The sequence below is a fragment of the Lynx rufus genome, unplaced genomic scaffold, assembly GCF_022079265.1.
Source record: "Lynx rufus isolate CCGP_SWC_20201006 ecotype Redwood Valley unplaced genomic scaffold, mLynRuf1.p SCAF_4, whole genome shotgun sequence".
Lineage (NCBI taxonomy): Eukaryota > Metazoa > Chordata > Mammalia > Carnivora > Felidae > Lynx > Lynx rufus.
In genome coordinates, this window is record NW_025814856.1 from 153,610,590 (window position 1) to 153,898,947 (window position 288,358).

General features: G+C 41.8%; 4 protein-coding genes across 7 annotated transcripts in view; 1 reads left to right on the forward strand and 3 right to left on the reverse strand.

The window, feature by feature from the left end:
* The window catches only part of DGKI (diacylglycerol kinase iota), a 450,160-nt gene extending 445,020 nt beyond the window's left edge, over positions 1-5,140 (reverse strand). For all 3 annotated transcript variants that reach the window (XM_047097249.1, XM_047097250.1, XM_047097248.1), the window contains exon 1: positions 4,719-5,140. In XM_047097249.1, the coding sequence (XP_046953205.1) occupies positions 4,719-5,140 (422 nt within the window). The remainder of the gene's footprint in view (positions 1-4,718) is intronic.
* Positions 5,141-38,516: 33,376 nt separating this feature from the next.
* On the reverse strand, positions 38,517-156,077 carry CREB3L2 (cAMP responsive element binding protein 3 like 2). Its single transcript, XM_047095785.1, has 12 exons — positions 155,330-156,077; positions 83,219-83,435; positions 68,103-68,278; positions 66,553-66,640; positions 61,732-61,916; positions 59,338-59,484; positions 58,066-58,124; positions 56,663-56,731; positions 43,650-43,749; positions 43,248-43,374; positions 41,613-41,829; positions 38,517-40,005 (listed from the first exon to the last, which is right to left on the reverse strand). The coding sequence occupies exons 1-12, from the start codon at positions 155,429-155,431 to the stop codon at positions 39,930-39,932; spliced, it is 1,563 nt and encodes a 520-aa protein (XP_046951741.1). The 5' UTR covers positions 155,432-156,077; the 3' UTR covers positions 38,517-39,929.
* Positions 156,078-208,073: 51,996 nt separating this feature from the next.
* AKR1D1 (aldo-keto reductase family 1 member D1) lies at positions 208,074-250,995 on the forward strand. 2 transcript variants are annotated; one of them, XM_047096439.1, is made up of 9 exons: positions 208,074-208,166; positions 218,940-219,107; positions 222,331-222,447; positions 228,360-228,437; positions 232,952-233,074; positions 237,763-237,872; positions 239,046-239,211; positions 248,293-248,375; positions 250,412-250,995. In XM_047096439.1, the coding sequence occupies exons 1-9, from the start codon at positions 208,074-208,076 to the stop codon at positions 250,452-250,454; spliced, it is 981 nt and encodes a 326-aa protein (XP_046952395.1). In that variant the 3' UTR covers positions 250,455-250,995. The 2 variants fall into 2 exon arrangements, with proteins under 2 accessions (XP_046952395.1, XP_046952396.1); XM_047096440.1 differs by lacking the exon at positions 232,952-233,074.
* LOC124525055 (probable protein BRICK1) lies at positions 209,851-211,182 on the reverse strand. The gene is made up of 2 exons (XM_047097495.1): positions 211,139-211,182; positions 209,851-210,449 (listed from the first exon to the last, which is right to left on the reverse strand). The coding sequence occupies exons 1-2, from the start codon at positions 211,180-211,182 to the stop codon at positions 210,215-210,217; spliced, it is 279 nt and encodes a 92-aa protein (XP_046953451.1). The 3' UTR covers positions 209,851-210,214.
* Positions 250,996-288,358: the final 37,363 nt, after the last annotated feature.

Here is a 288,358-nt window from a genome sequence, read left to right on the forward strand (position 1 = left end):
CTCACTAGGAGTCCTCATTTTCTCTTATTAGACAGTAAAATGTTTCAAAGAGCTAACTCTACTCTAATTTGATTTGACCCCATGAGGCAATGCTGTGGTTGTCGCGGCGAAAATGAACACCAGCAAAACTCCTTTCAACTTCTCCACCCCCTGATGCCACAGGGTCCGATGCCATCACGCTCCCAGGTAAAAACCAAGGCTCTCAAAGGTCAACTCGAACAGGTGAAGTACTATGGACAATAGTTCAAGTGCAATCTTGCCCAGTTTGTGTCTGGATTGAGGAAGTCTACCTTTAGCTAAGTCCGAAGTGATTACTGAGGAAGGAAACATTAAATCAGAACCAAAGTTTTCCTCCGACCCTAAAGGCTCGAAATAGTGAACAAATGTATAAAGCACAGACAAAAACATAAAATAACTAAAGCTGATTTACAAAGGAGGATATTGGCACACTGGTTTTCAGAAGAAGAAAACTCCCCGCTCCCAGGATTGATTCTCTCGCAAGGAGAAAAAATGCCCATGCTGTCCTGTCTGGCTTTCTTACACTCCACTTGTCTTTCTTAGAATCACATAATCTCGCTTTGCAGGACAAAACACAAAGGGAAATACTACCACGTTCTTATCACCAACCTGTAAATAAGAAAAGATTTTTTACCTGGCTGTCTAACCTAAGTATTTTAATACTCCCTGCTGCTATGCCTGTCTCGTACCAAAATCTCCCTTTGAGGGTCTGGTACTACTATTCTGGTGTATGAGTAGAGAAGCTGAACCACGTCATCAACATTTTATAAGTACCATTAATCGCCCAGGCCTTCTTATAAGTGAAATCACACCTCATCGTTTTTTCGGGGGTGCTCAAAGAGGTACACGGGCCAGTTCTTCACTGGATCTAGGTTCACCTACACAACATCTGTGTCATTTTATCCAAAAGCATCTAAAACTCTAACACGGGTATCCACAATGATGGCAGGTGTCATGTAGGTGGTTTTGTTCTATGAAGCGAAACCAATATAAGCTTTGGTGATCATGGATTGATACTCATTTTTCTTCCTGAAATAGTAGAGAAAATCCTTAAAATCATACAGTCAAAGGAATATGGTCCAAAGTGTACAAGAGATAATATATAATGACCTGTATTACATGTTACAGAGGAGGCGAAAGAACAGCTCACACTGCACACACATGGACACACACACTTACATACACGTGGAGGGACTTCCAACCTGAAATGAATATTTAGAGAAGCAGAATGTGGTCTAAGGAGAGAGTCCTTTAGAGTTGGATCTGGGTTTCAATTCTGCCTCCTACCCAAGCTCTATACCTCACGTTCATTTTCTATAAAATAGACATAACCATAATCATACCATAGGACGATCACGAAGAGTAAATAGGATGGAATATACAACAATACTTACTGCAGTGCCTGGTACATAGAAGGCAATAAACATCAGCTACTTTCTCCTTCCCCTCCCCTGTGCATTTCTGAAAGACTTTTTTTTTTTTTTTTTACTAACTTAAAAGGGAATTCTTACAGCAGTAAAAAAAAAAAAAAAAAAAAAAAAAAAAACAGTTCCTACACATTATATAGTCATTGGCACATATGTATCTGTTGCAGCACCATAATTTGCAAAGAAAAAGGAAGTAGTAATTTGAAGAGAAAAGTACCAGCTCACTTGCATTGCCTTGTAAAACCTTCAGCTTTACAGTCTACAGAGACTATTTGCTCTAGGGGAGCAGAATCTGAAATAAAGGAAAAATTCTCATGGGAAAAATGGTTCCCAAAAACAGCCAAGAAAGAAAAGATAATGAGGGGAAATCTAGGGGTATATAAAGGAGTTTATTTTACTTAACAAAGTAAAAGTCAAGCAAAATGAATAATCTGCCTCCAGAAATGGTTATTTAAAGGCTTTTTGTAAAGGGCTCCAGTTCCTAAAAAGACAGGAGTCACTGCATATGCCCACCCACTCCTCATTTATTTTTAAAATCTAGCTTATATGTTCCTTAGCAACAGAAGGAGCAGATGAGACCCCCCTACACACACGCACACGCACACCCTCTCCCAAAGCCCCCTTCTTCTTTCCTGTCAAGTGTCATTCTGCAAATACCCATGTTCTTCAAAAGATATTTTTTACCTACCTGCAAATCTCCTCTTTCCCACCTCAAATGACTCCCCCCACCCTTACACAAGCAGCCATATTTCATTCACCAACCGAATTCTTTCACTCAGACTCCATCCTGTGAGGTATTCCCAACCTCTCTCCGTGAACTCCAACCAGTCACTGTCCTCGAGTGCCCCCAGAAGTGAGGTGGGGTGGTCCCCACTGAAGGGCCAATGCCCAACTCCAGCCAGAGGTGTACTTCCTTACAGACCATTTATTGACCCACCGGCAAAAGGTCAGGCCCAGCTATGGCTGAATCTGGCAGGAATGGCTCCCACGGTGAATGGTCCACCATTCACCATGACTCTAAAAAACTAATAATGGGAATCAAAATGGAGACACTCTCCAGGTTATCCAAGATAAACATGTCCCAGATGAAATCAACTATCTTTTCACTGTCTTTCCTCTGACTTTGGGACTGCCTGGTCTTGTTTGGCCGAGTACCGTTTATGAGCTCAAAGATCAATTGTTCAGCCTTTGGGAAAAAATAGGGCAACGGTCCTCAGATATTAGTGTGCTTAAGCACTGCCCGGGGAGCCTGTTAAAAATCCCCACCCACAGACTGTTTGATTTTCTAAGGCTGGGGTGGCAGGCATTTTGAACCAGCCACCTGAGGTGATGCTGATGGAGGTGATTCCCTGAATTGGAGATTATACAGCTTTACTGAAAAGGGAATGTTCACAAAGTAGGACCCACCTCTATGGTTCGTAAGGCAAACGCAGGATTATTATTCCTTTATGGAAAAATGTTGTGTTCATGTCTCTGTTTGTGTGTGCACACACTTACACATGCATGTGTGAGCTTGCAACCGGGAAAGCCATGGCCCACACAGCACCCGTGGCCAGGAGAGAAGCTCAGAGAATGACCCCTGCCAAGAGGCAAGCTGAAATGATTTCCCTTGCAAACTCTGCCTCTGGAGCCCTACCTAGTGAGGAGTCTGATGAATACCAGTAACACAGGCCAGTTTCTCAGCTCAGGAGCCCAGACCCACAATGTGCCGAATGTAATGAGCCCCCTCCAACTCACAGTTCCTAAATTAGGCTGAATGTAGTCCCTGTTCCCCTAAGGGCCAGGCAGGCCATCATTACGAGGAAGTGGAGCTGCCTGTGTCCCAGCATACCTCCCTAGAGCTACCCCACTCTCCACCACTTGCCTATTTTTGGAAACCAAAAAATACAAAGAGAAAGATTCATTTGATCCTCATCTATGCGAGTAACTAAAAGAGCAAGTCAAGTGGGAAACTCCCTCGACGCACAGAGAACAAAATGCACGCAAGGAACGCGAGAACCACAACCTGACCAGGAAGACCGTCTCAGAGTCATCAGAAGCCAACGCTTAGACACACAGCACATGCCCTAGTGACTGGGGCCTCCGGTCCAGGCAATGCCTATGGGGATCCCAAGGATTCACCCACATGCCCCCATAAATACAACACACACCCTCACAAACCCACACACCTCTGTCATCTGCCTTTGCTTACATAACAGCACATGGTGTGACAGGCTTAATACTTCATAGGGGCTTCTGGAAAGGACCGCTAGTTCAAAGGACAGGGTCACTCTACTGTTTTTACTGACCCCTTTTCGAGAAATACTCCAACCCCTAGCAAGTGCAAATTGTCGTCATTCTGTGCCGGATTTATCACCTGAACTTTCGAACTAACAAAGCAGTAAGGGTAGTCTCTGAAACTCTCTGAATCTCTCGACCGGGGGTGGGGGGCTGGGGGTGGAGCGGAGAACCTAACGAATCCTCAGTTCTCGTTTTTTTGGATCCTGAGACAATTGGGGCTGATCTTTTATTATAATTTGGCGGCCATTTAGCCTACACTGTCCTTGTCTCACAAATGCATCCACCCTCAGGGGCAAGCATGGTGCCATTCTCTCACCCTTCCATGGCTGGCCAGCAGGCTCCCCACCTCCTCCTGCTGGGCACACCCAGGAGAGAGGGAGAGAAGCACAGGTACGGGTCGCCCCCTAACCCGCTGAGTTATCTACAGACTTCGATCCACACCGTCCCTTCCTTCACGGGAGGTGTCCCTGCAGGTCCGACTTCCACAAGGATCTCCCCTCAGGACAGCGCTGTTCTTTCCTGCCTGGACGGTGATCTCAACTACCAAGTTAGTGCCAAAGGTTCATCCAAGGAAATCTGGAAGGTAGGGGGGAGTGGTTACAGATGACACCGCCTCAGGGACAACTTCGAGGACTTCTCTTAAGAAAACTAGGCATCTCTGTCTGTGTCTGCACCCCCCCCCCGCCTCCCGCGCACACACGCATTTTTGTTGTTGTTCTGATCTCAGAAACCCAGTCTTCGGTCCTGTTCCAGAGGGAAGCCGGGCGCACCCAGCTTCCCTCCAGCCCAGAATGATGGGATGAGAAGAGAATACGTCTCCCCACAAGGGGGAGAGAGACAGAGAGAGAGAGAGAGAGGAGAGAGAGAGAAACAGAGAGCGAGCCAGCGAGCCAGGTGCCCCCAACTCCGCGGAAGCGCCCGGGTGAGGGACGAGAGCGGGTCTCAGCCCCGCGGCGGCACCTGTCTCCCGGTCGCCCGGGCGCCCGCGCCTACCTGTAAGAGACCTGCTTCCGGAAAGTTAAGTTCCTGAGCTTCTCCTCCAGCGCCTCGTCCTTCTCCTTCGCGCCGGCGGCCGCGGGCTCCTCCAGGGCAGCGGCCCCCGCCGCCGCCGCCGCCGCCGCCGCCGCCGCTGCCCCCGCGCCCCGCGGGTCCGCGCCGCCCTCCGCGCCCAGGCAGCAACTCCCGGCGCCGCTTCCGCCGCCGCCGCTGCCGCCCGTCGCCCCCTTCTCCTCTCCCGCCGAGGAGCTGGGGTTCATGGCGACCGCTCCGGCGGCCGCGGAGGGAGCCGAGGCGGCGGCGCTGCAGAGGCCGGGCCGGCTGACGGCGCGGGCGGCGGCCGCCACCGCAGGAGAGCGAGCAGGTCCGCGCGCCGCTGGCAGGGGCAGCAAATGGCAGCCCCTTCCCGCAGCATCCATCCGCCGCTGCACCGCACCGGGGCATTGTGGGAAACTCCGTGCCTCCACTCCCCCTCCCCGACCAATCAGAGGCCACCTCCCTCCGCCCCCCTCTGCCTCCCCGCCGCCAACCCGCGCCCTCCGTCCTCCGCCCCCCCCCCGCCCCAACCCTGGCCTTTTCCTAAATCGGGGGCACCGGCCAGAGCTGAACCTGAACTCTGCCCTGAGGCGTCGGGGGCTGCCGGAGAGGAGCACGGAGGGAGGGGGCCAGGAAGCCGCCGGGCGCCGGGCGCGAACCCCGGCGTCGGGAGAGGAGAGCCCCGGAGGGAAACTCGGAGGAGAGCGTGCCGCGCCCCGGTGAATACACGAGAAGGCGGGGACCCGGACGCGCGAGGTGCCCTGCCCGGGCGGGCGGCCCTGGAGCGGTAGCGCCCACCTGGGTCCCCGGGAGTGCCCTGATGCCCGGTGCCCGGTGCCCGGGGCGGCGTTCTCTCCGTCCCCGCTCCCCGCTTGGGCTGAGCTCGAGCCAGGCAGACGGCGCCCCACGCTGGAAACCTCAGGGGGGTGTAGGAGCAAGTTCAGGGCGAACTGGGGGAGCAGTCGTGCGCGGTGTAAAGTAAGCGGTGAGGGGGGAGGCCAAGTTGAAGCTACAGGCGAAGCGCCTCCCTCCCTTCCCCGGATAAGGGCTGGGACCCCTTCATCCCTGAGTCGCCCAGCCAGGCCAGCGTCTCCTTTACACGCAGCCAGCTCTTCCTAAACGGCTGTGAATTCGATTGACTGGGATCGGAGGGCCGCCAGGGAAACGGCAAGACTGAGAGAACCCAGGAGGCAAGTGAGGATGGGCGCAAAGGGTGCTTGCGCCCGGTCGAGCCGGGAGAGGAGGAGCTCGCCCAAGGAGGGGTTTCGAGCCACGTCAGACCCCACTGCTAAAAAGCACGCCAAGCTTGCAGTCTCTATAGATTTAGTCATCCACCTCGCCCCGGGTTTTTGTTTCTAAGCCTACTACCCAAAACTCTGTGGGGTTTGAATGATGCGCTACAAAGTGTCTAAGACAGGTTGTTTTCCAAATTAAGGGTTTCCACCCCGGAAGTCGCGGCTGTTAACAAATAGGAAAAAGATCCATACTTAAGGCTAAGTGTAGTCGCCAAAATACACACCTACACGTACCTGTGGTAAAAGAATTGCAGGTGGGTGCTGGGGGACCCCAGATGGCTTGATTTCTTTCCCTTTGTTTTCTCATAACTACAATGAAGAGATTGAACAACAGACCCCAAGTCTCTCCGAAATTCCACATTGTGTAATTCTCTCTATATGCACATTATAGTAAGCCAAAGGTCAGGACATTTCCGGAGTGGAATGAGGAAAGGTAATGATAAAAATGATAAAAAACAGCTGGTGGTTATTAAGCCTTCATTTTTATATGACAAGTGTGGTGCTAAGCACTCCAATGCCTATATCTACATTGTCACAGCCCCCCTCATGTGTTAGTAACTCCACCCCCCCCACACACACACACACCTTGCTCATGCAACTACAACTTGGCAGAGACAGGAATCCTACCCAGGCTGTCTGGTTACTCTTCACCCCTGTGCCGTCTGCCTCATCTTCAGAGGGGCCTGGGAGAATTACGTTCTTCAATAGCAAGATTAAATGAGATATATGAATATACAGTGTATCATTAAAACCACATGATCTTAAAACCATCATCTTACCTGAATTATTGGACGGCCTCCTAACTGCCCACCAGAACTTCTCCAGTCGACTCTCTAGCTCAGCTCCTGAGATGTTTCCGATATGTTATCCTCTATATGAAAATCTTGCAATTATGCCACGGTGTCATTAAGGCAAAGTTCAAACAACCCCGGAACTGATTTTCAAGGCCACGTTAGTGGGTGGCGTGCCAGCCCTGACCATCTCCCCTTCTTACTATGTTGATAATGCCACTCTGAACTGGACTATGTGTAAGTCTCAGATACTCCCTGCTCCCATCTTTGCACGCATGGGTCTGCTGCCTCCTTTTCCACATCCCTCCCTCTAATAGATGGCATTGATGAGGGATTAGGAAGACAAACACTTTCCCAAATTGTTGGTGTAGTTTGATACAGTGTCTCTGATGCGAAATTTGCCAATATCTATCAGTAAACGAAATGCACAACCTAATTAACCTAGCAAGTACACTTCTAGGAATTTGTGCTCCAATATTCCTGTAGCTGCACACCAAAAATTGAAGACTGAAACAACCTAAGTGTTTGTTAATTTAGGACTAATTACCTAAATTATCATTCATCCAAACAATGGACTTCTCTGCAGCCATTGAGAGGAATAAGGCAAATTGATATATATTGATACATAACAATCTCAAAAATGTTAGCTCAAAAAACAGAAACACGGTTCAGAGTACTTAGGATACTATCCTTTACAGAAACAAGAGAATAGCTACAGGTAAAGTATTTCAGGGAAGATATATAAGAAAACAGTGACACTCACACTAGAGTGGCCCTAGTTGTAGAATCTTGAGTTTTACTCAATTAAATCGATACATGCCAACAGGAGACAGAAGGTCTCCACCGCTAACAGGAAAGCCAGCTGGGCCAATAAGCTGTGTATTTGCATTTTTAAAGAGTGTATCAACAAAGAGGGGCTGCTAAACAAAGGAAAGTAGGGTTAAGAAAATGGACATTACGCACCCGACTTTAATAGAGAGAAAGAGAGAAACCCTATCCCTAAGAGGTACAAATAATTCCAGCACAAAACAAATGAATTCTTGTTGTAGGTGGTTTTCTAAGAATTTACTTGAAAGATCAATATTCTTTCAGACAATTTATTTTCCTTTTTGGTTTCAATGGTCACTAAGCAACCTTGAAATTATTCATTCAACTTCTTGGTTACCTTGACTCTAAAAAGTGGAATCCTTAGAAATGGATCAAAAGCATTCCAGTCACAGGAAAGGAAACTGACATTCAGGCTTAAAAATTCATCTTGTGTTTTGAGTAACAAAGTACATAAACAAGAAAATGAGCTTCTTCCAGCATGTTGCAACATGTGCTCCTAATGCTAGACCTCACCTAGACAATCTCTCCATCCCTGGATCTAAAGCTACTTGTTTCACCTTTCTGTTATCAACCACTGTTCATTCTAAAACAGGTATCATCTCTGTCTTAAATACCAAACTTGAGTCTCCAAATGCCAGCCTGTTCAAAAAGTCTTCAAGCGTGGAATTTTAAAGAAAGAACAAATTTTTTTTAGACTTTAGAAAAGACTGCAAGACCAGTATAAAGAGAACGTTATAGCTAACATTTTTTTAAATGTTGGTAGCGATGGAGAATTTTCAGGAAATAACACAGAATCGTGTATTTTGAAAAAGCCGGTAACACACATAAACCCACAAACACACATATTTAGGATCTCAGTTATGTGTAGACCAACCAAAAGATAATAGAGCTTTTGAAAACACTGTCACTAAAGGAAAAAAGCTAAGTTGGGCTGATGTGTATAGGCTTATTCCTGCTTTCCCATCTTTATCCTTGCTATTTGCGTTGCCTGCAATGCTCTACCTCGGAGGTTTCCCAAACCTTCTCAGGTCATATAACCCTTAGCATCGCAGTAAGTAATTTTCCTGGAAACTAAGCCAAAAAAAGAAGCTAACATTTTTGTTCCTTAGGGAGTTAGGTGCTAACAATTTATTAAGCAGTTGTGTCTCTTTAGCAGTTGTTTTTTTTTTTTTTAAAGTACACATACATTGAAAAGGAATAATGATATTTGTATCCCATTCTTAAATAGCCACAAGTACTCATCAGTGGGATGCAATGGGCATGGCACAACTCAAACCCTGGAACCCTATCAGATACCAGCACTCTCATTTCCTGTACCTGGGAGTGCTTTTTATCAGATCAAGCACTGAAAACCCAGCTCCGCCAAGATAATGATGTCATGGAAAGAAAGGGACGTGGTTGAGCTAGTAGTTTGCATGGCATCTGACAGCTGTAGAGTATCACTGCGTTTCCCTTGAAAATTTACAATATCCTGCAATGCCCCTGTAAATTCACTGCAGAAACCTGAGCACCTCCGTGCAGGGTTTGGAACAGTGGCTTTGCCCTCAAGTGTTTCCATGGTGTTTGTGTTCGTGTGGGTCCCCTACAAAGAGATCCTGATGTAAATCTCACAAGCCAAGGCGTTAGGGGGAATTATAATCCCAGCACTCTGTGAAGGGAAAAGAGAAGACGGCAGAAAAAGAGGGAAATAAATCCAAGAGGGTGAGTTATGAGACGGCTGCATCCTCACAAATAAATGCACCTGGTTGCTTGGTCACCAGAACTTCTTCCAGGCAGGCTTTACATCATCGTTGCAGCTGGGAACGCTCTGTCTGCAGGAGAAAGGCATTTCTCTGCCACTTCCTTCTTGGGTCCTGTCTCTCACGGGTTGAAGTTTGTCCCTCAAGGAATTAACTCACCCTCACTTGCAGGTTGTGATACTGGCTCATTATGGCAACTGTTTGGGAACACAGAACCCACCCCACAGCATGACTCCTCATCTCTTCCTGGAAGTGATGGGAGGAACCTCTAAGGATAGAGACTGGTTGGACCTGAACACCAAGCTGCTGGTGAGTCTCCTGCCATCTCAGTGGAGGCTGGGCCAGAGCTCGTCCTCCTTGGGGGAAGCTGAGAAAGCTGGCAGGGGTAGGATAGGAGGCAATGTCCATGTCAGTGGAAGGGACTGTTAGGCAAAAAAATGAACAAAGGGTGGGAGGACAGGCGGGGCCACATCATTCTGGAGAGGTCCTAGAAACTGGGCTCCATACACTCTGCTTGTTCTCATCATGCAGGTCTTACTTTACATGTCACCTTTTCAGAGGAGTATCTCTGACACTCCCTAAAATGCCTTTCTCGGTCATAGCTGACATACGACTTTGTTTTCTTTTTATTTGTTTTGTTTTCCTCACAGCACGCCCCATTGTCTAAGTCGTGTCATCTGTTTACTCTTGTCTTTCTCCTCTTGTTAGAACATAAGCTCTATGTTACTTAATGTGCTCCACAAAACTGTGCTAGGCACATAATACATGTTTACTGAATGAATAAATAAATGTTATCCAACATTCATCTGCTTAGAAGGATAATCTGAGAACGAGCCAGGAGGGTTCTGGGATTGTAAATTTACCAGCCAGGAAGGGAAGAGGGGATCTACATGAGGAATGTGTGTTAAAGCCCAGATTCTCACACTCACAGCAATGCCATACAAAATATGGAGCTGTAGTCGAAGCCTGATGAATCAGAATGGAGAGGATCTTTCAGGTTCTACAGACAGGAATTGGTAGCAATGTTTCTAGTACATCAGTCTCTGGGCTACGATTAAATAAAAATAGAGCTATCAGGGCCCCCCGGGTGGCTCAGTCAGTTAAGCATCCGACTTTGGCTCAGATCATGATCTTGTGGTTTGTGAGTTTGAGCCCCGCACTGGGCTCTGTTCCGACAGCTCAGAGCCTGGAGCCTGCTTCAGGTTCTGTCTCGCTCTGTCTCTGCCCCTCCTCTAGTCATGCTCTCTCTCTCTCTCTCTCTCCCTCAAAAATAAATAAACATTGGGGCGCCTGGGTGGCGCAGTCGGTTAAGCGTCCGACTTCAGCCAGGTCACGATCTCGCGGTCCGTGAGTTCGAGCCCCGCGTCAGGCTCTGGGCTGATGGCTCAGAGCCTGGAGCCTGTTTCCGGTTCTGTGTCTCCCTCTCTCTCTGCCCCTCCCCCGTTCATGCTCTGTCTCTCTCTGTCCCAAAAATAAATAAACGTTGAAAAAAAAATTTTTTAAAAAAATAATAAATAAATAAATAAATAAATAAACATTAAAAAAAAAAAACAAAACTAGTGCTATTAGGAGCACCTGGGTGGCTCAGTCAGTTGTGTCCAACTTCTACGCAGGTCATGATCTCGCAGTCTATCGCCTGGAGCCCCACAATGGGCTCTGTGTTGACAGCTCAGAGCTTGGAGCCTGCTTCAGATTCTGTGTCTCCCTCTCTCTCCGCCTCTCCCCAGCCCACGCTCTGTCTCTCTCTGTCTCTCAAAAATAAATAAAATGTAAAAATCTTTTTTTAAAAAAGTAGAGCTCTTATCACTCCAGGATGCAAGGAGTCTTTAGAACATTCAATCCGGCCTTCTATCCTTGGTGCTCCCCCAGCATCCCTTCATGTGATACATTTTAACCTTGAACAGTTGAAGTTACGAAGCAGTCAACACAGTCATTTTCAACAGGTTATTTCATAAAAGTCTTCCCATCTTTTAAAAATGTTTATTTATTTTTGAGAGAAAGAGAGAGAGCGAGAGAGCATGCGTGCACAAGTGGGGGAGGGGCAGACAGAGAAGGAGACACAGAATCCGAAGCAGGCTCTGAGCTGTTAGCACAGAGCCCGATACAGGGCTCGAACTCATGAAAGTGAGATTAAAACCTGAGCTGAAGTCAGTCGCTTAACTGAGCCACCCAGGCGCCCCAAAATTCTTCCCATTTTTAAATTGTCATTCCTTATTCTAATTGTTGGTACACTCCCCCTCCCCAAATAATATAATTTATGATGTTCCTGTTCTCGAGCACCTTGTTTGGAAGCCGAATTGAAGGAATTAACATTTATTCCCATTCAAGTTCCTCTTGCTGTGATCTGACCACCACTCACCATCCAAAATTCTTTGGAATCTGAAGTCCGTCTTACATTCACAATCCCTCCTGGTTCCTTATCAGGAACAGATCTGACCTGCAGTATACTGTGAATTCACCTATAAATATCCCAAAAAGTGTAAGGTTGGGAACGCATGGTGTATCTCCAGTAACCTCACTCTAGGCTGGTAGTCATTTGTTTTACAGGTAGTTACTCATTGTCTACATGGGATATACACCATCCCAGGCAATTAGCGATTCACCAAGGAAAACCTAAAGACTCTTCTCTCTTGGTGCTAAACATTCTAGTGCTCCAATCAATAACTTTTGTGAATAGTTATTGAAATCCAAATTAAAACATCAAGTTGGACTTTTACAGAATCCATATTTCCCTAAGTCCAGTTGAGGGACTACGTCCAATACTATTTCTATGGCATTTCCCCAGAATATCAGACAAGAAACCATAGTAAAGACAATGAGGGTAATCCAAAATGACATTTGAATTAACCTAGTCTCATTTCCAGGAATCATATCTTTACTTTTCTTTTTTTTTTTTAATGTTTTTTATTTTTATTTTATTTTTTTTTTTTTGAGACAGAGAGAGACAGAGCATGAACGGGGGAGGGTCAGAGAGAGAGGGAGACACAGAATCTGAAACAGGCTCCAGGCTCTGAGCTGTCAGCACAGAGCCCGACGTGGGGCTCGAACTCACAGACTGTGAGATCATGACCTGAGCCGAAGTCAGACGCTCAACCGACTGAGCCACCCAGGCGCCCCATAGCTTTACTTTTCAACATATTACACGCACTTCTTGAGCCTCTTCTATGTGAAAACTATGCTAATACTAAGGGTTCGAAGATGGATTCAGTAAATGCTCTGAACAAGGTTACCAGTTAATTGTAATAAATGAAACACATTTCTTTTTTCACTGAAAGTAATAAAAGTAATGTGGCAGAAACCATGATCTTTTTACTGAAAACCATTCACATCCCCTTTCTCCCTCATCTTCCTAGACTACAAAGATACAAAAGATAAAATACTCTCTTTCCCAAACTGCCCTGCAGTGAAGTGCGACTATGTGACCTGGTTCTGAACAATGAGATCAAAGCCAAAATAACCAGATGGGGCTTCTGGGAAGGTGTTTTATTAGTACAGAAAGATAATATGCCCCTTTAGTCCTTTACCCTTCTTCTTCCTTCAATTCAATGCCTAGAGGTGTAATAGCCATCTTGCAACCATGAAGACAAAAAACCATTTACTAAGGATGGAAAAGTTAGATGCAATGGTCTTTGGTCCTCAATGACTTCCTTGAGCAGTTGCCAGCCTAGGACAGCTCGCCTACTACTAGACTTTTCATTACAAGAAAAAATTAAAATCCAATCTATTTAAGTCACTGTTGACTGAATTCATGTTTTCATTTGCTTGTAGCCAAATGCATTCATAATTTTTAGTTGGCACAAATGAATCCGGAAAAAAGAAATAATGCATTGATTGAAATATTATAATAACCTAAATCAAATTTGGTAGTTGGGCTAAATCCCCCCAAAACCATACTTTTCCAAATAATTTCCAAAATTAACTGTAAAGTTAAAATACAATCTTTAAGCAAATAATGCCATTTCTGGAAATGGATCCTAAGCAGAAATCCCTAGTAAGCAGATCCTGAGTAGAGGAAAATATTTGTTGTAGAATTGTTTATATTGATGAGTAAGTGATCTAAGAAATCAACAATAGGAAAATAATTAAGTAACTTTTCCAATGTCCATTGAAGGAATGTTATGCAGACCGCTAAAATAATAATTATGAGTCAATATAGAACCAATACAAGCTGCTGATGATGTGCTGAATGAAAACAGTAGGACATAAAGTTGAATGACATCATAGTGGAAATTAGATAAAGTATGAGTATATAAGACAGAAAAGGAATGCACAATTAGAAAAATAGTTTTCTTTCAGATGACTTTTAATTGTTTTCAAAATTATTTATATGGTTATATTATAAGACATTTAAATTTTTTTAATGTTTATTTATTTTTGAGAGACAGAGCATGAGCGGGGGAGGGGCAGAGAGAGAGAGAGAGAGAGAGAGAGAGAGAGAAACACAGAATCCAAAGCAGGCTCCAGGCTCTGAGCTGTCAGCACAGAGCCCCATGCAGGACTCAAACCTACAAACCATGAGATCATGACCTGAGCCAAAGTTGGATGCTTAACCGACTGAGCCACCCAGGTGCCCCCAATGATAAGACATTTTAAAGATAAATATTATTTTCTTAAGTACCATTTCTTTCAAAAATACTTTTTCTATCTCTACCAAAGATAGAGGTATCATAAACTGTTGGTTTGGAGTTGCTGGAAATATAAACGAAGCTATATACTTCATTTAAATAAATAAACATAAAAGATTTTAATTCAGTGCAGTTGTGAATATTTGTAATATCAGGAAAGCTCGTTAGGATTAGACTGGTTCCTTCTCTCAAGAATGAACATGAAATGTGGAATCGAATGAGTTAAAGAATTTGATTTGGGTTTATGTCTTCTTTGCATGTCATGGACAATAAAATTATGTTAATGATTAGATTGGCTTTTGTACCAATAAAGCGTGCAATGATACAATGTCTGGGTTGGGAAGGATTTGAGAGATTATCTGTTCCCACCTTGCATCTCACAAGTGAAGAAACTAACACCTAGAAACGTTGAATGATTCACTGAAGGTCACGTACATGGTTAGTGAAGGAGTACAGTTCAAGCCTTCTTTAACATTATTCATCCCCCAGAACAAACAATTCTTCATTAAATAAGCTTTTATTAAGTAGCTACTCTGTGCTACCATGTACTGGACAATGTTAGGCACTGTATTAAAGTTAAGGAATGTACTATTCTTCCGGGATCAGAGTCTTACGGGGTAAGCAATAATATAATAATTATAAGACATATTGACCTAAGTGCTTATGTTCTACTAGATTCCAAGTACCTTAGAACATGACCTCGGAAGATTTAATAATTTGTATCTGAGGAGTCCCAGGGAAGAAGTGGCTTTTGCCTTGTTTCTGAAGGTTTGAGCGGAATTTCACCATCCAAAACAACACATTGCAAAAGCGCAGAAAAATGAAGGAACTATGCTGTAGAACACCAAATACTTTGCTATGGCAAAGACTTGGAGTGAAGGAGCAAGGGAGAAGTAGAGGTAAAGGAGGCAAGTTACAGACTTTAAGAAGTCCTTCTATTCTATTCTGAGTATTTTGAACTTTGTGAAATAGGCAAATAAAAATCACGGGTTGTTTCTCGGCATGGAAGATGGTATGATTAAATATAAGTTTCAGAAAGCTATCAAAGCGTGGAGGACAAAGCTGAACAGGAGGAAGCAGAAAAACAAATTAGGAGGTTATTGAAATAATCCATGCAAGCAATACCAAGGTCTTGAACTAAGGCAGTGGCTAGGGAGAGGAATACATATTGCTGAAATATTTGAGAGACATTACCGAGATAGAACCAAAGGTATTTAATGGATTAATTATAGAGAATGAGGGAAATGGTAGAATCAAGGCTGAATCCAACAATTAGTTCCAGAAATTCTAGGCAGACTCTAATAACACAAAGAACCTAGTAAATTTAACATAGTCTCTACTATATATCATGCTCAAAACTTCCATATCTAGCATACCAAGTGCCTGATTAATCAAACATGAATTATGCAAGGGACAGTTCAAATAAAAAAATAATGGTCATATTTAACAAGACACAATCACAAAGAAATAGAAAATCTGAGCAGACCTATCTACCAATGAAGTTACATTGGTAATCAGAATACCCTCAACAAAGAAAAAGCCCAGGACCAAATGGCTTCACTGGTAAATTCTACTAAACATGTATAGAAGAATACCAAACCTCCTCAAACTCTTCCAAAAAGCTGAAGAGGAGGAAATACTTGCAAACTTATCCTACAAGGCCAGCTTTATCCTGAGCCCCAAACCAGACAAGACACAAGACCCCAGACAAGAAAACTACAGAGCAATACTCCTGATGAATATTGATGCAAAATTCTCAACAAAACACTAGCAAAGAGAATTCAACACATTGAAAGAATTATACTCCATGACCAAACGGGATTTATTCCCAGAATGCAAGAATGGTACAACATATGAAAATCAATCAATGTAACACATCATAATAACAGAATAAAGAAATTTTAAAAACACATAACCAAATGGTTATTGATTTGATGTAGAAAAGTCATTTGATAAAATCCAACACTTCTTCATGGTAAGAAAAAAAAAACATTTAACAAACTAGAGGTAGAAGGAAACTACCTCAATGTGGTAAAAGTCACATGTAAAAACCCCATGGCCAACATTACACTTATTGGTCAAAGTCTGAAAGTTTTTCCTTTAAGATCAGGACAAGACAAAGATGGCCACGTCCTAACCAGAGCAATAAGCAAGAAAAAGAAATAAAAGGTGTCCAAATTGAAAAAGAAGAAGTAAAGTTATCTCTGTTCACAGACAACATTATCTGCTGTGTAGAAAATCCTGGATTACACACACACACGCACACACACACACATACACACACACACACACTCAGAATTAATAAAGGAATTCAGCAAAATTTTATGATACTAAATCAGCATGCAAAAATCAGTTTCCATACACTAACAATCAACAATCAGAAAAAAAGAAAACGATTCCATTAATAATAGCCTCAGAAAGCATAAAATACTACTTAGCAATAAACTTAACCAAGGAGGGGAAAGACCTGTATACTGAAAACTACAAAATGTTGCTGAAAGAAATTACAGAAGACACAAATAAATGGAAAGATAGATCTAGTGTTCATGAATTAAAAAACTTAGTATTATTAAGATATCAATACTACCCAAAGCAATCTACAGATTTAATGAAATCCCTATCAAAATCCAAAGGCATTTTTTTTTTTTGCTGAAATAGAAAAGCCCATTGTAAAACGTTTTAGATTCCCAAAGGACCCTGAATAGCCAAAATAATCTTGAAAGAGAAGAACAAAGTTGGAGGTCTCACGCTTCCTGATTTCAAAACTTATTATAGAGCTACAGTAACCAAAACTGTGAAATACTGGTGTCGAGGCAGACACAGAGACAACAGAATAGAAAAAAAGAGCTCAGAAATAAACTTATATATATATGGTCAAATGACTTTCAGCAAGGGTGCTAATATCATTTGATGGAGAAAGGATAGTCTTTTAAATAAGTGGTATTGGGAAAATAGGACATCCATATGCAAAAAAGAATGAATTTGGACCTGTACTCCCGTAGTCAGCTTAAGTTGCTAGAACAAAATATCATAGAGGGGATGACATAACAGACATTTATTTCTCATAGTACTGGAAGCTGGGAAATCCAAGATCAAGGTGCTGGCAATTCAGTTCTTGATGAGCTTCTGGCTTGCAGACAGCCTCCTTCTATCTGTATTCTCACATGGTGAAGAGAAGCAGCTGTAGTGTCTTTGCTTCTTAGAAGGAGGGCACGAATCCAATCACGAGGGCTCTATCCTCACGACCTCATGTAAACCCAATTTCCTTTCAAAAGTCTCACCTCCTAACACCATCCCATTGGTGGTTAGGGCTTCAGTGTATGAACTCGGGGAGAACACATTCAATTTGTAATATTCACTTTACACCTGACACGGAAATGAACTCCAACGGATCAAATATTGAAACGCAAGGCAAAAAACTATTAAATTCTTAGACGAAAACAGAGAGCGAAAGCTTCATGACGTTGGATTTTCTAGACATGATTTTCTAGACACGACACCAAACTACAAGCGACAAGGGTAAAAAATTGACAGACTGATATGTAAATAGCCAACAAGCATATGAAAATCCACTCAACGTCCCTAATCGTTAGGGAAATGCAAATCAAGACCACAATGAGATATCACCTCACACCCATTAGGATGGCTACTATCAAAAAAGCCAAACAAAGCAAAACAAAATGCCAGGAAATAATAAGAACTGGTGAGAATGTGGACGAATTGGAACACAGGTCCACTGTTGCTGGGAGAAAAAAATGGTGCAGACACAGTGGAAAATAGTGTGGCGGTTCCTCAAAAAATTAAAAATAAAATCATCACATGACCCAGCGATTCCACTTCTGGTATGTATCCGGAAGAACTGAAGGCAAGACCTGCAAACCCACGTTCATAGCGGAGACAACATTCACAAGCGCTAACAGGTAGAAGCACCTACATGTCCACTGATGGATGAATAGGTAAACAAAATGTGGTCCGTCCATACAATGGAATAGTATTCAGCCTTAAAAAGGAAGGGCATTCGGACACATGCCACAACACAGATGAACCTTCAGGACATGCTGCGAAGCAAAATAAGCCCGTTACAAAATGACGAGCAGTGTACAGTTTGACTTACACGACATACCCTAGTGTACTCAAATTCACAGAAACAGAAAGTAGACTGGCGAGTGCCAGAGGCTGCGTGTGGCAAGAAATGAAAAGCTGTTGTTTAATGGGGGACAAAGTATCTGTTTTGCAAGATGAAAGAGTTCTAGAGGTTGATTGCACAACAGCGTGAATATACTTACCACTCTGGAGCTGTATGCTTAGAAAGATCAAGCCCAGGGGCACCAGGGTGGCTCAGTCGGTTGAGTGTCCGACTTCGGCTCAGGTCATGGCCTCGTGGGTTCGAGCCCCGCATTGGGCTCTGAGCTAATGGCTTGGAGCCTGACACCTGATTTAGATTCTGTGTCTCCCTCTCGCTCTGCCCCTCCCTTGTTTGTGTTCTCTGTCTCTCTCAAAAATAAATAAATAAACATTTTTTTAAAAAACTGGCCCAGGGGCACCTGGCTGGCTCAGTTGGCTAAGCGCGTCTGACTTTGGCTCAGGTCATGATCTCACAGCTCAGCTTGAGCCCGCGTCGGGCTTTGTGCTGATAACTCAGAGCTTAGAGCCTGCTTCATATTCTGTCTCCATCTCTCTCTGCCTCTCCTCTGCTCGCACACTCTTTCTCAAATATAAACATCATTAAAAAAATCATTTGAAAATATTGGCCCAAAGGAGCTGCTTCTGAAAGAAAAAGAAAGAAAGAAAGAAAGAAAGAAAGAAGAAAGAAAGAAAGAAAGAAAGAAAGAAAGATTAAGCTGGCGAATGTTATATTATACATTTTTACCACAATAAAAATTAAAAACAAACTTGTGGAAAGCCTCTGAAACAAAGGTTAAAAAAAAGCCATGTTTTTTTGGGGGGGGGGATAAAAAATGAATTCATGCTGAGGCCACAAATTCTTGAAGTTTGTCTGACTTTAAGTCTCCGACCATGAGCGAGAAGAATAAATTCTAAGAAGACGGGTCCAAACGAACAGAAGTCAGGTGGGGGCAATGGCAGGGCAAGGCGAGGCAGGAACCGACTTCCTGACGGAGCCCTCTAAACTACCGACCGCGCCCAGCCCTGCGCCACATTTCGGTAGGATGGAGCCTTTGCTCTTTGCTCTTCATTAATCAAAGGTAATGCAGGATCGCGGGGTGGAATTACTAGAGTTTTCCATTTTCTGCCACTCTGAGATGATATTGATTGGAGTGGGAAAAGTCCCCTGAGGACAAATGCTCCAGCTCTTAGGATCAGAACTTACTCGCAGCACGAACGAACGGAGTGTTCAGAGGATGGCTTTCGTCATTGTTATTCACAGTCCCTCTTGGGTGCGGCGTGCAATTAGCAAAACCCAGGCAGTCCGACCCACCGGTCGGTCGGGACGGCACACGAGAACATTAGCATCTCCCCGTTTGTTGCAAGTGAGTCAGGTCGCTAATTGAATTGCACTAATTTAACCTTCTTAGTCCACCATTGCTTCTGCTGTCCAAGGGACTTGAAGGCACTTCCTACTACATTTATTTGAACTTTTTATTCGACTGATAGTTTCGACGACTGTTTCTCAAGCCTCACTCATATCCTGAACTCTCTCAGAGGAAAAAAAGAGTCTTACAGACTTCTACAGGTTCATTTACCTTCCTTCAATTATCATCTTAATTGTTTTACGAAACAATGCCTCGAGTCCTTACATTAGTTACATAACAATAAACCCCAAATCCGTTACTCAATAAACAAATATAATACAAAAGCGCACAACCCAAGTATTCAAAAATCACAGTATCAATATATGATGGATAACGTTGTTTTCCTCAAAGCGAATCACCACCTTCAACAAAAATATGGCCCTGTTTGCTCCAGAGCAAGTTCTTTTGAGATGGGTGCTTTGAGCATATTCAGCTCTCGGGTCTTATTTCTATATTGCAATTACTGTGAAACTTTTGCTCATACAGCCTGTCCTGAGGCCATTTGGCCTTACTTAGCACCAACGCATCATTTACATAATAATTCCAACTCTGTTCTTTGCTCCTTGGCCCACAGTTGCAAAATAGTGCTACTAAGTGATCAGTGTAATGGGGCTTTTGAATTCACAGGTCTTTAGACTATCGAGAGGATAGTCTAGCTCTTGCAGAGTTGGCATATACTATATTAATTGTTTAGATAACCGCATAAATCAAAGCAAAATTTTTAGTTTGGAAGAGAAATAACAGAAGCTCTAGGTCCTTGGAATCAGTTGAAGAACATCACTCTACACGACCCCTCCCTCAGCATCTACTTAATACCCAAGAAAGCATTTGTTTCCTATCTATCTCTGTCTGCCTGTCAGTCACTTGAGGGCGGTAAGTCCTTTGGTTCTGTGACTTCTCCCTACACCCGTAAAACTACACCCACTGACACCAATTATAATTGACCAATTGTTTCCTTGCTTCAGAGGTTGCTGAACTGATGCAGGTTTCCTGAGTATCTACTGCTTTGGAATCTGTACCAGTTGATCGCTGGGTTAAAGAAGATATTCTTACCACTTTGCCCAGGCAATGGGTTCGATTCTGTTTGACTCACCACAGGTACTGGTCCATTTACCACTTGTGTTCAGACCAGGACACCTGAGCACTCACACTTCCTGACTTTCATTCAACTAAAATCCTTAGCTAGAAAGTGGGAACCAGATTTAAAATAGGGTAAGTCTGGGGCGCCTGGGTGGCTTGGTCAGTTAAGCATGTCCAACTCCACCTCAGGTCATGATGTCGCTGTGTGTCAGTTTGAGCCCCGCATCGGGCTCGGTGCTGACAGCTCAGAGCCCGGAGCCTGCTTCAGAGTCTGTGTCTCCCTCTCTCTCTGTTCCTCCCCAGCTCGAGTGCTCGCGCGCTCTCTCTCTCTCTCTCTCCCTCCCTCTCAAAAATAAATAAATATTAAAAAAAATTTAAAAAGAGAAAGTAGGGTGTGTGCCCTCTTTTAAAAAAAATAAGTTAAATTAAATAGGGTAAGTCCGGGAAAACCTACAACCATACCTTTCATAGTCAAAGTGCCATCTCAGGTCTTTGTCATGGAAATGATGCTGGATGAGAAAGCCATGCCCTGTCTGTTCTACCTTTATCACCAAGTAGTTGTGTGGCCTCGGGCAAGTCACCAAACTTCTGTTTATAATTAGTTCTCTTATTTATAAAATGAAAGAGTTGAAATAGAAAATTCTCTAAGATTCTTTCCCACCTCAAGAACCCAAGACCTGTGAATGAAGTAGAAACTGGAGAGCTGAGGTAGATTGCCATCTTGTCATACATTTTGTCGTCCTACAGCACCCTGAATGACACCCTTACTACTCAATCATTCTGTTTTTCTCTCACATCTCTCCCCCCACCCCATTTCTCCCTCTCTCTTATTCCTCCCTTAGTTATCATCATCGGGGAAGAATGGGAAATGGCACCAAGAACACTACAGAAACTTCTTAAAGACACCAGTGTGTTCCCTTTCTCTGAGGAGCAGATATGGATCCTTTCGATGTTTTTTTTGTCTCATAAAGTAATTTCATGAGCATGTTTGCCAATCTGAACATTGAACTATTTCCAAAAGATCACTTCATCAAAGCTAATGGATGACTAAAGTCCAAGAGTTCCCTGATGGGTTTCCTGCTCCATTACTCAATAAACATTAAATAACAATAACAGAAATGATACTATTAAAACCACTCTGGATAAGTTCTTTGAGACCGAAGGAAATAGAAAGGAAGAGGGAAAGACGCATTATGCTGAAAGTTGTAACTCAAGCAAAAAGGATGTGTTTGTTCCTCACAACCTGGGAGGTGCCAAATGGACTTGGGTCATTTGCTTTGAATCTGTGAATGCTGACTTTTTTAGAGTGTTACTCCAACAGTTGATGAGGTGGGAGCTTCTGCCTTTCTGTAGAGACATATAATCACATTGAACACGGTAGCTCCACTGGGCTGGTTAAATCGTCCTCCCTCTTTAGAAGAAGATATGGAGACATTAAAAGAGTTCAGTGCAAGTAATAAAGACCACCAAAAAAACAGAAATAGGGAAATGAATAAGAAATGCTTTTCGAGTTTGAAAAGGATAAAGATATTGGCCAACGATTACTATTTTGTGGGAATGTCCATGGGAGTGTCAGGGGACAAAGCAAAAGACAATAAACAGTTTGTATGTCTCTAATGAATTTTTAAATTCAGAATTTCTTTTGATTCTAGAAACTCTAATTTGTTCTTTAAGCAACTATCCTGAAGAGCTCTCATTACATTTTTATTAACATCGTCTTCGGTTCTTCCATAGAAAGTACTTAATCTGATTATTCAGGCTGAACTTCCTTTTTCAAATATCCGTGTCTCTTAAATGGCTAGTAATGTTTCTTTGCCTGCCTGTGCCAGCCAGCCTATAGTAATCCTCAACAACAGTGCAATCAAGCTGTTGGGCCGCTCAAATAGAAGTGGATAGTCAAGAAGTGAAAGGTAATGAGGGTATCATTTCTCTCTCCAGTGGGCTTGCAGCAAAAAGGCTGGTCAAGAAGGGAACACTAAATGCCCCTCTGATGCTGGAAGTTCTTGCCAGAGAAAGCAGGAAAAGGCAGCTTTCTTCCCAAACAGGAAACTTCTTCAGCCTCTGCTCCAAGATGGTCTAGTTGGTTGCCCAAGGTACCTCAGAAGATTGCAGGCCTCCTTTGCAGCTTTCTGGTTTGGAGATAATCCCATCGGGTATAGCCATCTGGACTGTCCCTCAGGTTCCTGATTTCAGGAATCATCCTGTATGGACTGTCCACCAAGCTCCAATGTTTGGCCACAGTTACTTTAGTGGTTGAGTTGCCCATGCAAAAAGCAGAAAAGTCAGGGAGTCTGAAATCTACACTCAAGTTATCATATCCCTCAAATCTTCCAGGGCATTAATTTAACATAAAGCTTGAGAAAATGCTGGGGAAATGTTACAATGGTTTTGAGGAATTCTTTGAACCTCTGGTTCACTTACTGGTTTCTCTCATTCTCTGCTCCACCCACAATTTCACATGCCTCTTTTCATTTCCTGGTGCTTGACTTGTGCCACTTACCCGTCCATTCAACTACTCATTTTTTTTTCCATGAAAACAACAAAAACAGAGGTGCCTGGGTGGCTCAGTCAGTTGAGCGTCTGACTTTGGCTCAGGTCATGATCTCATGGTTTGTGAGTTTAAGCCCCGCATCAGGCTCTGTGCAGACAGCTCAGAGCCTAGAGCCTGCTTCTGATTCTGTGTCTCCCCCCCCCCCCGCCCCTGCCATGCTCATGCTCTGTCTTTCTCTGTCTCTCAATAATAAATAAATGTCAAAAAAAATAAAAAAACAAAAACCAACAAAAAAATTCTTTCCTCTTCCCTGCCTGCGCATTCTTTTGTACATGGATAGCCATTAAGCTAGACAAGAATGTTTACATGTTTTAAAGTATGAGTGTCTCAATGGAAGCATGTAATAAATACTGATCACTGAACTTCACCCCAGATCAAATTATTCTCATTCTATTGGAATGGAACCCAGTCATCAGCATTTTGAGAAAAACTTCCCAAGTAATTCTTATGGATAGGCAAGTTTGAGAAACACTGATCTGGAAGCTTGTTGCTTTCTCCTGGGTGCAACAATCTGGGCACTTGACATGATGTGAATGTTAGTATCTAATAAAGTAGCATGGTTTTCCAACGCCCTTGCAGCAGAACCAATGGTGGTTATAGCAGTTTCCAGACAGGAGACATTTCTGGGATGGATAGAGTCATTAAAGAAACTTTTGTGGCATACGTGATAATTTGCAGAAGGTTTAAAATTATAGGTACAGTTCTATACAATGAGGAATCTCTATCTAGAAATCTTACATACCCAATAATAGTTATAGCTAACATATGCAATGAATACTGTGTAATAATTACTAACACATTACTTGTATTAACTCACTCTATATCCACAATAACCTGAAAGGTAGGTAATATTTTTTTTTTAAATTTTTTTTTCAACGTTTATTTATTTTTGGGACAGAGAGAGACAGAGCATGAACGGGGGAGGGGCAGAGAGAGAGGGAGACACAGAATCGGAAACAGGCTCCAGGCTCTGAGCCATCAGCCCAGAGCCTGACGCGGGGCTTGAACTCACGGACCGCGAGATCGTGACCTGGCTGAAGTCGGACGCCCAACCGACTGCGCCACCCAGGCGCCCCAAAGGTAGGTAATATTTTAAATCTCATTTTCAGTTCCCACAAAGGAACTGAAGCAGAGAGCTTGAGATTTTCCCAGGATAATAAAGATAGTGCACTGCAGAGTTAGTGCTTTGAACTCTGCATGTCTGGCTCCAGGATCTATGCCTTAAGTAACTGTAAGATAGTAGGTATATCTCTTGGGCAGAATCCCATTATAGAACCAATTAATTCATGTATGATTCCGTAAGCCAGGCTAAACATTTCCTCTTTTTCACCTCTGTTTATGGGTTCTAATTTAACCCTTTGAGAACAAATCTGTCATATAATGAAGAACTCATATATTTAGGATTATAGGATGTTATGGCTGGAACGGCCTCATTTTTCAACCAGTGTTTTTTCTTGCATTTTAAAGATGGCAAAGCTGAGGACTAAAATATTTGACAGATTTCCAAGGCTACACAGCTAATTACCTTCATTCTTGGCAATAAAGTGGACTAGCTGTCCAAAGACATTTCCCTTGGTATGGGCCACCTATAATCCTGGATAAAATATAGAAAACATTCACAAAATAAATGTCCGATTCACTCATTAAGCTGATCCCTTGTTAACTAGGAGTGGATGATTAATGGACTATGGAGTTGGAAGATAGAAGATAAAGCCTAAACAGGGTGATAAGTTGGACTGAAGACCCACACATATCCAAGATCCCAATGTATTGCATCCACAGTGGAAGATCTAGGGAAAAAACCAACATCACAGAGGAAGTTGGTAGGGTTGAGTGCAATGTGGATCCTTGGTGAGCAACAAAATACAATAAAGTAAGTGGAAGACAAGAAAGAGGAGGAAAAGGAGAGAAGGAGGAGGAGGTGAAGGAAAAGCAACAGTAGTGGCAGTGGAGGAGAGAAGAAGAAGAAGAAGAAGAAGAAGAAGAAGAAGAAGAAAGAGGAAGAAGAGGAGGAGGAGGAGAAGGGGAAGAAGAAAAAGAAGAAGAAGAAGAAGAAGAAGAAGAAGAAAAGAAGAAGAAGAAGAAGAAGAAGAAGAAGAAGAAGAAGAAGAAAAGGAGGAGGGGAAGAGGAAGAGGAAAAAGGTGGTAGGAGAGGAAAAGATGAAATAAGAAAAAAGTATCCAAAGAAGGAGGAGGAGGAGGAAGAGGAGGAAGAAAAGGAGAAGGGGGAGGAGGAGAAGAGGAGGAAGAAGGAGAAGAAGGTGATAGGAGAGGAAAAGGTGAAATAAAAAAAGTGTTCTCAGGAAATTTCTGATTATATTTGTGTCAATTTGGGGTGAGAATTCATACTAAACATATGAACACAGGTAATTATATGAATACAGACTGAGAGCTCAAAGTATTAATGCCAGGTAGGTAGAATCATGGCACCTGTGAAACAAAAGCAGATTTTCTTTAGAGGGACACAGTTTAAACCTAAGCCTCAAACAATGTCCATTGATGAAGTTTCAAAAAAGATGAGTTCACAATCAAATCATAAATGCCATAAAGAGGCAAAGTACCACGAGAAAGAGACCACAAAAAACAAACAGCAGAATCATCCTGCAAAAAATTCAGATCTGAGAAATATAAAAACAGAATATAAAATAATTATGTTTAATATGTTTAAAAATAAAAGAAGATATTGAACATGTGATATAAGAGCAAATGACAATCAAAACAACTAATCATTTTCCAAAACAAAAACAAAAATAAAACAAATGGAGCTTCAGGAAAAAATAATAATTAAAAATAGAAATGCAACAGCCAGATTAAACATGTGGTAGACTCACAGATGTGCCATCAAGATTCCCCTTCAAGGAAGGACTTATCCAACTGCAAAAAATGTGGTCATCAGACAGCCTCCAGTGGTCAGCTTCTTCAGAGTTTGTCTCACGTGCTAACAGCTGCTTTTCCCAAGGTCACTGGAGCAGCCTGTATCCAGTGACTGAGTGATGAGGTATACAAAGACCCTGGCAGTTTTAACCCACTGCAGGATGACTATGATGGGACAGAGCTCCCTCACGGATTAGCCAAGGCTTTGTTAGGACTCCTTTGCTGTTTGCCTTATTCCTCCATCTAGTTCTGCTTTGTTCTCTCCTTTCATAGGTTTTGATCTCTAATAAACAGCCTATACCCCAAATTCAGTTACAGTATCTGTTTCAAGAGAACTCAACCTATGACACAGAAGATGAGACACTATAATAAGGAGACCTATTTACTTGAAAAATAGATCTGAAACGACAGTCCACAGAAAGACAAATATGAGAGTTAAGAGACATTGCAGAAAAAACAAGATCTGGAATAAGAAGAGTTAGAGAACATATTTGTGAATGACTTACTAGATAAAGGGGTAGTATCCAAAATCTATAAAGGACTTATCAAACTCAACACCCAAGAAACAAATAATCCAGTGAAGAAATGGACAAAAGACATGAATAGACAGTTTTCAAAAGAAGACATCCAGATGGCCAACAGACACATGAAAAAATGCTCAACATCATTCAACACCAGGGAAATACAAATCAAAACCACAATGAGATACCACTTCACGCCAGAATAGCTAAAATTGGGGTGCCTGGGTGGCTCAGTGGGTTAAGCATCCAACCTCAGGTCATGATCTAGCGGTTCATGAGTTTGAGCCCTGCATCAGGCTCTGTGCTGACAGCTCAGAGCCTGGAGCCTGCTTCAGATTCTGTGTCTCCATCTCTCTCTGCACCTTCCCCACTCACATTCTGTCTCTCAAAAATGAATAAATGTTAAAAAATTTTTTCAAAAATAAAAGAATAGCTAAAATTAACAACTCAGGAAACAATAGATGTTGGCAAGAATGGGGAGAAAGGGAAACACTTTTGCACTGCTGGTGGGAATGCAAAGTGGTGTAGCCACTCTGGAGAAAAGTATGGATATTCCTCTAAAAATTACAGATAGAGCTACCCAACGACCTGGCAATTGCACTAGTAGGTATTTACCCAAAAGATACAAAAATGCTGATTCAAAGGGGCACATACACCCAATGTTTATAGCAGCACTATCACAAATAGCAAAATTATGGAAAGAGCCCAAATGTCCATCAAGTGATGAGTGGATAAAGAAGATGTGGTATACACACACACACACACACACACACACACACACACACTGGAATACTACTTGGCAATCAAAAAGAATGAAATCTTGCCATTTGCCTCAACATGGACGGAACTAAGTGAAATAAGCCATCCAGAGAAAGACAAATATATGATTTCACTAATATGTGGAATTTAAGAAACAAAACAGATGAACATAGGGGAAAGGAAGGAAAAATACAATGAGATAAAAAAAACAGAGAGGGAAGCATGTTGCACCTGGGTGGCTCAGTCAGTTAAGCATCCGACTTCGACTCAGGTCATGATCTCGCAGTTTGTGAGTTTGAACCCTGCATAGGGTTCTGAGCTGTCAGATCCTCTGTCTCCCTTTCTGCCCATCCCCCCTCCCAAAAATAAATAAACAAACAAAAAAAAACAGAGAGGGAGGCAAACCATAAGAGACTCTTAAGTACAGAGAACAAATTGAGGGTTGTTGTGGGGGCAGGGAGGGTTGCCTACATGGGTGATGGCCATTAAGGGGAGCACTTGTTGGGATGAGCATTGGGTGATATATGTAAATGATGAATCACTAAATTCTACTCCTGAAACCAATACTACACTAGATGTTAACTAATTTAAATTAAAAAAAAAAAAAGAATGGTCAGAATTCCTTTAGGAGTTAATAGAGGCAAAGGGGAAGAGGAAATACTTGAAAAGATAATGGCAGAGAATTTCTGAAAGTGATGAAATACACCAATCCTCAGATTAAGGGAACACAATGAATCTCAAGTATGATCCGTAAATACATCAAGTTTATTATTAGACAAAGAAAAGATCATAAATCAGCCAGAAGAAAAAGCTAGATTGCCTTCAGATAAGCAAGAACTAAAAAAACTGATTTCTTGGGGCGCCTGGGTGGCTCCATCGGTTAAGGGTCTGACTTTGGCTCAGGTCATGATCTCACAGCTCGTGAGTTCGAGCCCCACGTTGGGTTCTGTGCTGACAGCTCAGAGCCTGGAGCCTGCTTCAGATTCTGTGTCTCCCTCTCGCTCTGCCTTCCCCCACTTGCACTCTGTCTCTGTCTCTCTCAAAAATAAATAAAACGTAAAAAAAAAAAACAAAACCTGATTTCTCAGTACCAAAATTGGAACCCTAAAGATGGTGGAATCAAGATATTGAGAGAGGATAACTGACAATCTAAAATTATCAAAACAAGTGGTAATTATGTGACATGACAGAGGTGTTAGCCATTATGAAAATCATAATATATAAACATATCAAAATAATATATTGTACACCTTAAACTTACACAGTGCTGTATGTCAATTATATCTCAGTAAAAAATAAAATTGTATACCCAGCAAAACTATCTTTTAAGGCTTAGGAAGAATAAAAGATAATTACAGACAAATTAAAGACAAGACCCTCACATACCCCTTTTCCTGGGAAACATTTAGCAGGTATTTTAAAAATTCTTCTGTAGCCTCCTGATCTATAGCACCTGCCTCTCCTGCAAACTTAACATTTCCACACCTTATTGCTTTTTGAAATGTGTGAGCCAACCAGCACTAGCTGAAAAGGGTTTAACATTATCCTGACTATAGTTAATGTGACCATAAATTTCTTTGACTTTCAACTTCATAACAATGCTGCCCACTATGCTTTTTTTTTAAATGAACCCTCATCTCATAAATCCAGAAACTTAGCTGCTTTTCCATCTTCTCAATAGCATCATCATTCATTACAGAGGTTACTTTAGCACTTTTCAGAGTAGCCTCACATCCAGATCAGGATTTCCTCTTCCTTTTCTGGATATACTGTATTGTTGATTTATCATCATTGAACTTATGGCCAACAGTACTACAACTCATCCCTGAATGAAGCTTATCTGATACATACTCTCTCCATACGGCACATCACTGCTTTTTGAGTTAGGAACGCTAGACAGAACTTCAGCACATGCTTGTGGGGGCATTTAAACAGCAAGATCACCAACAAAAACACAAAAGTTGTTGACAATATGAGAGTTGAAACAAAAAGGCAGAATATCACCTTGTTTGACCTTCACTGGGAACAGGTACATCGGGCAACTCAGATTTTTTTTGCTGTCCTGTGTAGGTCCATGAATTACCATTAAAGTGCTGTGAGCATTGATTTTGGGATTACAGATAAATTTTGACAAGTAGGCGAATTCCCAAACAAGCTATCTGTGAATAATGAAGATCGACTTTACAACTAAAATATTGCACAGAAATTGCATGAAAACAGAAGAGCTGCTCAGAATTAAGGCATGCCGAGGTCTGTAGGTTGTTCAAGAGAAAAGTAAACATACTGACTAATTTCAAATGTTTAAGTCAAATGTGCAGGAAAAGAACTAAAATAGCGCGCTTGAAAAAAATACAACGTATTCTACTTTAAACAATAGCAACCACAACATGCCATTTTTATACCCATCAGACTGGCGAAAATTAAAATTGAAAAAAAAAAAAAAAAAAGTCAAGCATTGATATTAGTACCGGGAAGCAGGAACACATATATTGCGGATGCAAGAATGAACAGATACATGGGGCGCCTGGGTGGCTCAGTCGGTTGAGCGTCCGACTTCAGCTCAGGTCATGATCTCCCAGTTCGTGGGTTCGAGCCCCATGGCGGGCTCAGCACCCCATGGCGGGCTCTGTGCTGACAGCTCAGAGCCTGGAGCCTGCTTCGGATTCTGTGTCTCCTTCTCTCTCTGCCCCTCCCCCACTCATGCACTGTCTCACTCTGTCTCTCAAGAATAAATAAATGTAAAAAAAAAAAAGAATACACGGATATAACAATTCTGATAAAAATTTGTCAGTACCTAAGAAGGTTTATGAAACGTGCTTTTAAAACGTATAGTCAGAACTGCCTGAAATACTACACATGTGAATCGACTAGGGTAGAGTGGACTCTTGCTTCCTTTGACCGGAAGCGGGTTCTAACTGCGCTCACTTCCTGACAGTCACATCCTACTGTACAACAGCAACTTTTAGATATATTGCAAAGCCAGCGCTTCCTGAACCTATTCTCGGAAAGGTAAGGTTTGGGCCCTAAAAATAGGTATTCCATCACCAAGTGATCTGCTATCTGCTGCCACCCACTTTACCTCTTAGTTCTGCCTGCAAAGCTGCTGCAATCAGGTATCCAAGAAAGGAAAAGGGAATAAAGCTTACAAGGATGTGTGAAATGCCATGCAGTCCTGGTCCGCTCTTTGCCATATGAACTTCTCCCCCCCACTTAAGGCAGGATCTGTTCAGCTTCGAATATATTTTTGATCCCAGCATGAAAACTGTTTCAAAATTTGTGCCAAAAGTTCTAGCTCTTAATTATTAATGACATTTATTCTTGTAGACACGCAGAGCTATTTTGCCTCTGTTTGTGCAAAAACTCAGGCACTTGTAGAGCACTGAAAGCAGCAATGAGAGACCACGAAAGGCTTAGCCATGGCAGAGGGAGACGGAGTTGGGGCAGGGGAGAGGACGACTCACTCATTGTTAATCCTTGGTGCTAGCCCTTTACTACATCAATCAGGCAATGGTGGGGTGACAGCAAGTGCTGAGTCATCTAGAAAATTCTTGGAGGTTCTTTGAGATGATCCAAATAAAACACAGCTTAAGCCACCAGAGACAGAAGAAAGCAGAAGCGAAGCATGGGGCCAAAAGAGGATTCACTAAACTATGTACCGAATAATTTGACTCTCCCTGGTGCTGTTCCCCATGCTGATCCCAGGGTCCCTGCACAGTTACAATCAGGACTGAAATGTTCCCCTCTTGAGAGGCTTGAATGGTGCCAGATACTCATATGCTACCCTTTGGGAACCGTAACAAAAAAAGCCTAACTTGTCACCTTATCTCCTTACAGAGAATTCTTTAATTCTTTAAAAGTGAGGTTATTATTCATGCTTTTTTTTTGAGAATTTAAAACGTTTTTATCGTGATCTTCAGAAAGATATAACTTTTGTGATCAGAACAATATTCACATGTACACACACACAACGGAAATTAAAGTTAGATGAAAGAGTGTTAACCTCCAATGGATGCTGATATTTTCTACTTTACTCTGTGCAATTCCATTCCATCTCATTCCATTCTAACATATCTCATTCTGTTCTATTCCATTCCGTTTCTTTTTTAAATTGTTGGTCGGTCAAAACACACTAAATTGATTTCCCAACCCCTCGACCCTCAGTTTGAAGAACACTAGGCTAAAGGGAAACGAATATCCCCTACCCCTAACTCTCAAATTTAGAATAATTCATCATTGTACAATGATGGCCAGTGGCCAATCAGACCTTTGAGGGAGGTTGATAGCATGACAGAGAGACCAAATGGAAAGAAAACAGGGAGAGAAATGCACGTGTGTGTGTGTTGGAGGTGGTAAAATTCTTACAGCCGTAAGAATAACTAATGGTAAATTTCTAAAATGGATATACCAAGTATTAACAGCATAAACCCATTATTTGGAACCATAGAGGTAAATATGAAAAAAATTGAAATTGGTTACTTTCAAGAAGTAGGACTGGTGGATAGAAAAGACAGAAAAATGGGCTGCTACTTTTCCATAAGAGCTTTTTAGTACCTTAAGTTTTTTAGCTACGTACAATATAACCGCAATATTTTTAAATTTCATTGTATTGCAAGAATATTTTGCCATTGGCTCCAATAGCATTCTATCTACTTCTTTCTTATCCCTGTTATGCCATAATGCGGTCCCTATCTGACTTACCCTATAGCGCCCAACCTAGTTCAACTTATACCCCCAGTCAAGTACTGGCCCTGGGGTGGGGCATTCTATGGAATTATGTGTGTAATATTGCACATACCATTTCAACTGTATTTTCTTTGCTGTCTTTATTTACAATTTAAACCATCTCAAACCATGATAACAAGCCGTATCAACCGTGGAAAGCATTTAAATGACAACTCAGTCGAGAAAGGAAACGTCTTGGGGATTGAGGGCACCTTTTCTGTCCTCGTGGTCTCCAAGCATGTAGGTGGTTGTGTATTTACATTTTTTCCTGGGGAAGGGTTTTTCTTTGAGCCAGCCCAAGCACACAAACCTTTCAGGCACGCATCAGGAAACCCAGCTTACCAGCGACTTTAGCAGGAATACTGGGGAGGACATTACTCATGAACACTCTGGCAGCCCCAGTCCCCAAATACTTTTCACTTAAGAAACATGAAACATTTTGAAACAGACTCTGGGAGAACAGCACAACAGCCTTTCTGGCAGCTTTCACGGTATTCCTCAATGGTTATTTTTGTTCCTCCGTCTAAAAACAACAGCACAGAGGGAGGAGGAGAACACCCCGCTCCGCAGGGGGCAGGACTCTTCTTTAAAGTTGCCAGAAGCTGCAGCAGCAGCTGGGCCCGCCGGAAGACAATGTCAACTTGTGCCACCTGCCCAAGCTCATCAAATAATGAGGGGGTCAAGGGTAACCAGCCTCTCAAATGGGGATTTGGATTGTTTTGTAAAAAAAAATCAGATGAGCCGTCTTCCTCCCCCTCCCCCCTTCTCTGTAAAGCCAGGAGCCTTTGGGGAAAAGATATATACATCTTTTATATCTATAGATCTCGAGATCTAGATAGATCTCGAGATCTATAGATATCTAGATATATAGATCTAGATAGATCTCGAGATCTATCTAGATCTAGATATATCTATATCTAGATATATACAGATCTCTAGATATAGATCTCTAGATCTAATAGATGTATCTGAGCTAAGTCTTAGTTCTGAGAACTCTAGGGAAAAGAATAGGGAGGTGCACCTTGAAAGCGATCCCACTGGAGGGGTCATGGATGACTTAGACAGCTAGAGTGTCACCTGCCCAGATGAGACGTGGCTAATGGGACTGGGACTGGAACAGAAATCAGGACGGCTGCTTTGTGATTCTGCTCTGCACTCGCCGTGTAACTTAACGGAGGGCCATTCACGTCTCCACAGCCCCCATTTCCTCAACTGAACAACAGGACAATACTGACTTCTCCACTTTCCTCATGGATGATCTCCAAGTACATTAGATGGCACGTGAAAGAGCTTTAGGTTTAGCACAAGTGCTTACATAAAGGGGATCCCTAAAAAGTTTTTGATACAATTTTTGAGATGGACGAAGGTTTACCTCTCGGACTAAGAAGAAGAGACCCCAGAAGGCACATTTGTTCATGCAGTGCAAGGGGCAATCAGCATCTAGCCTCTACCACTCACAGCCGGCTGCCTCCCTACTCAAGCCTCTCAATTCCTGTAACTCAGGGCAAAACTGACCGCCCTCCCACCTCCCAGTCCCATCAGTAATGCAGCATCTGGTCCTTTACTCCCTTTCTTGTTAGTTACTAAAAAGCTTTCACAGGGAAAGGCCCCTTGTGTAGGATCAGAAGAGAAGGTCAAGGTGCTCTGAGGGGAAAGGCAACAGGAGACTAATACACCCTGGAGACCAAAGCAGGGATGGGCATGCTGCTTAAAAAAAAAAAAAAGTGTTTTTCAGGCCCAGTCCATGGCCTTCATCTCTTAACATCCTGGGTACTCTTTTTGAGGCCAAATGAAGCCTCACTCTCTCTGGGTGGAGAAAATTAAATTTGAATGCTGGAATTGCAATGGAACGATCATTATTCTGCTTGAGTGCATTGACCTTTATCAACCATTTCATCAGTTTCTGGAGCACGACACTGTGTGAGGCGTCCTCTGCAACTGTCCATCTGAAGGAGAAGCCATCTCTCCTGGCTCAAGCCCAGACCATCATTCTCCAGCATCCCGAGATGGCGAAGGCAGAATCCACTCCAAACAACTCTGAAATCTTATTAGCGAATAGTTGTAGGAGACAACGAAAATCGCAGTCAGGCGGCAAAAATCCCTAGGGAATGCAGTTTTTCTTCCTGTGACTGATTGAAAAAACAATTACATTTCTCAATATTCCTCCAACGGAGGCGTGGATTTCAGTACTAGATCACATACAAACTGCCGGTTTGAGGTTCTTCTGTCAGTTCAACTAGATAATCAGAAAAGGGTGGTTAGGCGCACACATCCGAAGTCATGCTCATCAGAAAGGCAAAATGCTTTTAAGACAAGATTACCAGGATTTTAAAGACTAGACAACGTGTTACTATTTAAGAAAAAATATTTTTATTTGCAAGAAATGGAAATACAAAAGCATAACAATTTCAATTCATTTTTTTTTTCCCAAACTAACTACAAGTATCCTACAAAGCGTTTTTATTTGTGGTATTCACTTAGCTATGATGAAGAATAAAAAGCCATAAAAAAACCCAGCACAATATGACAGATAATGGACTCACAATATATTTAGACTTAAACACTGCTGGTCTATAGAACTATTACAAAAGAGAGGTGAAGTCCAGCCTATCAGCATAGACATTGAAGCTCATGGTTGATTATAGTCTAGGGTCTGCTCAGCGTTGTTTTGGTAGGGTCCCTCATGATTTGTCAAGGAGTGCTGGTGCTTTCCACAGACTCAGAAAACGTTTTATCGGCAAGGGAGAGGTTCTAGGAGTGTAGGCCCTGGGTCCATGGTGCAAAAAGTTCATGTTCTCACCTAGCTGGTGAGCAAAGGACAGGGGCGGAGGAATGGAGCTAAAACCCCCGGGGATTTTCTTTCCCAGGATGCAGAGCCTGCTGGCTGGAATTCACAGAAGACTGGATGAACAAGACAGCAGATACACATCTGGTGGAGATCTCCAGCGTGAGGCAAAGAGCAGAACATTGCACAGTGGGTCCGGTGCAGGGAGCGGACACTGTGGTTCCTGCCCAGAGAACCTCCAATGTTCACAGAAAGGAGCCTGCCCCACCGAATCCACGGACCGTACTTCCCATATCACTTAGCTGTTCATCTCTCTCATAGTTACTGGTTGCCCCGTTTTCTCCATCTAGAAAATTAAAGCCAAAATTTATTGAGCACAGTACTCAGCCAGTACTTAAAAAGTGCTCAAGAAACACTATTTCCCCTTGTTCTCAGAACGAAGACAAAAACAAAGCATTCCTGAATTATGTGGCCCCAAATGACAAAATAAAACAATACCTAGATTTTTCCTGTGCTAAGTGTGGGCTCTTTGGCCGCAGAGAGATGGAGCGTTCATCCTCCAACGGGCCAGGTTCCTTGGCCCTGAGAAAATGTTCTGCTGTGAGCATTTATAAGAAGCTTAATCCAGGCTGGCCGTTTTTTGATGTGATTGCAGCTCTACAAAATGGGATTTTCCTGACAGATAAAACCCCATTTCTTTTCTCCGGATGTGCGCAGCCGATCATGGCGCACCTCTAGGAAACCATTTTTGAGCCTCTGGAAAAAGGTTTTCCCCCACACTCCCTTCACTCTAACACGATAAGGCTATCCGTAAGGCCTCCCGGGGACAAAGGAGTCCTCAGTCATCCTGGAGCATGTACATAAGGCACATTTAAGGCACAAACCAGTGTTTGAGACCAGGCCGGAACCTGTGTGTGTGTCAGAAAGAGGGAGGGAGGGAGAGACCCGGTGCTTTTGTCTTTCGAGTAGCTACTGATTGAGTAAAGTGCCTTGGCGCCCTTCCTCCCCAACATTCCCCAGCTCCAGACGGCACTTGGCCTCAGTTACGACTCCAAAGTCCTGGGAGTGACTGACTGACCGACTGAATGGGAAACCTGAACCGGGTCTCTGGCTCCTTCACAGCCTCCCACTCTCTCCGGTGACTGTCCTCCCGGAGGCGCTCCTGCCATCGCGTGTCTCCTAGCTGTCTCGGCTGCAAAGCAGTCCAATGAAACGGCTCCCACTGGAGCACTACCTGCTAAAGGCTTCCCGGTCCTACCAGCACCACCCCAAGCGGGAAGAGCCGGCGTCTTTAATAAAGGGATTGCAAAGACCGGATTCAAGGGAACCAAAGGAACGACTCATGCAGACGAGGGAGTGGCTCACAGCCTTCTCCTCCGTCTCCAGTCTCCCCATGTCACCAAGGCCGGCGAGGGTGGCCCCTTTCCTCAGCAAAGAGCGGGATGGCTCCATTTGTGCACTGCGTTCACGGACACACCCCATTTGATGATGTGTTTGTGCAAGAGAGCTGGCCCCAAGAGGCCTTGGACTCTCTCCCTGCGGTTTTGCCCGGTCTGGGGACATGGAAGAAAGGAGCCATGAAGTGCCGAAAAATGTTCACAGAACGCACGCGACCAAAATCCTGGACACGGCCTCAACGTCCGCGTAAAGATGAATCAATTCGACACGCCTGCTCTACAGGCACGTGAGGGTCACCGCCCTCTTTTGGCATTCAGGCTGAGCTGAGAGATTTGGGAAGAAAAACACCACAGTAATTACAGGCGCTTTATAAGTAAGTTGAGCCAAAAGCTGCTTTCACAATCGATGAATGAGCTCTCCAAGTCAAAATCATCTCCATTAGCCAAAAAAGGTTATCTAATTTTGCCTACACCAGTGGCAAAGTTCACCCCCACCCCCCACGCAAAAGGAACAGCCTAGTTCAGCTATCAGATTTTTGACATAATACTCTCTTTTATGTGGCCGAGGCTCCAGGGTCCTGACACTTCACGGGAATTCTTTCTTAAACTGGCACGGAGGCCTTTCATTTCCAGCATCCGTTTCTGAGCACAAAGTCAAGAGCTGTGTGGAAAGGGCCAAGTGGAGGGGGGGGGGGGCGTTACTCAGGTCTCACCCAGTGAAAAACTGCTTGTTCTCTACATGTTTGCAAGACATCTCCTTCACCAGGGTAATCAAAGAAAGGGAAGAGGAAACCCTGCTTACACGATGAAGAGAATTAATGTATTTGTGAGTAACATATTTATTATTTATGGTTTATGATTACACCAACAGTGTCACAGTGTTCAAAACTGAAGTTTGGAAGCCGACGTCTGCCACCGCTTGACATCGGCAGGCTAACCAGGTATTACTGCCTGGACTAGCGGACCACTGCATCCGGGGAAACAAATCCACTGAGGTCTGGGCTTAACCCTGGGACAGAAAACGAGCACACACCTGTGAATTCTTGGGTATCCTTCGGCCCTCCTGTGTCCTCTCCACGCCCTGGGATCCTCCCCAAGGGACGACTATTTCGTTCCCTTTACTTGCCCACGTCGAGAGCGAAGGGCAGAGGCTTTTCTCAAAACAGCAGGAGGACGTGGAACCCCCTTACTATGGCCATTTGAGCTCCCAAGTTGATGTCTCAGGTCTCTAGATACAGACTCAGTTCTAGAAGAACAGCGTCCCAGAGAGAACACCCTGCTGTTTGGAGGTCTGGAGAAGGGGACGACAAGCAAAGGCAGGTAGAGGCCAAAATAAAATCCTCAAGGTACTAAGGGAGGGACTGGAAGTCTACCGGCCCTTCCCATCTCCCGCCTCATTCAGAAGAACAGGGTTTTCTACCCCGGCTACCCCTGGAGCCTTCAAAACCCGATCTGGTTCCATGGCAGCAGGTGAGTATGCTGACCCATTCTCACACTTCCGCCCTCAAATGCAAAACCCCTCCTTTCTCATCGGCCAAATACTATTGGAGTTAATTCTTTTTGACCTCCTCAGGCCCCCACGGGCTACCTGTGCCTGATAATTACACGGCGTTTTAAAGGAAGGGATGAACCACAGCAGCCCGTGGCCCTTCCCGACACCAGCCAGGCCCAGGAAAATCTAGAGCAGAAGGGAAGGAGGGAAGGGAGAGGAGAGAAGCAGGGGCAGGGGCATGTTGGCAGCCCCTTTCCCCGCACAACTCTGACGGCCTCTGCTCTCTCTGACCAACGTGAGGGGCCGTGAGACTGCAGACAGCAGCCCTGATCCGGCTTCCACGCACAGCTGAAGAGACACAGTTGGCATCTCCCAGTCTGGAACTCTCTCCACCACAGCACAGAGACAGGAATCACTCCCGGGGAGCTCCAGATGTACCTCGGCAGACCAAGCAGGGATCTGCTCCTGAGGTATGATGGCAAACGCTAATGACACCAAATCCTGCATCTGACACGGAACGAAAGGCCCAGGTGTGGGCTTAATCCCTCGTAAGTGCAGGTTCCAGTGACAGTGTCGACAAAAGAGAGAGAGAGACCGGAGGTAAAGCTAAAGGCCTTGCAGCTACTACTAAAAATAAAATACAAAAGGTAAGCACATTCCTTATACGAAATCTTTCACAAGCTAGGGGAAAACACTTAAGGGGAATCTTCTACATTATACAATAAAAAGGCAATTTCCATTTCTTATCTGTATGAAAGAGGAAAGAAAATTTTAAACTACAAAAGTTACTTTTAATCATTAAAAAAAAATAAAAATAAAAGTAGGTTGGGGGATTAGGTGGTATCTCTTTGGGTGAGCTGCAAAGTAGCCAAACCTGACTATAAAAGGTAAGACTGTGGATACTAAGGTCACGTACTCCAGCCCCAGGCCTCAGGCCCACCCTCTGTGTTGGGGCAGAAGGGAGGGTACAGCAGAAGTGTCAGGGCAGGTGGGGCGGAGGGGGCTGGGCGCAGGTGCGGAGAGGCAAGCCAGCAAGGTTGTCCGCGACGCCTGATGTCGGGGACGGGGATTCCCTTCTGCCACAGGAACAGGGCAGGAAAAGCACGTGGCCACAGAGCCACAGACCCGAGCAAGGTGTTGCTCCGTCTTTCCCTGTGACTTCATTCCGTGGGACGACCCAAGCTTCCGGGGATTTCCCAAGTACAACGATAGGCCTCAGGTTGAAGGAGGAGGAGGACGAGGAGGAAGGGGAAGATGGGAGAGGAGGAGGAAGGGGAGGGGGTTGACGTAGAAGAAGAAGATGAAAACAAATAGAAGCCACCATCTGGGGGATTGGGATCCCAGAGCTTCGGGTACCCTCCGAGCTCCACGGGCCAACAGGAGACTTTGGCCGTTTGGAGGGAGGCGTCGGATCTCTTCAGTGTGGTTGCCAGCGGGAAGCCTCAGTGAGCTAATAAATACTATTTACAAACGGGGAGGAGAAGCCGGGGAGGCAGACCTATGGGTATGTGGGGAAGTCCTACAAGCAACAAGACGGGGCAGGTTTGCCTGGAGTAGAGGAGCCTGATTCCTTCAGGCATTGCACTTGCGGCCTGAGAAGGGGGGGTGGGGTGGGGGTGGGGGCATCCTCGCTCCGGCGCGGGGAGGACGATCTGCCAGGGCTCGGTCGGGGCAGAGTGGCAGGGGTGCTCACTGAAGGCCCCGGCACCTCCGAGGCTCTTGGGGGTGGACGCTCCGGCAGCCGAGGCTGAGGAAGGCAGGACATCAGTCAGTGCTTTGCCAGATCCCAACAGGCATCCTGGTATTTCTGTGGCTAGAGTGTGCGGTCTCAAAAGAACAAGCGTCATCTCTTCTTCACGCCCCACAGTGAGAAAGAGGCAGTCTCTTTTTGGCACTCTTGGTGGAAACAAGTCTGCTCGTCCCAGCCCTGGACCTAAAATAATTTCCTATGGCAGCAAGCAAGAGGGAGGGAGGGATGCCGGGCTCCGTTCTTCGAGGGGGAGGGAGAGGGAGGTGCTCTCTCACCGCGGGTGGAAATCCCAAGCTGTCCTCCCATCCAAAGCCACGACCGCTCGCCCGTGTCTTCATCCAGATCAAAAGCAAAAAGGAAAAGCTCCTGACAAGGGGGGTTGGGAGACGTAAAAGGAGAGCGAAGAGAAAGAGGGAGGTGGAGACGGCCTCTTCAGAAGGTGGCGTTCACTCTTCTGTCGAGTTCTACAACTTTTAGTGTCTCGTTCCCCTCCAGTTTGGTGCTGACCCTGTGAAGATACCGAAAGGAGAAAAGAGCTCTGAGCCACCGACGGACAACTATGATTGTCGTGCTTGGGAGGATCATACAATCATTCCACGACTGACTTTGTGGGCTGGCCCAAGCGTGTTCTTACTCTTTTCCCACCTAATGACAATCCTCTGTTCCCAAACTTTCCAGCTACCAGCCCGTGCACTTGTTCCCATTCCTACCTTTATCACCGCCTAACAGGAGATGTCCCAACCCAGAGGATAAACACGGCGGTGTGATGCTGATTTGTCATAAATTGCTTTAAGGTCATATATTTATTGGGTGGTGTCCCCTATGCTAGACTCCGGAAAGAAGAGAATTAAAGGATAAAGTCTGACTCCTGGTCTAGAACGCTAATAGTTCAGATAAATTCAAGAGAAAAAGCTACCCTGAAATAACACTCAACACACAACAGAAAATAAATGCTATTAAAGTGTAGAAAGTCTCTAGGCATTCAGAGGAGGGCTACGGGGGCTTTGGTATCAGGGAGAGATCCCAGAAGAAGTGAGGTTTCGGTGGGTCCCTGAACAGTTGAGCCAAGAGGGGAGAAGACTTGTGTCATGCATATGCACATGATCAAGCAGCTGAGCCCTCTACAGCTCCCAGTGGCTCCTCCACAAATGTCTCTAGAATGGAAATAATAATAATGCCTCGCCTCTTAAAGTATTTAAAAGGATTTATATATCACATTTGCACAGTACTTAAAATAGTTAAGTGCTAGTAAATGTTAAATATGCATGTACAATGTAAACACATGAAAATACACATAATTATGAACCTTGCCCCACTGCTTTAGGGGGAAAAAAAGCCGAGGAATTTGAAATAGAATCTTCAAGTGGGAGCATTAGCATTGGAAGAGCACACTTTCTGGGAAGCACAGGGGTCAGGGCAACAAGGTCACCACTCACACCAGGCAGGCCCAGGAGTGTGCACGCAGACCCTCCTTCCTGCACCGTCTGGCATTTTCAGGAGCCCACCCCAGCATAACAACATCTGGCCATTCCTGTATGCCTTTGTGTTTCCAAAAAGGCTGTTCTCCATCACTATCGAAAAGAAACAACTCACGGAGAATTGGAGCCCCATACGTTATTTTCAATATGGAATCAGGTATATGCTCAGTGCCTCTCAAACGATGTCCCTCGATATATAATTGTAATTCATACATTTTTTTACTTACAAATCATAAAACTATACATTGACACACAGCCTGACATATGTGTGTCTCTAGCTGGAAGGTAGGGGAGGTGTCCTAAGGCTGCATTTGTGTGGCAAGCACGCTGCTAAGGGCGGGCTCTATGTGTGTTTATGAGGCTTTGAGGGGAGGCAGAAGGAAGTCACCTCTGGGAGCCACCACCGCTGGTTCCCCAGTGACAGAGCAGGCACAGGGGCGGCTCATCCTAGGCCGCATCCCCAGTCTCTGCAAAGGGCAGCTATTGACAAGTAGTAAACTCTCCAGAGTCCTGGGTCCTGGAAATAGGTCCCGAAGGAGCCCAGGGGCTGCGCCACGTCTACGCAATGTCTACACCCCACATTCCAGGTTGCTGACTCACAACCCATCATCCGTGCACCTGCGTGTGCTTGACTCACAAGTGCTGCTGTAACTCCAATAGCACGGATTTCTCCAGGCTGCTCTCATTTGAGAGAATGAAATGGGGAAGATCCACTTCAGGCCTGGGATCCAACCCTGATGCCCTGAGCAGGGAGGAGCCTCTGTCCCAAGGCCCAAGTTCCCCAGCCGAGGCTGGGCCGGACGGCTCCTCCAGGGGAGAATGTTCCTCATAGATGAGCAGGTTCCTGGATCTCACTGAGGACAGAGCAAAGGAACAGGTGTTAGGGAAAGACTGCAGGGTTTACCACATCCCCTCACTCACTGCCCAGGGCTGGGAGCAGATTACAATCTGTGGGTTCTTGTTGCCCAGAACTGAGGGTGCCAGCTGGAGCTGGCTTTCCACAAAGGCTTCGGGGTTTCAGAGTTTTGCGCGTTGAAAAATTATACCAATTATACAGTGCTGGAAGAACAAAAGGAAAGCAAATAAACATGAAGCAAACTTCCACCCCCACTGCTTTGAAAATAAAACTCCCCTCCTTGCCCACCCATAACCATCTGGGGGAAACAATTCATGAAGAATGGGAGTCAAATACTTGGGGATGTCCAGAGCAGCTAAAATAAGAAACATTTCCAATGAGTCGGTCTTGCACGGAGAGAAGGTACCAGGGCAGAAAACTGCGTTTTCATTTAGAAACCCGAGAGGAGGCACAAAGCCAGAGTCATAAATCAAATCATGGAGACCGTTTCTTTGTTTTATAGGACGGCTGCCTTGCTAGAGGGCTCTGTAGCAATTCTCTGCCACACAGAAACTCTGCTCCCATTGGCTTCCATTTAAATTTACAGATACATTCCCTTAGGGAGAAAAGAACTTCCCAGGAGATCACTGAAATTATCTGGTTGAAATGCCAGTGTTTCTGTCATACACCTGGCGGAGATACAACTACCTGGTGACGACCAGAGCCCTTTCAGAACTGCAGAACTGTGCCTCCCCCAAATCCAGCACCTCCAATTCCACCCACATTTGCTCTTATTAGTGTATATGCATGTGTATTGGTGTATATATCATGATCCCCAGAGACCGCTGTTATGTCCTATGTACTTAAAAGGGATCAGTGATCTGGGTGAGGTTACCACACACTTCTCTAACACCCAGGTCTCTAAATTCTCTCAGTCTTGGCCATGATGTTTTGTAAGACAGACTGATTCATTTCTGGGATTCTTACTGTGGTAACATACATTTCCCCTGAATGGAAGGAGAAACACAGGAGTTCCTTTAAAATGTCATGGAAAGCTTACTGCTCCCCCCAGTCTATTCCCCACCCCCCCCCACCGAATCCACATCCCACCCCCTTCTCAGAGCACGAAAAGGAGACCTCAAGAATTTGCCAGGGAACGTGGTCTATAGCAAAAGAGTTTGCAAACTGTGCTCTATCGGGCTCTAGAGAATCCCCAGCGGTGCCTCAGCCCAGTGGGTGAGGGACACGAGGGGAGACCCAGAGGCCCGGGCACCATACCCCCATGTCTCTCTTCCCTCCCTTCAATGGAGAAGCTACACTTTTGCCACTTTTTAAAAGTTAGACTTTCTCATAAGACTCCCTTCAGAAAGGCGAACTTTCAAAAAACCCCAGAGACATGAAACAAGATCCTTCACGAGTTGCTGAGTGCTGTCTTACCGACAGAGGCTGTATAGGGCTCCTGCATGGAGTGCTGGCTGGGCAGAGCCATCTTGGTGGCAGACGGATAGGGTCCGTAGCCCTGAAAGAAGCTCCCAAATGCAACAGCAAAGCAGAGCACAACCACCTGCAGGGGGAGAGGACACAGGGCCTGTCAGCTCCAAGGTCCACAGGGCAAACCTTGAGCCCTGCACCACCTGGGAAGTCTGGGGAGACGGACTCCCCTTCATCAGGCCACCAGAACGCACCATCAGGTCACCCGCCGTCACATCGCGGCAAAGCAACTGCGTCTGAGTGAGCCGCGTGGTTCCTCCCACCGCACCTGGACTGGGCAAGCTGGGGGGACACTGGAGACGGGGGTGGGCTGGGGCACCTAGGGCGCCGTCTCTTTGGGAAGCTCACCATGAGGCACGTGCCGGTCTGCGTGCCCGCCAACTTGCAGGTGCGCGAAACCTTGCCCATCACCAACGTCTGAAGCTTCTGTAGTTGCTGCAGGAGAGTTCTGCAAATGCAACAAATCAAAGCCATGAGGGGAGTCTGGGACAGAAGGGGGTGCTTTCAGGTGACCTCTGCCCCCATGCTCTGGGGAAGCTGCTAAAGCCTTGTGCCCGAATGTGCACCCAGCACCGAGGCAAAGTTTCATTCGGAGGAAGATGCGGACACCGGTGCCTTCCAGAACCAGTGATGTAGAGCTTCCCAGAGCCGGGGAGGAGCCCGCTTGAACAGCCCATCCGGGTCTTGTGCTGCTCTGAGTCAGAGGTGAATTGCCCCAAGTTACCCCTGACATGCCAGGCCTTGTCTGTCAGCCACTGACAAAAAAATGAGCCAAAAGAACATTTTGCGGGGCGGGTGCTGGTGATACAAGGACAATTCACCTACCCATGAGAGAAGAAACAGTGAGGAAGACGTAAGGAAGGAGAAAAGGCAAAGAGACGAGGAAAATGCCCAACAGAGAACAACTGAAGGAGTGGCCGGGGGTGGTGGCCGTCATGGGAAATGGCAGTGATATCAGCGAGCAGCGGTCACTTAGCAAATTTGAGGAGAAAGAGGGGAAAACCAGGAATGGCAGGGAGGCAACGGCCAGAGGCACCTCAAGCCGTGGTTCTTGAAGGCTCATGGCACCTCTAGAGTCAGAAACGAAGCCAAAATATGACAGAGCAAAGAGGCCTGCTCAACTGGACCCACGCTCAGAGCCAGGGATCTCGGAAACCATTCTCCCATACAGACTCTGATCCTTCTGCAGGAGGAGACAGGCGGCAGGAGCAAAAAAAGAGTTCTCTCCCTAAAATTGGACAAGTGTGCACACCCTTAAAAGGGAAGGGTTTGGGATGAGAATACTGTATTCTGGTCTGTGTGACATCAGGTCACAGAAAGAGCAGATGGTGAAATTCTTCATGAATTTTGAACAGTGTGAGCCACAGAAAAGGATCTCACAGCACTGCCTCCTGAATCAGAGCCCCTGGGATGAGTGTGTGCGAGCAGCAGAGACCTTGAAGCCCCTCCTGGCCGCGCCCCCTTCCCCAAGCCCAATGCACGCGACCAAGTGCAAAGATTGTACAAGCAGATGCTTTTCCTTGAGTCTTAGAAATTTAAAAAAAAAAAACAATTCAGGCCATGATGTCACATCAGAAGGCCAGACAAGTTCACTGGGAAACGTCAGCAAATCTCTCGTTTGCAGAATTCTGGGCTCTCCCAGAGAACTTGCTTCTCACCACGGTCTGTCTGTCTCCTGAACGGCTTTCAAGTACTCGAAGGACAAGCCGGGGTTCCAGAGTTTGCAACATTTACCCTGACAAGTGCCAAGGAAACGGGTTCTCTTGGGGTTTAAGCCAAGCAGGGACAGGTTGGCCATGGGATGATACGGCCTTCAGCAGCTAGATGGCTATGAATGGGGGCAGATTTGGGGTGCCTGGGTGACTCAGCTGGTTAAGTGTCCGGCTTTGGCTCAGGTCATGATCTCTCGGCTCGTGGGTTCGAGCCCCGCGTGAAGCTCTGTGCTGACACCTCAGAGCCTGGAGCCTGCTTTGGATTCTGGGTCTCCCTCTCTCTCTGCCCCTCCCCTGCTCAGGCTCTGTCTCTCTGTCTCTCAAAAACAAATAAACATTAAAAAATAAAAAAAAATAATAAAAGTGTTCTGTATGTTACTCAAAGCTTATACATACTGATAGTATGGTTATTTTAAATCCTACTTAAAGAGAGACTGTCATTTGTGACAATATGGATGATGAACCTGGAGAACATTACACTAAGTGAAATAAACCAGAGAAAGAAAAATTCCACGTGGTATGACTTATACTTGGAAGCTTAAAAGAGAAAAAAACATTTTTTTTTAAAGTTGAACTTAGAAACAGTAGAAAACTAGTTGCCAACAGCTGGAGGTTGGGGGAATTGGGGAGAGGCTGGTAAAAGGATACAAACTTTCAGCTCTAAGATGAAGAAGGTCTGAGAATCTAACCTATAACATGATGACTATTGTCTATAACACTGTATTGGCTCATTGAAATTCGTTAAGAGAGTTGAACTTAAATGCACTCAATAAAAAATTAAAAACAAAAAAAAGGTAAATATGTGAGGTGATGGATGTGTTAATTAACTCGAGGTGAGGACTATTCCACAATGCGTGCGTATATCTACTCATCATGTACGCTTTAACTATCTAATGGTCTTGCCAATTATACCTCAACGAAGCTGAGAAAGAAAGGGGAAAAAAATAAGAATTTACAACTAAATGATCATATGATGCAGCAAGTTTTTTTCCTTGTCAAATTTGTTCTCTTATCCCCGCACTCCCTAAGAGCACTCCATTCTTTTATTATTATTATTTTCATTTTTAAACTTATTTATTTTGAGAGACAGAGGGGTTGGGGAGGGGCAGAGATAGAGGGAGACAGAGAATCCCAAGCAGGTTCCACGCTGTCAGCGCAGAGCCCCATGCAGGGCTTGAACTCACAAACTACGAGACTGTGACCTGAACCAAACTCAAGTGTCAGATGCTTAACCGATTGAGCCACCCCGGCGCCCAGAGCACTCTACTCTTACCCACTAGCAAAGCTGCTGTTCCCAAGCTGGGCGCTAAGTGGACTGCTATGCACCAACTTGCTGGGTGAGCATTCATTCTCGCAGAGCTGACAGGTGGCTGGTGGGGGTTTACATTTTATTGGCCACCATCTGTGCTGCCGGCCCCAAAGCCCTCACTGGGCTCTCCGTGCTGGATTTTGGGATTCCTGGGGCAGGATATATAGGTGAGCCCACAAACAAGACCTGTATTTGCCCGGACAGCACAAACCCTTTTCTCTCATATTCTGGCCTCTTCCTGGGGTCCCGGATTAATGTTTCTGTTGCCTACTAAACTATGGAAAGGGGCCTCCTGGCTTCCTGGCTCGCTGCCCAAGAGCCACGTCTTAAAGTGGTGGCTGCCGCTCCGTGGGGGAGGGGGAGGGGGTATTTCAACTCCCACGGGGCCCGTCTGCTGCCTGAGCTGGCAGGAGCTCACGTTCAGCTGTGCTCTGTGCCTTTGTCCATCCGGGCTGTAGACAGCAGCACTCTAGATGTCCCCAGACCCATTTCCCAAGTGTCGAGGTGATTTTAAAGTGAAACCACTCCCATCTTTTCCCAACCATCCCTATTCACCCACAACCATCCCACACTCCCTTCCTGCCCATTTCCTGCTCTTTGCCCAGTCCTTGGAGCACGAAACACCAAGAAAACCAATGCAGCAAATGACTCGGAATCATTCCTCTCTTCAAATTTCTGGTTGCGATCGCTAGGCCTGGTACCATTTCCCTGGGATGAAGAGTCTCCCAGGAGGCTCTGTTGTGCCCCCTAAAAACAGAGCTCTAACAGATCAGACATACCTAAACACCAATGGTAGAATGTCTTAGCCTCAAGCTAAGGGGCCCCCAGCTACAGGGGCAAAGTGCTACAAGTTTGGAAGAAGGGTCATTTAAGTCTGGCTGGGTGAGCAGGCAAGGCTTCAGGTTTTCCAGGTGTATATGGCATTTTCCTTGGCACTCAGCAGCAGATCGTCTCCAAACTCATGATAATTATATTCTGAGTCCATTGCAAATGAAAATAGTTGTTTGATGGTCCCTGATTTCTAACAGTTTATAATCTAACTCTTTAAGAGGAACAAACATGTAGTTTTGACATAGATTCTTTCTCCTTAGCTTGAAATTTTGGTGGAAAGCAACAGTGATTGATAATGTGCTCTTTGCTGCTGCTTCTCCTACGTGGATCAGTGGAGGTGAACTGAACCAAATGGTAGAAATGATCACACTCGGAAGCCCATCCATCAGCAACTCCGAGTGATTTCACCCAAGGAAAGAGATTTAGCTAGCCCATCCATCCCCAAATCTAAACAGATTTCATGATCCAGTCAAGTCTGGGGAATTCATTTATATTTGACAGAAATACTCATTTTTGTTGTCAGAAGGAAAGGAAATTAACAGTGACTGAGCACCCACTGATTGAGTTCTAGGAACTCCACATCCGGAGATACAAAATAACTGTCTGAAAGACATGTAACTTGTTAAGCGAAAGACCTAATATGTAAACTAAAACCTGGTGCTGTAGTTCAGGTACCTTCCAATGCACTGCAACATGGGTACCCTGGTTTATTACCTAACAAAATCTGTAACCAAAATACTTCTTGGTTAAGGAGATTTTTCTCACACCCAGTGACATTAACCTCATATCAACAACAGCCCAATGAAGAGATAATGTCCACCGTCCACTGTTAGATAAGAAAAGGTTACTATCAACCGGGGCCAAGCCACAGATGGAAGAGCCACAGGAAAAATCAGTCCGATGGCAACGAGATACATACTAACAAAGTTTCGTGATATGGCTACCAAAGAAACGATAAGGGCAAATCAACATTTCCTGGCACATCTCCACCAGATAGACCAAAGATAAAATGCCAAGTGATAGATAAGAGGGTGAAGGGTGATTCTTGCCCTACATCAGGTGTCTGGAAGTCATGTCTGGGCTTCGTTTAGGAAAACGGAAACTGCAAGACGTGTCCCTCTGTGAGACACCAAAAGAGCTGATGAGATGGCTTTAGGATCGCTCAGCTGGTACGTCTGCGCTCACACAGGGGATTGGCTGAGTTTAGATCTTGGTGCCACTGCTGCATACCTTTAACCAAGTTATTCCAGTCCTGGGTTTAGGCGGCTAATCAAAGTCAATTCCTTTGATGTAATCAGCTACCAAAATGACGAAAGAACCCCCACCTCCTGGAACACTCTGGATTTCTTGACGCAAATACACCTTTACAGAGTGCTTGCTGTCCCTTTCCGCTGATGACAGATGAAGCCTGCCCTCTTTACAGGGAAGCGTGGTGTCTCCAAACTGAAATATTAGTCTGAGATGATGTGGGATTTTCCCTCATGCCACGGGGACAGATGCCATGGCCCATAGGATGGGGAGCGTCGATGACAGCTGTTAGCCTGCTTCGGCTGAAGAAAAGGCAGCCAGCAGATGAAACGGAAGAATTATTTTAAAGCTAAAGCTCTAAAAACCTAACCACAGGACAGACCCAACAGTGCATTCAAAGCTCAGCATAAACTTTTCCTTTATTACTGTATTTTAAATCATCAGTGACCGGGGCTAATTATGGCTTAATGAATTCTCAGGCTTTGGGGAGCAAGGTCTCAATTTAGAGAACAGAGTACGCTTAGCAAACATTTATCTGGGCCAGGAGATTTTTCACAACTTGTTAAATTGGGAGTGTCCAACTCTTGATTGAAAATGTGGATTCTGTCTTGTAGTAAGACGTAAAAAGAAACTGAGTGGCTGTCCTCATACAGTTCTTTGCAAGAGAGCAGTCGAAGGCAGCTGCCAGCCCTGCCCAAAATAAAGTATCACCCTGTATCTTGGGAGGCATATCAAGGGAAACTGGGCAAAACATTAAAAAATGGCCAGGAGTGCAAGACGTGATCTTATAATAAGGGAAATACATCAATGGCCTCATGTGTTTTCTTTGTATTTCACTTAATTTTGTATTCTACAGTTTCCTTTATTTTTGAGTGACAGGGCAAGAAGGAGAGAGAGAACGGTCATACAGTTATTGCACGTTACGCTCTGAACATTCGGGGACCTAGTTTCTCACTGGCGTGAGAAGCCAGCACCCAGGAAAAAGAATCAGCTGGTGGTTCCCAAAACCTTCCTGGGCCAGAAGCTCCAAACCAGGACCTCTCGAGAGCAGACATACTTTCCATCATATCTCGTAACACATCTTACTGAGGAACGGAACCAATTGGGCTATGGTGTGTGTGTGTGTGCACATACGTGTGTGCATATACACCACTCTCTGGATAAGCCTATAGAGATACAAGAAGTTTTTTCACATCCTTATAGAACTAACAGCGTAGTATTTTCCCAGTCCCAAATCATGAGCCATGAGTGGGTTGTGAAAACACTTGGGTTGCCACTGCCGCGTTGTTTTTTTTTTTTTTTTTAATTTTTTTTTTTCAACGTTTATTTATTTTTGGGACAGAGAGAGACAGAGCATGAATGGGGGAGGGGCAGAGAGAGAGGGAGACACAGAATCGGAAACAGGCTCCAGGCTCTGAGCCATCAGCCCAGAGCCTGACGCGGGGCTCGAACTCACGGACCGCGAGATCGTGACCTGGCTAAAGTCGGACGCTTAACCGACTGCGCCACCCAGGCGCCCCTGCCGCGTTTTTTAAGGAAACAATCAAACAGAACGCATGGTATTAGAGGACATCACACCGAGTAAATACGCATTCCTTTGTGAAACATTCCTATTAGTTATGCATATGACGTATTATGTTCCTGTGGGGGGTCTGGGTCGCTACCTACAACGCACAATGGTCACAATTAAAAAGCAAGCCTGGGGCGCCTGGGTGGCGCAGTCGGTTGAGCGTCCGACTTCAGCCGGGTCACGATCTCGCGGTCCGGGAGTTCGAGCCCCGCGTCGGGCTCCGGGCTGATGGCTCAGAGCCTGGAGCCTGTTTCCGATTCTGTGTCTCCCTCTCTCTCTGCCCCTCCCCCGTTCATGCTCTGTCTCTCTCTGTCTCAAAAATAAAATAAACGTTAAAAAAAATTGTTTAAAAAAAAATTTTTAAAAAAAAGCAAGCCTAAGGGCAGTGATATATCCACACGTATATAATTCACACACATCTATACTCAGCCATACATAATTATCTTGTGTGTGTGCACAGACCCAAAATAATTATATATGGGGGGGTATCAGAGGACTTCATGATGTCCTTCTGAACAAAAGTCTCACCTGAATCCCTCCCTGTCTCACCCCACCCCAGTCTTTGAGAGCTAATGTCTCTAAATTTCGGAGGATTAGGAGGAAGGTGTCCAAAAGCTAAAACATTTACCTCAAAGTCCTGGAGTGAAGGTGGGAAGGTGGTGTATACAAGGAGACTCATGAAGCACCTCCAAGACTTTCACATACTGAAGTGTAACATGTATAAACCAATGACAGTCACAGGGTGCTAAAACCCTAAACTTTGAATACCTAGGTCTTTATGATCTCTTACTTAGGCTTTGAGAGTTGTTCATGGGGCTATGGCCTAAATAGGGGGGAGGGGGACAAGGATGAATTTCTCCTTCCTCTTTCTGTGCAACTGCTGTATCACAAAGCGTTTGTTTTGCAGGGATCAGAGGACATTTCTGGAATATTCTATTACCTACTTGCCCAGGAACAAGAACAAGAGAGCTCTAGAATGTTTTCTGGGGCTGCGGAATGGCTAATTTTACCACAAAATTGTACTACAATGCCCTTCCAGTCTCTCTGGGGAACTCTGTCTAGTACCCAACGATCTGCTGAAGTTTGAAAGATTTTCACCAGAAAAGAAGGCTTATACTCTTCACAGCCAGAAGTTACAGACAACGGAGAAATGACAGGGAATTACAGCAAGATCAAGATCTGCAGAGGGTAAGTGGTGCCATTCACCAGTACTCCGCTGGCCTGTGTAGGGGAGTGGGCGGGATCTGCAGTTATGGTCCGTGGACAGAGAAAAGGCGAACCAGGGGAAGAGGGTAACAGCGTGTGGTGCAAACAGGTACGGCTGTGTGGGCTAAGTAAACACACGAGGAGAGGCAGAACACCAGGAAAGCCCAGTGTACTTAGCGGGAAAGACCTCTACCAGGAACTGTAGATAGTTCAAAGAATGAGAGGGGCACCTGGGCGGCTCAGTCGGTTAAGCATCTGACTTTGGCTTAGGTCATGATCTCCCGGTTCATGGGTTCAAACCCCGTGTCTGGCTCTGTGCTGACAGCTCAGAGCCTGGAGCCTGTTTCAGGTTCGGGGTCCCCCTCTCTCTCTGCTCCTCCCTTGCTCACTCTCTCTCTCTCTCTCTCTCAAAAATAAATGACCATTAAAAAAAAAAGAAAAAGGGGCGCCTGGGTGGCGCAGTCGGTTAAGCGTCCGACTTCAGCCAGGTCACGATCTCGCGGTCTGGGAGTTCGAGCCCTGCGTCAGGCTCTGGGCTGACGGCTCAGAGCCTGGAGCCTGTTTCCGATTCTGTGTCTCCCTCTCTCTCTGCCCCTCCCCCGTTCATGCTCTGTCTCTCTCTGTCCCCAAAATAAATAAACGTTGAAAAAAAAAAATTAAAAAAAAAAAAAAAGAAAAAGAACAAGCCAAAGTGGAGTTGGATGGAGACGATGATAGCTAAGAGGACCTCACAGACCATGGAGGATTTCAGGCAGACACCGGCCAAGTTCAAACTCCTTACACACTCCATCAGCTGCGGGGGTGGCCCGGTCTACCCTTCAGAGAACAGACTTGGGGTAGAGACCCACACAGGCCCTGGAGATGGGCCAAGGCCCTTGGGCAGGGAATTCCAGAATCCTAGGTACCAGGGTAGGGTCTGAAGGGGCAGGGTGAGAGCTCCATGTGGAAGCATCATCGTGGCCCTGCTGACCACTCTTCCAACAGAGAGACATGTGGCTAGAGGTGAGCCAGAGCGGACGCCTCAAAACCACAGGTCCAAAGCAAGGCCCTCCTCTTTAGGTTGAAGGTAGCCCTGCACTAGGAAAGGCAGTGGTCCTGGAAAGGGGTGCAGCACAAGAAAAATCAAGGTGGGGACTAATTTAAAAATTAAATGCCTGAGGTCTAGTCTGCCTGCCACCCCCCCCCCCTTCTACCTCTAGACGTTTGAATGACCCGAACCTCACTGGGCTTCAGTCTCCCTTTCTGTAAAATGACGTGACTACGAGTCACATTAGACGGTCTCCGCTAACGTGCAGTTCGACTCTAAGTTCCCACGGCCCCACACATGAGGGCGGAGGAGAGGGCAGGTGGCTCACAGCCCTCCAGAGGCAACAGAGCCAAATACAGAATTGAGAGGAGCAAACTGAACCACCAACACCTAAAACTGCCGGGCTGGGCGGTATGCGTGTGTCACTGGCGCGGGATTTCTCTGGAATGGGACCCGGGCAGGGCCATCCAGAGAGCCTGCGGCTTAGAAGGTGGATCGTGAGCACAGGACAGCCAGCACGATCCCCCGGCAGCCCCCCACACGGGCTTCATCCGCGCTCTGCAAGTGAAAATGTATTTCCTGACTGAGCACAGGAAGACGGGCCCCCTGGGAAACCGTCTCTCTCTCTCTCTCTCTCTCTCTCTCTCTCTCTCTCATCTCACACGTTTCCTGATGGCATGCAATTAGTGGATCACCTCAGCAGAGCAGGTGTGAAGGTGCTTTCACACTGCTTGGCTCTGCTCTGAGAGCCTCCCAGGTAAGGCTGCAGAAGCCTTAAGAGCACGTCTTCATTTTCTCTCCTGTCTTCATGCTCTTCCGGTTTCCCAAGCTCCAGTAAAAGGGTCTCTACATCGAGAAACCAACAATATGCTAGGTGGCTGCGGCTGAGTCCAGTATAAAGGGAAAGATTCAGGACTGACTCCTGATCTGGGCACTCATTTTTATCTAGAGAGGTGGAAAAGTCCCTTGTGGGGTATAACACAGAAGTGGTAAAGTGTAAAGATAATCTTCCTTTAAGCTGGTCAAGGAGGAAACAGCCCGTCACTTTTCCCGCCATGTCCTGCCGTATGAGAAAATGGCGCCCCAGGTCTCCCGCCCGACTCTAGTGACCCAGGATCCTGTTCACGGAGAGCCGTTTCCCTCCCGCCAGCACCCTCCAAAGGATAATAATGCAAGAAGCATGGCCAGGAACACAAACACAGGTGTGTGTTCATTAGGCCCAGCCCTGTACTTAGTTCAAACACTGGGTCACTTAGGCAGTGTTACAGGAGCAAAGGGACCAAAAGTCTCCCCTTATCACATGCCCAAAACACCAACGCCTTATGACTGGTGTAGGGCAGGAGATTGGCAGGGTTTACCTTATAGTCCGTGTGATTGGTGCAGTGTCCTCTGAGCAAGGTCAGGCCCTTGGCAGGGAACAGAAAGAGAAGGGGGAAGAAGCTGGAGGGAACGCAGACCCACCTTCCCTGTCTCAACCAGGGCAACACTACCTTTATTTCTTGACCTCTCAGGCTAAAACCTGTAAGATAATCTGTGGGAAGGGGCACCTGGGTGGCCCAGTCAGTTAAGCCTCTGACTTGGGCTCAGGTCATGATCTCATGGTTCGTGAGTTCCAGCCCCGCATTGGGTTCTGTGCTGACAGCTCAGGGCCTGGAGCCTGCTTCAGATTCTGTGTCTCCCTCTCTCTGGGCCCCTTCACCGCTTGCGCTCTGTCTCTCTCAAAAATAAATTAATGTTTAAAAAAATTCTTTAGAAAGATGATCTGTGGGAAGACTATATATTAGTCAAGTGTCAGCCATGACCACCGTAAAAGAAGGGTTGTCCACCAGAAGAAGTAAGTTTTCAAGAGGGAGAACACACATAGGGCAGTCGAGGGATGGAGAAGGGCACCAATATCATGAGGTAGGTTGCTTTTTTTCAGTGAAGATCCCAATAAATAACTGGAAAAAATTTCCACACAGTTAGTAAAGAAGAGGAAAATCATCACAGACTCTCATCACTTGAAGAACATGAGATATGTTGACCGTAAACTCAAATATGCCATATGATCCCATAACCCATATTCTATAATAATACCAGATTACAATCGCCATTATTTAAAAAGATAAAAACAATTGAAAACACAGATTGTTGTTACACAGAATCAGATGTGCCCTATGTCAATGTTCCTCATGTGACGGCTCTTTATCAAAATCTGACAGAAATAAGGATTCTGTAGAAATATATTTCCTGATATGAAAATGTGTCCAGTGTATTCTGTTAAATGGGAAAAGCTTCTTAACAAGATAGGATGCATATAGGTATAAATACATAAATATAAACTATCACAAAATATAAACATATCTCTGGGTGAAAAGATTGCAATTTTCTGCTTTTTTAACTAGTTTCTGATTTTTTCTACATTCGGAATATATCACCTGTGGGTGTGATTTTTTTAAGTTTAAAAAATATGATACAGCAGGGTCAGCCTGGAGAGGGGAGGGGAGGCATTTCCCAGGAAAGGGGGGCAATGGAGCCCTTCTCAGAAGCACCCTGCTCCCCAGCACAGCCCAGAGTGCACCTTTGCTGCCCCCTTGTGGTTGTGAGAAGACCTGGCACACGGAGCCCCTAGACCAGAAGGCACCTGGACAGAACTCCAAGGTGATCTTGGATCAGTTCCTCTTCCCCTTCTCACCAGTTCATGGAGTGGATTTGTCCCACTCATGAACACGGGGCTTCTGCAGCAGCAAGTGCTAGGGCAGGCATGGGAACATTATCTGTTCAGGATGCTAACAAGATAGATATGGACTCTGGTGGGGGTCCAGGACCCAGAGATCCACTGTGGCAGGGGTGAAGGTGGAGATAAGGAGGGGTGGAGCCTCAGGAGACTAATGGCCAAAGGCAACCATGAAACCAGAATCCTAAAGTGGCACTGAAAACCGTCTCCTTTGCCTCAAGGGAATCAAGACAATAGCACACGGAGCTGGTGACATTTACTTACTTCTGCCATCTGTCTATAGGGCATTTGAGGTGACCGCCCTTGATCTGTATTTGAGCACACGTTCCCAGACTTGCAGAGGGCAGCCCAGTGGGGTTACAACGTCCAATGTTCCCAATGACGGTGGTTTTAACTTCCGAGCAAATAAGCCTGCTGTTCGCGCGTCAAACCATGAAGATGGGAGCCATATTTAATGTTATCATCCAATGACGTGCTAATAGATATTACATGATCCCTTAACAACCGCAAAATCGTTATCAGGCATTTATACTCAGCCTTAAAATGATTAAGTAATATTTTTCTCACCTAAAAGTCTACTTTTCTCTGCTTGGATTGTTTATAACAACCATAGGATCCCCTCACTAATGAACACTTTAATTTTTAAAGCCTAAGTGGGCACCGTGCACACACACAAACATGCATTCTGGATTAAACTCCCCAACCCTAACCCTAGCCCTCAACCCCTTTCTCTTGCATATGCTTCTCCTATATTGAGGCTCCAGAACCAGACGTACTGCAGTTAAATACAGCTCGCCCGTTTACTGTGTGACCTTAGGCAAGTGACCTAACCATTCTGAGTCTCAGTGATCTCCTCTATATAGTGGGGATATTAATAGGACCACCTCACAGGGCTGTTGGAAGGTAAAATGAGTTAGTATCTGTGACGCACTGAAAATACCTGGCAAGAGAGCGCTAGAAGAACCCATTAACTCATTCTGTCTGTTACTTTTTTAAATGGCTTTGAGGGGCATCTGGGTGGCTCAGTTGGTTGAGCCTCCGACTCGATTTTGGCTCAGGTCACGATCTCGCGGTTCATGAGATGGAGCCCCAGGTCAGGCTCTGCGCTCTGTGCTGAGCCTGCTTGGGATTCTCTCTCTCCCTCTCTTTCTGCCCCTCCCCAGTGCATGTGTGTGCTCTCTCTCTCTCTCTCTCAAAATAAATTAGAAAACTTAAAAAAACAAGAGCCACTCACTTAAAAAAAAATGAGAATAAAATGAAATGGGTTTGAAATGTAATGAATGAATGAATTTTTATAAGCGGTAATTTAAAACACAAACTTGGTCTTCTCTCTTCTTTTCACTAATAAACACCATTTGTTACTAAGACCGAGTGACGACGAAGCGGCCGGTCCCTCTCTGGCCACCTCTAACGTTTAGCGTCATTTTTAGAAGAATCAAACTTATCCAACTTTATTCTCCTCCAAGCCTCCTCCTTACGCCCCTCGTCAGAACCCCTGTCAGAACTGGCATCTCCATCAATCCCGTATATGTTAGGAAAAGTAAAGAACGCGCATGCGTGTGTATGTGAGTGTGCAATGCACGTGTGTGGCGGGAACAGGTGGGCGGAGTATGGCCGTCCCAGACACCTGGGCACGACTGTACCTTCAATGGGATCTCCTCCACTTCCTTCCTGCTCTGCCCCTCTTTCCACCCCCCTGCCATTAGGCCATTTGAATAGCTCCTTACTTCAGCGACACTCACCTGTTGGTGTTCTCCAGAACCTCCACCTTCTTCCGAAGCTCCAAGTTCTCAGTGGAGCAAGACTCCACCCTACAGAGGAAAGAGAAAGAAGACAACTAGCTGTATCACTACAGCAAATGCGAGGCCAGGAGCCAGGGTGGAGGCAGGTGGGGCTCAGAGAAGGAGGTGTGGGAATCAGCTACTCGAGGGAGGTGAGGGAGGGAGTCTGGCCAGCCTGAGTTGGGAAGAAGGATAAGAAGACAAAAGAGAAAAGAGACACACACGCACAGAGAAACCAGTGCCTCAGTAATGGAAAACAAACAGGATGGTACAAAACGTAAACTCCTTCTGGTGTGTTCCAGCCTTGGCTGCTCTCACCTCAGCCCGATTACCCTTGACACCTGTTACACGTCTCCCTCATCCTATAAGGGCTGGATGCTGCTGGCTGTACCCTCGGCCGGGAGGACTGACGGGAAGCCAAGGCGTTCGGGACAGGGTGAGGGGAGAGGATGAAAACCCAGTGCCCCAATACAAGGAATCCAGGCACAGGAGCATAGGCATCCCCCAAAGAGGCAATAAAGACCATCTTGACCCTGGATGCCTACAGAAAATACTGGACCAGAACGGGAACTGCTTAATGCCAAACTACCAATACTTAAACCAGGACGTAGAAACACTAACTTTCGGTGGGAACTTCAAGAACCAGCCAAGGATCCACTCCTTTCCCCAGACACACGGGAAGATTCCTTTCTGGATCAGCGGCCTCATTTCCATCTTAAAATGATACCCGTTGGTCAGCTGGAGAACTGTTTTAAGGCTGATACAAAGTTGTGTTTCAAGCCTATATCTAAGCCTAATACAAAGTTGCCATTTTCCTAAGAGCCCTCCTGATATTTGGAGCCATTCGGAAGAACAAAAGACGCCTTCAGGTGTTTTTGTGAGAAGTCACTAGCCCGTAGCATGAATTATAGTGGATGGAAAATAAAGAACGCCAGCCCGACCTACTGCATTGCCTGTGTGTTTCCCTAAGGTGTGAGGGAAGTGGCCAAAAGAACTGATTAATTAGCACTGCCCCTTCCTGCTGAAACAGTGCTTCTCCTCCGTGGAGAGTTCCAGAAACGTGAGCGTATGTTAATATTTACACTTGTTGGCAAGGAAGCCTTCAAGGACTTAAGGAACTTTGGTTAGAACGGTGTAATACAAATGCCTACTAAGACTGAGGGTACTTTTTACTTCCAGCCAAACTTAAAAAGCTTGCCCTCTAAAAACCACTAGGTGGCAGGCAAACCATAGCTGATGAACCAGTGGGCTTTAATGGTGGCCAGAACGAACTTTGCTTCTCATGAAAAACCCGATGCTTTGCACACTCCCGGCTCCCCATATATGTCACCCAATAAACACACCCAGTTTCGCAGGAGGCTTACTTTTTCTCCAAGCTGTCCATGTATTCTTTCTTCTTTCTCCTACTTTCCTGGGCAGAAATCTGAGATATAAGGGGAGAAAAAAGGATTCACTTCCTGCTATATCGATAAATCAATTATGTGTAAATGGAAGAAAGAGATCTGTTAGTGCAGACATCACCGGAGTAAATCAGTTATGTGAAAATGGAAGACAGGAGTCCGTTAGTGCAGAAATCACCAGAGTCCTGCTCACTGTTGTAGCCACTCTTCATCTATTTATCCTGCTGGCTCATCTGTGAATCACCTCTTCTGACCACCCTGGTTTCAACCAGCCCGTGTTCTCCCCAAACTAGGTCCCGAGTGGGAAGCATGGCGGGCCTGAACAGAACACGTGAGTCACAGACCATCTGTAGGGTCCTGGATAAAAGATTTCAACGCCGTGAGCCTCAGCTGGCTGGGCTATAACACAGGAACTAAGAGGGTTGGGCTTGCTCATACATAACCCCCTACTGGTTTTGCACATGGACCAAGAGCCATAACCAAACTTTCTTTCTTCCTTTCTTTGCCTCCTCCCTCCTGCCCTGCTTGTGCCCTAGTCATGCCCCTGGGCGTCACCAGCCCCGATTTGCACTATAGGGGGCAGAGGGATAGGAGACTGCAGAACAGTGGACTGCAGAATTTTTTAAATCAAAAACCCAGTAAAGAAAGAAAATAAATACCCATAATGTATTTATGTTTAATATAAATTATATACATGCCTATGAGACCGAAATATTGTGCACATCATAAAACAGAAACTTGAAAGGCTGAGATAAAAAAAAAAAAAAAATAATGAGAGTTCTAGTATCTTCCCCTCACCCTTGAATGGATCACCCAGGGCACCCAGGAGTCCACACACCCAATTTCGGATCCACTGACCCAGAGGATGGGTGGAGGGGCTGGAAGAACACAGGGGTGAGTGGTGGCTGCGTTCCCGCTCCCCACCCAGGGGAAAGGCAAGCCGAGTCTTGTCCCCCTCCATGGGACGGGTCCTCGGTGGCCACTGGGAAGAGGGGAGTAGGGGCATGCAGGCTCACTTCTGGTCACAGTCTCTGCTCATAGAAGCACTTAGATTTGGGGCGCCTGGGTGGCTTAGTCGCTTAATCTTCCCACTCTTGATTTTGGCTCACGCCGTGATCTCGCGGTGTGTGGTTTGAGGGAGCGATTCTCTCTCCCTCTCTCTCTGCCTCCCCCCCCCGCCCTCAAATAAATAAATACACTTAAAAAAGAAGCAGCACTTAGATTTGAAGGGTTCACCTTGTTCTTGATTTTCCTCCGGATTTTCTTCAGAGCCTTCTCCTCTGATTTTGTTAGAGGCAATTTGGTGGGGATGGGATAGCCCTCGGCGATCAGGGTCCTCTTCTCCTCTTCTGTCAGGACGAGTGGGCCTGATCCTTGAAGTTTCTGTGAAGTTCAAGGGGGGGCGGGCAGAAGAGGGTCAAAGCACAACAGCTGAGCACGCTGAAGAAACACGCAAACGTCTGAGAGAAAAAGATGTCCGTGTGCTTCGGGGGAGAGACGAGCATTTGCAGTGGGGGCAAAGATGCTGAACGCACTGTCGTGTGACCTGGTGCAACCTAAGGATTACCACTCAAAGGAGACCACCCATCCGTTCCCAGAAAGTACCCCACTGGCGAAGACGTCAGAAGGAAAATTACAGGGTTCGTTTCTCGCATCTCGCAAGATTTCGTGGCCTTGCGGTGATGGCGGATACACCTGGAGCTCTGTCTGTGAAAGAGTGTTGTTGTTCTCCTGAAAATGCAGTTTTGCAAGATGCTCTCCTTGCGCCGGGGGTCGCTTCCTGTCCCCCGCTGACAGCTAAGGGGCCAGAAACGCACCCGCAGCCACATCCCACGGAAGTCTCTGGCTTCAGTGGAGCCCCAGATCGTCCACCATCAGTGAAGATGAGGACTGTCGCTCATCTCATTTAGCCCCTAAGAGGATGATGTGTTTCTGACTGGTCAAACGAGCTGAGAGCCGACTGCGTGTGAGCCCCATGTTCCATGTCATGGAACACTCAACACAAACTGGGTCTCTCAAGCAGGAGCTTGTGCTCGAGACTGAGACTGAATTGATCCAAGAAAGGGTGAGGGCAATTAAATGTTACGCTGTGATAGCAGCTCAAGGTGCACGCAAAACCCGGGGAGAGAGACGCTTCTATGAGTTTGTGTGGTGGGGAAAGCCTCCGGGTACGACAAGAGACTTGAATCGTGCCTTCTGAAAGGAAGGGGATGATTTACACAGAGAGGGGAGGGCATTCCGAGCAAAATGCAGTATTTTGAAAAGTGATTGAAGATGCTATTCTGGAATGGATCAGAAGTTCTTGAAGCAGCAAAGGGTCAAGGCACCTAGTACAGAGTAGACATATTAGGGCCTGATACCAAGAGCTAACACAAGAAACACAACAGGCTCTGGGGGTGTGACCCCAGGAGGATTTCCTCCAAAAATGTGCAGACTGGATTGATTGGACGAGGGCAAACAGGTATACAGGATGAAAACCATTCTAGTTCCAAAGGGGTGAGGAGTTGACTTAGAGCTGGTAAAGACAGAGTGGGGAAAGTTAATTCCCCTGTCCTTGGTAATGGTGAGAGAAACGAATGTGGCCACAGATCCAGAACTTTCTGGGACACACTGAATTTAAATTTTCAAAATTAAGTTAATTGATAGATGGTTCTTACAGAATTTCGAATATCTCATCCCATTCAAATTTGCTCTGTGATATAAATTCAATGCGATATAAATTCCATAAAGTTGATTGTAAGTTTTTCAGATTTCATAGACATCAGTGCGCTCTTCAGAATAGTAAAAAGTTAATACCTAGCCCTATTTTTATTGGGGAAAAGGTGCCCTTATATACTTTAGGGATGAATGATGAGTCACGCTTTCTAACCTGAGTCTCTGGAGTAAGAACTGTGCCACACAGGGGCGCCTGGTGTGTGTGCCACATAGTGGCTCAGTCTGTTGAGCCTCCGACTCTTGATTTTGGCTCAGGTCGTGATCTCACAGTTCATGGGTTCAAGCCCTGCGTCGGGCTCCGTGCCAAGCATGGAGTCTGCTTGGGATTCTCTCTCCCTCTCTCTCTCTCTACCCCCCTCCCTCCCTCTCTCTTTCTGCCCCTCCCCAGCTCATGCACACACACTCTCTCTCTCAAAACGAAAAAATAAACATTAAAAAAAAGAGAGAGTCTTGTACCGCATACAAAAAGCGTTAAGCTCTGTTTTTGAGCTTTAGACGTCAACACGTTTCATCGCCGACAAACTTTTAAGTTCATTAAACACGGTTTATTTGAAAAATATGTTCTCTCGCAGGCCGCAGGGTCATCTAAAGTGATGGTAAATATCTGCGACATGATTTGGAGGAGGAAGGCAACACCACGTTTTTCTCCCCTGTGCTTGTAGCTGCGTAAACTAAGCACATGAGCGGTAACTGGATACGCACAGGGAGAGGAAGAGAATTTGTGTTAGCGTGGCCGGGTGACGGGCAGGTCTTCAGAAAGGGCTGTACGATGGTTATCGCCCTGTTTTAGCGAATTAAACCAACAACTTCCTTCCAAGAACAAAAATCAAGCGGCCTTCAAGGGCACCCCCTCCCAGTGAAGCTCCAAGTGACCGCGGGGGAAGCGTTCGCGCCCAGAGATGCCAGAGTACTCACGTGAGGCGCTGTGAGGAGAGGAGAGCTGGACAGGGCGGAGGGGGCCCGGGCCGCGGCTCTGGCGGGGCTGTGGGTCTGGGGCAGGCCGAAGGGGTGCAGGCGGGGGTTGGGGCTCAGGCTGCCCTCCGAGTCACTGCTGTGGCTGCTGGGGGGCGTGGGAGGTAAGTGCAGGTGTTCCACGGAGGCTGAAGAAAAGAAAGCGATTGCATCCATCAGACAGCAAAGAAGCAGGACCTGGGGGTGGTTCCACGTCTGTACATCCATTCAGCCCGACTCGGGGCAGCTGGACCGAAGGCTGAGGATTCTGCGGGTGCTGATGCGGAAAGATCTAACATATACTGCTAGGAGGGAGGGGGGAAATCAAGCAGCCCTCCTTTTGTGTGAAAAAGGAGAGAAGGGGAATACATCATATTTGCTTGTCTCCGCATCGAGAAACTGGAAAACATGGAAGAAACTAATAAAATTATGACCTCGGCGGGGGGGCAGCGGGAAATTAGGGTAGACAGTGAGAGCGCTGGCATAACTTGTCACTGTATCACTTCCTATCATGTATATAGCTTGACGTGTAAACCACGTTAATGTATCGGGTACTTAAAAAAGAATCTTTAAAAAAAATTAGCAAAACTTGGGGCCCCGGAGGGTTTCCAGTGGCTGCTTTGATTGATAAAAGCTCATGTTTCTGAAGGAATGTGCCAGGCAGGGCCAGCCATTCTTCCTTCAGAGAATTTGAAATCCATCCGCCGACAGATAGACAGGTGGGCGCTGGAAAATAAACGTGTGGTGGGGACCTTTCTGCCCCACAGTCCCCTAGCATCTGAAAGTCCACCCCTCGCCTCTCCTCAGGGAGTCACAGACACATTGGCTGCGGGAGCCTGGGAGCCTCGGTCGGTGTTATCACGCACACACCTGCAGGGCAGCAGCGAGGGGCTCCGGAGGGAACAACCCACTCTGAGTTCAACCTTTTTGACAAAGGAACTCTCCTTTTTCCGACCTGTGGACATTGTCACTATGCTGAAATCCCTTGAGAGCCAGCCACTGTTATCGAGCCGAGGGACATAACCCTGAGTAAGCCTTTCACCCCGTGCCCCTCCAGGGCCCCCAGGACAACAGAGCCCTTAGCACCTCGGCTGGGCCAGACAACAGCCTGGGGCCGCGGAAAGGCCTTAGCCTCTTCTCTCCCATAACTAGAGACTGCCGAGGTGCTATCAGTGGGAAGGGCCTTCTGAGGCACAACTGACATAAGAAAATCGATCCCACCCACAGCTGCCTTTGGAGGTGACAAGCAAGGACCAGGTGGCTCTCTCTCTGAAAACACCTGAATATCCCAGGTAACAGGGAGTGTCCCTCCCGGCCACCCCTCCTGCCACCCTCCCTGCTCCTCGCGTCACGCATTTCTTTCTTCTCTGTCTTATTCTCTATTTTTAAAATTTACTTTTAATTATTTATTTATCTTTTGGTAAATGTTTATTTATTTTTGAGAGAAAGAGCAGGAGTGCGAGCAGGGGAAGAGCAGAGAGAGACGGAGAGAAAGAGAGAGAGACAGAGTCCTACGCAGGATCTACACCATCAGCACTGAGCCCGTTGGGGAACTCGAACCCATGAACTGGGAGATCATGACCTGAGCCGAAGTTGGACGCTTAGCCGACTGAGCCACCCGGGCACCCCTCTCTCTAACTACGACCTTGTTTTTCTCTTTTTCTAACGTACCACCTTTCACTAGCTGCTTCCCTTTTTCTCTGCCAAAGTCTTGCCAAAGAGCTCCATGGGTTTTTAATGTCTATGGGTATTCTTAAAGCTAAAGAATATTCTTTTTTTTTTTTAATTTTTTTCAATGTTTATTTATTTTTGAGAGAGACAAAGACAGAGCGTGAGCAGGGATGGGGCAGAGAGGTGGGGGGGAGACACAGAATTGAAAGCAGCTCCCTATGTGGGGTTTGAATTCACTGACCGCAAGATCATGACCTGAGCCGAAGTCGGATGTTTAACTGACTGAGCCACCCACGCGCCCCAAGCTAAAGAATGTTCTAAAGTAATCCATATATCTCTAATGCCAACACCCCTGCCAACAGTTCCAGGTGTCTGAAATGTGTGCCCACCTAGGAAGGAGTCCTGAGAGAGTTAACCAACGTGTCGGATGACTTAAACAAGGAGGCCATTAGACTGAGATGGCTTTAACGCTGTGGCCTAGGTGAGCAAACCTAAAGTCTGTGCTTGTAGATGCATCAAGGTTACCCAATTGAAACCTAAGGACAAGCAATTCACAAACAGCCAACCAGACTTCAGACTACAGCCAATCAATAATTTCTTTGCTTTGCTTCTGCAAATTATAAAAGTCTCTCCCTGAGCTCCCATTGGTGGAACTCTCCTAACCACTTCTGGTTGGGCACTGCCGATTTGAATATGTTTTTGTCCAAATAAACTCCTAAAAATTTTTTTAATATGCCTCAGTTTATCTTTTAGCAATGTTAAAAAAAAATCCCCAAACCCAGGAGCAAAACCCATTAGGGGTTCCCACTGTCTGCCACCCTGTGCTGTTACATTCTGGAGAACTAGCCAAGTTCTTGTCCTTTTCACTTAAGCACAGTCCAAATTATTCTAATCCTTTTCTCCTTTCCAAGCAGAAGGTACCCCACACAAAAGGGAAACGGCATGACATGGAAAGTGAAGGAAACGTGAATCCCCTCTTTCTTACTTATTAAGAGCCACTGACCTGGCTATCGGGGCCCTGATATCAGATTTCTAAATATCATTTGAAATGCCGGTCTCAGATTACTTGCAAGGTCTGGGGACAGCAAGCTACTTTGCCTCGAAACTCCACTGCATACAAGGATATCGAATTTCCCTCTCTCTGTTTAATCTAGGATAATGAGGAAGGACTGCCTGCCACTTACTTTACTCTTGAAACCTTTCTCCTCCAGTGATCTCAGATTCTGAAGTCACTCCAGGATTCATTGTTATAGTGAGGACACTTTCTGAAGCATATTGCGACATAAACTAAAAGAGCAAGATGCATTTGCTAGCTTTCGTGAGAATGAAAAGAATTACTTTAGAACAGGATATAAAGCTGAAAGGTGCTAATGGAAACACCCAGTGGAAAGAAACATTGTCTCTATAGGGATTCTAGTCGATATTACGAATTTTAAGAATGCAATAATTTCTTACTGACAATAAAGGCAAATGCCAACCCTGATTAAACTGTCGCAGATAAAACCCTGAGTTAGTCTCCAGTGCAATGAAATGCTGGTGCCTTTATGAGAAATGTTCACATGTAACACCCACACGTTAAGTACACACTGTAACACGGAGGCCTTTTCTATGGCAAATGCAGATAAGAATTTCTTATTTGTGGATCACACTAATGATCTGTCCTTCTAACTATGTGCTGAAGATATAAATAAGAAGGAAAATGACGGCAGGTCCAAAGGCACAGATGGAAGAAACGCGGGACCCATGCAGGAGTAGCTCAATAAAAAAGGCAAAAAAGCTTCCTTCTACTCTATGACACTTGTGGGTCAGTGTTTGGAATTCCTCACTATGGGCTTCAGATGAGAACAAGATGGAGAGGTCAGAAAGAAACCAACACAGGGAAAGAAAAAGTGAAAAATATGACAACTTCAAGTCTGACCTTATTCTGTTCCAAATGGATGGCAAGACGCCCAGTGAGATGCAGGAACTAATTTAGAAATAGGGAAGAGGCTCTTTGCAACTACTGTCACTTAAAGTCAACATATATTTTTTATTAAAAAAATGTTTTTAATTGTATTTATTTTGAGAGAGAGAGAGAGAGCAAGCAGAGTAGGGGCAGAGAGAAGGGGAAGAGAGAATCCCAAGCAGGCTCCATGCTGTCAGCGCAGAGCCTGATGCAGGGCTTGAACCCATGAACCAATCATGACCTGAGCCGAAATCAAGAGTCGGACGTTTAACCTACTGAGCCACTCAGGTGCCCCTAAAGTCAACATTTGAAAACACTGAATGATCAGACAAATTGTGAATTCACTTTACAAAGGGTTTAAACTCGAGTTGTTGTAAACAGGCAAGGTGCCTTTGCAGACATTTGTTTATTTGCCTCTACTGATCACCGAGGCAGCACAGAGAATTGGGTTTGATTCACACACTCACACCCAAAAGGGCAGCAATTGCGTTGGTCATCAGCACCCCAAGTTCATAGCTGACTATAAAGGTTTTGAAAAAATACCCCCACGAGGAGTGAAACTAAATGAAAAGATTCAGCATAAAAGATTCAAGCATATATACACAGGTAAAAGGTTCAAGTACAAACATATATGGGAAATTAAATTGTAGCTTTCCAAGTTTGTATTTAGAATCAATGTTTTATATATATGTATATAAATATATACATATATATACACATATATAAATATATGTAAATATATTTTGTAAAAATATTTGTAAATATATGTAAATATATATAAATATAAATATGTAAATATATATACATATATATATTTAATGTTTATTTCTGAGGCAGAAAGAGACAGAGCATGAGTGGGGGAGGGGCAGAGAGAGTGGGAGACACAGAATCTGAAGCAGGCTCCAGGCTCTTAGCCGTCAGCACAGAGCCCGACGCGGGGCTCGAACTCACAAACTGTGAGATCATGACCTGAGCCGAAGTCGGTCGCTCAACCGACTGAGCCATCCAGGTGCCCCGAGAATCAGGGTTTTAAAGCACAGAGCTGTTTCGGAAACCAAGCTACGCCTGCGGTACAAATTAATCCCAGCACTTTCTCCCGCATTCCCTTTCTCCTTCGACTGTGCTCTGACGTCTAGTAGCCCGAAGGGAGGCAGGGAGGGTAGACAGACCTTCTTTAGGAGAGAAGTTGAGGAACTGATCCACTTCATGAGGCTCCAGCTTAATCTTAGGAATAATGGTCTGGCAGGAGGAATCAACCTGAAGGGAGAATTTCAAACAGTTTTTAAAAACCGGCAACAACCTCGTAGGATCACCAGGGAAGCTAGCTATTTGTCATCTGTGTGTCGCCCTCCAGGCAGCCCTGCTTCTCCGAGCTGGCGGTAACCTGGCTGAGCACAGGCTCCTTCTTTGACAGGGAGGAGGCTTTGTTCTTAACCTTTCTCTCACTGCCAAATCTGGCACTACAGCTCACGGAACACTCAGAATTCCAAAATTAAAAAACCAGGGCAAATTCATCAATGCTTCCTTCTATTGTTTTTATGGTAACATAAAGGCATTTTATCATGCAACAGTCTGGAGAATTTGTAAAGGGCCACGGGCCTCCGCCAGTTTGTCCTACGGCAGGAAGTGCATGAACCAAGCTGCATCCATTCCCCTCCAGGCTTCCTCATGGTTGACGACATCTAACCATGAAACAGTACGGAAAAGAGAAAAGGTCTCTGGCCCGTGAGTGGAGCAGGGCCATGACCCTGACCTTTCTTAGTTACATACTAAAACATCAACTGAACCAACATCTCGAGGAGCAGGGAGACTTGGACACGCTCTAGAAGCCCAGGGCAATGAACAGATCCAGGCAGCGAGGGAGAAAGGAATTCTAGAGGGCATTGTAGAGGTGTCCTGTTCACAGTCCCTCATCTTTTCCACGATGGGTTGTCAAGAACACTAAGAACAAATATGGCGCCTCTACTCTTCTGTGTGACCTCTTCCTGAACAGGTACAGGTAGATATTACACCTTGCTCAGAGGACATCTGACTTAAAGAACATCAGTAGAGTCACTGTTTATAACCCTTGGCTCTGAACTTTAAGAAAGGTAGGGCTGGCTTCCAACATCTGGAAGAAGATGTGTGAGTATGATTCTGGTCGATTACTAGATACCAGAAATATCTGGAGAGAAGGTAGAGCAAACTAAATTCTACTTCCTGTAGGCATGGAATTGAACCAGGAAGAAATTCCCAATTTTTTATGTTTTCCGTGGGTAATACGATAAACGTTGGTAGGTTGGAGATCCCTGAACTGGGTCAGGGCAACTCCGCATTGCACTAGGAAAGTAAAATGTTACACAGGAACCAACATTCCAGTTAGCCACCGCATGCAAGCATGCATCATCATTTAACCCCTCTCTTTCCACTGCCTTAAAACTAAAGAGTTGTTTTTTTTTAAACTATAGATATCCATCTATTTTTTTTTTAATTTTGTAACAGCAATCATCGGAAAAATGAAATCAGACTCGCTACCACTTTTTCTGAACAATGTCTTCAAAGGAAGTGGTATAACAAACGCTGACCCCAATAGGTATTGATATATACATACGTACATACGCAATTATATATCCTTAAGCATATACAGCCACTAGCTCTAAAAAGGTTAAATGCCTTATTGGAGAATGAGCATCCATATCTTTTGATCCAGTGTGTGTGTATAAAAGAAAATTGAGTATACCCCAGTATTCGGTTCCAGGAGGGGTTCCTCCTTTTCAAAAGGGGTGGAGATGGCCGTGATGGTCAGAGTGACAGAGGGAACAAGTCCCGGGGGCGGCTCCTCTGTAATCGGCTCTGTCTTGATGGTTGTGGATGGAAAGTCTGTAGACAGATACCATTTCTCACTTTCCACTTCATCTATGGGAAAAAGATAAGCACACGTATGAATTCGTCCAGGGTATCATACATAAGTAAAACAAACGACTACTGAGCTTGCTCCTCAAAACACAGTTCCAACAATAAAGGGCAGAATAGGAGGAAATAAAGTGAGGATGTGAGAGGGGAGAGAAATGGATAAAGAAATGAATGGCAAAGTAAGAATCTATACCTGCATTCGCTTGAGTGTAAGTTTGCCGAAATAAACGACAAGGATACACGGAAAAGAAAGACACCCACCTTCCTGGTCAGGGTAGCAAGAAGACTGGATGGATGGGGAACAAGACGGGAGGAAGAATCTCCACGTGTGATGTTTTACACTATTTGTTTTCTCAAACTAAGTGAATGTGTCATCTATTCAAAAATATAGAAGTACATTTAAAATTAAACAAATGGTTTGAAACCAGAGTCTCAGGAGAGACAAATGGGGACCACGGATAGGTGGGCTCTATTCTACTCTCAATGGACAGTGATTTTTCCTTTCTTTTCTTCTCACTCCCTGTTTTTGTCCTTCTGTTTCCCTATGACCCCACTCATACCTTAAGCCCGACCTAGAATTCCAGAACTTTACTTAGCCCTCTGCAAAACTTCAGGGTTTATAATAAACATCTGCCTTTGCTGAAATGGATCAAATATCTAGAGAAAAGGGCTGGATCTTGGCTTGCTACTGGCTTTCATGGTTATCACAGGCCCGGGATTGCAACAAAGCATTAAGAACAGACAGAAGCACCTTGTCCCTTAATGCCCATTCTTCTAGACACTTAACGTCCACCTATTTCTTACCAAATTACTTCAGCACTACTAACTGAGCACAGTCATGGAAAAGGAGGGAATAGTTAGGAAGGGAAAAGACAAGGAGATAGCAAACAGGTTCAGAACAAGAAAAAACAAGTCAGAGATTCCCAAAGTCAGCATTCCTTAGCTGATACAATTTTTATTAAAATGAGGCTAAAATGAAGCAAAGATACATTCCTTGCTTTATGAAAAGGTTTAAACACACACACACACACACACACACACACACCACATGTTAAGTGAACCATTACTATACCAAAGAGCAAAGTCGTTCCCATTAGGACTCAAGTTTTCTTTTTTTTTTTTTTTTAATTTTTTTAAATTTTTAGTGTTTATTTATTTTGAGAGAGAGAGAGACAGCACGTGAGCAGGGGAGGAGCAGAAAGAGAGGGAGATACAGAATCGGAAGCAGGCTCCAGGCTCCGAGCTGTCAGCATAGAGCCCGACACGGGGCTTGAACTCACGGACCGTGAGATCATGACCTGAGCCGAAGTCGGCCGCCCAACCGACTGAGCCACCCAGGTGCCCCAGGACTCAAGTTTTCTTAAGAGAAGGTACGCGAAAATCATTCAGAACTGGTAGAGGCGGGGAAAGAGCAGGCATAGAAGCAAAAACTAAAGGTTGTAATTATTAAAACTGTATTTCATAAGCAACTTCCTTGAAACTCAAGAAAAAGTTAGATTCACATTTACAAAGGAAAATGATCTCCCCCTCCGCAATCCAATTTATAATTGACTAGCTCAGTCCTGATTTCCTGAGGCAAAGGAAAGATGGGCAAGACTTCTGTTGGTTGAAGACATTTTGCTTTTGGAACTAGTTCCATAAAGCTGTTGAGTGCGATGGTGTGATGGGAGAATTTCCATCATTCACAGGGTACGCACCACATCCTGGCTGAAGGGGGAGGGGCAGGAAACAAAGGGCCTTTTGATGGCGGCCAGAGGAGAGAGACCACACTGTACTTGACACAGAATTCTGCTGGCCAGATGGGCGCCCGGCTCAATTTAGAGAAGCAACTGGATGAAGAGGCAAAAGAAGATTCTAATGCCTCTCCCAAAATGAGCTTAAGAACTAGAAACTTCTGTCACCAGCAAGGAAGACACACTCAGGACAGATTTGGGGAAGAGTTGGAGAGACAGAGTGCACAGATCACACTTTCTCTATTCAGGAATGGCATATGGCTGCCTTTGCTTTGTGAAGTCAACACTTACAGCCTGTCCACACTAAGCAGTATTTATCCCTGGCAGAGAGACTGGAAGAGAGATAGTAAGATAAAATACAGCCTCAGTGTATGTTAAAATTAACAGTAAGGAGACATCCCTGAGAAAAGGTCGCACAGGGAATTGTAAGATAAGACCAGACCCACCCCCATGCACTTACGACCACTATGTGATGAAGCGTAATTCACAAGGCAAAAAAAGAAAAGGCAAAAATAAAAACAAAACTATAAGACAAACTGAAGACAGGTAACACAATCGGTTCTTCCAGTGTAACTAAGCCATCCTCAAAGCACATGCATTCATAACATAGGTCAGGGTAGTTGATATTCTTTTAAAATATTTTTATTTTATATTATTTTTGAGAGAGAGAGAGTGAGAGAGAGTGTGAGCAGGGGAGAGAGGCAGAGGGAGAAAGAGAACCTTAAGCAGAGTTCATACTCAGTGCAGAGTCTGATGCGGGGCTCAATCTCATGATCCTGGGATCATGACCTGAGCTGAAATCAAGAGTTGGACGCTCAACCGAATGAGCCATCCAGGCAACCCAAGAGAGTTGATATATTTTTTTAAATGTTTGTTTATTTATTTTGAGAGAGAGAGAGAGTGTGTGCACAAGTAGGGGAAGGCAGAGCGAGAGGGAAAGAGAGAATCCCAAGAAGGCTCTGCACAGAGCCCAACGTGGGGCTAGAATTCATGAAACGCGAGATCATGACCTGAGATGAAATCAAGAGTCGGACAGTCAGCTGCCTGAGCCACCAAGGCACCCCAGTTGATGTTGATATTTTTAACACTCAGTGTCCTACACCCCTTTTTAAAAATTTTATCTATCTATCTATCTATCTATCTATCTATCTATCTAAAATCATTGCTGTGTCAGGAAGAGAGACTGCAGGATGAACAATGATACTTGAACTAGGAAGCAAAACCTCCTCTCTCAAAGACACTCTTTCAAGTGAGAAGCCCAAGGAAGCTGCCTCTCTTCCCGTGAGCTTTGTTGAGGACAAAACACTGGCGTTGCCTTCATGCTTCCACTTCAATAAAGAAATTATTCTTTTTTTCCCAAAAAGTATTTATTTTTTAATTTTACTTTTTAAAATTTACATCCAAATTAGTTAGCATATAGTGCAACAAAGATTTCAGGAGTAGATTCCTTAGTGCCTCTGACCCATTTAGCCCATGTGTGTGCGTGTATATATATATGTATACATGTATATATATGTGTGTGTGTGTGTGTGTGTGTGTGTGTGTGTATACACATACACACACAATGGAATATTACTTGGCAATCAAAAAGAATGAAATCTTGCCATTTGCAACCACATGGATGGAACTGGAGGGTATTATGCTAAGTGAAAGTAGTCAGAGAAAGACAAAAATCTTATGACTTCACTCATGAGGACTTTAAGAGACAAAACAGATGAACGGAAGGGAAGGGAAGGGAAGGGAAACAAAAACAATATAAAACCAGGGAGGGGAATAAAACAGAAGAGACTCATAAATATGGAGAACAAACTGAGGGTTACTGGAAGGGGTATATACACATATACATATACATATATATACACATATACACATATATATATACACATCATATATATACATATACATCATATATATATACACACACCATATATCTTCTTTATCCATTCATCCATCGATGAACATTTGGTCTCTTTCCGTACTTTGGCTATTGTTGATAGTGCTGCTATAAACATGGGAGTGAATGTGTCCCTTCGAAACAGCACACCTGTATCTCGTGGATAAATGCCTTGTAGTGCAATTGCTGGGTCCTAGGGTAGTTCTATTTTTAGTTTTTTGAGGAACCTCCACACTGTTTTCCAGAGTGGCTGCACCAGCTTGCATTCCCACCAACAATGCAAAAGAGATCCTCTCTCCGCATCCTCACCGACATCTGTTGTTGCCTGAGTTGTTAATGTTAGCCATTCTGACAGGTGTGAGGTGGTATCTCTCATTGTGGTTTTGATTTGTATTTCCCTGATGATGAGTGATATTGAGCATTTTTTCATGTGTCGGTTGGCCATCTGGATGTCTTTGAGAAGTGTCTATTCATGTCTTTTGCCTATTTCTTCACTGGATTATTTGTTTTTTTGAGTTTTATTTGTTAAGTTTGATAAGTTCTTTATAGACTTTGGATACTAACCCTTTATCTGATATGTCGTCTGCAAATATCTTCTCCCGTTCTGTCGGTTACCTTTTAGTTTTGCTGATTGTTTCCTTTGCTGTGCAGAAGCTTTTTATTTTGATGAGGTTCCAATAGTTCATTTTTGCTTTTGTTTCCCTTGCCTCTGGAGATGTGTTGAGTAAGAAGTTGCTGCGGCCAAGATCAAAGAGGTTTTTGCCTGCTTTCTCCTCGAGGATTTTGATGTCTTCCTGTCTTACATTGAGGTCTTTCATCCATTTTGAGTTTATTTTTGTGTGTGGTGTAAGAAAGTGGTCCAGGTTCATTCTTCTGCATGTTGCTGTCCAGTTTTCCCAGCACCACTTGCTGAAAAGACTGTCTTTATTTCATCGGATATTCTTTCTTGCTTTGTCAAAGATTAGTTGGCCATATGTTTGTGGGTCCATTTCTGGGTTCTCTCTTCTGTTCCATTGATCTGAGTGTCTGTTCTTGTGCCAGTACCATACTGTCTTGATGATTACAGCTTTGTAGTATAGCTTGAAGTCCGGGATTGTGATACCTCCTGCTTTGGTTTTCTTTTTCAAGATTCCAATAGCTTTGGCTATTTGGGGTCTTTTGTGGTTCCATACAAATTTTAGGATTATTTGTTCTAGCTTTGTGAAGAATGCTGGTGTTATTTTGATAGGGATTGCATTGAATATGTAGGTTGCTTTGGGTAGTATTGACAAGAAGTTTATTATTCTAACTTACGGATGGTTTTTGAGTTGGAAAGAAGTTTAAGGCCATCAAGCTCAGATACATAATTTTATAACGAGGAAACTGACACACAGGTCTAGATCACACAGCAAATCAGTGGCAGAACCCGGTCTCTGCACTCCCGACCTGGAGTCTTTTCATTAAAGAAACAACTAAAAATGTAAATAAAGTCCTGTGCACAGATCTGATTATTGTAGCATTATTTATAGTCACAGAACACTGAAAATAACCAAAACAGTAAAGAACAAGGGCAAGGTGAACGAATTATGATGCAACTATACGTGGAACATTTATGTGGCCAGTAATATTACACATATAAACTTTTTAATGACAAGGCAAAGAAAGACTTATTATAGAATATTTTTAAAAATCTGTATATAAATTTATATACTATTAATGAAGAAAGTGACAGAAAAAAAAAAAGACTGAAAGGAAATGTGTCAAAATAGTAAAATTCTCTCTGGAGAATAATTCAGAACGTGAATGGATGTTTTATTTCTTTACATTATATACTATTTCTAAATTTTCTGTACTGGAATATCCTGTGCCTGGATAATCATGCATTGACATGGCCTGTTTCTACATGTTCAACTTTATGCCTTGCGATGATAACTATTAGATAGAAGCCCAAGTGGCTCAAGGGGCCTATTCAGAGTCCCTTGACTCAACAAGGGTCAAAGAGTACTTTCATATATGTTATAAATTGCATAATTGGCTTCAACTCTTCACTCACCCCTCCACTGCCATGTAATTTTGCAGTACCTTCCCACTGTGAACTAATCCCCACCTTGGACTGGCCATATGACTGCTTTGGCCAAAGGGATGTTAGCTTCCTAATGTGAGTAGAGTCTTGAAATGCACTTGCACAACTGTATTTACACACTTGTACTACTGCCATCTTAATGAAAAGGATGTGCCAGAACGATCTACTGACCCCAGAAGAAGGGGGGCAGACATGTGAAACAGAGTTTGCCCCCCCAAATGAGACTGACCAAGATCAGCCAACACTCAGCCTTAAATATGTGAGTGAATCTGGCTGAAACTAGCAAAATCACTCACCTGTCCCCCACCCAAAGTACCCAGCCTCCAGCCAAGGCATAGACATATGAGCTATAATAAGTGACTGTTGTTAAAGCTAATGGTTCTTGTTATGCAGCAGTATAGCTGGCTGATACGATATAGCTGAATGTATACGCAAGAAATTAAATCCATTATATCAGAACCTATTGCAACAAAATAGCTGCACCTACTTGCCATAATAATTCCTCTTAACCATCACTTGTGACCATATCAATATGTTTGTAGATTGACTGATTAGATCTACCGGTTACATCATAAAATAAATGGCTTCATATGAAGAAAGTCAGCCAGTAAGAAGTTTGGTGAGAATAGCAGTCCAGTGGTAGTTGACATCAGAGAAAAGAGTTTTCATCCTAAACTACTAAGTTTGGGCTTATACTCTGTTCCTCATCGGAAATAAATATCAAATCAGAGAAAACAAAATGACAAATGTAACCTATGAGGTAGAAGGTAAATAAAGGATAGAGTGAAAGGGCGTGAATAGAACATGTATTACAATTTTCCACATTACCTTATTTTTATGGTTTTATTTTTGGGTCAAAAAGATCAGTAGAGCCACCATGGCTTAGAACTGGAATTATCCTTAGATGTTTGAGTTATTGGCTAAACTACAAAAACAAAAGTCAGTATACTTGACACCCTTTAATTTCTAAAACCTGAAGCTCAGATATTGAGGGAAAATTTTTTTTTTCCTAAATGGTGTTTACACACCTTTTAAGTTTCATTTCACAAGGAAAAATCACCCAATAAGGTCAGTAATGCATACTGTGGGGAATAAGACCAATAGCCCCCATATCATCTGATTTTATTTAAATGGCTTCCTGTCAAAGGTCAAACTCAACTGGCATGATTCCTCAGCATCACCACTTAGCTATCAGCCAGAAAATAAAAATAAGCCACTGTCTGCTGGTGGTGAGCAAGTCCTTCCCATCCAAGGACAAAATGGAACTGCCATGGGAAATGGGGCCAGACTCTGAGTACCCACAGCAGGGTGCACGGAGGGGCCAGAAAAGACACTACATCAGAGCCAACACAGAGGCAACACTACAATGTACATCCTCAATCACTTCCATATATACTGCAGAAATTACAGTATTGATTAGATGTTGATTCCTTGGGAAGGGGGAGAAAAAAGATATACACATATGTATATATAATACGTATGCATATATATTCTTTTTTTTTTAATTTTTTTTCAACGTTTACTTATTTTTGAGACAGAGCATGAACAGGGGAGGGATAGAGAGAGAGGGAGACACAGAATCCAAAGCAGGCTCCAGGCTCTGAGCTGTCAGCACAGAGCCTGACGTGGGGCTCGAACTCACGGGCCGTGAGATCATGACCTGAGCCGAAGTCGGACGCTTAACCGACCAAGCCACCCAGGCACCCCGCATATATATTCTTAAAAAGAGAAATCACGTGGGGCAAATCCCACTTATATGATACATGCACATATATATCCATTTGCTATTGATATGACATGACTAACGTTGAAAAGGAAATTTTTGTAAATTAAAGTACACCTCATCTAAATCTTTCGGCATTTGATAACTGTGCTTGCTCTTCAAAATTTTTCAAAGAAGCTGGCAAATCTTGACTGCTTTTTGATGTAAAAATCTCTTAAAGGAGAAAATGCTAAGGCTGGGTTCTGGAGGCTGGGAGAAAGGCAAGAATTGAGTCAAGTGTGTCAGAATCATGTTAATGGTTGTTTATTTTTGAGAAAGACCCAGAGCGTGAGTGGGAGAGGGGCAGAGAGAGAGAGAGAGATAGAGAGAGAGAGAGAGAGGGAGACACAGAATTGGAAGCAGGCTCCAGGCTCTAAGCTGTCAGCACAGAGCCCGACACGGGGCTGGAACTCATGATGGTGAGATCATGACTTGAGCCGAAGTCGGACGCTTAACCGACTGAGCCACCCAGGTGCCTTCAGAATCACGTTAAACTATACAGCCCGCCACATGTTTGAATGAAAGTTGGTGGCCTGTCTGCCCATGGTCCCCTCCGTGACAGCCTTAACCCTGAAATAACTGTCAGTCATGAGTGACATGGTGAGGTGTTGAAAAGAGTAAAAATAGCAAACACTTAACTGTGGGTGTTTACTATATGCTACGTATTGTTGTCAGAGCTTTACATATGTTAATCCGAAGAGTAACCAGGTAAGGCATGCACTACTTACTACTACCCACATTTTATAGACAAGGAAGCTAAGGGATCAAATAACTCACCTAAAGTTACCCAGCAGGTGTGCATCAGACCTGGGATTCACAGGCTGTTCTCCTTGCCACTCCAGGATATTGCTTTACAACAGATCAGTGATTAAATGGGTCTCTAGCCAAAAGTGATTATTATTCCCTTAACGTGTTTTGAGCCCATAATTGGCTACTGCAAAAGGTGCAACACTGGTTCTTGCTATATTCTCACCTGGGTTTATATAAAATTTGAATCCAGTGTTCCTGAGGTAAAGATTCCCAGTTTAAGACCAACGAACAATAGCCAAAACGTGCCAGGCACTGTTCTAAATGTTTTCATGTATTAGAAGGACCTCTGTGGGGTGCCTGGACGTCTTAGTTGGTTGAGGGTTGGACTTCGGCTCAGGTCATGATCTCACAGTTCGCAAGTTTGAGCCCCGCATCGGGCTCTGTGCCAACACCTCGGAGCCTGGAACCTGCTTTGGATTCTGTGTCTCCTTCTCTCTGCCTCTCCCCTGCTCATGCTCTCTCTCTCTCTCTCTGTCTCTGTCTCTTCTCTCTCTCTCAAAAATAGTAAATAAATATTTAAAAAAAAATTTAAAGGTTGCGGGGGGCATCATTATCCTCCTTGCCTGTTAGACAAAGAAAGTAAAGGCAATACCCAAAAAGGTGACGAATAGCCAAAGGACATATACCATGAGCTCAGGCATCAGACTCAGAGAGAGCAGCCCCACCACCTCTGAGTCTCCAGCCCACCCACATCAGAGGACCCAGTTACTCTCTGTGGGGAGATGAGCGACAAGTCTTCCTTTTCTACCCTTGAATCTACACCCTCTATGATGGTGGCTCTGACTGACTGACGCTCTTGTTTGTAGCTCAAAGTAAATGTGATAAAGATACAGCTGTTTGTGGTCTTTCTGTGACTTTCAGGTCTCACCTCCTTGGAGCATTTCAACATCAAGATATCTCCAACACTGCCGACTGGAAACCCAAGTCACCTATGACTCCTCTATCCCCTCTACTCCACCTACTGGACCGTGTGTCAATCCTGCTCTGGGCTTCATCTAATTATTTCAAAATCCATGATTTCTTTGCCATGCATGTTATATGCCTTTCCTTCTCCCCCTGCATTAATGATCCACGTCTAGGCCCGCTGTCCGTGCTCTGGCATCATCAGCCACGAGACATTAGTTTCTTCTTCAAGCCTTCCCCCAAACACCACCCCACTTTCCTAAATATCTGTTTCTCCCCAAACCCCGAATCTTGGCTTCCACCAGGCTTCCCATTTACCGGCAGCACTGCTCATCTTTAGCTCGCAGACTATTGTTTTCATTCCCACCTGTGAAAACAGCGCCGTAAATTTAGGGTATCTGTACTAAGCCGGCTTACCTAGCCATCCTTCGCCTCTGCTAGCACTAAAAGCCCAGCTGGCTTAATCGGAAGGAAGATTAATTATTATTTATGTTCCTAGTCCCACCCCCTGTAGAACCTGGAATGGCCACAGTTGCAATCCCTTATTCCACCCAAAATAAAGTTACCTTGGCTTGTGCGTGGTGTAAATATTGTATTAGATCACTCCTATACTAGTGTATTTTATGCTGAATCTGTTGATATTTTACGTAGGTTCTAATTTTGTTCCTCTATCGTCTGGAAGGGTAGTGCCCTTGTCTAGCTCACCCTGAAGAGCTTTACTCCGGCTCTACTAAGCTTCTTCTTCAGGAAGAAGACTGAAATTAAAGAACAAAGCAAATGAATACATAGCTTCCCAAGTTAATTACAAAGGAACATGACTAAAATAGAATAACTTGTGAAGATACCTTCCATGTGGTGAGGCACAGGACTTGGTCATTCAAATATAAGCTTTTTTCCCTCAATCCCCGTATAGAAATATCCACAGACATTTTACTTGGATGTTTCTGCTTATCTTTTTATAACCTTCTCGTTCTCTCTCTCTCTCTCTCTCTCTCTCTCTCTGTTTTTGTAGAACAGAAAACCCTGCCTGGCATCTGGTTAACAGCCTTAATCATGGGGAGAAATGAATGAGCTGGGGGCAGAATATCTTTCTGGTGGTTTTGAAGGCTGAGCCCACACTCTGACGTCTGGATCCTGCGGTTGCTGAGGCCACATGAGTTTTTTAGCTCTAGTGTTTCAGAGAAAGAAGTCTACAGTCATATTCAGTCCTGAAGATAGATGACTCCTATGTAATCTTAGACCAGTGTTTCTCAACCTCTCTTTGCAGGGGGCAGGGGGGGGGATGGGGAGGGGGAGGAGGGGTGCTGTGAGGGTGGCAGTCACAGACTCTTGAGGATCTAAAAAAAAAGTTATAGATGTTCTCAGCAGAAAAAAATGACAAATGTGGACAGCCCAAAATGTTGTATATCATTTTAGGGGTCTACAGTCCATTCAGGTCCATGAAAAGTTAAGACGATAAGAGCACCTAATATGCCCTATGTCACTGGTCTGGGGTTTAAGGAGGGAGGGTGGGGGAGAAGAAACAGCAGGGAGAGAACAAGGAAGGACAAAGGAAAAGAAAGAAGTGGGAGAGAGAGGAAGAGAGGATAAAGACAGAGGAAAAGACAGAGAAAAATCCTAATAAAGTAGGAGACGGTCTACTCCAATTGTTCATCATCTTCTTTTAGGCTTAGCAGCAACTACAGAGGAATTCCACTTAATCTAAGTAAAATTGGACAAGGAGATCTGAATCACTGGCTTTCCCAGATATAATGAAACAACTGGCTATCCATCACTAGAAACAAGGACTCCTACTTTTGCTTAAGCTGTTTTCCCAAAGCGAGAGAAAAAGAATATTAAATTTAATGTGAACAGCAATTTTTAAATGCCGCCTTCTTACACACTTCCTAAAGAACTACCACCCTTTTCCAACAGGAAGGGGCTCTGTTGGGCAGAACACGTGCTGCAAGAAGGAACCTTGGGGCTGATCCTCCCTCAAGGTGGATGCAAACGGGGTTTCAAATGAATAAAATAATTCTGTTCCCAAACATCTGTCTGTCTACACCAAACTCAGAAAAATACTGGATGCTAAGATGTAGACAAAGCTTTCCGGGGAAAGTGCCCCATCTACTCATGTACACTGTCTAACTTTGTTTTCACACCGCCCAAATGGTTACCCTCCTTGTTCATGCTTTTACTGGCATAGGAAGGTGGTTTTAACTCGGAGAAATCCCGATATTTGAACATGAACGGTGGATCAGAGACCCTTTGCAAGCTATATCTGACCCACTACACCTGTTCTCAGCAAATTACTAGCAAAGCCTATAGCAGCACAGGATCTATACATAGAAGAAGGCACAAGGTGAGGGAACTGAATGGAGTGTGCTTGGGTCTAATGATAAGAAAGCCTTCCCAGAAGAGATTCACTGCTTCTTTTTCCCTAACACTCAACTATTAGCATCGATGGCACCCCTGAGTTCCCCTGGGTTGCATCTATATTGATTGCAATTAAAATACAAAGAAATTGTTTCATCATGGAAGAGAAAGAGAAGGCACCTTTGGAAACGTACTTATTTGCAACCATTTCACTAGAGATCTTGTTTTAGAAGAATCAATGTTCCAGCCTTCGGGCCTCTGTCTGCTTCCCTCCAGCCACTGTTCCAACTCCACCCAATGCTTCAAGGCCCAAATAAACTCTGTCTCATTCATGGTACATTTCCTATGATCTTCTCTGGGTGTGCCTTCTCTGCTCTGAACTTCTACAGCTTAATTTCCTCTTGGGACATTTCCATTCTGCCTGGTCAAGTATTGGGGTACATGGAATTTTCACTAGAGTCTGAGCTACTTGCAGGCGGGATCTAAGTTTCACTATTGCGTATTGCAATTATCGAGGACAGTGTCTGACCCACAGTGGGTGTTCCGCAAACATACGTGGAATTGAAGGGGCAAGTGGGTCCGCCTAGATTATTTAGGCCTTCTCTAATCTGCATGTTCTAGAACAGCAAGGCTGCAGAACGGCTGACCACTCCACAATTATATAATCATCTAAATATAATACAAGGTGGCCCTATTGTTATCACTCCAGCCACACAGCCTCTGCCCTCTGCACTTGATGTTTCCTCTGCCTAGAAGCATCTTCCTGAGACAGCTAGTTCTTTTCCTCATCTGCTGACCTTTACTCAAACATTACCTTCAAAGATGGTCCTTCTCGGTCTATCCTGTTTAGGATTTCAATTCGTCATCCCCCGTTATGGTGGGAATGCTTGTGTCCCCCCAAATTCTCATGTTGAAATCCTAATGCCCAGTGTGATGTTATCAGGAGAGGGGCCTTTGGGAAGTGCTTATGTCATATGAGGGTGGAGTCCTCATGAATGGAAACAGGGCCTTTATTAATAAGAGACCCGTCAGCGCTCCCTCATCCCTTCCGTCATGTAAGCATACAACAGGAAGTCTGCAACTGGAGAGGGCTCTCATCCACCCATGCTGGCACCCTAATCTGGGACTTCCAGGCTCTAGAACCATAAGAAAGTATTTTTTGTTGTTTATAAGCCATGTAATATTTTTGTTACAGCAGCCTGAATAGACTAAGATGCCCGCCCACGTCCTTCAGCAAGTCCCTATCCATTTTTCTGATTTCTTTTTCCGTATATCACTGATCACCATCGAATAAGCCATATATTTTACTTTTTTCTTTTTCTTATTTTCCGTCACCCCTACCTCCTAGAACGTAAACTCCATGAAGGCAGAGACCTTTGTAATTGTGTTCACTTTTTACCCTCAGTGCTTAGAACAGCGCCTCGCAGGTTAAGTACAAGGTAGGTACTCAATAAATCGCTTTGAAGTGAATTTTAAGAGTGAATCATAAAGCATTTATAAAATATCTACTCCTACTTGGCACTGTGTTTGCCCCTGTACAAGACAGCTGCGAAAGGCCAAGAAACACCACCTGATCAAATGCATGCAGCCCAGTGTATGTGCATAGTCAGAGAGCAAGCAGTGTAGGGGACAGCAGAGCAGGTGTCTTCCCTGATGCCGTCACCAGAGGTTAGGAATGTGCTTCAGTCTTTTCTATACCTTCTCCCTTAACCACTTACTGTACAATTAACTCAGTGAAATAACTGTTTATCAGATACCATCAAAGTGCCAAGCACAGTGCTAGGTACCAGGAACACATAATCATACTTGCTCACAAACCAGCTCAAAACAGAGAAGAGAATAGAAAAATAAATAACGGCTGGAATATAAGGACACATGTAATAGTCTCTAGACAAACGGCAAAACCAAAACAAATAAACACACAGAAGCAGTGCTGTGAAAACATAATGGGTGACAGCTTCCAGATGGGAGAGTCTGGCACCGGATGACACTGAGTTGGGTCTTGATGGGTAGGTGGGAATTTGACTGGTGGGGCTGACAAAGGTAATGGGAACCCAGAATAAAGAAAACAGTGTAAGAAAAGTCGTGGAGTGGAAAAGTCAGTGCCAGAGGCACACAGACAGGGAGAGACGGGACAAGGTGGGGAAAGGAGGTAGGATCAGCCCACAAAGGCTTTGAAAGCTATGCTGTGAGGTCAGCTTCATTCTATAGAACAATGGAGGACTATCTGAGATTTTGCAATAGGGAATGAATATGAACAAAAGTGAATATTGATGGCTAGAAACCCAATATCACATTTCATTGTAGGTCACAGCTTGGGAAGTTAAGAAATCCTCCCCCAAACTTTCCTGATCATCTAAAGCCCTGCCATCCTCTTACAGTTCCTGGTTTGAAATAAGAATGATTGCAACAGCGGCTGAGAACAATATCCTTAGTATTAGCAGCTAAGAACGATATCCTGGGCTAGGCACTGGCATATATTCTGATGTTTAATCTTTACAAGACATGAAATAGATGCTGCTTTTATCCTACTTTTACACATGAGGAAGTTAAGTAGTTGGCCCACAAGTAGTCACTGAAATAGAACTTAAACTGAGGTCTGACTGCAGAGGACATAACCTTAACCACCACCCTTAGCATATATTCTCCATTTTTATAGTCAGTTGTGTACATTTCTAATGTTCCCCACGTGGTAGGTTCTATGAGAACAATGTGCTCATTTTTTATTTCTATTTCCTCCAATGTCTAGCATGTGAACTCAAGAACTGCCAGGTGAATCAATAGCTACAATTTAAGGCACTGATAATATGTAATAAAGGAATTCAGATCTGGAAGAAAGTCACTTTACAGACACATGGTCAAACAGCTTGACACTCTAAAGCCAAGAAAACTAGATCTTCAACAAATACCATACTGATGGCATTGACGATGGGCATGAAAGGGTCACCAGGAATGCTAGGTGACCTAGGAATGCTCGCCAAGATCTCGTATACATGTATGTGGTCAAGGGAACATGCTGAATATGGGTTAAGAGGAGGACCAAGAAGCTTGTGTGGAGAAGAGCGGTCATAAAAATTCTTTCTCAGAAAAAAATGACACGATCCCTTAAGCCATTGGAGTTACCAGAATTACCAACCAAACAGGCCAACCTTGATTTGCAAAAGGATGTTCTGCTGCCCAATCCACGGGGTCAAAGAAAGCAACTACTGGCATTCGTTATAGCAAGTTCCCAGAGCACACGGCCAGGGGTGGGGAAAGCATCCCGTGACTCTGCATTTCCCCACAGCCCAAGCCCCAGGCTTTCTGTGGAGTAGGTATGCGGCTAACGTGAGTGCTGACAATAGCGTAACGCACACTCCACACCCCCGAGGAGCTCCGAGTCAAAGGTCCCAAGGTCCCAGTATTTCCCCTGCCCTGAGCTTACCGTCATTGAAGCTGTCACCGGTGGCAACGTGGGTGAACGGTGACTGGGCCCGAGGCTCCTCACACAGGGAGTAGCTGTGCTCAGCCTGGATGAGAGGCGCCGGGGATGTTGGGGACGGTTCCACCTCCATCGACACACTCTTCTCGGAGAGGAAAGGGTCATTAAGGAGCTGACCCAAGACGTTCTGGGAAAACTCATCCAGAAGTTCTGAGAAGTGCTACGAGACACAAAGGAGGAAGAACTCAGTTTCTCTGAAGCGTGATCTGACAGGTACACAACATCCTAAGGCAAATGTATCATCTGCTGCTTCAAATGAAGCCATTTATATAGAGTGTCCAGTTATCTCTTGCTGTGTAGCAAACTAGCCCAAAGTTCAGTGGCTTAACATAAGTACACTTTATTATTCCTCACTATTCCATGGGTTGGCTGGGCAGACAAGCTGGTTTCATCTGAGTCCACTGTGCTGGAAGGTTGGCTGGGAGCGACACGGGGCCAGGCCAGCCGAATGGCCGGACCCTTTCCCCAGAGACTGTGTCAGGCCGAGATCCCTCCCATGACGGCAGAGGTGTCCTAACGGGGAGAAAACCAAACCTGAATGGCCTCAGCAGTCACACATCATCACGCCCTCCGCATTCTTTTGGTCAAGGCAAGTGGTGAGGCCAGCTCAGACACATGGGATGGAAAAACAGACTCCACCTCTCGACAAGAGGAATGGCAAAATCACAACACAAACAAGTGTGGGCGAAGGACAGCACCACTCACTGGGGGCCAACACCGTAACTACCTACCTCATTTTTCATGGAAAATATTTTAAAATACACTATATCCTCTATTTCTGTAGCATGAGGGTGCTATTTATAGCAAGGTGCCAAGTTCAAAGACATCAGAGGCAGCTTCCTTCTGCCCTCTCCAACCACCCGGACTCTGTGTTCCTCTCCAGTTTCTCCTTAATCTCTTCTCATCCTCCATGTTCAACACCACTGAATCCCTAACCCACAGCATGCCGTGAAGACGATACAGGAATGGTCTACACACATACTCACAGGGACTCCTACGTCCCTGGTTCCACGGTCCCCACTCTAACGGAGCTGCAGCCCCAGCCACTCTCCCTCATTGATAGGGGATATTCCAGGGTTTTTTTTCAATCTTGGCACTATTGACATTTTGGACTGGATAATTCTTTATTATGGGGGTGGGGATTTTCTGTGCATTACTGGGTGTTTAGCAGCATCCCTAGCCTCTACCCAATGAATGGTAGTAGTGCCCCCCTAGTTTCAAAAACTGGAAAGGTCTTCAGACACTGTCAAATGTCCCTGTCAGGAGTGGGAAGAACCATCCTTGGTTTAGAACTACCACTACAGACTACGTTAAAAATAATAACAAAATTAGGGGTGCCTGGGTGGCTCAGTCAGTTAAGTGTCTGACTGTTGATTTTGGCTCAGGTCATGATCTCACAGTTGTGGGATCGAGTCCTGCATCGGAATCTGCTGAGCTGACAGCACGGAGCCTACTTGGGCTTCTCTCTCTCCCTCTCGCCCTGCCCCTCTCTCTCTCTCTCTCTCTCTCTCTCAAAATAAACCAAATAGACTTGGGACACCTGGGTGGCTCAGTCGTTGAGCATCAGACTTCGGCTCAGGTCATGATCTCATAGTTTATGGGTTAAAGCCCTACACTGGGCTTTGTGCTGACAGCACAGAGCCTGCTTCAGATTCTGTCTCCCTCTCTTTCTGCCCCTCCCCTGCTCACGTGCGGGCATGCTCTCTCTTTATCTCTCTCTCTGTCTCAAAAATAAACGTTAAAAAAGAAAATCTTTAAAATAAACTTTAAAAATAATAACAAAATTAAGTTAAATTTCAAAGTTCATCATAGCACCTGCTGCTAGAGCCACTTCTCCCTTCTTCACATTCCCTGAGCCACTTACTGATTAAATTTTAGGGACGCTTCTAGTATAGAAAGGAAGTTACAAAAGCAGATACAACAATAGGAGAACTGATTGCAAATGGCGATGCTTAGGGTAGGAAATGAAAACTCTTGGGATCCCCATGGATGCTAAATTCTACCACTGAATTGTCAGTAAAAGTGTTCTGAAATGAATGCAGCTTGGGGACAGGAAGGCAGGAGGTTAGAGCTCTAAGATTATGGAGCTTGTAGGACAGAACATCTCCTTTAATAAAGGTGAGAAAGAGACAACAGGGAAGAGGCCCTTGTAGGCTAGGTCCTCAAAGTAGAGTTAGGTTGGTGTATTTCACCAACATCACCAACAGGAGAACTGGCTGTGTCTCATCAGGACTTTGGTCACAGGCGGATCGGCATCAGTCATCTATAAGAATAAGAGAAGTGCTTGGGGGAGAGTTCTCCGCACACAAACACATTTAGAACCGAGTAGTCCTTAGAAGCATCTAGGCAAGAATTCCCAAAGGCCGACTGCCTGCATCCCAATTACCAGGAGAGCTTTGTTTTTGTCATTTTATAATGAAATATTTTAAACACTCGGAAAAATTATAGAAAATAGTACCATGAATGATTATGTATTCATTCTTTTGGGAAAAAAAATCTTAACTTTTCCATGTTTGCTGCTACAACCTGTTTTTCTTAACTCTTTTTTTTTTTGACTCTTCCTTTTTAAACAAATACACATGAAGGGACTTACTGAAGCCCCCAACCATTTCTCTTCATCCCTCCTAAAGTTACTGCTACCCTGAACTTGCTTATCATCCCTATTCAGGTCTTTACATTCTTACTACATATATATGCTTCGATTATGTACATATGAACCTTTTAAACTTTAAATAAATAGTGCCATACCTCATACATCTTTCTGCAACTTTATGGTCTCCAAGAATATTTTTCAGATTTATTAATATTTATACAGGTAGCGCTGCTGCATTTACCTGCACCTCCGGGTTGTGCATCCCATTGCATTTATCTATTTCTTCTTGAGAAGAAGATATGTAAAGATTTTATTTATTTATTTTGAGAGAGAGCACACATGCCCAAGCAGGGTGGGGGGAGGAGCAGGAGGACAGGGAAAGAGAACTTTTTTTTTTTCCTGTGAGGACTAAATATTTTATTCCTGACAATTGGTTCTATACATTTTTGTATTGCATTTTGCTTTTCGGTAACTGTATATAAGCTGTTCATGAATTATGTATTATATAAACTTGCTTTCCTTCATGGTATTTTTTTTAATGTATTGATTTATTTCACATAATTTACTTATTTAAATAAAGTTAGTATTTGTTTCAGGAGTAGAAGCCAGTGATTTATCACTTACATACAACACCCAGTGCTCATTCTAACAATCGTCCTCCTTAACCCCCATCACCCATGTAGCCCATCCCCCCCACCCAACACCATTCCAGCAACCCTGTTTGTTCTCTGTATTTAAGAGTCTCTTATGGTCTGTCTCCCTCTCTGTTTTTATCTTATTTTTCCTTCCTTTCCCCTATGTTCATCTGTTTTGTTTCTTGGCAAATGGCAAGATTTCATTCATTTTGACTGCTGAGTAATAATTCACTGTATATTTATATATACACCACATCTTCTTTATCGTAAGTCAATGGACATTTCTTAATCCCTATCACCTATTTCACCAATTGCCCCTGCCCACCTCCCATCTGTAACCATCAGTTTGTTCTCTATAGTTAAGAGTCTCTTTCTTGGTTTGCCTCTCTTTCTCTCTCTTTTGCTTTTTGCTCATTTGTTTTGTTAAATTCCATATATGAGTGAAATCATATGGTACTTTCGTTTTTCTCTGACTTATTTCGCTTAAGCACAATACTCCATCCATGTTGTTACAAATGGCAAGATTTAATTCTTTTTTGTGGCTGAGTAATATTCCATTATATATATTTTTTATATTATATATATAATATATTTATTATATATATAAAATATATATGTAAAAAATATATATTTTATATATATATGTAAAAAATATAAATATAAATATATATATGTGTGTGTGTATATATATATATATATATATATATATATATATATATATATATATATAAAAGCCCCATCTCCAGAGGGGTTGCACCAGTTTCCATTCCCACCAACAGTGCAAAAGAGATCCTCTTTCTCCGCATTCTTGCCAACATCTGTTGTTTCCCGAGTTGTTAATTTTAGCTATTCTGACAGGTGTGAGGTGGTAAGTTATTGTGGTTTCTTTAGTATTTCTCTGATGATGAGTGATGTTGAGCATCTTTTCATGTGTCGGTTAACTATCTGGATGTCTTCTTTAGAAAAATGTCTATTCATGTCTTCTGCTCATTCCTTCACTGGATTATTTGTTTTTTGGGTGTTGAGTCTGATAAGTTCTTTATAGATTTTGGATAATAACCCTTGATTAGATATGTCATTTGCAAATACGTCTCCCATTCCATAGGATGCCTTTTAGTTTTGCTGATTGTTTCATTTGCTGCGCAGAAGCTTTTTATCTTAATGAGCTCACAATAGTTCATTTTTGCTTTTATTTCCCTTGCCTTCAGAGATGTGTCAGGTAAGAAATTGCTGTGGCCAAGATCAAAGAGGTTGTTGCCTGTTTTCTCCTCTTGGATTTTGATGGCTTCTTGTCTTACATTTAGTCTTTCATCCATTTTGAGTTTATTTTTGTGTATGGTGTAAGAAAGTGGTCCAGTTTCATTCTTCTGCATGTTGCTGTCCAGTTCTCCCAGTACCATTTGCTAAAGAGACTGTCTTTTTTCCATTGGATACTCTTCCCTTTATCCAAGATTAATTGACCATACGTTTGTAGGTCCATTTCTGGGTTCTCTATTCTGTTCCACTGATCTAAGTGTCTGTTTTTGTGTCAGTACCATACTGTCTTGATGATTACAGCTTTGTAATACAGCTTGTAGTCCTGAATTGTGATGCCTCTAGCTTTGGTTTTCTTTTTCAACATTACTTTGGCTATTTAGGGTCTTTTCTCGTTCCATACAAATTATAGAATTGTTTGCTCTAGCTCTGTGAGGGACACAGAGAATCTGAAGCGGTTCCACACCCAGCATGGAGCCTACACGGGGTTCAATCTCATGACCCTGAGATCGTGACCTGAGTCAAAATCAAGAGTTGGATGCTTAACCAACTGAGACACCTAGGCGCTCCTAAATATTTTATTATTATATGCGAGACTGTAATAAACATTCTTCAACATGATAGGAAATTAAAAAAAAAATACAAATCCTGTGACCCACCTTTAGAGATTTTGAGTTGTTCAAAAGCATCCATATTAAATCCACCACCACTGCCTGTGCTTCTAATGCTTTAGTTTTTCAACTCCTGAAGGTCGACCTCATCCGCACTCACCTCCCCCGCCCCCCTCCCACAAGCTCCACTTTACAATTAGTTCCCTAGAAGCTTACAATGTCCCTAGAGGTTGAGATATGCCCAAGTTAGAGGAAGATTCATGGATTTTGCAGCTACCATGTGTTAAACCTTAAATAGATAGTGGGGATACAAAAGAGTAAATAAGAAAATACCAAAGGCTTGGGCCTTTCCTGACCACGCTTTGCATACAAGGAGCACAACACCTGCAAAACTAAGATTAGGACCCAGGTTTCCAGACTATAAGATAACCTGAAGTCAGGGTCTGCCTCCCTGAGCAGGTCTCCAAGGACCAATTTCCTGGTTGCCTGCTGGTGAATATTCTTCACATATCTGACAGAGGTCCTTTCAAGACCAAAATTAAGGTAACAAAAAGAGAAATAAATAACACAAACTTAAACGGCAAACACAAGAGCTGGACTCACAGTCCCTGCGTTTCCAAGCCACGTTTCTGTCCCCTGAGCGGCAATGTCTACTCTGGCCAGCTGTGCTGACCCTGCTGACCTTCTGTAATCCTGCTCTACCCTGAGGCAAGGCTCTTTTTGATTGCAGGGCTTTCCCAGGGAAGCTGCCAGGTTGGGCTGCTCGGCTGCCACCGTTTTCTTTCTCCTGAGCAGCACTAATGAATGTTTTCATGAACATCCCCCAGATAACCAATAATAAACCTTCTCTAACTCTGCCCACCATCCCCCAACTCCCTCTACTTTGGGCTTCATAGTAATTATCATGTTGCCAAACAACGTGGCTCTAAATGACAGGCAGTCCCGAAGAACTCGCAGTTGTTCCCAAATGCGTTATGATCACCTCCTCTCTGGAAAAAGAACCCCCTCAGAAGGAGGGACCGACTGTACCTAAGTTCCACCCACACCTAGGAACTGGGCAAGGTGGTGAGCACTGAGTAAGTCCCAGGGTGGACACTTGTGATGGAGAAAGATATCGTCCCGACTGGTCTCAACCAGATGCTGTGAGTCAGCCCAGCAAATCAGCTCCAGCTCTGGGCAGCTGTGGGCTCAGGCACTCAGCAGACAGGCTGACATCCCAGTGCCAGTGCAAGAAAAAGGCCAGAATCGGCCCACCATTAATGGCAGCCAGTAAGAGAGGGTCTCAGAGACCAAAAACCAAAGAGGCAAAGTGACCCTCCTCAAAGAGGGAGCCTTCTTGGATCTTGCTAATACTTTAGCAAAGGACCATGCATGTGAATCCAAGAGTTTTAAAATTTTGAGTTGAATTTTTTTCAAAGACAAGGCATAATAGCATTTCACTATTCTAATAGTCCAGTCAAGCTTTCTGGGGTTACAAGTCACTTTCATAGCATTCCAATCAATCAATGCTCACAAGACCTCAGTCATCTGCTTGAGCTAGACCTTGAACTAAGGTCCTTTTTTAAAAAAAAAAAATGTTAATTTCTTCATTTTGAGACAGTGTCTGTACATGAGTGGAGGAGGGGCAGAGGGAGAGGGAGAGAAAATCCCAAGCAGCCTCTGTACTCAGCACAGAGCCCGACGTAGGGCTTGATCTCATGACCGTGAGATCATGACCTGGGTCAAATTCAAGAGTTTGCCGCTTAACCGATGGAGCCACGAAAGGGGGCTCCCTCTTATTTCAAACTGATGGAACTTTCCCCATAGTGTTTCTCCCAGGAAAGAGGTGTTTGAGGTTCAGATCCGACTGCATGGACAAGTTCTATCAAGTATGAAACCATGACCCTGCCGACGATCACTGATGGTGCGGCTGACAGGACCAGCAGGTGCCAGGTCATCTGGTGGTGAAGCCCTTCACATATTAGACTTTCGGAAAGTGAGCAAGGTGTTGTCCTATAAGGCAGACATGTGCTCTTTCACAAATGAGAAAATGGGGACTCAGGGCAGTTAGGTACCTTGCCCAGGGTTGGGGTTGCGGGTTCTGAAGCGTGTGCACTTTCGACTATAGAACGCTGCCGCATTTAGGTCTGCCTCCAAAGCTAACATGTAGTGGGGGCTGGACCTGAAAAAACATTGACATAGATTTCACCAACAGCCCATCCACTCCTCCACCACAAACACAGTCTTCCGCATTCAGTGTGGAAACATGCCACGGGGTTGTTAGATGGGGTGGCTCCCGGCATCACTTCTGTGGGACCCTAGCAGTAACGATGATGAAGGCATGTACTTGCCCTTAGGGCACGGTCCTGCCAGAAGGTTCCCGGTCCCATCACAGAATCTCCGACTTGGAAGAAACCTCCTTGAAAGGGTTGAACCCCTGCCTCATGACAGGGACGTTCCTCACCCACTTCAGTGAAGACCCTTGGCAGCTTACTTTAAGAACCTGGGTCAAGGTTTCGTCTCCTCATTATCTAAGACCCAGCACTGAATGTCCTCCAGCCTGGCCCCAGCCATCCCGTAGTCGTGTCTGCCTTCATTCTGACCCGTGATGCCTTCATTCCAACCCTCATCGTTTCCTTATGGCATTGGGCAATATGGCTTTAGAGCCAGCTCTGTATTTGAATTCTGGCTCCCAGACGTATGGGCCTGAGCAAGATGACTTCAGTTCTCTAAATTTCAGTTTGCAACCCCTGTAAAGTAAGTATAACAACAGTACCAGCTTCCTGTCATGAGGATTGAGTTAAATAATGCATGTGATACACCCAACACTTCCCTGGCATAGCAGTCAATTTTTTAAAAAACTCTTTAGGAAAAAAAAAATTATCAAAATTAAAACAATAAAATGTTGGCATTTTGTACTTGCACACTGGCTTCCCACAGTGCTCTTTCTAGAATATCTTTTCATCTTCCTATGCATTAGGAAACTACCTTTTAAAAAAGAACACATCTGTTTCTTCTACAGTCATGCTAGACAGACATAGCTTCAATAGACTTTTTTGCTTCTCTGACCAACTTCAGCCTTTTGGAATAAGTATCTCTTAATTTGACACATTTTTACTCTTCTTTGATGTTTCCCTCATTGCCAAGTGACTTAAATCCTTTACCTTTCAGGCCTTATAAACTTCATAACCAAGATGGAAACATTTTTACCCAGCCCCCCTGAGCCTAGTACAGACCACAGGTCATATGCACTCAACAACTGTCTCTTGTCTCAATTTATTGTCATTCTACAATATCCCAGCCAAACAGTAAACAAATCTCAATGAAGACCTAGGCCTCCCTATAATTATAAATAATTGCTATCAAAAATTTTAAAATATTATCCACGTTTACAAATCAGATAAATTAAGAGAAATTCTTAACCTTACATAAATTACTTACTTTATAAAAAAAATAAAATCACCACATTGCTGAAGCACCGACATTGTATTTGTAGATCATTGGCCAGTTGTCAAAGGGACATGCAAGGAAAGAGTGGTTTACAATCTGGGCTGCCTCCCGCTGCTAACAACCGCCCCAAGAACTGAGGTCATGGGGGTGAGGAAAAGGGAGTAGGAGAATAACGGATTCATAATTCTTTTCAAGTTCATTTTTTATTTATTTTGAGAGAGAGAGAGAGAGAGAGACAGCAAACAGGGGAGGGACAGAAAGAGAGGGAGGCAGAATCCTAAGCAGGTTTCATGCTGCCCGTGCAGAGCCTGACGTGGGGCTTCAACTCATGAGCTTCGAGATCATGACCTGAACTGAAATCAACTGAGCCACCCACGGGCCCCAGGACTCCTAATTCTTGAGCTTGAATAACTGGTCACATAAAGCTACTGAGCTGACTTCCTTGTATAGCTCACCACTAGGTTTTCTCTCTTTCAACAGATATAGTGAGTGTTTACTCTGAGCAACGCGCTGCATTGGCCGAGATGTACAGAAAGATGAGTCAGGGTCATCTTATAGAGAGATGACGGTCCTGAGGGACAATAGGAGTTACCTGAAGTGGATGTCCTGTGCCCTTACCGACCGATGTGCTCAGAGAGCATGTTCAAAGCAGTTTTGCCCTCCAGAGGTGGGGCCGACAGGCATCTCCTGTGCTCAGACTAACTGAGGAATGCCAGCCCCAGCCCTGGACTTCTCTGGCTGGCATACCATCTCTTCTAGATTCAGTTTCCTTGTTTCACTCTGTGTGTGTGTGTGTGTGTGTGTGTGTGTGTGTGTGTGTGTGCCTGTGTGTGTGTGTGTGTGTGTGTGTGTGTCTGTGTGTGTGTGTGTGTGTGTGTGTCTGTGTGTTGGGGGTGGGGAGAGCAAATAACTGGATTTTGGACTGAACCCGTAGTTTCCCACCTTTTCTGATCTTTGGACTCTTTTGGGAATCTAATGAAAGCTTCCTACAGAAACATGCCCACAAGCACAGACTCCTGGTGGCTCCCCACCTCCTTGAGCTTGTCCAAGAACAGGAGAGGAGGATTCCACGGATTTCCAGTTAAAAACCACCAGCAGAGATAATACTACAACACACAAATAGTTACAGGTCATTGCTATCAAACTATTCAGCTCTAATACCCTATAATTTTCTAAAATGCTGCAGGCAATACAAAAGGCAAAAGCTTTTCGACTTAAGAAAAGGCCCTCTTTCTGCTTCTTGGGTCTGCCCCTGTTACCCTGCCATTACCCTGCCTAGGGCAGTGAAGCTGGGGAGGTATAGGAGGTAACCATGGGATAGCAGCACCCGGCAGCTCCCTGCCAAGAGGCAGGGGCCCGAGGCCTGCCCTGGGCTCCAGTATATGCAGCTAACAAAGATGCTATTCTCCAAGCCTACTGCCTGGAATGGGGCTGCCTTTGCTGCCGCATCTGGCTGAAGGCTGGCTCTCAGGCAGGGGAAGGAGGGTTTTTAGTGAAAAAATTGTAGCTAGAAGCCTTGCCCAGAGCACAGAATGCTTCAAAGACTTGGAGCCCCACATGTATGGGACGCGGTAGGGGAAGGCTGACAACTCCCAAAACCTCAAAGAAATGCAAAGAAATAATTTTGAGGGCACGCCTCAAATTTACCTTAGAAACCAAGGTTTCCCTCTAGCAAAACACATAGTTGGCCAGTATAGTTGGCCAGTATTGGACAGGAAGAGAGGGAGGGAGGAGGGAGGAGGCAGAGGGAGGAGGGAGGTGGGGGAGAGGAGGGAGGGGAAGGAAGAGGTGTCCTCCCCTCTCCACTCTCCCAGGGGCCATCTTCAAGGAGGCTGCTCCTTAGACCTGAGTGGATCTTGCCCTGCAAATGTGCCCTGGGCACAAACCACCCAGAAAATGGCCTAGCAGGAGAGGAAAAGACTATTCTGTCAAAAATCACAAGGAAAAATAAAATGGCTCATAAGTCAAACCCTAATACAGTGAAATTTCAAGGTCTCTCAATTTTTTCCAGTACCAATTTTAGGTACGATAAAGAAATCTGGAGTTGAGCTTTAGAATTCCCCATTAAACAAGCAGTTTGGGGGGACGGGGGTTGGTGGGGAGAGGGTTGTATTTTTGGGAGATGCTTTACTGAAATTTTACAAGCAGTAGCAGAAATTGTTTCTCAAGAGCCCTATTCCTGCATACAATCATTGGTTTGTAGTAGCCGGATGTGCCTTTCTCTGTAAAAAAATAAAAGCATGTGAAATAGGGTTAGTCAAATTGTAAAGGCTTTGGGGATGCTTGTATAAAGGAAGCCTATTATAAATTCATTGGTAGGGTATATTCTATATTTTCTAAAAAGAGTCACCCCTAATTTATTTATGATGTAAACATGAATTTTTATGTGATATTTGTTTCCAGGGAGATGCACCAAATACTAATCCCTTTTAAACTGCATGATTTTTCACCATTAAAGCAAGTAATGGTGCATTTTCTCCAAATGCAATCCAGTCTTGAATGGTCTACAGCGGGGCTTCTTGCTTAACATTGGAGGTGAAAAAATTCATTATTTCATTTTACGCAAACAAATCAATTAATGAGATAAAGGGAGAAACACCCTGTGGGTGGCTCCTGCTGGCACAGGGGAGCTCAGAGACTCAGAGTTAAATGACACAAAGAAATCCAATCTGCCTACTTCTTGGTTCATTCATATATATAGTAGCAAATGCCCCAAAATGTATTTCTTAGAACATCCAGATACTACAAACCCAAACTAGCCTTAGCCTGGAGGAAGGCCTCTCTTCTATGGCTTAACAGGATCGGACGAGTTCCTACAGGAATAAAACTAAGAAAACATAATAATAATAAAAATAAGCCATGTTGAACGCTTAGTGCTTTACGCATGACAAAACACTTCCACATCATTATTGTATCTGATCTGGACAAGATCAAGAATAATGTAGAAGGTTGGCCTGGGGACTATGGAGGAAAGGGTGGGATTCCTGGTTTCCAGTTCCATTCCCGTTTACTTTCAGCGTCTCATGCTGCGTCTCTGTCACCAATACAGAGAACTCAGCAACAAGATTCCTAATTCTCAGATGCTTTTTGAATTGTGATTTGAGTTTGAGATTAGGGTATCTCCTCATGTTGTGAGAGGAAATTCTTAGGGTCCTTCTAGAGCGGTCAGAGCTATCCCAGAAATTACATATAATCCATATCACATGGAGTAGTCCTCTTTGATTAAGAAACTCAAACCATCCCCTGGAGTCCTGCTCTTGTATCTTCCTTCCGCTACAACAGACAGGTGAATCTCCCCCACAAATAAAAGCTCTTCAAAATCTCTTCAAAATCACGATCAAGCCAACCATCCCAGGTGGAGGCAGTCCAGCCCTTGCCATTCTGTTCTCTCCGTCAGCGCTGGAGCCGCAGAGTCCACGGGTGGTCTTGACTTGCCCAGTCCCGCAGTCCAGATTCTGCCTCCATGTCGCCAGTGGGAGCACTAGAGACCCAGCAGGGCTTCCTTTCTTTCTTTTTTTTTTAATGTTTTTATTTATTTATTTATTTTTAATTTTTTTTTTCAACGTTTATTTATTTTTGGGACAGAGAGAGACAGAGCATGAACGGGGGAGGGGCAGAGAGAGAGGGAGACACAGAATCGGAAACAGGCTCCAGGCTCTGAGCCGTCAGCACAGAGCCCGACGCGGGGCTCGAACTGACGGACCGCGAGATTGTGACCTGGCTGAAGTCGGACGCTTAACCGACTGCGCCACCCAGGCGCCCCTGTTTTTATTTATTTTTGAGACAGAGACAGAGCATGAGCAGGGGAGGGGCAGAGAGAGAGGGAGACACAGAATCCAAAGCAGGCGCCAGGCTGTGAGCAGTCAGCACAGAGCCTGACGTGGGGCTTGAACTCACAGAGTGTGAGATCATGACCTGAGCTGAAGTTGGACGCCTAACCGACTGAGCCACCCAGGCGCCCCATAGATCCAGCAGGGCTTTCTGCCAGATGTATACCACATGCCAAAGCCAACAGGTGTGCTTTTAACCGGCCCACACTTAAAATCCCCAACATAATTCAATCCGAGTCTAAATTCCCCACAGAGGCAAAGTAGATGTAAATTTCTTATTCACCATCTCCCAAACTGCCTGAAGAGTTTCCTCCTAATTGGTGTTTTATAACCCTTGTTGATACGCCTCCTTCTGTGTTTGACTTTTAATTTGTAGTTTTTACCCTTTTATGCTCTTATGATATAAGCCAGCTGGGAGGCTTGTTTTGGCCAGCCTCTTCTGACTGTGCCTCCCGCCTTCTCTACACATAAAACCTCCTTCTCTTCTCAGGTGCTTTCCACTCTAAACAGAAAACGAATGGGGTGCCTGGGTGGCTCAGTCGGTTAAGCGTCCGACTTCAGCTCAGGTCGCGATCTCGCGGTCAGTGAGTTCGAGCCCCACGTCGGGCTCTGGGCTGATGGCTCAGAGCCTGGAGCCTGCTTCCGATTCTGTGTCTCCCTCTCTCTCTGCCCCTCCCCTGTTCATGCTCTGTCTCTCTCTGTCTCAAAAATAAATAAAAACATTAAAAAAATAAACAGAAAACGACTTTATCTCTCTCCCCATCACACACCTTCCAGTCCTTACCAGGAAACACCCAGGGCATTCCCTCGGGGCCTCTAATGTTTATTTATTTTTCAGAGAGAGAGAGAGAGAGAGAGAGAGAGAGTGTGTGTGTGTGTAAGCCGGAGAGGGGCAGAGAGAGAGGGAGACACAGAATCTGAAGCAGGCTCCAGGCTCCGAGCTGTCAGCACAGAGCCCGACGCAGGGCTCGAACCCATGAACCACGAGATCATGACCTGAGCTGAAGTCGGATGCTTAACCGACTGAGCCACCCAGGCGCCCCTTTTGTTTGTATTCTCTTGAGCCCTACCTTAAAACAACTAAACTCTGGTATTTTTGCCATTCTAGAAAAGCTTCTGACTGTGGTAACAGGCTCCAGATCATAGACTGATGAAGCTTGAAGAAATACTGGAAGTCATCTGGGCCTACCTGGTCATTTTAATTTGAGAAAACTGAGATTTGGGACAATATATGAAATCTTTACACCGTTGATTCTGTGACCAGGGAGATGGAGACTGTCATAGGATCACCAAACGAATGACTGAAGAGTCCCACAGACTTCCTTCATGGAATTCTTTCAAGAGGACCTATGTTTCACAATGGGACAATTCTATCTCAAGAGCCAACGTCAAGGATGTCAGGTGTGAAAAATTAAAGGGGCCATAAAGGTTTCAGGGAAAAAAAAAGTGGCACACTCCCTTGAGCCCTATTTATTTATGAGCCAGATATGCCGTCAGATTACCGAGATCATCTCATCTCTAAAGTGCTAGGCTAGGGAAAAGAGAAAGGGCTTCAAGAGTACAAGGTACTATCTGCCTTGTTGTCCAAATGCACAGGGAGTGACTCACTGCCAGCTGGTACCCCTTCACCCCCAGATAAGAGCAACAAGAATTCCATAGGTTGCCAAACTGAGAGTCCCAGGCAGGTTCTGGCTTAAAGCCACTTAGACTTTTGCTCTGTCAGATCTCACATGTATGTTTCACCTCCCTGGCATGCTGGCCTGCTGAAATGTACCGGAGGCTCCTAACCCTCTGAAGGAGTGTTCCATCCACTGGCGTCATGAGTCCGAACACGTGTGTTCTAGATCAGCTCGGTAATTTTTAGCAGTAACCTTGAGCAAATCACTCATGCTTTCTACCCCATCTGAAACTAGGAAAACTGCAATCTGCCTTTCACACTTGTCAGAAGATAAAATGAATTCATAGAGAGCCTGATCTGGATATAATATCGTAAATAAAAACTGGGCGAGAACCATTAATGGGCTATGAACATGAAAGCCACCCACATAGATAGTTATTTCTTCCCTCCTCTTGACCTGCCAGTTAACAAGTGCAAATATTGGGAGCATGGCACCTGCTGGATGTCTGCCCTTCCATGACCCTTTATGAAACTCAACCAGCTGAGGTCATGAACCCCCTTCTATCTCCGAATGCTGTTAAATCCAGGAGCTTGACAGCTTGGTCAGGACAGAAATCTTGGCACAGTGAGGAGTGAAGAACCACCAGTTACCTCTCTGCTAACTGGTGAGACCGGAGAGAGATTGGAAAGGCAAACTCCATTATTTTAAATGAAGAAGCTAAAGCTAAGAGATGCTCAGGTACACCCTCCAAAGAAGCAAAACGTGACGTTTATTCACTTAGAGCAGTTTCTGTCACTAATAAGGGCTCAACAAATGCTAGCTGTTTTATCGTTATCGTTGCTACAAACTTTGCTGCAAGGGGGACAAATTATTAAGCATTTCTCTGATCTATCAGCCTATTAACACCATAAAAGATTGTGAGGCTCAGGGGCGCCTGGGTGGCGCAGTCGGTTAAGCGTCCGACTTCAGCCAGGTCATGATCTCGCGGTCCGGGAGTTCGAGCCCCGCGTCGGGCTCTGGGCTGATGGCTCAGAGCCTGGAGCCTGTTTCCGATTCTGTGTCTCCCTCTCTCTCTGCCCCTCCCCCGTTCATGCTCTGTCTCTCTCTGTCCCAAAAATAAATAAACGTTGAAAAAAAAAAATTTAAAAAAAAAAAAAAAAAAAAAGATTGTGAGGCTCACTGATTCCTGGTGATCTCATACTAGATTCTAGTTTGTTCATTCGCTTACCAAGAGGCTCAGTGTTTAGTTCATCAATTCCTAATTGATAAATCTTCCTCTTCCCCTTTTGAAAACCAGGCCCATATCTCCAATCTAAAACCCTGATATTCCTCCATAGGTCATCACTCTGATTACATCCATGTTTCTTCGAGCCTTTTCATTTTATCCAGCAATTATAATTTTCATGGAAACTCCTCACTCAAACTTTTGTAAGAGAACTGGTCACAGCCAAACTGGATTATCTAGGGCTCACTTGGTGGCACACCTGACAAAAAAGACCCAGAAAACCCAAAATAAGCCAGTGAGAAGAAAGAGATCATCCCCAGTGGGCAACTGAGAATCCATGACAGAGCTAGCAGAAAGTGAGAAGACTAGGGTAACTTGGTTGTGAAAAATTGTCCTGGAGAGGCTCAAAGATACCTGGCCTGATCGTAAACAGCAGCCAGCCAAAGATTCCCCAAGATGGATATTTACAGGTTTTCAAGTCTTCTTCTAGAAGTAGAGTCCAGGTGCTTCAAAAGGCATCCGTCTAGTGCTTTGGCCATCAGACTGATATTCCTGTCATATAGCTATGACCCTGCCCTTTATCTTCATTTGACCTTGGGAGACTTGGAGAATGTCTAATGAAGGTGAAAAAAAAGACAGCTAGCATTCTCTTTCTAAGAAAGACCGTGAATGGAATGTAGCGATCTTGGAGTTGTTAGGAGAGTAAGCAAACTAAAGATATTTTGCAGTCCCTCTGGGAAACGACGTGCAAACCTCACATGTAAAAGCTTAAACAGCTTAATTGAGCATTTTTCTCCCAAGAGAGAATGTAGAGCAATGCTTCTCCAGTGTTTTTCATTATTCAACAGTGGTGGATACTTGCTTACTGAGTCACAAGTAGGGAACATTTGCTCTCTGGTCATTAGCAGTGCTTTTTCGCTACGCACTGTAGCCAACGGTCTCAGAAATGACAACAGGTTTGAATGCAATAGTGATGCAATGCTTTAATGAGGGTGGGGAATGTTTTGGAAAGAAAGTCAGCAAAGTTTCATTAATAAATAAAATAAGAAGTCAAAAGGGCAGCTGCTGGTGTAGTAGGAGGAATGCTCTATTTGGAATTAAACAGGTCTTTTTTTTTTTAATGTTTTATTTATTTTTGAGACAGAGAGAGACAGAGCATGAACGGGGGAGGGGCAGAGAGAGAGGGAGACACAGAATCTGAAGCAGGCTCCAGGCTCTGAGCCCGACGCGGGGCTCAAACTCACAGACCGCGAGATCATGACCTGAGCTGAAGTCGGATGCTTAACCGACTGAGCCACCCAGGCGCCCCTGGAATTAAATAGGTCTTGATGTAGATGTAGCTCTCTCACAATCCAGCTCCGTGACTTCAGGCAAGTCATTTAACCTCTCTGAGTCTCTTTTCTTAGAATACAAAATAAAAGAGTAGAACCAGCTGGTCTCCCGGGCCCCCTGCAGCTCCAACATTCTGAGAACAGCTATGATGTAGGCGGCCTCCATTTCTCCTCACCAAGGGGAATAAAATAGCCTGAAAACAAATCTTAAGCCTGAGTCACTGTTCCCTGCAACTCCTTCCCTCTGGCCTTTCCTGAGGCTCTTTTGGCAAAGAATTCGTACCCCTAAGGATGACTGAGCTAACAGCTGGACGGCACTTGGCTAATTTCTGCCTTTCAACAGCTGGCCCAGGACGCAAACAACCAGACAGGATTCTACCAGAAAAAATGACTCAACTTTTGCAGGCCAAGTATATGGAGAGAAATACCCAACCTAAAAAGTGTTGTACTGTTCACTCCTGGCCCCTAGACCAATATCCTTGCAGCCTAGCTGTACTGAACCACTACGGGAAATGAGGAAGAAAGAAAGGAATAGACAATTTCTAGGAAGCCCCAGAAAAATCCATGGCCAGAGTATCATGTTTTCTGCTCTGCTCCTTAGAAGAAACCAAACATTCTGAAGTGGTGAGAAGTTCTCCACCAGACCATGTTGGTATTCCAGGTAAAAAGATTCTTCAGAGATTGAAATTGTCCTGCATATTACAGGGCCCCCAGATGCTAAATACTAATAGGTTCTCACTCCCCAGCATGAGGACAACCAAAAACCTACCATGTGTTTCTAAAAACCAAAGAAGGGGGGCGCCTGGGTGGCGCAGTCAGTTAAGCGTCCGACTTCAGCCAGGTCACGATCTCACGGTCCGTGAGTTCGAGCCCCGCGTCAGGCTCTGGGCTGATGGCTCAGAGCCTGGAGCCTGTTTCCGATTCTGTGTCTCCCTCTCTCTCTGCCCCTCCCCCATTCATGCTCTGTCTCTCTCTGTCCCAAAAATAAATAAACGTTGAAAAAAAAAAATTTAAAAACCAAAGAAGGGAACTTCTGATGTAGACCCAGCTGGATGACAAAGAATGTTTATGTTACTTCCGGTTCTTCCGTGGGTCTGTTTTCATGATTCATGGGAAATGCAGCCCTATGTCAAAACGTTCCCTTGATGGCTGTCTGGGTCATTGGATTGTTCTCCCTCCATGGCCTCACTACCCACTAATATCTGAGGGCCCCTTTCCCCATGAATCCTAACACTCTCAACATTTGCAAAGCTCAGTTTTTCTAATAGGCTAAATCTCTAACCTTTGAAGTCTGATCCTTTCCTCACCTTTGTTTAAACAGATTTTTTTGCCACCAGCAGCCCGTTTATAAGGGAAAGGGAAAGGGAAAGAAAAACAGCCGCTCACAAAGCTGCACACAGAGTCTGTGTGTGGAACGAAGGTGCCACTGGGGCACCTCACGGACTCATGATGTCTGCAACGTGCAGTAAAATTAGTAAATCGTGCCAGGGCTAATACGCCAGTCTCAACAAAGTGGTTTGTTTATGAGGGCTTCTCGCTCACAAAAGAGGTATTTAAAAACTTTACAAGTAACCTTGGGGATGGACTAGGGGAAAAGTAAACATAAAGCACAAGTTTTGCCTTTGCAAGCAGCAGGCGCTCTATCAATGACAGGACAGCACCTAACACACACAGATAAGTGAAGCAAACACTGGGAAACACAGCAGGATTGCGACCACTAAGAAGGAATTACTGGGGCACCTGGGTGGCTCAGTTAAGTGTCCGACTTCTGCTCAGGTCATGATCTGAGTTCATGAGTCCGTGAGTTTGAGCCCCATGCGGGGCTCTGTGCTGACAGCTCAGAGCCTGGAGCCTGCTTCGGATTCTGTGCCTCCTTCTCTCTCTGCCCCTCCCCTGCTCGTACTCTGTCTCTCTCTCTCTCTCTCTCTCAAAAGTAAAAATAAAACATTAAAACAAAAATTTTTTTTAAATACTAAGAAAGATTTATTGATAAAAGGTGGATAACCCTGACTTGGTATTTATCATCCATCCAAAATGTAAAACAGTCCACATGAGGTTATTTCAATATACTAAGGTAAGCAGGGATATAAGTAAGTAGATATTTAAAATGTTATTGTAAAAATAAATAAATAAATAAATAAATAAATAAATAAATAAATAAAATGCTATTGTAGAAAGCTGTTTGTGAATACATTAAAATGAGGGAAATACATATCAAAAAGAAAACACATTACCAAAACTGAATTCCCTTTATTTTTCAATTATGGAGAATTATCTACAAATGCTATAATGTATGGAGAGAGATCTGACAAAATGTTGACAAATTTCTGCTTGGTAACAGATGTGTAACTAGTCACATAGTATAACAGATGTGTTTTTTAATTCCTATTTATATTTTCTATGCTGAAAATCTATGAGTTTATTTTTTATTTTTTTTTTTGAGAAAGAGAGAGCACGCACGAGGGGGGCGAGGGGGGCAGAAGGAGAGAGAGAGAGAGAGAGAGAGAGAGAGAGAGAGAGAGAGAATCCCAAGCAGGCTCCAGGCTCAGTGCAAGAGCCTGACATGGGGCTCAATCCCACGACCCTGGGATCATGACCTGAGGTGAAACCAAGAGTCAGATGTTCAACCAACTGAGCCACCCAGGTGCCCCCAAACCCAAGGGTTTGTAACGGGGAGAAAGCATTTGTTTTTCAAAAACAGACTCCATTTAATTGAATTAAGCGAGACCTAGATTAAATAGCCCTCAGGGAACAAAGAACAGTGAGGAGAGCTGACTAGAGGACAGCACTTTCTGCCCAGAAGGCAAATTTTCTATATTTCATTCCTGATATATATATAAAAAAATAACCCATTGGGAGACCCAGGCTTAACAGGCTCTGTAGGACAACAATGCCCCAACTCACAGCATTGGGTGTTTTCCCCACTGGCACTTTATTTATTTAATTTTTTGAATGTTTATTTTTGAAGGAGAGAGTGAGAGACAAAGCGCTAGTGGGATGAGGGGCAGAGAGAGAGGGAGACACAGAATCCGAAGCAGACTCCAGGCTCTGAGCTGTCAGCACAGAGCCCAATGTGGGGCTGGAACTCATGAACCACGAGATCACAACCGGAGCCGAAATGGGACGCTTAACCAACTGAGCCACCCAGGTACCCCTCCCCACCGGCACTTTAAATGTTAAATGCACAGAAATCTCTTCAACTTTGTCCTCCACAGTGAGGGCAATCAGGACCCACAACTGGGCCTTTCTCCAACAAGCACAGCTACCTGCAAGTGAACGTGAGGGGTTTGTTTTCAAAAACAGCTTCAACGGGTAGTCTGTGTGCAACTGAAATGCAAACGCTGGAAATGAGTTCCTTTTTTCACCACCAGGGTGGGCCCTGGAACATCTCCCAACCATGGCCCCAACAACAACACCATTATAAATCAGAATTTCCACCCTGAGCCACTGTAATTAAGCTCTTATCCTTAGATTGTATTTAGTGGTAGTTTCTGTTCTCTCATGAATTAGGGCCACCAGCCAAAAATACCCAAAGACCTTCGATCCTTGCTCTCCAACCCCAATCCCCCTTCCCAAATTATGGTCTGCTACATGGAGAGAACAGACTAACAATGGCCACTCACTCTCTCTCACCCACTGTGGGTGGCTGAATTCTAAGACGATCCCAAGATTCCTGCTCCCTGGTGTATGCACCCTGTAAGAACACCTTCCCTTGAGTGTGGCCTGTATGACCTGGGAATATGATGGCACTCCTATGAGAGCCAGGCTACGTCATGATGAAAAGCAATTTTGCAGATTGCTAAGGTCCCAATTCAACTGATTTTAAGTTCATCAAAAGAGAGATTATCCTGAATGGGTCTGGCCTAATCAGGGAAGCCCTTTCAAAGAAGTTCTAGAAGTCAGAAAAAGATTCTCCTGCTGGTCTGGGAGAAGCAGGCAGTCAAGAGGCCTACAGATGCAAGAAACTGAATTTTGCCAACAACCACATAAGCCCGAAAAAAGATCCCATGCTTAGAGGAAACTGCAGCCCCAATTCACACTGGACTATAGGTTGGTAAGACCCTGAGGGGACGCAGCTAAATTGGGCCCAGACTCCCAACTTAAGGGAACCATATGCAAAATACATGTTGGTGTAAGCCAGTAAGTTGGCAGTAATTTGTTACGTAGCAAAAGAAAACTACTACATCCGCTGATTGGCCTTGTGTCTGTCCAGTCCGTCACCCATGCTCTTCTTGTACACATTTTTGAAGATGATTGTGTGCAGGAAAAGGGAATCCTAAGGACAAATGTGGGGCCTGGAGACTCTGTGAGCCTTCTAGTCAGCCTCAAACTGAAGAGTGTGGCCTTGCCCCTTACTTGTCCAAACTGCTCCACTCCTAGGTCTTGAACCTGATGCTTTGCCTCCTTTTGGGAAGTCAGGCCAAGATGGTGGCTATGACTTCATACCTAGCCTGTCAGACCACAGATCTAGGTTTGGATAAGTCTCTTTTTCCTGGCCAAGACGAAGCTGACTTTTTTCTTTTAGAGACACTTTTACAAGAAAACCATGAGGAAGAAAGAGAAGGGATTTTTGAAATAAAAGAAGTAGACACATTTACTTAGGACTTATTTCTTGCTCTAAGTTAACTGAAGGCTAGTCACAGCCTGGGCTGGCTGTTGTAGCTTCTGGAATATTCATCTCCACATCTGCTTCCCTCCCTGGCCCTGTCTTAGCAGGAGGTTTACAACTGTGCCAGTTTCCCTCTGGCCTGACTTGCACTTAAGTTGGCACCTTAACCAGCCCTGGGGCCCTTCCCCTCTGCAGCACCCCTCCCAGGTCGTCCCCTTCTGGTTTCTGGCTCCATGGATGAACCAGGTACCTCCCCATATGACTTCAACAATTCCTCTCCTAAGCCTCATACTGGGGATCTCACAAGATAACACTTCTGGGTGAATCATCATCTTTAGGTCTTTTTGTTCCTATGTCTTACCCTTTTCTCTGACCTCTTCAGCTTTAACTCAGCTACGATATATTAAGAGTTCATTGTATCAGGCAACTGTGCTGAATTCTGGAGATATAGAAATAATGTCATGCAGCTCAAGGCCCACTAGGACTGCCTAAAACATGCTCAGTAGTCCACGACTGAGCCTGGTACTATATTATGCCAAAACTTGATTCACGGTTAATCTATTTTTCTTGGCTAATGCCTAAGCTTCACCTTGTTAGTAGCCAGAAAAGCAGCACAGTCATGACCAAACCTTACCTGCAGCTTGTCTCATGTAAATATACACTATAAAATTAGAAAAAAACAAATGTAATAGGATTTCAGGGTCTACAAGTGCTACTTATAGATGCCCATGGCCAATAACAGAAGAAAACAGAATACCGATTGCCTTGGGCCAACATGAATCAGTAGAGGTAAATATTACCTCTAAGAGGGTTCTCTTGACTATTCAAATGTGCGCTGGGCTCAACACAAGAATTCCTTAGTTTGAATTTTCCTATTGAATCCACAGGCATCAATATTAGCATATTATTGAAAAATAACTTCATGAAAATAAGCCAACCATTTACCATCAATGTATTTGTCTTAGAGTGCCAGCTCCTAGAAGGTGTATCAAATGTATTTTGTCTTTGTTTTGTGACCTGCACAACAGGATGAGGAAATGGCCATTCACATGACTTCTAGTGATGATAATGAAAAACAGCATGATCCCTGGAAATTGTCCGTGTCAGCTTTGTTACTCTGTCCCCGGATTACACATGGCCGTGTATGAGTCATCAGAAATGTAGTGGGACATCCACAGAAGAATGGGAAAATTCCTAAACACGTTATACATAAAGGCACCCCTCTATGTAGTTGAGAAATGAGTCAATAGCTCACATCAGGGTCCAAAGATCACTGGTTTCAGGGTAATCTCAAAGGCTAAGCCAGCAAAAACAAATGTTTTCTCTCAGGGAGATACCTGCTATCAAAGTTCAGAAAGAAAGAGCCACTTGGACCTGGAGTTTCACATTCAGATTGCTAACCCAATCAGCCCCACCATTGTGAGCTTTACGGTGACCTTATGAGAGTACTCGAGCAGTTGGGGTTCCTCTTCTGCTAATGTCATACAGAAGTTAAAACAATAATGCCAGAAACATACACCTGTACTGTATCAGTGTAAACTAGATCTCAAAACATTTTCTTAAGGACCCACATATTCTCACGTAAGTATAAAATTATCAGAACAAAGGGAATCTTTTTATACGTTCCCCGCTCCCCCCCCCCCAGCCCTAGTAAAGTTGATTCAAAGTTTCGCTGCTTGAGAACACTTTATCTAGTTTGGGGATCTTATTGTGCAAGTCACTTCTGTATATCTCACTCTTCCCATCAATGGAATGGGTGCCTGTGTTGCACTAACCTCTTCCCACACCATTTATTTGGTCTGGGTATGTGATATTAGCAAGCCCCTTTCATCACTTCATTCAAAAGCCAACACATACATCAAGCTTGTCAATATCCCCGTCAAGATTAGGGCAAAAAACCTAAGGTAGACTTCATTAATGTTTACTCTGAAACACTTATATTTCTTATAGTAGGGGAAAGTAATGTGTTACAGAAGGTTAAAACTAAATAATAATGTGAGCTCAGACATTTACTGATGCAGAAGCCAACGTACGCTGTTTATTTAATAATGGTGCTGTTGAAGGTGGTAATCTCCAGGCAGAGATGCCAGGAAGCAAAGGTCACTGTCAAGATTACTTACTGATCTTCTCTCAGGATCTATTTCCTTGTCAACATAATTCTCATCATCAGAGGAATAATGAGGAAACTGGCTAAATGTATTATTTCATTAAAGCTTCACAACAAACATATGAGTTAAGTGGTATCATTATCCCCATTTTACCAATGAAAAAATGCAAGCTCAGAGGGGTTCTGCAACTTGGCCAGAGTTGCACAGCTGAGGAAGGGGGCAGAGCCAGGAAATCAAAAATCAGTTCCTCTGACTGTGAAAACCATATTCTTTCCATCACGCCCCTTGATTCCCCTATGGTGAAAACGTGGGTGGATGTTGTCACGCATTTGGGAGCCGTATGACAGGCACTGTGTTTTCCATTGGGGAGATCTACTCTCACCAAGAAAGAAGTGGTCAAGACTCACTCTCTGGACCTCTGCTAAGGGCGAAACACTGACAGTCATTTCAAAAAGATAGGTAAGGCCAGGTATGCTTACCATCAACTCACATTTGCCTTTTTTGGGAAAATGAAGGTAACAATTCCATCTCCCTCACTGGGTCATTGTAAAGATCAAATTACATAGGTCACATCAAAGAACTTTGCAAATGGCGAGAGCCCTCATAAATGGAAGGTAGAATGATTTCCCTTATCCCCTACTGAGGCTCGGACGGCTGTTTCCCACCCCAAGCTTCTGAGCTTACTCCCTAGTAGTGCTTTTTCCAGGATTTGGTTTGTTTGGGGTGAGGGGTGAGGAAGGATTATAAAGGCTTCACAAACACCAGAGCAGTGTGTTGGGACCTTCCACAGTGAGTCATTTATGGCTCAGTTACTCATGGCACAGCCAATCAGCACAATAGCATACACAGCCAATCCTCATTCTAGGCAGATTCCCTATTTGTTGACTCGCCTACATGCCAAAATTTATTTGTAACCCCAAATCCATACTTGTGGTGCTTTCAGTCATTCCCAGATACACCCAGAGTAGCAACATTTTGAGTATCCTCAGTGCACAATCTCAGCAGGGCTTCAAGCTCTGCCTTCTTGTTCCAGATCTCATACTGTAAGCAAGTGTCCTTTACATGGTCTATTTAGTGGCACATTTTTCACATTTTTGTGCTCTGGGTGAGTGATTTTGCTGTTTAAAATGGCACCCAAGGGCAGGGCTGAGTGCTGGCTAGTGTTTCTAAGCGCAATAAAGCCGTGAAGTGCCTTATGAAAAAAATGTGTGTTAGGTAAGCTTTGTTCAGGGATGAGTTACAGGGCTGCCAGCATGAGTTCAATGCTAATGAATTTTAAAAATATATTAAATAAGGTGTCTTTATACAGAAACACACAAAAAACAAGGTTAGAGTAATGAAAATATTGTGACCAGAGGCTCATAGGAACCTAACCCTATATTTCCCCTAGGAGCAGTGATTTAGCACTTGTTGATTCAGTGTTCACAGCAACTTTATAGGGCATAACTACCCCCCCAAATGAGAAGGGACTATATTTATTCATTAAAATTTGTAAGCACAGAATATAAATTTGAGGAAGTATGGGAAAATGTGTGCTATGCATTTAAAGAGCTACATATTAACTATCTAAAATCACATATTCTATCAAAATCATGAAAAAGACTGGGAGGGAATATACAAAGTAGATAATAGTGCCTCCAGGTTAGCAGAATTACAGATTTGTTTTTATTTCTCCAACTTCACTAATGCTATCTCCATAGATTAAACATTAAAATTTAGGGGCACCTGGGTGGCTCAGTCAGTTAAGCATCAGACTTTGGCTCAGGTCATGATCTCACGATTTGTGAATTCAAGCCCCACATTGGGCTCTGTGCTGACAGTGCAGAGCCTGGAGCCTCCTTCACATTCTGTCTTCTTCTCTCTCTCTGCCCCTCCCTCGCTTGCACTCTGTCTCTCCTCTCTCAAAAATAAATAAACGTTAAAAATTTTTTTTAATTAAAAAAAAATGAAAGTTTAAATGCAAAATGATTCCCACCATTAATATCAGTGAGAAAAGTACAAAAGTCCTTCCTGTCAATTCTATGACTAATCCAACATTGGGCAACACTTGCAAACATAATTAAAACCATCTGGAGAACTGGTGATGTTAATCTGATTCACTCTTCTGAGAAACTTGAAAATGATCTTCCTAATACTGATAGGACTTACCATCCAACAACGTTGAAGGTTCTCTTCATGTTTTGATTTCTATCCCTACCGTATACTCAGCCTCCTGCCCTACTTCCCCATTGCTGATATGACATTGTTCCAAGGCCCTCAGAGTCTCAGTCCTTCACCTCAAATGTCAGTCCATAAAGGCAGGGCCTGTGCCTCCAACCCCATAGTCCCCCTATTTTATCATCTTCATGGTATTTCCCATTATCTTCGATTATCTTATTTATCTGTTCCAGCTTTTATTGCCCGACCCCTGCCCCCTCCCTAGAATATATCATCTGTGTGGCTCATTGTTCACAGCCACCTCACCCCACCCCACCCCCACCACCCCTAGAAGGGCCAACTGGCAGATAGGAAGAGCTCAATAAATATTTGCTAACTTACTGACTCTTGGGTTTTCTTGATTCCTTTTTCTCCTTTGACCCCAAATCAGCAGTCATCATTTACCTATCTACCTTATTCTAGGAGTTTGGGAATATGTCAATTACTTAATAAGTCTTTTCAGTAGACATTCCTCTGTGTCCCTTGACCCCATCCCAACTAATTTCCTGAGACACAGCAGGGTCCAGGGTTAGAGATTTAGTTCTCACTCACTGCAGTCAATTTAAAGTGGGATTAGCCCTTCATGGTGTTCTGGTAAAAACGTGCTTATCACTTAGCTGATTCATTGCTACCCAACACAACACATTCCTTCTTCATAACTGAATTACTGCAAAGCCTTCTGACTTCTCTATACACACGCCAGTCTGGCTGAGGTTGAGGGACTGATGGAAGAATAATAGTGTCTCAGACTTGCTGTTGGTTTATGTTAATGTTCTTCTAACAGGGCCAAGGATCCCCAACACGTGATCCTCCTGAAAGGGAGGGGTGAGTGGGGTTGTGGAGGAGAGGAGATTGGGGTTGGTGGTGAGCACCTTGAAATGTGACTATGGAAAAATCATTTTGTCTCTGTTGAAAAATTCTTTTTTCACTTATATGTGTTTCAAGGCTGTGAAGGGGTATACATACTGAGCTATTTGTAACATCATGTCTTAATCAGAAAGCAGCTGTAATATAGAAAAAATGCTTTACCTAATCCTGTTTTCATGTTGGTTTCTAGGCAACTGCCTGACGCTCAGGATGATCCTGGATTTTCACACAGCCCGGTAACATCACACAGGCATGTAACTTCACCAGGAGGGAAAAAGAAGGAGGGGTTTGTGAGCAGCAGCAAACATGGAACGATAAATGGAACTTTCTTGATGAATCACAGGAAGAAAAAATCCAGTCACTCTTAATGGAAAGAAGATCAAAATCTCAAGAGGCCCCCTGCACGGGCTTCTGTCTGGGATTCTGAAGTTCCAGGAGCATCATCAGAATTCTGCCCTTTGATCTTGGGATACAGGTTTGCATGTGTTCTGCTCACACACGAGGGATGGCTAAAATGACAACCCAAACTGGGAAACGGTCTGTAGCCTTGAACAACTTCTGGGGACAAAGGTAGAGGATTTCAGTGTTTACTTAATTTGCTTGAATTGTATATCATTTTCCTGAAGAAAAAAAAAAGAAAAAAGACTAGCAAGCTAATCCCAGGGACCCCATCCACCACTCACAACTGCACCTGCTCTCCAGGTGGGGACAACCAGTAGCACCCAGGAGAAGTAGGAGTGGAATGGGGAGGGGTCACCTCAGAGGTGCCTGTATGCTCCCCGCGCGTGGGGCCTGCAGTGGCCCCAGGCTTCAATTTTCAAAAACATTCAGCCAAAGGAAAAGCAATGCAAAGAAATCATCAGGACACTGCAGGATGGTGTCACCCGCTATACAGACAGTCAGTCATACTTAAGTCTGAACTACTTAAGGAGCACTTCTATTTAAAAAACAGGTTGTTCTGTGTTGCCCAGTTCCCTAGGTCGGTCACGTGTAAAGTTCATCTGGAATGCTGCGCTAAGTGTTAGGGCTGCTCGCTGTTTTGTGTAGCAGCGAGAGGAAGCAAAACAGAGACAGACCGGCAGGGGGGCCGGAGGGAGAGCGACCAACTGCCCCAGTCTGCCCCAGACTTCCCTGATTTTAGCGCTGCAAATCCTCAATCTTGGAAAACTCTTCAGTCCCAGGCAAACCTGGACCATTGCTCAACCTTCAGAGGGGTAGAAAGAAAACTGCAGACGTTGCCTAAGCACAGGCATACTTAGTCATTCAACACCCTGAGTCACAAAGAACCCAGACTCAGGAAACCCTGCTCTGCGTGTCCCTGCTCTAAAACTGCAATGAGCCACCGTCTGCAGGAGATTCTCCACCCTGATCCTCACATGGAGAGCCTAGGTTCTTCTTGGATACCAAATAAACTCTACAGTAACAGCATTCCTCTGACAGCCACTGACAGAGACCCCAGTCCTCCACCTCTTCACCCTACATTCAGAGGTAAATAAAGGAAGGCCATGGTAAACCAGTTACTTTCTTGACCTGTAATTCTTTTTTTTTTTTTTTACACTTATTTATTTTTGAGAGACAGAGAGAGACAGAGCACAAGTGGGGGAGGGACAGAGAGAGAAGGAGACACAGAATCCAAAGCAGGATGCAGGCTCCCAGCTGACAGCACAGAGCCCGATACGGGGCTCGAACTCACAAACCGTGAGATCATGACCTGAGCCGAAGTCGGAGGCTCAACCGACTGAGCCACCCAGGCGCCCCTTGACCTGTAATCCTTACCAGGTGAGACTTTTGTAAGTGGTTAGTACATACACAACCACTCCATCATTAGAAACCCTTGCTCACTTTCCCTTTTCGTTGAGGAGGAAGCCATCAAACAGGAAAAGCAGGGTTCCAGGGGCACCTGGGTGACTCAGTCGGTTACGCGTCTGACTTCGGCTCAGGTCATGATCTCGCAGTTCACGAGTTTGAGCCCTGTGTCGGGCTCTGTGATGACAGTTCGGAGCCTGGAGCCTGCTTCAGATTCTGTGTCTCCCTCTCTCTCTGCCCCTCCCCTGCTCATGTTCCATCTCTCTCTCTCTCTCAAAAATAAATAAAAACATTAAATAAATAAATAAATAAATAAATAAATAAATAAATAAATAAAACAAATGAAAAAGGAGGTGTTCTAGACATTTCCTTTAGGAAGCAAGCAGCAAGATCCTTATGTATAGAAGCAAGTCACATGCTAGTTTGCTAAGAGCCACAGGGTAAGTGTGACAGTGGCAATTTTAGGATTCCTTCTTCCGGACTGTCACCTCAAGCCAACATGAACATCAGGGTCCAAAATTCTTACAGAACCTAAAAATAAGTGAGAGCACCTGGGTACTTTCTCTTATAATTTGTGATTAAAATTTTGTTCTAATTAGGAAATCATTTGAAAAAAAAAAAGACAGAGAAATCCAGAAAATAATGTAGGAGACACCCCTGAAACCCAGACTTTTAAAATGTAAATGTGCGATGCCAGACTCCGATTTTCAGAAAACGAACTGGGGACGCCTGGGTGGGTTGACTGAGCACCCAACTCTTTTTTCTTTTTTAAGAAAAAGAGTTATTTATTTTGAGAAAGAGAGAGAGCACAAGCAAGGGAGGGGCAGAGAGAGAGGGAGAGAGAGAATCTTTAGCAGGCTCCACACTGTCAGCACAGAGCCCGATGTGGGGTTCGAACTCACCAACAGTGAGGTCATGACCTGAGCCAAAGGCAAGAGTTGGACCCTTAATCGACTGAGACACCCAGGTGCCCCAGCGCACCCAAACCTTGATTTCAGCTTAGGTCATGATTCCAGGGTTGTGGGATCAAACCCTGCATCAGGCTCTATGCTGAGCATAGAGCCTGCTTAAGATTCTCCCTCTCTCCCTCTCTCTCTCTCTCACCCACTTGTGTGCGCTCTCTCTATCTAGAAGAAAAAAAAAGAACTGAAATGTTACAGACAAAACTCAAAGAGACACATACCACAAGGAAATGACAATTGAAGCTCAGACAGATGGAAGCCATTTCTCAAAGCCCCACAGGGAGCTTCTAGGAGATTGCTCGAGTCTTCGTCTTTCTTATTCCAAGTAAAATTTATCTTCTCTCATTGGGTACCTTGCAGTCTGCTGAAAATCATTCTTAATCCGGTGCTTCAAAAACACACTAACTAAAGCGCTTGATATCAGGACTCCGATTTTGCTGTCACCAAGTGCTGGTAGATGCCACATGTTTGGAGAACAGTCAATTCTCCCCAGGAATGTAAAACTTCAAGTCAGGAAAAAAACCATTTTTTAATTAAAAAAAACCTAAAAAGGCCTTAAAATCATTTAGAAACAGTTGCTTCCTCCTTGGAAGTAAGTGGAAATGAAATAAAAAAACAGTAATTGTGTGACGTGAAGAAGATATAACTAGAAGCACACAATTTTGATATAATTGAACACTTTCGATTGTAAAACATCAAATCAAAACTAGGTTCCCTCTTATTCGCAAAAGCTCTCCAGCCTGTCTCAGCCCCTTTCCGACTGTCATTTCACTCCGTGCTTGCCATCTTTGGGGCCTGACAATCCATTAGCATGCCATGCTGAGTAGTTTTCGAGAAGCCAGAGCCCAGAAATGCCATACTGAAACAGCACCAAACAACAATGACAGTTATTTTAATTTGTATTTCACCGTCCAGGTTCTAAATGTTATGATCAGTACATACAGCACAATGCTTCGCCTGACCGTTCAAGCAGGTGAAACATGACCCGGGGCTAGATGAACCTAGTCACCCTTTTCTAGGAAAAGGGATCTGCCACTTGCAGGAAAAGTGGCAAAATTCAATTAACCAAGCTGTTGAAGAGCTGCTTTTAGAGAAGAACCGGTTTCATTTTGTAAAATAGAGGCCTTTCTAAAACCAGCTGTGTGTGAATTTCATCCAATTTCCCCCTGATGTGCATTAAAATTCTCAGAATGTTTGTCTTCCCTTTCTCCCTGCCTGTGCACTCACAGGGCCCCTGCTCTGATCCAGCCAAACACAAGGCCATGGATTTCCCCAAACATGCAAGGACCGTTACTCCTCCCTGCCTTTGCACACCAGGTGCGGCAGCAGAATTCCACCTCCCCCGCCCCCCTTCCCAACATATAACCCAGCCTCTTCCTACTCACCCAGGGAGTCAGGTTGCTGTGCACCCAATGTGCACCCAGAGCCCTTATGTGTGCTCCTTCTACTGAATTTATCACTTACTCTGTGCATTTTTTTTACACCTATCTCCTGCTCTTCAAGGAAGTTACCCCAGGATCTGACCCAGTGCCTCATCATGGCAGAAGCCAAATAAATGTTTGATAAATTGATGAAAGCCACAGCCCTTTGCTTTCTCTGCCCTTCTGCACCACATCCTGACTGTCACTCTACAGTCAACCACTCTACAGTCACCCTTCCCACCAAAATTTCAGTTCAGCCCTGACTACCTCCTGCCAGGCAGGTAAACAACCAGGCCATCCCCTCAACAAATCAAGAAGCCTTAAACTCAAGAGAAGACAGTTCATTTTTCTTTATTTTTAGAAAGTGAAGAATATGCTGATCACCTAAAGAATTCCTAACCCCTCCGTTCAGTTTACCTGCTTCCTGAGTTCTCCTGAACATGCCTGGAGAAAGACGGCTGGGTATAAAAGAAGAATGGCAAATGCAATGACCTTTACCCCTTTCCCTTGTCAAGGTAATAACTGATTCACAAGTAAAAACATTTCAGATGAGCTCTTACTAATGTTTGCTCTAATATAGGGTAGAATAATGATCATCATACAGCATCTCCTCGTGGAAGGTGAAAGCATCATGTCTGGCATGCTCTGCAGCAGGCCTGACCCACTGACACCTTAAGGAGCTATAAACCGAACCAATCACTTCCCAGTTTTCTCCTAAATACAGGTCATCACTGTGCCAAACTTCCAAGGTCACTGAGAAGCAGGCAGCTCCTGGGCCCTTCTTTCTTCCTTGATTGTGCAATTCCCTGGAGTCAGTGGCAATATAGTTGAGTTTAGAATTTATAGACCAGAAGACAATTCAGAAAATTTACGTTACCCAAGGCATACGGGCCAAGGCTACGACTAACAGACTTTATAGTCTAAAACAAGTTAGAAGAACATTCATATTTTATTTTATTTTTTTTTTAATTTTTTTTTTCAACGTTTATTTATTTTTGGGACAGAGAGAGACAGAGCATGAACGGGGGAGGGGCAGAGAGAGAGGGAGACACAGAATCGGAAACAGGCTCCAGGCTCTGAGCCATCAGCCCAGAGCCTGACGCGGGGCTCGAACTCCCGGACCGCGAGATTGTGACCTGGCTGAAGTCAGACGCTTAACCGACTGCGCCACCCAGGCGCCCCAGAACATTCATATTTTTAAAAAAAAAGATCCCATTAAGTTTTGGATTTAGAGACAAACCACTAAGATCTCTGGGGTCTGTGGAAGATGATTAGAATTTCTACTCCCTCAAAATAATCAGAAAGTAAATCTTTAGCTACTTAAAACAAACTTAGCCACTTGAGATCATCTGATGGATTAAAAAGAGTTCAAAACAACTTTATTTAAGGAACTACCTTATCTGCCTAGCCTTTGCTACAATGCAATGTCTAAATGCTCCAAGAGATCCAGCCAATTAAGTGGGGAGGCTCTTGCTCCTTTTCGCATGTCAGACCTTCTGCAACAGAGGACAATGAAGAAACTGCTCTTGAGCCACGGCCCCTTGAGCAGCGTCCAGCCAGGTCATCCAGCTGACCTGTCCCTACTCTGCCTGCCCACTGCCTAGACCTGGGTGAGGGGATCTGGTCAGGGAGAAAATCCAAGGAAGGGCCTATGGGGCCAGGGTCAATCTCAGGTGCCAGCACTTTACAAACCTGAGCTCTGGCCGAAATAGAAGGGAAGTGATAACGTAAGCATCTCTTTTCAGTCTTGAAAATATCAAATGACAAAAACAAAACAAAAAAAGGATGCAAATTAAAGCAGAAGAGAAAGAATCTGTTGACTCCAAGGAACCAGAACTGTCAATGAGGATCATAGAGCATAGAGTCCTCATCTGGGAGGGTTGCAAAAATGTTTTCCATATTGTGCGGTTCCTCTCATTAAGAGGTGGTCTCTGTTTCTCTGCTCATTGATTCTGGAATGGCCTTTTTAAAAAAATGTTTTATTTATTTTTGAGAGAGAGAGAGTGGGATGGGGGGAGGGACGGGGTGGGGGGTGGGGAAAAGAGGAGCTGAAGCAGGCTTTGCACTGACAGCAGCGAGCCCAATGCAGGGCTTGGATGCACAAACCACGAGATCATGACCTGAACCAAAGTCGGACGCACAACAGACTGAGCCACCCAGGTGCCCCTGTAATGACGTTTTGAGTCGTTTTGGCCAATAGATTGTGGTGGAAGTGACACTGTCCAAGTTCTGAAGCTGGGCACAACTTGCCCTAAGAGTGTCTGACCCTCCCAATCTACCTCATGTAAATGGGCTGCCATGTGAATACACCAGGGCTGGCCTATTGGAGGATGAGAGAACCAAGACCCCATACCCCCACCATTCCCTTCCTCTTTCGCTCTAGCTGATCTCCAGCCACCCTCAGAAGCAGCTAGCTGACCAGCAACAGACCACAGATTCATGAGTGAGCCCAGCTGAGATCATCAGAGGAACAACCCACATGAGCCAAGTCTAAATTGTTGGTCCACAGAACCCTGAGCTAAATAAATGGGTGTATGCTTGAAGTCACTAATATGTAATTCAGCGAAAACTCATACACCATTCTCAAAAACTTTCTGAAAGAGATACTCACGTGTTCTAATGGCATTCAACTCCTTGAAGATGGGAAACCAGACCAATGATTTCCCAAATATTCCACAAATGAGGTGAGTGACATCATCGTGTAAAATCAAAGTTCTCAAGACCAAATAAAACTATCCTAGGTAAATTTCATCCTTTACCACTCCACGAGGGAAGTGAGAACCATATTTAGAAAATTTAAAGTAACTTTATTACTGGGCTTACCAATGCAGCAGAAAATGGGATGATAAAATACCTCAGTAACTCACTTCCATTCCCTTGCCCTTCTCAAAAGTCAACCCGTCCATGTTCCAGGTCCTAATTTTCATAATACCCATTACTTTGAATCCCCATTGTAGTCCTCTAACAAAACAACAAAACAGCAGTAACTTCTGCTTATACGTGAATGGTCACAACCACCCCATTAGGAGAGTATGGTTAGACCCATTTTATAGAGCAGTAAACCGAGGCTTAGAGAAGTTAAGTAACTTGCCACGGTCACAGGGTGTGACTGGGCTGGAGCTAGGATTTAAGCTACCAGCTGTGTGATTTCACAGCTCATGAATTTTCCATTATGTAACACAACCTCTACGAAATAGTAAGTGCTGAGCTCATAACGTAGACATCTCATGACAATGCAGGCTTAAAACAGAGTGACTATAAATAAATGCAAAAATAAAAATATTTATATATAGACACACACACACACACACACACACACACACACACACACATATAGGGGGAGAGAGAGAAAAAGGTGTAGCTGTGACATGCAATACTGCCAAACTTTATGGACTTTGACCAAAGCCTTTCTGCAACTTACAGAGAGATAGAAAGCAGTAAAAATATAAGATCATTAGAATTAGCTTATTATCTAATTACCTAATAAAAGACATCACTGGACCAATTATCTCTGAACCCAAAGCATACACCTGTGAAGACATCAGGAAGGGGAACCATCTGAAATTCACAGGAACACAACCGGCTAACTGTGCATATTTGTGAGCAGTTTTGCCATAAAACAACCACTACTAAAGTCAAACATGGGTTTTATTTAAACTAACAAAGAAATATAATCTTATTCATCAATTATTTTGAACTTAAAAGTAAACTATTATTTGACTTTTATTTAAAGGAGAAAAGTAGCCTTAAAAAGTAAACCTGTTTTTGTAAGAAACTTACATTTTCTTTTTTATTTGTAATGTTTATTCATTTTTGAGAGAAAGAGAAAGAGCGTGAGCAGGAGAGGGGGAGCGAGAGAGGGAGTCACAGAATCTGAAGCAGACTCCAGGCTCTGAGCTGCTTAACCATCTGAGCCACCCAGGCGCTCCGAAACTTACATTTTCAAATGTAATCTTTATGCTCTTCATGAAATTCATTTCCTTCTTCCAAATTATTTATAAACCAGAACAGAGAGAAGAGAATTTAAAAATTTCAACTGCCCTTAATTGTCTTGATTTAAATTAATCTGTCTAGTGTCCCTGAGATCTGGCCAGCATATAATTATGGGGGGAAGTACATTAAGTCCGGTGAATCAAAACTGGGGAAAGAACGCCACCATTTTTTGGTCAAAGCAAAGCGGAGTCGGATTCTGTCTGATTGGGTCAGTTGTCACTCCCTACATCCAAGGGTCCTAGAGCTGGGGGTCTCTCGGCCTTTTCCGACTTTGCCCTCTCTGGAAGAGGTCCTTCCTTTCCACCTTTGTGGTACCAGGACATTCAGATACTTCTGTGAACCCGGCTGCTAGGCCTCAACTGTGGCTGTGGTGTTTCAGTCACTCCTTCCCCTCCCCATTTCTACACCAGGGGTCTGGCCTTTTTCTCTAGTAAGTTGGTCCCTGGAGAAGGAAAGCTTTTTCTTATCTTGCCCAGGGGCACACCTCAGAGATTTTGGATTGTCACCTTGATTGCTATCTCTACCTGATGTCCCTGGAAATTCTCAGGCTCGTCCTTCATCATTTCCTGAAAGATCCCCCATGGCTGACCCGCCAGCACAATGTCCAGATCTCTGTTGCTTGATCTTAGGATGACACCCTCCTGAGGCCCCCAAGGCCAGCTGCCCATCCCCCGAGGCCAGACTCCCTTACTTTTCTGGGCACATTCCTATGGACTCCAACTGCCCCCCACCCCCCACCGTGTCTCCATGAACCTGTCTCCAGCCCTCCATTTCTCCTTCCCATTAACCCCACTCACCACCACCTCCCCCTTCTGCTTCCCCATGTGCCATCCCGCTGAAAGTCAGGGCCAAAGTCAGGAGACTCTTGTTCTCCAGGGGGAAGCTGCAGAATGTTCGCATTGAAAGGGGCATTGGAGGCTTTTAAATGTAAAACCTGGCTCAATGCAGGGACACTGCCCGTCCAGCACTTCTGAAGATAAAGACCTTACCATGCAGCACACTGCTAGGCAGCTTAAGTGCTAGGCTGCCATACGTGGAACTAAAAGCTGCCTCCTCTGGAACTTGGATGGTTATGGTCTGGACTTTGGAACTTATTTGAAGACTGTCATAAAGGACTCTTGAGTATGGAGTCTCCGATCGTGTCACTCACTTGGATGAACAGCAGGTTCCGGGCTCTCCTTTGTCTGCTTTCCAGCCTGCATCTTCTTCCAGCATCAATTCCCCCCTGCTTCCCCTTGCTCACTCTGCTCCGTGCACCCCTGGCCTCCTCAAGGCTGCCCCAGACCCAACACACACCTTGGGGAACCACTTTCCCCACTTTCCCTGGGTTGAGCGCTCCTTCACCCTCACTGCCTTCAGTCTCAAATGCTGCAAATATCAGAGGGGCCTTCCCTGACCACTCCAGGTAAATGAGCCACCCCACCTGTTTTCTTCCCTATAACACTATCACCTCCTGAGAAATTCCAGATGTGTTTGCCTCCTACCTCCCTCACTAGCACGGCAGCCCCCTGAGGGCCGGGCCCTTGTCTGCTTGATTCCCTGCAGCATTCCCTCCCCCCCAACCCAGAATGCAATACCTGACACAGAGTAAGTGCTCCGTGAATATTCATTCAATAATGGATTCCCACCCCTTCCATACTCACCACTGCCATCACACATGCTGGCCTGCATGTCCCACTCGCGGGGTGATTTTGGACTTGGATTCTGACAGCTTTGAGTCCCTTGGATCTTGAGCCCTCCATCTCCCCTTCCTTCCTTCCTTTCCTCCTATCTGTCCCTTCTTTTCCTCCCCTTCCTGGTCCAGAACCTTCTACCGCAACAAAAGCCTGGCCTATGTCATCTTCTGATTTGCTGATAAGAACAGTGAACAGATAAACTACGACTCCTCTCTCCTTTGATTTTAAGCCAGAATCTACATTCTGTTGACTGCCTCTTAGCAAACCATGCTGTGGCCAGGCCAGCGCTGCTCTCTTCCTATTCACAAAGGAGCTGTGTCATAATCAGCCATAGGTGTTTCCCAGAAATTAATGTCAAGCTTTTCACTTTTCAAAAATCTATACTTTTCAAAAATCTACACTTCTCTCTAGTTTTCTTGTGACACATGCTTCATTTTGGTAATCTTTCTACTGGTTTCTAACAGTCCACGAGACATTTATACTTGTTCTCCAATTAACACGAATCCTTCTATCTTCTGGATACATTGTTTCATTGTTCATATATTTTCATAGGTTGGATTTAAATATTCTTCTAACTTCATCAGCTATATGTATAGTAGACTCCTTGGTCGTAGAGCTCATCTAATTTTTTCCCTGGATCCTTTGGAATCCTCCTCTCTAAATTTCTGACCCAGGGGTCCTTATGTGCAGGTGTTACTAGGTTTGTTTTTATAACCTTAAAATAGAAATGGCCATTCCCCTCTTAGTTCTGGTGGGTAGTTTTTTTTTGTTTGTTTGTTTGTTTTATTTTGTTCTTTTAGCCTATTCTGCTCTGTAGAAGAAAGAAAGAAAAAATAAATATGAACAAAGGATGGCAGCACCTAAGTTAAGAATTTATCACAATCTGCTTTCAGCTGAAACAAATCCCTAGAAAGTCTAAATGTCCCCTGATTCCCTTTAAGTTTACCATGTTAAAGAAACCCTCACTTAATCTCCCGGCCAGTCTGTATACCCGGACTCCCAAGGCACTCGTCACAACCAAGTCCATCCGGTATTTTGACAGGGGCACATTTTTCTCAGGTGTTTATTCTTCTCATGCACTTGGAGCAGACATGGGAGCACCTGAGGCTATGGACTCAACAAATACAAGAATTCTAAGACATCCAGAAAAACCAGATCATTCGAGTAGAGGGGGAGGAGGGGGACAGCTGAGATATGCAAGCCAGTCAGACTCTGAATTGTCTGCATAAACTGACTGCTTCCAAATTCTTCTTCTTCTTCTTTTTTTTTATAATGTTTATTACTGAGAGGGAGGGAGAGACAGACAGAGCACGAGCAGGGGAGGGGCAGACAGAGGGGGAGACACAGAACCTGAAACAGGCTCTAGGCTCTGAGCTGTCAGTACAGAGTCCAACGCAGGGGTCGAACTCAAGAACCACAAGATCATGACCTGACAGCCGAAGTCAGATGCTTAACTGACTGAGCCACCCAGGTGCCCTGACTGCTTCCAGATTTTTCCAATGCTATGCTTTCTTTCAGATTATAGAGATTCAGAAACCAGTAGTGAGTAAAATCCAGTTCTGCTACAGAGATTATCCAACAGGGGAAAAGAGATAGGTGAGCTGACTGCCTATGCAAAGACACTGGAAATGCAACCGTCTCCAAAACCAGAGTCAGGTCAGGGGACGCTGCTGTGGACGTGCCCCCCAATAGGTCCGACCATTGCTGACTCCCCCAAGCACACCCTCTGCAGATAACTCGCCATTTCCCTATAAATAGAAGTTTCTCGTTCTCCTCCTCCTTTCTCAACACACATCATACACACAGAGCACACAGATACATTTACATTCATGATAGGTGAACAAAAGCCATAAAAGACAGAGAAACGTTGAATTCTGCTAGTATAAGCATTTGGGTTTTTTCCTGTAGAATAATTAAATGAAATCAATGACAGAAGCTACTTGATTCTGAGGTTTTAGAGTACACCCATGAAATATTAGAATATTATTCATATTAAAATATTAAGAGAGGGGTGCCTGGGTGGCTCAGTCAGTTAAGCATCTGACTCTGGCTCAGGTCATGATCTTGCGGTTCACGAGTTCAAGCCCCGAGTCGGGCTCTGTGCTGACGGCTCAGAGCCTGGAGTCTGCTTCGGATTCTGTGTCTCCTTCTCTCTCTGCCCCTCCCCTGCTCACTCACTCACTCACTGTCTCTCTCAAAAATAAATAAACATTAAAAAATTTTGTTTTTAATATTAAGAGAGCCCACAAGTGATTAGGCCAATCTGACTGGTTCTTTCAGAATTATTTCCCCAGGCCACTTTACAAAGAATCATGCTCTCAGAGAGCACTGACTAAACTATCTTTAGAGAAGGAACACGGCCTGTGCCAGGAGCAAGGAGCCCAGAACAGGAAGCCCAGGGTCCCATCCGAAGGATGCACCTGCCTGCAGCGTTTTGGCCCAGGTCACAAGCCCTCTTCTGTGGTAAAGTGAAGGAACCAGAATGACCTCTCAAGTCTCACCCCACCTCACCCTGTCTGATTCTACATCTGAACAGGAACAAAATAAAGTGCTGTTATCTATGCCAAAAGCAGCAACTGGGAGATAGGTCCACCGAATCTAGCCGTCTAGCCCAGGGCAGGAATTCTGCACTTAGTTCCTTCGGGTCACTGTAACAAAATACTGCAGGCTGGCCGGCTTAGAAACAACAGAAATTTATCTCTCACATCCCAGAGGCTGAGAAGTCCAAGATCAGGGAGCCAGCAGATTCAGTGCCTGGTGGGAGCCCCCTTCCTCAGAGACTGCAACTCCTCACCGTGTCCTTATGAGGCAGAAGGGGCTAGGGCTCTCTCTGGGGTCTCTTACAGGTGCTAAATCGTATTCACCTCCCAAAGGCCCCGCCTCCAAACACCATTACATTGGGGGTTAGGATTCTCACCCGCGAATTTTGGGCAGACGTAAACATTCAGTCCACTGCAAGCATGTATCAGAATCACCTGGTGGGTCGATTAAGACCCAGATGCCAGGGGCTCACCCCTGGAGTTTCTAATTCAGGAGGTCTGGGGTGGGGCCCAGAAATATGCATTTCTAACCAGTTGTCACATGTTGTTGCTGTCCGTGGAGCAGATGTGGAGAACCACTGCTCTCCAGGGAAGGGACGTGACATTCACTGATGGGATCGGGGACTTTGGGAGCTCGGGGGTGGGAAGGGTGCCAGCCAACCAAGGCAAAGAAGCCAAAGACACAGACCACAGAAAGGGACAGCCATGAAATTCTTCCAGAAAGTGAAAAATAGGGCTAACTGCATCTTCTTAAGTTATATCCTAATGCATATTACCTAAAACTTGGAAAATACATGTTACTTTCATTGTAGATCTTGTTTAAATACTTTTTAAAAAACACAGAAAACCATGTCCTATTAAGCTTAGCTTGTGATGTAATGCTCTTCCAGAAAATAGGTAAAAACAAAAGCAAATTTAGTCAACAAAGAACCGGAAATAATATTGACCTGTCAGCACAGAGCCTGACATGGGGCTCGAACTCCCGAACCGTGAGATCACGACCCGAGCTGAAGTCGGACACTTAACCAACAGAGCCACCCAGGTGCCCTGAGAATGTCTCACATCTAACTGCAGAAAGTGCAATGTGGCGATTTCACAAAGAGCCAGCAATAACGCATTTCGCCTCAGTTTCATGCCTCTAGAGTGAAAAATAATAAAAATTAGGAAATTAAAAAAAAACCCAATTGGACACAAAAGGGAAGAACCTGTGTACTATGAGAGTCAATTAGAGTTTCCCTGCAAAAGGTTTTTATTAACAAGCTACAAGAACTGTGGTCCTAGATCAGTTTCCTGCTTCCAGATTCTACATGTGAGTAGAACTCTCCTTGAAGCAACGCCCCTCCCAACATACAGACTCTTAAGTGTCTGGGAACGGGGGCATGCAAAGAAGGTGCTATGGACTGAATACCTGAATCCCCCTAAAATTCATATGTTGAAGCCCCAACTCACAGTGGGATGGTATTTGGAGGTGGGGCCTTTGGGAAGCAATTGGGTTAAGATGAGGTCGAGAGGGTGTAGTTCCCCTGATGGGATTAGTGCCCTGATACGGAGACCAGAGAGCTGCTCACTGGTACTTGCTTGTAAGCAGGCTCTCTCTCCCTCTCCATCTCTCTTTCCCTCCCTCTCTTCCTCTCTCCTCTTTGATCTTTCTCTCTCTCTGCCTCTTTCTTTCCCTTTCTCCCCCGCCATCCCCCGCCCTTTCTGTCTTCTCCTCCCTTTCCCTCTCCCTCCCTCCCTCCCTCTCTTTGTCTGCCCTCCCCTCCTCCCAGCCCAAATGAGAGAAATGAGTTTCTGTTGTTCAAGCCATCCAATCTATGTCTTTTGTTATGGCAAATCAGCTAAGTCAGAAGGGAATGAATGTAGGTCATCCCAGCAATTTGGGGCTCTGAACTCATAATCAAGGAAGCTTCATATACCTAGTGACAATTTATCAAACTTCAGGCCAAGGGCCAGGAAAAGAGTCTCTTCAATATAATAATGCCATCACGCCCACAGCAAATCTCAGACAGAATAGACGCCAGACTTGGTTTGGGTCCCAGTTCTCCTCCCAGAGTGGCTGCACTTCCTGCCCTGGCTTCTCCCTAATGCTATTCTCAAACAGGTGCTGTCCCACAGGTGCTGCCCCGCAAGGCTCAGCACCAAGTCACCCCGCTATTCGCTTGAACCTGATGGGGCAGTGTGGCTCCGGCATTCGGATTCTCTCCCAGATCCCCAGTGCCATGGCTTCCAACCAGAGTTTGGCTTCTGATCACCATTCCCTGCCTGCCAGTTCCCAGCAACAGGAGACCTGCCTGAACTCCTTTCCAAAGGACCTTCATCCACTGACAGATCAGCCCCACGCTGGCCACCTGCACGAACTTACAGCCACCGCCTACCTGCAATTCCCTTCACTGCAGACCTCCACTCATTTGTGGCAACATCATGTAAACACCTAACAGCTACTGTGCGCTCTCTCTCTGCCTCTCAAAAATAAATAAATGTAAAAATAAATAAATAAATAAATACATACATACATAAATAAATGAAGTTAAATAATTCAACTGTACTCAAATATAAACAAACCAACAAACACAAAAGTTAAATAATCTTACCAAAATCATACAGCCAGTCAGTATCTTAACCTGCGTGCTTGGCTTCAAAGTCATAGTCTTCCTATTATGCCCTAGTGCCATTTTCACTCTATCCTGGTGCGCCCCGTCCCTTCCCTAGGTTCCACGGCTGATACCTTCCTGGACTAGAGCCGGCCACTCTTACATCCATCCATCCTCTTAGCCTCAGGCAGTGCCACCCCGGCCTCTGGCAACAGGGTCCACAGCTAGGTCAGCACCCCGCCCCCATACACCTCCTTAACCCCATCGCCTGATGGCTGTCTCAACCTGTTAATTGAATCCAGTTTGGCAGCTCCCCCCTGCCACACCACCAATTTCCAGGCTGAAGCACAGAATCATTACAGTGCGTAAGAACGAGTCTTGTACGGGGAGGAGGGGGAGAGGAGGGAGAAAGGAGAGGAAGGGAAAAAAGAAAATGAGGGAGGAAAAAGAGAAAGGAAGGAGAAGAAAGAACTTAAGAAATAGAGTTGAAGAGAGAGAAGGAAGGAGCAAGAACGAAGACGTGGTGCCCAGTAGGACAACACGTGTCAAGTAAGGACATGCGTGTGTGTGGCTGCTTCGTCAGGAGGGACAGAAACTCTGGAACTGTAGCACAAGCCCTGGGCTTCCGAGTTGGGCCAAAGCAAACTGTTCCTAGTATGAGAATTACAAATCGTAAAAGCCATGTTTGCCCTTTCATCAGACACTGGATAAGAAAAGAATCCAGCCATAAAAGGCATTTGGGGCACAACCAGGGCAATTTGAGCATGGGTATATTAGAAAAGAGCAGGGCACTGACTTTCAATTGTTTTTTGAGTCCCTATGAAGTTGTTCAGGAGTGTGTCTTTGTTCTTCAAAGACACCTGCTAAAGTACTTAGGACGAAATGTGCTAACGGCTCAACTAACTGTTAAAGGGTGAGCAACACAACACAACACACACAAAGACAGAAACACAAGCTAATATAGTAAAATGTTCACAACTGATGAATTTAGTTGAAGGATGTAGGTCTCCCTTGTACTATTTTTACAACTTTTCTCAGGCCTGAAGTTTTTCAAAATAAAAAAGTGTAGGGAGGGGCACCTGGGTGGCTCAGTTGGTTAAGGTTAAGCATCCGGCTCGTGAGACGGAGCCCCGAAGCGGGCTCTGCACCGACAGCCCAGAGCCTGCTTGGGATTCTCTCCCTCCCTCTCTCTCTGCTCCCCCCCTGCTTGCTCTCTCTGTCTCTCTCAAGATAAAGAAACTTAAAAAAATAAAATAAAAGGGGCGCCTGGGTGGCTCAGTCGGTTAAGGATCAGGCTTCGGCTCAGGTCACGATCTCACGGTTCGGGTGTTCGAGCCCCGTGTCAGGCTCTGTGCTGACAGCTCCGAGCCTGGAGCCTGCGTCGGACTCTGTGTCTCCCTCTCTCTCTCCCCCTCCTCTGCTTGCACTCTGTCTCTCTCTCTCAAAAATAAATAAACATTAAGAAAAAAAAATTTAGAAAAAAAATCGATAAATAAATAAATAAAGGGTAGGGGGAAAAATACAAATTAGCCCCAACCTAAGAAGCCAAACTTCCATAAGCCTCAGGACATTTCCATTTACCCGACAAGTTCCTCCCACTGATGCCGAAGGTACTACTGTATGGGGATTACGGGCACATCCAGCCCTGGATTCAGGCTACCCTTGCAGAGACACCAATCTACCACCGATGAGCAAAACAAGTTCCTAAACCTCTTCCAACCTCAGTTTCCTCCCCTGTAAAAGGGGGCCCGAAATCATACCCAACCCAAGGGGTTGATTAGGAGAGGTGAAGGAGATAGTTCACAAAAGTTACTATTACGTTATGCATACGAGAAGGGACAAAGTGACACTGCCCCCACTTAAACTGCTGAAAAAGAATCCCGGAGGATAGGCCGACTATTTTATCTTAGAATTTTTTTTCTCTCTCCCTCCTATGCAAAACACAGAGAAGCAATTTCAGAAACAGGGCATGTGCCAAAACACAGATATTGGAATGGGTCCATATGTCACATCTGTAATGGGAGAACAGGGTGACGCCCCCCTACCAAACAAAGCTTCCTACAAACACTGTTTTTAACCTTATGTTCAGGGTAAAGTACTTGCAGTGAAGAAACAGCAGTTGTGGGGAAGAAAACCGAGCCTCCTTCTGCAAACAGGGCCGTTCACGGAGCAGGGGCAGGGGGCTAGGTGGGAAACCCGAAGTCAAAACAGATCCCTTTTTTTGGCAGGAAACGCTCAGGCCGCTCAGGCCAAGGACCTGGAGGGCTGGCTTCTCCCCTCCCCACAATAACGGCCCTGATGCCGAGTGCGGCCCAGACACAGCACATTCCTTGGGGCTGGAGAGTGGGCGTGGGGCCAGCAGCCGTTAAACACCACTTTTGTATCCTCCAGCAAGAATGTCTGGAACCAACAGCATGTGCCTTGTTCTAAGAACAGATTTCTCCTCTAGCTATTTCTCCAACTTACAGAAGAACTGTTATACGGAGCACATCCACCTATACACAGCACTTACTTTCAAACTGTGTGCCTCAGTGTGAAACACTTGGGAATAGCCATATTTTGCAAAAGCCTAGAATGTGACATGCTTCCAACATCATCAGTAGGAACGTAATCCCTCAATTCAGTTAGCAGGAATATTTGAAACACACACAGATTTCAAAGAAAACAATGAAGTCTACACAGAGCCTACAGTTGCCCGTGTATTTCCAGAATTTGAGCTCTATATTTAAAAAAAAAAAAAAAAAGAGTGGTAGAAGACTTAGAAGTTGTTACACAGGGCGAGGCCGCTCCCTCTGGGGCAATGCTGTGACACGTGAGTACACGCAGAACTCAAGGCCTGACGCCTTGCAGTCAGAATACCCTGGGTCCCCTTTCCCGTTACAAACCATCGTATCCTAGGTTCTTCCGACCTTAATCACGGACTTCTCTGCACAGTCACAAAAAGCACTGGGATGTTTATAATGCGTATTCTGGCTCTTCTCCACTGTCCGAGATTATTAATTAAAAATTATGCAAACAGATTTAAAAGAGGGGGGAAAAGAGGGGGAAACACCAAAATTGTAACAGTTGAATATTAGTTGAGAAATACAAAACATACAATGAATACTACACAGGCATTAAAAAGTGATAGGGGGGCACTGGGTGGCTCAGTCAGTTAAGCAACGGACTCTTGCTTTCGGCTTAGGTCACAATCTCGTAGTTCGTGAGTTTGAGCCCTGCATCGGGCTCTGTGCTGACGGTGAGGAGCCGGCTTGGGATTCTCTCTCTCTCTGCCCCTCCCCTGCTTGTGCTCTCTCACTCTCTCTCTCAAAATAAGTAAATAAGTTAAAAAAAAAAAAAAAGAAGTGATAGACAACGAATAAAGGGAACAAACTGGTGGTTGCCAGAAGGGAGGTGGGTAGGCGGATAGGTAAAATAGGTGAAGGGAATGAAGAGTACAGTCACCATGATGAGCACTGAGTAACGTAAAGAATTGCTGAATCACTGTCTTGTACACCTGAAACTAATGTAACACTGCATGTTAATTAGACTGGAATGAAAAAAAAGTAATAGGTAAGTATTAACATAAGAGAAACATCTATCACTGGATGTAAGAGAGTATGACATAAAAGTTAAATGAAAAATATTAATTATATAATATATATATTATTAAATATTATTAAAATATTAATTATATATAATATATATAATATAATTATATATAAATATATATATAAAAGAAATATTGACAGAAGAATGTCTGAATGCTAGTGCAACAGAAATTTACACCAGTTTTAGGGAGATATAATCAGTTTCTGAGAGATGTCTTTTTTATTTTTCAGTTTCTGTAATGGGGTAATATCCTTTTTGTAATAAACAATAATAAGTTCTTCTTTATATACATATTTTTCTTCATTTTATTAATTTTTTGTTTTAATTATTTTTTAGATGTAATTTATTGTCAAATTGGTTTCCATACAACACCCAGTGCTCATCCCAACAAGTGCCCTCCTCCCTGCCCATCACCCACTTTCCCCTCTCCCCCAGCCCCCATCTACCCTTAGTTTGTTCTCAGTCTTTTTTTTTATATTAAATATAATTTATTGTCAAATTGGTTTCCATACAACACCCAGTGCTCATCCCAACAGGTGCCCTCCTCCCTGCCCATCACCCACTTTTCCCTCTCCCTCACCCCCATTATAAATACATATATATACACACACATATATTTATTTATTTTTGAGAGAGAGAAAGAATGGGTGAGCGGAAGGCAGAGAGAGAAAGGGAGAGAGAGAATCCCAAGCAGGCTCCACGTGGTCAGTGCAGAACCCAACGCAGGGCTTGATCTCACGAACTGCGAGATCATGACCTGAGCCGAAATCGAGAGTCGGACGCTTAACTGACTGAGCCATCCAGGCGCCACTAATGGTTACTCTTGATTTTAAAAAAAGTAAAAGAATGAATCTATAATAAGGGCAGATTTCTGATTATGAATTCAGTATTTATCTAAGGGAATTAAACACCAAGGTATGCTCTGTAACATTCAATACATTCAATAAATACATTGTACGTCAACCAACACAGGAAGTATTTCCACACTAGCAAATTCCCATACGGATACCCTCGCAACAAAGTTCTCCTGTTACCTTTGGTAGAGTCCCCAGTTGCCAACACAGGGATAGAGGCTTTTGGGTCCCTGCAAGAATTATCTATATATGAGGAAACGTGTGCTCATGTGGGCATGTGTGTGCATACACACACACACCTTCCAGAAAATTGAAGAAATAGCCTCATATGAAAGACTAACATGATTTGAAATTCCTCAGCTAATGATGGACTTAGTCAGAGACAGCCCTACTCCCATTTTTTGCCTTGTGTAGAAGACTTGGGTCCTCAGGGCTAGCGACACTGGGTGTTCTCTGAATTGCACAAGCTCACAGTGCATGTGTGCTCAAAGTTGATAAGCTTTTACGCAATCAGCTTAGTACCACAGCAAGGAACACAAAACACAGTTTTCTAGACAGTGACCCACAGGTGCCCATTCTCTTTGGACACACTGGGGATGCACGTGGCCCCTGAAAGCCAGAAGAACACATTGCTAGGGCAAGTTAGTCTACTGTGTTCCTCGGACAGAGTAAGCAGCCAAAGGTAACAGGAGGTGCCGTACAGCCAGGAAAGCAGAAGCATGGGACCATCTGGCACCAGATACATTATTATGTCCAGAGACTCAGTATGTTAAATCTGGGACATCGTAAGGGACAGGTTACGTTTCCTAACGCCACGTAGGCAAACAGTGAGAAAGGCAAGAGGGGTCTCAGTCAGCCGGGGCTTCATAATTGAATCTCAAAACCCTTCCCTTAGAAACTCACTTTCATTGTCAGGGTGCCTGGGTGGCTCAGTCGGTTAGGCATCCAACTTGGGCTCAGGTCATGATCTCCTGGTTTGTGGGTTCCAGCCCCGTGTCGGGCTCTGTGCTGACAGCTCAGAGCCTGGAGCCTGCTGCACATTCTGTGTCTCCCTCTCTCTCTGCCCCTCCCCTGCTCATGCTCTGTCTCTCTCTGTCTCTTCATAATAAATAAATGTTTTAAAAATTAAAAAAATAAAGAAATTCACTTTCATTGTTTAATTTTCCATACAGAGCTTCTGATTAATGACTCTCCCATCCATATTCACAGTTACATTCTCCAGTAGTTAATTATGCAGGTTTTCACAAGATTACTAGTGAACTGAAAGCATTTTATGAGTTGCCAGTGTATGTTCTGAAGAGCATTTCCAGACCAATGATTGCACATCACTGACTCTGCTGGGGCCAAGCAGGAATTGGTGGGGAATGAGAAATGATAGCAGAAGGAACTGATGTGAAGCAGAAATATCCATATTATAATATCATAAATAAAAGCAAAGAAATAATAGAAATAGAAATAATTGGAAAGAAAAGTAAAATGTCAAGCATCTGCTTCTTAAAAAAAAAAATCCCCTTGTGTAAAAGAAAAAAAAAGCAAATAAAAAGACCTGTCCTATCTACTCCATTGGGTTCATCCACTGAACAAATATTTCTGTGTGCTCAGTACTGGGATACAATGGTGATAAGACACGAACAGATCCTTGCTCTACTGGAACTTACACTAATGGGTGAGAAGATGTCCATCAGTCAAAATAATGAACAGAGAATATAAAATGTTATAATGCCTCTGGAAAAAAGGCAGCCAGATCTCCAAGAGCAGCGAGAGTTGAGTCACAAGGCTCAAGCTCAATCTAATGGATAAGCAGCAGTTAGATGGGCAAAGGAGAGAGGATAAGAGTACTCCAGACAGAGGGAAAAGTATGTGTAAAGGCCCTGTGGCAGAAAGAAATATATTTTAAAAACTTACAAAAGGGAATGGATTTTTAGGGCTGGAGCACAGATGGCCAAGGCAAAGCTATATAGACAACAAGCCACAGAGGGAGATCTGGGCCTTATTAGGATTTCTTTTTTAATCATAACAGCAATATAAAGCCATTTATAAGTTTAAGGAATGACAGTGACCTAGTCAGATTTGTGTTTGAAAACATTTCTCCTAAATTTGGAGATCATGGGAAGAAGACAAAATAGATGTGGGGAGAGTGGTTAATAGGTTACTACAATAGTCCTGGTAACAGATGGGGGTAGCTTTGCCCTAAAGAGGCAGCCAAGGAGACGGGAAGAAGGGAATGGAGTCAAGACACTTAGGAGGAAACGTCCGTAGGAGACTCAGTGACAGACTGAATATGAGGGTTTAGGGAGAGGATGTCAGGGGGCTCGTAGGTATCTGGCCTGCCCAAGTGGATGAGTGACTACACCCTTTACCAAGATAAGGCATAGGTTTTAGGTAGAGCCTGGGGGAGAGAAGGAGCACAGATTCAGTGTTGAAGAATGGCCCAATGGACAGACAAGCTAGCAACTGGATAATCAGGTCTTAGAGATCCAGGCTAACGACAGAAATTACAGGCCTATCATAATGTAGATGGTAATTGAAACAACAACAGAAGTTGCTCAAGGAAAGGTTACAGAGGGAGAGGAGACGACATTCGGGCATCGCACCCTGAGATTCTCAAACCCTTTCAGAAGATTGTCTGACTCAAAGGAGATAAGGCATATGAACGTATTTTATACACCGTAAAGCATTAGAAAAAGTAGATACTATAAAAGCTGAAAGGGCTTGGAGACTAATATTTCTCTGTATTTTATAGGTGTGGGAACTGAAAGAGAAGTTACAGATCAAGTTCAACAACGCCATTAGTTGTGTAGACAGACTGGGAAGGAGTTTAATCCATATCAAAGCTTCAAAAAGTCCCGGAGAACAGACTGTCTGAGTTCTCTGTGAGCCCCAGAGGCTCTGGGAAAGGAGGCTGAGAGTGACTCATAATCGGCAGGGTATTTCTTTTCGGGAACCCACAAATGAGTCCCATACTTTGGCCTTTACAACACGCTGGCTGCAGCTCCCAAGGGGCCGGCGGACACACTGTAACCTCACATCTGCAGGACTCATGCCCCATCTCCCTCCCTTAAAGGGTCTTTGTTGTTTGCTCCCCAGCTCCACAGGCAGGACAGAAGGGCCTTTGCTTCGGTACTCCTTAGAAGCAGCACGAAGTTTGGGGAGCAGGAAAGTGAGAAAGAGACTTCATTCTGCACATTTCTGGGAGGACCGGGACCCATGACTCAGTGGGAAGTAAAACACAGGCACCACACAGCACACTCTCGTTGAGGCACTGTTCCTCTCCGTTGCCTCAACGCCCAATTGTAAACTAGCAGGAAAGAGAGGGGCAATCAAGCCTTGCACAAAACAGCTTTTATTTTTCTCTTAGGAAAACGGTTCTGAGCCATATCCATTTGCTAGAATTAAAAGTGATTTCATCCCCAAAACAGTGACCTTAGAATCACTCTGTCCAGCTGCACAAATCAAATGCAATTCAGTTCAGGCCATTGAGAAAGACACAGAGTGGGAGGCTGGACCAGATGACCCTCAATGCTTCTCAGCTCCAAGATCCTGCTCCCACATTGAAGAACCAGATGTTCCTATAAAAGAAGTAGCATCTTTCAAAAACACCTATTTTTTTTTTCCTCTGCTAATATGTGAATTAATGGCACTCAGAATTTCAATCAATCAAGTTTGGGTTCAACATGGATATTTTATCAGCCAGGAGTTTGCTCTCACCTATTTTCTCTCTGGGGCTTTCTTAGGGTCCCTTTCCTAAATATACAATGGCCATCAGGCACCAGGCCTGTGCTCACACCTGGTGACCCAACACTCTTTTCCACAGAACAGATGCAGTCTCTCTCCACCCATTGCAAACATCAGGCCTTAGGTGGCATCGGCCCCAAATTAATCATCTGGAGAAGTGTGGGAGGTTTTTCTTTTTTTTCTTCAACATTCTAATTTGAAAAATGTCAATCAGAGCAGAGTTGAAAGAATTCTGTAATGAACACTACATACATACCACCTAGATTCTACCATTAACGTTTTATTGTTCTTGCCTTACCACAAATCTATGCACCAATCTATTCATTCATCACCCCATTTAATTTGTGTTATAAATTGCAGACCTCAGTGTAAATACAAATCTGATCTGGGGACTATTTAAAAAACTCCTATGCCCTACCTTCAAATAAATCTGGTTCTGTCTTGAGTGGGGCTCAGGCATCTATATTTTTAAAAAAATCTCCCCAGGTAATTCCAATATGTAGGTAATGGGATAGGCAAGAATGCATCACTTCCCATGAGCCCTAACCAGTAGGAGTGGGACACGCCAGAGGGTGGAGACAAAAGAATTCTACAAGCTATGCAGCTTGCAGTACTCAGCTTTCCTATATGCGCACACCAACACACACAACAAACACAAAGGGCAAAAGATGCAGAGGTGGGGGTTGGAAAGATTTGCCTTTATTCCCTTAGAACCAAGGTAGCAGTGGGTGGTGGTGGTGGTGGTGGTGGTGGTGGTGGGGTGTGCTGGGAGAATTTGGGTCTAAAGACACTCCCTGAGCTGGCTTACACCCTGGTGCATCACCCCTGCCCAGCTGCCTCCCTCCATCCTTGCCAGTTTCCTTCTCCTCCTTACACTGCCTCCTATCTACAGCAGAAGGCTATAGAGTTGCAGGGCTTCTCAAAATCTAGCAAAAAGAAGAAAATTAGCAATAAACTTTGCCTAGGTTTCTCAGTGCAGACAATCCAGAAGGAGACTGCCTTGGTGGTAGCAGCTATTGAAACGGCAACATCCCCTGTTCTGCTTGAAGACCCAGAACATACATATGCGGTAGTTATGCAACAATGCAACAATTTCAAGATAAAAGTATGAAGACAGGGGCACCTGAGCGACTCGGTCCGTTAAGCGACTGACTCTTGATTTTGGCTCAGGTCACAATCTTGGGGTTCCTGAGTTTGAGCCCCCATCGGGCTGTGCACTGACAGTTCAGAGCCTTCTTGGGATTCTCTCCCTGTCTTGCTCTCTCAAAAGCAATAAATAAACTTAAAAACAAACCTCTTGGGGACACATAATACTTATAGGAGTTCAGAAAAAGGAATGACAAATAGTGGTTATGAGAAGAATCTTGGTATAACCCGCAAGGTGTCTAATCAAATAACTAGCAGCAGTTTCAGAAAAGCCTGGATATTAATTTCATGTTGAAGACAACAAACAGATAGACAGGAAATCAATCATATGCAGCAACACCAATAAACCTTGTTGTTTAAGAAATGTAGAAGCAGTATCCCGCAGTGCCTTTTAATTTGCACTTAATACTTTAGAATCAAGGAGCACTCTTAACATTTTCTAAATTGATTCCACATAAAAAAAATATCATTTAATCCTCATACCAACCCCGTGAGATCAATGGGTATTATCATTCCACTTTACAAATGAAGCAAATGAGGCCAAGATAAATAAAATTAAGTCAGAGACTACTGAGCTCCACGAACCCAGAATGTAATTACCTGACTTCTAGCCACATTTTTGTAATCCGAAAACACTTTACAGAAAAACTGCAATCAAGGTCAGATAGAACAAGCTCTCTTAAAACAGACTGAGCAATGGAAAAGATGAGCTTGAAAAGTAGTCAAGACAAAGCAAATAAAATGTCCCGATGCCATTTCTGGTTCTCATTCCAGCAGCATTGCGGATGGGTGCAGAAACAGCACCCTTTTTATGAAACGCAGATAAACCAGAACCCCAGAGAGCCGTGCCTGGGTCTGGACAATCTCAGCATAGTTGATGTGGGTTGAAGCCTTTGTTGGATTTCTATGGACCCGGGGAGAGTCCATGATCTATCTCTGAATGGCCTATAAAGACATCTACTTTGAGAGCATCAATTTGCTAGATGGAATGCTGCTTGAGTCACAAATCACATAATAAAGCCAATTAGATCTTAAAAACTAAAAGACACCTACTTTGTGTTTTTTGCTTTCATTTATTGGCAGGACATGGGGGAACAATTTTTAAAAAACAAGAGATTCACACAAAAATCTATATTCCTGGCTTCTTTTAAAGCCAGGTACCTTCCAACTGTGGGTCCAGTTTCCTATGTGGCAACAGCCTGTTGGGGTTCAGTGACTGCTGCCTCCTGTGAATAGGTCCTGAGGTCTCCCAGATCTCTCCAGTTCCTCTTGCTCCCTAAGGCCCCCCTACTCCGACCAGCTTCACTCCCTGACAGCTTCACTGCCTACCCACCTGGCCCCGGAGCTCAACTCAACATGAAGGCTGATGGTCCAGGAAGGAGCTAATGGTCAGCCCTGATGCTATATGAAGGTTAGTAAGTCAGGTCACATTGTTTTCGAATGGCAGGGAATAGGCAAAGTATATAGCAGGACATTGGTCAGGCCTTGACACTGGGGAGCAGGAAGCCGAATGACCCAATCCACTGCTATTCCCACTAAATGATGAGGAATGACAGGAGATGAGGCTGTTCGAGGAGGGCAGCAGAGGTGATAACACCTGAGGCAGGGGCTGGGTCCCCACGAGTCTGTGCTTCCCCAAATCGTGGCGCATTGCGATGCTGGGCGCAGAGTACTGCTCGAGAAAGATGTGTGGAAATGGAGACTTGGATGACAATTTCAGAGACACGTGCATTCATTTGACCAATTGCCTGTGAGGGCCTAGAAAGAGCAGAAAAATGAGGGGAAAGGTGCCGGTAGGAGGTTACTGAGAACTCAGAAGTCATGTGCCAAAACTGAAGAGTCACGAGTAGTAACTGATGCTACTCTGGGAAGAAGGAAAGTCAAAATAGTTGTGTCTTAAGTGCGACAACTGAGGAACTGGCAGCGTCTGCCTGGAATGCCCTATTGAGAAGGGCTAGGGTCAAGTGTGAGCTCAGAAGGGAGAAGAGGAGGGCCCAAAAGCAGATGTCTGCTGCAGGTGAGGAGGGGGCGAGGGCACCACAGGTGCTGTGCACCCATCATCTCTGATCCAGTCATCCCAGCTCTAGCATGCTTTCTTTATTATCGGGAAACTTCAGCTTTTAGTTTTACTCTCCTACTTCTACCCCAGGGTTAGGACAGGGCAAATTCTGCCAGGGTAGACTAGGCAAAGTGCCATGAGCTCAAGCCATCAGGCCAAGATATCCCAAAGCATGGGTTGCAGCCCGTCCCACTGGACCTTAATGTCAGAACAGGATTGCTGCCCTGTAGGGCTGACCCCCAAGGGCTTCACGGGGGGGCCAAGTCAGTTTCTTGGGCTCTATCTAGCTTGACCTGGCATCAGCGCTTGGTGCACTGTGGCAGGGTTGGGGTCCATCAGCCTGACAGGAAGGGCAGCAGGACACCTTGCCAGGGGTTCTCAAATGTTAATGCACATGGGAATCAGCTGAGGAGCTGATTATCATCCAGAAAGTCTGGAGTAGGAGCTGAGACTGTGATCAGGGACAAACTCCCCACGGGGCCCATACTATCAGTCCATGGACACACTTGGAGTAGCGAAGCTCCAAGCCAGCAATTCTCAACCCTTATTTCGTTTTGGAATCACTAGGGAAGCTATTGAAATTTCCTGCTGCCCAAGCCTCATCCAAGAACCAACTGGATCAGAATCTCTTGGGCTGGGACCCACACATCAATATTTTTTAGGCAGTCAGGTAATCATCACACGTAGCCAAGATCCAAAACCATTGCTCTAGGCCATGGGATGGTCACAGCTGGAGCTTCACAGTTCCAAGGTGTTCATCCGGCCTGAAGCAACTAGGGGTTGGGATCAGCCACAGAGGTGATCAGAGGCCTAGTTAAGGTCTTGATCTGGTGGGCCACACCCCTAGGCCTGGACAAACACAACTGGGGAAAGGGTGGGAAGGTTTGCCGGTGCCCAGGGCTTCCCCCATGCATCACAGACACCTGTAAATAGCAAACCTAGATCCAGATTCCCAACCAGTGGACCAGGCTCCTAAAATACATAACTGGCTCATCAATGTTTGCTCCAGAACTGGTAGAGCTACAGGCTAGAAGTCCCCAGTATTTCAAGTGTGGGGGAGGGAGACAAGAAAGGCAAAACAGGGAAGAAGTTTTCCACTGCTTACCAAAACAATTCCTCATTGCTATGTAAGAGTGACTAACTCTTCCTGTAAGCTACTCCTGCTCCTTATACATTGGCCCAGCTACTCCACACGTGAACCCTTCTGAATCCCTAGCCGATCCATACATTTGGAAAGTCAATTCTGCAGTTTCCAAGCCCCCCCCCCGCAAAGACCCTTAATGATGCATAGCATTATTGTGACCACCTCCAGAATGCCATCATCGGCTGAGGCCCACAAGTCCTTGCAACGAGGCAGAAGAATCTAAGAACAGATTCCAAACTCTGAGCTCAGGTCCTCACGCTGTCAGGACTAGGCAAAGCTCTAAAAACTGTGGCAGAGTCAGAGCACAGTCAAGAGAAGAAGGGAAGGGACTAGGTGAGAAGAAGAAAGGAGAGCAAAGGACACAAGAATGGAAAAAGAGGGACAGGAAGGAGACAAGAAGAGGAGGCCTGGGTGGGAAAAGGGGAAATGGAACCCAGGAAAAGGTCTCCACTCTTTCAGGGACTGTGCCCAGGTCAGCAGGGAGCCAGCCCTAGGCTAAGCCCAGATTCTAGGAAGGTCTGCGCTTTTAAAATGTCTTATGTTTACCACATTTCAAAAGTGATTTCAATGGCTTAAAGGAAACATATAATATTAGGTCAAATAAAATTCAAAATGAATGGAGAGAAGAAGTCGTGATGAAGTCGAGAGAAGAAGTCGAGGACCAGGAAGCAGAGGAGAAAAACTTAAGGGCAAGCTGGCTTCAGCACTGGGTGTTACGAACGAGTACATGAGCCAGAGCCCTCCATTTATGGTCAGAAAAGACAGCTTCAACTTTTGTCTGCTTTGAGTCAGTATCTTGAGAGTACTATGAAATGTCTTTAATAAGTAAGATTTGGCTTTTGGCATATGATGTAAACTGCTCGTTTTGTAATGAATCTTCCAAAAACCCCAAAAAAGTTGAGGGGGTGGACTTTGTTTCCAAGAAGACAAAAAGGTTAGGTTTCAGAGACAAAGTGCTGATTGCAGGTGAAGCTCCCCTTAGTGCTTGGGGAGGTAAGGTCACCTGTCACCGGTCAGGGTCTGATTAGCGTACAGCAGCAGCAAGAGGGAGCAGGGCTTCCCTGGAACATTCTGGGGGATGGACAGCAGCACGGCAGCGGTTCTGGGCCATGCCTACAGGATGCTGGCGGTGGGCACCGCTGTGCACAGACCTGATCCCTCCCAGCCTCCATTTTAGAAGTATAATCTCCAGGAAACTAGCTCATCACATTTTCAGGGTCAAAAACAACTTTAGAAAATGTGATAAAAAATGCACACTTGCACTGCACCTCCATATCCTGGAGACCATTCCAGGAGGTTCCCAGACCCACTGGAGTCACGGACCCAGCTTAACAACTGCACTCCACACGGGTTCACCCCTCACAGGCTTCTTCCGGCGGGAAGCACAATGGCCTGTTCACTATCAGTTGTCATTTGGGAGCCTCATGAAATTCCAGTGAACCCCCAGTGCTATGGACTGAATGAGTCACCCCAAAATCCCTATGCTGATGTCCTAACCCCCAATGTGATGATATTTGGAGGCTGGGCCTTTGGGGGGTCATTCGGGCTAGATGAGGTCATAAGCGTGGGATCCCCATGATGGGATTAATGCTCTTTGAGGAAGAGACGCCAGAGCTCTGTCTCCAGCCTGTGAGGACACAATGTAAAGAAAGCCAGGAAGAGGGCCCTCACCGGGCAGAATTTGCTGATCCCTTGATCTTGGACTTCCCAGCCTCCAAACTGAAACAAAGAAACAAACGTCCATTGTTTGAGCCACACAGTCTATAGTATTTTGTGATGGCAGCCCGAGCCAAGACACCTAGCACTCTCCATGCCAAACACCGTCCACCTGTTCCACCTTGGGGCATAAGAGCCTGAGACGCCGGTCCCCTCATTTTTGCCTCTTCGGCCAAATGGCCCTGAGGTAAGGGTGGAGAACGCCCTCCAGAGCACTACCAGGCACACGGGTCCAGCACTAAGGAGACTGGCTGGGCCCCCAAAGAAGTGGGCCTCTTCACAGCCCCCTCACATTCCGGGCACAGGAGAAGTAAGGGCAGAAATGAAATGTCAGGGCTACCAGGCAGTCCTCAGACATGGGGGGAGGGAAGAAGAGAATTGGAATGGAAAGCTCAAAGGGAAAGCTGGTGCAGGGCTAGTGGTCTTTTAGACACGTTCCAATAAATCTGGCTAACTTCACACACTCCCTCTGCAAGGAATCCATAAACAGCATCACCTCCAGGCCGCGCTTCTAGAGAACACACACCAGGCTTCAGGCTTGCATTATTAAATGGCTCCAGCCAGGCAAAGCTGCTCACTCTGAAACCACTGTTTTGATACATCATCGCTCTCCACCAAATAATAGACCTTTACAAATCCCTGCTCAGAGCCAATTCCTCCAAGCTGCCTTTCTGGCCTGGCGGCTCGGTCTGCCATGGATTTCCTTCGTTGTTCGCCGGAGTCTCTGCTCTGTCTCACACATGTGATTGTTCTGGCGGCCTTGCTAGGCTTTGCTCCTTATGGCAGGGCTGAGGTTTCTATTTTCTTGTGATCATTCCAGGAGGCCAAATTCCAGGTTCTGTCCTCCGAGGCACCCAGTAATTTCTGCTGGCCAGCTGCTTTTCCTGAGAAAGCATAATCAGACCTTTTGATTCCCATATGCAAACCGCCTGTGTCCCTGCCGCTCTCTTCCCTGGTGAAAGGGACTTCACAGCCCATTCACATTCTGGGCACAGTTTACGCATCGGGGGTGAGCAGCTCAGACCAGGAGCGCCCGAAAAGCGCAACTGGGGTTTCTGGCATACTGAGCAGAAGTAGAAGGAAATAAAGCAGTTCCCTCATCTGTGTCATGAAGGGGTTGCGCTCAGCCACATCGAGGGTCCCTAGGAGATCTAGGATCCTACAAGTTTGGGGCAGAAGTTATTTTGTAATGAGGCAGACGCTGCTGCCTGGCCACTCAATACCCATCCTGCCCCCCCTCCTCACCATCAGACACGCCAATCTCGTTCAGAGTAGCCAGGGATCCGGCTAAACCACTCACCTTCCTGGACCCTCTCTAGCAGTGAGGGATGGCCAGTGAAACCCAACAGGGATTCCCTGGTACTCCAGAGCAGATCTTGGCTTTTTCTTTTCTTTTTTTTTTTTTTTTTAATTTTTTTTTCAACGTTTTTTATTTATTTTTGGGACAGAGAGAGACAGAGCATGAACGGGGGAGGGGCAGAGAGAGAGGGAGACACAGAATCGGAAACAGGCTCCAGGCTCTGAGCCATCAGCCCAGAGCCTGATGCGGGGCTCGAACTCACGGACCGCGAGATCGTGACCTGGCTGAAGTCGGACACTTAACCGACTGCGCCACCCAGGCGCCCCTCTTGGCTTTTTCTAATATAGGTGCTACCCACTTCTGCTCTGCCCTCTCACTTTCTTCCCGTCAGGGAGGCTGATGTTATGCTGGAGGTGACACAGTCATCTTGCAGTCACGAGGCAATGCCCATGAGGGCAAAGGTCTACCCACGAAAGATGGCAGGCTGAACAGGAGAGACCATCCCGCTACCCGCTGGCACTGTTCAGCCATGACACCAGCCCTGGAGAGCCTAGCTCAGGACCTCTTGCTTCGTAAAGCTAAGTAGACCATCACATGATTAAGTTCGTGTATTCTGAAGCCAAGTGACATACATGGTTCCAATCCTGAAACTTTTGTTCTTGGTTTTTTTTTTTTTTTTCCTAGAAGCCAATTTGGCACAGGTAATAGTTTCTCAAAGGGCAATGAGGAAAAATAAAATCTATCTACCAGGATATTTTTCTTTTGGTTGGCAAACACCAAAGAACAAACTTGTCATGAAACTTGTCTGCATTTCACGAAAAACCAGTGAAGGGCTAACCAGTCTCCCCATCTGCCAGCTGCTTCGCCGTAATGCGGCTCCTTGGAGAAGAACCATCAGGTGACTCCTTCAAGTTTAACTTCTAGAGCTAAGGATTTTCTCTCATTGGCATTTAGCCCCATGACCAGCAATTTGTTGTTGTTGTTGTTGTTGTTGTTGTTGTTGTTGTTGTTGAAAATAAAAATGTATGACTTCCAGAGAGGGTGGAGGTTCCAGAGAGGGCACAGGTTTCTAGAGGCTCTCTCCCAAAGCCCTACTGATATTGCCAAAATAATAACAAGGCATTATGGGAGTGGGTCCATTCACATGGCACAATCTCTGGGGAACTTCTGTTGGATAGGAGGCTGGCTGGTCCAGATCAAAGGAAGGCAGAGAAGACCCACTTAGAACCTGCTTCCCAAGAGGGTAGACTCAGGGAAGGTTCTCTCGCTCAACTCTCCTTACATCAACTACTTTGGAAGGTCAAAGGCTGAATGCCGTCAGGCCACGGGTCAGAAAGACAGCCTGTGGCTTCAATGCCAGTTGCTACAGCTTATCAACAGCATTCAAAGTCGCTCTGCTGGGAAGGCCCAGGGGACAAGCAGAGCCCTCCAGGCTTCTCCCTGATGCCACGGCAGGGCCCCACGGGGCTGCTCCATGCCATGTTTACTGTTCTCGTCCACTCTCGCACTGATGGATTCCTCAGTATGTCACAGTCAGCCCCAGAAACGTTTTTCGTATCAGAAAAGCAATGTAAATGATCTCAATGTTGTCACAGGCAGTTGTTTCACGGGGTGGCAGGGACAGGGAATGGGCCAGCTCTCTCTTGCCTTCCTTCCTGTGACTTGAAGAATGTTAACACCTGCTACCAACCCACTCCTCAAAACCTCCAAAGAAGTTCAGTTCTGCAGAAGCAGGTGCCTGAAAAACTGAAGTGTGAATTTAGTCATGCAAATCAAGGCCAGGAGTTAAGCCTAAAAATAGTCAGGTAGCAACTAAAAAAACAAAACAACAAAAAACCAAAACAACAACAACAAAAAACTTTAAGGTTTCCTTCCCCCTAAATGGCCACAATCAGGCCACATTAGGGTGAAGGTGGTCTTATTACTTCCAGTTATAAGATAAATTAAGTTCTGGGGATGTAACGTACAACATAAGGACCACAGTTAACAACATTGTATGATATATTTAAAAGTTGCTAAGAGAGCAGAGCTTAAAAGTTCTCATCACGGGGAAAAGAATTCGTAACTAGGTGAGGTGATAGGTGTGAATTAAACTTATTGTGGTGATCACTTTGCAACATATACACATACCAAATCATTATGCTGTACACTTTAAACTTGTACAAGACAGTGTTATATGTTAATTGTATCTCAACAGACCTGGAGTAAATAAATAAATAAATAAATAAAACAGGTCACATCCAAGAGGCTTTATTCTGTCTACTAATTTTTTTCCCCTGAAGTTTAGAATTCAGCAAGGGGTTTCTTCCTATGCATCCCTGAAATTACTGGAGTAAAAAAACAAAAAACAAAAAACTGGAGTGCAGGACCCTATTATCTCCTAAGCAGGGCCCACGCACCACCCACAGAGACACTTTGGTCACATCATGGCACTCATCCTCTTTGGTGGCCTTGTGAAACAGCCTCAGAAGGGTACCCAGGGTAGGGAACACTAGCACCACACTGTGAGCCCCAATCAGCACGTATTTTTTTTTTTTTAACATTTGCTTACTGTTGAGAGACAGAGAGAGCAGAGGAGGGGCAGAGAGAGAGGGAGACGCAGAATCTGAAGCAGGCTCCAGGCTCTGAGCTGTCAGCACAGAGCCCGACGCGGGGCTCGAACTCACGAACCGCGAGATCATGACCGGAGCCGAAGTTGGATGCTTAACCGACCGAGCCATCCAGCTGTCCCCAGTCAGCAAGTATCTTATTGACTACCTATGTTGTGCTCAGCACAACGAGTGGGCCGAAGGAGTGCCTCAAGCAGAGGCTGGAGCTGACAGAGGCCCTGGGCCGTGATCGGCCTCACCCATTGCTCCGGTGCACCCGGCAGAGAACATCATGGTCTACGAGTGCCATGCCAACAAGGCTTGGAAGCAATGAACACATAATTGCTTGTTGGTGAAAAGGTTTATGAAGTCTGTGCTGACTCCATATCTCTGCTTTTTCTACTGCCCCCCTGCCGAGTTGTTGAGCCATCAGCGGACAATGGGATGTTCAGAGTCCCACACCAGACCCAGGAAGGGCAGGAATAAGAAAGCTGCACGTACCGACCCAGCCACCCCACCTCTTAGCTGGGCCAGGCTGAATTTCAGTTGCCTCCTATCAGTGTGCATTTAAATCAAAAGGAAACGCTGGGTTTCGACCTACCTCATGTTCCTACTATGTAAACACAGCTGAAACACCAAATGGCTTTCTGGCTGCTATTTTTCTGCTCGTCTTTCTCATCACACACGAAAACGTCCACGGTGACAAGGGCTGGGGGTGGTGGGCACCTTCAGTCAGAACATGATGTCCTGGGGCCCAAGCGGTGGGGGGCAGCTTTGTCGGCACCTGGGCTGGGTCCTGGCCTCCTCCGCCTCCTCAGCCCAGGGCGCCAGGCCTTCCAGCTGCTTCCAAATGTGGGTCATGGGCTGCAGAGAGCCCTGGAAAGAAAACTTGCAAATCCAGAGCAGAACCAGAAAAACAACTCCTGGCAGGGCCTCAGAGGCGAATACCATCTCGGGGTAGGAAGTTAAAAGTCATAGCTACAGAGATGGGATTAGGGTGCTTTGGTCATGAAAAAAACATGGTATTTCCCCCCCTCGATCCCAACTCCTTTCCAAAGGAAAGGAGTGCCTATGCCACTTGTAAATGGAAGGTTGGGGAAGGGGACATACCATATCTTAACCGAATTCTGCTGAAATCTCTACGGCTGCTCGTAAATTGAAGTTTTTATTAAAACAAAACAAAAAACTGCCCTCCCCCCCCACCACCGGACACACACACCTATTTAAGGCTCTTGTGAGCTATTTAGCTTCTTGGACTAAAAAGAAAGCCTCTCTGTGACTAATTAAAAAAAAAAAAGTTAAAATCAAAAGCTGCCTCAGGTAACCCCAGCTGATGAATCTTGACTCCCCATTCCAAACTTCGTAGCAGCGGGATGCGGACACCATGGTAGAGGTTGTGCACGGTGCCGGGAGGGTAGGGGGTGCGTGGGAACTCGTCATACATGCTGCTCAATTTTACTGTGAACCTAAAACTATTTTTAAAAATTAAGTCTATTTTGTTTCAAGTGTATTTCTTTATTTTGAGAGAGCGAGAGAGAGCGTACCCATTCGTAGGGGAGGGGCAAAGAGAGAGGGAGACAGAATATCCCAAGCAGGTGCCGCACAGGCAGCGTAGAGCCCCATTCGGGGCTTGAACTCTTGAACCTTTGAGATCGTGACCTGAGCAGAAATCAAGAGTTGGACGCTTAACTGACTGAGCCACCCAGGCCCCTTAAGTCTACTGTTTTTACGTTTGTAACGTAGGTTCTTCACAGGACATTCTGTTACTGAAAGTATGGGATAAGAAGCCAGCAAACAAGATGACTAGGAAACAACCTAGGCAGCCAAGAGACCACTCAACCCACAGTGCAGCTGAAACTCGGGGTGGTTCCTAAGCTTCCTCACAGGTGTCTGCTCTGCTCAGGGCTGAGAAGGGCCACCTGCTTCCTCCCTGGGGGAAGTGGAATTCTCCCTCTTCCCCATCCCCTCCTCTTCTCGCCCTCCTGTGGGCCCTCAGTCCTGGCTGCCCAGCTCTTCCTCCCGTGCCTGTTGCTCGTCTCCCAGGAGGCCGAGGGCCACACAAGCACAGCAGAGAACAAAGGTAGAAGTCAGCCGCAGCACGCAGGGGACACGCAGGGGACACGCAGGGGGCAGGGAGGTGGCTGCAGGGTGTCCCACAAGAGTCCCCTGTGTAGGTCCCGAAACCCAGGAACTGCTTGTAGCTGCACATTTTCTTTGAAGCTGCATCATTTATTTTACCGTTCCTTCCACTGGCAAACCCTCAGGCTCATGTTCTTATAGCAAAGCCATTTGTCCTCGCCTACTATCATATCATACAAAAATGGGGCCAATTAGGTTCTCTGCCTGTTGAATAGGGTTGATGTTATCTGTAATCAAACCCATCTTTGGCAATCAGTGGGGTCTACCCATACTTCCTTCGTGGGAAGTGTCAGAAGAAATAAAGCAAAGCCTCAATTCTTACAGGCATTTGGTAAATCCCAACACTCTTACACAGGTATTAAGAGTCCAGAGACCAGCCTTCTGCATGCTCCAAGGCCACAAGTGACACATGCACAAAGGGACACATGCACAAACTCCTGGTTGCCAGCCAGAAGGACATCCAGGGACAGATGGACTCAGCCTGGAGAAAAGAATGAAGAAAGTACCTTCATAAAAGTGCCTGGGCCCTGTGACAGTCTCCAAGGCCAATTTTAAGGATTGTTTTAGGCTTCTGTAAAAACAAAGGAAAGAAAGAGGCAGTGTTGCATGTATTACCCACCGTGCATATTTACTCCTAGGTGCTGTCCGTCTGTCTTCCACTCCTGCCTGGAAACCAGGCCTCCACCCGTTAAGCACAATGCCACATAGCATGCCACGGGCTCAGACCACAGGGAGGCCGCCATGGCCCTGAGACACAGGCACTGCGCTCAGCTGCCATGCACACAGTCCTTGGAGCCAGCTGCAGTGCACGCTCAGTCTTTATTTGTCTTAACCACTCTGTAGCAATTCTCTCTTCTCTTGGATCCTGTGATGGGATTTTCCTGGATTTTCTCCACATTTTCCTATCGGCTCTTTCTGAGTTCCATCTGCAGATTCCTCTTCCTTGGCCAACCATTCTAGGGCCCCCAGGGCTCCATCCTTAGCTTTTCTCTTACTCGTCACTCTCACTTGACCTCCCTGGACCAGCTTCTGTGGGCTATTGGCCTCAGTGATCCCCACTAGACTTGCAACATCCAAGTCTACACCTTCAGTCCAGACTTTTCTCCAGAACTCTAAATCCAAGCTCCCAAAGGCCTTTTCCGAATGTTCCATGGACACATTAGAATCAATGTTTGAAAGGGAACTCATTATTTTCCCCACCGAACGCATTCCTCCTCTAAATATCCCCTTTCCAGGTCACTGGAAGCCCCGCCAACTCAGTCTGCCACTTCAGAAAACAGGAGGTCTCCCATATCCCCCTCACGGTCCCTCACAGTCCCTCACGGTCCCCATGTCTCCCAGTCTGGCTCCCAGCCCTTGCTTGCATTCATGTGTTCATCCCAGTCGGGTCCAAGGCCCTCACGGTGTCTTGTTCGACCTCACGGCTGAAATAGGCAGCCACAGATCATCTCACCACCATTAATTCTACCCTCCAATCCATCCTTCGTAACCACTAGGGTTTCCTTTCGACAACATACTTCTGCTCCTGTCCCTCTCTTGTTAAAAGCCCTAACAGCCTCCCACCTTCCTGCCCACAAAAGAAAGGCCAAATGGTTAAGCAGGCACGTAGACCTTTTATGATCTTGTCATATACCCCAACACTCTCCGCAGGGCACCTACTCTCAAAGTACATAAAACTACTTGGGATTCCTAGAATCAACCATGACATTTTGCACATTCCTACTCTATACTTGCTGTTCCCACTGCCTAAAGAACTCCTGTTTTATACGTCAGGACCCACTGTAAATCTCACCTGCTCTGTGAGGTGTTCCCAAACTCTTCGTGTTCTCTGTGCTCCAGAAATACTTTGAATACAGCTCTAACGCAAAATGTACACCAGACATTTAATGACTTGTTTATACATCTTCCTTCCCACTCTACTGGGAGGGCCACAAGGTCACAAATGTCATATCCTCCTGCCTAGAACACGCACAGGTTTAGAAAAGCAGTTCATTAAGTTCCTCAAATTGGAGGAAGGACCGACTGTGAGAGATGTTTCCCCAGGATGCGTGGACAGGAAGCCATGGGAAGGAAGGAGTTAATATTTGAACCTTTACAATGTTATGATTGGTAACCTTGGATTTAAATTTCTGCTTAACACAATTGGCCAGTGAGAAAGCATTTTCATCACAAATCCTTATTTCCTCCAAGTTTTCTAAAAACATCACCCTATCAGTTTGAATCCTGCAGGCTCTTTCTCAGCCAAAAGGAATTTCCCTTTAAACAAAAACTATTCAGACATTTCCAAGATATGAAATGTTAAAAACCAGGATTTTCCACTCAGACAACTAGGAAACTGTTTATGGATTTTTTTTTCCCCCAGACTCCTCTTATTTGCCAAGAAGTCTGAAGAGGATTTTTTTTTCTAATGTTAAAAAAATGTTTCCTACCTCTGTGCCTCTCTGTTTTTCCATTCTTTATTTTGTCTGGGATTTACTGAAGCAAGGTTTTAAGTCAGAAAACAGAGGCTACAAAATGCAGCATGACATCTGCCAATTAGCTGCCCCAATTATACAAGGAATCAACTAAATCTACTTACTGGTGTTTTAAATCATTTTTTAAAGCTGAGAGCCTTGCAAGGGTAGGAGCATGATATCCAGCATAGAACTACGGGGTTTAAAAAAACTCTCTGGGACCACGCGATACAAATGCAGCATTTTACAACTGGATAAACTGAGACCCAGAATGTCAAGTAAACTTGTCTCAAAATGAATTCACACAACAAGATGCCTTATGCGCCAAGGAAGAACTCTCTTCCAAGAGACACTGTCGATACTTCTAACAAGAAGCAGGCATAGAAATCTGGGTGGCTCAGAGTACCCCATCTCAACTCTTTAAAAAAGATAAATAAATAAATAAATAAATAACACCTCAAAGCTTTTCAGTAATGTCAGCACAATCTATATAAATAAATTACTCCACAATACAGCAGTTCAAAGGCAGACAGTTCAACGTGAGGCAATTGTAACTGAGATTGACAGCAGTTATACACAACAGAGGAATACATGGTACATGATTCTAAGAGGTTATGTCTGATTTTTGCACTGACCTTCCACACAGTCCTAGAAAAATCAGACATACCACCCCAGAACACCACAAAGTGTTTCCCAATCTGAAGAATAAGCACGAGCCCAGCCAAAACACAGCCTCCATGTGATGGGTGACACTGACTCTAGAAACAACTGTGTCCCAGTAATGACCTGTGAGCTTCTCATGCATCTATATGCAGGAGAGCTGAGTCAGTAAAGATTCCCTGAGATAAATGGGATGCAGTGCTAAGGGGGTTCAAAGTGTCCCCAACTCTTAGAGTAACGCATCATGAAGATTCAAGGATTACCCAGCCACAGCTCTTCCACAGCCAATGAGGGCCCAGAAGAATCTTGGGTTATACCAAAGAGCTCCCACTTTCCATCAAGAGACAAGTAATAGATATGAAAATCTGAGAACCAGCTGTATTGAAGGTGACAGAGGAGCCTAGGAGAGCGTACAGAAAGAAGGTACCAACTGCTCACATTTAACAGGTAGTAAGGAAGCCAGGGAAGAAGGAAAAGCTAAGCCCACCAGACCGTCACGGAAGCCAAAAGCAAGAATGAGTTAGGAGATGACCTTGTGGTCAATGCTGCCAAGTTACGTCCATGAGGCCTAGCAGGTAAGGACAGAGAACAGACTGGATTTAGCAGCTAGACAGAAGTTGGACGATCTTCTAGCAACAGTAGGAACCAGAACAGACAGGGTGCAGAGGTAAGCAGAAAGTAAGGAAATGGAGACTGTAGCTATTGCCCACTTGTTTGAGAAAACCTGGCAGTAAACAAGGGAGAAAAAAATGAGCACGAAGGAGCAACAGCAGAGACGTATGTTTATAGCAGAAGGTAGAAGGACAGGAAATGAAGATGTGTGAGAGAGAATAATTACAGGCCCCCGTGCTTCCCGAATGATGTCAGACTCCTGAGGTGAGGACCTCTCTTCCCCAGATTAGGGGAGAGAGTGGAAAAGCCTATCTATCAGGGCCAGGCAGTGACATGGGAAGAAACCGGGACCCAAAGAGGTGAGGTAACTTGTGGAAGGTCACTAGAGAACCAGTGGCCCTTGACAACAAATCTGCCTGGCTCAAAAGCCCACCCTTTCCACAATGGTGCCTGCGATGCCACTCTAGTGGAAACTGGGACTGTTAGACAGCCATCCACACTCCCACCTTGTTCTCTAAACTATGCAAGAAAAGTTATTGACGCCAAATGACCCATGTTGCTTTCCACTAAATTTTCAGATTTGCAGAAGCATTTACATGAATTCAGAGTTTTAAAAATATATTAACAAAAGAGGTCAAGGCCACCAAGCTTATCATTTCTCTAAGACTGCCTCACTCCACTTAATTATGTATCTCTGAGCATCCTGCACTTGGCTAAGCATCATGGGACGACAGCAGAGCCAAAGTCATGTCCCCTGTCCTCAAGGAGCTTGTGTTTCAGCTGAGCAAATCTCTTCAGTGCTCAAGGCCTCAGATTCTCTGTAGACAATACAGGCCATTGCCTCCTATGCGCCTCACAGATGATCTATGTGATTCGATTCAGGGAAAATCGAGGTCACTTAGAACTTTATCTGGAAGAGACGAAGTGCATGTGATGAGCAGGGAGGAAGAGGAATAGGTTCAAGGGTGACCCAAAGATCATGGGTCTCATCATTTTCTTTCAATCCTGACTCTGCAGGGGCAGGGAACATGAACACTCCCTTCATTCATAAAAGCACTCACTTGGACAATTCAGACATCCTACAACGGTAGGCCCAAAACCCTACTAAGGGCCCAACCAAGGCCTAGGGCCATTTGCCCCAAGTCAGTCAGCAGACAGGTCTGAGCCATGCCAGACTGAGGCAGGCAGTTCAAGATGCCAACAGGCACACATGGGCTTGTCAATATTTGAATAGCTATAAACAACTGAGAACACAGCTTCTTTGAACACTGACATTCGGCTTTCCACCTGCTGATCAGAGGTTGTGCGGCCCTTGAACGAAACAAATCATTCTTGTCTTGCATGATAAGCATGATCACGGACTTAGTTACCTCCAGTCCTGATATTTGACCCTGATGCAGACAGTTCAGATAATATAGTTAATTCTAGTTAGTGAGTTGGGACACAGCGGCACACTCTCCCAGATATCCTTTGTGTGTATTTTGGAGAGGCTATTCCTGTCTCTATGGTCTTCCCTCATTGGGTGCTATTAGCACAGCTAAATAACATCCTTAGAGCTTTGCAAGCGGCACAGTACTTGGTTTGATATTTTATTCCCAAGGCTAATTATTGTAGATTTTAAAACATGTTCCATTTGCTAGCCCACCTCTGTGAGGAAAACAGCCATTGGTCAAACAAACCCACTAAAGAAAGGACTGCCAACTCAGACTATTTTCCTAAGGATCACTACAATGGTCATGCTGATTGAGCCTCCAATCGCTCCTCAGTCCCCAAATGACTGATCTGAGCCAATCATGTAAATCCCTTTCCAGCCATTGGTTTTACGATGGTCAAGTGACCCAATCCTTGCCAACGAAGCTCAAAGTAAAATCAGCTGATAGGCTACTGAAAAAAGTTTCTTCCATCCTAAAAAGGGACACAGGAAGATACAACATCTCTTTTTCCTTTGGACATTTGGCATTTTGAATTGAACACCCAAAACGCATATGGGAATGAGTTGCTTCCTGGTTGCATCCAACCTGAAGGTGAAATCTGCACATAGATGGATGGCACTTAGGACCACAATGATACCAAGGAGTCGCCAAATGAGCCGAACAAGGAGCCATACTTCTAGGACTCTTACAACATGACATAATAATTTACTTATTGTATAAGCAATCTGAATCAGTTTCAGTTAGTTACAGCTGCAAACTTTATAATTATTAATCAATTATTAATCTACATAAAATATCTTGTATCTCTTGTAAGAGCAAATTCACATCAGACCTCCCTGCTTCCATAGAATACTATTACTCAGGGGTCTTTCAAAAAAGAGGGCAAGTACATGGGGTGGCTCAGTGGGTTGAGCGTCCGACTTCGGCTCAGGTCATCGACTCGTGGTTTGTGGGTTTCAGCCCCACGTCGGGCTCTGTGCCGACAGTTTGGAGCCTGGAGCCTGCTTCGGATTCTGTGTCTCCCTCTCTCTCTGCCCCTCCCCTGCTCATGCTCTGTCTCTCTCTGTCTCTCAAAAATAAATAAGTGTTAAAAAAAAAAATTAAAGAAAGAGGGCAAGTACAAAACTGAGCCTCACCGTCTCATCCTTCAGGGCTGTGCCTGAATTCCCCATCCCCAACCTGTGTTATCACTATGCGAACAATTTCAGAGACAATAATATAATGGGTCAAAGAAACTTCACCAAGCCAATGAAGATCCGTTAAATTGTAGATTAATTAGCAACACATGTACCTGGTTGCCCTATGAATAAGGGCCATATATATGGAACAGCGGAAGAATAGTGAAAGTTCCCTCTATTCCCCAAATATTCCTCCTGTACAACCTGGATATTGCTTTAAGTTCTCCATTTACAGATTCACCCTTTTGAGCTGAAGTAATTGTAAACACCCATTTAGGGGGTCATATGTTATGCCTTACTAATATTTAAATTTTTAGTATAAGTTCATCAAATCTTTCATGGCAGCAAAATTTAAGAGGAGGGGTTAGAAAGAGAACACCATTACAGTGAGTCCTTGGGGTCTAAGAAGGGAGGAAAACCTGAAAACAAAGGTAAAGAATGGTGAAGTGAGGGCCTTGAAGACAAAGTATGTTTGCTTTGCAATTCTACGTGAACTCACTGCTTATCATTCAGTTTGTGGAGATCAGGTGATAAGTAATGAATGATATTCTCAAGCCACAGGGACCCAGGTTCCCCCTCAGGACCTGGCCACAGGCCAATAATAGGAGTTATCTCCTAGGTGGAACATCAGCCCAAAAGCTCCAATATCCCATTGGAGCCACATCAGTTGCTGGGCCAGCCAGGAGGAAGGGGAAACCACCAGCCTGTGAGACCAGCCAACTCCATCCTGGCACTCAGGGATAGAAGAGGAAGCCAGATGGCCTTCACATCCGGACACCAGGCAGGTTGAACATTCCCTTAACTCTCTACCTCCCACTGTCTGGAATCAGTCGTTTCATTTTAAGAACCAAAGAGATATAAAATTTTAGTGCATAACCACTAAAGAACCTTACAAAGTACTGGATTTACGTGAATTGCATTGAAAACAAGCAAAACATCTGTCATTATCTTTGCCAAGACTTCATAGTTCCCATCATATAATTTTTTACAAAGATTAAAATCATTGCAAAAATTGAAAAAAAAAATCCCTATTTTCCACATTGTTAAACCGAGATATAAGAAAGTTACCAAGATCATAAAATTTACCACACCCAAACCCACTATTAATCCTCCACCCTGAGAGTCCCTTTCCACCAAGCATTCCTGCCTCCTCTCTTCACCCAAGGCCTCCACTGACTTGAGAGGTGTTGAGCTTTAACGGAGCACCAGATCCCCTCTGCCCCTATGGAGACTCAGGCTAAAATTACCTCTAGTCCAGTTTTACATGGTGCCTGTAAGCTTTAGTTCTTCATTTTCTAAATACACTCAGGAGGTAAAAATTAGAACAGTACAAAAGGGATAGTATGTAAGTAACCCCCTCTCCCCTGTTCCCTCCCTTGACCTCCAGTCCCCAGGTCCCCTTGCCAGAAACAATAATCTATTTCTTGAGCATCCTTCTGAATATAAACTGTATATATATATAATACAAAGTTTACAGCCTGTTTTGCTCTTTGAATTACAACATCCCACAGTGAATTTCCAGAAATGTAATTTGCACAGAATCTTAGAGGCACACAACATACGTATTAGAAATGCCCAACACCCAGGCAGGTTTTGGGGGAAAGGAACAAGGTTTCTCACAATGATTTCAAACCGTAAGAGACATACTTCTCATTTTCTAGATCCACCATCTTTTCTGAGCCCACGTTTAGCCTGTACACACCCTTGAAGAAACAACGTTCATAAAAGCACTAGTGACTGGCCCAAAATAATATTTTGTCATCTGTAAGGGAACTGTTTTTTACGCTTCAAGAGGAAGCCCAACGCTGTAACAACTCAGGATTGAATGAGCAAGTCCATATTCGTTCTATCCGTGCACTTCATTATTTTGTAGACTTTGAACCTGTCCCCCTCCAAGCCTTTGTCCTTCTGAACCAAGAAGTCTTCTTTACAATAACCAAATGAGAAAAACATTGCTCCCTGATGGCTCACAGAAGGCGTCAGAGACGTTAACCACTCCAGCCTCAAGCAATGTGAACCTTCTATGTTTTTAAAATCGGGTAGGTGACAGGTTTGCTAAAACAGGGCATTAGCAATCATGCGTGTGGGAACTAAATCCCTATTTAGACCTGGAGGTCAGGCCATTCCACATTTTGGACGAACAGTAATAATAACCAGTTCTGCAACTGGATACCCAACAGAGTTCAAGAAACAGATGGGAAACTTATCTATTTTCAAATCTCTGCCAAACTCCCCTTAGTTTAGAAGGAATATAATCCAGTCATCTGTGCTACTAAATCCAATACCTCTTTCAACACTAATTCATACACACAGTGGCAAGGACTTGTAGCAATGATGAGTGGCATTTTGTATGAGTGAGCTGCCCAGAAGAGACATACATCCTTAAGTGTTAGAGCTAAAAGTCGTTAAAAAAAATAAAACTAGAAAAATTAATAATAAAATAAAATAAAATTGGAAGAAAAATAATCACACATCACTGCTTCATCACCGTGACATAGAAAAGCTGAGCCCTTAATACCAAAAGGAATGTTAAGGTCTCTACCCCTGAAACTGTGCACAAAGATCTTAATTACAGCCGGTCCAATCTGTCCCGTCTGGAGTTCATGTCAAGTCACAGGTAGCATTTCAATCCTGGCCTGTGATCTCACAAATGCAAGTCACGGGCTGAAAGGGAACGCATACGCCAGGACATAATTCATCCCACCAGCTGAAAGACAACCCCAAAACTGTGGCATTACAGCCGCTGGATGAGACATGCTCACAGTATGTGTTAGAACAAAAGGCAAGAACTGCCTCTCTGCAAATGGCTAACACCTGGAGCACCCAATTATCAGAAGATACTCGAAGGCCAATGTGCTGTAAGTTCTGCACTGACAACAGGAAGCACATCTGGGACACCGAGCCAAATGCAACCCACGTGGTCTCCTCGGGGGGGAAAAAGGCTCAGTGAGCAAAACCCAGATCACTCTACACATCTGGCTTTTGCCCCAGCATGAACTGCCTCTCCTTTTCAGCCCGGCACTCTGCATTTTTTTCAACAAGCCATTCTCTGCCACCGCCCCACCACAAACGCTTTGGTGGGAATCACAGGGAGGCCCTCATCCCTTTTCCCAAAATAACGTCAGCCAGAGGCAAAGGCCAAGGAGGTGGAGCCTGAGGCCATTTTGCAAAAGTTTCAAATATCCTGGCACCGACCCCCTTAAAAGAATCATGAAGCGGAGACAGCCAAGCTTCTCATTTTCTCATTAGTGTTGTCTCTCTGCCTCTCTCTCTCTCTCTCATTACAAACTTCTGCATTTAAAAAACACAAAAAAAACCCAAAGGGATCTCACATAAAATCATATTAACATTGCTGGCTGTGGGAAAACAAATTTCATTTTGCAAATTTAAGAACCAAAGATTTGAAATGGAAACTTTCAGAGCATGTGCAGTGTTCTGTGACATTTCGATCCCCCAAAGGGGTCCTAGAGGCATAAGGCTGAACAAAGAACTGGTGAGCTGTCCCACCTTCTCCAAAGCTTTTTTGAAATAAGCAGCTGCCTCAGATTTTCCAGACTCTGCTGATCTTACTCTGAAGAGAGAGGAAGCAGACCTCTTGGCTGTACAGTTCAAGAAACCAAATAAAGTAGTCTCCCTCCTAAAGTCAAAGGGGCCTTTCCAACACACACACACACACACACACACACACACACACGTACTTACAGGAATATAACCAAGAAAGTAAAGAAAGAATATGACAGCGAAAGAAAGAAAATGCCTCTTTGTTTAGTTTTTTTTAAAAACCTTCCCACAAAATTAATAGCAAACTAAACAGTGGCATATTATTCTCCAGTACCTCCCCCTTCTGCTTTACAGTTCTTCCAGCGAGAGCAAATGACATTACAGATGTGAAAAAGGCTCGGGGGGGGGGGGGTACAAATTGCTAAAGAAATACAAACTGTCATTACTATTATTAAAACTTTAAAAGGGCCAGCTGCCCGCGTCTATCTGTTCAGACAGAAAAACCACAACTCTCCCTAGATCTCTTCACTCTGGGCATACCTGCCTCTTCCCAGATACTTCCTTCCCAGGTCCCTGTCCCCAGCTGTTCCTTTGATGACCACACCTCCCCCTTGCAAGGCGCCCCTTCCCCACCCCGCCGAGTCCTCACCGTGTGGTACATGAGAGCCTCGGTTTCCCCAGGCTCTGACAGCTCGCTCAGCTTGCGGTCCCACTGCAGGACGCTCTGCTCCCCGCTCTCCAGCACCTCCATGCTGGTCCGAGGGACGCTGGGCCGAGGATGCTGAGGGCAGGAGGGGAGCGGGCAGGGCCGCCGCAGAGGGTGAGGTCCGGCTCCGCAGGGGGTGTGTGCGTGTGTGCGCCTGGGCGCGTGTGGCTTATGCACTTGGAACGGAAAACGTTCTCTGCCTGAGAGAGAAATGCCAAGGGTTCCCGTCCGATGTCCTCGGAAATCTGAGAATCGTCGGGGAGAGACAGGCTGCCCAGGTACCTGGCTGAAGGCTGACGGGGTTAAAGCTGGGCGCGCATCCAAAATAAAGGCAGGAGATCAACTCTCATCCTAAGAAAATCCCTTCGCAGTAAGCCCACTTTCCACTACTGCTCCAGACACAAACTTTGAGACTCCCCAGAGCTTCTCAGTTGGGCTCCAGGATCCAGCTCTAACTCCACCTCCACCTAGCGCAGTGACCAGTCGGATACTCACTTCGTCCGCTCTATCCAATCAGAAGTCTGGCTTTCCGCCCTGTCCCGCCTCTAAGGCTGGGCAGCGGGAAGTCTCTGCCCAGACTTTGGAATGTGGGCGGGGAGCGCCTTTGACGTCACCGGGGAACTCCTTCTGCCAGGGCGCAACCAGCCACAGCTCTCTAAGACAGCGGGCCAATGGAGTGCTTGAATCCGGGAGTGATGGACTGGCATTGTAGCCAATGACAAATGGGGACCTAGGAGGAACAGCCAATCAAATAGCGACAAGAATACATTTTACAAAAGAGGGAGGGCGAACTCAGTACCTTCGCTTAGAATACCGAGAAGTTAGCGCGCGCTCCTGGAAAAAGAGAGCTGCTGTGTGGGCCGATTTATATATTGTCTTAAATATTCATATGCTGTCTTAAATATCTATATACGGTCTTAAATATTTTCTTAATATAGATTATGTCATTTGAGTCTGGATTGTTTAAAAAATGAGTTACATATATACACAAACATAAATATTCCCCCATTGTGCACGAGTTTGTATTAGCAAAGTTCTAGCAAATTGGCATCGCCTGTTCACATTTTCCGCCCCCTTTCTGCTATGCTCTTCTCCTGACATGTTGTTTTTAGGGGCTTCACTTATTTTTTGCTTTCAATTCACCCTGCAGACTATTGATAAGAGCCAGTGGCTTGCTTCTCCAGGTCCTGAAGATCAAGGAGCTAAAGACCTGGAATTCATAGAACCTTTTATCTCTGTGGAAGAGTCAGGCAAACAAAACAAAACGAACATATAAAATAAATAAATAAATAAATAAAGCCATAATATAATTTCAGAAAGTAGTAACTGCTATAAAGAAAAATAAAAGCAAGGTAAGAGAATGGGGCAGTTCGATGCTATTTTAGATGGCCTTCAGGATTCTTTCTGGGAAAGTGACATTTGAGCACAGACCTGAAGGAAAGGAGGTTTGAGGAGGAGCTGGTGTTTTGCTGAGCGAGAAGCCAGTTTCTGCAGCAAGATTTTCCTCAGTGAGTGATGAGAGAGGAGGCCTGAGAGATGGGCAGGGACCAGATCACCAACCTGCCTAGATTAGGGAAGAGAGAGCCTATTCTAGTATTTTCTCCCAACAGTGTGATTTTTCTTCCTCTTTTTAGACTCCTCCTTTTAAGGAAACAAAGTCATTGAAAATATAGTTTGTTCATTTTGTTTTTGGTATTTTTAATTGGTTTTCTCATTTTAAATATGAAGAGGTCTGCCAAGTGTCTCTAGAAGTTTCTCACAATGGCACATTCAGGTATTATTAGGGAGTACTTCCTCCTGTCCTTTGCAAGTATTTCTTGGTGAGTGGGGTCAGTCAAAGGTCTTGGAACTCTGTGTTGTCTTTAAGCAGCAGATTGTCATGTAAACTATTCCATTTGTCCGGTCCTATCTCCTGGGACTTTTGAGAATATTTTAATACTTGAATAGAAATTCTAGTTTATGGGCATACACCTTCTTTGTGTAATAGTTTTCTCGTTTTTCTCTTCGTCCTTGATTCATTAAAAAAAAGTTTTTTAATGTTTATTTATGTTTGAGAGACAGAGAGAGACAGAGTGTGAGCAGGTGAGGGGCAGAGAGAGGGAGACACAGAATCTGAAGCAGGCTCCAGGCTCCAAGCTGTCAGCACAGAGTCCAACGCGGGGCTTGAATTCACGAACTGTGAGATCATGACCTGAGTGAAGTGGGACGCTTAACCAACTGAGCCACCCAGGTGCCCCAATTCTCATTTTTAAATCTGCTACCTCCTTCCCCACATCCTCTTAGCATACCACTCAACATGAGTAAGAAGGAAACATGTACATCCTCCTTAATGGTGGAATACAAATATTTATCTGTCAAATATTGCTGCTTGTGACAAAGTCAGCCTCTGGTTATGCCCCATGTAGTAGGCAGCTTCTTGGCTCCGATTATTCTGCTTCTTGGTATTTATATCCTTGTGTAATTCCCTGCCCTTGAGTGTGGGCTGGACTTCCTTGAAACAAATAAAATATGGCAAAAGTAATGGCTTCCAAGAAAGATTCTGACTGCCCACTTGCTTTGTACTCTCTTCCCCTCTTGCTAGCTTGCTCCAGGGAAAGCCAGCTGCCATGCTGGGAGCTGCCCAGTGGAGAAGCCCACATGGCAAGGAACCGAGGGAGGCATCCAGCCGGTAGCCAGCAAGGAACTGAATCGCTGAGTCCCATAACCCTTGAGCAACCACATCCTGCTAATAACCATGCGAGTGACTTTGGGAGCAGTTCCTCCCCCAAGTTGAACCCAGAGATGACTACAGCATTATGAGAGACTCTGAACCAGAGGACTGGGCTAAGCTGCAGATTCCAGACCCACGGACACGAGAGGTAATATACATATGTTGTTTTTAAGCCACTATGTTTTTCTTCATGAAATAAGTAATATAGTAATTGGTACCCTAAAGGTTTGATGAAATTTACCTGTACTCCAAAAATAATGTCACAATCCCTAATGGTGATTTTTTCCCAGCCCTCCTTGTTTCATGTTTCCTCATATTTCTTGTTCTGCACTTGGGTTTTGTGTCTGTCTCTTTCCCTCTCATTCTTAGGATTTAGCAATTGAGTTGACTTCCCCCTTCTCCCCCCAGTTTCTCTGGCATCCTTGAAAAGTAGCAGCAGTTACTCCTGTGTCTTTTTCTTTTTCTTTTCTTTCTTTGTTTTTTTTGGGGGGGATAGAATTGACATAAAACATTACATTAATTCATTAGTTTCAGGTACACAACATAATGACTCGGTATTTGCATATATTACAAAAAGATCATCACAATGTGTAGTTATAGTCAACATGATGCACATTATATTCTCTGGACTTCTTTATTTTATAACCAGGGAATTTATACCTTTTGACCCACTTCACCCATTATGCCCCACCCCCCATCTCCAATCTGTTCTCTGTATCTGTACATTCAGTTTTTTTTTGTTTTTGTTTTTCTATCTCACATATAAGTGAGATCATACAGGATTTGTCTTTCTTCCTGACTTACTTCACTTAACGCCCTCAAAGTCCATCCATGTTGCTGGAAATGGCAAGATTCCTTCTTTTTAATGGATGAATAATATTCCATTGTGTATTTATACCACATTTTCTAAATCCATTCATTCACTGATGGACACTTAGGTTGCTTTTGTGTCTTGCTATTGTACATAATGCTGCAATGATCATGGGGCTGCAGATATCTTTTCTAGTTTGTGGTTTTATTTCCTTCAGATGAATACCCAGAAGTGGAATTGCTGGGCCATATGATAGGTGTATTTTTAATTTTTTGAGGAACCTCCATACTGTTTTCCACAGTGGCTGCACCAATTTACATTCCCACCAACACTACACAGGGGTTCCCTTTTCTGCACAGCCTCACCAACACTTACTGTTTCTTGTCTTTTTTCTTTTTTTTTTTAATTTTTTTTTCAACGTTTATTTATTTTTGGGACAGAGAGAGACAGAGCATGAACGGGGGAGGGGCAGAGAGAGAGGGAGACACAGAATCGGAAACAGGCTCCAGGCTCCGAGCCATCCGCCCAGAGCCCGACGCGGGGCTCGAACTCACGGACCGCGAGATCGTGACCTGGCTGAAGTCGGACGCTTAACCGACTGCGCCACCCAGGCGCCCCTTGTCTTTTTTCTAATAGCCATTCTAACATGTGTGAGGTGATATCTTATAGTGGTTTTTATTTGCCCTTCTTCATTTTCCCTGATGATTAGTGATGTCGAACACATTTTTATGTAACTGCTGACCATCTGTATGTCTTCGGAAAGATCTCTATTCAGATCCTCTGCCCATTTTTTAGTTGGATTATTTGTTGTTATGCTGTTGAGTTATATGAGTTCTTGATATATTTTGGATATTAACCCCATATCAGATATATGATTTGGAAATATTTAATGCCATTTGGTAGGTTGCCTTTTCATTCTGAGGATGGTTTCCTTTGCTGCACAGAAGCTTTTTGGTGTGATATAGCGCCACTTAGTTATTATTTTTGCCTTCATTGCCTTTGCTTTTGGTGTCAAATCCAAAAAATTATTGCCGATACCAATGTCAAGGAGCTTACCACCTTTGTTTTCTTCTAGGATTTTTCAGGTTTCAGGTCTTACATTCAAGTTTTTATTCCCTTTTGAGTTCATTCTTGGGTATGGTTTAAGATAGTGGTTTTGTTTTGGGGTGCCTGGGTGGTTCAGTCGGTTAAGCGTCCAATTTCGGCTCAGGTCATGATCTCACCGTTCATGAGTTTGAGCCCCGTGTTGGCCTTGGTGCTGACAGCTCAGAGCCTGGAGCCTGCTTTGGATTCTGTGTCTCCCTCTCTCTCTGCCCCTCCCTCTCTCTCTCTCTCTCTCTCTTGCAAAAATAAGCGTTAAAAAAAAATTGTGGTTTTGTTTCATTCTTTTGCATGTGGCTGCCCAGTTTTCATATCATCATTTATCCAAGAGACTGTCATTTCCCTTTGTATATTCTTAGTTCCTTTGTTATAAATTAATTGACTATATATGCATGGATTTCTTTCTGGGATCTCTATCTCGTTGCATTGATCTATCTGTCTGTTTATATGCCAATACTCATACTCTTTTGATTACTATAGTTTTGTAAGACAGTTTGAAATTGGGAAGCATGATGCCTCCAGGTTGTTCTGCTTTCTGAAAATTGCTTTGTCTGTACTGGGATTGTTTGTTCTGTTTCTGTGAAAAGTGTCATTAGAATTTTGACAGGGATTACACTGAATCTGTAGACTACTTTGGATAATGTGGACATTTTAACAATATTAATTCTCCCAATCATGAAACAAGAAATATCTTTCCATTTATTTGTATTTTCATTAATTTCTTTCATCATTGTCTTATAGTTTTCAGTTACAGGTCTTTCACCTCCTTGGTTAAATTTATTCCTAGGTAGTTAATCCCATTTGATGCAATTGCAAATGGAATTGTTTTTTAAATTTCTCTTTCTGATAGTTCATTATTAGTGTATAAAAATGCAACAGATTTTTGTATGTGGATTTTTGTATCCTGCAACTATATTGAATTTTTTTATTAGTTCTAACAGTTTTTTGGTGGAGTCTTTAGGGTCTTCTATATATGATATTGTGTCACCTACAAATGGTGACAGTTTTACTTCTTCCTTTCTTATATGGATGCCTTTTATTTCTTTTTCTTGCCTAATTGTTCTGGCTAGGACTTCCAGTACTATTTGGATAAAAGTGGTAAGAATGGACTTCCTTGTCTTGTTCCTGATCATAGAGGAAAAGCTTTCAGCTTTTCCCCATTGAGTATGATGTTGGCTGTGGGTTTGTCATATACAGACTTTATTATGTTGAGATATGTTCCCTTTATACCTACTTTGTGGAGGGTTTTTATTAAATGGATGTTGAATTTTAGCAAATGCTCTTTCTGCATCTACTGAGATGATCATAAGATTTTTATCCTTCATTTTGTTAATGTGACGTATCACATTAATTTGTGGATATTGAACCATCCTTGCATCCCTGGAATAAATTCCACCTGATTATGGTGTATCATCCTTTTAATGTATTGTTGGATTTGGCTTGCTAATATTTTGTGGAAGATTTTTGCATATACATTTATTAGGGATGTAGACCTGTAATTTTCTTTTCTTTTTTTTCTCTCTCTCTCTTTTTTTTTTTTTTTTTTTGTTGTTGTTGTTGTTGTGTCCTTATCTGGTTTTGGAATCAAGGTAATGCTGGCTTCATAAAATGAGTTTGTAAGTATTCCCTCCTCTTCTATTCTTTTGGAAAAGCCTGGGAAGGGTTGGTATTAATTTTTCTTTAAATGTTTGGTAGAATTCAGCAATGAAGCCATCTGGTCCTGGACTTTTGTTTGTTGGGAGGTTTTTGATAACTGATTCAATTGCTTTACTAGTAATTTGTTCACATTTTCTCTTTATTCATGATTCAGTCTTGGTAGGTTGTATGTTTCTATGAACTTATCCATTTCTTCTAGATTTTCCAATTTGTTGGCATATAACTGTTCATAGCAGTCTCTTATGATCCTTGGTATTCCTGTGATATCAGTTGTAACATTTCCTCTTTAATCTCTGATTGTATTTATTTGAGTCTTCTCTCTTTTTCTTGGTGAGTCTAGGTAAAGGCTTGTCACTTTTTTTTTTATTTGAAGTTTATTTATTTATTTTGAGAGAGGTGGGGAGGGAGGCAGAGAGAGAGAATCCCAAGCAGACTCCATGCTGTCAGCATGGATCCTGATGTGGGGCTCGAACTCACAAACTGTGAGATCATGACCTTAGCCAAAGTCAAGAGTCAGATGCTTAACCAACTGAGCCACCCAGGCATTCCAGTTTTTTTTTCTTTAAAAATAGAGCTCTTAGATTTATTGATTTTTTCTATTGTTTTTAAATTTTTTTTATGTTTATTTATATTAGAGAGAGAGAGAGAGAAAGCGAGCATGGGCAGGGGAGTGGCAGACAGACATAGACAGAATCTGAGGCAGGCTCCAGGCTATGAGCTCTCAGCACAGAGCCTGATGTGAGGCTCGAACTCACGAGCAGTGAGTTCATGACCTGAGCTGAAGTCAGATGTTTACCCAACTGAGCCACCCATGCACCCCTTTTATTGTTTTTTTAATCTCCATTTCACTTATTTCCACTGTGATCTTTGTTATTTCCTTTCTTCTACTAACTTTTGGCTTCCTTTATTCTTTTTCTTATTCCTTGAGGTATAAAGTTAGGTTGTTTAGTTGAGATTTTCTTATTTCTGAATGTTAGCCATTTACTGCTCTTCTACCCATTTTGATGTAGGTTTTTTTTCTCATTGCCTAATGTATAGGAGTCACTCAGCTAGGTGGGAATGCAAACTGATGCAGCCACTCTGGAAAACAGTATGGAGGTTCCTCAAAAAATTAAAAACAGAGCTGTCCTATGGCCAAGCAATTACACTACTAGGTATTTATCCAAAGGATACAAAAATACTGATCTGAAGGGCATATGCACCGCAGTGTTTATAGCAGCATTATCTACAATAGCCAACATATGGAAAGAGTCCAAATGTCCATCAACTGATGAATAAAGAAGATGTGGTATATATACACATGGAATATTACTCGACAATCAAAAAGAATGAAATTTTGCCATTTTCAACAATGTGGATGGAACTAGAGTGTATTATGCTAAGTGAGGTAAGTCAGCCAGAGAAAGATAAATATCGTATGATTTCACCCATACGTGGAATTTAAGAAACAAAGCAGATGAACGTGGGGCCGGGGGGGAAGGAAAAATAAAATAAAAATAGAGAGGGAAACAAACCATAAGAGACTCTTAAATATAGAGAAAAAACTAAGGGTTGCTGGGGGGGAATTAGGTGGGGGGATGATCTAAATGGGTGATGGGCATTAAGGAGGGCACTTGTTGGGATGAGTACTGGCTGTTATATGTAAGTGATGAATCACTAAATTCTACTCCTGAAACCATTATCACACTATATATTAACTAACTTGGATTTAAATAAAATTAAAACAATAAAAAAAGAAAAGGAAGATTAAAAAACATTTAATTAAATTAAAAAAAGGAGTCACTCACTAGTTTGGGGTTTGTTTCAGAAGAAATTATTCTATATGTAGATGCAGTGGGTCTGTGAGAGGACATGAGTTCAGGATGGCCCTACATTGCCATCTTGAATCAGAACCTCCTGTCTGTTTGTGATAGATAAATGGCACCTGAATAACAGGAAGTCATATTTTCCCAAAGCCAAAATCAAGTACAGGGCACCTGGGTGGCTTAGTCAGTTAAACATCCAACTGTTGATTTCGGCTCAGGTCACCATTGGGGTATCAAGCCCCACGTTGGGCTCTGTGCTGACAGCATGGAGCCTGCTTGGGATTCTCTCTCCCTCTCTCTCTCTCTCTGCCCCTCCCCTGCTCATGCATGCTCTCGCTCTCTCTCGCTCTTTCTCAAAATAAATAAGTAAACATTAAAAAAATCAAGTACATAAGCCAACACGGTATCTTCCTGATTTTTTGTGGTATTATTTGCTATATTTCTATTTGCTGATCTATTTACAAATTTGCACTACATGTTTTCTATACCTTCATCCTAATTATTAAGACTAATTATATCCAGAATTGGGCACTTGACAGATCTCCACATCATGAAAATAAAACCCTCCTTTCAAGATGGCATAGCCCATGTTTCCACATGCTTTCAATCTGAGTATTCAATAAATATTAACCTATTGATTTTTCTCTTTTCATGTCCTATAATTTCTTCAGTTTATCCATAAGAATTTGCCAAGTACCTGTTGAATTCCAGACATAATGTGTCCATATTTTCCAGGTATGAAACTTTCTAAAAAAAAAAAGATGTGGAATCTTGCCACTCACACTTTTCCTAGACTAATGGTTAGGGGATGAAAAGGCCATATTCAGTCAAGTACGAAGATGTAGAATCCAATGGCATAGTCAGATGTGTTCCAGTCTGTCATTTTTCAAGCTTTCCTGCAGTTGGAAATTACCTTTGACCTCAAGCCTTGGCCAGTAGATGAATATCACAGCACCTAAGGAAATTGAAGTTGGTGATAGAAAGATATGATTATCTTGGGTTCTCTGTCCTAAACTGTGATCTTTCCTCTATTTCCCATGAATTGGAGAAAGAGTTCAGTGGCAAGCCTGTTGCCTTTCTTGCTGAAAGAAAAGAATCTGCCTAAGCCCACATGAAAAAGCTGTGCAGAATAATGAGCAAAAACATCTCTAGAGTCATACCCTGACACTGGTACCTAACACAAGCTTTGAAAACTTGGTCTTCCCAAGTGAAATCGTGTCTAAGAGAACAAGTGTGAGACTGGACAGCAGCTGGCTTACAAAGGTCTCCCCCATCAACGATGAAAACCATGTGAAGGGGAGGGACAGGCAAGAAAGGATTCCATCACAAAAAGATGCCTAATTCTTTTAGTCTCCCAGTGTTGCCATAACAAAGTATCACAAACCAGGTGGCTTAAAGCAACATAAATTAATTGTCTCATAGTTCTAGAAACCAAAGGTCTAAAATCAAGGTGCTAGTAGGGCCATCCTTCTTTGGGCAGTCTAGACAGAATCCTTCCTTGCCTCCTCTTAGCTCCAGGTGGTGGATGTCCAACCTTGATAGTCCTTGCCTTGCAGCTGTATCTTTCTGATCCTTGTCTCCATCATCACATGGCACCCTCCAGTCATGTGTCTGTGTCTTCACGTGGAATTCTCCTACCTGTGTGTCTCTCTCTCTCCTCGTCTTTTAAGAACACTAATCATATTGGGGCGCCTGGGTGGCTCAGTCGGTTAAGCGTCCGACTTCAACTCAGGTCACGATCTCGCGGTTCGTGGGTTCCAGCCCCGCGACGGGCTCTGGGCTGACAGCTCAGAGCCTGGAGCCTGCTTCGGATTCTGTGTCTCCCTCTCTCTCTGCCCCTCCCCCGTTCATGCTCTGTCTCTCTCTGTCTCAAAAATAAATAAATGTTAAAAAAAATTAAAAAAAAAAAAAGAACACTAATCATATTGAATTAAATGCCCACACTACTGTAGTATGACCTTACCTTAATTAATTAGATCTGCAATGATCATATTTCCAAATTGGGTCTCATTATAAAGTACTGGTGGTTAGGAAGGACTTTAACATATATTTTGGGTGAACATAATTCAACCCATAACACAAATATCAAGCCACCATCAATCAACATTACCCTTTGAGTTCCTAGTGCAAGCATATCCCTTTGTTGATTAATGTCCTTAAAATATGTCTTTGATTCTTTGGTAAAACCACCATAACCTTAAAAAGAAAAAAAAAAAGAAAGCAGACTTTATTACACTTAGAATTTAGCTTCCCTGTCAGTATTATTCAAGGTGTATGCCATGCCCTTCTACTCCTCTTCTATCTTCTCTTTGTACATGTCCATTCAAGAGCTCCCAACAAACACCATGTTCTCCAGGTACAGACCTCTTGCCTTCTGTATTGAATCATTTGTGATGACACGATCAGATTTGCATTTCCTGGGAATTTATCATTCCTCTTGAGCAGTTGTCCCTTTTATTATAACCAACCATGTGATCCCACCTATCTTGTCTCATCATTGTTTTAATAGATTCTGAAGACTCACCTATTTTGTTCTATTACACTCGGCTTTCTACCGTTCTTTGAGAGTTTTCTTTCTATTTTAACATGTTCTATCCTTTGATTCTAGTTTGGAATGGAATCCAACCTTTAATATTACTTGACATTCCTTCTTTTAATTCTTCTTGTTCTGTCTTCAGTATAACAAAGAAAATTCCCAGCTCTGAGAAATTTTTCAATTATCATTACTTAACCAGAAATGATGTCTTTATATTTCACATTCATTTTTCTTTCTTGCATGTAGAACAGGGAGGAGAGCAAGTGCCTGGGAGAATCTACAGTCTCTCCCTGGGAGATTGAGGGTTACAAGGTAGGCTTGGGAGTCCTGTTAGTTCTGAGGAACTCTAAAATAAATGGTAATGAGAACTCTGAGCACTAAGATAAAGAATCCAATGAAAGGAGGAGGTGAAGATTACTGCTTCTAACCTCTGAGAAGTGTGCCCTGGGTAGACAGTAAGCTGGAAAGGACTGGAAATCACAAGGCCCTTGACTACAGATTTGACTGCCGATAGAGAACAGCCCCTGAAGTGGGTCATAGATGGGGCCACTCTACCTGAAGCCAAGGAAACATGTCTCTGTCTCTCAGTTTCTGAGACAGGGCACTATGAAAGCCTAGAGAGCAGGATACCCTTTGAAAATCTAATAGAAAATCTGTAACCTCTTCCCATCTTGGCAAGATCAGGGATGGTAGGAGCCACAGTGAACAAGAGGAGTTGCACAGGTATGAGCTGCTGTAATCACACATCACTGGCCCTGCTCTACCATTGCTGTCCCCAGAAATCTTGATTCCCCACCCTTCCAGTGCCACAAGGCAGCATCACAATCACATTCTGAAGCCATACTCTCACTGCTTTGCCACTGAGCCTGAGCCTGCCAATACACTACAGCTCCTTTTCGAATGTTAGAGGATATTTTCTCAGTCAACTGGCTGTTTGAAAATAAAATTTTATTAAACTCCTACCTTACGACTTCTATGGAAATAAATTTCTGATGGACTAAGGACACAAGTATAAAATAAAATTAAACTGTCCAGAGGAAACAGCGATAAAATACTTTTATAATTTTAGCATGAGCAAGTTCTTGGCATAATATAAAAGGCAGAAAATTTTCAGGAAAAACTAGCTTTATTTAAACATAGAATACATACAGAAAATGTAACAAGTAAATGGAATTAAAATATTATTCATACTGTTGTTAACCTGAATCCTTTAGAGTGAAGCTCTTTTTGAACTGTTTTCCTGGTATTCCCATCCCATCCCAAGTAAACAGTGCTAACACTGGTATGTACCCTTCCAGACTTTTCTTTATGTCTATATAATTCTATACAAATACACATATAGGGGTGCTCGGTCATTGTTGTATTATGCACACTTCCCTGCATTTTGCTTTTCTCACTTAATAATAGACTTGAACCCCCCCCAAGTCCTCCAATGTAGATCTAGTACAGTCTTGTTAATGACTGACTGAAAAAGGACCATTAAAAGATAACATGAGTCAGGGCGCCTGGGTGGCTCAGTCGGTTAAGCGTCTGACTTCAGTTCAGGTCACAATCTCGCGGTCCGTGGGTTCGAGCCCCGCGTTGGGCTCTGGGCTGATGGCTCGGAGCCTGGAGCCTGCTTCCAATTCTGTGTCTCCCTCTCTCTCTGCCCCTCCCCCATTCATGCTCTGTCTCTCTCTGTTTCAAAAATAAATAAAGGTTAAAAAAAATTAAAAAAAAGATAACATGAGTCATATTAAGCATTTTAAGAGTTTATTTGAACAAAATGTGATTAAATCAGGCAGCATCCAATCTGGCAAATAGAAAAGGAACTCCAAGAAGCTGTACAAAATAAAAGACTTTCATAGGCAGAAGGGAGCAGGAGCAAGGAAGTTGCATGTGGCAAAAAAGCAGGTTAGTTATGCAAGGTTACTATCCTTTGGGAGATGGCAGAGGTCTATCCCAGACGAATGACCTAACTAGTGCTTATCAGGTGATTCCTGATTGACTGGTTTAAGATTCCATTTCTGGGAGTGCTGAAAGTGTAATCAAGTTGACTTTTGGTTTGGTGATGTGGAGCTTAGCATAAACAACTCCATTTTGTCCTGTTTTTAACAAACTGAAGCATTTTGTATTCCCCAACTCACAAGCATTTACTCCGTTTCCAAATTTTACTGCTAGAAACATCAATTACACGACATGGGATAATATGCTTTTCTGTTTTGTAAGGTCCTATAAGTGACCTTCTCCCAGTATGGAAGATTAGGCTCAAGTTGTTGAATTTGACAGCCTAAGAGCACCAGGTGCCCAAGGACTGGAGATGGGGATCCAGGAGTGGAACTTAGGAGGGAGTAGGGAGTTGAAGTGGCACGAAGGACCAGGGAAGGGACACAGGCTTCAAGTGTGTACTTTGCCATGCCACAGTTTTGCCGGTGACCAATGCAGGGTCCTCACCCTAGGATATTGTTCATACTGTGTCACAAGTGAGGTTGTAGATTAGTTAAAGGAGGGTGGAAGACAACCTGAAACTAAAGATCTGAACTAGAAAGAACAGGAACTTAAATTTCAGCCAGAATCTTGGTCACTTCTACAACACTGCCACCTTGTGGCTGTAGAACATTGCAGCTGGCAAACCTGAAGTGATGGGTTGGAAAAGCTGAGAAGTCATTACATAGAACCAATTCTCATGTTCTATCTTAATTCGTACCTCCCTGGTCAAGGTATAAATATTTCCATCAACCCGAAGAGTGTCCTTATGCTACTTCCAATGGGTACTTCCCCTTCATTTTTCCAACCTCCATTAGATTTGCTGTTCCTAGAGATCATATAAATGGAATCCTACAGTACATCCCCTTTTGTGCATGGTTCACAGTGTCTATGAGTTTCAACCATGCTGTTGCATGTAGTCAATTACTAGTAATGGTGTTCTCTAAATTTTACATAAACACTGAATTAGTAAATACTGGGTCATTGTTTCTAGGGGAAATATAGGGGTAGGTTCCTGTGAGTTTCAGTCATAACAATTTCATCACCTCATCAACACATATAAACAAACATACCAATATATATAAACATATATCAACTGATTAATACATGTAAACAAGCAAAATCAAAGCAAATCCTGTTTTATGTGTATTTCTGTTTAAAGATGCCTTATTTAATATATATTGTTGATTCATTAGCGAGGAACTCATTGCCAAGAACACTGCATGAGCTACAATGCCTGAAAGAAGCTTATCCAACACATGTATTTTCTCTGTAAGGCACATCACAGCCTTCTTGCACTTAGAAATGCTTAGTACTACAGCACTACACTTGGGCCATTTTGAACAGTGAAATCACCATCAAAAATTTGAAAAAACACAGAATAGACCACAACAATAAGGTATGTTTACAGTATGAGGGCTGCAATAGAAAGACGGAACATGGCATTATTCATCCTCACTGGAAACATGCATGCCAGGCAATTCAGAGTTTTCACCACTCTGTGTTCATGAATGACCATGAATGCCATATTGATTTTAGGCTTTCACATACATTTTAGCAAATAGGAAAATTCTCAGTGACAGAATCCACAGATAGTGGTGATGAATTGTATCTATACTCTGTTCTTTTTTATTGCTGAGTAATAGTCCATCGTATGTATATGACACTCTTTGTTTATCCATTCACCTATAGATGGAATTTGGCGTTGTTTCCTATTTAGGGCTACTATGAAGTAGGGTTCTATAAACGTTCTTGTACAAGCTATTTTGTGAAGATGTATGCATATTTCTCTTGGAGAAACTTTATTAGAAACTTTCAAACAGTTTTGCAAAGTGATTTACCATTTTATACTCTGTTATCAGCAATATGAGAGTTTTACTTGTTCCACAGATTCACTTATACCTGCCACTGACAATCTTTTTAATTGTATTTGTTCTGGAGGGTGTGCACTGGTGGCTTTCATTTCTGTTTCCCCAGTGATTAATGATGCTGCACACCATTTTATACGTTTATTGACCATCTGTATATATTTCTTTATGAAGTCTCTTTTCAAGTTATTTTGTCCATTTTTAATTGGGATGCTTATCTTTCTTATACTTAATATGTAGGAGTTCTTCTTATATTCTGCATGTAAGTCCTTTGTCAAATACATGCATTGTAACAAGTAATGTGACCATTTTCTCCCAGTGTGTGATTTCCCTTTCCATTTACTTAATGGTGACTTGTGGTGAGTGAAAGTTTTAAATTTCAATTAAGTTTATTTTGTAAATTTTTTATTTAGGGTTACTGCTTTTTGTGTCCTAAGAAATCTTTGCTTACTCCTAGGTAATGAAATCATTCTCCTATTTTTCCTAAAAGCTTTATAATTCTACCTTCCACATTTAGGTCTATAAGTCATCTGAAAATAGATTTTTGATATGATGTAAGTTAGAGATCAAGGTTGATTTTTTTTTCATACAGACATCCAATTTCTCAAGTACTGAAAGACTCTCCTTCTTGAATAGAAACCTGCATCATTAATTTGAAATCTTTCTTCTTTTTAATAAATGTATTAAAGCTATACATTCCCCTCTTAATATTGCTTTAGCTGCACCTTATATATTTTGGTATGTTTTGTATTCATTGTTGAGCTAAAATACCTTCTAACATCCATTGTAAACTTTCTTGACCCTTGGGTTACTTAGAAAGTGTTTCTTCGTTTCCAAACATGCTGGAATTTTCTGGGTATCTTGTAGTTATTGATTTTTAGTTTAAAGGAATCCAATTCCCATATATTAGGTTGATGTCCCATAGCTCACTGGTGTTCTTTTTATTTTTAAAATTCCTTTTTTACCCCTGTGTTTCATGTTCAATAGTTTCTAAGTTTATTGCTTCAAGTTGACTAACTTTTTCTTATGAAATTTCGAATCCACTGTTAATTTCATCCAGTGAATTCTTCATCTGAGACATTGTAGTTTTCATCTCTGAAATCTTATTTGAGTCTTGTGTATATTCCATGCCTCTATTAATGTAACATTGTATAAAAATTAAATTTTAAATCTTTAAAATAGTCAAGGCATTGGGTAAATTAATTAACTTAAATTATTGCCATGATCTCATTGATCTAGAGATTTGGTTTAGCTTGTGTAATAAAATTTTATACTTTTTAAGAAAATACATCTTTTCCTGCTTTCTTTTTTCTCCTCACTCACTAACATCATCTTCTCTTGTCTTTCAGGTATCCTTATTAATAATCTGCTGTGTAAATTTCTATATTCAAATTCATGCTCACTTATCCAAATACAATATAAACACATGCATACCTCCCCCCACACACACACACTCATATATGCACACATGTATATATGGGGTCTTTTTTTCTCTGAAAAGATGGGATTGTATTATACAACTTCTTCCTTACTATCCTTGCTTAACAACGCCATGGAGAAATCCCTCCAGGTCATTTGGTAAGGTTTCCATTTATCTACCTTAATGACTGAATAATATTCCATGTAGTAAGATGCATCCAACTATTCCACTATTTATGAACATTCTCTTATTTCTAGTTTTTATTTTGTGGTGTTTTGTTATTATTACTGCTATTTATTATATGTAACAATTATTATACATAGCATACATTATGTGCTATGTATATAACATATGCATTATGTGATATATATGTGTATGTATATACTTGTACATATATATTTGTATAGCTTATCTGTGGACTATGTCCCCAGAAGAGGAGAGGAGCATTTTCCAGTGAATATCTGCAGTTTTCATTTTTGTAGATCTTATCAGCTTGCTTTCCAAAATAGAACATCTGTTTTTATTTGTACCATCACTGCTTGGACTTCTGCTTCTGGCCAATATGGAGTAACAGAGACTATATTTAACCTCCTTCCTGAAACAAACAATCCAGACAAAATATATGGAAACAGTTTTTAAGACACTGGATGTTAGACAAGGAAAGACAGTGATTCCTGAGAGAAATAATGTGAAATGCTATATTTCTCTTTTGAATAAAAAATTTATTTGTATATTAGAGTTTTGTCAATTTTATGAATTGTTAACATGAATTTAAAAATCATTTTTTTACACAGAAGTTTCTTTTTCAACTGCCACAAACCAGTGTAACTGCATTGCCATCTAAGAAAATTAACGATAATTCCTAAATATCCAATTAATATTCAACTGTTTGCAGCTGTCCCTATCTTTTGTAGTTTTTTTTTTTTGAAGCTGACTTCTTTTTTTTATTTTCAAATTTTTATTTAAATTCTAGTTAGTTAACATATAATGTAATATTGTTTTTAGGAGTTGAATTTAGTGATTCATCACTTACATACAACACCCAGTGCTGATCCTAACAAGTACCCTCCTTAATGCCCATCACCCATTTAACCTATCCCCCCACCCACCTCCCTCCATCAACCCTCAGTTTGTTCTCTATCATGAAGAGTTTTTTTTTATGGTGGGGCACAGGGTGGCTTAATCCATTAAGCATCCAACCCCTGATCCTGGCTCAGGTCATGATCTCATGGTTCATGAGTTTGAGCCCTGCATCAGCTCTGCACATGGAGAGCTGCTTGGGATTCTGTCTCTCCCTCTCTCTGCTCTTCCCTCTCTCTCTCTCTCTTAAAAGGAATAAATAAAACTTTTTTTAAAAAGAGGCTCTTATGGTTTGCTTCCTTCCCTCTTTTTTTTCCCATCCCATATGGTCATCTGTTTTGTTTCCTAAATTCCATATATGAATAAAATCATATGATATTTGCCTTTTTTATAATTTACTTCACTTAGCATAATACACACTAGCTCTATCCACATCATTGCAAATGGCAAGATTTCATCCTTTTTGATGGCTGGGTAATATTCCTTTGTGTGTGTGTCTGTGTGTGTGTATACACACACCACATATTCTTTATCCATTCATCAGTTGGTGGAAATTTGGGCTCTTTCCATAGTTTGGCTATTGTTGATAATGTTGCTGTAAACATTGGGGTGCATGTACCCCTTCAAATCTGTATTTTTGTATCTTTTGGATAAACACCTAGTAGTGCAATTGCTAGATCACAGGGCAGTTCTATTTTTAACTTTTTGAGGAACCTCTGTCATGTTTTCCAGAGTGGCTGCACCAGTTTGCATTCTCACCAACAGTGCAAAAGGGTTCACATTTCTCTGCATCCTTGCCAACCTCTGTTGTTAACTGAGTTGTTAATTTTAGCCACTCTGACAGGTGTGAGGTGGTATCTCATTGTGGTTTTGATTTGCATTTCCCTGATGATGAGTGACATTGAGCATCTTTTCATGTGCCTGTTGGCCATCTGGATGTCTTCTTTAGAGAAGTGTCTATTCATGTCTTCTGCCCATTTATTTCTTCACTGGATTATTTGTTTTTTGGGAGTTAGGTAAATTCTTTATAAAGTTTGCATACTAACCCTTTATCAGATATGTCATTTGAAAATATCTTCTCCCATCCCATAGGCTGCCTTTCAGTTTTGATGACTGTTTCCTTTGCTGTGAAGAAGCTTTTAATCTTGAAGTCCCAGTAGTTCATTTTCCCTTTTGCTTCCCTTGCCTCTGGAGACATGTCAAGTAAGAAGTTGCTCTGGCTAACTCTGGAAAACAGTATGGAGGCTCCTCAAAAAATTAAAAATAGAACTACCCTATGGCCCAACAATTGCACTATTAGGTATATATCCAGGGGATACAGGTATGCTGTTTCAAAGGGGCACATGCACCCCATGTTTATAGCAGCACTATCAACAATAGCCAAAGTGTGGAAAGAGCCCAAATGTCCATCGATAGATGAATGGATATGGTGGTATATAAATACAATGGAATATTACTCAGGGATCACAAAGAATAAAATCTTGCCATTTGCAACTACGTGGATGGAACTGGAGGGTATTATGCTAAGCGAAATTAGTCAGAGAAAGACAAATATCATATGACTTCACTCATATGGGGAATTTAAGATACAAAACAGATGGACATAAGGGAAGGGAAGCAAAAAAGAATACAAAAACAGGGAGGGGGACAAATTGTAAGAGACTCTTGAATACAGAGAATAAACTGAGGATTGCTATAGCGGTTGCGGGTGGGAGAATGGGCTAAATGGGCAAGGGACAGAAGGGCACTTGTTGGGATGAGTACTAGTTGTTATATGTGGGGGATCAGTCACCAGATTGTACTCCTGAAATCATTATTGCACTATATGCTCACTAACTTGGATGTAAATTAAAAAATAAATAGAAGAAAAAAAAAGGAAGTTGTTTCGACTGAGGCCAAAGAGGTTGCTGCTTCTTCTGTTCTCCTCTAGGATTTTAATGGTTTCCTGTCTCACACCGATATCTTAAATCCATTTTAAATTTCTCTTTGTGTATAGTGTAAGAAATGGTCCTGTTTCATTATTTTACATGTTGCTGCCCAGGTTTCCCAATACCATTTGTTAAAGAAACTGTCATTTTTCCATTGGATATCCTTTCCTGCTTTGTCAAACATTAGTTGACCATAGAATTGTGGGTTCATTTCTGGGTTTTCTATTCTGTTCCACTGATCTATATGTCTGTTTTTGTGCCAGTACCATACTGTCCTGATTACCTCAGCTTTGTAATATAACTTGAAGTCTGGAATTGTGATGTCTCCAGCTTTTATTTTATTTTTCAAGATTGCTTTGGCTATTTTGGGCCTTTTGCGCTTCGATATAAAGCAGGTCTTAGGTCTGTGAAATATGCTGGTGGTATTTTGATTTTTTTTTATTTTTTTAAAAATTTTTATTTATTTTTGAGAGACAGAGAGAGAGTGTGAGTGGGGGAGGGGCAGAGAGAGAGAGGGAGACACAGAATGCAAACCAGGCTGTAGGCTCCATCCTGTCAGCACAGAGCCTGACATGCGGCTTGAACTCACAAACCACGAGATCATGACTTGAGCTGAAGTCAGATGCCTAACAACTGAGCCACCCAGACGCCCCATGCTAGTGGTATTTTGATAGGAATTGCATTGAATGTGTGGATTGTTTTGAGGAGTATAGACATTTTAACAATATTCCTTCTTCCAATCCAGGTGCATGGAATGTTTTTTTCCATTTCTATGTGTTATCTTTAATTTCTCTTATTGTTTTACAGTTTTCAAAATATAGATCTTTTACCTCTTTGGTTGGGTTAATTCTGAGGTATCTTATGGATTTTAGTGCAATTATAAATGGGATTGATTCCTTGATTTCTCTGTGTGCTGCTTCATTATTGGTGTATAGACCCATCTATTTGCTGTCTGCAAGAGACTCATTTTAGACATGAGGACACCTTCAGATTGAAAGTGAGGGGATGGAGAACTATCAATCATTCTACTGGAAGTCAAAAGACAGCTGGAGTAGCCATACTTGTATCAGACAAACAAATTAAAGGCTGTAACAAGAGATAAAGAAGGTCATTATATAATAATTACAGGGTCTATCCATCAGGAAGAGCTAACGATTATAAATGTCTATGCGCTGAATACAGGAGCCCCCAAATTACTCACAATTACTCACAAACATAAGCAACCTTATTGATAAGAATGTGGTAATTGCAGGGGACTTTAATACCCTACTTACAACAATGAAGAGATCATGTAGACACAGGATCAATAAAGAAACAAGGGCCCTGAATGATACATTGGATCAAATGGACTTGACATATATATTTAGAACTCTGCATCCCAAAGCAACAGAATATACTTTCTTCTCAAGTGCACGTGGAACATTCTCCAAGAAAGATCACGTACTGACTGGGTCACAAAACAGCCCTTCATAATTATAAAAGAAATGAGATCATACCATGCACACTTTCAGACCACAATGCTATGAAACTTGAAATCAACCACAGGAAAAAGCCTGGAAAACCTCGAAAAGCATGGAGGTTAAAGAACACCCTACTAAAGAATGAATGGGTCAACCAGGCAATTAGAGAAGAAATTTTAAAAAATGTAGAAACAAATGAAAATGAAAATACAACAATCCAAATGCTTTGGGATGCAGCGAAGGCAGTCCTGAGAGGAAAATACATCGCAATCCAGGCCTATCTCAAGAAACAAGAAAAATCCCAAATACAAAATCTAACAGCACACCTAAAGGAACTAGAAGCAGAACAGCAAAGACACCCCAAACCCAGCAGAAGAAGTGAAATGCTAAAGATCAGAGAAGAAATGAACAATATAGAATCTAAAAAACTGTAGAGCAGATCAATGAAACCAAGGGTTGGTTTTTTGAAAAAATTAACATAATAAACCTCTAGCCAGGCTTCTCAAAAAGAAAAGGGAGATGACCCAAATAGATAAAATCATGAATGAAAATGGAATTATTACAAACAATTCCTCAGCATACAAGCAGTTATCAGGGAATACTATGAAAAATTATATGCCAACAAACTGGACAACCTGGAAGAAATGGACAAATTCCTAAGCACCCACACACTTCCAAAACTCAAACAGGAAGAAATAGAAAACTTGAACAGACTCATAACCAGGGAAGAAATTGAATCACTTATCAAAAACCTCCCAACAATTAAGAGTCCAGGACCAGATGGCTTCCCTGGGGAATTCTACCAGACATTTAAAGCAGAGATAATACCCATCCTTCTCAAGCTGTTCCAAAAAATAGAAGGGGAAGGAAAACTTCCAGACTCATTCTATGAAGCTAGCATTACTTTGATTCCTAAACCAGACAGAGACCCAGCAAAAAAAGAGAACTACAGGCCAATATCCCTGATGAATATGGATGCAAAAATTCTCAACAAGATACTAGCAAATCATATTCAACAGCATATAAAAAGAATTATTCCCCATGATCAAGTGGGATTCATTCCTGGTCTGCAGAGCTGGTTCAACATTTACAAATCAATCAATGTGATACATCACATTAATAAAAGAAAAGATAAGAACCATATGATCCTATCAGTCGATGCAGAAAAAGCATTTGACAAAATTCAGCATCCTTTCTTAATAAAAACCCTCGAGAAAGTTGGGATAGAAGGAACATACTTAAACATCATAAAAGCCATTTATGAAAAGGCCACAGCTAATATCATCCTCAATGGGGAAAAACTGAGAGCTTTCCCCCTGAGATCAGGAACACGACAGGGATGTCCACTCTCACCGCTATTGTTTAACATAGTGTTGGAAGTTCTAGCGTCAGCAATCAGGCAACAAAAGGAAATCAAAAGCATCAAAATTAGCAAAGATGAAGTCAAGCTTTCACTTTTTGCAGATGACATGATATTATACATGGAAAACCCAATAGACTCCACCAAAAGTCTGCTAGAACTGATACATGAATTCAGCAAAGTCACAGGATACAAAATTAATGTACAGAAATCAGTTGCATTTTTATACACCAATAATAAAGCAAAAGAAAGAGAAATAAGGAAACTGATCCCATTCACAATTGCACCAAGAAGCATAAAATACCTAGGAATAAACCTAACCAAAGATGTAAAAGATCTGTATGTTGAAAACTATAGAAAGCTTATGAAGGAAATTGAAGAAGATACAAAGAAATGGAAAAACATTCTGTGCTCATGGATTGGAAGAATAAATATTGTTAAAATGTCAATACTACCCACAGCAATCTACACATTCAATGCAATCCCAATCAAAATTGCACCAGCATTCTTCTCAAAGCTAGAACAAGCAGTCCTAAAATTTGTATGGAACCACAAAAGACCCCGAATAGCCAAAGTAATATTGAAGAAGAAGACCAAAGTGGGAGGCATCACAATCCCAGACTTTAGCCTCTACTACAAAACTGTAATCATCAAGACAGCATGGTATTGGCACAAAAACAGACACAGAGAACAATGTAATAGAATAGACTCCAGAAGTGGACCCACAAAAGTATGCCCCACTAATCTTTGACACAGCAGGAAAGAATATCCAATGGAAAAAAGACAGTCTCTTTAACAAATGGTTCTGGGAGAACTGGACAGCAACATGCAGAGGAATTAAACTAGACCACTTTCTTACACCATTCACAAAAATAAACTCAAAATGGATAAAGGACCTGAATGTGAGACAGGAAACCATCAAGACACTAGAGGAGAAAGCAGGAAAAAACCTCTCTGACCTCAGTTGCAGCAATTTCTTAACCTGACACATCTCCAAAGGCAAGGGAATTAAAAGCCAAAATGAACTATTGGGACCTCCTGAAGATAAAAAGCTTCTGCACTGCAAAGGAAACAATCAACAAAACTAAAAGGCAACCGATGGAATGGGAAAAGATATTTGCAAATGACATATCATACAAAGGGCTAGTATCCAAAATCTATAAAGAACTCACCAAACTCCACACCTGAAAAACAAATAATCCATGAAGAAATGGGCAGAAGACATGAATAGACACTTCTCTAAAGAAAACATCCAGATGGCCAACAGGCACATGAAAAGATGCTCAACGTCGCTCCTCATCAGGGAAATACAAATCAAAACCACACTCAGATATCACCTCATGCCAGTCAGAGTGGCTAAAATGAACAAATCAGGAGACTGTAGGATGTGGAGAAATGGGAACCCTCTTGCACTGTTGGTGGGAATGCAAATTGGTGCAGCCACTCTGGAAAACAGTGTGGAGGTTCCTCAAAAAATTAAAAATAGATATACCCGATGACCCAGCAATAGCACTGCTAGGAATTTACCCAAGGGATACAGGAGTGCTGATGCATAGGGGCACTTGTACCCCAATGTTGATAGCAGCACTTTCAACAATAGCCAAATTATGGAAAGAGCCTATGTGTTCATCAACTGATGAATGGATAAAGAAATTGTGGTTTATATATGCAATGGAATACTACTTGGCAATGAGAAAGAATAAACTATGGCCTTTTGTAGCAATGTGGTTGGAACTGGAGAGTGTTATGCTAAGTGAAATAAGTCAGGCAGAGAAAGACAGATACCATATGTTTTCACTCTTATGTGGATCCTGAGAAACTTAACACAAGACCATGGGGGAGGGAAAGGGGGAAAAAAAAGTTAGAGAGGGAGGGAGCCAAACCATAAGAGACTCTTAAAAACTGAGACTCTTATAAACTGAGGGTTGATGGGGAGTGGGAGGGAGGGGAGGCTGTGTGATGGGCATTGAGGAGGGCACCTGTTGGGAGGAGCACTGGGTGTTGTATGGAAACCAATCTGACAATAAATTTCATATTAAAAAAAAAAAGAAATGTAACAGTTTCTGTACATTGACTGTGTATCCTTTGACTTTACTGAATTTGTGTATCAGTTCTAGCAATTTTTGGGCGGAGTCTTTTGTTTTTCTATATAGAGTATCATGTCATCTGCAGATAGTCAAAATTTGACTTCTTCCTTGCTGATTTGTATGCCTTTTATTTCTTTTGTTGTCTGACTGCTGAGGCTAGCACTTCCAGTACTATGTTAAATAACAATGGTGAGAGTGGAAATCCCTGACGTGTTCCTGACCTTAGAGGAAAAGCTCTCAATTTTTGCCCACTGAGGATATTAGCTGTGAGGTTTTCGTATGTGGCCTTTATGATGTTAAGGTATGTTCCTGGTAACCCTACTTTGTTGAGGATTTTTAATCATGAATGGGTATTATACTTTGTCAAATGTTTTTTTTTCTGTATTATTGGGAGGATCATATGGTTCTTATCCTTTTTTTTATTAATGTGGTGTATCACATTGATTGATTTGCTAACATTGATCCCCCTTGCAGCCCCAAATAAAATCACTTGATCATGGTGAATGATTCTTTTAATGTAGTGTTGGATTCAATGTGTTAGTTTTTTGCTGAGAACTTTTGCATTCATGTTCATCAGGGATATTGGCCTGCAGTTTTCTTTTTGAATGGAGTCTTTATCTGGTTTTAGAATAAGTGTAATTCTGGCCTCATAGAATAAGTTTGGAAGTTTTCCTTCCATTTCTGTTTTTTAAAATGATTTGAGAAAAAGAAGTATTAAACTCTAAGTGTTTGGTAGAATTCCCCTGTGAAGCCATCTGGCCCTGGTCTTTTGTTTGATGGGAGAATTTATATTACAGATTCAATTGCTTTGCTGGTTATCAGTCTGTTCAAGTTTTTTCTTCCTGTTTCAGTTTTGGTAGTTTATATGTTTCTAGGAATTTATCCATTTCTTCCTGGCTGTCTGATTTGTTAGCATATAGTTTTTCATAATATTCTCTTACAATTGTTTGTACTTCTCTACTATTGGTTATTTTTCCTCTCTCATTTGTGATTTTATTTATTTGGGTTCTCTCTCATTTCTTTTTGTTAAATTTGACTAGGTAGTTAATCAACTTTATTAATTTTTTCAAAGAACCTGTTCCTGGTTTCAGTGATCTGCTCTACTGGTTTTTCACTTGTTTCTATATTGTTTATTTCTGCTCTAATCTTTATTATTTCCCTTCTGCTGGCTTTAGGCTTCATTTGTATTTCTTTTTCTAGCTCCTTTAGGTGTAAGATTAGGTTGTTTATTTGAGACTTTTCTTGCTTCTTGAGGTAAGCCTGTATCTATATACTTCCCTCTTATGGCCACTTTTGCTGCATCCCAAAGGTTTTGAGCTGCGGTGTTTTTATTTTCATTTCTTTTCATGTACTTTTTAAATGTTTTCTTTGATTTCCTGGTTGACCTATTCATTCTTTAGTAGCATGGTCTTTAACCTCCATGTATTTGTGGTCTTTCTGAATTTATTCTTATGGTTGACTTCCAGTTTCATAGCATTGTGGTCAGAAAAGATGCATGATATACTCTGAATCTTTCTGAACTTGTTGAGGCCTGATTGTAATCTAGTATATGATTTATTCTGGAGAATCTTCCATGTGCATTTGAAAAGCATGTATATTCTGATGCTTGAGGATGAATGTTCTTAATATATCTGTTAAATCCATCTGGCCCAGTGTGTCATTCAAAGCCATTGTTTCCTTTTTGATTTTCTGCTTAGACGATCTGCCCGTTGATGTAAGTGGGGTGTTAAAATCCCATACTAATATTGTATTATTATCAATGAGTTTCTTTATGTTTGTTATTAATTGATTTATATATTTGGGTACTTACAAGTTGGAGGCATAAATATTTATAATTGTTAGTTTTTTTTTTTAATTTATTTATTGAGAGAGGGGAGAGAGAGAGAGAGAGAAAGCCTGGGAAGGGCAGAGAGAAAGAGAGAGGGAGAAAGAAATCCCAATGCAGGGCTCCAACTCACGAACTGTGAGATCATGAACTGAGTCCAAACCAAGAGTCAGATGCTTAACTAAGTCACCTACATGCCCCTAAAAGTGTTAGATCTTCTTGATGGGCAGACCCCTTAAGTATGATGTGATGCCCTTCTTCATCTCTTGTTACAGTCTTTGGTTTAAAATTTAGTTTGTCTATGATAAATATGGTTCATCGGCTTTCTTTTGACATTCATTAGCATGATAGATGGTTCTCCATCCCCTAACTTTCAATCTGCAGGTGTCTTTAAGTCTAAAATGAGTCTCTTGTAGGCAGCATATAGATGGATCTTGTTGTTTCATCCATTCTCATACCCTATGTCTTTTGATTGGAGCAGTTAGTCCATTTACATTCAGAGTGACCATTGATAGATATGAATTTAGTGCCATCGTGTTACCTGTAGAGTTGGTGTTTTTGGTGATGTTGTCTGTCCCTTTCTAGTCTTTGTTGCTTTTGGTCTTTTTTCTGCACTCAAAGAGTCCCCTTTAATATTTCTGCAGGGCTGGTTTAGTGGTCATAAACTCCTTTAGTTTTTGTTTGTCTGGGAAACCCTTTATCTCTCCTTCTATTCTGAATGACAGGCTTGCTGGATAAAGTATTCTTGGCTACATATTTTTCCCATTCAGCATATTGAATATATCCTGCCCTTCCCTCTGGCTTGCCAAGTTTCTGTATACAGATCTGCTGTGAACCTGATTTGTCTTCTCTTGTAACTTAAGGATTTTTGTTCTTCTATTGCTTTCAGGATTCTTTCCTTATCTTTGTATTTTGGGATTTGACTATAATATGGCTTGGTGATGGCTGGCATTTGTTCAATTTAATGGGGGTTATCTGTGCTTCCTGGACTTCAATGTCTGTTTTCTTCCTCAGATTAGGGAAGTTTTCAGCTATAATTTGCTCAGATAAACTTGCCTCTTTTTGTCTCTCTTCTGGGACTCCTATGTTATAAATATTTTTATGCTTGGAGTTGCTTCGTTCCCTAAGTCTAAATTCATGATATAATACTTTTCTTTCCCTCTTCTTTTCAGCTTCATTATTTTCCATAATTCTGTCTTTTATATCACAGATTCATTCCTCTACCTTGTCCATCCTCATTGTCATTGCATCCAGCTGGTTTTGCATCTTGGTTATAGAATTTTTTATTTCAGACTGACTAGTTTTTAGTTCATCTCTATAGTAAGGGATTCTTTAGCATCTTCCATGCTTTTCTCAAGCCTAGCTAGTATCCTTATGATTGTTATTTTTCTGGTTCAGGCATCTTATTTACATCTGTGTTAATTAACTCCCTGGCTGTTACTTCTTCCTGTTCTTTCTTTTGGGGTGAATTACTCTGTCTTATAATTTTGTCTAAGTCACTGTTTTTTTTGTATGATTGTTAGAAAAGCCTATTATATTCCTGCTCCTGGAAGTAATGGCTATATAAGAAGAGATCCTATACTCTTTGGGCCTAGTGCTTCAGGAGGTGTTTCAGAGTGTGCATTCTGCTTTGTGTTTTGGCTGCTCCTCTCCCGGGTCAATCCTCTGCAGAGTTTCTCCTTGCCTGCCTGCAGTTGGGGTGGGGGGTTGGGGCAGTGTTGGGACATTGCGCACTGTGTGGCAAGTTTTAATCAGGTGTGTTTTGGTCTTCTTGTTAAAAGAAGCTAGATCCTATTTCCTCTGGAGCTGAAGCTTTCCAGCACTCTATGATCATTAGACTTGTTGTCCATGAGGGGTTTGTGATGGTCTTCTGGGGGAAGGGCCTGCTGCACTGATTCTTAGGTGGACTTGCCCTAGTGGAGATGCAGGGCAGAGGGGGGTGGTGCTTGGTGTAAGTACCTCCAGCCTCCACTAAGGGGCACTTTGTTTCTCACTGAAGTCAGTCAGTGCTGATGAGCAGAGGTGTCACCCCACTCTCTCCTCCCAAGAGCAGAGGGAGTGTGCACCCACCACTCTTCAGGAAGCCCTCACAGAAGAGCAAACAACCTCCCCTCTTATGTCCCCAGCTTCTGTCAGATCCCTGCCTTCACCCTGAGTCTGAGCCATTTGCCTGCCAGGTGGCATAGCACTCCTGTGTTTTATCTCAGGCACATGACTGGGTTTCAAAACTCCAAATTTCAGGGACATGTGAGGCACAGACCCACACTGGTCCTCTGGGGAAGGGTCTCAGCACTCTATGGCCAGTTCCAGTTTTTCCCAGAAAAGCAGCCCTATAACCACGTAGCAGTTCAGAGTTTATGGCAAAAAGCAACAAAAAGCTGACACCAAGGTTTGCAGCCCTCAGCAAGTGTCTCTGTTTCTCTGTTAGTGAACAGGGCAGCACGTTGGCTTCTGCCGGCTCTTTTATCTCCAGATAGGCCATGCTACCACTCCCAAATGCACTCCAAGAAGGGGAACTATTTCTCCCCGTGTGACCCAATGGATCTTCAGACCACGCTGCCCATTCCAGGCCTCCACCCTCCTTCTCCACAGGAACACAGCTAAGACTGCCAGGCACAACCCTGGCAATAGCACAGACTTCTAAAACTTCAGACTTTGAGCTCCACTGCTTACAAAAACTTGTGATAGCCAGCCCCTTTCCTTTTCCCAGCCAATGGTTTTGGAAGAGAGTTTTTCTTGTGTAATCCTCTGCACGCTGCTTTCACTCTATCTCTGTCTTTCTAACTCCTCTCTCCATGATCAGGGATCCCTCCCCACAATTCTTTTCTCCTCCGGATCAACTCTCTGAAACTCCTACCTTCCACAGTGTGGCCATTCTTATACCTCTCAGTCCTGAGATCAATTTCTTGGGTGTTTGGAATGATTGGATATTTATATAGCTATGTTCAACGGATGAGGCAAGCTTAAGGCCCCCTACTGCTCTGCGATCTTACGTCCTCTTTCTTTTCTTTTTAAAGTTAGGATCCAATCAAGATCGACCCATTATATTTATTAGTGATTTATTACTGATTTTTTTTTTAGTCTCTTTTAACCCAGAATGTTTTTCCTATCTTTTCTTCTTTCATGGCATTGGCTTTATGAAGAGACAAGACCAGTCGCCTTAAAGAATCACTCATATTTGAGATTTATATGCTTGTTTTTCATGGTAATTTAAAATTATGTACATTGGAAAGTGAGTCCTGAGGCTTGTTAGATCCAAGTTAAAAATTCTGGGCAAAAGTGCCCAAAAGAGTGATAACGAGTTACTCACAATCGTATCATTAAGCAAATGACAAGTGGTGGTATTCTTAGTATATGCCAAATTTTATTATTTCATTAAGATGGTAGTTGTAGCTCACACTGATATAAAGATATATTTTTATCTCTGGGGTAATATTTTGCCACAGTGCAAATTATCTTGTTGCCCAATATACTTGGAAGTAGAGGTTTCACAACCACTTTGATATTCACCTAAATTATTTAATGGAAGTTGCAAAATGCTGATATTGTAATTCTTACATGACATGCCTACATTCTTCAGTAAATAAGGGTCATCTCTCACCAAGTGGAGATGAACTGTTCCTTCCCAAAAGCAGAAGGAAAGTTTAATTATTTTTCTTTAACTGCCAATTTCTATTATATCTTGTATAACAATTGTCTGCAATGGTCCTCTGTGACTTTTTTCCTGCTTTTTTTTTTAAGTAACTTTGGATTCATTAAGTTGTATTTATTTAAAGTTTACATAACCACCAATATTTTTGATAATAAAATTGTCCCAAATTTTACCAGTGGCAGCTCCTGCAAACTGACTTCTGTCCTTTTGATGTCATCCTTTTGGTGCTTCCTTCTCTTTGGCATATCCAGAAATGACCTTGTCCTTTCCCAGCCCCAGTCCATATTCAACCATATTTCTGAGGACCCCTAATTCCCTAGAGTGGGGAAAAGTATGTAGATACCCATATCTGAGCTCTAGCTGTCTCACTGCTAGAATGTCATTGCTTTGAGATCCTTTCAGTATGCAGAATATATGCAAATATTTTTAACTTGAATTTATATTGGTATATCCAACTCAGATTTAATATGATTATTTATTCATCACTCTCCAACACTGAAAATCTTGCTTTACCTTAAAATAAACATAAAATATTTTCAAAATTATAACCAATATTACTACTAAAAATAAAACCATTGACAGAGGAGTAAGGTTTATCTGCAGTTCCCTCACTTTCAATATCATTCTTTTTTTTATCCTTAATCTATGTCTCACTAAAAATGTACAGAGTCCTAGGGGCACCTGGGTGACTCAGTCACTTAAGCAGCTGGCTCTTGATTTTGGCTCAGGTCATGATCTCATGGTTGTGGGATCAAGCCCCACTGAGTATGGAAGCTGCTTAGGATTCTCTCTCTCCCTCTCTCTCTCTGCTCCACTCCCCAAAAATTGATAAATAAACTTTAAAAAAATTTTTAAAAAGATGTACAGAGTTCTGTGTTCAAAGGTCACTTGGAATAATTCTTTTTTCTCTGAGATTATGTTATCAAATAGACATACAGTTAGGTTCATTTGTTTCCTTTTTTTTATTTTTTTTTTATTTTAAGGCTTCCATTATTCCTTTTATGATTTAGGTTTTTTTAACATGAAAAATACATACTTTTAAGGTGGAAATTATGTAAAAAATATATATACTCAGATTTGCTTCTACTCCAAAGCCTTTCACCAGGACTCCAAACTACCACCATCTCCACCAGAGGGAATTATTTTTACTCATTTCTAGTTTTTCATTCTAGAGTTTCTCTTTCAAAAATCTTTCCTCAGTTTGCATCTTATAATCAATTAAATATAGCATATCTGTGCCAAGTAATATACATTTTAGTTCTGATGGCTTCTGAACTTCACAGAAAAGGTATGCTACTATCTGTTGTTTTCTAGAACTCTTTTGTCACTCAGTATTCTATTATGAGATTTGTGCATGTTGTTCTGTGTAGCTATTGTTCTCTCATTTTCACTGAAGTATACTGTTCCATTGTGTGAACATACCACAAATCATTTATCCTCCTACCAATACATTTGGTCATTCATGGGGTTTTTTCCTATTATGTATATACTCTCACAAATATTCTTATTCATGCTACCTGGTTCATGTTACCTCATGTAACCTAGTTCATGAGGAAGACTTTTTCACCTATTCAAGATGAACTTTACAGAATGCTCCACATAGTAAAAATGGTAGAAACTTCTGGTTTCCAGTCCAGGATGTAAGAAGCCTAGAAGTCATCATCCCATCCACATAAGAAAAAACTGAACACACTGAAAATCAATCTCTTCTTAGATCCATCAGAGAACTGAGGTAATAGGCAAACCCAAAACTGAGGACACAGGCAGATACAGACAACCACAAATTATTAGAGTAAAAACTTTATACAGGAACCAGTCCTGGGGTAGGGAAACTTGAACTGTAACTAGTAAATTGCTATAGGCTCACTGTGGACAATTTTGAGAATGAAAAACTTAGAGCAGGAGAAGTCTTAGGAGAGACCCCACGTGTTTGTGAGCCCAACGTCCGGGAACTCAACCAAGTTCTCACAGTGAAGATCAGCAAAAAATCTTCCCATGCTTCTCGCAGAGAGAGGGGGAAAGTATCGTGGTCATCTTACTAAGCCTTGGCTTCAAAAGAAATCATTGTGCCAGAGCGTAACTGACCTTGGGGAAGGGAAATACAACTGTAGCCCTGTCTAGCCTTCCTGTTCTACCTAAAGGTGGGGGGGGGGGGGGATTGAGAAGTACTTGTAAAGGTCACAGCCCAGGGGCACAGGCTTACTAAGACCAAGACCTAATCATAGGACTAAAGACCACTTCCCCTCCCCTGTACCTTACCACATCAATAGTGTTCTGTATAATAATTGGATTACAACGGAAAGAACCACAAGTCTCAGACTTTATTTAAGAAGAAATATCTAGGAAACCCAAAAAAACAGCAGGCAAGACAAAAATCAGACACCAGGGAAATTTTATCATCTGACATCTACAGGTACAACCAACAGCAAATGTACTGTAACCCCTCATCAGATAAACCTAAAATCTCACTCTAAAAGCCTATTTATTCCATTCACTTAGCCCAGTATATCACGTCCAACTTTCAACAAATAATTACATAGGCATGCTGAAGACAAAAAACACACTTTAAAGGGACAAAGCAAGCATCAGAACCCGACTCAGATATGGCAGAGATATGGGAATCATCAAACCAGGAATTTAAAACAACTATGGTTAGTTAACCATAGTTAATGCTAAGCACTCTAAAAATGCAAAGATGAAGAACAGATCAATAATGTAAGCAGAGAGATAGTGTTGAGAGTTTAACTAAGCTACTCCATGATGTTGCTGCCTCGCCATCTATTTGGATGGTCAGATGGCCTACAGGGGTGTTGAACTGATACTAGCCACTACTGCAAGCACATGCCCTAGATAAGAAGCCTCAGAGTCACAAGTAAATGTAAGCTCCTGATATGACCTCCCAACCACTCTGGTAATGAGCATTCTTTCCGCTTCCCAGGACCTGCCCTGTGTGCCTCTTAGATAAGGCCCCTGTGAAGCTTGCCAAAACCTCACTTTTGGGGGGCTTGAACTGACGAATCTAGTCTTAGCCTAGGAATCACAAAGCACTTCACCCATTGACTTTAATAAAGGCATATGCCCCAGGTCCTGCACTGCTCTGCCTGTAGTCTGCCTTGACTTCCCTGTGTAGCCCCTCAAGGCATGCTATGTTCCTCCTCTAGGAACTGTGAGTAATTTCACTTTCCCTTGCATTCTTCTGTTGAACTATGGCTCACCATTTAACACCTGGAGGCTCTATTTAACACATGTTAATTTAGCCAAATCACAACATACGGAAACCCTAAAAAGGAATCAAAGGAAATGTTGGAACTCAAAAACACTGTAATAGAAATGAAGAATGCCTTTCATGGGGTCATCAATAGATTGGACACAGGCAAAGAAAAAAATCAGTAAGCATGACGAAATGTCACTCAAAACTTCCCAAACTAAAATGTAAAGTGAAAGAAAGAACAGAATATCCAAGAACTATGGGACAATTACAAGAAGTAGAACACATGTGGGAAGAAAATACCAGATGGAGAAGAGATAAGAAACAGAAGTACTCGACGCAACAATGACTGAGAATTTCCCAAAGTTAATGACAGACAACAAATCACAGATCTAGGAAGCTCAGAGAAAAGTACTATATTTAGGAATATCATATTTAAACTGCAGAATATCAAAGACAAATAGAAAGTCTTAAAAGAAGTCACAGGGCATGGGAAAGAGGGAAAATTTACCTATAGAGAGGCAAGGATAACAATTACCCTGGACTTCTCTTCAAGAATCATATAAGCAAGAAAAGAGTGGAGTGAGATGTTAAAGCATTGAAAGAAAAAACCACCAACCTAGAATTATGTACCCTGAGAAACTGTCCTTCAAAAATAAAGAAAAATTAAAGACTTTCTCAGACAAACAAAAATTGATCGGATTTGTTACCAGTAGACCTACTTCAAAAGAAAAGTTAAAAGAAATTCTTAAAGCATAACATATAGAGATGTTGAATCACTATGATGTACACCTAAAACTAATGTAACACTGTGTGAACTATACGCAGATAACAAAAATTTTTAAATAAGAAAATAAAATAAAATAATTCTCCAGAAAAAAATGATATAGGTCAGAAATTCAGATCTACATAAGGTAAGAAAGAAAAGTTGAGAAGGAATAAATGAAGGTGAAAGAAGATATTTTTCTTATTCTTCTTGATCACTGTTCAAAATAATAACAGCAACAATGTATTTGGTGATTAGGGCTTATAGACAAGTGAACTGAATGGCAGCAATATTATAAGATTGAAAGGGTGGAATTGGAAATACTTTGTTATAAGATATTTTCACTGCTCCTAAAGTGGTATAGTGTTATTTGACAGAGGACTTGAATTAGTGATTAATTTATACTGCAAAATGAGAGGTAACCAATAAAAAAGTTTTTAAAAAGGAGAATTTTGACAGGTTAATAAAAGAGAGAAAATGAAATTATATAAAATGTTCTATGAAAACCATAATAGGCAGGAAAAGTAAATGAAGATTTAAAAAAGAACCAACAGGGGCGCCTGGGTGGCACAGTCGGTTAAGCGTCCGACTTCAGCCAGGTCACGATCTCGCGGTCCGTGAGTTCGAGCCCCACGTCAGGCTCTGGGCTGATGGCTCGGAGCCTGGAGCCTGTTTCCGATTCTGTGTCTCCCTCTCTCTCTGCCCCTCCCCCGTTCATGCTCTGTCTCTCTCTGTCCCAAAAATAAATTAAAAATGTTGAAAAAATAAAAATAAAAAAGAACCAACAAAGAACAAGAACAACAAACAGAAAATAGTAACAAATATGGCAGATATTAATCGAACTATAGTGGTTGAAATACACAAGTGGAATTTAATAATAAATAAATAAATACATAAATGAATAAATAAAAGATACTCTAACAGTAGATAGATACACACACACAAGACACAACTATACGTTGTCTACAAGAGCCACTTTATAAGTGGCTATATAAATACAGATTAAAGACAGATTAAAAAATATATATATATATATATTTTTTTAAAGACAGATTAAAATAAAGGAATAGAGGTACATAGCAGCTGACATAAATTAAAAGAAAGCAAGAGTAGTTATATTGATTTCAGACAAAGCAGACTTCAGAGCAAAGGGAGGCATTTCATAATGGTAGAAAGGCTGATTCTCCAAGAAAATTTAATTCCTTATGTATGTGTACCCGACAACAGTTAGACTAATGTTTTTTTTAAAAAAGCCACAAAATACGTGATGCGCAACTGATAGAACTTCAAGGAGAAATAGATGAATCCACTATTATATTTGGAGAATTCAACACCCCTCTGTCAAAAATGAGAAGAAGGCAGACCATCAGTAAGGAAATAACTGAGCTGACAGAACCATCAGCCACCTGGATCTAATTAACATCTATAGAATATGTCATCCAAAAACAGAAAAATGCACATACTTTTCAAGCTTATATGGAACATTCACCATGAGAGATCACATCTGGGCCACAAAACACACCTTAATAATAATTTTTTCCCTTTATTTTGAGGGGCGGGGGGGAGTGCACAAGCAGGGAAGGGGCAGAGAAAGAGGGAGAGAGAATTCTAAGCAAGTTGATTAGTTTCTAAGCAACTCTGCACTCTGACAGTGCAGAGCCAGGCATGGGGCTTGATCTCCCGAATTGTGTGATTATGATCTGAGCCGAAATCAAGAGTTGGATGCTTAACCGACTGAGCCACCCAGGCACCCCGCACACCTTAACGATCTTAAATACATAAGATCATAAATTACACAAAGTATGCTCTCAGACTACAATGGAATTAGAAACTAGAAAAAAAACTAGAAACTAATAATAGAAAGGTAATTGAAAACCTCTCAGATACTTGGAGATTAAACAATACACTTGAAATAACACATGGATCAAAGAAATCTCAAAAGAAATTTTTAGATATCTTGAAATAAATGAAAATGAAAATACAGCTTATCAAAATTTGTGGGATACAGTAAGAGCAGTGCTTTGAGGGAAATTTAGAGCACTGGAACACATATGTTAGAAAAGAAGGAAGATCTAAAATCAAAATCTAAGCTTCTACATGAGGAAACTAGAGAATAAAGAGGAAATTAAATTGAAAATAAATAGACTAAAAGATATAATAAAAATGACAGCAGAAATCAATAAAATTGAAAATAGGAAATCAGTAGAGAAAATCAATGAAACCAAATGCTGATTCTTTAAAAAAAAAAAATCAATGAAAGTGATAACCCCCTAGCCAGGTTTACTCAGACAAAAAAGAGAGAAGAGACAAATTGCCAAATTAAAGAGAGACCATCATTACTGATGCCATGGGATTAGATGCCCTAGACCCAGATGATTTCAGTGGCAAATTCTACCAAATATTTAATGAAGAAATTGTACCAATTCTCTACAATCTCTTATAGAAAGCAGAAGCAGAGTGAATACTTCCTAACACATTCAATGAGGTCATCATTACCTTAACTCCCAAACCAAAGACATTCCAAGAAAGGACAACTACAGATCAATAGATGTCACAAATTTTAATGCAAAAATCCTAAACGAAATATTAGCAGTTTGAATCCAATAATGTGTAAAAAACTATACACCATGACCATGTGAGCTTTATTCCAGGTATACAAGACTTGTTCAATATTCAAAGATTAATTAATGTAATCTATCACATAAACAGGCTAAAGAGGTAAATGTATAATAGATTCAGTAAAGGCATTTACAACACCCATTCATGGTAAAAACCCTCAGCAAGCTAGGAGTAGAAGAAATCCCTCAACTTGATTAAAAAAAAAAAGTCTACACAAACCTATAGCTAACAAATATTTAATGGTGAGAAACTAGATGCTTTCCTAATTAAATCTGGAACAAGGCAAGGAGGTCTTCTCTTATCAGTCCTATTCAACATCTTACTGGAAGTCCTCACTAATATAACAAGGCAAGAAAAGGTAATAAAATATATACATATTGTGAAGGAAGAAATAAACTTTCTTTGTTTGCAAATGACATAAAGGTCTATGTAGAAAATCTCAAAGAATGAAATAAAAATCTCCTGGAACTAATAACCAATTATGGCAAGGTTGTAGGCTAGAAAATTAATACATGGACATCAAGTGCTTTCTTATATACCAGCAGTGAATACTTGGAATTTAATTTTTAAAACATGGTGATGTTTTCATTAGCATGTAAAAAATAAAATACATAAATTTGGATATGTGCAAAAATAATAAATAATATGTACAAGATCTATACGAGGAAAATTACAAAACTGATGCATGAAATAAAAGATCTAAATAAATGAAGAGTATTCCATTTACACAGATAGGAAGACTCAGTATTGTCAAGGTGTCCATTCTTACCAACTTGACCTATAGATTCAACATAATTCTAGTCAAAATCCCAGCAAGTTAGTTTGTGGATATGAACAAACTAATTCTAAAATTTATATGAAAAGACAAAAGAGTCAGCATAGCCAACACAATATTGAAGAATAACAAAGAAGAAAGATCTGGAATAGCCAACATAATATTGAAAGAGAAGAACAGAGTTAGAGGACTGATACTATCTGATTTCAAAAGTTACTCTAAAGCTGTAGTAATCATGACAGTGAGGTACCGACAAAAGAATAAACAAATAGATCAATGGAATTATTGATCTACTCTGACCTTTGACAAAGGAACGCGAAATCAACAAAGAATTTCTTTTTGGCATGCCTGGGTGGCTCAGTCGGTTAAGTGTCTGACTTTGGCTCAGGCCATGAACTCGTGGTTAATGAACTTGAGCCCCGCATCAGGCTCTATGCTGACAGCCTGGAGCCTGGAGCCTGCTTCCGTATTCTGTCTCCCTCTCTCTCTCTCTGCGTCTCCCCCACTCACAGTCTGTCCCTCTCTGTCTCTCAAAACTGAATAAATGTTAAAAATTAAAAAAAAAAAAGCAAAGGATACTTTTGCCAACAGATTGTTCTGGAACAACTAGAAAGCTATGTATGTAGGTAGGTAGGTAGGTGAGTGAGTGGGTGGGTAGGTAGGTATGAAGAAGGAAAGAAAGAAAGAAAGAGATTACCTTTCTTATACTGCTCACAAAAATGAACTCAAAATGGATTATGGACCTAAATGTAACTGCAAAACTATAAAATTTCTAGGCTATAGCATAGGAGAAAACCTAGGTGGCTCTGAGTTTGGCAATGAGTTTCTTCATACAACACCAGAAGTATGACCCACGAATGAAAACATGCATTAAGGGGCCTTCATGAAAATTTAAAAACTTTTGCTATAAGAAAGACATGGTTAAGAGAAAGAAAAGATAAGCCACAGACTGGGAGAAAATATTTGCACCATGCATATCTTATAAAGAATTGGTATCCAATCCAAAATAATACAAAGAACTCAAATGTGCCAATAAAAAAAACAAACAACCCTATTTAAAACTGGGGAAAATCAGGGCACCTGGGTGGCTCAGTTGGTTAAACTTCTGACTTCAGTTCAGGTCTTGATCTCATGGTTTGTGAGTTCCGGCCCCACATCTGGCTCTGTGATGACAGCTCAAAGCCTAGAGCCTGCTTCAGATTCTGTATCTCCCTCCATCTCTGCACCTTCCCTGCTCACGCTCTCTCTCTCAAAAATAGATAAACTTTAAAAATTTTTTAAAGAAAAAGAAAAAGAAAACTGGGCAAAATATCTGAACAGACACCTCACCAAAGAAGGTTCACCGATGGCACATAAACATATAAAAAGGTGCCCAACATCATATGTCATTAGGGAATTTCAAATTAAAATAACAATGAGATACCATTACATATGTCAGAATGACTAAAATACAAAACACTTCACACTAAATGCTGACAAGGCTTATAGCCACACAAAAACCTGCACATGAATGTTTATAATACCTTTATTCTTAGTTACTATTAGAAGCAACCAAGATGCCCTTCAATTAGGGAATGGATAGGGGTACCTGGCTGGCTCAGTCTGTTAAATGTCTGACTTCGGCTCAGGTCATGATCTCCCAGTTCGTGAGTTGGAGCCCCATGACAGGCTCTGTGCTGACAGCTCAGAGCCTGGAGCCTGCTTCAGATTCTGTGTCTCCCTCTCTTTCTGCCGCTTCCAGCTCATGCTCTCTCTTTCTAAAAAATAAAATAAACATTAAAAAAAATTTTAAAAATGGAATGGATAAACAAACTGGTATATCCATACAGTGGCAAATTATCCAATGATAAAAAGAAATGAGCCATCAGGCCACAAACACATACGCATATTGTTAACTGTTGTAGACTCTGGGTCTGAAGTTCTCTCTTGTCCAGCAAGAGAGAGGGGCGCAGGATTGAAAATGTGAGAGAGGCTAATGTCCAGGAGGAGATAAGAGCCCAGAGTTAGGGTCCTTGTTCCGTTTTTATTAGGATTAGAAGGCTTAAAAACATGGTGATGGACATGCACAAAGAGACAATGAAATCATAAACATTAACTCATGGGCGTGAGGCAAAGGGGGTTTTGAAGATATGCTGTGTTAGGGGTTTGGGTCAATACAAAACAAAACCTGGCGCCCTGGGCAGAAGGTTGTTTACAGCAGACGTGAGGCCCCTCCCCTGTTTACCTAAAGTGGTCTAGGGGACAAGAAAGACAGAGCATGCTACCTCAGGGTCAACAAGGCACCTTTCTTTTGCTAGTTAGCTCCTCTCTGGGCAACTTTGCCCCAGAGCAGTCTATAGCCCTGTTTACCTGGTCCTTCCTTCCTGTGAAAGCAGCATTCTGCTATTGTACTAAGGTAGGGGGCATTTCCGCCCTGAATACCTAATCTTGTTTACCTCCTATACCTTTGTCCTATCTTCCCACTTTACCTGTACTGAGGCCTTTGTCCTGCCTTATCTAATTTTACCTAAACTCATTCCCCACAGCTAACAAAGTCAATTGGAAAAGCCTACATTCTGTATGATTCCAACAATATAGAATTTTGGAAATGGAAAACCTATAGCAACAGTAAAAAAAAGTCAATAAAAGATGAGTGGTTACTAGAAGTTCACACAGAGAGTGAAAGGGGGTATGAATATAGTTGGAGCACAGAGGATTTTTAGGGCAGTGGAACTAATCTGTTGGATACTGCAATGGTGAATACATGTCATCATGCATTGGTCAAAATCCATAGAATATACAACTCAGAGTGAACCCTAATGTAAACTATGACTTTAGTTAATAATAATGTATTAATATTGGCTCAATTGTAACAAATTGCATTGGGAAAACTGGGGGCAGAGGCTTAAGGAGGTACATGGGAGATCTGTACTTTATGCTCATTTTTCTGTGAACATAAAACTGCTCTAAAAATCGTCTGTTAATTGAAAAAGTTGTAGCCACTTAACCTGCACATTTCTAAGTGTTTATAAAATTTTACTAATTCACATTACAATTTTTGTCTGATCTTATAAACTACCTATATATTTTAAAAATCAAAGGCAGAGTTAATTCTTAACAAACTCAACACCCAAAAAATAAATAATCCAGTGAAGAAATGGGCAGAAGACTTGAATAGACACTTTTCCAAAGAAGACATCCATATGGCCAACAGGCACATGAAAAGATGCTCAATGTCACTCCTCATCAGGGAAATACAAATCAAAACCACAACGAGATACCACCTCACACCAGTCAGAGTGGCTAAAATTAACAGCTCAGGATGTTGGTAAGGATGTGGAGAAAGGGGAACCTCTTGCACTGTTGGTAGGAATGCAAACTGGTGCAGCCACTCTGGAAAACAGTGTGGAGGTTCCTCAAAAAATTAAAAATAGAACCACGTTATGATCCAGCAATTGTACTATTAGGAATTTATCCAAAAGATAGAAAAATGCTGATTCAAAGGGACATATGCACCCCAATGTTTATAGCAGCACTATTAACAATAGCCAAATTATGAAAAGAGCCCAAATGTCCATTAACTGATAAATGGATTAAGAAGATGTGGTATATGTATATGTATATGTATATGTATATACATACACACAGTGGAATACTACTCAGCGATGAAAAAGAATGAAAATCTTGCCATTTGCAACAACATGGATGGAACATGGATGCTAAGTGAAATAAGTTAGAGAAAGACAGATATCATAAGACTTCACTTGTATGTGGAATTTGAGAAACTTAACAGATGAATTAGAGGAAGGGAAGGAAAAATAAGATAAAAACAGAGAGGGAGGCAAACCATAAGAGACTCTTAAATACAGAGAACAAACTGTGAGTTGATGAGGGGTATGAGGTAAATGGGTGATGGACATTAAGAAGGGCACTTGTTGGGACGAGCACTGGGTGTTACATGAAGTGATGAATCACTGGGTTCTACTCCTGAAGCTAAGACTACACTGTATATTAACCAACTTGAGAATGAAAAAACAAAATCTATGGATAATTAATTAATCTATGGGTAAACTGTGTGATACTGATGAGACAATAGATCAGTATAACAGGATATATAGCCCATAAATATACCTGCATAGACATGGTCAGCTGATCTTTGACAAAGGAACAAAGGCAAATCAATAGCCAAAGGAAAGTCTTTTCAACAAATGATACAAATGGACACCACATGCATATGAAATTACAAGAGACAGTGAATAGCCAAAACAATCTAGGAAAAGAAAAAATTAGGAAGACTCATACTTCCAGATATCAAAACTGACCATGAAATGGACATTTGGCACAGATTTGCCTTCCTTGCTCATATCACTTCTTCCATAAGGTGAAGATTTGCAGAATACTTTGTCTATTGCAATTATGTACCAAGCAACAATATCTCTTGCTACAAAGATCACATTTATTGGCAGGGAAAGTATGGCAATAGGCTCACGTCCACACAAGTCATAGTCTAAGTATCAGCCAGAAGTAGCTGGCTTAATAAAACTGAGGAATAGACTATCAGACACTCAGCTCTAGGGCCAGCAAGATAGTCCTTGCAAAGAAGTTCTTTCGGATTCTTTTATAGTGTTTTGCAAATATGAATAATTTATACAGTGAATACTTATACACACATAATTTTATGCTTTTGCCAATGTATTTATGGATAGATTCCTAGAGTAGGGATTTCTGGATCAATGAATTAGTGCATATTTGATTTTACTAGATAGTGCCAATTTTCCCTCCATAAGGGTGTACCATCTTGTATTCCCATCATCAAACCATGAAACTCCCTGCTTTCCCATAGCCTCTCCAATAAGGTAAAATTTTTTACAGTCTGATATATGTTTCATTTTAATTCATTTCTCTTATTATGAGACAGGTCAAACAACTTTTAACATGTTTAAGGGCCATTTTAACTTATTTTAATGTGAATATTCAAGTAAAAAAAATTTTTTTTAAATGTTTATTTATTTTTGACAGAGCATGAGCAGGGGAGGGGGAGAGAGAGAGGGAGACACAGAATCCAAAGCAGGCTCCAGGCACCGAGCTGTCCACACAGAGCCCAATGCGGGGCTCAAACCCATGAACCGTGAGATCATGACCTGAGCCGAAGTCAGATGCTTAACTGACTGAGCCACCCAGGTGCCCCTCAACTTTTAAAGTAACTAATTGTGTGGCTACTCTTCTCCAGTTTTTAAAAACTGTTCATTAATTAGGAATATTGATCTGATTTAATGTCCTAAATGTGTATGTGTACACATATTTTTATTATTATTATCTTTGGATTTTGAACACAGGAGAGTTTTCTTCCATATTTTTAAGTTCACTTTTCTTAAACCTTTTAAGACTAGTTCCCCTCATTACTCTTCTTGGCTATTCTTACTTCGATATTTTTCTGTATGGTTTTTATAATCAATTCGTCCAGAGATAGAAAAAAAAACATACATTTTTGTTATGAGTATTTAAACATATAAAATACCTTAGGGTAGAAAGTTGTAGTTTTCATTTATTTTAGCTCATTTGGTAACATTGGTTTACAGTTTTCAAATATTGAGTGATCACATTTTTTTTTCTAGTGTGATTTTTGTATATGTTAATATTATGCCTTTCATTTTCGTCTTGTTTTCTTTTGACATCTCTACATGGGGTTTGATTGATATCCTTTTCTGTTGTGCATATTTAAGTAGGATGTGTTTTCTCGTATTTTTGGTCTGAGAAGGATTCTTGGTATTTATGTAGAGGGTGGGATTAAGCCAGGATAGTTTTCCTAACTTCTCTGCTAGGGGGTGCCTCTGTTGTTACCATCAAGAATCCAAAAGTATGATCTCTACATGAAGCCATTTCTCTAGTTCTGAGATCTGCTTTCTCTTGGTCCATCCCACCAGGAGCTAAGCATTTTTCTCCCTTATTCTCAGTATTTTACTCTACTGCCTGAAGCCTTTGCCTCAAAATGTGTTTTTGTCTTTATTCAGGTGATTTTTTCCTGGATATTTCTGGAGTCCTCAAAGACTTATACTGCCTCAAGACATGCTAATTGTCCTGCAGCCCTTAGGGAGTACTTATAGGCTTTTTCTATTTACCCACGCATTGGATCCTCTGTTTCTCAGTTTCAGTGATTATTTTCAGATTTGCTTTCTGAGGCTTCCACTCAGATGTAGGTGTTCTCTTTGATGACTCAAGATTTTTGGAGGACTTTCTGTGTTCTGAGGACACTCTCTGGACAGCAGAACTTCTCCATCTGTTCCACGCACAACTTTTACATAAACTAAATCTGAGTTACACATGATCCTATTTTGGGGAGGCATAAAGCCCCACCTACTGGTGTTCTAGGGTTTGTGGAGGTTCCTTTGTCACCATTTTATTGAAGTTATCTGTTGTCTTTTTTCTTTTTCCCCTACTTGCTCTCTGTCTCTAGTCTGAAGACATTTGGAGAGATTCAAACACTACATTGCCATCATCATCTTCTCTTTCTAAAAATCTCTCATAAAACCTCTGGCAAAAAGGTATGAACCAAGAAAGAATGCACTAAAAATTTAAGCAGACAGGCATTTATTTGGGCAATTAGAATTGCAATTCAGGAAACACAGATTCAGGTTGAAACCTAAATTTTGTTCTGAAGAAAACAAAGAGAGGGCAGGTTTATAAAAGTGAAAGTTTACAAGAGTAGTTCTCAGTCAGGTCCGTTATGCAAAATGAGAATTAAAACTGGGTCAACTGGGATTGGTTGAGTTAATATGCAAATAGATTGAAATTTGTCAAATTGTGTTGGCTCCTTTCAAGGTGAAGAATAGGAATAATTCAGGTGTCATGGTGAGGAAGGAGTTAATTCCAGATTGAGGGCTTGTGGTTGGCAAACAGTTCATGGTTCCTCTGATAAAGCCATGCATTACTTCTTCCTCACTTATGTGCTCCTGACCCTATTTTAAAAGAGACTCTCTTAGTGAGACTTGCTTGTTCCATTTTGAAATCTCTTTTTACATTTTCTCCCTTTGATCAAGATCTTTCTTAATAAGAAAGCATCAATGGTCAGTCCTTTGGTGTTGGCCCCATTGTGTTGCCAGAGTGGTTAGTATCTGCTCTGGGTCCATAATGTACCTCAGAGTGGGAAGTCTCTTATCCTCATATATCTTTAAGCCTGGACCACATTCGAGTGGCAAGGAAACATTTTAGGGAAAGGGACTTTCCTAAATTGAAGTGTCATTTTCTGTTGTCAAAGTGTAGGGCTGATGAGTACTTTTAAGTCTCTGGACAATCTTTGACATTTTGAATTGCAGCACAACATGGGGAAATATATATTACAAACAGTTTAAAATTTTTTTTTTTAACGTTTATTTATTTTTGGGACAGAGAGAGACAGAGCATGAACGGGGGAGGGGCAGAGAGAGAAGGAGACACAGAATCGGAAACAGGCTCCAGGCTCTGAGCCATCAGCCCAGAGCCTGACGCGGGGCTCGAACTCACAGACCGCGAGACCGTGACCTGGCTGAAGTCGGACGCTCAACCGACTGTGCCACCCAGGCGCCCCTATTACAAACAGTTTAAATATAACAATAAAGATACACGTTAGGATAATGACTAATACTATGACTTAGAAACCCAAACACAAAAGAGCTCCAAGCCCCAAAGGAAGTCAACTAAAAGTATCATAAAATATAAAGTTAAACCATCCTGGGGAAAAATTTGAATGTCCCTGTAGGGTCCTGGACAATGTAAGTAGCTAAGTGGTTTCTAATTCCACATGTTGTGAAGTATTTATCCGTGTACTGTAAAAGGTGTTAGTTGTTGTAGAGACATCTCCTTGCTCGGCTAAAGGATAATCAGGGGCTATCTGATTACCCAGAACAAGTTTGGCCAGAGAGTCTAAGGATCTTTTTCAGACTATTATTGCCTTAGCAGCAGATTCTTCCATAATTTCAAGACATAAAGAGATGTTGTTGATTATAGCCTTAATTATATTTATCCCTAACCAGGGATGTAGGGACTTGCCAAAGGAGTGAATCCTAAATCATGAACACCTCCTGTTAGGTCCTTTCTAGCTCAACAGTGTAGATTCAGGGAGGGGAGTTGACTAATGAGATCTCTTATTTTGCTTTTGAAAAGTTAGGGGCACAATTAGATTTTTCTCCCAACCTGAAATAATAGGTTTTTCTAAATTCTAAAAGTCAGCATCTATTAGTAATGACCTGGGAGAGAAGGTGAGGGTGTTATCTTTATAGGCCAATGCCAGAGTAAAGGAAAGAAAAAGAAGGAGAAAGGCTTTCATGTTTAAAGCATGAAGCCTTGTTCCATCATCTTGGGCAGAAGCAGTCTACCTCGATGTCCACTCCTTTTCTTTCCTGTTAGATTTGGAGGTCTCCAGCACCTGTACAGGACCAAGTGTGAGATGGAGACTTTTTCAGTCATGAGGCATGTACCCCAGGCTCAATACCTTCCAGTTTTACAGCAGTGTCAGTGGTCAGGAGCACTTGATAAAGTCCCTTCCATTGGGGCTCTAGGGCTGTCTTCCCCTGATGACATTTCTGAAATACCCAGCCACCAGGCTCTAGACTGTAACCGACTTTGAATTGTGATCTGGAAAGGCTTTTTTTTTTACATGTTGATCACAGGCTTGAGCATAAGACATTAGAGACTTAACAGTAGCTGGTCATACTAGCACAAGACAACAAGGGATCAGCAGAAGGTTGTATACTGATAGAATTCCAAGAGGTTTGCAAACTTTTGTTACGGTTCGTATGATTTGCCTAGTGAAGGGGGAGCCTTGATCACTGGAGATCATGGAAGGTGAATCCCAAATGGAAACACATTCTCTAACAGGTTTTGTTTTGTTTTGTTTTGTTTTTTGCCTCCATGAGAACATCAACCTTGCAGCAGGGGAAAGCTTCAATCCATCCAGAAAACATACAAACAACAAGAACATCTTGATAACACACACTAAGTGGCAGTTGTAGTCCAGCTGTAAGGTGTTCAAAGGGTCCAGAGGGAGGAGATCTAAGGCTTCTGGGAACAAAAACAGCTTTTCCAGAATTGTGGAATGTAGGATTCCAAGATTAGGACCTGTCTGACAGGTCAGACATTGCTGGTAGACTGTTCTTGCAATATTAAAAAAGTCTCCCCATCAATGTCTGTTTATAACCTGAGTCATTTGACATGCACTGTTGTGGGCGAAGGAATGCAAAAACTAAAAAATGGGGTTTGTCAGGGAGCCAGGAAGACCCAAGCAGCTATCTTGGGTTTCCCACAGCCCCCACTGTTCTTTAATTTACAGCCATTGTTTAATCATCTTAATTTCTTATTCAAGAGCAGACTGTTGCCATGTTACAAGGACATCTGGATGGCAAAAGTCTGGCAATGAGGGGCTATTTTTGCAGAAGCAGAATGTGGACTTCATCCACATGTGCCACAGTCTTGCAAATACAATATAAAGAAGGCTTAGTATTACTTAATTTGACAATGCTTCCCATGTAATTTACACAGCAAATAAGCCTAATGACTTTAACAAGTCCTCTACAATATTCCAGGTAAAAAAGACTTCATTTAGAATTCAATTTTGGGAATTTTGTCAAAAATATAAGGAGGTCTGGACCATTTGGTTAAAATAGGATCACAAAAATTTGCAAAAGAATAATTATCTATTTAACCAAAGTAACAAAAAGGTTTCAAGAACAAATGTAGATTGTACCTGCAAAAACCTTAGCTCTCCTTGAATAAAAATTTAGTTTTTCTGAGTAGCCAAAATGCGATAAAGACAAAAACAGAATCTTTCTTTCTCAGACAGATTACACTAACAGTAAAGAAACTTTCTTTAGGGGCGCCTGGGTGGCGCAGTCGGTTGAGCGTCCGTCTTCAGCCAGGTCACGATCTCGCGGTCCGTGAGTTCGAGCCCCGCGTCGGGCTCTGGGCTGATGGCTCGGAGCCTGGAGCCTGTTTCCAATTCTGTGTCTCCCTCTCTCTCTGCCCCTCCCCCGTTCATGCTCTGTCTCTCTCTGTCCCAAAAATAAATAAACGTTGAAAAAAAAAATTTAAAAAGAAACTTTGTTTATAATTTCTTATTAAGAACAGACCTGTTATCTAAGAAAATTGTGGTTTAATAGAAGAAAAACCAAACAAGTTCCATCAGTGTACTTTTTACATTAAAGCTCATTTATCATTAAATTTAATCTTAGCTTGATTATACCTAAAACTATTTTCCTAGGATTCCTTTTTCTGCAAACCTTCTACAACTCTCTTTTTTTTAGCATTACAATTTTGTCCTATGTTTTTCCTCTATAAACAACCAGCCTCACTTAGGACAATATTTTTTTCTTTTCCCTCCACAAAAAAAAAGTGTTATCTGCATTTCTCAGACCTTCCCTTACTGGAAACATAACCTAATTTCCTGGCATACAGAGATGTTGCCCTTATTATTTCTAGTAGCTTTAATTACATATATTAATTAGACTCCTTAATCCTTAGAAACCTTATTTCTAGTGAAAAGTAAGAAACAGTAGGAAACTGCCTGTTATACCATTATTCTTTAGATTTGCAAGTTTGTGAATATATTTTATAATTTCTAGAAGCATTGCCTTTTTCAATTTTCCAGTGTAGCACTAACACATCCAAATATCTTTTCTCTGTAATACAAAGTCAATAGTAGACAAACCTATTTGTAATACTTAATGTTGTAGTATTTTGTCCTGTTTAGAAAATTATCCAGGTATTTATTGAAATTCAATTATTTAGCTTAGCAAAGCTCTGAGGTTTTAAGTTACAAAAAAGATTTGGAAGACTATTTAAAAATTTATCTAAATGACCAGTACTAAGGACTTACCTGTCAACAAATGAAGTTAGTTTTATAAGCTTTCTGCAGCAAGAAGACTGCAGTCTGTGGGGAGGCATGGGATGCCTTGTTAAGAGGGAGAGAGAGGGATGCCTGGGTGGCTCAGTCCCTTAAGCTGGCTTCGGCTCAGTTCCAGCCCTGCGTCGGGCTCTGTGCTGACAGCTTAGAGCCTGGAGCCTGCTTCAGATTCTGTGTCTCCGTCTCTCTCTGCCCCTCCCCTGCTTGTACTCTCTCTCTCTCTCAAAAATAAATAAACATTAAAAAAGAAAAAATTTGGGGGTGCCTGGTTGGTTCAGTCGGTTGAGTGTCCAACTCTTGATTTTGGCTCAGTCATGATCTCAGGGCTTTGTAGGTTTGAGCCCTGCATCAGGCTCTGTGGTGGCAGCAGGGAGCCTGCTTGGGATTCTCTCTCTCCCTCTCTCTGACTCTCCCCCACTTGCGCTGTCTCTGTCTCTCTCAAAATAAATAAAGTTAAAAAAAAAGAAAAGAAATTTTAAAAGAGGGAGAGAGAAAAGGGCTTGTAATAGAAATCGGGCTTACGTTAGGTGATTTGGGAGAAGGTTTGAGGATGTAGGTATTTGTGTGTATGTGTACCTTCATATAGCAGGAGAAATACTGTGATTGGGGTATTGTAATAATTTTTAACTAGGAGGCAGAAGGAACAGAGCATGGTTAGAGTTGCCATTAGAGAAAAAGTAGCAGTCACTTATGTTAGCTCTAATAAGAAGCTATGTTGTGAAAATTAAATGAGACAATACATAAAAGTGCACAGTAAATACTCAAAAATAATCTCATTGTTGTCATAATTAAAATTATTTGTGAATTTATATCAGCAAAGAGAGTAATAATTCATACGCAAGCCTTTTATTGAATAAAAATAAGAACTGTTTTATGTCAGGTCAATTTATTTTGAAAGTATCAATATATAAAGACTAATTTCAGAAATTTCTCACACAAAAAAGCAATCTAAAATTTAAATTCACCTCAATTTAGTCAATATGTGTAAACAACTTAAAATTATTTTAAGAAATATGTGAGGGTTCTAGTTCCGGGTAGGATGCCTCTCCCAGTGAATACCACTATAAAACATGAAATATATGTATAAGAAGGTTATTTCAGGAGTCTGAAAAAGAAACAGTAGCAGATGGAGAAAGAAGAGCAGAACTCATGTACTATTGGGGTCTCTCAGTACTTCTCCCCCCCCCCCACCACCGCTGCCCCACCAATCAGAAAGTGGACAGCAGGGTGCAGACAGAGAGAACTATGGTACATCCAGACAATGTACTATAATTCACCACTAAAAAAAAAAAAAAAAAAAAGAGCTACCAAGCCATGGAAAGGCATAGAGCAACATTATGTGCATTTTACTAAGTGAAAGAAGCCAATTTGAAAATCTGTATGAGTCTACCTATATGATATTCTGAAAAAAGACAAAACTTTGGAGACAGTAAAAAGATGAGTGGTTGCCAGGGATTAGGAGGGAGAGAGGGATAAATAAGCAGAACACAGGAACTTTAGGGCCAACTATTCTGGACGATACTAGTGTGGTAGATACATGGCATTATAACATCTTCCAAAATCCATAGAAAATACCATGTGAACAGTGACCTTAATGCAGACTATGGACTTTGGTGGATAGTAATAGGTCAAACAGGTACATCAATTGTAACAAATGTACCACTCTGGTGGGGGGATGTCGATAGTGGGGGAAGTCAGGGCATGTGTGAGGGCAGGGGATGGGAACTCTCTGTACACACTGCTCAACTTTGCTAGGACCTAAAACTTCCCTAAAAATAAAGTCTAAGAAAAAAAGAACAAAGGACTTACTGTATGCACTCAGTAGCAGAATGGAGGAAAGAAGACAGAGGAAAAAGTTGAATATAAGTCAATAGAAATAATCCAATCACAAAACAAATAAAATTTTTTTTAAAAAAATGAAAAGAGGTGGGGCATCTGGGTGGCTCAGTTAGTTGAGCATCTAACTTCAACTCAGGTCATGGTCTCATGATTTGTGAGCTCAAGCCCCGCATTGGGCTCTCTGCTGTCACCACAGATTCGGATCTTCCAGACCCCTTGCTCCATTTGCCTTCTCTCTCTCAAAAATAAATAAACATTTTTTTTTTAAATGAAAAGAGGAAAGTAGCAGAGTAGGGGATTCCAGGTCTCTGTGCTTTTATAAAAACAACGAATCAGCTGGCAAAAACAGTCTCATTTTTTGCAGAAGTCTGGAGTCCAGTCAAGAACTTGAAACAACCAGGGGAAAGCTTAGTGAAGAAAGCAGCTGCTGCTTTTGCAGTAAGAGAGAGGACTGTGTGGTTTAAATGGCCTGCCCACCATCCCCCCACATCTGATCCATGGCAGCCATGAGGACTGTGCCCACACTCCTGGTGCAGGATGCTGGTGCCACAGAGCACAATGGAGCTGTTATTCTCAAAGAATCATCACTGTGGTCCCAGACTGTCTGGTGGCTCCCTGAAGGAACACACAAAGGCTTGCCTTGATTTTGCCTAACTCAAAGCATTCCTAGGGCAAAGATGGCTGCTCAAGTTTTTGCTGCATGCATTTAAGCACAGAAATTTTGGCTGTGGAAGCCTAGGGTTAGTTGGGACAACCAATAGACTGAAAATCCTGGCAAAGAAGAAGTTGGGAAAGGAGATATGTGAGGGTAGGGAGTTGCAGGGCTGGTTAATCAAGAAGGCCACACATACTGTCAGGGCTGAGCGTATGGTCAAAGACGCCTGATAAGACCCTCAGTTTTCACCTCTGACTGGCCTTCAGGCTCTGTGCAAGCTGGAAACAAAGGCTATGGCAGCATCATAAGCAGCATGGGTAAGCATTGAAGTCATGCCCCAAAGGAGCCAACCTACAAAGACAGAATTTTTTGGTTTTTTGCTCCGAGCAGTGAAGAAAACTCTGTCAAAACACCAAGTGACCATGACTGCTAAATTAGTTGAACACACCTTTCACATAACAAATGGTAGGGACTCAATCGTTCAGAGAAGTTAGTAAATAAGCAAACATTAACAACTCATAAGCAAGCAGCACCAACGAACCAGAGGAGGGGGAAGTATCTGATTTCCAGAACTGTCACATTGTGATATTCAACACTCCCAGTTTTCAACAAAAAAATTACAGAACATGCAAAGAACAAGAAAATATGGCTTGCTCACAGGGGGAAAAAAAGGAATTGTGAATGTCCATAAGGACACAGAGCATTGGACTTACTTGACAAAGACATTAACTCGATTCTCTTAGATATGCTTAAAGAGTGAAAGAAAATCATGGGGAAAGAACCAAAGGATCCAGGAGAACAACATTTCACCATGTAGAGAACATCAGTAAAGACACAGAAATCGTAAAAATGAACCAAACAAATTCTAGAGATTAAAAACACAATAATTGAAATGAAAAAGAACTCAAGGGTTTCAACTATAGATTTGAGCAGGCAGAAGAGTCAGGGTACCTGAAGATAGACCCATTGAGATCATCTAGTTTAAGAAGAAAAAAGAGAAAAGAATGACAAAAATAAATAAGCCAAGCTCAAGACACCTATGAGATACCATCAAGTATACCAACATATACACAACAGGAGGCCCCGAAGGAGAGGAGAGGAAGAAACTAAAAGGATGTTTGAAAAACTAATGCCCCCAAACGTCCCAAATTCGATGAAAATCATGAATTTAAATATCCAAAGTGTTCACTGGGCTAAAGACCAAAAAAGTCGGTAATAATAAATATAGAGCAACATATGCAAACCACCGTCTTAGCACCCAAAGGTGTACAATAAGTATTTGTTGGATCAATTTACCAATGATACTGAAGACCAATATTGCCCGTGTTCCATGCTGCCCCAACCTACTTGAAATTCCCTGGCTGATCATGTGTATGTAAGCAAGAAAGGAAGTCTGGGAGAGAGGGCAAATGAGTTATAGGCAAACTTGAGCACACTTTTACCAGCCTGAACACAGTTAGTTATCTTCAAAACCCCCAAGGCTCACATTTTATACACAGCACAATCCTTTGGAGGAAGACTATAATAAACATTTGTTAGTTGCTTCCCTAACTGCTATTTCTTTCCTTTTTCTTAACAATCTCCAGATTCTGCCCAGGTGAGATTAACTCCAACTCCACATTCAGAAATTACTTCTGGGGCACCTGGGTGGCTCAGTAGGTTAAGCGTCCCACTCTTGATTTCAGCTCAGGTCATGATGTCACAGTTCATGGGATCAGGCTCTGCACTGACAGCATGGAGCCTGCTTGGGATTCTCTCTCTCCCTTTCTCTCTACCCCTCCTCTGTCTGTCTGTCTGTCTGTTTCTCTCTCGCTCGCTCTCTCAAAAGAAATAAATAAATTAAAAAAAAAAAAAGAAAGAAATGGCTTCTAATTATCTGAGGGTGATCAATCTTTTATGTCCTTTGACCATCATGATTAGTTTAGTGATAGATCCATGAAGCAAGAAAGGTAGTGGAGACCAAAAAGATCTTTTCTAGGTTACTGTGTGAGTGATGGCATAAGTAAAAATCTCTCTTTTGTTGAGTCTGTCTCTGGAACCACGTCACTCCAAGGACGGGTCACCATCTTTTATCAATAAGGAGGGACTGAGAGAATGAAGAGACAGAGAGATAGACTGGTTAAAAGACCAGTTGTTCCTCTGGCCCACTGTTTCCCAAACTTAACTAGGTGATACAATCTTAAAACCCTTCCAAGTCCTGCTGCATCAGAATTTCCAGGCAAGTCCTGGGAAACTGCTATAGTCTCACCTGAAGCTAGCCCTAATGTTGAAGCTTTCAGAAATATAAACCAATAAATATAAACCAATAAATATAAACCAAAAAATGATTTATAGTTTAGGAGAATTTGAGACAGGCCTGTCACTTGCCCACAAAACCATCCTAACTGGCAGAAGCCAAACAGACTTGTTTCTTTTTGGCTTTTCCCTCTTTTCTTTGTAGAGAAGTAAGCATTAGCTCTCAATGGGTTATGTTATTTACATGCCTCTGATAAAGTTCAAAGGACAATCTCCAGATTTTCAAAACAACCTGGGGAAAAAAAAAAACAACAGGTTGAGAAATAGATCTGCTAATCTCTCTTCCCTCCCACTGCTCCTCCCTCTGACTCTCCTTTCTTTCATTAAATAGGCCCTAAAATATCCTTACAAAAAGACTTTCCCAGTAGTGTCCAGAATTACTCCGAAAAACGTGAAACCCAGACTCTCTCCAGGATGAACCTCAGTGCTGCAAATCACCGTATACCCCTAAGTGATGGAAACAGCATTCCTATCATCGGTCTTGGCACCTACTCAGAACCTAAACTGGTAAATCTCTCTCTTTTTTATTTTAATTGTTTTGAAACTTCCCTGGAGCATAATCTTTCATTTGTTTTGAATGGAGCTCATTGATTTCCTTTTTATAATAATGAAAGTCACCTCCAAGGAGTACTACTTGGTGTCCTGAGTAATGACCCGGAGGTTAAAATTATATCAGTTTATAATTTAAAATTATCTTGAATTAGAAAATGGGACTTTTCTGCTTCTTTGGCTGAAATTTAGCTAAATTTCGACTAGTAGACTGGACTGAGGCACGTGATATTTCTGAGTTTATTACTTATGGGGTTTTTAAAACTTGTATTTGAGGATTTCTAGTTCAGTCTAACAAGCATTTAGTGAAAACCTGCCATGTATGAAGCACTAGGCTATAGAAGTTTCAAATATGAAGAGAACAGTGTCTGTGCTGTCTAGGAATTAAAAATCAAATAGAGGAGGCTGACTCTCTAATAGTTAATTATAGAATAATGACGATAAGAGTAAATTCTACCCCAGAACTATAAACAGTATCTCTCTGAAAACACATAAAAATAGTTAAATTTGACCTTCAAGATTGAGTAGGCTTCCATTAAAACACAGTTCCTACTTATGAGAAAAATATTTCTGCTTTCTTCATTGCAATTCAAATTTAATGCTGATTACCAGAATGAACCAGTGGTACGTGTAGAAATGCCACTGGATTTGTGTGATCACATATGAATAACCTCTGTAAAGCTAACTGTGAGTTAAGAGGCAGAGAGACAGAGCTGAGGCAGCACATCTTAGGCAGAAGAGGAAGTACAGAGGCACAAAGATATATGATGTGTCCGGCAGAGGCCAAGCCCGTAGTGGCTGGCACATGGAATTAACGGTGGAGACAACGGCATCTGGCTCTGGAAATGCAGGTTGAGACTAGATTATAAAGGACCTTGCATACCATGCCAAGGAGTTGAAACTTCACTGTATAAAAGGAGGAATTATGTGAAGTTTAGAAACAGAGGAAAAGCATCACGAGATCAGTGCTTTTGGAAGATAACTCTGGGGGCAGCATGGGGAATGGAAGGCAGAGAAAGAAAAATAAACTACACATACCAAGAGGAGTTAATACTTGTATCCGCTGCAATTGCCCAGTTCCACTGATTTTGGTAATGTAAAGGAAAATCACTGTTGAAACAATTATAACAGTCTTAGTCATTGGCCCCTTCCTCTTCTCACTTTGCCCATTGTCTATATATGACCTCGTTCATAATCTTGGCTCCAATCATATATGCAGAGACTCCTGAAATTTTATTTCCTGGTTTTTGTTTTTTGTTTTGTTGTTTTGTTTTGTTCTTTGTTATACATATACTCATATAGCCTGGACTCGCTACATCAGAACCACTTGGGAATTTTTTTTTTTAAGTTGAGGAGTTTATTAGGGAAATATGAGAGGCAAAGACACCCCAAGTGACAGAAAATTCTGAAAATGTCCCTTCAAGCCAAGTGGGGGCCTAGCGTTGACCTCCCCAAAAGGACAAGAAACTGGTGGGTTACCAACAACATTCTCTTGTGGCCACCTTGCCTGGGCATAAGTGTCTCAGACAGGACTGCCTCCCCGCCCCCCCCCCAAAGGTGGAAAGGAGACAAAGACTGTTTATAGAACCAATGCAGAAGCAATGAGAGCTGTAAGGAAAGTGTGTGTGTGTGTGTGTGTGTGTGTGTGTGTGTGAGAGAGAGAGAGAGAGAGAGAGAGAAAAGGAGGTGGGGAGGACCTTAACAAAGAGTCCCAGGCATCTGGCTCTGCACGCCTCAAATACATTGACAAACAGTTCTACAAAATGTTACTTAAAAGGTAAAATGCCTAATGTTGTTTCCGAGAGTTTCCCTGGACTTCTTCCCACATGCCACATCACACACTGATGTACATGGCAGAGCCCAAAGGCCACGCTTTTGAAAAAAGAAAAACAAAAATAAGTCCTGTTGCTCTTTAAGGAGAGAGGAAGGAGCTGAGGCTGCTGGGGCCTTTCCCACGTAGGCCTGTGTTCTGTAAAGCAACTTCCCAGCAGTAGCATGGCACAGTTCTAGGTGAGGGTCTCACCTGTTGTCACCTGTGCTTCAATGTACTCTATTCTCCGTTCGAGGGCTGTCAATTTCTCGTTTAGTGTTGAACGTCTTGAATGACAAGGCATATCGAACGAGTTGAGAAAGTCCGCCATTTTCTTGATACTGCTGGTGATGACCTCAATGTACTTCTGGTTCACCCAGTCCTGGTGAATCTCCCGCTGCACCGGATCCTCTTGGCGCCGTGGCTGCCGCCTAAGGAAGAGCCGAATTTTTTTTTTTTTTTTTTTTAAGAAATGCTAATCCTTGGTCCTAACCTCTGACCTACCGAATCTGGTTCTTTAAGGGTAGAGGCTGAATATTTGCATTTAACAAGCTCTTTGGATAATTGTGTTGTACAGTTAAGTATGTACTCCATCTTTCATAAACACCTCTAACTCAATATAACAAAACTACACTATCCATCTCTACCTTCCCCTCCAAATACTTCCACTCCTAGAAAATAACACTACCACTCTGAGCCACCCAAGCCAGAAATCTGAGTACATTCCTTCATTCTGCCCTCTATCCTTGTTTCTCCCTTTGTCCACATTTCTTCCAAATGATTGCTGTTGAATTTATCTCAGAAATATTTGTTCACTTGATACCTTCCTCTTGGTCTCCTTTGTCACTGCTTAGTTTGGGTTCTTCATTTGTTAGGCTATTCTTCCAATTTTGTCCCCTCCAATTATTCAAACTGGGGCTGTCAGAATCTTCTTCAGACCCAAATATGATCACATCACTCCTCTGCTTAATGATTTCAATGGCTCCCTATCCATTATAGGGTAGAATCCACATTCCTTACCTTGCACACTGAGCTTTTACGGTTCAGTCAAGACCCATCTGTCCAGCAGAATTTACCACCATCTTCCACCTCTCTCCCTCTCTGTGCAACACATAACTACCTGAATTCCCTGAACAACTCTCCCATCTCTGTGCCTGTGAACATGCTGTCCTCTATCTGGAATACCCATTCTTCTGGTTTGTTCAGCTAGCTGGCTAAACCTCTACTGAACCTTCAAGACTCAGGTCAAGGACGCTGCCCCTCAGAACCCCATCTCCCAGCCACCACAACTTAGCCCTCTTGCGTGTCCACATAGCCCCTTTTACTTGACTCTATTGTAGCCCTTATCACACTATATTGTAATCACGGTTTCTCTGCAATCTTCCCCACAAGATTGTGAAATTCATTATGAAAGAGAAAATGTCTTGTTCAGCTCTGTATTTCCGGAATATTATCTAGTATGTAATGGGTATTTGGCTGATGCTTTCAAATTAATGAGTGTGTTTGTAAAAGGGGACGTCTACGTTTGTGAGCATGAGAGGGTATGGTGATATAAATGAATACAATAATAACAGTTAATGCTTTCTGATCACTTAACACATGAACTATCTTAAGTGCTTTACAACACATGTGTTTTCTAATTTAATATTCAAAACTTTACAAAAGATACACCATTTAACCCGATTTACAGATGATAAAACTGAGGTATATATAGAGAAAAAATTGCCCCAAACTTACAATGCTAGGGAACAGAGCTTGGATTTTAACCAACATACTTTGGGTCCAGATCCTATGTTCTAATCCCTATACTATATTGCCTCTTAAGAACATATCTTATATCAATGAAACTGCATATTCCTAACTATGACTTTCTTTTTAGAAAACAGTTTATTTATTTATTTTGAGAGAGAGAGAGAGCGTGCACAAGAAGGAGAGGGGCAGAGAGAGAGAGAGAATCCCAAGCAGCAATCCATGCTGTCAGCCCAGAGCCCAGTGCAGGGTTCAGTCTCACAAACCATGAGATAATAACCTGAGCCAAAATCAAGAGTGGGATGTTTAACTGACTTAGCCACCCAGACACCCCTCTATGACTTGCTTTGTCTCTTTCTATTTATGAAAGTATTTAGGAATCCTGAAAGTATACAGGATGTGTGTGAGTATGTATGTGTGTGTATACAGGATGGATCTCTTTCTCTCTCTCTCTCTCTCTCTCTCTCTCTCCCGAAACTTAGTGGAGCTGAGAGTGCTGTGCCTACAATAAGTACAATTAAGTACCCACTATGTGTCTAGTAATATTAACTGCTATAGGTTATGGACATTCAAAAGCAGTTGTGTGTCATTTCCCCAAAAAGAGTTATATTTCACTTCAGAAAATAAGACATGCACTGATTAGACAACACGACTTAAGAAGGATACTAAGAAATGAAGACCATGCATGCAGCAACTACAGTTGTGATCAGAAATATTACCAGTTATAAAGTAATAGATGGAGTTTCGTGGCAGATCTCACGAAATCAGAAACTCTAATGTGAAGAAAAATACACCACATTTGTGTGGAAGGTTTGTTGGGGCTGCAGGAGGAGATGAGGAATGGGAAGAATGGAGTATCTCAGATAAAGCAGAGTCATGGCTTCCTGTTCCAAGCTATGCGACTGATAATTCCCTGATCATCTTCCCAGGGCTGGTGAGGCAGAGGCTGGAACGACCTGTGCCCAAGTCAGCCACCCTGAAATAAAAGTTCCCAATTACATTTACCTTCAGAATCAGTCTTAGTCCTAAAGGCAAAGTTGGATACCAAAATCTAGTCTTCTCTACTTGGCATGCCTGAGATTCTTTTCAAACCTTTTATTCTATAAGAAGTAGAAGGTGAATGGCAGGCTGAGGTAACTCTTTAGCTGAAATTCATATGTGTTGTGTGTATGTGGTCAAGTCAGTCAGCATCTTTTCTTCCCTAGAATCCTGTTCACTCTTAACACAGAAGTTAGGGCAGGAGGGTGCCAGGGAAAGATGTAGGCATGTCTTCGGGGGGAGATGGGTGGGAGCAGACATGGAAAGCTAAAGTAAGGACTGCTAACACTGTCTCCCCTGACCTCTGCCCTGTATAGATTCCACTAGAATATGTAGAGATAGGAACTGGGAAAGCAACTTGAAGGGGCAATACTATGAAGCTGTGTGAGGGGCCCCAGCCCAGCTTCTCCTGACTTAGATTTTTTTTCTCCTAAGGTGCCCAAATTCTTGTAAAGGTGTCCCATGCCTGTGGATTCAGGGAATTTGAGATAGAACCAACATTTAGTAGCACCAGGTGCTCTGTGCATGACCCCACCTGATGATCACTAATGAAGACTAAAACGTGCAAATAAATTATCCACATGACTTTTCCTTTTGAAAGCATCCCAGTATGCTTTCATACATGGATGAAATAGTCTATAACAGCCTCCCAACAGATTTCCCTACAGCTCCATCTGGGAAGGTCTCATAGTGAGAGTTTGCATCTTAAACTCTTTTTTTTTCAGTTTTGATAGAAATTAATTCTGTTTTTAACATCAGCCCATGGAATTAATAACCAATATTTATCCAAATATTCAAGTAAAACTCAACAATGTTACCAGATGTGCAAATGACACAAATCCAGGATGAATGGTAAATATTTTGGAAAATACACAATAACTCAGTTCAATGAATATTTATTGTGTGACTTCCATATGCAAGGCATTTTCCTAGGTAACACAGGGATTGAAACAATGGTCTAGCAACAAGAGATCTGTAAATGGAGTGACTGAGGACAGAAAAAAAAAAAAACCCACCTATAACTAAAATGTAAGGAAAAGATGAAGTGCTTTAAGAGAGAGAATACTTGTTCAAAGATAAAGTAGCGATGAGCAAATCTAGTTATGAGGTAGATCAAGAATCATCAAGTTATGGGGAAGGAGTGGTCCAGGAAGTAGATTGGGGGTCTCAGTGATCCAGTATTCCTTCCTGGGTGGCCCTGGTTGAGATTTCTATAGTTGCAAGAAGTTTTCACAGTCTGGAGAGTGAGCCAAAGGCTTTGCATCTGGGAGATGTAAAGGAGAGGTAAAGTCCAAGCCCTTGTTGAGGACCAAGGAACAGACTGAAACATCAAGTCCATTCTGCCTTGAGCTGGAAGAGCATGATGCCAGTGTAGATAATTTCCAAGGTATTTATATCATTTGCATTCCCTCCAGCAATGTATGAGGGTACCCCTGCTTGACATTCTCACCAATATTTGGTGTCTTTTTAATATATGTAGTTCTAATAAGTGTGGAATAATCTCTCATTGTGGTTTAATTTCCATTTCCTTTACTCTAGATGAAATTGGCCATTTTTTCATATTTTTATGAAACATTTTGATATCTTTTGCAAAGTGGCTGTGCCTTCTATGTGTTTTTATTTATTGGATTTGTCTTCTCTGATTGATACTGGATTTGTAAAATATCTGGATATAAGTCCTTTGTCGGTTACATCTATATGAAAATATCGCTTCCCATTTGCTTTTAATGGTGTCTTGATGAGCAGAGTTTCTCGATTTTAATGTGGTCACATTTATCACTCTTCATGTATCATTAGTACTCTCTGTACTAATGATAGCTTAAGAAATCCTTCTGTACCCTAATGTCTTAGGCTGGGCACCCTGGAGAACAGCCTCTGAGAAGGAGATGTGCATGCAGGGGGCTTAGTGGAGAGTGCTCTCAGGAATCAGACCTGTATGGGGAGTGAGAGAAGCAGGTCTGTGCAAGGGGGGAGAGTCACACTGTGATCCAGTCACAACTGGGATTAGTCCCACAGGGAGCTATGGAATGTGCTACAAAGTTGTGCTAAGTTGAGGTGAGAGAGCCAGGCTGTTATACCCTGTATTATCCATAGTGGGAATCAGAGGTGATTAACTGGCAGCCAACACTGCTGGCAGCGGAGCAAATGAGTTCTTTTGTCCTGTGGTACACCATAACAGCCACTACAGTCTACCCCCGGCGCCAGCTGAACCTACTGGCTTTGTAGGCTAAGTTCACCCCGAGCTCTTCTAGACTTGTGTTTGGTCTCTCTCCTGGAAAAGTTTTAAAAGAGGTAGGTTGGCAGGATGAAACAGCTCCTGCCACTAAAGCAGACTTCAAGTTGCAACTTCTCTCCTTCCTGGACTACCCATTCTAGATGTTTCGCATCCTTAACTAACATATCTTCTGGTCTTGGTGGCTGATGAGATATTATAACCCAGATTCTCACCTCTGAGTTGTCTGAGTCCCTGGTCAACTTAGATCATTGCCACTGGTCTTATCGATTAACTATCAAATTTGGGAAGGGATATGTTACTGGATGGCCTAGCTGCCTGACATTTTCCTCCCTGGCTCATCGTGTAACAGCGACGGAGCCCTACCTCCTCCTGTGATAAGGTCACTTACCCCTGCCAGTATGGCATTTTTCTTAAATGCTGAATCTTGAAATAAGGAGGCTGGGTTGCCCTGGGAACTAGGATCCACTAAGCCTAAAATTCAGAGATGAGAAGTACACATTGTCTAAGTAAGTCAAAGGAAATAATGCTAAGCTGAATCACTCCTACTGTGTTTTCAGAATCATGTATTCTACTTATTGGGGACACAACATCATATTATGGATGTTGACCTAGGGTATATGTTACATCTTGGTGGATGGCTCCGCATCCTTACAGGACTCTCCTTTCTTAAGTGGAAGAATGGTGCTATTGGCCACTTTAGGAAATAGAATTCTTTATTTCACTGTTATTGTCCTTAATTGTGGAGTCAAAATTTTACATTTTAGATTTCTCCTATCATATCATTTATTTGAGTCTCCAAATATGGTATTCTATTCGACCTGAGTTTTCCCTAAAGTGAATTTTCCTAAGGAACCTGTCAGAATGTACATACAGTTCTCTTATGCTACACTTAAGAATTATAAACAAGCATTTTTCTCACATCCACATTTCCAACTAGTTCCTCCATATTGACTAGAATTGAGTCTAAAATAGTAATTCACCTCATTGCTGCTTCTGCCACCTGAGAGACAATATTTTTAGCAAGCAAAGATTGTACCAGATTGTGAGTTTGGCTTTCAGCTTTCTCCAGCAAAGCTGAGGATGACAGAAAGGATTACTCAAGACTTCACAAGTCAAGAGAGGTGAGAGGGAGGCTAAGGGAACTCTCTCCAAGCTGTTCTCAAGCTCCTGTGTTTATGAAGCATACATTCAGGGAAACGTTGTGCAATACATCAGTGGGCCAGTAAGAACGTATAGAAAGCATAGGGAAAGCATGCAGAAAAACAAGGCATTCCCAAGACTACAAAAGAGCAGATGCAGAAAGCAGAGTGGAGAACAAGATAAGATATTCCATAGATAACATGGTCTAAGGAATTTATGAGCACGGTCAGGACCCAACCTCTAGATATACATTAACTGAATATCGACCAGCCCACTGTTTTCAGCAAGGCCAGAAAGCAGAGTTCTGCTTTGCACTGTGTTCCCTATAATCTCCTAACTCAGGATATAGCTATTTGATTTCCCACACCAGATATTCAGCTTTTAGAAAAGGCACTTTAATGGTAGTTGGATAACTGAAGACTCTCACTACTATAACTTGCTTCTGTTCTGTGTCTTTATGAAATAAAGCATCATTTGTATATACTTCAGGCTAACGGTCAGTACCACACTCCTGAGTCCTCGTCATTCTCATTTTCTTTATCCTAAATGTTCCTCCTGTTCAACCCCTGTTGATCTTTGAAAACATAAGTTTATACTTTAATATGTATTATTTGGGGCTTTTTTCCCCCTTGTAGTAAATCTATTTGGGTTCTACTCTTACACTTATCAGTTCCAGCCACAAAATCTCAGTGCTATTTCTGAGATTATATTTACCATCTCATATTAAACTTTATTCTTTCATACTATGCATATACCTGATAATGGAAGTATTTTTTATTTTTTCCCTTAAATTTCTGGATTCTAGCCCAGGATTCTCCTCTTCCAGTGTACTTTTTGTTGCCACACTTGCTGTCATCCATAACATCTCATTTTGCGCAGTGTTTTGTGGGTGGGTTTTTCTTGCCTCAATTTACATTCAAGCTTATTAATCATGTTGCCAATTAATTAGTCAAAGAAGTATTTCTCATATTCCTGGAATGTGTGTCTCTTTTCCCAGCTATTTGATATTTGTGACTATGAATCTAATTTTCTAATACCATCTGTGTAGCCAATTTGTTCATTTATTGTGTCCTCTTATCCTCTCAGTAGTGATGGCTTTCAATTGACGTAGGGAAAGAAAATACAATTTATACTTCCAGTGCTTTTTATTTCCAGTGCAGGACTATAAAGTCACTAGAAATACAAGATATTTCTTGTGTCACTCATTCTTAATAAATCCAATTCTGTGGGCCAGAATTCACAGGTCTGTTGAGATTTGTCAAGCATTTGGTTAGAACACTGACGATATAGAAGCAAGGACAAGTAGTTCTCAACATTTGTGAAGATCGGAACGATCGCCATTTGAATATGAGGTCAATACAAATCTACAAATATGATTAAACCTCTCCTCCACACATAACCTAAAAAATGATTTGAAAATTGTATTCAATGAGACTAGATGATTGTCTTGATGGAAATATCCATCAAGGATTCCATTTCTCCTAAGAAAAAATTGAACTAAGATGAGACACACTCATGTATATTTAAAATGTCATCATAACTTGGGGCATCTGGGTGGCTCAGTCAGTTAAGCTCCAACTTTGGCTCAGGTCATGATCTCGCAGTTCATGAGTTCAAGCCCCGTGTCAGGCTCTGTGCTGACAGCTCCAGAGCCTGGAGCCTGTTTTGGATTCTGTGTCTCCCTCTCTGCCCCTCTCTTGCTCACTCATGTGCCTGTGTGCATGCACTCTTTCTCTCTCAAAAATAAATAAAACATAGAAAAAATTAAAATGCCACCATAACTAAAGAACAGTGATTTATGTGCAATCTGAAAGATGGATGACTTATACTTCCAGTGTCAGGAGTTTGTCAGGTCTTCTGGTTTGTCAATGTTCAGGGGAGAGGATATTCTTATTCTTATACTTCATGCAGGTTAATAAAATGAACAAAGGTTTGGCTACCAAATTTGATAAAAATATATTTTTTTATAGCACACCCCCAAACTGTCTTTTTCCCAGCCTTCTTGAGGAATAATTGACATACAATAAACTCTACGTATTTAAAGTATATAATTTGATGAGTTTGACTCATGCATACACCCATTAAGCCATGACTACAATCAAGATGGTGAATATATCCATCACCACAAAAGTTTCCTTGTGTTCTTTTGTAATCCCTCCCTGCCACCCTTGCCTGCCCCTGCTATTCCCCACCCCAGATAATCACCAATCTGTACCTGAACTATACAGTAGTTTTCATGTGCTGGCATTTTATATAAATGCAATCATAATGTATTTATTTTTTGTCTGGCTTATTTCACTTAGTATAATTGTTTTGATATTTACCCATGTTGCTGTATCAGTACTTCATTTCTTTTTATTATTGAGAGATATTCCATTCTGTTGATATATTCTCAGTTTGTTTACCCAAAACTTTAATTTGTAATTGAGCCTTCTTTAATGAACTTGTGGCCTCTTATAACATAGCTATCATGAAATCTCTTGTCACTGGTAAAACTGCTCAATTACATTTCTGAGGGCACAAAGCTAGGGGAGACTTGGGATTAAGGGAGTACCCCAATGAGGGTGGGAAGGAAGCTCCCTGTGAGGTCAGTTTCCTCAGCCTCCAGACACCATCTTCCAATAACAACAGCATTTAATTGGGAATTTTGTCATTTTTGTTGTAAAATAATGTTCATGTGTACCGTGTCCTGATCAAGAATGATTAAAGAAAAGATCCATTGCTCTTTGTCCCCACTCCAACCTCCTTGTCATTTCAGACTCCTAAGGGAACCTGTGAGAAGTCAGTGAAGATTGCCATTGACACAGGGTACCGGCACATTGACGGGGCCTACATCTATCAGAATGAGCATGAAGTGGGGGAGGCCATCAGGGAGAAGATAGCAGAAGGAAAAGTGCGGAGGGAGGATATTTTCTACTGTGGAAAGGTGAGATCTTCTCTTCACCCTCCAACTCCTTCTATTAATAGTTGGTCTGGTGTCACTTTTCCCTGCTAAAGAGTGTTGGGCTCAACAAGAGGAGTGAGTTCTCCACTCCCAAATTGCTCACTCTTGCCGGGAAGTTCGGGACTGACTAATTAGCCCCCTGAAGGTTTGGCAAAGCTCCTTCTTCATACATGGGCATGATTTAAGACAATATGGGAAGAGCCAAATCTACAGAGCAGAAAAATTGGGGAGTGGAGGGAAGGGGGGAGGTGGTTCATATTAAATAATCATTTGCCAAACCTTTCTTTAAAAGGGCAGCCTTCTTTTGCTTTTGTGTATGCCTATTTGTCCGTAGATCACTAATTTGTTTATTGAGCAAGAATTCATATACCATCAAGTTATAAATAAGTTAAATAAATGCTTTTAGTGTATTTACAAAGTTGCATAACCATCTATACTACCTAATTCCAGAATATTTTCATCACTCCAAAAGAATCCCATACCCACCAGTAGTCGTCCCCCATTTTCTCCTCTCTTTCCAGTCCCTGGCAACCAGTGATCTACTTTCTGTCTTTAGAGTTTTCCTATTCGGGACATTTCATATAAATTGAATCACATGCTATGCGGCCTTTTGTGTCTAGCTTCTTTCACTGAGTGTAACATTTTCTAGGTTTGTTCATAGCATGTATGAGAATTTCATTTCTATCACTTCTCAGGCTTTTGGCTAAGATTGTGAGAATTTCATTTCTTTTTTTATGGCCAAATAATACTCTATTGTGTGGATATATGACATTTTGTTTATGTCACCACTACCTTTCGAGCCTTTGCAATTTCCAATATTAGAAATCACTATCCACCGAAGGGCAATCCAAAAGATAAAGCATCGTGATTAAAATGAAAGCCAGTGGAAATATAGGATGTATATTTTCAGGCAGCTTTGCAGGAATAAAGCTGTACAACTTTGGAGATTGTGTAATACAATTCTCCTGAGTGTTCTATACGAGAACAAGATGATGTTTCTGATTTCAGCCATTCCCCAGCTCCCCACTCAGGCTCCTTGCCAAGCTTTCTGGGAGTTTTGGTTCCCCAAATCCCCTGCCACTTATGGATTATGAGTCCAAGGAGCTACATATAGCCACTGTCCCAAAATATCAGCCTGAAGCTTTTCACTTTATTATAGCTTTACAATTTTTACTCCTTAAGATTTTACTATTACACAGTATCTCATTGGAGTAAACATCAAACCTTAACCTGGTGCTCCCAAAATATTTTGGGGGAAGGATAATCTTGAACTCATATCCTGAGAACTTGGGCCAAAGCAACCTGCCCAAAGGCAGAAATATTTTTGAAGATTTGTGTCTTATCCTAAATTTGTTTTTAGACTTTTGCATTTCCCCCCATAATATTTTCTTATTTGTTTCATTTTGTTTCAGTGTAAAAATGAGGTTACAAGTTACCATCAAGAAAAATAAACCAAAAAACTTTTCTTCTTAGCCGTCTATTTCATAAAGTTGCTGTGAGTTAACATTTACAAAGCGCTTAAACAGTACCTGGCACAGAGCTAGGACTATGTGTGTTTATTGAATAAAAATAAATTAAAATGTATAAAACAGAATATTCAGTTAGATGGGATGGAAGCAATAACAGAGTAATGACAAAAACACATTTTCCCACTATTCTTTCCACATTGTTTTCTCTTCTTTATGCACTTAAGGCAAGAAAAAAATTATTGTCCAAAGTAGAGAAAAATCAAATGTTACCAATTTTGTTTGCCCTTACTTGTGACAATAAGGGTATAGAAATTAAAAAAAAAAATTCCCCAAACACTTTGAACAAATTTGATGCTCCAAGAAGTATTAATTTATCCCAAGGCTCTGAGGACCCCTCAGCACCCTATGTTTTATAGACCTCAAGGGTACACATGCTCCAGTTTGATAACCTAAGTCTTAATCTTTCATTACCTAATAGTTTAGAGATTGAGTAATTTCATTTTCTTTCTTTTTTTATTTCTTTTGTTAAGTTTATTTCATTTTTCCCAGCTTTATTGAGATATAATTGACATATAACATTTTTAAACTTAAGGTGCATATTGATTTGATACACTTATGTATTGCAAAGTCATTATCACTGTAGTGTTAGCTAATACCTCTGTCATATCACTTAATTGCCATGTCCTTTCTGTGGTGAGAACATTGAAGATCTATACTCTTAGCAACTTTCAAGTATATAATATAGTAGTATGAACTACAATCGCTATGCTTTACATTAGATCCCCAGATTTTATTCATCTTTTATCTGGAAGTTGGTACTGTTTGATCAACTTCTCTCCCTTTTCATCTGCAGCTGGCTGTCTAATCATTGACTTTTATTAGGGGACGAGGCAGGGTCTCCAATACTACCATTTTGGTGATCTTATCAGTGTAGCCAGATAGCCAGTAATTTCTTAGTAGGAATTGGCAGAATTTCCCTGGGGTCTAAGTACAACCAAATGAGAACAAAGGAGCAGAAAAAGGAAATCTAAACAGTTGCAATAATTTAAAGTTTTGGGGTACCTGGGTGGCTCAGTCTGGTAAGCATGTGACTCTTGATTTTGGCTCAGATCCTGATCTCACCGTTCATGAGATCCAGCCCCAAGTCGGACCAGGCTGCACTGACAGTGTGGAACCTACCTGGGATTCTCTCTCCCTCCTCTCTCTCTGCCCCTCCCCCCTCCCATGCATGCTATCTCTCTAAATTAATTAATTATTAATAAAAGTTTCACCAGCGTCCACACCGTCTGTCACAATGTGAAAGATCCAGTGAAGTCACTCTCGCAATCATATCTCTTGCTCAGCTAAAGCACACCTTTTATGAGAGTGTCACGAAAATACATCACTTAGCCCAAACAGCTAGTCAGATACATGTTCCGTTTCTACACATTGAGGAAAAGTAAGTGCTGAGGGTCAATTCAGAAGTTAGCAGGGAGCAGGGCAAGACTTTGTCACCAAACTATGTCCTCTGTGGTTCAGATGGATCTTCAAGTTTCTGGTACTCTATCTGAATAGAGTATACTCCAGGCATCGAGAGTTATATGAACTCCTCCTCTACCCAGATGACACCTCAGCATAAACGTATTTTTATAAAATGAAATAAATAACGTATAGGAGTGCTTTGGATAAAGGGCTGCGTTACTGTAAAAAAAAAAAAGTGTGGATGTTAGCTGACTATCACCTTTTTATTCTTTCAGCTGTGGGCTACAAGGCATGACCCCGAGATGGTCCGTCCAACCCTGGAGAAGACGCTTAACGTCCTCCAGCTAGATTATGTGGATCTTTACATCATTGAAATACCCATGGCTTTAAAGGTGAGTTCAGATGCCTAAAGATTAGTTCTCTGCCCTTTGGCAGCGATGAGCCAGCAGCTCTTCACACGAAGCCTCTTCTTTACTCAGCACCACAGAGTGTCAAGGTGTTTTGTTACTGTACGTCAGACAGTACTGACCAACCCAAACAAATGCTCACAAAGATTTTGTGTAACAGACTCAGGCCTGGATCCCGAGTCTCTTGATTCATAGTCTAATGCACTTGCTATTATATCTTGTCTTCACAGCTATAGTTAAAACTCTCTCCATCAAACCGACCTGTGGTTCCCTCACTGTACTCCACCTGTAGTCACCTGGCATTCAGACACACCCTTCTTACCGTTCACACAGTCATGAAAATGGCCCTGCATAACATAATGCAAAATAATATCTGTAGCTGAAAACTTACCCTCCACAGCCTCCACAAAAAAATAACCTAAAGAATAGTCAGGTTTTTGGAGCCAGAGCCAAGGTCAGGGTACCTATGTGGTATCTATTCCTTTATTTCAAATTCACTCCTTCTTTGAACTTTCTCCACCTATGGACTTGTTCATGTAACCAACAACAACACACTGTATACGCACTGCTAAAGAGCAGTCACTGCTTTAAAATTTCATTGAGGGCAGGGGAGCCTCAAAAACAAAATTGGCCATTTGTCCCCAAGGTAAACCAGATCCTGTTGTTCATCAGGAAGAACAAAGACTCTGCTATTACAGTGGCCAGAATTCCTTTATGCAGCCAACCTGGAAACACTTTGTTCTGTTTCCTATTCTGTTCTCGGGAAACACTTTGCTTGTTGGTTCTCCTCTGTGGTCACATCCAAGATGGACTTTGGAGAGGATTACCCTTTTGCATCCTGCTTCATATTGATGCAGGTTTGGAGGCTTCACAATGGCCTTGGTAATCGTAGGCTTTTATTGGTCAGGTTGAGAGTTCACAGACGAGACAATATCCCTTAAAAGGTTCATACGCTTTCAGTAAATTCACATTCAGTCCAGTATGAATGAACAATTAAAACTAGAAATCTTTTAGGGTCACATTTCTTATTATCTAATTTGTGGTCTATGGTTTCTGTCTCTTAGTAAAGAACTTCCTGATTTTACTCATGAGCCCCATCTTCAGCTTACTGACCTCCATCTGGTTTGGAAAAATATAAAATAGGCAGGCACAGGGGTGTCTGGGTGGCTCAGTCAGTTAAGTGTCCGACTTTGGCTCAGGTCATGATCTCACCGTTTGTGGGTTCGAGCCCTGCGTCGGGCTCTGTGCTGACAGCTCAGAGCCTGGAACCTGCTTCAGATTCTATGTCTCATTCTCTCTCTGCCCCTCCTTTGCTTGTGCTCTGTCTCTCTCTGTCTCTCAAAAATAAATAAATATTAAAATAGGCAGGCACAGCTAATGTGTTCCTTTCACCCAATCTGCATCTCATTGGATGGTGCACCTTTGTCCAGTAGGGCATCTGTGATCTTGCCTTCAGAGGGACACTGAGAACCAGAATTCTCCCAGAGTCCAATATTACTTACCTCTAGGATTCTTACCTTCTTGCCTTGGTTGGCACTAACTTTTCTATCTCCAGAAGGCTCAGATCTCAACTTCTGTCATCTCAGGTGACATCCAGAAGCAGAAAGTACTAATTTTAGCAAAATATCATCTTACCTCTCATCTTACAAGCCCAGTAGCAACAAACACATCTTTCTTCAAGAACTACCTGAAGCTTGCAAAAATGGCCAATAAATTCTAATACCCAGTGTTTTTCTACTAAGTCCCCTAAAGCTCCAGCCTTAGTAGGCCCATTTGTCTGAAACTCAAGCACAACAAGGCAACAATTTAACAGATTCCATGCTATTGCAGAGCAAGGATTTCCAATTCTTGGCTGAAGGTGGGAGACTTCTCAGTGTCCACAATTCCATATTGACCTAGCCAATTTCACATTTATGGACCATTACTTGCCATACCGCAACATCTTTGTATTAGTCAGAGCTCCTGTTATAAATGGCAGAAATCCAACTCAAATTGGTGTTAGCTAAAAAGGGAGCTAAAAATTCCAAGGGATACCTAGTTCAGGCACAGCTGGTTCCAGAAGTTCAAACTATGTATATGGCTCTGTCTCTATGTTTTAGTTGGCTTCACTCTCAAAAATCCCTCTCTATGTGATGATAGAATGACCATTGACATACCAAGCCTACATCGCCAACACAACTGGAGAATTCAGAGAAAGAGAAACCACACATTAAAACCTCATGGAGAAATACTGAGTGGCCTTGCTTGGACCATTTACCCATTACTGACTAATCTTTGATCTAAGGGCCAAATGAGTGACTGATTGACATCTATGGTTAAGAATGAGAGCTGAGTCAGCCCACCCAAACAATATGGAATGAACTCCTCCAGAGAAGATAGCATAGGTATGGGGAAATAACAGATTTCTACTGAACTCATTAATTAGAGGTCACTTAGCATAGTGGTAAGGAGCATGGGCTGCCGAGTTTGAATCTCAGCTGTGTGACATACAAGGCAGATGACTTGGTCAAGTTATTACCTGATCTCTTTCCACATCACCTATTCATGGTATAGTGGAAATGTCTGTATGGACTTTGGAGTCACACAGAAGAGGGATTGACTCTCAGCTTTATTACTTACTAGTAGTAGTCACTTTGATCTTTATCTTTTTCTTTCTTTCTTTCTTTCTTTCTTTCTTTCTTATTTCTTTCTAAACTTCAATTTCATTATCAGTAAAATGGTGACAATAGTAACTCCACAAGTGTTGTGAGGAGTCATTAAAATTATATGTGTGAAATTACTGGCACAATGTCTGACATTTTCTTGATAATAAATGAAAGATAATATTCTGAAATGTTCGTGTGGAAAAGAAACTTAGTTATAAGATATCCCAATAACCTCATTTCACAGAAAAGAAAGTCGAGGCCCCAAACAAGGAACTAACAAACTCAGGTTTAAAGCCCATTAGAGAGAAAAAAAAGATAATGATAAAGAAAATAAAGGCCATTAGAACAGGGAGCAGATGGTCAGTCCCCTGATGCCAACTTCATACTTGTTCCCCTACGTGACACTGCCCCTGCCTTGTCCTCGCAAACCTAACAATCCCAACACCCTGTGGACTACGGTGATTTTTTTAAATTCCAGGCTCTTGGAAGTTATAACCTCAGCCCTCATCCTCACACGACTAACTTTACTCTTGTTCAAATGGCAGACTTCTAAGCTAAGTCTTGAATATTTTGAAAGAGCCTGTATCTAAAAGTGAGAAAATGAAATTTACTTCTCTCTGGCTGACCAATGATTTATAAAATCTTTTTGGCAAAGTAAATAGAGAATTTATATTCCTATTCTTAGATGGGATCAAGGCTCAAAGATACAGAGAGAAGGTAAAACTTTTTAACAGTTCGAAATGACACAGTATAATGACATTACCTCCTAAATGTAACTATAATTGGGAAACGAATCTTTTTTTTTTTTTGAGAAATCAATCTTTGAAGCCAAAATATCACATGATTTTTCTTTTTTTTTTAAATTTTTTTTTTTTAACATTTATTTATTTTTGGGACAGAGAGAGACAGAGCATGAACGGGGGAGGGGCAGAGAGAGAGGGAGACACAGAATCGGAAGCAGGCTCCAGGCTCTGAGCCATCAGCCCAGAGCCCGACGCGGGGCTGGAACTCACGGACCGCAAGATCGTGACCTGGTTGAAGTCGGACGCTTAACCGACTGCGCCACCCAGGCGCCCCCATGATTTTTTCAATCTCATCATTTTTAACAAGAAATCTTTCTTACTAAAATATTTTAGCACGATGTTATTTTTTTTAAATGTCAAATTAACAACAACACAATACAAAAACTCATGATAAGATGTTTTAAAAAGATGAATGAAGTTACTGCTGAATTGGAATGAGAGTCAATAGCACAGGTTTTTAGAGGGTTGAATTATTTTTCCAGTAATGCCTTACAGTAAGGAGGAGTAGAGGACAAAGACAAAGGGTTTATCTGGATGAATGGATTAGTAAGGTAGACACAGTAGGAGCTTCAGGGAGGCATCATAGAAATATTTATCATGGGTGCAGGCTTGATAAGGGCTTAATTAAAACCTGGGGAAGTAAATATTATTTAACAGAGTTCGTAATGGAGGCATAAAGCCATTTCAGAACAGAAGTAAAATTAGGAAATGCAAAAGGCTCTAAGAAATAGAGAGAGAGAAAAAAAAAGAAATAGAAAGAGAGACTGAAATGAAAATGTGGGTCATCAGTGTTGAAAAGGTCAAAGAGCTTAGAAATCAGAGATAGAAAGGGTCATTAACATGAGTGATTATGGGTCATCAAGGAGAAAGGAGCCCTTTTCCTATTCTCAGTGAGACAGGAGGAACTGAGAAGACATGGTCTTCACTACAGAGGACAAATGGAGAAAATGTTATTGCCAGGGGGAGGTTTCATTCAGGTGAGCTAACAGAAGGAAAAATTTTTTTAAATATTTAAGAATATAATGGATTTTGTCCAATTGCTTGGTTTTCAACAAAAGAATTCCTATTAGCAAGGTCTACAGACTTCCATGCTGTCATCCAAATCCAAAAGACACTTTGTCCCCATATTATTTGATCACTTTCAACACAGGTGACTACTACCTTTTTCTTTAAACATTTTCAGCTCATGGCTCTATATTACCCTCTTAAGATGCTTTGATAGCTTCTTCTCTGCCAACCTCCAAATGTCATTATGCCCAGTACTCTATCCTTAATATTGTCTTACTGAGCCACATTTTCTTTAAAGGTGATCAGTCGCGTGGATTAAATACCACTTTATATACTGAGGACTCCCAAATTAGTCTGCAGCCAACTTCTGTTTAATTGCCTCCTCAAATATCCACTCAAATCTAATTGACATTTCAAACACAAAATATCCACAACAAAACCCTTGATTGCTAGCTTAACCTCAGGATATGATCACCACCAGCCAGCCAAGGAGCCTAGAAATCATCTTTTATTTCTCTGAATCCCACTTCCAAGCCCACAACAGATGTGTCCCATTTTTAGATGTCGTGAAAAAGAAGAAATCTGAAAAACAATGGACTTTGTTGGGAAGGGGTCATCCCAAAACTGGGTTTGATACTGAGATCATTTGTGAGGTAGAAAACAGATGCTAAACTCCTGGAGGTCCCAGAAAGGGAAAGAAGAGAACCACTGGGCAGGTTATTCAGAACTGAGAAGTAACATGCTGAGTTTTCCCTTACTCTTAGGAGGCATTACATCCATTAGCTACACTTTTCTTAGATAAAGAATTTCCTCTCACCCTTAATGATGACCTTTGGCTTCTTATCGGAGTAAGAAATTTGGTGTTCTCAACTTTGGCAAGGGTTAGGGTTAGGTCAAAACAGTAAGCCTGAAAGTCCTAATTCTCAGCTTCTTCTCCTTATTTATGAGTAATTTTGTTATTAAGAGAGATTTTCATGGGGTGCCTGGGTGGCTCAGTTGGTTAAGTGTCCAACTTCAGCTCAGGTCATGATCTTACAGTTCATGGGTTTGAGCCCTGTATCTGGCTCTCTGCTATCAGCATAGAGCCTGTTTCAGATCCTCTGTCCCCTTCTCTCTCTGCCCCTCCCCCATTCATGCACATGCACCTGCTCTCTCTTTCTCTCAAAAATAAAAACATCTAAAAAAAAAGACAGGCAAAAATTCATGGTTTAAGAACAATAATAATCTGTCAATAAATAAAGGAAAAATGAATACCAGGGAGAGATAATGAGACTAATGGGTCATATTTATAATATATAAGTATAAAAATAATTAGAATTGAATTTCTTTCCCAGGGCCAGGGTATTCCTGGAATTCCTCAAATTCCATGGAATTCCTCAAATTCCATAATTTTAATTCCCAGATATAAGTAAAATAAGTTATGCTTGTTCTTTTTCTGTAGCCTGGAGATGATTTCTATCCTAAAGATGAGAATGGCAAATGGTTATATCACAAGTCAAATCTGTGTGCCACTTGGGAGGTAAGTTCAAATGGGCCTCTTATCTCAAAATACTACATTTTTAAACTGTGATCTGACTATTCCTGTTCAGTTTATGGAGAGATACAGCCTTTGCTTCCAATGGAAAGTAAAAGAACAGCCATTTTGGGGGCCCCTGGGTGGCTCAGTTAAATGTCTGACTTTAGCTCAGGTCATGATCTCACAGTTCGTGAGTTTGAGCCCAACATCGGGCGTGGTGCCTGGAGCCTGCTTCAGATTCTGTGTGTGTGTCTCTCTCTCTGTCTCTGCCCCTCCCCCACTCATTCTCTGTCTCTCAAACATAAAAACATTGAAAAAAAATTAAAAGCCAGGCATTTTAACCATAAGCAAAGATATGTGCACTGAAAAATTCTTGATTTTGTTTTGATGGAAAAGAAGAATTCCATAGAAGGAAGAGAGAAGTGTAGAAGGAAAAAGAAAGTAAAGGAAATAAGTTCTAATTTGACTGTAAATGAAAATGTACACGTGAGATAAATTCACAAGTTTTTTAAGTTTCTCAAATTGAATTTATAAAAATCAGTAATATGATGTTTAAAAGAAACAAAGTTAAAATGATACATGAAAAACTGAAAAATAATTCTGGTTCCATTTCTCAGCAAGCTGTTGTCTCCTTCCGCAAGATCATGAGAGTAGGAAAACTAGGGGAAAGTAATTAGAAAATCGGTATGGATTCTTGGCGGGGTGGGGGGGGCGGGAAATGCCGATATTTTGAACTGGTTTGTTTATGAGGTAATATGGCAGCTTTTACCTAGAGTAGAAGGCAGCCCAACAAACACTAGTAGGATTACATAGCAGAGGACCTTAGAGTTCTTTTTGTTCTCTCTTCTCTCCTGCTATAGCCTTGGGACAAATATTGTCTGCTCCATATGTGCAGAAACTTAAGATTCATGTTCAGGTGTCTTCAGGAATCAAATCAGAGTAGTACTGAAATCCTGCACTTGTGAGAAGCTGAGAAAAACATAAGTTACTATCTGACCCCTGGTAGTTGTCTCCCTGGCTCTCCCATTCCAAACCCCAAAGGCTGAGAAATTACACTCTAACCAGTATCTCTTTCCAATAGATTTCCCCCCATAGGTAAGAGCTGAAGATCTGAATTGTGGAGTTGTTCTGAGGAGTGAGGAAGCATTGATTGGGTTTTCTGGTGTCTGGGGCTCTCCACCCAGGAGACCATATACCCTTTCCTGACCTTACTGTAGATGACTAGTTTTAGAGCCTGGTATTCCCCTTCAAGGGACTGCCTAATAGCGTAGCCAGTATTCCCAGGAAAAAATGTGTTCACAGCCCCAAATTACAAGGCATTTATTTCACAAAAAGCAACAGATCTCAATTAGAAATCCCAATATACACAGAGAAAAGGACCAAGAACTTTAAATTAGCCAAATTATATATATATATATATATATATATATATATATATATACACACATACATATATATATGAATATGTGTATATATATATGTATATGTATATTTATATGTATATATTCATTCAAGGGGATAGGAAAAGATGTTAGCAATATGAAACAAGAACAAGAATACATTTTTTAAAAAAACAAGCAAAAAAAACCATGATCAGATTGAAATATCAGAATAAGGAAATCCCCAACATGAAGAAGAAAAGGACAAGAAAAATTTTTAAATATGAAAGAAAAGATAAGAGGTATAAAGGATACAATTTGAATTTCCACACAATAGGAGTCTCAGAAAAATAAAGAAAGAAGAAAAAAAAAGAGGTAATACTTGAAGAAATAAAAAGAGATAAAGGGCATGGATTATCGAAGAGAAAAAGAGAAGATACATTACAGTGAAATTTTAGAATATCAAATATTAAGAGAAAATGTTCAAATCTCCAGACTATAGCAAACAAGCCAATAAAGAAAAAAAAATTGGAACAAAAAAAATAAATTGAGGCGAAGACAGGGAAAGAAGAGGGAAAATGAATGGATGGGAAAAAGTAGAAAGCAAAGAGCAAGATGGGAGATTTAAACTCTGTTGTATTAATAATCACAATCTATGTAAATAGTCCAGACAACTCAGTTACAAGGTAGAGGTTGTCAGAATGGATAAAAAGCAAAACTCCAGTACATATTATATATAAGAAACCCATTTTATTTATCTTTTGAGACAGAAAGAGAGGGGGCAGTGAGGGAGAGAGGCAGAGGAAGAGAGAGATCATCCTAAGCAGGCACCAGGCTGAGCACAGAATCCAAAGGGGTGCTGGATCGCATGACTGTGAGATCATGACCTGAGTTGAAATCAAGAGTCAGATACCTAACTGACTGAGCCACCCAGGCACCCCTAAGAAACCCATTTTAAATGAAAAGACACAAATAGGTTGGAAATAAAAGGTTAAGAAAAAAAAATGAAAAGGGTAGAAAAAGACATACTCAGCTGATGGTAATCAAAAGAAAGCTAGAGTAGTTATTTTAATATCAACAAAGATTACAGAGCAAAAATTATTACCAGGGATAAAGAAGTTTGTTTAATAGGGCGCCTGGGTGGCTCAGTTGGTTAAGTGCCTGACTTCAGCTCACAAAGAAGGTCATGATCTCACGGTTCGTGGGTTTGAGCCCTGCGTTGGGCTCTGTGCTAACAGCTCAGAACCTGAAACTTGCTTCAGATTCTGTGTCTCCATCTCTCTCTGCCCCTCCCCCACTCCCTCTGTGTCTCTCTCTCTCTGTCAAAAATAAATAAACATTTAAAAATTTTTGTTTTATAATAATGAAAGGATCAATCCTAAACATCTATGCACCTAATAACAGAACTCCAAAATACATGAAGCATAAACTAAGAGAACTGAAAAGAGAAAGAGAATAATCTACAATTATAGTCAAAGATTTCAAAACCTCTCTCTCAATAATTGAGATAGTAAGTACACAGAAAATCTATAGATTAGAGGAGATTTAAATATTATCAACTAGCTTAACCTAATTGACAAATATAAAGTACTTCACCAAAATATAACAAAATGCTATTTTTCAAGTGCACATGGAACATTTAGCAAAATAGTCCATTGTCTGAGACATAAAACAAATCTCAATACACTTAATAATATTCTTTATGCAAAGTAGGCTGTCTGATAAAATCAGAATTAAATTTGAAGTCAATAACAAAAATGTATCTGAAAACTCATCAAATATTTTGAAACTAAGAAGCATACATGTAAATAATCTGTAGGACAAAAAATAAAATCTGTATCAATATATGTATGTTAGCAATGTTCAAGTGGAAATTAAGTTTTTAAAAATTTAATTATGAAGTATTTAATAATTAAGTGAATATAAAAATATTAAGTATTTAGAGATAAATTTAACAAAATCAGTGCAAGACTTACACAGTAAGAACTACAATGCATTACTGAGCAGCTTTTTTATAAGTCATCTCTATACCCAACGTGGGGCTTGAACTCACAACCTCAAGATCATGAGTCACATGCTCTACCAACTGAGACAGCCAGGCCCACTACTGAGAGAAATGTTTAATATTTTAAATAAGTTGAGAGATATATCATGTTCTTTGATAGAAGGACTGACCATAAGGATGCCTGAGTGGCACGGTTGGCTGAGCATCTGATTCGGCTCAGGTCATGATCTCACAGTTAGTGAGTTCAAGCCCTGCATCAGCCTCTCTGTTCTCTCTGCTGTCAGCACAGAGCCGGCTTTGGATCCTCTATTCCCCTTTTCTCTGTGGCCCTCCCCGACTCATGCTCTCTCTCAAAAATAAACATTTTTTAAAAAGATAAAAAAAAGATTGACTATATTAAGATGTTAATTTTCCCCAAACTGGTCGATAGATTCAATGCAATCCCAGTCAAAATCCCAAAAGAAATGGAAAAGCTGATGCCAAAATTTATAGGAAATGGCAAATAGCATAATGATAAAAGATTCATTTACCAAGAAGATATACCAGTTTTAAACACATATGTACCATTTAAAATATCTTCAAAATATATAAAGCCAAGGTTGATAAACTATAAGAAGACATTGATAAATTCTTCTAATTCGGTGGGAGATTTCTAACATATTCCTTTAAGTTATTGAGAAGCCAGGAAAAACTAGACCTAATTTTATATAAGATGTGTGTATGTGTCTGTGTGTGTGTCTATATACGCGGATACGTATGAGACAGAGACACACACAGAGCAAGAGGAGAAAAAGATATATATGTAATAAAAGGAGAATATACATTTTCACACACACCAGACATTTATAAAAATGGATCAGGTCCCAAGCCACAAAGCAAACCTCAACAGCTTTCAAGAAATAAGATCATTCTTAATGCACTGGTATACATTGTGAAAATGCAAGGGGGAAGATATGGTGTACAATATATCCCAAACAAACAATTCCTGTCTGTCCCACTTTTTTTTTTTTTTCTTCACACATGCCTATTACCATACCCAGGGACTTTCATTCTTAAAGAATTCATAGTCACCCTCATAGACATCTCGTTTGTTTTGAGGCTTTTTTGTTGACCCATTGGCCTTTATTCAACAGGCTTTGGAAGCTTGCAAAGATGCTGGCTTGGTGAAATCCCTTGGAGTATCCAATTTTAACCGCAGGCAGCTGGAACTCATCTTGAACAAACCAGGACTCAAACATAAGCCAGTCAGCAACCAGGTATAGTTTGACAGGATTGGTGGGAGGTGAGGAATTGGGGTGTGTGTGAGGGGTAGAGGGAGATTCCAATGTTTACTTAACAGCAAGAACCCTGATCTAGGAGTCAGAAATCTTGTGATCCCTCTACATATATCTCATCAGAGGACCCTGAGCAAATCTTTTGACTTCTCTCACTATGTGTCTCTTACGAAAAGATTTTAAAGTTCAAATCCAGGCAAAGGTAACCCAAATGATTTTTTGAATAAAAATAATGAGGGCGAGCTAGATCTGCCAGATATTAATATATACGGAGTATTTAAAATAATGTAAGCTTTGTACAGAACCAACATACAAATGAGTAGAAAATAAGAAATAAACAAGCCCCAAGTGTAATAAAAACATAATGTAAAAAAACCACAAAAAACGTAATGCAAACTAATGGCTAAGGGATGAATTTGTCAATAAATAGTGTGGGGGGAAGGGCTAGTTCTGTAGAAACAAATCTAGATCTTTGCCTCATGTCATACTCCTAGTATCTCTTTGATCAGCTGTTAAAGAAGAAAGAGGAAGTCATTTGTGAATACTACAAAACATTTTTAGTTTTCTGGAGCTATATATAGAAAATGTAGCCATGAGAAAATTATAAAAGAAACTGACGCATTGAACAGTATAAAATGTTAAACTCTAAAAATATAAGGAAAAAAAGAGCAAACAAAAATGGATAATTCCATTTTTAAATGTCATAGAAAAGGGGAATCATATCCCTAATTCCTACCCCTCACCAGCACATCTTCCTGCACCCTCAAAAACAGTATTTTGTTATAAAGCGTGAAATGGGGAGCCTGGGTGGCTCAGGCGGTTGAGTGTCTGACTTCGGCTCAGGTCATGATCTCACCGTTTGTAAGTTCGAGCCCCACATGGGCTTGCAGCTTTGGATTCTCTCTCAAAAATAAAACATTTAAAAAACAATGAAAAAGAAAAGAGGCACTAGGAAACCTCTGTTATTTAAAAAATTAGATAACTAAAAGGCTGAAATGACACACACATTTCTTCTTACAAATATATAAAGAAAGATGGCGATTTTTGACCTCAGAATGAAAAATGAGGAATTTGACAGTGTGTCTCCTCATGACAAAGAGCATGTTGGAAGATCATAGCCTATTCATGTGTTTCATGGTGTCTGAAGGCAGAGTGTATCAACCCTATAGAGATAGCACAGATCAAAGTGCAGGTCTACTGGCCGGCCAGCCATTACCCTGTGCATTGAGTAGGACCACCTCTACTCCAGAGACACAAAAAAGAGCAGCTTTCCGTTCAAGATCACGGTGAGCATACTGTGGGCCTCATACAGAGCGGACACATTTTATCTATGAGGGATACATACCTGGAGACCTTGCATAAGTCAAAATTCACATATTTAAAAATTAACTTTCCCATTAGAATAAATTTAAAGTATAATTTGCAGATTTGTCTATTTTTCCGTGGACTTTATGAACAAAGTCACGTAGAATATGACCTTGCTCCCTACTAATTCTCAGAATCTGAGCATTCCAAACTTCCCTAGTTCTGTCCAAGATGTCTGTGTTGACACAAAGACATGTGTCTCCCAGGCTCCATCCCTGGCTTAGTCTCTCCGAAAGTCTTCCTGGTGGGCAATTTGTCATGCAGTGTTTTCCCAGCCTAATTCAAAGGAGACCTTTGAATTAGACCTTAGCTCAGGTCTTTTAATTTTTATACACCCAATTCTAACAAATGAAGGAGGGGGAGGGGGAGAAAGGAAAGATCTCCAAATTCTTCATTTTTTTCCCTAACCCTACTCACTATGCCTAAGTCACAGACATCTGACTTGGGAAGCAATAAATATTTTTTGAGTGATTTAATTAATGAAAGGAAAATTCAACATAGTTTTTTTACAGAAAGACAGAGGATGAGGTTAACATCTTCCTTCACAGCTTCTGTCCAGCTTAACTTCACCCTGTGAGATTTTGCTATCTCAAGTCCCACGCTACCAAATAGTGTTGAAAAAAAAGCCCCAAACATGTCAAGACACTGAGAAGTGACATCAGTTTTACATAGTCAACAAGAAAAAGTAAAGACCGCATCTCCAGTGGCCCATCCACAAAGGGCCATAACCAGTCCCTGGCAAAGAAGGAAGCAAGTGTGCTTAGTCATCCTTCTCCTTAGAAATGACGAAGTTCAGGGGCGCCTGGGTGGCGCAGTCGGTTAAGCGTCCGACTTCAGCCAGGTCACGATCTCGCGGTCCGTGAGTTCGAGCCCCGCGTCGGGCTCTGGGCTGATGGCTCAGAGCCTGGAGCCTGTTTCCGATTCTGTGTCTCCCTCTCTCTCGGCCCCTCCCCCGTTCATGCTCTGTCTCTCTCTGTCCCAAAAATAAATAAAAAACGTTGAAAAAAAAAAAAAAAAAGAAATGACGAAGTTCCAGGGCAACACTGGCATCAAGGCCCTGTGACATCAGACATCGTCACTGCCCTTCACCTTAAACTCGGCCTCCGGTGCCAGCAGACCCAACAAGGATCATCTGCTGGCCTCAAATGACCCCACCAAGCTGCAGTGCTGATGGAGCCCTTCTGTAAAGTCTGCAGGACCAGTAATTCTTTCTAAGATTCTGGCTTGGTCCTGTCTGTCTGTATAGGTACCATTTCCATTCATTCAACAGCCATTGAGCACTGGCCTTATGCCACGCACTTTGCTAGGTTCCAGGCATGCATAAGTGACCAAAGACAGATACAGCCCTTCCTCTCGGGGCACTAGCTGTCTAGTGTGGAACAGACATCAAACTATCACAAAAGTTATTGATAGTTAGAAACTGAGAGAAGTGCTCTGAAAAAAAAAAGGAATATGGTTCTCTGTGTTCATATGCACATGGATCTTAATAGCTTATCCACTCCCACCCCCACATTTCCCTCACTGGGTGTCCCGTTAGTGATACGCCCCAGGATTTTTACCTAAGAACTGTCTATGCAGGGGTGCTTGGGTGGTTCAATCAGTTAAGCATCCGACTTCAGCTCAAGTCATGATCTCGTGGTTCGTGTGTTCGAGCCCGTCGGGCTCTGTGCTGACAGCTTAGAGCCTGGAGCCTGCTTCGGATTCCCTCTCTCTGCCCCTCACCCACTTGCACTCTCTCTCTGTCTCTGTCTCTCTCTCTTAAAAATAAACATTGAAAATTTTTAAAAAAAGAACTGCTTATGCAAACATTTATATTAAATTAGGTTATGTTATGTTATTTGAGTGTATATATTAACTCTCAAGTTTTTGTTGAGTAGATGTTTCTCGGATGTTACTTAGTGCAACTCTGTATCATCCCAAATTGCCGTTCACAGATTCAGTTCAGTCATAGACTCAACATGCACATACCTATTTGTTCTGTTTCTAACTCTAATTGCCTTATTATGTATATCTTTTGCCACAAACCATATGAAATCCTTTTTCAAAGAGTAGGTTATAAAACCATTTAATGTATATATAAACATACACACACGTATTTACATACACGTATACACATACCTGCTTCTACATTAATAGGCCAGAGACAGGCCACAGCACTGCAATCTGATTAGAAAGGAGTCCTTGTGGGGAGACCGAACGGCTGTGTTTGGAGTGAGCCGGTAGGCATGAAATGAAGGAATTCATACTTAGTTTCTAAGCAGTGAGTGACATGATGAAGTACATATTTTGGGGAGACTGGTCTACCAATAACAGATGCAACTGGAAATGAAAAAGCAGCGAGTGATGTTGGAAGGAAACACTAAGAAGTGTGATTCCTGCCTTATTTTAGTTTCTGTGTTACTTTTTAGAATTGTTTAAGAAATGTTCCAAAGGAGAGAAAACCCACAAGTGTTTCTTAGGGTAAGGGAACAAGATAATGTCAGGGAGAAAAAAAAAGTATATCAAATGAGAATGGGAATAAGACCCACCACTAAGAGGCCCAGTTTTATCTTTGCAAATTCATAGGTAGCGAGCGGGTCCTTGGGCCTTCTAGAACTCAAACCAGACAGTGAAAATAATAATTAAATACTACAACTATTTTAATTCAGCCTTGGTTGATTTTAATTTAAAAAGGAAAGAAAAGCACAGGCCCAAAATTACCAGAGGGGTTAAAAGAAACTTTGCGAAGGACTTTGTGACACAAACATTTTTAGTGCGGGACTCTTGCCAATGAGACACTGAAGATGGATGTAGGCCTGCACTGGGCGGTGTAAGGAACTCTCGGCCAAGAAGACAAAATACATCTTTAAATTTCATTTTATGCATGCTCTACCTCTTGTGAAAATGTTCTTAGATACTTGATAGCTACAGAGAAAAGTCTTCAGCAACATGTCGCTCTTCCGTATCGAGACTCTAATCTGAACCTTGAGACTGTATTGTTGTCCTAGAAAATTGTATTTGCTGGAATGGTCACTATAAATAATTAAGTCTGTTCCGTTAAAGCTTTACACTATGATAGTTACATGAAATTGAATTCGCTCCCCGTTTATTTTAGAATTAATCCACAGGTGGTGACCCCACTAACCATGTTGTAAGTAATCTCACCATAACAAAAACTTCCTTGTTAAGAACAATATTCAGCATTTGCCTCATTATCCATGATGCTTTTAGATGGGTTTTATTGAAGAACTTTTTAAAAACTGTGTAAAACTGCATTCACTACAAGGCTTTGATTTTGTGCTCTGCCCTCCAATGCAACCATGTAGGTTGAGTGCCATCCGTATTTTACCCAGCCCAAACTCTTGAAATTTTGCCAACAACATGACATTGTCATTATCGCATATAGCCCTCTGGGGACCTCAAGGAATCCAAGCTGGTAAGTAAGGCTCTATGTCTGCTCAGGAGTGTTTCTTTTGGTGTAGAATGTGAGACTAATGTGAGTTACTTGAATGACATGACTATTTGGCTCTGTGATTTTAAGAAAGTAACTTAACCCTCTTTGAGCCATTCTCTGTGTATACAAATTGGAGCTAATAAAACCTCCCTCACAAAGGTGGGGTAAGAATTGATTATACTGTATGTGTAAAATTGCCTAGCAGTGCCTGAAACATAGGAAATGCTCCATAAATGTTAGTTTAGGTATTACTTGGCAAAGATTCTCCATGACCAGATCCTGAAATTTTTGATTTTTTTCTTTTTTCTTTTTTTAAAATGTTTATTTTTGACACAGAGAGAGAACACGGTGCCAGGGCACACAAGCAGAGGAGGGGCCAAATCTGAAGCAGGCTCCAGGCTCCCAGCTCTCAGCCCAGAGCCTGATGCAGGGCTCGAACCCACAAACCATAAGATCATGACCTGAGCCAAAGTCAGACGCTTACCAGACTGAGCCACCCAGGCGCCGCAGAGAATTGTTTGAGCTCTGTGTTCAGTGGCAGCACTTGTGCTGTGTGTGATGTGTTCAACACACTTAAGTAGAAATTTTTCTACTCGAAGATGACTCTGAGAGTTGTGCCTCTGTTTGCTCCAACAGAGCCTTCCCCTGTGTACCTACTTCTAACCCAGTTATCTCCGTAAGACTCACCCAAGAAGCACTATTTACCCTCTGAAAGACACAGCTCTATAAATTTACCTCTTTATCTTTTCCTGATAAAAGCAACCCTTCGGGGTGCCTGGGTGGCTCAGTGGTTAAGTCTCCAACTCTTGACTTTGGCTCAGGTCATGATCTCACAGTTTGTGAGCTTGTGCTCTGCCTCAGGCTCCACACTGGTGGTATGGAGCCTGCTTGCTACTTCTCTCTCTCTCTCTCTCTCTCTCTCCCTCTGCCCCTTGCCCTGCTCACACTCTCTCTCCCAAAATAAATTTTAAAAATTAAAAAAAAAAGAGCAACTCTTCACTGAGTGCTCTGCACTCCAAGAAACTGGTTACAGGTGACCCGAAGTGTCCCGGTAGGTGAACAGGTGGATAGGGAGACGGAGGAGGAGGGCGATGGACTAACCATCCGTTGTCATGACTCGAGCTAAATATGATGCACGTTTTGATTTTTTTCAAGGGTGAATGTATCATCCCCACCTTTGTTAAAGGATGAACTTCTAAACTCATTGGGGAAAAAATACAAGAAGACAGCAGCTCAAGTTGTTTTGCGTTTCAACATCCAGAGAGGAGTGGTTGTTATTCCTAAAAGCTTTAACCCTGAAAGGATCAAAGAAAACTTTCAAGTAAGAGAACTGCTTCAGTACATGTAAAACCTAGAAGGCATTTTTGTTTTGGAGTTTGGGGTTTTTTTGTTTTGCTTTTTTTTGTTTTGCTTTGTTTTAGAGAACTTTCTGTTAATTTAATAAGTTGTAATGCCTTCACATTTTCTTTTATACCTGCTCCCCAATCCACACTCTCTAGGTCTGAATTTAACTGTAGCTGAGTTTGAGAGAGTCCCTAGTACTTTGAGGGTTTCCATGCTGCTTGTACATTACCTAGCTCCCTTACTCTTCTGTTTCCTTACCTATTGACTCTTACCTACTCACTTCTCCACCAGCACAGGAGCAATAGAAGGTATAGAACTTGAAATTCCTAAAAGTAAACTTTCCACCTTCTTAATGGCTCTGGTAGAAGTGAGGAACAAACTTGGAAATCATTGAAGAAGATCATGAGACTTCATGAATGTCACTTGCCTTTATTTCCTCTGTAAATACTCCATGATCAGCACGGTGACTTACAGGCGAGAAAAGAGGCCACTAGACAAATGAGTGATTAGATTACCTTGCCTACTACTCAAGACTAAACTGCTAGGTAAATACAGCCATAGAAAAGTACCATGCAAAAGTAATTACTCATTAGTTAATAACTTAAGAAAGTGAGCTGCTTTTGTCTTGTTCATAATTAAAGAGGAAAATGAGATAGTATTTATCCCCTCAGATAGGAAAATAATCAGAATATTGAATATGTGGGAAAACATATTGCATATACTTGCATATACTCCTGTTAGAAACATTAATTGGCTTAAGATTTGGAGAAGCAGGATGTCACTTATCCATAGCCATCAAAATTCAAACCCACATATCCATTTGACCCAACAATCTCGATCCTATATTTACACATACATGCATACAAACATGGATGTTTACTATTGCATGATTTATCATTTTTAAAACCTGGAAACAATCTCCAGTAGAATCTTATAAAACAAATTATAATATATTTGTATAATGAAATATTATATCACCATTTTTAAATAATAGAGTGGAAATATAAACACTCCCATGGGAAGATATTCATGATATTAGATAATTTATCTTCAGAGATCTTTTGCTACCCCATGACAGAATGCAACTCAAACTTACCAAAGAAAGAGAGACATGATTTATTGGGTCACAGAACTGTAAATTCCATGGATACATCAGACATGACTGGGCACAGGTATGCAAATGATTTATAAAAGGACTGAGTTCTCTCCGTTCCTCTGTACTCCCCTCCACCCCTTACCTTCTCTGTCTCCACGTGGCAGCACAAACAGTCCCTGACATCTCCCGGCTAACCTATTACTCATATTCAGTGAACATGATCATAGGTAAAGGCTTCTGTGAGGGTCTCTATCCCTGATTGTCCCTTTGTGGGCCATGAGCCTCTGCCATATTAATCATTGTATCCAGTGAATAAGACACTTTGATTGCCCCCTTGGACTACATCCTGTACTGGAAATGGGTTCATGTGACAAACAGCCCTACGAGATGATAGAAGAGAAGTTCATAAAAGGAAAAAGGGGATTCTGTTACTAGCAAAAAGGGCAAAGAATGATAAACAGTTATACTACTACTCACAGTATTTTAGCACTTACCAAAGTACTTCTTACGAAAAGAGGTTGACACTGTTTTCAGCCATCTTAAAACAATAGGATATCTGCATGGCTAATGTATTGGTTCATCAAAAATTAAAACAAGTTTTAATGCACCTGAAACAAATGTTTTCATGGATTCAAAATTTTACTGTTCAGAGATTGAGAGTAGTTACTAGTAGTCTGTGCAATGGAAGGTTAAAACCTTTGGAGTTTATATCATTTTGTGAATTACAATTTTGTACTGGAAGAACTGTCATTCTCCTTAAAATTTTTATTGCAACTAATTCTGCTATATCCCATATATTTCCATAGCCCAGATAATAAGGGATTGGAGTTCAGAGGTTCACATACCACAAGAAAACATGAAAGAGATACAAATTTACAAAGAAAATGACAGCTGAATTCACAGCCAATTTCCACTCTACAGGGTTTAGACTTGCCCTACCACCACAAATTTTGCTGGGTGTTAAAACCAATATTTGACAAAATAGAAAATTATTCCCTTCTAAACTGAAAATTATGAAAGTAATTTTAGTTATTTTACATTCAATAAAATTTACATTATAATTGCATATGTGTACTAAATGTTAGAAGAAACTGAGGTAAAATAAGCCTTAAAAAATATTGTATAAGATAGGAAATATCCACAAAACGTAAAGGGAAACTTAAATATATTTACAATAAAAGAAGAAAAAGTCATAGAAATAAAAAATTGTGTAATAAAGATTAAGTTAAACCATAAACTTAAAAACTATATAAAGGGGCGCCTGGGTGGCGCAGTCGGTTAAGCGTCCGACTTCAGCCAGGTCACGATCTCGCGGTCCGTGAGTTCGAGCCCCGCGTCAAGCTCTGGGCTGATGGCTCAGAGCCTGGAGCCTGTTTCTGATTCTGTGTCTCCCTCTCTCTCTGCCCCTCCCCCGTTCATGCTCTGTGTCTCTCTGTCCCAAAAATAAATAAACGTTGAAAAAAAATTAAAAAAAAAAACTATATAAAATTAAGGGTGACAATGAAGAAAATAAAAACGCAGGATATTTTTAACAATGAAACAACAAAAAATCAAATTATACCACCCACTATCCAGCCTGTTACCATCATCCACTGATCCCCATTCCTTGAAGGTTTTATCTCTTGATTCACTTTCCTTCTCTCCAACACTCCTCGCATCACAATTCTTCATGAATTCAACATACATAGGGATGGTCCTTCCAATCACCCTGCCTTATAGTTCTTTAATCTCCTCTCCCACGATGATCTTGCCCCATATATTTCAGCAACCAATTCCCACTGTTACTCCCTGGAAACTGCAGTTACACTAACACCTAATAGCTCCTCCATACCCCCCAAACATCCCCCTCTCTCTCCTGCATTATCTCTCTACTGCATAACTCCCATCAATATACAAACATGCTGTGACCTCAATCTTAAAAGGTAAAATCCAGGGGCGCCTGGGTGACGCAGTCGGTTAAGCATCCGACTTCAGCCAGGTCACGATCTCGCGGTCCGTGAGTTCGAGCCCCGCGTCGGGCTCTGGGCTGATGGCTCGGAGCCTGGGGCCTGTTTCCGATTCTGTGTCTCCCTCTCTCTCTGCCCCTCCCCCGTTCATGCGCTGTCTCTCTCTGTCCCAAAAATAAATAAACGTTAAAAAAAAAAAAAAAAAAAGGTAAAATCCAATCTAGACTCACTTTCCCCTCCACATATTATCCTTTTCTTTCTTCCTGTTTACAGCAAACCCCTTAAAAGAGAATCCTATTATCACAGCCTCCAAGTCCCTTTCCCCCAGTCTCCCTTAAACCCATTGAAACCAAGCTTTCACCTGACCATTCCATTGAAACAGCTTGTCAAGGTCACCAGTGACCTCCTCATTGCCAGATCCAACAATCATTTTTCTGTCCTCGTCCTAGTAGATCTTTCAACATTTATACTTACAATTAATACTTTCTTCTTCTTGAAACCTATACCATCAGAGAAGCAGATGGAGGTGGTAGGAATATCAGGCACTCAGTTTTATAATATGAGATCCTGAAAAAGTGAATAACAGGATAATTTGTGCCATGAAAAAAAATGCAAATCAATCCACATAAACTGAAGAAAAACATTGCATAGAAATAATGGAGGGAGAAGGAATTTGGAAGTTTACCTTAAAATTAAAACTGAAAATTATGAAAGTAATTTTAGTTATTTTACATTCAACAAAATTTACATTACAACTGCATATGTGTACTAAATGTTAGAACAAACTGAGCGGATCAGGATCGATTTTTTAAAATATGCTTGACAAAATTACATGATAACAGAATGTGACATTCTTGACATTCTTCACAAAGGTTTTTGCTAAGTGATTATAAAGAGAATAATTCTGGTAAAATTTCACAGAGCTTCATATGAAGGAGATTATTAATCCTTTGGCTTTTTCTTTCAGATCATTCTTTTGATATATCTACCAAAGTAGTTTTTAACTGCATTAAATTCCTATTTGAAAAAGACTTTGCCTGTAGTTAGAGCAAACCTCCAAGATCGCTGTCAATGACTTCATGAAATCCTGCATCTTTGGCAAGATTTGTGACTTTGCTTTACGTTACATATTCACTGGAGTCGGAAAATGACTCACCAACACTTAAAAAGTGGGCCTAATGTTAAGCAAAAAGGAAGTTTGAGTAAGGATTTATTTTGTAAGTGACTGGCCCAGTCATGACCGTTTCTATGTTATGCAAAGTTGTGATTCCTTACACAATCTCATAAACTCAATACTTGGATGATAAATAATCAAAGAAAGAAATTCCCTGAAAAGAGCACTGGGAAGTAATCCATCGGGGAAATGATTAGGTAAATCAGGTTATATCTATAACGAATGCAGTAGTTACAATCTATGTACAAAGTCAATCTATGTATTTTGACAGAATAGATAACCAAGACATATTATATGAATGAAAGAAAGTTGCATTAGTCTGCAAAAAAGATATGATACAATTGCATTTTGCTCTTAGTGTGCTGAATGTTTGGAAGAAATGTCTGGGATGAAGAATAGGACTGGGGTGGTAGGTAAGAAGGAGACCTTCCACTTATTTCATACATGTCCATATGCTTCTTTGGTGTTTTAATTTTTACAAAAAAGCATATATTTATGTATTATATAATTAAAACTTATAAATGTAAATTACTAAAATAAAAGTTAAGGGATAGCGAGATAAAACAATAAGTAGAAGATAATTATAATCAAAACAAATGTTAAAAATGTAAATAAGCTAAAGTTAAATATTGAAATGTAAATAAAGAACAGTTATAAAACCAGAGCATAAAGTGTGCAAGCTAAAATAAAACAATGAAAATGTAATATATTTAAAAGGTAGAAGATGACATTTAAAAATGATGAGAGAAATGATTGAGTCTAAAACAAAGCAAATTAAAATTTCTTAAATGTTTACTCATTTTTGAGAGACAGAGAGAGAGACAGAGCATGAGCAGAGGAGGGGCAGAGAGAGAGAAAGGGAGACAATGAATCCGAAGCAGGTTCCAGGTTCTGAGCTGTCAGCATAGAGCTGGACGCTGGGCTCGAACCCACCAACCGTGAGATCATGACCTGAGCCGAAGTCTGACGCTCAACTGACTGAGCCACCCAGGCACCCCAAAACAAATCAAATTAAAAGTTCAGGTGAGCAACCCGGAGGGGGAAGAGATGCGCCCAGCACCCTGGAGTTTATCAGACGGACTCTAGGCCTGAGGTACAGAAACCCATCCATGAAGAGGAACACTTCCTGAAGGAAAATGAGATTATTTTGCAGCTGTCAGCAAGTGCTGTGGGGAGACTTACTCCTAAAACTCTGAAGCATGGTCTTTAAGAATGGCAGCGTGGGCTAACTAATTCGGATGTAAATTTTAAAAAATAAAAAATAAAATTAAAAAAAAAAAAAGAATGGCAGCATGGGGGCGCCTGGGGGGCTCAGTTGGTCAAGTGTCTGACTCTTGGTTGATCTCATGGTCTGTGAGTTAGAGCCTTAAGTCAGGCTCTGTGCTGACAGTGAGGAGCCTGCTTAGATTTCTGTCTCCCTCGCTCTCGGCCCCTCCCCCGCTTATGCCCACGTATGCTCTCTCTCCAAAAAATAAATAAACTTATTTTTTTTAATTAAAAGTTAAAAAGTACATAAGCAAATTTAGAGACTAGGGAATATTTTTAAAAACACAGCACAGAGGCCATAGTCCAGAATAGGAAGTTCAGCATAATATCCAGAAACAATAAAAAATTCTTCACTCGTGGAATTTTAAGAGTCCTAACACGTCCTAAACACGTGTTGTTGCAGAGCATTTGGAATGTCCCTCACGATGACTCCATCAGGGGTATTTCTAAGACAAAGAATAGAATCCCATGTTGGGTGTGGCCCCCCAGCACCAGCCCAACTTCTTCCTCATTTGCAGACAGTCATAAATTTCTGTTTGACGTAAAGTCTTTTGGGATGCCTGGGGGGCTCAGTTGGTTAAGTGTTCCACTCTTGATTTCGGCTCAGGTCATGATCTCACAGTTCATGAGATTGAGTCCCTTACTGGGCTCTGTGCTGACGTCACAGAGCCTGCTTGGGATTTTCTCTCTCTGCCCTCCCCTGCTCTCAAAAAAAAAAAAAAAAAAAAAAAAAAAAAGAAAGAAAAAGAAAAAAAAAGCCTTAAAAAAATCTTTTATGTGTTTGTCACTAAATAACAGAGTTTCAACAGAAGTGAAGAACTGAAACACCTGACAGAACTGAAAGAAACAAATTAACAATCTTTGTATTGGTTTTTAAATTTACGTTCTAGTTAGTTAACATACAGTGTAATATTGGTTTCAGAAGTAGGATTTAGGGATTCCTCATTTACATATAACACCCAGTGTGTATCCCAAGTGCCCTCCTTAATCCCCATCACTCATCTAGTCCATCCCCCCCCACACCTCCGTCGATCAACCCTCAGTTTGTTCTCTATAGTTAAGAGTCTGTTTCCTGATTTTTTCCCCCCAGCCCGCAGGTTCATCTGTTTTGCTGTTTTCTTTCTTAAACTTCACATGTGAGTGACATCATATGGTATATGTCTTTCTCTGACTTATTTCACTTACCATAATACCCTATAGCTCCATCCATGTCATTGCAAATGGCAAGATTTCATTCTTTTTGATGGCTGAGTAATATTCCATTACACATATCTCACATTTTCTTCTTTCATTCATCAGTTGACAGACATTTAGGCTCTTTCCATAATTTGGCTGTTGTTTTTGTTTTTTTAGTTTTTTTTGTTTTTTGGAGGTTTTTTTGGCTGTTTATTAATAACACTGCTATAAACATCAAGGTGCGTGTGCCCCTTTAAATCAGTATGTTTTTATCCTTTGTATAAATACCTAGTAGTGCAATTTCTGGGTCATAAGATAGTTCTATTTTTAACTTTTTGAGGAACCTCCATACTGTTTTCCGGAATGGCTGCACCAGTTTGCACTCCCCCCGACAGTGCAAGAGGGTTCCCCTTTCTTCTCATTCTCACCAACATCTGTTGTTTCCCATGTTGTTAATTTTAGTCATTCTGACAGGTGTGAGGAAATAGCTCATTGTGGTTTTGATTTGCATTTCCCTGGTGATGAGTGATGTTGAGCATCTTTTCATGTACCCGTTAGCCATCTGTATGTCTTCTTTGGAAAAAAATGTCAGATCGTATCTTCTGCCCATTTTTTAAGTGGATGACTAGTTTTTTGGGGGTGTTAAGTTTGATAAGTTCTTTACTGATTGTGGATACTAACCGTTGATCAGATGGGTCGTTTGCAAATATCTTCTCCCATTCTGTCAGTTGCCTTTTAGTTTTGTTGATTGTTTCCTTTGCTGTGCAGAAGCTTTTTATTTTGATGAGGCCCCTATAGCTTACTTTTGCTTTTGTTTCCCTTGCCTCTAGAGACGTGTCTAGTAAGAAGTTACTACAGCCAATGTCAATGGGTTTACGCCTGTGTTCTCCTTCAGGATTTTGATGGTTTCCTGTCTCACATGTAGGTCTTTCATCCATTCTGAATTTACTTTTGTGTGCGATGTCAAGTGGTCCAGTTTTCCCAATACCATTTGTCGAAAAGACTGTCTTTTTTCTATTGGATATTATTTTCTGTTTTGTCAGATTAGTTGCCCTATAGTGTGGGTCCTTTCTGGGTTTTCTATTCTATTCCATTTTATGACAGTACTATACTGTCTTAATCACTACAGCTTTGTAATATAGCTTTTTTTTTTTTAAGTTTTTTATTTTGAGAGAGAGAGAGAGCGGGAGGGTCAGAGAGAGAGAAGATCCCAAGCAGGCTCCACGCTGTCAGCTCAGAGCCTGACCCAGGGCTTGAACCCACGAAGTGCGAGATCATGATCTGAGCTGAAACCAAGAGTCAGAAGCTTAACTGGCTGAGTCACCCAGGCGCCCCTGTAACGTAGCTCTTAAAGTCTGGAATTGTGATGCCTCCAGCTCTGCTTTTCTTTTTCAAAATTGCTTTGTCTATTTCAGGGTCTTTTGTGGTTCCATACAAATTTTAGGAATGTTTGTTCTAGTTCTATGAAAAATGCTGATGGTATTTTGATGGGAATTGCATTGAATGTGTAGATTGCTTTGGGTGATATAGGGATTTTAACAATATTTATTCTTTTAATCCATTGGCATGGAATGTTTTTCCATTTCTTTGTGTCTTCATCCATTTCTTTCATCAGTGTTTTATAGTGTTCAGAGTACAGATCTTTTACCTCTTTGGGTAGGTTTCTTCCTAGGCATCTTATGGTTTGGGGCGCACTTACAAATGGGATTGATTCCTTGATTTCTTTTTGTGCTTTGTTGTTGGTATTTAGAGATGCAACAGATTTCTGCACATTGATTTTGAATCCTGTGACTTTACTAAATTCACATATCGATGCTAGCAGTTTTGGGGAAGAATTTTTTGGTTTTCTATATAGAGTATCATGTCATCTGTAAAGAGTCAAAGTTTGACTCTTTCCCTGCTAATTTGGATGATTTCTGTTTCTTTTCATTGCCTTATTGCTGAGGCTAGGACTCCCAGTACTATGTCAAATAACAGTGGTGAGAGTGGACACCCTTGTCTGACTATAGGGGAAAAGCTCTCAATTTTTCCCCTTTGAGGATGATATTAGCTGTGGTTTTTTGTATATGGCTTTTATGATGTTGAGCTATGTTCCCTCTAAGCCTACTTTGTTGAAGGTTTTTATCATGAATGGATGTTGTACTTTGTCAAATGCTTTTTCTGCGTCTATTGAGAGGATCATGTGATTCATACCCTTTCTTTTATTAATGTGGTGTATCACATTGATTGATTTGCAACCACCCTTGCAGCCCAGGAATAAATCCTACTTGATCATGGTGAATAATTCTTTTAAAGATGTTCATAAATTTTTGAAGAGCTCCCATGGCTGGCCCCACTCCCTGATCCCAGGCTTGACCCATTTTCTCTCTTCAAAAATATCTTTTACTTCTGTTATTTCAGATCTTTGACTTTTCTCTCACAGAAGAAGAAATGAAGGCCATCGAGGCCTTGAATAAAAATGTCCGCTTCGTGGAGATGCTCATGTGAGTTCAGGGGGACCACCCATCAAGTACTGCCCAGTGATTTTAGATTGTTCTGGGTCTATAGAAATCACAGGGGTAAAGGCCAGTGGGCAGCATGTTCTGAATATTAAACAGGTCTGGGTAAATTACATTCGCTCTAGGAACTTCCTACAAATCTATAGTTTTACTTATAAGATTTCTGGCATTTATGACATCCCATGACTTAGGTTAAGGCATAGCAGGCTAAATATCTTGAAGAGAATTAAGTCATCAAGTGTATATATGTTAATACAACAGCAACACAAATATTCAAACCTATTTATTTTTTCCTAAATATCAAGTGATACATAACGTAGAGCAAACTTATCGACAAAAAAGAAAGAGAATAGTATAGTAGAAAGAATACCATGTAAGAAACTAAAAACCTAGAGTTTTAGTTAAATGGCTGCCTATGAGATTTGGAGCTTCTAAGTCCACCTATTAGCTGATTCCCACAAGCAAAATCCTTACACTCCTTCAAAATGTTGCTAAATTCAGCCAATCAACTGAAGTAGCCCTTTATTTTCTAAATAGTATAGGGCCTTTAAAATAACAAAACAATATAGTTCATACATATATAGTGTATGTATATACATATATATATACACATATATATACACACATGTTTATATATACACATTTTTTTCCTTTATTCATTAGTATTCCTCACTAGTAATCTGTAATCTAAGTGAGCATTTAGAAAATGCTCATTAAGATAGTTCATATAGTTTGAACACTTATCTTATTGGTCCTACTATTTTTTGTGAGTCAGAAAGTACACTAACTATGCTAATATCACATTTTTTAATCAATTTCTGAATTAATACAACAGCCTCCTAATGTGAATTTTCCAGGGTAAAACATTATTCAACATCAAAAGGTACCACCTAGCCTTGGGAATAAAATAGTAAACATAAACATAGACCTAACAAATACTTATGGGTTAATTAATAGCTGTTGAAGATAAACTATTTGTATTGAATAAATATCATTAAATTAAGAAAAGACAGTAAGAGATAGTCAATCCATTGTACTGATTTTTTTTTATAGTTGGTGACATTATTTAGTTTGACATTTGACATATTTATTATCTAATTCCAGCTACACTGGGAAAATAACTCATCAGGAAATAACTAGAAAAATCAGCAAAGAGAAACAAACGTTAGGTTTCACTGATCATAAAAATGTACAATTTAGGGATGCTAGGCCATGATTCTTCTGTTTTTCATCCAGTCGGTCTTTGATTTGACATTGACATTAATATTTTAATTTAAAGCTCACAGTACTTGGGGCACCTAGGTGGCTTAGTCGGTTAAGTATCTGACTTTTGACCTCAGCTCAGGTCTTGTTCTCACAGTCATGATTTCGAGCCCCATGTTGGGATCCATGCTAGGCATGAAGCCTACTTAAAAAAAGGTAAAATAAAAAAATGAAGCTCGTAATACTTGCAGAGAAACAGAGAATTGAATCTTAGACATGGTCATGGCAGGCACATACACATGCCAGTCTTTTTTTACTGACTGTTCCGTCATTGTTATTTAAGAGATACATTCATTATCATAGAAATTTACTTCACTGATCACTTTACTAGATCTCAGACTTTTGATTCTCAGGAGGTCTAGTGAGAAGGGCAGGTAAAACCTCTGAGAAGAGAGTGACGCTGATGGGTAATAGAATTTTGAGGAGAAATGTTTATGTAGATCACTGGAATAGAAGGCCTGTGTCAAAACAGCAGAAGGGAGGAAGGAGTTGAGAAGGGGCACAAGAACCCATGGGCAGGCGCGCGCGCGCACACACACACACACACACACACACACACACACACACCCAACCCAGAATGCTATCCTGGGCTTCAGTAAAAGACGATGGCTCAAGGGAAAATAAGAGACTGGGTGAGAACAGAGAAGGAATGAATTAAGGAGAGAGGGAGGGGACTGTGAAACCGTCAAGGGATGCTAGTAACAGACAGCTGTGCAACGTTTACAGTGAACTTTTTCTTTGGGGAATTGTTTTGACAGGTGGTGTGATCATCCCGAATACCCATTTCATGAGGAATACTGACTTCAGAGTGCCCTTGAATGGATTTTTCCCTCCCATGCACGCCAGAACCTTAGATGTAGAAATGAAAAGGTTTTACTATCCTTAAGTGGTGTGTTGATGTTAACACTCTATCAAGTTTTGTGCAGGATAAATAACTTTGGCTTAGGTATGTAAAGAAAAAGATGTTTAAATATGTTGAGATAATTGTTTGGAAACCATAAGCTAATATTTTATTAGATCAAGGTCTTCTGGGTTCCTGACAGAAAGACATTAGGCTTTAGGAGAGATTTCAGAGGTAATATATGATGATAAGAAACCCATGAATCTGATTACTGCCATTAAGTCTGAACTCCTTACTTTAGCAGTTAACAGGACAACAAAGAGGGTGGAGAGCTGGCACAAGCCAGTGCTGACAATGACCTTGATGATTTGGAACACTGACTGTAATCTAGACACTGCCAAGATAAGATCCACACATGCATTATTAACAAGGAAGTGATTTGCTACACCTTGTATAAAGAGAAGGGGCTAAGTGTAGAAAAGTCTTAAAATAGAGCTAATTAAACAGCACAGTGGTCACCGAAGACACAATGATTTAGTTGTTTGTTTCCACCCAATGGGGGTTAGTTTAGCTTTTACCCAGTTTGAGGGATTGATAATTGCTTGTTCTCTCTTGCATGCTTTCAAGGGCTTGTGTGTGAACATAACTAGTGATCCATACTTACACTGCCTATTACTCTTGCTCTACTCATCCTATAAACATCATTATGTGAAGTGGCTTGAGACAACCAACATATACAAATAAAATCCTGAATCATAAAATAATCCGAAGATGATTATTTTAAAAGAAGACATTCAAAAAGGACACTTTAGGAGTGCCTGGATGGCTCAATCAGTGCAGTGTGTGACTCTTGATCTCAGGGTTGTGAGTTCAAGTCCCACATTGGGTGTAGAGATTACTTAAAAATAAAACCTTTAAATTAAATTAAATTAAATTAAATTAAATTAAATTAAATTAAAGTTTAAAAGGGCTTTATAAAATTTTTGTACTTAGGGGTGACTGGGTGGCTCAGTCAGTTAAGCATCTGATTCTGGATCTCAGTTTGGGTCATGATCTCACAGTTCATGGGTTCGAGCCCCACATCAGCCTCTGCACTTACAGCATGGAGCCTGATTGGAATTCTCCCTCCCTTTCTCTGCCCCTACCCCACTCGTGCTCTCTTTCTCTCTCAAAATAAATAAACTATGAAAAAATTATTATATTTAGTACTTTGAAAGTGTTATTGGAATAACTGAATTTCAAGAAGCTAGCAAGTTCAAAAGTACACTATTAATTATACTATATGTAAATTTTTAATATTTGAGTGAGAAGATTATTGGAATTCTGCAATAGAGATGTACTGATTTTCAATTCAACTAGAGCAATGTCTTTCTTTTCATTCATATTAAGTCACTCTCACAAGCCAAGAGAGTGCTTCAAAAATTATGTCTTTCAAGACCAATTGCTTACAGATAATCTTCAGTGACCTGAAAACATACATTTCTGAGAAATTATCAAGAAAATTTGATCTATACTCACTGTTTCCACTGATTCTAATATAATGCTGTCTTCTGGAAAGTATTTTGTTTACAAGAAATTATAAAATGTGATGACTTATTGTACCTCATGAATCTCCATTTTGTTCCTAAAGGCAGGGAAGGGGAAAAATTATCTGAATTCAATTCAGTTAAAAAACAAAAAAAACAAAAAACCTTTGATTAAGTTCTTACTGGGCATTTAGCACTGGGAAGAAGGAAGAAATAGGGGTATCAGTGCAAGAACAGAAACTTAAGCCCTGTTGCCTGATATCAAACTTCTTCAAAATATTTTGGGAGGCTGGTGTGGAGGAGGGACCATACCTAACAAACCATTTTTAAAATAAAGGCATTGAGAAAGAGTCCTGCAATTTTTCAGGAGGAAAAAATATGTCTTAAGATTAGAAGAGTGGAACCCTATCTTAGTTATAACAGAGATGGGGGGAAAGAGTTGGAGACTTAAAACAGGAAGGTCAGGAAAGAGTGACAGTCTGATATGAGTTTCTGCATATGTCACCTCTTCCTATGCTCTCATCCCTCTCAAGCTTCCCATCTATTTTGGGATGAATTTCATCCCCACTCCTCCCCTCAAAATTCAAACGTTAAAGTCATAGTCCCTAGCACCTCAGAATGTGACCTTATTTGGAAATAGTGTCATTGCGTATGTAATTTGTTACAATATGGTCATAATAGAGTAGGGTGGCCCCTAATCCAGTATGACTGGTGCCTTATAAAAAAGGAAAATTTGGACACAGACAACATACAGGGAAAACACTATGTACAGATCAAGGCAGAGATCAGGGTGATGCTTTTACAAGTAAAAGAATCCTAAACCTTTCCAGCAAACCACCTGAAGGTAGCAGAGAGGTGTGTAACAGATTCTCCCTCACAGCCCTTAGAAGGAACTAACCCTGGTGACACCTTGATCTCAGGCTTCTGGCCTCCAGAACTGTGAGATGATATATTTCTGTTGTTTAAGCCACTTGGTTTGTGGCACTTCGTTATAGCAGCCCTAGCAAACAAATACACCATTCCTCAGTCAAGAGGGAGGTTAAAGAACATGAATAGGTAGGGGCGCCTGGGTGGCGCAGTCGGTTAAGCGTCCGACTTCAGCCAGGTCACGATCTCGCGGTCCATGAGTTCGAGCCCCGCGTCAAGCTCTGGGCTGATGGCTCAGAGCCTGGAGCCTGCTTCCGATTCTGTGTCTCCCTCTCTCTCTGCCCCTCCCCCGTTCATGCTCTGTCTCTCTCTGTCCCAAAAAAAAATAAATAAAAACGTTGAAAAAAAAATTAAAAAAAAAAAAAAAAAAAGAACATGAATAGGTCAACCAGAAAATCAAGTTATTAAAAAAAAATACATGGAAACAAATGAAAATGCAAACACAACAATCCCAAACCCCTAGGATGCAGCAAAAACTCTACTAAGAGGGAATTATATAGCAATACAGGCCTACCTCAAGAGGCAAGAAAAATCTCAAATAAACGATCTAAACTTATACTTAAAAGAGATAGAAAAAGAACAACAAATGAAGCCTAAAGTCAGTAGAAGAGGCAAATAATAAAGATTAGAGCAGAAATAAGTGATAGAACCAGCAGCAACAACGAAACAGTAAAACTGATCAATGAAACTAAAAGCTGGTTCCTTGAAAAAATTAACAAAATCGATAAACTTCTTACTAGTAAGACTTATCAAAAAGAGAAAGGACCCAAATAAATAAAATTGCAAATGAGAGAGGAGAAATAACCACCAAACCCACAGAAGTACAAACAATTAAAAGAGAATATTATGAAAAGCTATTTGACAACAAATTGGATAACCTGGAAGAAATGGATAAATTCCTAGAAACATACAAACTACCAAAATTGAAACAGGAAGAAACAGAAAACATGAACAGATCAATAACCAGCAAAGAAATTGAATCAGTAATCACAAATTGCCCAATACACAGAAGTCCGGGGCCAGATGGTTTCACAGAGGAATTCTACCAAACATTGAAAGAAGAGTTAATACCTCTTCTTCTCAAATATTTCCAAATATAGAAATGGATGTAATACTTCCAAACTCATTCTATGAAGCCAGTATTACCCTGATTCCAAAACCAGACAAAGACTCCACTAATAAAGAGAACTGCAGGCCATTATCCCTGATGCAATTGGATATAAAAATTCTCAACAAGATCTGGTAAATTGAATACAACAGTAAACTAAAAGAATCACTCACCATGATCAAGTGGGATTTATTTCTGGGCTATAAGGGTGGTTCAATATTTGCAAATCAATCAATGTGGTACACCATATTAATAAAACAAGCATATGTTCCTCTCAATAGATGCAGAAAAAGCATTTGACAAAGTATAGCATCCATTCTTGATAAAAACTCTCAACAAAGTAGGGTTAGAGGGAACATACCTCAACATCATGAAGGCCATATATGAAAAATCCACAGCTAACATCATCCTCAATGGGGAAAAATTGAGAACTTTTCCTCTATGGTCAGGAACAAGACAGGGATGTCCACTATTTTTTTTTACATTTATTTATTTTTGGGAGACAGAGCATGAGCAGGGGAGGGGCAGAGAGAGAGGGAGACAAGAATCAGAAGCAGGCTCCCAGTTCCCAGCTGTCAGTACAGAGCCTGATGCGGGGCTCGAACCCACGAACTGTGAGATCATGACCTGAACCAAAGTCGGGCACTTAACCAACTGAGCCACCCAGGCACCCCGAGGTCAACTCTTACCATTGTTATTTAACATAGTACTGGAAGGCCTAGCCTCAGCAGTCAGCAAAAGGAAATAAAAGGCATCCAAATCAGCAAGGAAGAAGTCAAATTTTCACTATTTGCAGATGACATGATGCACTGTATAGAAAACCAAAAGACTCCACCAAAAAATTGCTAGAACTGATACACAAATTAAGTAAAGTTGCAGGACACAAAATCAACACAGATATCTGTTGCATTTCTATACACCAATAGTGAAGCAGCACAAAGGGAAATCAAGGAATCGATCCCATTTAGAATTTCACCAAAAACTATGATACCTAGGAATAAACCTAACCGAAGAGGTAAAAGATCTACATTCTAAAAACTGTAAAACACTGATAAAAGAAATTGAGGAAGACACAAAGAAATGGAAAAACGTTCCATGCTAATGGAGTAGAAGAACAAATATTGTTGAAATGCCTATATCACCCAAAGCAATCTACACATTCAATGCAATCCCTATCAAAATACCATTAGCATTTTTCATAGAGCTAGAACAAACATTCCTAAAATTTGTATGGAACTACAAAAGATACTGAATAGCCAAAGCAGTTTTGAAAAAGCAAAGCAAAGCTGGAGGCATCACGATTCCAGACTTCAAGAGTCTGGAGTGATCAAGGCAGTATAGTACCGGCACAAAAACAGATATATAGATCAATGGAACAGAATAGAAAACCCAGAAAAGGATCTACATTGCATGGTCAACTAATCTATCAAAACAGTAAAGAATATCCAGTGGAAAAAAGACAGTCTCTTCAACAAATGGTGTTGGAAAACCTGGACAGCAACATACAGAAGAATCAAACTGGACCACTTTCTTACACCATACATAAAAGTAAATTCAAAATGAATGAAAGACCTGCACTTGAAACAGGAAACCATCAAGGTTTAAGGTTAAAGGCAGTAACCCCTTTGATATAGGCCACAGCAACCTCTTACTAGACGTGTCTCTGGAGGCAAGGGAAACAAAAGCAAAAATGAACTACTGACACCTCATCAAAATAAAAAGCTTACGCACAGCAAAGGAAACATCCGAAAAAACTAAAAGGCAACCAACAAAATGGGAGAAGATATTTGCAAATGACATATCTGCCAAAAGGTTAGTATCCAAAATCTATAAGTAACTTATCAAACTCAACACCCAAAAAATAAATAATCCAGTTAGGAAGTGGGCAGAAGAGGGGAACCTGGGTGGATCAGTCAGTTAAGCATCCTACTTCAGCTCGGGTCATGATCTCGCGGTTCATGGGTTCAAGCCCCGCATCGGGCTTTGTGCTGGCAGCTCAGAGCCTGGAGCCTGCTTCAGATTCTGTGTCTCCCTCTCTCTCTAACCCTCCCCTGCTTGTGCTCTGTCTCTTTGTCTCTCTCTCAATAATAAATAATAAACATTAAAAAAAAAAAAAAAAGAAATGAGCAGAAGACATGATTTGAAATTTTTCCAAAGAAGACATACAGATGGCTAACAGAAACATGAAAAGATGCTCAATATCACTTATCATCAGGGAAATACCAATCAAAAATACAGTGAGATATACATGAAATAAGTAAGCCTGAGGAAGACAAATACCATATGATTTCATTCATATGTGGAATTTAAGAAATAAAAGAGCAAAGGGAAAAAAAAAGAGAGAGAGACACACACAAACCAAGAAACAGACCCTTAACTGTAGAGAACAGACTGATGGTTACCAGAGGGGAGGTGGGTGAGGGGATGAGTGAAAAAGATGATGAGGATTAAGGAATGCACTTGTGATGAGCACTGGTTGATATATAAAATTGTTCAATTGGGGCGCCTGGGTGGCGCAGTCTGTTGAGCGTCTGACTTCAGCCAGGTCACGTTCTCGCGGTCCGGGAGTTCGAGCCCCGCGTCGGGCTCTGGGCTGATGGCTCAGAGCCTGGAGCCTGTTTCCGATTCTGTGTCTCCCTCTCTCTCTGCCCCTCCCCCGTTCATGCTCTGTCTCTCTCTGTCCCAAAAATAAACGTTGAAAAAAAAATTAAAAAAAAAATAAAATTGTTCAATCACTATACTGTACACATGAAACTAAGATAACACTGCGCATTAACCAACTGGAATTGAAACAAAACTTTAAAGATTAAAGTAAAAAAAAATTATTTGTTCCTCAAGTGTTGGTGGTAATTTACCTGAGAATTTCATCTCTGTCTATAGGAAGCCTGCACATTTTCCACTTCATCTAGGATCAACTTTGCAAATTCATCTTCTCAAAATTTAGCAGGGTTATATAATTTAGCGAACATAAATGTATTCGTTCATTTAGACAATAAACGTTTTTGTGTGCCACTCTACTGAGCTCTATCCTAGGTACTGGAGGTGCATCAGTAAACAAAACAAAAGTCCCTGGACTCTCAGCCCTTAGGACCTTGGCCTCTTCCAATCCCATTACTTCTCTGAAATCCGTGCTCACTTTCCCCTTACCATTCTTATTTTGTATGTCTATGTTTTTGTTTTTTACTAGTAACTAATTAGTGGTTTATCAAGTTATTTTTGCTTTCTTCTGGATTTCACTTAGAGCAAATTTCCCAAAGGAAAAGAAAGTTCATTGATTAGTTCTGCTGTGTTTCTGTTTTCTAATTCATTAATACCTTGTTTTCTATTACTGATCTCTTGTCTTTTTTTCTTATCTTGTCCATAGACTTCTACTTCCTAGGTCGAATATCTATTTCATTGGTTTTTGTTTATTTTTTAAAGTTATCTTGGTTAGTAATATGAGCTTTATATATAATGAATTTTACTCTGAGCACTGCTTTAGTGAAGATTTGATAAATCAACTTTGTTATTTTTTTAGCCTTCTGAAGTTTGGTTTTGCTTTCCTCTTTGATTTATCGCTGTTTACACGAGTTCCTGTCTTATTTTAATTTCTAGTGTTAGAGCTTTTCCCCCCTAGCTTTTATATTCCACTTTTAACCATGCTGAGCTCAGACATCATCAATCAACGTTTTAAATATTTCATGGCATTGTGACAAGACACATTCTATTTTAAAGTATTGAGTTGGATATAATGGGCATCCAATCCTGTGTTACACATTTTTAGCATCTAGTATTAGAAAAGCTATTTTGAGTAGTGGTTCTTTCTTTTAATACCACGGTTCATAACTGGAGACAGTTTCCTCCCAGCTTCCCCTAGGGAACATCTGGCAATGTCTGGAGACATTTTTTGTTGTCACAATTAGTAGGAGGTAAGGGGAGGTGGTAACTATTTAGTAGGTGGAGCCTAAGGACGCTGACAGCACCCACCACAAAGAGTCACTTAGGCTAAAATGTCAGCAGTGCCAAGGTTGAGGAACCCTGCTAAGACAAGAGTCTTTCTTGCTAGATAGTAACATGTGCTTATTCCTAATGCCGAAATTTCAGCTTGTTGTGTGTAAATTAAAAGTGTAAATCCACTTAGGCTCATTTTTTATAGTGCTTAAAGTAAACAAACCATGCTTTATAATTCATCTAAGTCTTTTCTTTTGCATTGTACCTTTTCTCGGACCGTTAAACTGATAACGGGCTTCATGCCTTTACTGTTCGAGTTTAAAGCATACAGGCAAATGAGTGGCAATGAAAGTAAGTTAATGCAGGAAACAGAAAGTATAAATTATTTCCATAGGGTGAGTCAAGAGAAATTTGCTCTGATATATAACAGACTGCTATTAAAAAAAATAGAAGTAATCTGAAAGATTAGATTAAGCCAGTAATCTCATTTCCTTCCTGCCCCAAATTTCTTGAAATAACTAAGCATAGAGCCAGTTAAACAGACCAAATCCATAGCATCTCTAGAATAAAGACAGGGTACCATCAGTGAATGAAAAACCCTTAAGGATTGAAAGCAGAAGTAATTGGACTGACAAAGAACTAAGAGTAGAAAACATCCAAAGTACTTACATGGAGCAGCTGCAGTAAAAATAACAATTTCAGATATGCTTCAAACCTAGAATCAATTGGAAAAAAATAGAAGTTCCCATGACCTCACATTCCCTAAGAGCTGTTCCCTCCATACACATGGTTCTGAGGGGCTTCCAACAGCTATGTTTGTTCTTCAGGCAGAAACCCACTTCTTTCTAATCAAAGTGAATGCCATTCCAGAAGAGGCCAGGTTGTAACACAATAGTGAGACTGGAGACAGAAACAGATCACAGCCTGGGGTAACTTCAAAGAACCACACAATAGACAGGATTTTTAAAAAGAAAAGCACAGAGCTGATTCTGGCATTTACTCCAGGATAAAGCTATGGAGTATTGCAAGAGAGGACAAGTGACAATAGACAGAGGGAACAGGAAGACATATTCAAGATTACAGGGGTCCCACGGCTGTATAAGGGCCAGTGTATTGTGAGTGAAGGACACCAGAATTTGTGCCCCAAATAGGCCATTTTGGCTAAGCATTATTTTGAGCTAAAGCAATTGAGAAGAAACAGACCCAAGGAAAATTCTCTGCTCTCCTTCATTTGCCTAAAAGGGGCACATAAATGTACAAAGGTGTCCTCCCTCTCTACCAAGAAAGACAAAAGTTAATCGCTGAAGACAACTTTGGACCCTTGTCAGCCTGGAGATGGCAACAGAGGATTCCATGTAATACCTGACTAACCAGCTCTTACCTTCCATTCGCCTCCCATACATTTGGCATTCCACAGTTTGCTGCTCCCAGAGACTCAAGATTTTTTTCCTTTGCCTTGTCTCTTCTCCAAAAATGTATTGTTCCTTTGCAAAGAAGTAATGTAAGCCCAAATTCTAACCCAGCCTTTGTTACTCATCTCTATTATGCAGATACACCTGAACAAACTTTTGCTCATTTTTCTCTTGTTAATCTGTCTTTTGTCAGTCCAATTTACATGCCCCAGCCAGAGAATCTAAGCTGTGTAGAGGAAGAGATTTTTCTTCCCATACATGACCATGTCATGCACAAACTCATACTATCCTCCTAACATCTCCCTGGGAGAAGCAAAGAAGTCGAATATGGGGACAGTCACCATTGAAACCATAAACCACATCTCTTCTTGCCAATTCCACTGGCCATCTGGGCAAGGAGCCTCTGAAAGGAAATGTAAACACCAGGACCCACTCTTAGAAGGCTAGGAAACAAGAACAGCCCACAGATTATACCAGACAACTGCAAGGAAAACAGCAACAGGGCTTTGCCTACACTGGCCTCGGGTGACTGAGAGTCCGGGAGGAAGAACCAAATCACCAGGGGCTCCAAAGCACTAGGGGCTCCAAATGCACAGCCAACATCCGTAATTCCAGGAGCATTCTTCAGAGCTGTTGTGGCCTGAGAAGGACTGCCCTTATCACCGGTGTCACAGCTGCACTTAACTATTAGCACCATCGATTTCCACCTCTTATTTCCAAGCTATTTGAGCAGGAAAACTGCATTCCAACCTGATGGTAGATCCCTTTGGAATGCCCTATATATCCCTCAGAGTAAGTCCCTGAAGGCTGATTTTTTACTGTGTGATGTCAAAGAGCAGCCCTGTGCGGATACCTGATGATCTTGCGTAGATCCACATAGGCCACATAGACCAAGCTTGAACCACAGGTGATCCGAGTCTTGGCCAAACATCTGGGATCCTCCCCAAACATGAGCACACAGGAGGTTTGTGAGGAACTGTTATAAAGCCACTTCTCACTCACTTCTCTATCTACCAAGGAGGCTGCAAAAAGGCAGGTTCTCATCTCCTCCCAGGTTCTGATGAGGCCTGAGGCTGTCTCCTCTTGTCAAGGTACAGCTGTGGGCTAAATGGTGGCTCAGCAGAAGCATAGCAGTGGCTCTGCAGCCATAGGAAGGGCTGTCATCCGTGCTGCAATTATCTGGACCCTTTGGTTTTGGTGTCGTCCTACAGGAGACACTAAAGAGATTGTCATTACTTTAAGGGACACAGAGAGTGAAAAACGGAAAGATTACGCTGCTATATTCACAAGAAACTCATAAAATTACTTAGATTTCAAAAATAATTTTTCCCCGAGGGTCCTGCTGATATATAATCATGTGTCTTTGTTTCTTTAACGGATCAATATTCTTATAACTACCACCATCTGTTTTCATTTTGCTACTTTATCACCATTGCGACTCTAACGTGCACAAGAGTTGATAAAATCTCCCGTTTTATCCATTTCATTTTTTTTCAAGCAAACACATATCTTACCTACCTCTAAGAAAAATAAATCCAATTAGAAGATGTATTAAAATTTAATGGAGCAAGTTCTTATTATAATTACCCAATAGAAACAATATTAACATATCAAATATTAATATAGCTGTCGAGAGAAACTCAAAGATTTCCAGGGATTTTTTTTTTCTTTTTTATGCTTTAAGTGAACGGAGTCTAAGAAACAAATGTTTTCATAAAGTGGTAGCAGAAAAATGTTTTTCAAAAAGTTTAACTGTGAGTTTCACAGCTAACTAGTTGGTGACTTGGAAACATGTCAAAAGCAAAAATTATTTTTAAACAACTTAATTTTAATATTAATAGGGATATTAAATATTAATTTAACAGGGGAAAGTTTCCTATAATAATCAAGATGATTCCTTGGATAAATTAGACTGGTTTAATACTTTTGGCTCAGAAATACTTATCTTTTCTCTGATTTTACCAGTATAAAATCATTGAGCATATTTTCTTGGATTTATTTTCTAATAAAAAAAAAGCCAATGAATTTGGGTTTTCTAAATTTCATCTACTGATTTTAACGGTCAAACAAGCTAATTCATATAAGATTATAAAATATTGAAATTATTTGTCAAACTAAATTACAATAGGTAGTTCTTTACAAGAGGCATCCTTACAATGCTATAAATCATCCAGACTTAATATGTCAGCATAAATTGTAATATTCAAATCCTTGCTTGTAACACTTTAATATTAAATTAATTATTGAATTATCTTTGAATACCCAGAAAATTTCTGGGTAAATGTTAAAAACAAGACAACAGGCCCAAAGTGGAGTCCCTGATGCCAAGCCTCACCTCACTGACCCAAGACTTAATTACAGTTCCAGTTCTCTCAGAAATTAAATCCTAAACCTGTCAATCAGGAATCAGGTGATTAGCCCTAGTTAGGTAATCTGCCCCATAGAGCCCTGCCTTGCCTTAAAGGAAAGTAACCTTTCTACAATCAATCCCCTTTTTTTTGCCTCAGACAACTTCCCGGTTCCCATTTTCTTCTGCCTATAAAAGTTTTTTATCTTGTGCAGCTACTTGGCTCTTCTTTCATCAGCTAGGTTGGATGCTGCCTGATTCATGACTAGTTGAATAAAGCCAATAAAACCTTTAAAATGTACCCAGTTGAACTTTTTAAAATTTGAGATAAAGTTCAACGCATTGGTCACTAAACATCATTTGAATTTGCCCTTCTCTCTTTACAAAAACTATAGAATGGTCATCAATTAGCAGATTAAAGGATGAAATGCCTTTAAGTGATAATGATGTCTATTTTGGCCAAGTTAAATTTCATAGGATGACAGATAATTAGTACTCATGGAAAGAGATAACTAGAAGCTTTTTAATCTTCTCTGCTGGAAGGATAAAAAAGTTGGTTGTTATAGATGAAGATCTCAAAAGCCCTCTCTTGGAAACCAGATCCAAAATAGGTCTTTTCCTTTCATAACAGATATTACAGCAACCCTCAATCTCTGACAATTTCTAACGATGCTAAACCTCTTTCACTATTCATAAACACTTCCCTTCAGATACAGTTATATGATACCCAAGCATGCCACATTACCAGGGGTTTAAGAATTAACATCTATACTTAATAACATATATTGTGCCTTCAAAGTTACAGATGAAGTTGTGATGCTATGAAAATACAGGATTTTCCCAACTTCTCTGTGAAGTCCAACAAAATTATTGAAGAGAATCCATAATCCCTAAAAAAACTCATTATTAATCTTAAAACTAGTGAATAAAATGTTTTGACTCTTACTAGTTTGTACCAAACAGGGATTAAAACTTCATAATCAATAGAAAGACAATTATTTAATCTAGATTCTGGAAGGGAAGAAAAACCTTATTCAATTACTGACAGAATCTTGCCTTGTTCATAATTTTTATAACCCCCTAAAAAACTGAAGCTGGAAGCAAGAACTGAAACCTATCTAAAGAACCATTTGAACATTCACAAATAAATTTTGTTTTATTTTTTCAAGTTTTGATATACATTTTAATCATCATTTATAAATAAATATTCTGGTTGAGTTGAAGTTGTCTCCTGCCAAATGAATTACAGGCTGATACAAAAACTTAATGGATTTTGTTTTCCTGCCCAGAAATACCTTCAATAATCAATAATAATGAAAACTTATTTATAGCTAAAGTTTTTACAAATGTATGCAAAGCACTCATGTTAGACTGAAAAGTCTACATCGTCCCCAAAGCTCTAAGAGGAAAAAGGCACCTTAGATATCTTGATGTATTATTATCTTTCTTATTTTTGTAGTTAATCATACACAGCAGGTGGCAGCCACATATCCAAAAGGGACACCAACATACACCTCTATAGACTAACCAGTACAGAAGAACTACAGCTTGGATGAACCTTGAGGACATTATGCAAAGTAAAATAAGCCAGTCACAAAAGACAAATACTATATGGTCCCACTTATAGAAGGTTCCCAGAGTAGTCAAATTCACAGAAACAGAAAGCAGAATGGTGGCTGCCAGGGGCTGGAGAGGAGCTGGGGACTGGGGAGTTCATGCTTAATGGATATGGAGTTCAGTATGGAAAGATGAAGTAGTTTTGGAGATGGATAGTGGCCATGGTTGCACAACAATGAGACTTTACTTAATGCCACTGAATGGCACATAGAAAAAATGGTTAAAATGATGAATTTCATGTTATGTATACCACAGAAAGGAGAAGGAAAGTGAAGAACTTAAGATTATACAACCTGGCCATACAAACTAGCTAGAGACATGACTAGTTAGGATTCTCTCTCTCTCTCTCTCTCTCTCTGCCCCTGCCCCTCTCCCCTGCTCATGTCCTCTCTCTTAAAAAAATTTAAAAAGTAATAATATATATAATAAAATGTTATACAGTCAAGACTATCAGTATTTTCCTTTCGATATTCTGACTTTTTTATCCTATCCTAAGATTATGAAATTACCTCTATTTTTTAATCATTTCTAGTTGGATATTTTGTTTTTACATTTAGATCTTTATTTCATCTCAATATTTTTGTATTTGCTATGTAATACACTTATTATTTTTTTAAATGGGAATCCAGTTGTCCCAATGTCATTTATCCAAAGAGCCATCCATTCCTCCATGATTTTATTTTATTATTTTTTTTAATGTTTATTTATTTTTGAGAGAGACAGTGCTGGCAGGTGAGGAACAGAGAGAGAAAGAGAGAGAGAGAGACAGAATCTGAAGCAGGCTCCAAGCTCTAAGCTGTCAGCACAGAACCAGATGTGGGGCTCGAATTCACGACCTGTGAGATCATGACCTGAGCCGAAGTCAGACGCTTAACCAACTGAGCCACCCAGGTGTCCCCCTTCCTCCCGGATTTTAAATGCCTCATTTATCATATATTTAACTTCCATATGTACATGAGTCTGTTTCTGGGTTCCTCTGTATTCCTCTGACCTATTTGTTTATTCCTACAGCAAATCTACTAATTACTGTTGCCTCACAATATATTTTAGTATGTTAGGTCCCCCCTCACTATTATTCTTTTTCAACAATTTCTTGGTCATTATTCTGTTTGGGATTGCATGAAATATATGTATTGTTTATAGAGGACAAACATCAGCAGTTTTATTATATGAAATTTTTCCATCAAGAAACATGGTATATCTCTGTGATCACCTCTTGTTTTTTGTCCTTCATGAAACTATGTAGTTTTTCTCAGATACGTGTCTCACCTTTCTTGCTTAATTTATTCTTGAGTAATTTATGGATTTGTTGCGACTGTAAATTTTTTCTTAATTTCCATTTCTAACCAGGATATTATTATAAAGAAAAGTCGTTGATTTTTGATTGCTTTATATCAGGACATCATTCTAAATTATCTTTTTATACATAACAGTATTTTTAAATCTTTGAATATCTTGAATTTTCAATTATCAGAAGGTGATAGGTAATTGCTTTTCTTTCAGAGTGAGCAGAAAAAAAGAATTCAGGAAAAGAAGGGAAGATGGCGGTGTAGGAGGACGCTGGGCTCACCGCGCGTCCTGCTGATCACTTAGATTCCACCTACACCTGCCTAAATAACCCAGAAAACCGCCAGAGGATTAGCAGAATGGAGTCACCAGACCCAAGCGCAGACGAGAGGCCCACAGAAAAGGGTAGGAAGGGCGGCGAGGCGGTGCGCACTCCATGGACTGGCGGGAGGGAGCCGGGGCGGAGGGGCGGCTCACCAGCCAAGCAGAGCCCCCGAGTCTGGCTTGCAAAAGCGGAGGGGCCTGACGGACTGTGTTCCGACAGCAAGCGCGACTTAGCGTCTGGGAGGTCATAAGTTAACAGCTCTGCTCGGAAAGCGGGAAGGCTGGAGGACAAAGGGAGGGAGAGCTGCGGAGCCCCCGGACAACAGAGCTCAGTTTGGTGGGGAACAAAGGCGCTCGCCAGCGCCATCTCCCCCGCCCATCCCCCCGCCAAAATCCCAAAGGGAACCGGTTCCGGCCAGGGAAATTGCTCGCTCCGCGCAAACACCCAACTCTGTGCTTCTGCGGAGCCAAACCTCCGGCAGCGGATCTGACTCCCTCCTGCTGCCACAGGGCCCCTCCTGAAGTGGATCACCTAAGGAGAAGCGAGCTAAGCCTGCCCCCACTGCCGCCGTGCACCTTGCCTACCCACCCCAGCTAATACGCCAGATCCCCAGCATCACAAGCCTGGCAGTGTGCAAGTAGCCCAGACGGGCCACGCCACCCCACAGTGAATCCCGCCCCTAGGAGAGGGGAAGAGAAGGCACACACCAGTCTGACTGTGGCCCCAGCGGTGGGCTGGGGGCAGACATCAGGACTGACTGCGGCCCCGCCCACCAACTCCAGTTATACACCACAGCACAGGGGAAGTGCCCTGCAGGTCCTCACCACACCAGGGACTATCCAAAATGACCAAGCGGAAGAATTCCCCTCAGAAGAATCTCCAGGAAATAACAACAGCTAATGAGCTGATCAAAAAGGATTTAAATAATATAACAGAAAGTGAATTTAGAATAATAGTCATAAAATTAATCGCTGGGCTTGAAAACAGTATACAGGACAGCAGAGAATCTCTTGCTACAGAGATCAAGGGACTAAGGAACAGTCACGAGGAGCTGAAAAATGCTTTAAATGAAATGCAAAACAAAATGGAAACCATCACAGCTCGGATGGAAGAGGCAGAGGAGAGAATAGGTGAACTAGAAGATAAAGTTATGGAAAAAGAGGAAGCTGAGAAAAAGAGAGATAAAAAAATCCAAGAGTATGAGGGGGAAATTAGAGAACTAAGTGATACACTAAAAAGAAATAATATACGCATAATTGGTATCCCAGAGGAGGAAGAGAGAGGGAAAGGTGCTGAAGGGGTACTTGAAGAAATAATAGCTGAGAACTTCCCTGAACTGGGGAAGGAAAAAGGCATTGAAATCCAAGAGGCACAGAGAACTCCCTTCAGACGTAACTTGAATCGATCTTCTGCACGACATATCATAGTGAAACTGGCAAAATACAAGGATAAAGAGAAAATTCTGAAAGCAGCAAGGGGTAAACGTGCCCTCACATATAAAGGGAGACCTATAAGACTCGTGACTGATCTCTCTTTTGAAACTTGGCAGGCCAGAAAGAATTGGCACGAGATTTTCAGTGTGCTAGACAGAAAAAATATGCAGCCAAGAATCCTTTATCCAGCAAGTCTGTCATTTAGAATAGAAGGAGAGATAAAGGTCTTCCCAAACAAGCAAAAACTGAAGGAATTTGTCACCACTAAACCAGCCCTACAAGAGATCCTAAGGGGGACCCTGTGAGACAAAGTACCAGAGACATCACTACAAGCATAAAACATACAGACATCACAATGACTCTAAACCCATATCTTTCTATAATAACACTGAATGTAAATGGATTAAATGCGCCAACCAAAAGACATAGGGTATCAGAATGGATAAAAAAACAAGACCCATCTATTTGCTGTCTACAAGAGACTCATTTTAGACCTGAGGACACCTTTAGATTCAGAGTGAGGGGATGGAGAACTATTTATCATGCTACTGGAAGCCAGAAGAAAGCTGGAGTAGCCATACTTATATCAGACAAACTAGACTTTAAATTAAAGGCTGTAACAAGAGATGAAGAAGGACATTATATAATAGTTACAGGGTCTATCCATCAGGAAGAGCTAACAATTATAAATGTCTATGCGCCGAATACCGGAGCCCCCAAATATATAAAACAATTACTCATAAACAGAAGCAACCTTATTGATAAGAATGTGGTAATTGCTGGGGACTTTAACACCCCACTTACAGAAATGGATAGATCATCTAGACACACGGTCAATAAAGAAACAAGGGCCCTGAATGAGACATTGGATCAGATGGACTTGACAGATATATTTAGAACTCTGCATCCCAAAGCAACAGAATATACTTTCTTCTCGAGTACACATGGAACATTCTCCAAGATAGATCATATACTGGGTCACAAAACAGCCCTTCATAAGTTTACAAGAATTGAAATTATACCATGCATACTTTCAGACCACAATGCGATGAAGCTTGAAATCAACCACAGGAAAAAGTCTGGAAAACCTCCAAAAGCATGGAGGTTAAAGAACACCCTACTCACGAATGAGTGGGTCAACCAGGCAATTAGAGAAGAAATTAAAAAATATATGGAAACAAACGAAAATGAAAATACAACAATCCAAACGCTTTGGGACGCAGCGAAGGCAGTCCTGAGAGGAAAATACATTGTAATCCAGGCCTATCTCAAGAAACAAGAAAAATCCCAAATACAAAATCTAACAGCACACCTAAAGGAAATAGAAGCAGAACAGCAAAGGCAGCCTAAACCCAGCAGAAGAAAAGAAATAATAAAGATCAGAGCAGAAATAAACAATATAGAATCTAAAAAAACTGTAGAGCAGATCAACGAAACCAAGAGTTGGTTTTTTGAAAAAATAAACAAAATTGACAAACCTCTAGCCAGGCTTCTCAAAAAGAAAAGGGAGATGACCCAAATAGATAAAATCATGAATGAAAATGGAATTATTACAACCAATCCCTCAGAGATACAAACAATTATCAGGGAATACTATGAAAAATTATATGCCAACAAATTGGACAACCTGGAAGAAATGGACAAATTCCTGAACACCCACACTCTTCCAAAACTCAATCAGGAGGAAATAGAAAGCTTGAACAGACCCATCACCAGCGAAGAAATTGAATCGGTTATCAAAAATCTCCCAACAAATAAGAGTCCAGGACCAGATGGCTTCCCAGGGGAGTTCTACCAGATGTTTAAAGCAGAGATAATACCTATCCTTCTCAAGCTATTCCAAGAAATAGAAAGGGAAGGAAAACTTCCAGACTCATTCTATGAAGCCAGTATTACTTTGATTCCTAAACCAGACAGAGACCCAGTAAAAAAAGAGAACTACAGGCCAATATCCCTGATGAATATGGATGCAAAAATTCTCAATAAGATACTAGCAAATCGAATTCAACAGCATATAAAAAGAATTATTCACCATGATCAAGTGGGATTCATTCCTGGGATGCAGGGCTGGTTCGACATTCGCAAATCAATCAACGTGATACATTACATTAACAAAAAAAAAGAGAAGAACCATATGATCCTGTCAATCGATGCAGAAAAGGCCTTTGACAAAATCCAGCACCCTTTCTTAATAAAAACCCTTGAGAAAGTCGGGATAGAAGGAACATACTTAAAGATCATAAAAGCCATTTATGAAAAGCCCACAGCTAACATCATCCTCAACGGGGAAAAACTGAGAGCTTTTTCCCTGAGATCAGGAACACGACAAGGATGCCCACTCTCACCGCTGTTGTTTAACATAGTGCTGGAAGTTCTAGCATCAGCAATCAGACAACAAAAGGAAATCAAAGGCATCAAAATTGGCAAAGATGAAGTCAAGCTTTCGCTTTTTGCAGATGACATGATATTATACATGGAAAATCCGATAGACTCCACCAAAAGTCTGCTAGAACTGATACATGAATTCAGCAAAGTTGCAGGATACAAAATCAATGTACAGAAATCAGTTGCATTCTTATACACTAACAACGAAGCAACAGAAAGACAAATAAAGAAACTGATCCCATTCACAATTGCACCAAGAAGCATAAAATACCTAGGAATAAATCTAACCAAAGATGTAAAAGATCTGTATGCTGAAAACTATAGAAAACTTATGAAGGTAATTGAAGAAGGTTTAAAGAAATGGAAAGACATTCCCTGCTCATGGATTGGAAAAATAAATATTGTCAAAATGTCAATACTACCCAAAGCTATCTACACAGTCAATGCAATCCCAATCAAAATTGCACCAGCATTCTTCTCGAAACTAGAACAAGCAATCCTAAAATTCATATGGAACCACAAAAGGCCCCGAATAGCCAAAGGAATTCTGAAGAAGAAGACCAAAGCAGGAGGCATCACAATCCCAGACTTTAGCCTCTACTACAAAGCTGTAATCATCAAGACAGCATGGTATTGGCACAAAAACAGACACACAGACCAATGGAATACAATAGAAACCCCAGAACTAGACCCACAAACGTATGGCCAACTCCTCTTTGACAAAGCAGGAAAGAATATCCAATGGAAAAAAGACAGCCTCTTTAACAAATGGTGCTGGGAGAACTGGACAGCAACATGCAGAAGGTTGAAACTAGACCACTTTCTCACACCATTTACAAAAATAAACTCAAAATGGATAAAGGACCTAAATGTGAGACAGGAAACCATCAAAACCTTAGAGGAGAAAGCAGGAAAAGACCTCTCTGACCTCAGCCGTAGCAATCTCTTACTCGACACATCCCCAAAGGCAAGGGAATTAAAAGCAAAAGTGAATTACTGGGACCTTATGAAGATAAAAAGCTTCTGCACAGCAAAGGAAACAACCAACAAAACTAAAAGGCAACCAACGGAATGGGAAAAGATATTTGCAAATGACATATTGGACAAAGGGCTAGTATCTAAAATCTATAAAGAGCTCACCAAACTCCACACACGAAAAACAAATAACCCAGTGAAGAAATGGGCAGAAAACATGAATAGACACTTCTCTAAAGAAGACATCCAGATGGCCAACAGGCACATGAAAAGATGTTCAGCGTCGCTCCTTATCAGAGAAATACAAATCAAAACCACACTCAGGTATCACCTCATGCCAGTCAGAGTGGCCAAAATGAACAAATCAGGAGACTATAGATGCTGGAGAGGATGTGGAGAAACGGGAACCCTCTTGCACTGTTGGTGGGAATGCAAATTGGTGCAGCCGCTATGGAAAGCAGTGTGGAGGTTCCTCAGAAAATTAAAAATAGACCTACCCTATGACCCAGCAATAGCACTGCTAGGAATTTACCCAAGGGATACAGGAGTACTGATGCATAGGGGCACTTGTACCCCAATGTTCATAGCAGCACTCTCAACAATAGCCAAATTATGGAAAGAGCCTAAATGTCCATCAACTGATGAATGGATAAAGAAATTGTGGTTTATATACACAATGGAATACTACGTGGCAATGAGAAAAAATGAAATATGGCCTTTTGTAGCAACGTGGATGGAACTGGAGAGTGTGATGCTAAGTGAAATAAGCCATACAGAGAAAGACAGATACCATATGGTTTCACTCTTATGTGGATCCTGAGAAACTTAACAGGAACCCATGGGGGAGGGGAAGGAAAAAAAAAAAAAGAGGTTAGAGTGGGAGAGAGCCAAAGCATAAGAGACTGTTAAAAACTGAGAACAAACTGAGGGTTGATGGGGGGTGGGAGGGAGGGGAGGGTGGGTGATGGGTATTGAGGAGGGCACCTTTTGGGATGGGCACTGGGTGTTGTATGGAAACCAATTTGTCAATAAATTTCATATATATATATATAAAAAAAAAAGAAAAAAAGAATTCAGAGTCAAACTATTTCTAAATTGTACACAAGTGAGCAGAACACACAAAATTGTTTAAAAACTGGAAATTTTTAAAGCATTTATTTTACCAATAAAGTAAATGTTGTATCCAGAAGGAAATATAAACAAATATAAACATAATAATATAAGGTATTCAGGGAAAAAAATATTTGTCTATATGTAAAATTAAGCAACTTTTATGAGCCAGGCACAAAAGAGAACGTTGGTTTAATGTAGAAAAGCAATGGTAATTTTAAATTATTTTCAGTAAGATAAAAAATTCATACCAGTAAACAACATTATATCAATTCATAAACAATCCTCCCTTTGCATGTGGAACTTTAGAAAACAGACCATGAAAGCTGAAACTGCATAGCAATCCTAATAACCAACAAAAAAATTACAACTGACTGTGATGTTTGTAATTTTTGTCAAGACACTGAAAATTATCTTACTCTTGATTATAAATGTACAATGAAAGGTAAAAAACTAATATTTGCTTACTACACTATAATTTAAGATTTTAGAAACTTTTAGAATTAAAGTGTTTCATTTCTTTGTGAAAAACTTATCAAGAGTAGTTTGAACAGGTCTTACCTAACTTATTAACCAACAGTTTTCACACCTAACTTATACAAAGCAAACATCTTTTCTATACTTTGTAAAATTGTCATATTCCTTTTCCAGTTTGTATCAGATCCCAACATTCTATTCTTTGTGGTTTCAACGTCATGAGGTATCTCTCAGAGTTCCTTCAATGGGAATATATTTGCTAATGCCACTTATGGGATATCTTCAGCCTTTTCCTTACAACCACTTTCCAGATTTATGTCAATAAATTAGCCTTCACTAAGAACCTCCAGCTGAATGTCTAGAAGCTCTCGTATGGTGACGGTGGCAACATTCCCATGGTCGGTGATCTCTTCTATATCTCCATTTATGTATGATTCAAACTTTATGTTATCACTCTTTGCTTGGTTGTTTGTTTATTTTCTACACTCATCTTTGTTGGCCAGCTCCCTATTTTAATTTTCCAATTTTGTAAAATGTTGCATGGGTTTATCACTGGGAAGCAAGGAGGCAATACGATGACGTGCTTTTCTGGCTGTGTGTGATGGGAAAACACACGCACAATGACCCATCACTGACTGACTGATAATGATCAGTTACTGATTATGATGCTCATCTGTTATCTATATAGTTCTTTGTGGGCTGAAGAACTAGCAATGAAGTTTGTATTTTATGCAACCATTCACCGTATATTGTGGTAACTGAAATTTGGGCCATGTTGTTAGGGGTGCTGGTGCTAGCTCAACTGTGGTTAATGAAATTTGTTCATTTCAGAGCCATGGAAGGCAAAAACTGTCAGTTTATCTATATTATTCATGTTTTGCTCTCAAAATACATTCCCAGAGGTGTTAAACAGACTCAGAAAAGTTCAAATGCATGGAGACTCAGTAAATATCTGTTAAGAAATCTTATGGTAGTTTCTTTGAAATTAACAAGCTGATTTTAAAATTCATATGGAAATGCAAAGGACAAAGAACAGCAAAAATAATCTTGGAAAAGAAGAACAAAGTTAGAGGGCTCATAATTCCTGATTTCAAAACTTACTGCAAAGCTACAATAATCAAGATGAGTGTAGTACTGGCATAAAGATAGGCAAGCAAATCAATGGGATAGAATTGGGAATTGAGAAAGAAACCTACATATCACTGGCCAATTGATTTTCTACAAGATGTCAAGACAATTCAATGCTGGAAAATATGTTTTCAATACAGTGCTAAGACAATTGAATATTCACATGCAGAAGAATGAATCTGGACCCCTACCTCACACCATCCACAAAAATTAATTCAAATTGGATCAAAGACCTAAATGTAAGAGCAAAGTCTATTAAACACATAGTAAAAAAAAAACACAGGCATAAATCTTCATTACCTTGTATTAAGAGGTTAGCTTGGATTGTGGGGACTGGCTGTACAGGTCCAAAATCCACAGGACAGGCCATGAGGAAAGGCAGTAGTTTTTTATATATGAAACCTAAAGCACAAGCAATAAAAGATCAGTAAGTTGAACGTCATCAGAATTAAGAACTATTGTGCTTCAAATGACACCATCAAGAAAGTGAAAAGATAACCCACAGAATGGGAGGAAAACTTTGCAAATCATATCTGATAAGGGGCTTATATTTAGGATATGGAAAGAACTATCACAGCTCAGTAATAAAAAAGACAAATATTCCAATTTGTAATGGGTAAATTATCTGAATAAACATTTCTCCAAAAAAGATATACAAATTGCCAGTAAGTTCATGAAAAGATTCTCTACATCAATAGTCATCAGGGAAATGCAAATCAAAACCATGGCATATCCCTTTATACCCACTAAAAGGGCTATCCTCCAAAAGATAAAAAATAACAAGGGTTGATGAGGATGTGGAGAAATTAGAACCCTCATACACTGCTAGTGATAATTAAAATATTGTAGAAGGGAGAAGTTAAGATGGGGGAGAAGTAGGGGGACCCTGGGCTTTCCTTATCCCTCAAACATGGCTGTATTGATGTCAGATTACTTGGAACACCCAGGAAATTGATCTGCAAAGTAGCAGAAGGACTTCCACGGTTAGAGGGAGATAGCTTGGCAGGTACAAGGTGTGTGGAAGTAAACTGAGAGAGGGGAAAAATATGTGGTGCTATGGAGGGGAGGGAACCCTTTCTGTGGGAGGACAAAAGGGAGAGAAAGAGAGAGACTTTTGAAAGTGCAGCATCGAGTTAGCACAAGAGAAAAACCTCTCTGGACCACGGATTGCAGTGTGAGAAGTACTGAGTGTCCCAGTTCTTTTTTGCCAGCAGCTTTTGGAGCTCAAACTGGAGGTTTTGGAAGTGGATGACTTCTCCAGAGCAGAGTTGTGGCACATGCTCCTGTCGGGGAGGGAGCCGGCCACGGAGTGCATAGCATGGTATAGAGATCTCCAGGGTGCACTGGGAGAAAACAGTCCCCTTCCTGGAACACTTTTGGAAGATGGCTTATTGCCTCCCCAAGGACAAAAGACTCTGTAAGTGCCAATGAAAGGCCTTGCATCAGCAGGGTGAAGAGGCTGTACTCCAGAGGAGAAGAGTGGATCCATGTCATACCAAGTCCTGTAAGAGTTTAGGCTTTGAGTACCAGCTGCGCACAAGGTGGTAATTTCATATATACCAAGGAGAGTTGTGGCACAAGGTGAGCTGACTGCCTTCACTATTCTGTAAGGGCTGCCCGAACAACGGGGTTGAGATTCATTGTCTGGGGACAAGGGATTGGGGCGGTGCCATTTCCCCCCAACCAACATTGTGGGACTTCGGAGAACAACACAGTGGCCCCCCGTGGAGGCAAGACCCTCTTACACCAAACCCTGCCCCTCCGTGCCAGACAACTGCTTATTTACCGGGGCAGGATTGACTCTGAGCCAATGCAGCTGGCCTCTCCTCCAGATCAGCACAGCCAGCAACCCCATGTACCAACAAACAGCTGTTTTTTTCTCTTTTTCTTCCTTCTTCTTTTTTCTTTCTTTTTGTTAATGCTTATTTATTTTGAGAAAGATAGAGCACAAGCAGGGGAAGGGCAGAGAGAGAAAATCCCAAGCAGTCTGTGCACTGACAGTGCAGGGCTCGAACTCACAAACTGTGAGATCATAACCTGAGCCAAAACCAAGAGTTGGATGCTTAACCAACTCAGCCACCTAGAGCCCTCTCTTTTCTTCTTTTTGAATCAGGCTCATAGTTTCTTTTTTGTTCTCTTTTGTTTCTTTTCTCTCAAACTCTCTCTCTTTTTTTTTATCAGGATTTTTTATTCTTTTTTCTTTTCTTTCTTCTTTTTTTTTTCTTTTTCTTCTTTTCTTTTTCTTTGGAATCAGAGCATGTGTGTGTGTGTGTGTGTGTGTGTGTGTGTGTTTGTGTGTATACATATACATATACATATACATACATATATTATTCTCTGGTTGTTTTGTTCTCTTTCCTTTTCCTTTTTTTGGGATCAGTTTCCTCCCCTGCCGCTGCTTTTTCCCCCCAGGGTTACTTCGACAAACAAATCCAAGCACACCTGGTTAAAGGTCCAAACACTCCATCACTGCAAGCAGGGAGGAACTCTGCAGAGAACTGACCAGTGGGAAAGAGCAGCTAAAACGCAACAGCAGAGTGAACACAGTATACACCAAAAACACTTCCTGAAGTGCCAGACACTGGACCATGTATGACTCCATTTTAATATAGCAGTAGTCTCAGGTGTAGGAAATGTAATAAGCTTTTAAAACACGCAAAGGACATAAATTTAGCCAAAATGACAAGATGAAGGAATTCTCCCCAAAAGAAAGGTCAAGGAGAAATCACAGGCAGGGCCTTCTCAAAACAGATATAAGCAATATATCTGAACAAAAATTTAGAATAACAGTCATAAGACTAATAGCTGGGCTTGAAAAAAAGCATAGAAGACACAAGAGGAACCCTTGCTGCAAAGAGCAAAGACCTAAGAACCAGTCAGGGTGAATTTTAAAATGCTATAGCTGAGATGCAAAACAAACTGGATAGAGTGACTATGAGGATTAAAGAAGCAGAGGAGAGAATAGGTGAAATAGAAGGTAAAATTATGGAAAATAATGAAGCGGAAAAAAAGAGGGAAAGGAAATTGCTAGATCATAAGGGGAAACTTAGAGAAGTGACTGAGTCCATAAAACGAAATAATATCCATATCATGGGAGTCCTAGAAGAAGAGCTGGAAAAGGGGCAGAAGGGTTATTTTAACAAATTATAGCTAAGAATTTCCCTAATCTGGGGAAGGAAAAAGGCATACAAGTCCAAGAGGCACAGAGAACTCCCTTCAAAAATCAACAAAAAACAGGCCAACACCACAATATGTCATACTGTAACTTGCAAAATATAAAGAGAGAATTCTGAAAACAGCTAGGGACAAAAGGTGCATAACCTACAAGGGTAGACATGTAAGGTTAGTACCTGACCTGTCCACTGAAACTTAGCAGGCCAGAAGGGGGTGGCAGGAAATATTCAAAGTGCTGAATAGGAAAAAAAATGCAGCCAAGAATCCTTTATCCAGCAAGGCTGTCATTCAGAATAGAAGGAGAGATAAAGGCTTTTCCAGACAAACAAAAACTAAAGGAGTTCATGACCACTAAACCATCTCTGCAAGAGATTTTAAGGGGACTCTGAATGGAGGGGAAAGAAAAAAAAAAAAAAAAAAAGAAAGAAGACCAAAGCAACAAAGACTACCAAGGACCAGATAAAATCACCAGAAACACCAAATCTACAGGTAACACAATGGCTCTAAATTCTTATCTTTCAATAATCACTTTGAATATAAATGGACTAAGTACTCCAATCAAAAGACACAGGATTTCAGAATGGATTAAAAAAAAATAGATCCATCTATATGCTGCCTCCAAGAGACTCATTTTAGACCTAGAGTCACCTGCAGATTGAAAGTGAGGGTATGAAGAACCATCTATCATGCCAATGGAGGTCAAAAGAAAGCTGGAGTAGTCATTTTTATATCAGACAAATTAGATTTTAAAAAAAGACTGTAACAAGAGATGATATCATAATTAAGGGGTCTATCCACCAAGATCTAATAATTATAAATATTTATGCCTCCAACTTGGGACACCCAAATATATAAACCAACTAATCACAAACATAAAGAAACTCTTTAATAATAATAACATAATAGAAGACTTTAATACCTCACTTGTAGCAATGGACAGATCATCTAAGCAGAAAATCAACAAGGAAACAATGGCTTTGAATGACACACTGGACCAGATGGACTTAATAGATATATTCAGAACATTTCACCCTCAAGCAGTACAATACACATTCTCCTCAAATGCACATGGAACATTCTCCAAAATAGATCACATACTGAGTCACAAATCAGCCCTCAACAGGTACAAAAATATTGAGATCATACCATGCATATTTTCAGATCACAACACTATGAAACTTGCATTCAGTCACAAGAAAAAATTTGGAAAACCCTCAAATATATGGAGGTTAAAGAACATCCTACTAAAGAATGAATGGGTTAACCAGGAAATTAAGGTAGAAATAAAAAACTACATGGAAGCAAATGAAAATGAAAACACAACAGTCCAAAGTCTCTGGGAGGCTACAAAGGCAGTCTTGAGAGGTCTTGCAATTCAGTCCTACCTCAAGAAGCCAGAAAGGTCCCAACTACACAACCTAAACTTACAACGAAAGGAACTAGAAAAGGAGCAGTAAATAAAGCCTAAAGCCAGGAGAAGAAGGGAAATAATAAAGATTAAAGCAGAAATAAATGATACAGAAACAAACAAACAAAAACACCAGTAGAACAGATCAATGAAACTAAAAGCTGGTTTTTTTGAAAGAACAAACAAAATCGATAAACCCCAAGCCAGACTTATCAAAAAGAGAAAGGACCCAAATAGATAAAATCTCAAAAGAAAGAGGAGAGATCACAACCAACACCACAGAAATACAAACAATTATAAGAATATTATGAAAAATTATATGCCAACAAACTGGGTGATCTGGAAGAAATGGACAAATTCCTAGAAACCCACACACTACCAAAAACTGAAACAGGAAGAAATAGAAAATTTGAACAAGCCCATAGCCAGCAAATAAATTCGATAAGTTATCAAAATCTCCCAACAAAAAAAGAGTCCTGGGCCAGATGGCTTCCCAGGGGAATACTACAAAACATTTAAATAAGAGTTAATACCTATTCTCCTCAAACTGTTCCAAAAACTAGAAATGGAAGGAAAACTTCTAAACTCATTCTATAAAGCAAGAATTACCTTGATTCCCAAACTAGACAAAGACCCCACTAAAAAGGAGAATTACAGGCCAATATCCCTGATTAACTTTGATGCAAAAATTCTCATTAAGATACTAGCAAATCAAATTCAACAGTATATTAAAAAAATTATTCACCATGATCAAGTGGGATTCATTCCTGGGCTGTAGGGCTGGTTCAATATTCACAAATCAATCAACATGATACATAACATTAATAAAAGAAAGGATAAGAACCATATGATTCTCTCAATCAATGCAGGAAAAGCATTTGACAAAGCATTTGCAGAAGGCTTGTTAAAACCCTCAAGAAGGTAGGAATAGAAGGAACATCCTTCAACATCACGAAGGCCATATATGAAAGACCCACAGCTAACATCATCCTCAATGGGGAAAAACTGAGAGCTTTCCCGCTAAGGTGAGGAACGTGACAGGGATGTCCACTCTCACCACGGTTGTTCAACATAGTACTGGAAGTCTTAGCCTCAGCAATCAGACAACAAAAAGAAATAAAACGTACATGAATTGGCAAAGAAGAACTTCCACTCTGCAGATGATGTGATACTCTACGTGGAAAACCCAAAAGATACCACAAAAAAACTGCTAGAACTGATACATGAATCCAGCAAACTTGCAGGATATAAAATCAACTTATAGAAATCGGTTGTATTTCTGTACACTGATAATGAAGCAGAAGAAAGAGAAATCAAGGAAGTGATCCCATTTATAATTGCACCAAAAACTATAAGATACCTAGGAATAAACCTAGCCAAAGAGGTAAACGATATGTACACTGGGAGCGCCTGGGTGGGTCAGTCAGCTAAGCTGCCAACTTCGCCTCAGGTCATGATCTCACAATTTCAAGTTCAAGCCCCACATTGGGCTCTGTGCTGACAGCTCAGAGCCTGGAGCCTGCTTCAGATTCTGTGTCTCCCTCTCTCTCTGCCCCTCCCCTGTGCATGCTCTGTCTCTCTCTGTCTCAAAAATAAATATACTAAAAATTTTTTTTAAAGATCTGTACACTGAAAGCTATAGAAAACGCACAAAATAAATTAAAGAAGACAGAAAGAAATGGAAAGACATTCCATGCTCAAATGTATATACTACCCAAAGCAATCTACACATGCAATGCAATCCCTATGAAAACAACACCAGGATTCTTCACAGAGCTAGAAAAAACCATCATAAAATTTGTATGGAACCAGAAAAGGCCCCAAATAGCCAAAGTAATATTGAAAAAGAAAACCAAAGCTGGAGGCATCATAATTCCAGACTTTAGCCTCTACTATAAAGCTGTAATCATCGAGACAGTATAGTACTGACACAAAAACAGACACTCAGACTAATGGAACAGAATAGAGAACCCAGAAGTAGACCTACAAATGTATGGCAAACTAATCTTTGACAAAGCTGGAAAGAGTATCCAATGGAAAAAAAGACAATCTCTTCAGAAAATGGTGCTGGGAAAACTAGACAGCGACATGCAGAAGAATGAAACTGGAACACTTTCTTACACCATCAACATCATTCATCATCACAAAAATACAAATCAAAACCACAATGACATATCACCTCACACCTATCAGAATGGTTAACAACTAAGGAAACAACAGATGTTAGTGAGGATGTGGAAAAAGGGGAACCCTTTTGCACTGTTGGTGGGAATGCAAACTGGTGCAGCCACTCCAGAAAACATATGGAGTTACCTCAAAAAATTAAAAATAGAACTACCCTACAATTGAGCAGCTGTACAACTAGGCATTTATCCAATGGATACAAAAATGCTGATTCGAAGGGGTACATGCATTCCAATATTTACGGCGGCTCTATTAACTATAGCCAAATATGGGAAGAGCCCAAGTGTCCATCAACAGATGAATGGATAAAGAAGATAAGGTATAAATATACAATGGAGTATTACTCAGCAATCAAAAAGAATGAAATCTTGACATTTGCAACAACGTGGATAGAACTAGAGGGTATTATGCTAAGTGAAATGTCAGTCAGAGAAAGACAAATATAATATGACTTTGCTCATATGTGGAATTTAAGGTACAAAACAGATGAACATAAGGGAAGGGAAGAAAAAGAATATAAAAACAGGGAGGGGGACAAAACATAAGAGACTCTTAAATACCAAGAACAAACTGAGGGTCGCTGGAGGGGCTGTGGGGGGATGGGCTAAATGGGTAAGGGGCATTAAGGAAGACACTTGTTGGGATGAGCACTGGATGTTATACACAGGGGATGAATCACTGGAATCTACTCTTGTAATCATTATTGCACTATATGCTAACCAACTTGGATATAAATTAAAAATCAATCAATCAATAAAATCTACTAAGACTTCTAAAAAAATAAACAAAAATGTCAAACATAGACTTACTATATGACCCAGAATTCTCTTCCTAGTTGTATACACAAGATAAATGAAAACATGTGTCCACAGAAAAACTCATAGAAACCATTATAATAGCCAAAAAGTGGAGTAAAATCTGTATAAGTCAGAATTCCACCAGAGAAACAACCAGTACATATAAATGTATGTTTATGAAGAGATTTGTGGCAAGCAATTGGCTTACTCAGTGATGGGGCTGGCTGGGAAAATACAAAACCATTGGGGAGACTGTAAGGAAGGACAGGCTAAGAACTAAGGCTGCCATACCAGGCAGAATTTTTCTTCCATAGAGAAACCTCACACAATTGACCATTACACAACCTAAGTATCCATCAACCGATGACTGGATAACAAATGCAGTCTATCCACACAATGGAATATTATACAACCATAAAAAGAAGGAAGTATTGATTCATGTTAGAACATGGACATGGGAAACTGTGAATAATCGAGGCACTAAAGACCATTTATTATATCATTTCATTTATAGGAAATGTACCAAATAGACAAATCCATAAAAACAGAAAATAGGTTAGTGGTTGCCTACGGTTGGGAGATTTGGGAGGAAAAGGGGAGTGACTACTAATGGCCTTTCTTGTGGGGATGATTAGAATGACTGGTGCTTCTAGCTGGACCAGAATAGAAGCCAAATTCCCTGAAGTTCCCTCAACTGGTTTGTCTACTGAGACTGAATTAGTTCTCCTCAAGAAAGTTTCTGACTGTGGCCCTGACATGATCAATTCTAGTGATTTTTCAGACTTGTCCTTAGAGACATTCCATTTTGGAGAAAAATTGTATTTGGAAAACCAATTTTTAAGAGAAATAAAAGCTATTTTCAACTGACATAATGGAGTTTACCGATTCAAATTTATAATATTTACTTATTATAAAGTCAATTAATTAAAACAGTGAGGCAGTTTAGATGAACACCAAAATTTTAAAAGATACTAAATGTTATAGCAATCCCTAGATCAAATTTCTTTTGTTTTTAATTACAGAGTATTAATAATCTTGATATAATACAGGATATAAGTTATTTTTTCTTATGTTTTAACCATCTTATTTATTGATAATTCCTTCCCTGGCAAAGGTAAAAATGACAGCAAAATAACATATAATTTTGAATGCTCAAATTGTTCATGTGAAATCAGTAATCACTTAAATACTCTCAAAATTGTTACAAAAGGTAACCTGAAATATTTATTTCAAAGTTGAATCACTAGCAAAATCTAAATCTATTTGGTGTCTTTATCACAAATACAAAAATCAAACATGAAGTGCCCAAAACTTACACTAAGAGCTGAACATATCATTGTATAGTACACTGTATTATTTTCTTACTGTTGCATAACAGCAACCTAATGGCTGTGAATATCCTCAAGGAATCCCAAGACAAGTGCCCAGAATCTCTATCTTCCACTGTGGAATATAAAAATTACATATTTTTATGTAATAATTAATGTATTATAATTTATATACCAAAATATAGTATATAAAATGAGTATATAAAATTACATGTCCCATATAAATAAAATTTGGACACAATTCAACATTAAAATAAAGTCAAACAGCTATTCTTCGCCATACAGCACATTTAGAAGGAGATAAGGGTATTCAAGATTCTGGATCCCCAAGAATTGGTATGATCTAATATTTGGCAATCATTGTACCCAACATTTTGAGTTTGTTGCTATTCCAATAGTGTATGACCTAGCAGATTTGGGTAGCAAATTTGCTCTGAAAAGAGGACAAAGATTGATCTTTGAGAATGAATGAACAGATAGCAGTGTTTCCATGAGACAGTGATGTTTTTTTAAGGGTGTGTGTGTGTTTTCCCCAACTGAACCCCTGCCTTAAATGTTAATTCTGTGGCCCTCTAATCTTCTGTCAATGGGTAAAATAACACAAACACCAGGCCAGTACTGTTTCTCTCAAGAACTATGGCCCTCATAGCTCCATCTCCAATCTAGGACACTACAGACCTGCTTTTTCAGGCTGAGAACACCAGGTGGCATATGGTGGCTGAATCAGAGCCTTGGTAACCATGGCAACCAGCCACCATTCCAGCTCTGCAGCTGCCATCTTTTATCCAAAGCAGTGTTTTGTGCACACTGGGGGTTTTGCTTTGAAATGGTTGTACTGTGTGCTTTTCATTCTTTATACAGTCAGGGTTTCTACTTCCAGGATGGGAATTCCTGTCAGAGATAGATAAAATACCTCGGGTCAGTTGCATTAATTTTATTTTCTGTGCATTACTTATTTCCTCTACATAAAACAGTCTATGCAAGTGATGTTTGAGAAGACCACGCCTTCCACAGCAGGCTTTCTTTAGGGAGGCTAGACTTCATTGAAAGGAAATGCATAATGGAGTGTCTCCTCTCCGGACCAAGGTTAAGAACAAATGTAAACGCCCAGTTCAATGCTTGAAATGGTTGTAGGTACAATGACCCTCAGAGCTGCCTGTACCTAAGGGATATCTGTTATAACTATCACTGATCTGTAGGCAGAAGATGTCTGTTTGCCAACCTACTGGAAGCATACATTTGACATAAATAGTATCTTTTCAGAAAATGTGTTAACTGTCTACCATGTAATAATAAACCAAATATTTATAAATTGGAAACTATCCCTTTCCTTTTCTGTCAGTTAAAAGCAATGAGATTTTCTAAGTTAATTGTCAGGCATTGCCTCTGGTGGTTGGCAATATATCACTAGCTGAGCTGCCAAAAGCCATTCTCTTTCCCAATGGGAAGAGAGTTGAAATGGGTAATGTTATCCAAGTATCTTCCCTAAATTCCAAAAAGGTTCTGTACAGAATAGAGACTCACTTATGGACACATCTATTTCAGCATGGTGTTCTTTCTGGCTGTTAGGTAGAGGGGCTGTATCTCAAATGTGCATTATCTGGATGAAAGATCCTTCTCATAGAATTAAGGTTCAGTTAAAAATGTATTATGTTATGTCACATGAAAAATGAATTTGCATTGTATACGTAATGTAATAATATTCATGAAGGATAAAGGAGAGGGATCTCTGCTTAGAAAATGACTTGTAAGAAATACAGTAAATATTAACAGTTGTGTGATTTTGAATGGATTTTTTCTTTTTTCCACATTTATGCATTTTCTACCTTTTAATCAGGAGAGTTTACTTTAATCAGGAGAATTTATTACTATATCATAAACATAAAAACATTAAAATATTATACTTTAGAATACAGTCTAATTTCATTAAAGCAATCTCACTGTTTTTATTTAACTTGCTACATGAACATAACATGTCAAATGTAAAGCTTTTAACATTTTGAAAAAACTCATTTCAACTTCCCAAACGAGATTTTAATTCATTCTCATTAGACAAATTGTACCGTGTTTGCTGTAATAGAAAAAAAACATTTTCAAAATCTATAAATAAAAATACATAAATACTCTTAAAAGGATTCTTACCTGAGATCTCTCTGAATTAAAGTATTATTTGCAGTATCAGAAGAAAGGAGCTATTATATTTGATTATATGTGAAACTCAGTTTCCTGTTATTTTATGAAAATATCTATTGACAAGAGGGATGATATCTGTATTTATTGAGAAAGCTGCTTATAATTTGAAAAAATTAGTCATGGGGTTTTCACACATTTACTGGTTTCATGCTATAGCATGTTTTTTCACCTTCTGCTTAAAAGGATGAAAAAGAAGAACGGTTTTGATGAATCTGAACCATGAGAGACAGGCAGTACTGGAACATGAGACACTGGGACACCATGCAGGCTAAAATTTGGCCCCACTTTATAAATGTATGTCCAGCATTTACCTAAAGGAGGTTGTGTGTGTCACTGACTGGCAGAAGGATGGAGGAGCGTCCCTGATGAAAGAGTTCAGGGGCGCTGAGTGGCTCAATTGGTTAAGCATCGACTTCAGTTCAGGTCATGATCTCGCGGTTCATGAGTTCAAGCCCAGCGTTGGGCTCTGTGCTGACAGCTCAGAGCCTGGAGCTTGCTTCAGATTCTGTGTCTTCCTCTCTCTCTGCCCCTCCCCTGCTTGCACTCTGTCTTTCTCTCAAAAATAAACATACATTAAAAAAATAAAGAAAAAAAGAAGGTGTTCAACTTAGTCTCCTCCAGAGCAATGCTGTTGCAGTAGCTGCAACTTCTATATGTCACACAGCACAGTGGAATTCTGCTGGGCTGTTAACAATTATGTTCTAGAAGCATACTTAATAATATGGAAATATATTCAAATTATGCCATTAAGTGAGGAAAAATTGATATTGAAATAGATGGCAGATAGACACGCCCTCCAAGTGATTAAGAACTATCATCTCTGTCATCATTTAATTAGTGCAATTACAAGTAATTAATTATTTTTCAATATTTTTTACACATTGCAACTATTTTCTGCCAAATTGATGCTTTTTAACATTTTCCCTGATATCTTTTGTCATACCTCAGTGTTTTGCTTTTATCTAATTAAGTCTCTCAATCTTGCGGGTTTTTTTTCTTCTTCATTCTAGGTTTTGTATCACCTTTTAGAAGGTGTCCCTGCCCCCAAGATTATTAAAATACTACCAGTCTCTTGTATGATTTTTTTAAATTGTTGATGTCTGTTTCTTCAACACATGGAGAATGTATTTTTGTATACACTGAGAGGTAGACTTAATTTTGCAATAAGGGTAAAGCTATTATTACTGTTGAAGGGGTTCAGAAGATGCCACCTCAAAATATGCCACTTTGGCAAGTGGATTATTTTTGAGCTAAAGGCAATCAAAATTCAGCATGACTCAGAAAAAGCTCTTACCTCCCCGTTAATTACCCCAAATATATACATTTTTCCCATTTGTGAGGGTCATCTACATTAATAAAGGAAACTTCCATTTGAAAGAGAACTTGCACCAGAAAAAGAGCTTCTGCCAGAAATACTTTTTTTCACCTGAGAGACTGAACTATATGACAGGGTAACCTTTGTTTACCAGACATTCCCTTCTTTCACCTTCCTATGAACTTCCAGCCCCAAACTCTTATCCCTTTCCTTAGCTAAGGATGGTATAAAAGTATCAACCTTCTGGTCACTTTTGAAGTCTCATATCTTTGTGTGGCTCTTATGCATACATATGTACTTAGGTTTTTTTTCTCCTGTTACTGTTTTATGTCAATTCTTATGCCAGCCACTAAACCCCTCCCCTTGATGGTCATTATAATTATTATTTTATTAGATCTTCTCTGGATTTTGTTCTTTATCTCCTAATTCTACCAGATTCCAAGAATCTGATTCATATATTTAAACTCTAATTGGTGCTATGAATGAATAATCTGAGAATGAAGAAATTATCTTTTTTTTTTTTTAATTTTTTTTTTCAATGTTTATTTATTTTTTTTTGGGACAGAGAGAGACAGAGCATGAACGGGGGAGGGGCAGAGAGAGAGGGAGACACAGAATCGGAAACAGGCTCCAGGTTCTGAGCCATCAGCCCAGAGCCCGACGCGGGGCTCGAACTCACGGACCGCGAGATCGTGACCTGGCTGAAGTCGGACGCTTAACCGACTGCGCCACCCAGGCGCCCCTGAAGAAATTATCTTTAAAACAAATGCAAATGTAATAGATATTCATCTGGTTACTTGCACGCCTTTGTGGCCAACCACCATGAGCTATATAACAAAGGAGCTGCAGTGCTGTTTCACCTCTGTAACCCTAAATTGGGTTGTATTGACTGTCAGTAATTGTAAAGAATCTAAGATCTTATCCTACTTACAAGCTGATTAGTTATAACTTTTACCTTTTCATGGATGCTGATAGAAAATATGAGACTCTAGGTCACAATAAAAGGATTTTATTGGGGCGCCTGGGTGGCGCAGTCGGTTGGGCGTCTGACTTCAGCCAGGTCATGATCTCGCGGTCCGTGAGTTCAAGCCCCGCATCAGGCTCTGGGCTGATGGCTCAGAGCCTGGAGCCTGTTTCCGATTCTGTGTCTCCCTCTCTCTCTGCCTCTCCCCCGTTCATGCTCTGTCTCTCTCTGTCCCAAAAATAAATAAACGTTGAAAAAAAAAATTAAAAAAAAAAAGGAATTTATTATTCACAGCATAGCAAGTGGCAAAGCCAGTTTGGTCATGTACAGTGATTAGTTGCTTTTTGATAGACACACATGGCTTCTAATAATTACAGGCAGGTGACAAATACAGAGTCCTCACTTCCAGACAGTATGTTATAATGAAAGCAATCTCAGATCTCATTCTGACACATGAATAAATATTTAATAATCAGGACCACAAACAGTCCTATAACCACTTCAGTGAGCCTGATGAAGTCTTAACTTTCTGGCCTTAAAACGCTCCAACTGCACTCTACAGGCATTAGAGGCAGGAAGTACAATGTTCCAGCTTTGGGGCAGGCCTGAGTTAATTCTCAAGTCAGAGCCAAAAGTCCTCCCATTATAGCCTTGAACACATTATAGCGTCTCAAGCAGGGAGAGACAATCCAAGGTATATAAACTGTTAGTCTGGCTTAATTAATTTTTTTTAACCTCTTTCATACAAGGGCAAGATTATCCATAAAACATTTTTTTTCCCAATCCACATAAATTGAAACTCATTTCACCATTGAGAAATCCTTTCTAACTTCATTATGCTAATTAACAAAGTCCCTGAGATATAAGATGAAAATGGCAGAAGCCTTAACATAACCCCTCTGAAATGTGGCTTTTGAAAATTTCAAACACCTGCCACCCAGAATGTGTTTTCTCAGTTAGGGATCTTCAGATGTTAAGCAATCATTCCTAAGAAAAGAATAAAACTACGACACAACATATTAGTGTTGGGGAGGAAAAATTTTCCTCCTACCTTTCAAGGTTCTTCTGGCTGTTTTAAAAATTAAATTGACCTGAGACAGATTCACAGGAAAAAAAAAAAATCAAACAAAATCTTAATTACCTATTATGGGTAATCCACCTACACATGAAAGATTCAAAAGGCAGGCAAAATAAAGTTTATGAAAAGGTGTAGGGGTCTGGGGATACAAAGGGGAGGATGATCCATTCATAGGAAGGAGACGAGATGTTTAGAAACAATTACCCTGTTACACAGATAAGTTTCTTAGGTAAAAAAAGAACACCTGGTAATAGCTCTCTTACTAGTAGAGGCCCTGCTTTCCAACGTAAATTTAGGCATATAAGGGAGAGGTAAAGAGCTTTTCCTGAACCTGCTGGGTTTTTATTATTTTTGCTTCAAAATAACCTTTCACAAAGTGGCATATTTTGGGAAGACCTGTCCCGAATTCCTTCACCCCTCTAAAGTAAATGTAAAGATGATCTAATCACACGTGCTCATTTTTCTCCTGGCGACTTTTCAGGGATATTGTTTTCTATTTCTCACTCTGACTTAAAGGAACACAAGTATCTCAGTCATTACAGAAGATGAGCCTCATCACCTGCCTTTAGGAAGGACAGCTTTTTAAGTCCTGGGCATCACTACAGAGCTCTTTTGTCTTATAAACAACACCCTCCTCTCAATATAGTCCAAGACTCTCAAGAAGAGGTGGGATGTCGGGGACAGATCCTCTCCGAATCCTCTCCAAGTTTCGTTAGTCAGAAATCCTAAAGAAAAGATCTCTCCACCCTGTTAATCCTCCCAGGAGGGAAAACTGCTGTCATTTTCCCAAACCCCACTTTTGTAGACTGCGTTCCCATGAGATTCCTCTCTGCATTCTATATTTTACCATCCCCTTGACCTTAATCAGTAACAAAAGCCTTTGCAGTACTAGCATCACATTGCCCTCAGCCCAGGTTTAGAAACTCCTTAGCTCCCTTGCCTCAGGGCAGGTCTGCCTATTGCATCTCACAAAAGAAAGAAAGAGTCGAAAAAGAATGTCTAGCCCTAAGCTTCCTTTTGCATCTGTATGCTTGCTGGCCTCTGAATCCCCGAAGCAATGAAAGGTAAATAAGCCTCTGGTCTATTCTTCCTTTGTTCTCTGATCTGGGACTTCACTCCCAAGGAGATTTTCTTCTCAGATTAGACTTGAAGAGGTCTTTTTTTCTTTGCTTAGATGATTTGAACTGATAATTTGCATCTACAAAGGGAACTAAGAAATACTGAAAGGGTACTACTCCTATAGAAGACACAGTGGAGGGGCTCCTTATAATAATCTCACCTCTACTTTTAGAGAGAGGAGAGCTCCCAAGTGAATGGAAACCTAAAAGCAAAAATTTCAGTGCCAAGCTTTTTTCTAATATTGCCTCCGGATGACTCTCTGGTCAAACAAGCCTTAAGCCACCAGCACTTCCTCTCCCCCCGAAAAAGAATCCAGA

What these genes read in the sequence shown, in the direction of transcription:
- AKR1D1 (XM_047096439.1), top strand. Translation starts at nt 208,074, where the DNA reads ATGAACCTCAGTGCTGCAAATCACCGTATACCCCTAAGTGATGGAAAC. An exon ending in CCTACTCAGAACCTAAACTG is followed by an intron (nt 208,167 to 218,939) that starts GTAAATCTCTCT and finishes TTGTCATTTCAG; the next exon opens with ACTCCTAAGGGAACCTGTGA. An exon ending in ACCTCAAGGAATCCAAGCTG is followed by an intron (nt 237,873 to 239,045) that starts GTAAGTAAGGCT and finishes ATTTTTTTCAAG; the next exon opens with GGTGAATGTATCATCCCCAC.
- CREB3L2 (XM_047095785.1), bottom strand. Translation starts at nt 155,431, where the DNA reads ATGGAGGTGCTGGAGAGCGGGGAGCAGAGCGTCCTGCAGTGGGACCGC. An exon ending in CGGTGACAGCTTCAATGACG is followed by an intron (nt 68,279 to 83,218) that starts GTAAGCTCAGGG and finishes TTTTTCCCATAG; the next exon opens with ATGAAGTGGAAAGTGAGAAA. An exon ending in ATGGACAGCTTGGAGAAAAA is followed by an intron (nt 56,732 to 58,065) that starts GTAAGCCTCCTG and finishes TTTCCTCTGTAG; the next exon opens with GGTGGAGTCTTGCTCCACTG.
- LOC124525055 (XM_047097495.1), bottom strand. Translation starts at nt 211,182, where the DNA reads ATGTTCACAGGCACAGAGATGGGAGAGTTGTTCAGGGAATTCAG. An exon ending in GAGTTGTTCAGGGAATTCAG is followed by an intron (nt 210,450 to 211,138) that starts GTAGTTATGTGT and finishes GCTCTTCCTTAG; the next exon opens with GCGGCAGCCACGGCGCCAAG.